Consider the following 209,066-nt stretch of genomic DNA (forward strand, 5'->3'; position numbering starts at 1 on the left):
GCAATTGCGCCTTGACTGAATTTGTCAAGGAGCAACTGTTCTACTTTAAGGAAGGAGTAGCTGCAGCAGCGTACAAATCTTGTGATGTAACACAGATACTAATTTTGTGAAACATCGCTATATTGACTGAATTATCACAAGAGAAGCAGCACTTTCTAGAGAATCAACAAAACTGGGAGAGGACAGGCAGAACCCCGCTAGGGTGAATGACTAGGACTTAGCATAAGAAATTCAAACCATGCCAGAAATATCCTAAAAATTCAGACAGCCCTACAAAAACACATCTTGCACAGCTTAGGTGTAAGCCTTCACCTTAAACCTAGAGTTATTTTACTCAACCAATTAATTAGTGATGCAGTTCTGTTCCACTATAGATAAAGACTGCCCACAGGACTACGCCAGGGTGAAATCATCCCACTGGACACTGCAGCAATGATGCTTCAAACCTTGTGCAAAAGCAGCATTGTCACAATTGTTTAACAAGATTAGCCTTGCAGCATTTTAATAAGATGGTTTTCAAGATAATTGTGAAAATATCTAATCTGTGAGATAGTCAGATTATGTTTAATTCTGCAGGGGAGACAGGGGAGACAAACTCTTTGCTGACTGTAAAAAGCCAAAATGATCAAATCAAGTGCCTTTGTGTGCTTCTCTTTTAAACAATAAATTTGTAGTTGCAGTTTGGAAGTCAAGTAAGCCAAGGATACTGAAGTAATACAAGTATGCATACTTATGGGAAAGGTCAGGTTACGTGAAAAAAAACATAATCAGATACGGGAGTTTAGCAAATTATTAGCAAACTACAGAATTGTTTGTAAGCTACAGAACAGTCTGAACTTGACCACATGGAGTATTTTTAGCAAATTTATTAGAATTAAATGCTTTGCCATGAAAATATTTTATTTCAAAGACTTATACCTGCTTTATGGATGGTGAAGGAAATCCATTGTATAAGTTTGCTGACAGTCGTGTAATAACAAAAATTTAACTGTTCATTAATTAATATTTCAACTAACCTTTCACAGTATGTAATCATTACAATGCTTTGTTAGTATTCTACACTGCAGGCGTTTTTGTTTGAATTCACTGTTCCTTTCCAAAATACCTAACAAATAATTAAAAGAGAAGTGACTGTGTGATCTATTCCAGAAAGGTGTTTTCCTATTTAGGGTTAGTGACACATAATTATGAAAAAAACAGTGTGCTGCTGTTTTTATCTACCACTCAAAATATTTCAATTATCTCTTAGTAGCCTAAATTATATAAGTTATTACTCCTTATTTCATAAGGAGTTCGTACTGAACAGTCTTGTTCAACATCTTCATTATTGATACGGATGAAGATACACGTTCAGCAAGTTTGCTGATGATACAAAGCTGGGAGGGTGACTGACACACAAGAAGGTTGTGCTGTCATTCAACAAGACCTGGATCGACTGCAGAACTGAGTGGAGAGGAAATTTATGAGGTTCAACAAGGGCAAGCGTAGAGTCCTACACCTGGGGAGGAATAACTACATGCATCAGTAAAGCTTAAGGACTGACCTGCTGAAGAGGAGCTCTGCAGAGAAGCACTGGGGGTCCTGCTGGACAACAGAGTGGCCATGAGCCAGCAGGGTGTCCTAAGCCAATGGCATCCTGGGTGCATTAGGAAGAGTGTGGCCGAGAGGTTGAGGGAAGTGATCCTCCCCCTCGACTCTGCCCTGGTGAGGCTGCATTCAGAATGATGTGTCCAGTTCTGGGCTCCCAACTTCAAAAAATGCAGGGATCATCTAAGAGTCCAGCGGAGAGCCAAAAAGATAAAGCATCTTCCTCCTGGGAAAGACTGGGACTGTTCATCCTAGAGAAGACTGGGGGGGGGGAAGATCTTCCTCAATGCTAATAAAGGGTGGGTGTCAGCGGATAAGCCCAGGCTCTTTTCAACAATGCCCAGTGACAGGAAAAGGGGAATGAGCACAAACTGGAACACACAAAGTTGTGTATAGACATGAAAAAAAAACGCCTTTATTTTGAAGGTGACAGAGCACTGGAAGATGCTGGTTAGAGAGCTTGTGGAGTCTCCTTCCCCGTAGATATCCAGTATACACCTGAATGCCTTCCTGTGCAATCCACTGCGGGGAACTGCTTTCGCAGAGGGTTGGACCTGATGATCTCCAGCTGTCCCTTGCAACCCTACAGTTCTCTGATTCTGTGATTCTGTGATATTAAAATCTCAATCAGTACACTGTAGAAAGAGTAAATACTAAAAGTTACCGTTTTCTTTTGGAAAAATGTGACATTCTGTGTGTTTTTCTTGCTTCTACTACACTCGTATGATTAATTCATACCATTAAAAAGATCCTACAATTGGTTTTCTTATGAGATTTTGTGCCTATTTCTTCCTTCTACTCTCCTCCACACATTTCTTTCTCTATATTTTGTTCTGTATTTTCTCTTTTATGATCTCTATTTCTTTTATTTTCCCATTTCTCCCATTCCAAAATCTGTACTTTACTTTGTTACCTTCTAGGTCAACCAGTATTCTTTACAGTGTTCCCTAGCCCTGCTGTAACTGAAAACAGACCTATCTTTGGCGCTGAGCCTCCATCCAGACACTTTCATTGTGACACAACCTTCTTTGAAGATTTTCTCTTCAAAGCTCATACATTCAAAAAATATTTCCATTTGTTTTCTGAGGCAATACTGAGCCACACACTGCCTTTTTCTTATGGAAGTGTCCAGAGGAAGACAAGGGGGAAAAAATGGCCCCTTTCTCATTAAGATCATAAGATGCAGTTTCAGCTGCTTTATTAGCAGGACACTCAAATTAATGAAAAAATAATTCAGTTCAAGACATGTTCCTCTCTTTTAGAGTTTTCCAAACTCTTTCCTAGAAACATGGGATTATCAGTATTCACATCAGTACTGATATGAATAACCCATTACACCGTAAAACAATTCTGCCATGCACAGAACTGGGAAAGTACAAAAAGGCATCACAATCTCAAAAACAAGCAGCTTGTTGCTTAAAGAGGCTGACGGAGGCATTTTAGAAGCAAGCTGTACACTGACGACGGGCGCTTACCTTAGTTACTACCTTTTGGCCTACGCTACCAGGTATTTTAGCACATCTGGTACAGAGACTCAGGCCACGCACGCCCACCCGCAGCCGCACCCGCCCCGCGCCATCATGGCGGCGCCTCCGCCCGCCCAGCCGCCCCGCCCGGCCCCGCGCGCGCAGCCACCCCTCGGCCGTCCCTTCACGCAGCGCCGCTCCCGGCGCGGGGCGCGCGCTTGCGCTGCGCTGCGTTGGCTGACCGCGCAACGAAGACGACGCGGCCGCTGGTTCCGTTTTGATGCGGGAATTTGAGGATGCCTTTCAAGGTTGCCGAAAAAGTCATCGGTTCCTTGGTTTGTTTGCGAATCGATTCTCAGTGTACATAAGCACGTGAGCTTTCAGGCGGAAGGCACGGCGGTGCAGTAAAAACGTGACTTCTGTAAGCCCTCTGTAGCAGAGAAACGGCCCCGCTTCGCCGTCACGCCGCGTTCGTCTCACCGCGTTTTGGCGGCACCTGCGTTTGGGAACAACTGTTTTCGGGATGAAGCACGGGAAGAGTGAAACTTCATTACAAATCTCCGAGGAACGCCCTGAGAGCTCACTAAGAACTGCGGCCATTGCCGTGGCACCAGGGTGAGCCGTTCGTTGCACAAGAACGGTCACGTCCCACTAGTTTCATGGCTTTGTTGCTTCTTGAAATATGTTCTCATTAAAAAGTAAAAATATAAATAATGAAGTAAGTAGGTGTTACTTTGTGTACATTAAATATATATTTTTATGAGGGCTGCTTGGAAGATAACACCTATTTTATTATGTTGGCCCACGCTGTCAGTCAGATGCTGGTGGTAGGGCAGTAGAGGTTGAACCTTCCCACCAATATCCCATCCCATGTTGTTGCCATGTGACAGATGGCAGCAGACGGGCGCTCTGACGGAATGGTGTCTGACACGGAAGTGCACATGGAATAGATGTGTGTAACTGAGTTCTTCCATGCAGAAAAAATGGCACCCACTGACATTCACCGACACTTACGAATGTTGATAGAGGCCAAACAGTGGATGTGGGCACAGTGAGGGGTGGGCGGTGCTTTTCAACAGTGCCAACAGTGGCCATCTCCACTGGTGCAGATTTTTACAAGTGCAGCATGCAGGCTTTTGTTCATTGCTGGCAAAAATGTGCAGCATGTGGTGGTGACTGTGTTGAAAGAGTGTTTTGTAGCTGAGAATTTATCAAACTGTGCTGTTAAGCTCTTTCTATTTGTTTCAGTTTCCGTGGAAATAAATAGGAGGCATTAGTTTTGGAGCAACCTATGTGGCTCTAGTTTGTTCCTCTTCACACCGTATGGCCCAGGTAAGCCAAAAGTTGGACCATACTATAGAGCTCCTAGTACACTTTTTGTACTGAGAAGACTGGTCCGAGGATCAAGCATGTGCTAGGTACTACACTTCTATTTGCTCTTTATTTATTACTGTTATCTGTCCTTATTTTAAAAATAAATTAATAAAAATGATTACTGGTTAAGAGTTCGAAGGGAGCATCTTTTCTTTACAAAGGTTTTTATACTCTGCTTGCTGATTGCTGACATTCCTCAGTCCTGGCAGATCGATTTACAGGAACACTGTCCAAATTGTACTGCCTCTCTTGAGCTTTATGAAGAATAAGAAAACTATGGAAAATAGCAACTTTTCAAAAAGTTGAATTTAAAACAAGTTTCTGTATATGTAGTGATGGAATAGTTGGAAATCTTTTGGTGAAAGGTGCACCATTTCATTGACTTTTTTTCCCTGAAATAGCTATCCTCTATTATAGATGGAAGCAATAAGGGATTTTTTTTCAGTTATATGGAAGTTAAAATCCAGTCTATAGACTATGCTTGTCATTACTTTTTATGGAAAGCTTTCTTCATCGTACAAAGGCCAGAAAAAAAAAAAAAAAAAGTCCCAACAAAAAGAAACCCATCCCAAAATAACCTACTAATGAAGACTCAAAGAAAGGATGAGTAAAACATTGGTGCAGAATATGTTACTGAATGCCAGAACAACAAAACCATTTAGCACTTTAGCATAGTTCTCTCCTCGGTTTTCTGTTAGATTAAATCTAGTCACTTTAAATAATATTCACTTATTTGAAGTACAGTCATGAAACTGCATCTCTCACACCTCAGCCAAGTGGTCTGGCTCTGCAGTTAAATAGAAGATTCTATGTTCATCTCAGTATAAAACAGAAAGACTTTTCAAAAAAAAACAAACAGTTCTGCTATTGTTACTCCTGAAGTCTCAAAGAAATGAGGTGAAAATTGTGCACCTTTGTAGCAGAATGATCAGTTGTGGATATAAGGCCTCTAGTTTTTGTTGTGTTTGTTGGTTTGCTTGTTGTTTTATGTTTGGTTTTTAGTTTTGTTTGCTTTGTTTTCTACAAACAATTTCTGCAATTTTGAAGCTTCTTTAAGGCCACAAAACCAAATAGTGTATTGGAAAGGAACAGAACAGCAGCAGAGATTGTGCAACCTGAAAAGCACTTGCCACAGATAAAGACTATTTTCTACAACGCCATTACTTTTATATAAGAAGAACTGTAATACTGGCTCTATTGCTTCATAATATTTAGACAATACAGCATAAGAATGTATCACACAAACACACAAATCCCTAAGTTTTTGGTCTAAGCAGAAAAGTCATAGAATTATAGAATCTTTTGGGTTGGAAGGGACCTTTAAAGGCCATCTAGTCCAACTTCCTTGCAATAAGCAGGAACACCTAGGCATCCTGCTCAGAGCCCCATCCAGTCTGATCATGACTGTCTCCAGGCATGGGGCATCCACCACCTCTCTGGGTAAGCTGTTCCAGTGTCCCACCACCCTTATGTCCACTCTAATTCTCCCCTCTTTTAGTTTGAAACCATTTCCCTCTGCTATATCATCACAGACCATGCTAAAGAGTCTGTTCCATTCCTTCTTACAGCCCCCCCTTCAGATACTGAAAGGCAGCTCTCAGGTCTACCTGGAGCATTCTCCAGACTGAGCAGCCCCAGCTCTCAGCCTGTTCTCATAGGACAAATGTTCCATCCCTTGGATCATTTCTGTAGCCCTCCTCTGGACCCACTCCAGCAAGTCAGTGTCTGTTCTGTACTGAGGACTCTACATCTGGATGCAGTATTCCAATTGAGGTCTCACAGCGCAGCATAGAGGGGCAGGATTACCTCCCTTGACCTGCTGGCCACGCTTTTTATGGTGCAGCCTGGGATCTGGTTGACTTTCTGGGCTACGAGTGCACTTGGGGGTCCAGCTTGCCATCCACCAGTACCCCCAAGTCCTTTTTGTCAAGCCTATGTTCCACCCTTTCATTCCCTAGCTTGTACTGATAGCAGGAGTTGCCATGACCCAAGCACAAGACCATGAACTTGGATTTGGTGAACCTCATGAGGTTCTCCCGTGCCCACATATCACACCTATCCAGGTCTTTATGGATGGCATCACATTCCTCAAGCACGTTGACTGCACCACACACCTCGGCATCACCTGCAAACTTGCTGATCTCTAATTTCTATTTAATTTAAGGGATGTGCATAAGGATTCTTAACATGTAACATACCATTTTCTTCTTCTGTCAAGTTAGTGTACGTTCATCGCAATGTTAGTATAAATACAAAGAATGGCTGTAAAAGGTTTTAACGGGTCATTCTGTCTTGCCTTCTCATAGAAAAGCTTTGTAGGAATCCTGGAAACTGGAGACAGTTACAATGTTTCAAAATTAGATGAATAAAAACAAAGAAGAGAATCCTATTTTTATTGAAACCGAACAAAACTAACCTGATTTCATTTTTTACAGAATCAGAGAATCATGCTTTTAATTGAATTTTATTACCATCTCTTAAAACAGAGTTGTTTGTATATGTTCATCCATCTACTATCCACCAGGTTTACACCATACATGGCTAATTCATCACGTTCTCATCTGAGGTAAAGGTACTAGTTCTTCAGTGAAGATTTCTGTAGAACAAAGGAACACTGGAAAACTCAGGATGTGTGGGTTAAATTACTGTTTGCCAAGTCACAGAGTGAGGATTTGTTCAGCTCAGTGACCCTTATTTTAAACTATCACAAGAGGGAGATAAAATGATTCTTCCATATGATGTTGGATAAACCTGTAGAGGTCCCAGGAACAGCTGAGAACTCTAATTAAAACTGTTTTTCATGTAGTAAAAGTGAGTATTCCAACTATTTTCTTCTTCCATTCCTTTTTAGAAAATCTGCTTTCAGGTCAGATTTGCTGGTTAGACACACATGTTATTACAGATGACAGCAATTTGTGAGAGAATTGAAGCAGTGCAATCGGATGTGGAGTGGTGCAGGTAATGAAGCCAAAATGATTGAAGATGGCATGTCAGGTTGGCTGCATCTGCCACTTTTTCCATCTCCCTGAAACTTCCTTTTAGCACTGTAAGTGAAAGAAAGCTTAGTATATAGGGGTGGGAGGAGTTTAAATTTAGTAGCCGCTGTGTGCCAAGCATATAGTCATTTTTCTTCAGGGAATTAGTTGAGTCCAGCACATTGGCAATGGGTAAGGGGAAACCTATTCTGCTTCCAGCTGGCTGAGCTAGGACTCCATAGCTCAGAGGTTTGAAGCATTATGCTGCCTGACATAGGACGATTGCCTGATGACCAAGTACAAGGTTAGGAAATACAAATTACCACTCTGACAAAGCCATCATATGTGTAGGGAGATTCTGATCTTGTTACCAGTATTAATAAGAAACAATTAAATATGTTTATTTTGGTAAAATAGCAGGAAGAAAGATGGATAAGAAGTAAACCCAAAATAAACTATTTAAAAGGGGGAATTATTTTTTGCCCCAAAGGACAAAAGGCATTGTTTGTTAACCATGCAAATTAGCTTGTAATTATGCAGTTAATTAGTATAAGTTAAGTTTGATTGTGTTTTTCAAAAAAACAGTTGTTTAATCTAGACTACTTTTATTCAACATCAAAAGCAGAACTACTTGCTGTGAGGGCCAGTACATCCGTCCAAAAGGCTGAATGTAAACCAGACAACCAGCAAAAGGGGAGTCCTTTTCCAGTCTCAGCTCACTCTCACAGCCCAAAGACCCAGATCTTCACCTGCCACTGTGCTTTATGCTTAGCCTGTCAAGTGAAGTGCAGTCACGAGTATTAAGAACTTCTTAATCGTAAAACTGAAGTGCTTGTATTGTATTATTATCAAGCCATCTGAATGCTTCAGATAATGCTTATTGAAAAACAAAAATGTGGAAAGCTGGGGATCTGAGTCTAAATGCAGAACTCTAGCCACAAGACAAGATCAAGTTGTTTTTGTAATAGGAAAATATTACTTTCTGGGAATTGCAAAGAATTAATTTACATGGTAGATCTGTTCACCTTCCTGCTACTTGTGTATGTCCTTTCTATGTTTAACACTTACATACTGGTTTGATGTATATGATACAAATATACATTTAAATATATAGATTTGAATAAAATAGTTTGTTTTGTCTCTTTTTAACATGAATTTAAGCTACTAACTTGTGTGACCATGCCAGTTTATATACAGTCATTCATGTTTCTCCTTTGTAAAAACATAGTTGATAAACTAAGAGGAGATGCCCATTGAATTCTATACCCTTTATATTCTTAATACATCTCAGAGGTTGGAGAGAGAATTTCCTTTTTTTTTTTTTTGAAAAAGATCGGGGTGGTTTCCAACGTAGGATAGCCCTGAAATATTATTAATCCCACTGCTGATGGTGGTTTGTTGTCAGTGAATGAAGGACACTTTCCTTACTGCTGATCACGTTGTCATTGTATCCCCTGAAAGTACTTTAAGATTCAGTAGCCTAAATGTCTGAAGGCCTGCATGTCAGCAAGGGGGTAGAAGACACTTAGTTAGCAGCAAGTCCACCCATCGATTACTTGGACATGCAATGTTTAGCCCTGCAGACATAATAAAGTTCTTAAAGAAAAAGTCATATCATGTAATTGTATCCTGTGGGCAATAGGGGCATTTTGTCACTCAGATTTCTGTTTTCAAGATGGAAAAACATTCTTTTCTGCAGATAAGATTTATTTTCCCAAATTACTGAATGAATAATGAAACAACAACAAAAACAATAAAAACCGAACCTCTATCTTTTGTTAGAGAGCAGCTATTAAACAATGAAGAAGAAAATGTTTTATTTTCTGAAAGACAGATGGACTTCAGAAGCATTGTAGTAACTTATTTTACACTGCATCCTTGGTAAGAAACTTTGGTAGCTGATAACGGATTGGTCTGTAGTTCCACTGTGGAACTGAGCGTGAGGAATGCTGGGATGCCCTGCCTGCTCTGAAAGTTGTGCGTGAGACATTTCAAGCTTCCGCGGTTCTTATTTTTTCCATGGAGTCTCAGAACAAAAAAAAAACTTGGCGGAGATGGCACACAAAGTGAATACACGGGTATTCTTTTCCCATTAATTTGTTTCATCCCCCTAAAGAAAGATCTCAATAGAAGAGTATCCATTCATGTGCAAAGCCGAAAATCTGGGGCAAAACAAGAGCAAAGGTTAGTCCCGGTCCCTCCCCCAGCCCTCTTCACAGCGAATCCCAGTTGTCTTTCTCACCTCTGCAAGTCAAACGCTGTATCTGTGGACAGGCATTCGAAAATGAGAAATAAAAATGCTGTGTGTAGACATTCAGTGGAAACATCAGGCTAAAACAACAGGTAGTTGTGCATCACAGAATATGTTGAGTCAGACAGGACCCACGAGGGTCACTCGGTATTTTCATAAGGAGGCACAAGGTTAGTCTAGGGAAATAAGGGCAATACGCAGTCATTCATGGATGAAAATACCTGAAAATTACCTCACTTACATTCAATTACTAAAAGGTACTTGGGCACAATATAAAACTTGTAACAGCTGAAGGTGAGGCATTGCACAATCAGTTAAATGATTTATGCAGACCCTTGCACTATAAAGTAATGCTTCATTATACCAAAGTGTCTTGTAGCCTCACTGATCTCTTAGCAAATGCCAACTAGATCTGTTTGTATGTGCAGATACCTATTTTCAGGTGGGATATCTGCACCTGTGCTCACTGCCCTGTAAATACACTGTTAAAGCTTTGATAGGTAAGGGTAGCTTTGAGTGGTAGGGACTTACTGTTAGCTGAACTTCATACACACTGGCTGCTCTGGAAGAGTTGTGTCACATTTAAATCTATGCAGAAAACTGCTCATGCAATAATTTGTGTAAGAACTTATTTATTGCCAGATAATGTAGTCTGTGGATGAAACTATCTAGATTTATAGACGGTTGCAATAGTGGATGCAATGAGCTAAAAATAAATGTCAAGCATTTTCTTCAAGCTTGTGGATTTCTTCAGCTGTTACTCCATTTGCTTTGAATAGTTTCTTTTTTTTTTTTTTTTTCCTAATTTCTTGATGTAGTCTTAATAAAAAGATTATAAGGGAACTCATTACTACTGATTAAGTTTCAGGCATTGTGAGAAAACACAGTGGTTTTGGTTTACTTTTTTGAATTAAAAAAAAAGGAAAAAAGAGGTTTGGAGAAGTTAGTCTTACAGGATTGCAGAAGGTCACTGCTAGAATCAGCTCAAACATTTGTGATTTGTGAACAGCCACAAACCAACATCTTCTTACCTCTGGATAGTCTTACACCTAATTCATGTTAGAATGCAAAACTATAGCATATAATGTACAAACCTGTTGAACCGTAATAGTTGGATCAAATAAGCTCCTTGAAAGTTTTTGAGAATACTTGAATCTCATCTTCTTTCATTATAACTTGTCTATTGATGTAAATAATCCCTGAATGGCTACAAAACAATCAGAAGCACATTAAGCAGAGTTCATACTTCAGTTCACAGATTGTGCCCTGAAACTTGTAATTAACTAGAAATGTAATCTTTCGATTTCTTAGCAATAAAAAGGTTTTTTTTGTTTGTTTGTTTGTTTTGTTTTTGTTTTTGTTTTTATTTTAATACATCAAAACCCAACATGTGGATGATTCTCAACTGGTGTGAAGTTCACCAGTGGCTTTGATCACCAGTGGACTCCAGTGGAAACTACTGGGAAATACTTGTAAATTCAGCAACCTAGAGTTTATACTGAAGAAGCTGAAGGCTACCCTTCAGCTACGGGATCAGGGAATCCAAGGCGCAGGCAGAACTGAACTTGGCAAGGGATGTGAAAAACAATAAGAAAACCTTCTACAGGTACATTGGCCAGAAGAGACAGGCCAAAACGGGCGTACCTACTTTGGTAAATTTAAAAGGAGAACTGGCTTCAACAGATGAAGAGAAAGCTGAGGTGCTGAATGAGTTCTTCACCTCGGCCTTCACTGGTGGCCAGGATTCTAGTCTTTTTCATGTCCCTGAACCCTGCATCCCCAAACCTCTATGTGGGGACCAAGGAGGTAAATCCCTCCCCACTGTAAGGGCAGAGCAAGTCTGAGAGTGCCTCCTTAGACTGAATGAATACAAGGCTATGGGGCCGGATGGCGTGCATCCCAGGGTCCTGAAGGAGCTGGCTGAGGTGGTTGCCGAGCCGCTCTCCATCATATTTGAGAAGTCGTGGCTGTCAGGTGAGGTCCCGGATGACTGGAGGAAGGGTCACGTCACTCCCATATACAAGAAAGGGAGCAGGGAGGACCAGGGGAACTACAGGCCGGTGAGTCTCACCTCCGTGCCTGGGAAGATCATGGAACAGATCCTCCTGGACAACATGCTCGATCACATAAAGAATGAGCATGTGATCCGAGACAGACAGCACGGCTTCACCAAAGGAAGGTCATGCCTGACTAATCTTGTGGCCTTCTATGATGGAGTGATGGCATTGGTGGATGAAGGGAAGGCGACCAATGCCATTTACCTGGACCTGAGCAAGGCCTTTGACATGGTCCCCCACCACATCCTCATCTCCAGATTGGAGGGAAGTGGATTTGATGGGTGGACAACCCGATCGATAAGCAATTGGTTGAAAGGCCGCAGACAGAGGGTGGTGGTCAATGGCTCCATGTCCAGGTGGAGGCCGGTAACAAGTGGTGTCCCCCAAGGGTCTGTCTTGGGACCGGTGCTCTTTAACATCTTTATTAATGACATCGATGAGGGAATTGAGTGCACCCTCAGCAAGTTTGCTGACGACACCAAGCTGAGTGGTGCGGTTGATACGGTGGAAGGAAGGGATGCCATTCAGAGGGACCTCGACAGGCTGGAGGGCTGGGCTTGGGTGAACCTAATGAGGTTCAACACGGCAAAGTGCAAGGTTTTGCATTTGAAGAACCCCAGGCACCCGTACAGGCTGGGAGGAGTGGTCCTTGAGAGCAGCTCAGCAGAGAAGGACCTGGGGGTCCTGATGGACGAGAGACTGAACATGAGCCAGCAGTGCGCTCTGGCAGCTCGAAAGGCAAATGGGATCCTGGGCTCCATCAGGAGAGGGGTGGTCAGCAGGGACAGGGAGGTGATTGTCCCTCTCTACTCGGCTCTTGTGAGGCCCCACCTGGAGTACTGTGTCCAGGTGTGGAGCCCTCAGTACAAGAAAGACATTGAGATCTTGGAAAGAGTCCAGAGGAGGGCCACTAAGATGATCAGGGGGCTGGAGCACCTCCCCTATGAGGACAGGCTGAGGGAGTTGGGCTTGTTCAGCCTGGAGAAGAGAAGGCTGCGGGGTGACCTCATTGCAGCCTATCAATACCTGAAGGGAACCTACACCCAGGAGGGGAGTAAACTCTTCAGAAGGGCTGACAACAGCAGGACTAGGGGAAATGGATCCAAGTTGAAGGAGGGAAGATTGAGGTTGGATGTTAGGGGGAAGTTCTTTACAAGGAGAGTGGTTAGGCCCTGGAACGGGCTGCCCAGGGAGGTTGTGGATGCCCCATCCTTGGATGTGTTCAAGGCCAGGTTGGACGGGGTCCTGGGCAACCTGATCTGAATGTGGATGTTCGGTGGCCCTGCTAGGCAGGGAGGTTGGAACTACATGATCCTTGAGGTCCCTTCCAACCCGGGTGATTCTGTGATTCTGATTCTGTGATACCCTTCACATAAAAGCAGCTACTGGGTCATACCTGAAGATTTGTTTGGCTAGGGATTTATGTGGAGGTCAGGGCTGTCACTGTTGTACAAAATCAGCTTCACACAGAGCCAAGCAGACCTAAATAAAAATGAAATGCTGGAATTTTAAGGCTCCTCCTTCATGCTAACCAAAGAGCCACTAATGTTGTGATAATCATATATGAAAATGAATTTTGAAGTTCCTTGTGAGATAGGGAAAAAAATGTATGTACTTACTGTAGTCACATGCTATACTGCATTCATTTGCACTTTTGGGGAGTTACTGAAAAGTTAGCAGGAGAGAGTAACTATTAAAGATAGTTCAATTTATAAACTGTTGCAAGATGCTATGGTAGAAAGAATGCCAAAAAGCCATCTAAATTAGACAAAGCTGTAATCTCTGTCCAAAGCAGTATGCACTGCATGCTCTAGAGTCTTTAATAAATCTTTTCCAATTATACAGTCCAGGAATATGGAAAGTCCAATTCTTTCCATTCAAAATAAATCCATACTCCTTTCACAATCCAATTTTACAATCTCTGACATTGGTGTATGTGTTCATGCTTTTATACAAAGTGTACCAATAAATGAGAATCCCCACATATTTCAGCAGGTGCTAAATGAGCAGACTGGGTTATTCATACAAGTACATTAACTCTTCTCTAACTCTGAAACTAAACAAGCCACCTAGGTTCTGAGATCAAGGTGCCCAGTTCTGCAGGATGCTGTAATTCTTAGAGCTGTGTGCCAGGCTGCAATATGCTGCAGTGCTCTGCATACTAATTGCCAGGTCTGACAGGTCAATAACAAATTCTTCATCCTAAAAAAAATCCAAATAACCAAATTCTTGCATTTCTGCTAATAATTTATGCAACTTTATCTGGAAATAAGAAAATAAGAGAACAAGAATATATGTACATAGAAAATTATTGTACATACAGCTGGAAAATTCTACCTTTAAACAAATTTTTGCGCCTACTGGACTAATCTTTATGGTATCTGTTGACTTGGAAAGAGACAAAGAAGAAAAGGATACTCTATCTTTGAAAAAAAAAAAGCTCTCATCTGATTTCTCTCTTCTTTTATGTTTATTGCAATTGCCGTTCTTTTGTGGAGCTCTATTATGTTTGCTGTACTTTTCTACTTCAGTCTTAAAGAGGATAGGATCAGCTCCATCTATTTGCCTGAAAAAACGGAAGTAAATACCCATTTTAATCACCTTCCACAGGGTAAGATTCTCAGTCTCAGGTTTACTTGAGAGAATTAATCACCCTTCCCACTGTCCACCCCTTCCAGGTTTTGAGTGAGCCCTGAGCATTCTGTTACCACATTCACGTCCTCTGGTCTCTACCCTGCCTCACTTGTGTTTTTCCTGTCATGGAGAAAGCTGCCCAGAACCTCCTGGAGGACTGCAAACTTACACACACTGAGATCCCCAGTTCTATTTCCAAATCTTACAATAAGATATTCAAGTTGGTCAAGTCCACGGGTCCTTATATAAAGTGACTTAGGTGATGATAAGCCCTTTATCAGCATAACATACAACTGCTCTCAGGGAGAAGCATTCTAGAAAAGGATGGTCTACCATCTTGCATTTGGTAAGGCTCTTCACATTCAAATGAAGACATTCTTGGTAAAATGTGCATTGCTGGGAAGACAGAGCCTCAAGGCCTTACTTGAAACCAAATTCATTGCTATGAATTTTGTTTTAGAGGGCCATCAAGAACAGCTCAGCTCCGAAGGGCTCCATTTTCCAATTGAAAAGACACTTTGATATGCAGTCTTTTTTTTTTTTTTTTTTTTGGTGGCAAACTGAAAAATGGTGTGTGGGGCACAATAGCTTCTACCTCTCTTGCATGGGAGTGATTGGTATTGCCCTGAACACCTCTCTTCCGTTTAGCAATCTGAATTCAGGCTTTCTACAAAGAAATGTCAGTGAGAGAGCCTGGACCTCAGCAGTACAATTATCTTCCAGCACTCCTAGAAAATTTTAGTTTAGAGGACTGAAAATAAAGTCCTTATGCTCATTACCAGCTTCCCTCCCCTATCAGCACAGATAAAGCACAGGACATTTAGCACAGATGAATGTAAGGTTATAATAATGATTTTTTTTCTCAACTATGTGGTCAACCAAAGTATCTTAGCAAGTGTTTCATCTACCTCACAGATCAAGTTACTCAATCAAGTTTTAATTAAATTATTCAATCAAAAAGTATCATATCTTACATGTATTTCTAAATTAGAAAGCCTAAATAATGTACAAACTCTTACTTGTGTGAGCATATTTACATGGTGATAGATGTTACACATAAAGTAATGGGAATCATACTGTTTGATAATGCTATCCTACTCACTTCTCCAGAGACAGGAGCAGCATGCTGTCCAACTCTGGAGGAGCCTTTTAATCCATTTTGAGGTAAGAGGTAGCCATAGTGAAGAGACAAGCAAACAAAACAGATGAGATCTGACAGATTTGTTCTAATTTTTCCCAGTCCTGACAAAGGAGTGGTGAGGAGTATTTTCTAATTCCTTCCATGGAATTTACCAGATCAAGAATGGTTCAGGGTGTAAATTCTTCCAATTCAGTACAAGCTACATGACAGTAATAAACAGTAAGATTTCTAATGCTAGAATAACATCTAACAACCAGCTTGAGGAATGCACTGTTATGACTAGTCTTCTTACAAGCAGAATAACAGTTTTCAGATTTGCAGAATGAGCAATTCATAGTTATGAATGACAAAAGTTTAATGTTGGATGGCTTTCTCTCCATCAGTGGAATGAATATTACATATAAAATCTCATGTCTTAAGTCATGGTACATGCTAAGCTATTGTCACTGCTGTAATAATTGCTGTAATCATTGCTATAATCATTGCAAAGGGCCCACAGATCATCTGTAAAGCTATCCCAGCAGGTAACAGATACTCTAGTAGCAGCTGTCTTCATCAGCCATCAAGTCACCGAGTGTGATGGTAGCTGGACTACGCTTCAGATTCTGACACAGAGTAGCTTACGTTTCTGTAAGCTACTAAAGTACAATGCCCAAACAAGAATGGTGCAAGCCAGATACCAATTGTCTGATTACTGAGCAATGGTGAGATTCTTTGACTGTTCTGGACAAGAGATTTTATGTATTTAACATGATTAATTTTATAATTTAGTATATCTCAACACTTCAAAATTTGCACTGCATAAGCACTTATTGCTAATAAGAAACTGTATCTTACCAATATGTTGGGTGGAATTTTGCACACTGTTTCTTACTTTGCAGTTAAGAATATGATTGACTGCCTTCCACTCACCTAAGCATTTCAAATAAAGTTCTCAAAGAGAACAAAAATGACTGATGAATCACGCTTGTTGTACAGGTGTCACTTTTCCTTTTATGTTGAATATTTAGAAATGATTTTTCTCTTCCCAAGCATTGCTGAAAAATTTCTAAATACAATAGGATATTACAGTTGAGTCTTCAGTGCCCAGACAAATTGGAGAAAAGACATACTTTCAAGCATGCCCATTCAAAAGTATAGGGAATGAGAAACTCCTCTTGTAGAAGTACACTTGTACAAATACTTAAAAGCTTTCTTTTCTGTGTTTATTAGTTAACAGCAAGATTCCTGGAATCAGCTTCAAATACCTCTGAGTATGTCGAGCAATGTTAAATTGAAGTTTAATGTAAATATTTATTTAAACAAAAAAGTGCTTGCCAATCTTATCAGTTGTTGACTGACATGCAAAAGGATTCGAAGGCCTAAAGTAAAGTCAAGAGTGCTTAATGCTTTAGTTAACTACTTCCCTAGACTGCAAAGACTAGCAAGCAGGGTAAGACATGGAGTAGTACACTCTGTGCTCAATAAATCTGTAATCCTGTCCAGAGCTTCTGAGACACAGAATGGCAGTTCCTATCTCTGCTATTTTGTTTGCAAAGAAAAAAATATACAAAGAATCTGCATATGACTTTTTGTGCAAGTTTCTTGTTTAAAATGTTGCAAATCATTAGAAACATATGGGCATTATTCAGGCTGACAACACAAAAATAAAAGTCATCAAATAGACTCACTATTTTTATCTGAACCAGGTTCACTCAGGGAAAAGTGATTTTATGCAAAAAGGCTAAGTCAAACTATATTGGGAATTCTGTCAGAAATTCTAATTATAGATCGTCAGGAATTTTTTTAACTGGAGCCAAAGTTTTTCCTGGTAGTATACCAGTTTTGACAAAATTGCTATTGGAAACATTTCTTGAGCTCCAGCAGTGGGTGTAGGCAAGAAAATGGAGTTGTCTGGGACAGAAAATAAATAACTTGTTGGTCTGAGCAGGCAGCTGAGCTTTGCAGAGCCCAAGTCTTTGCCTTGCTTGATTTAGAGCGAGGAGCTGAACCCATTGAAGTGCCCTGGCCAGACAGTGCTAAGCTGTCTTTCTTTTTAGCTTGATGAGTATTTAATCGGTTGTATGCCATGGAGCAGCTCCAACCACAGACAGCCGATCTTCCACACCAGAATAACCCCAGCCTAGCTGTCAAGACCGCATTCTGTCTCTGGCTCGGCAGGACCTGAGCAGGTCTCCACATCCCACCAGGATACCATGACCATGAGGCAATCGGATCATGAGCGTCTCCCTGTTCAAAAGATTATTTTTGGTCCGGGTATAGAATGGGGTAAAAGCCGTCCTTTCAAAAGGACAGACTGCACGTTTGGCAGACCCTATGCCGAGCAGAGACCGTCACAAAGTCCGTTCGGAGAAATGGCCAACGTAGCTAAGGTATGCTTGCCCGCACCTGCCGCAGAGCGCGCAGTATGAACGCGATCGTCTTACAATGAATTAGTTGCAGAAGGAGGAACTTACTCCAAGAAAAACCACTCCTCCGCCGCCAAGCTGACCAACGCGCTTTCACCGAGCGGCCGCCGCAGAGGCACGCCGCAGCCTCCGCAGGGTGGCGCCCTCTGCACGAGCACCTCCCGCGGACGCGCCTCGCCTCCGCTCGGCGCTGCTTGCCGGAGGCGACCGGTGCGCGCTGCGCGACGCCGAGCTGCTCTTGCCCGAACCGCGGCTGCCTAAAGGCTGCAGCAGGGCCTCGTGAATGGGATGAAGGTAGCGGGACGCTTCGGCAGGACTGGGACAAACGCGAGTACTTTCTTAAGGGGTGGTGCTTACTCCACTGAAGCTGCTGCTGACAGGAACGTCACCGGTTTACGTGCGGAAGTTAGAACGGGACCGCAGCGGCGCGTTACGTTCAAACAGAACTAAGCGCGCCGTGATTCTGACACCGTGCCGCTCCAGGACCGGCCTTCGGGCTGCCCTCCAGCCCTCGGACGCGCTCCGCAGCGGCTGCACTGTGGGACTTTTCCCGCTCGTTGGCAGCTCACCGGCACCCCCCCGCTACCTCCGACACAGCACGGAGGAGCGCAGCGCTCGGGCAGTCCGCTAGCGGCAGCACGAAGCTGCTATGACCCGGGGCTCCGCGCTGCAAAAAAAGCCGCAGCGCTACGCGGGTGCCCTCGGCACGGCCTCCTCCCATCCCAGCCCCCAAAGTCCCCGTTTCCCGAGCCGCCTCTCCGGCACCGTGCCCTCACAGCACACGAGAGCTGCTTTGTGATGAAATCCCCGGTAACGCCCGGGCCGAAGGCCGGCGGGAGGCCTCTGCCGGCTTCGCCCGCGCCTCACCGGACAGAGGAGCGGAGGAGGCTGCTCGGCCCGCCGCCAGCAACGCCCACCCGGGGCCCAGCTGGGCTCCCGCACACCGCGCCGCCCCACAGCACGGCAGGGGGAAACGATCGTTAAAGCCCCGTTCTTTTCCCCCTTCTGCGCGGTGGGCGCGCCGGCAACGCACGGCACCTCTTCCCCATCCCTCCCCACCGCTTTGCGTTACCCCGACTGTACCCCTGCCCCCCCCCGCCGCCACGTGACGCGGTGCGCATGCGCGGCGCCGCCGCCGGGCCGGGGCACATCTGCAGGCTGACGTCAGCGTGCTCCGCGCCGTCCCCCGGGCGAGGCTGCCAAGGCTCCTGCTGCCGCCGCGCTCGGCTTGGCTGGGAGCCGGTAGCGAGAGGAGGTCTGGGGCTACTTCAACCAAATTTTCCTGAGTCCTTCCTGCTCTGCCTGCCTTCTCTCCCCCCCTCCGCTCTCCTCTCTCTCTCTCGTCTCCCTCTCCTCTCTCTCTCTCTCTCTCTCTCTCTCTCTCTCTCTCTCTCTCTCTCTCTCCTTCTCCTCTCCTCTCTCTCTCTCTCTCTCTCTCTCTCTCTCCCCCCCCCCCCTCCTTTTCTCCCCCCCCTACTCAGATGATATTCACATGGTATTTCGCACAGAGGCGGCTGCTCGAGAGGAGGGCACCCACCCCCACCTCAATATAAGCCTGTTTTTCCTTCCTTCCTCCCCCCCTTCTCGTTGGAAAGACAAAATGTGCAGGGTGATAGGTGGGGTGAACTGATGGCATCCTCCCTGCTGCCCCGCCGGTCCGTTTCTTAAGAGCCCCTTTTGGGGAGGCGACAGAACGTGATTCTGTGGGCGCAGACACCCCGATGGTGGCTTGCTCAGAGGGGAAAAGCAGAGAGGGAAGCGGGACCCGTCCTGTGCAATCTCTATTGTTTGAAACTTACTTTGTATCAGAAAGTGAAGATGAGCACGGTAAGGAAGATTTCACGCTATTCGATGAACTTTTTCTTTTCTCGTGTCCCGAGCGGCGCTGCGTGCAGGGCTCGGGCGCGGGGGGAGTCGTCTCGCACCAGGCGAGGTGGATTGGAGCGATTTCAGAGAGAAACCTCTGAGAATGGGGGAAGGGGGTGCGAGGGCTTTTCGACCGGAGAATAGCCGCGATTTGCACAGCACGGTCTGGAGCAGGGCAGCTTTGCTTGAGATTGTTCTGGCGTTAGTACGAGATCGTTAGTTAGGAAGAAGAAGAGAAAAAGGGGGAAAAAAAAGAAAGAAAAAAAAAAAAGACAGCCCCCGCCCGCAGGCGCAGCAGCCCCCGGGCCGCGCTCCCCGCGGCTGACGGCAGCCGTCCCGCAGCCCGCCGAGCGCTGGCCGGGCTCGTCAGGAAGATGGAAGCGTGTGGTTTTGATTTACTCCGGGCCGCCGGGGACTCGCCAGACTCTTAACCCCGCGGAGCCGCGTTGCTGTCGGTGTGCGTCTGTCTGCGGGACGTGGTGCGGCGGGGGGAGGTGAGTGGGCTCCGGCCGTGGGTCGGCGGGTTCCGTGCTCGCGGGTTTCTCTCGTTGCGCGAGAGGGGAGAGAGCGAGTGAGAGGCAGTCAGACTCTTGTTTTTATTTGGGCTGCCGGTGCAACGCATCGGGCCGGGCGCCAAGTGTCTGGGTCACACGCGTTTTATCCAAATAGATCCAGCGCTGCTGTCTGGAAACGGGCTGCCGAAAGTTAACTTTAGGACTGGCTCCGCCGCAGCAGCCAGGCTCTTCCCTCCGCTCTCTGGGGAGGACGACTTTTTTTTTTTTTTTTTTTTTCTCTCCTCTTTCCCCTCCTGAATCCTCTTTGAGCGATGTCTGTGAGCTCAGACGGCGCTGCTGTTTCCCGCTACGTTTCATTATTATTATTATTTTTTTTTCTGAGGGGTCGGTGTGTGAGGCCGTTGTCCCCGTCCATGTAACACGCGTGCATATGTGTGGGGCTGTGGTACAGACAGCTCTCGAGCCCGATGTAGCTTTTTTTCTTTTTCCTCGGCTTTTTTTCTTTCTCCCCTTTCCCTCCGGCACCGCGGTGACAGCGAGGCACCCCGCGCCTCACCTCCGCAGGCATCGGGCCCCGCTCTGCTATGAGGATGGGGCAGGAGGAGCCGTCCTTCCCTTTGTACGTCCCTTCCCCAGCCCCTTCCCCCCGAGGTCTGCGTGCTGCTATTCGCGCCCCGGAGCTCCCGGGGACGCTGCTAATCCCGGCTTTTGAAGCTGCGGAACGCTTCTCGCGGCCAGCCCTGGTACCTGTGATTGAATTGGTGTGATTGACTGCTGCCCGCCCTCCCCATCGCCCTGGCAACCGCTCGTAGCCCGGCGGGACGGCCGCCTTCGACCGCGCCTCGGCTCGGGCTCCCGGCCGCGGAGGGGCGGCTGGCACGGCGCGGCCCCGGCGCGGGGAGGGGGCCGCGGTCATCCCCGCTCCGCCCGCCGCGCCCCTCGGCCTGCTGGCCGCAGCACGAAGCAAAGTCGTTCCCCCCGCCCCCTCCTACGTCCCTGCCGCTTTGCTTCTCTAATCCGGCGCCGTTGTTTCGGAGCTCCAGCGCTGCCGGGAGAGCTCGTGGCGCGGCTGCCGGCAGGGCTGTGGCTGTGTGATGCGAAAGCCCTGGGTCGCTCCGCTGTGGAGGTCCGGCAGCAGCTGTGTGGCGGTGCTCTGCACGCCCTCGGATGGCTCTCCCTCGGCCCTCCATCGGTCCAACGGAATGTTGAGGTGCCCGAGGCGGCTCACACCCTTCACCTGGGTGGTGTCGCCAGTGTGTCTGGTCAGACATGGCCACTTTGGCTGGACAGCATCCGGGAATGCACGCTCAGCCACAAAGTCCTCTTGCGCCTCATGGCCTTTCTTTTCCCTTTTGGATGTTTGCTGAGTTTCAGTGAGTAGGAGCCTCAAGGCTTGGTGGCAAGACTGCCTCTCTGTCACAAGTGTCTGCACAGACATCCTGGTGCACAGCATCACTTGTGTCACCAGCACTGTGAAATGCATCTTGCACTTCTTCCTGACAGAACTCCTACTGTTAAGCAGGAACAATAATTGGAAGTAAACTTTACAGAGCCATACATGCGCTTGTCATGGATGGATGTGTAGTGCAGCCATGAGGCAGAGGAAATGCTTCCTACTGTATGCTTAACGCTGACAAAATGAACCAGCCTGGACACAATGCAAGTGGAATGTGAACGTACATTGCATACGGAGGAAGGAATATATTACAGGTGAAAGGAAAAGGGTACAGATACTGGATGTAAGTGCTCTGTCTGGGGTTATTTGAGTGCTTTATCATTTGTATCACAATTTCTTAAGCCAGACCATTGATACTGCTGCACCTGTTGTATTTGTATTTGCATGAACTGGCTATAATGCGTTAGGAAAGGAGGCAGGAAGTTTCAGCAGAACTTTCAGTGAGCCTGATGTGAAATGAGATTTTCCTGTGTGAGGATCAAGGCTTAGAATGTGATTCAGAGCCCTGAAAAGATTCCAGACTGAGGTGACGCTTGGATGTTGTCAAGGTTTAACGTGGGCTGGTGGTGACTAGATAATGGGCACCATTTTGTTTCCTCTATTCAGAGCTACTGAGCCCTGTGGGCGTTGCAGTTTCAGGAGATCTTGGTGCTAGTGTAATTTCTAATCAGCCTAACAGACTGAACGTGAGTTCCCCATTACTGTTTGTTGGCTAAGTAAAAGCTGTGAGGCAATGTTATCTCTATATATGGCAGTAATGAGCCATTACTGGACTAGTGTCCAGTTCTGATGTCTGTGCATGAAAAGAACTGCTGACAAATTGGAAAAGATTCAGAAAAAAGCTGCAGAATTAATTAGGCATCTGGAAACTGCATTGGCAGAGTGAGGTAAACTGAATAGGTTGAACTGCTTATCAGGGAATGTCAAGACGTTATTGTATTGGACTATAACTATCTATGCAAGGAGAAGAAAGCCCACTAGCAATCATGTAAAGCAAGATTCAGTGGAATTTGAAGGTGAGTGTTGTTATATTGGAAGTAAGGCATACTCTTTATTATACTAGTGTAACTGAGGAGTATATGATTATTTCTATTCAGATCTTGAAAAAGGCTAAAATCTGTAATTAAGTATTAGCTCGGAAATGAAGGTTTTACATGGAAGGTCAGATTAGAGATTTTATTAGTATCATCTAAGGCCTTGCCCTTTGTGAATGGCATCACTAAGTCAATTTGTTTCCTCTGGGAAAAAAAAAAAAATTCTAGTCCAGACTGTGCTTGTAAAGTATCTTTTATTCCCCCTGCAAACCTGATTAAATGCTGAGTGCTCCCTTGAAAAAAATTTAAACTTGGGCACAGGAATGGTCAGGTTGTCCACGTTTATTGTCAGTAATTAGGTCCGTCTCCATTTGGCTAAGAAGTTTTCTGATATTCACTGTAATGTTAGTAAAGAGGATTTATGTGGTGTTGATTTTTCTCAAGTTGATATACTACTCTTTAAATTTTACGAATAATCCACTGACTGCAGGGGGTGTTATCTGTCTGAATGAGTTGTAAATCGCTCCCATAATTTCAGAAAGGCAAATATGTCTGGTATACGTGTAAGTGACTGTGTATACTTGGAAATCTGTTTTTGAACATCTTCTCAGGTGTTCTCTTTCAATACTGCCTGCTTCTGTAGAGTTTGTTCTATGTGAAAGTTTGTGGAGTGCTCAGGTGAGTTGGTTAGTAGCAGCTGACACGACACATTGTTATGTGGACAACAGTCCATGATACTGGACTGCTAGGTGTCTGCATAGACCTTCCATTTAATCCACATCAACAGCTATCAACACAGTTGCTTTTCAGTACTGTTGCAGAAGTGTTTGAAATGATGGCAGCGGTGTGTGGGAAGTTCAGTATTCTGTCAGTCTCATGGCCTGCAAAATGAAAATAAAACGTATTCTACATCCAATTGTAGTTTTTATATACTAAGCATTTTTGATAACAGATGTTGGAAATCTTAGGATGTAAGTGGTGAGGTTGTTTCTCTGATGCTAGAAATGTGCAGTTTTCCCATTTTAGTGAATGAAAATTCTGCCTGCATAAGCAGAACCAGGGCCCAAGTAATAACAAAATACATGCTGCAGAAAGATCGGATAACTGCACTCATAAGTATTAGCTCGGAAATGAAGATTTTACATGGAGGGTCAGATTAGAGATTTTATTAGTATCATCTACGGCCTTGCCCTTTGTGAATGGCATCACTAAGTCAATTTGTTTCCTTGGGAATATAATACTGATTCTTTCCCAGGTTCTTCCTTTGTCTCCCAATGCTTTGAGTCTACTTATTTTCTGCTGAAATCAATTGGTATGGTGCACTGACTAGATAGGTGGAACAAATCTGAATACATTATTCTAGCAAAAAGAAACCTTAGTTTTATAATTCCTTTTATCTGTTCAACATGAAGCAGAATTGTGCGTCTTAAGCTGTATTGAACTACTTGTTCAAGGTTAATGGTAGTTCATGGTGGGTTTCTTTGTTGTCGTTTAAAATTGTGACCTTGGATCTTAAAGGTAGTAATGGTTGGTATATTTTGCATAATACGTCACGGTAGCTCAATATTTTGCAGGGTAGATCTATTTTAGTAGAAAAATTTTAACTTGACTAATTTTGCTTTGTTTTTCAGGAAAAGAAATGGAGCAAGTTCAGTAGCTATCCACTCTAACATCTTAATGATATCTTAAGGAATCTTACAGTGCTTATTTTGAATTGAGAAAATGACTGCAGATATAGAAGAAAGTTGTTGGAAAGGAATACCTGTCAAAAAGTGGAACTTCCAATAGTATAAGATAAATATACTTGTTATGGTGCAATTCTGGAGTGGAGTTAACCCTATAGCACACAGGTAGCCCTCCAAGGAGAGAGAGGAAAAAAAAGCTTTCTGTTTTTCTAAATTATGGAAATTTTTTGGAAGACGTGGACATGGATTCTGAGCCTAGTCATGGTTTCATCGGAATTTCACAGTGACAGCAGGCTTTCATACAGTTCTCAAGGTAGGAGCCTGACCTCTACAGATAACAAGAATAATCAATTTTTACATTTGGGAAATATTTTCAAAGCCGTGGTTATATTATTAATGAGATCATGCATGCTGCAGTCCTAGTTTGATCATGATTCATTGCCTTGAATGTTTGATTACATTGATTTAATTGTTTGTTTTTTTTTTTTTCTTTTCCTAGTTTTAACTGTACAAAAACCTTACAAATTGAATTGGTAAAATGTTGTATTTTTTAATACTTCATAATAGTTTAAAGGCTTACCATATGGTCATTCACATGTTTTTAAGCTAGGAAGTAAGGATCTAATCATTAATCCATGAGCATTTATAGGCTTTTGATGGCAAGAAGAGTCTTTTAGATATGTTGCAATATAATACTTTACTATTGTGCAGGTGAATGCAATAGCTTTTGTCTTTGAATGATATCATTAGAAAGAATATGTGCTTCTAGGTAGAGTTTAGCCCCATGTTTTCCTGTTTTATGTGAATAGGACAAATTACATTATTCAAAATGTTGTGGTTTTTTTTTTTTTTTTTTTTTTTTCCCTCTGATATCTGATTATTAGGAAAGAGAACACATTTTTTTACATAGAGAGAAAGAAAAGAGCGTTTTCTTTTCTTTAGTAAAGCTCTGCACCTTGTGTTTACCTGGTAATAACTTTTACTCAAGCGGATGATGGGATTTAGCCAGTTGTGGTTTATGTTTACTACTTGTTTCCTGTTATATTCTCTTCTATGCACGCTCCCTGGACTGTCTCGCCTTGTGATTACAAAGAGGAATTCCTGTCTTACCTTGAACACTACCAGCTAACAATCCCAATAAGGGTTGATCAAAATGGAGCCTTCCTCAGCTTTACTGTGAAAAATGTTAAACCCTCAAGAAGGAGAAGGAGCACAGACCCTTATGATCAAGAACTGGCAGCATCTAAATTATTTTTTAAACTTTCTGCCTATGGCAAGCACTTTCATTTAAACCTGACTCTCAACACAGATTTGGTGTCCAGACATTTTACAGTGGAATACTGGGGAAAAGATGGTCCTCAGTGGAAGCATGATTTTTTAGACCACTGTCATTACACGGGATATTTGCAAGACCAGCACACTACAACTAAAGTGGCTGTAAGCAACTGCAATGGTTTGGTAAGTGCACGTTGCATGTTCTAGAATAATAGTGCATTTACCCCTTTTAAAATACAGAAGAACTTAATTGGCATATCTTTTCAGTTTTTTTGAGTTCCTGTGAGGAGTAAACAGACAGAAGTTGCAACAAGCCTGTAAAATCCGATCCGGTCCTAGGGAAAAGTAGTCATCGGTTTAATTGTAATTGTAATAAGCTTAACTGTAAGTACTAGGACCCAATTTTGTAGTCCTTTAGCAGACAGTACCTTAAGTGTTTACAGTGTCTGCACTGGGGCTGCAATATTAGGTCTGTAGTGGGATCATTACAGGTTATCAAAATGTTGCAGACTTGAGGAGGGAGAGGGTAGCAGTTGTTCCTTTAGGATGCTGGATCTGTTCAGTGAGATGCTGATTGAACTGTGTGCTTCATTGATTTTTTTATTTTATTTTTTTTTTTTTTGAGAATTAGGGTTTACCTATTTTGACAAGGAGGAGGAGTTTCTTTGTATGGAAGTCATCGTTGCTATAAATTCAGAAAAGTAGATTATTTGCAACTATCAACCTTTCTAAAAGTATTGTGTCATAAATATTTGCATTCAATGCCGGGTTAGAAATTTTGTTCTCAGATTTTACTCTTCTCTTGATCACGACAATAGTATTTGCATGGGGCAGAAGCTTTTCTTCACAACAGAAATTAGAAAACAAAAAAAACCTAAAAACTTACTGCTATCAAGTAGTAAAATACTTAAGTAAAAGAGCGTAACTAGGAAGTACTAAATCAAGAGCTCAGTAATTCGTTTAGTAAAAATATACACTGCAGTTACTCAGTTTTTATATAGCGGAACATTGGTACATCTTGTTAAGAGTAAGCAGATCTAACCAATTGGTAAACGAGGGGAAAAAGAGAAAAGGCTACAACCTTGCTAAACTGTTTCCTTTTTAACCTTTACAAGTGCCTGAGAGCTATGAGAATGTTTTTTTGTAGACCAAACCCTGCTGTTTGGGATGGAGACAGTACTAGCAACAGCACGCATAGTTGGCTGTTAAGTATTTTGTCTTGGTTAACCTGGATTAGTCTTGAGTTGAATAGATTACTCTAGTTGAATAGAGATTTATAGAGAGCGAGCGCTTCTGAAGAAGCATAGTTAAAATGTAGCTCTCCTTAATGTGTTATCAGAGTTTTTTTAATGCAGCTTATAGGTCTGAATTCAGTACCATAATTTAATTCAGTTTTGTAGTTCCCATGTAATAATGCTTATGACACAGTTGTTTGAACTTCTATTGCTAATGTAGTGGATTAATTTGTATTTTAGTTCTTTTCAGCTAAAAATACTTTGAAAATTGCTGCTTTCAGAATTTACTTTTTATTAAAAAAAAAAAGAAAAAAAAAAAAAGGTCTGCATGCCTTGATCTCCAGCATTTCTATCCATTGAGAGACATACTGGTTGGCCTCAGCGGAGCCATCTATCAGTTCCACATTTTCCTTGTCCTCAACAATGCTACTTGGCTGCTGTGAAGCTATATGTTGTTCCATGGTTTTATGTGTCGTACATTAACTGTGCTTGCAAGTTAATTTCAATGAGGAGTGCTGTTTAGTTTTCACCTTCAGTGCCTATAGCTGTCATCAACTTTTTAGCGTTTCCTCCTGGTATACCTACTTTGTATTAAGGCAGACTCAGATCTTTGGGCACACCATGATTGGGACTTTTGAGTCCTCCGTGGTCATGCTTCTTGGGACTGTGAGTGTTAGATTGGGCCATATGCAATTGAGGTTTTTGTCATGCTCCAGAAGCGACAGTGGTCCCATAAGGCTTTCTTTCAAAGGAGGAGGGATCCCTCAAGCAGGTGCAGTGGTTGGCTGGACTCAATGTGATCTTCTGCTGTAAAAAGCTTCCCTGTCATTGTGTTGACAGTGTGTACTAGGGGCATGGGTTATAGGAATTACCACTAGATTCAGGTAAATCCATCAGTTATTTTAAAGTGATTTCTACTGGTAAATATCTTGTTCTAATCAGCTGCTTTATAACATGTTTAATAAAGCAAGTGGCACTTTAAATATTCAGGACACTATTGTTTGTTTTAGAGTTAATGATATTTGAGCAAATGTTGTGTTCAAGGCATTTGTTGCATTTTTTTAGTCTTATTTTTGATGTATAAGAGACTGACAGTCATGTTCTGCATAGTTTTTGATTAGAATCTGTCCAAAAGGCAGTAATTTTAAGTTACTTGTAACTCTAAAACAAGTAATAGTTTTAAATGATGAGTGCTGCTCATCAGCAGAATTTAAGTATTGTGTTTATTTTGCTTCCCTGCTAGGTTTCAGTATTTCTAGAGAAGTCAAATTTCAGGGTGAGCGAGACCATGGTTTAATTAATGTAAGTTGTATGACTTTGTAGAGTACCAGTGCAAGTAGGGCTTTCTGTGTTGGGTATTGGATGTAAGTCAATGGGGCTGAGACAGTAGTAGCTGAGGAACTGCTTAAGCTGAGTATGTAATCCTAAAGGAAGTGAAATTAGAAAGTGTGGTAGATGGACTAAATAGAGAATTTCACCTTACAGAAAAGAGGTTTGTCCGATTCCAAGAGCAGCAAGTCTTGAAGAAAATTTTTGGATTGAGAAACAGTGAAATTTAGCAGAAATGAAACTCGGACTTTTCTTTGCCTTCCAGATTTAAGCCAGTAACTGAGTGCCCAGACAAGTCTTCCACAGCAGTGGGTTTTCTCCTTTTGATCTGACAAGCTCAATAGAGGGAAGTACTTCAAAATGTTTAGAAAGTAATGATTGTTAGGAAAGTGAATTAGAGATTAAATATCTTTTTGTATCTACAATATTCCTAAGGAAATATTTAATGTAAGGTGCCAAATTTTTCAATGGCACACAAAGTTCCATTCACAAAATAATATTTGTCCTAGGTAGCACAGATGTCTCCAAGTAGATAAGAGAACGAAGGGCCAAGAGCTGTCTAAAAGCATGATCTTACATAGTCAGCAGACTTCATGTTTATTTGATTTATTTCAAAATCAGCATATGGATAAATACCCTGGTAAATCTTCATATTTTTAAATAAGCTTGCTTGGAAGCTTATTCTATCATAAACACAACATCTAAATTTGTAGATCATAAATTGCATATAGCAATATTTTTGAATCATATATAAATGCATAATTTACAAGGTAATTTAAAAGGTCAGAGGTATCAAAAAAGATTAATATTCTAGGCTGCTGTCTATTGAGTTCTTCTCGGTGCAGCTCTGTAATTGCCTAGTTTTAAAATGTCTTGCTAGGTCCCATGATGTATTGTCTCAGGCCAGATCACTGTTGTTTCATCCTAAAGCACATGCAAAGGGAGTGCAGCCTTTTCCTGACGATATAAAGCTTCACTGAAGTGTACAGCCAGCTGTAGACTTGCTGAACAACCCTGAAAGTTTTTTAGGAGTTCTATTTTTTTCTGCTTTGTGTTTTTAATATTAAATTATATCAATATTAAATTATTATTAAATTACATTAATATTTAATATATGTATATTTAATATAATATCTGGAAAGGTTGAAAACAGGCAGAAATTTGAAAAAAGTAGCACTTCGAATGTGGAAGAAGCTTTTTCTTTTCTTTTGTTTTTAACTGATGTTAACTGTTACTTCTGTAGCTGATGGACATCCCCTGCCTGAACTTAGGTGAGGCCCCATCTAGGCAGTCTGACACAAACAGATTCCTTTTTACAACTTCAGGGGAACTCCACGTGGATTCACAGATTTGTCTGAGCATGTCAAACTGCTGGATCCAGACCTTATATATGTTAGCAGGAGTTGGCAATCTGTGGTGGAGTTGGGTAACATAGGACCTCAAACAATCTGTTTTAGATAATAGCCTTGAGAATGCTTCTTACAGTAGCTTACTTGGGGCATATTATTTCTTAAATCCATGGTATTTTCTACATCCTTTTTCTGGTCATTCCTTAATGATATTTCTTGCATTTTGGAACAGAAGTTTAATTCACAAACTGCTTTTAAGTGCTATGGCAAAGCTGAAAAGAACAAACAAAAACAAGCAAAAAAGTCCAACCCTGCCAACACATTTAATTTCTTTTAATGCTTCAATACATGTAATTCCTTTTGATGCTTCATAAGTCCTTATTTCAGTCCTTCTTTTCAACTGAAATGTTGTTTTGCTCAAAGAAAAGATGATAAGCCAGAAAGAAGATTTAGGATGTTGTTTAGGATAGAATAGTGTAACTTCCTCTATTTATTAATAGTGCGTTATGGAATGCATATAAAGTGGAAACATCTCTAGCCATATGCATTTTCTAAACTCAAAATAAATACTGGCATTCACTGGAATGGGTATTTCTTACGTGCAGATTTACAAACGTTTCTTAAAATTCACTCACATTAAACTGATGCAAATGGTGTTGTTGAATTAATAATGGAATAACAATTGAGCTAGCAAGGGAAGTTAAGATATGCTATGTATGCAGGGCTTATGTGAAGTGCATTTGCAGCTATATGCAGGGCAAGTGATTTTCCAGTGTGATCGTGTCACTTAGCTAGCTGCAGCAACCGACTGCATGTGTATTCTGATTATCTGCTAGCAGGTGTAAGTTAAAATTTATTTGCAATTCCTTGGGCAAAATAACACCTATATTTGTATCTTTAAACCCAGAATAATGTTTGAACAACTGAGATGAGATAATGATTTGACATAGGAAATTTGGTGATACTCGCCTTGCCTTTTTCACTGCTTGTACCTAAAGGAACTGCAGTTATAATTTTGCATTCTTTTGTAATAGATTTTGCTTCTCTTAAAACACAATCTGCTTAGAAAATTAGTACTGCTATTAGTGTTGTATATGTCATCTGAAATTACTTGCTCCCTCTTTTGTCATCTCACCACTTTATTTACCTAGCCAGACTCAAGTACAGTTAAAGACCTCTCTCTGTTGCAAAGACAGCGCCATGGCTTGAATGGTACCCCTGTCTCCTCAGACCTGGCACAAAGCACACAGCCTGATGGTGTTGGCTAGAAAGACTGCAGGACTCTATTTTCTGATGGGAATATAATACCAGAGCTTATAGTGGCTCAGGATTCACTTGAACCCAGATGTCTGACAGCCTGGCTGGATGCAGTCCAGATTATCAAGGCTCTTTCTACACATCTGGCAAACCTAGTTACATTTTGGTTTATATTTTCAAGGTTGCTTAAGCAGCCATTAAGTGACCTATTTTCTTAGTAATATTGTAGATTCCAAATATCTAGGCATTATGAGAAAATTTGGTGTCCAGGTGTATACAGACCCTGATGTTAGTTCTTGAGTAAATATTTGAGCTCATAATGAAAAATACCACTGAAGAGGAACACTTAATGCTGTAGTCACTATTGGTACTAAAAAGCATGTAATTGAAAACTGAATTGTGTTCATGCATATATTTTTAAAATATATGATAGGATTATGTTGTTAAAACACAGTTCTTTCTGAAGTGTTATGCAGGCATTTTTATTCTATAAGGTCTGTGCTGTTACTGAATTCTGGTTATTCCAGAAGTGAAGAACGGCTGAGAGCTGATGTACAAAACAGCAACAGAAAAGGTCTGACCAAAAGTACAGTGATTTTAGAAACAGATTTGGGATATTTGGATCATCTATAGAGCAAGTGGTCTTACAGGTTACCCTGGAAGTGTCAATGGAGAAAAAAAAAAACCAAACCCTTTAAAGCAACAACAAAAAACTTCTGGAAGCGATAGGGTGATTTTTACATGCTTTTAGAAGTACTCTGAAATAACCTTACTGCACACTGCACTGTTAGGAGTGTTCAAATAACGTTAATGTAAATGCATGTTAGCATGGTTTGCTGGTGATACGAAACTGGGAGGGGTGGCTCACACATCAGAAGGCCATTTGGCAGGACCTGCACCAAGTGGAGTGTTGGGCAGGGAGGAATCTGATGAGATTTAGCAAAAGCAAACATGGAATCATGCATCTGGGGAGGAATAATTGCACGCCTCGGTCGGGGTAGGGGCTGACCTGCTGGAGCTCTACAGAGAAGGACCTGGAGGTCCTGGTGAACAAGATTGGCCTCGAACCAGCAGCAGTTCTATGATTCTGTGATAAGGCCAGTGGTATACTGTACATTAAAAAGATTGTGTCCAGCATGCTGGGGGAGGTGATCCTCCTCCTCTGTTCTGCCCTGATGAGGCCCACATCTGGAGTACTGTGTCCAGTTCTGGGCTTCCCAATTTATAAAAGACAGGGGTCTCCTAGAAGGAATCCAGTGGAGGGCCACAAAGATGACTGAGGACTTGGAGCATCTCTTGTATGACGAAAGGCTAAGTAACCTGGGTTTGTTCAGCCTGGCGATCTGATAAATGTTTATAAATATCTAGTGGGAGGTAGGAGACAAATGGATGAGGCTGGGCTCTTCTCAGGGGTGTGTAGCAATAGAACAAAGGAGTAGTGGCCTGAAACACTGCAAGTTCCATACATACTTGCAGATGAACTTTATAGTCAGGGTGACAGAGAGCTGGAGCAGGTTGCCCATAGAGGTTGTGGAGTCTCCTTCTATGGAGATATTCACGGTCCATCTGGACACTGACCTGCGCAACCTATTGTAGGATACCTGCTTTAGCAGAGGGGTGGACTCACTGATCTCTTGAGGTCCCTTTCAATCCTGCAATTCTGTGATTCTGGGAACAGTCTTCACAGTGGCTTTAATGGTATCTCCATTGATTTGATCAAATCAGAATATGAATGCAGAATTTAGAATTTCCACTGAAACTACTGATCAGTAGTTATTTCTGCTATAATAGAAAAGTTATACATTCAGAATTTCCTAGGTAGAAATACTGAATTTTTTTAGTTAGAGACTATAAGTGTAGTGGAGTCTCTGTTGGGCTTATTCTTCAATATTTGTGTACCCTAAATGATCCCAAAACTGGATTTTTTGCTAAAGTTTTCTCTGAAGATTCAGGCAGTTACATAGTTGGCTTGAAATTTCCCTTTTCTTCCATCAACCACTTTCCTGGTTAGAAGAAACTGAATTCACAAATATGAGAGTTATGAGAATAGAATATCTGCCATTCTGCCCTGTAGTGTAAGGGAAAGAAGTGCATTTGCAGCAAGAGAATAAGGTTCAGTGCATGGTCTGCATCAGCTTGGATCTACCAGAGGTTTGTGGTGCAATGCGTTAAGGAGTAAGTGCTCTGTAGATCATGTAGTCTAAGGTAATTGATATTAACAGAACTTGGCATATGAATATAAAATGCCAAAATTTTTCTCAAAATAGTACTTCCTAAAATTAATTTTCCATGCAGTTTTTACTTTATTAAGCATTTACTAGTGTGGCATCATAGAGGAACATTGAGCTCACTTGCCCTTTGGGCAAGATGGTTTTGGCTTGGTGTTACTTCAATGGCTCTCAATTATGTGGTTTTGGAAAAAAAGTCTTGAACAGTTTATCTGTCCTGTACTGAGAATCTGTCTTGCTTTGTTACCACACTCACTAAAAAAAGGTAGGGATGAATTCCAGAAGTAAAGCAATGCTATTTTGTTCTTTCTGTATTGTATTGCTTGTAGGCATTTACCTCTCCTTCCAACTAAAGACTCTGAAAATTAACTGAATCATGCATTTTATGTTGACTTATTTCTTAAAAGAAATAAAGGATTGTCAAATGTTACTTAATTTTAAGGTTTTAAACATAGATTTATCTTGTCTTGCAAATTTTCCTTTTTTTTCTTTTTAAGCATGGAGTTATTGCTACAGAAGATGAAGAGTACTTCATTGAGCCTTTAAAGAATATAACAGCTAATTCAAGTAACTTCAGTTACGAGAATGGTCATCCCCATGTCATATACAAAAAGTCTACCATGCGCCAGCAACTTCTGTATGATCACAGTCGCTGTGGAGTCTCAGGTAAATGAATATGAGTATCAGTGGTGTTATCATAGCTTCAAAAATTTATTTAGCCTTCCTTGGTTCACAGGTAAGGTACTATATACAGTGTAGAGTAAGAAGACTCCTTTTGGGTGATACAGTATGCCCTGTTATAAAGTTGCTTCACATCAAGATTTCCATCCAGAATATAGTGTCATTTTACAAATAAAGCACTGGGAATAAGTCTTGTTTTATTTCTTTGTGCACAGTGGTATTAATGATCACTGACTTTCTCAAAATGTACTTCTCAGCAGTATAGCATGACTTCAGTGACTACGTGTTATAGCTCAGTGTGTAGCATGTGTTTCATGTCATTTGAGGAAACTCTATGTATAGTGAGTATGTTACAACTATGATTGTTAGTGTACCTGAAGCTGGAGTCTGTATCTTCTTCATTCTTAGGGGTTTATGATTTAGAGTTTTTAAACTCGTAGTGTTTGGGTCAGTGGGTTGATGTTATTCTGTAGTAGTTGAGTATGTGGCTAACAGGAATGATTGTATGATTCTGATTGAAGGGTATTTTTCTTACAAAGCACAGTTTTAACATCTACAGAAACACTCTTTAAGTACTATTAATTTTGAAATGGTTTGCTTAAACTGTAATGGAAACTTAATTTCTTGAGAACAGCTTGGAGTAAATGATCGGTTGTTTTAGGTTTACAGCACTAGAATAGTGTATTTCTACATAAGAGGAAAAATGTTTTAGCTTTATTGATTACCTTTTTTTTTTGTTTTTAAAAGTACTGTCCCAGACAGTAGTATTCCATGAGATTCAGTGCACAGGGAAAGCTGGCAAATTCCTTAAAAATGAAAAGAATATAACTTTTTCTTTTTTTAATGCAACTTCTTTCATATTCTTTTGGAAATTTTAACCTTGCTGATTTATTAAACTGACAGCAAGTGTCGTCTGAAAAGGCTCGTCTTTGTGGAAGTTTCCTGAGTAGTCCAGCTAACTGTCAAGTGCATGTCAAACTTTGTATGCTGCTTCTGTTTTAGTTTAGGAAGCATTATTTCACGTGCATGCTTTATTATGAAACAATTCTGATGACTACTATGTCTGATTGTAAAATAAGAACACTAATGTATGCAGATGCTCCAGTTTATGCATTTTGCAGTAAACATCTGTGTAGCATCTAACTTTTTATTTCATTTTGTAGGGAGTGCTGTCACACAAATCTGTTGAAGTAAGTGGAAGGGATTGCTAAGTGTACTACAGTTCATCTTTTACCATTAGGATTTATATAGAAAAAGAAAGGATATTGACAGCAGTCAGATCTTACCTTCTGTTAATGCTTGGGAGATCATTTCTCCTCAAAGTGAAGGTGAAGCAGTGGCAGGTAGTTTAGTTTTGCTTTGTCTAACTCTGACAGTACCTGTGCTATGGATCATAAGTTGATCAGAGCTTTGCATGAGGTTTTTGTTTTAAAACATCCAGTAATCCTTAGCATCTGTACCTCTTTTTTTCTTTTTTTCCCTCCATATTTGCTGCTGCCATTATCCTTGGAGAAGCTGTTCTGCTATTCCTGAGTTTTCAGGTTTATCACAACCTGAGAACCTTAACAGTAAAATACAAAATCTTTTTGCAATTCTGACACTTCTCATGCTCATTTACTTCACTTCATTCTCTTCTTGCTGGTGTGTAGACTGTTTTAACTCAGTGAAAACTTCTGACAAGCTTTGTTCTCCCCAGTACTGCAAGATCATACCTTTTCAGATTACATGCTGTTTTAAATGTTGTTAGTCTGACTACTTCCAGACAACTGGAAGAAGAGGAGGTTATCAGGAGTAGTCAGCATGGGTTCAGAAGGTGGAGGTCGTGCTTGACCAACCTGGTAGCCTTCTATGATGTTGTCTCTGGCTGGGTGGATCGGGGGAGAGCAGTGTCTACCTTAATTTCAGCAAGGCATTTGATACTGTCCCCCACGACATCCTTATAACAAAGCTGAGGAAGTGTGGGATAGATGAGTGGACAGTGAGGTGGGTTGAGAACTGGCTGACTGGCAGAGCACAGAGGGTTGTTGTTGGTGGTGCAGAGTCCGGTTGGAGGCCTGTAAGCTGCGGTGTTCCTCAGGGGTCTGTGCTGGGTCTGGTCTTGTTCAACATCTTCATCAATGACCTTGATGAGGGGATAGTGGCCACCCTCAGCAAGTTTGCTGATGATACGAAGTTGGGAGGATTGGCTGACACGCCTGAAGGCCGTGCTGCCATTCAGCGAGACCTGGACAGGCTGGAGAGCTGGGCAGAAAAAAACCAGATGAGGTTTAACAAAAGCAAGTGTAGAGTCTTGCATCTGGGGAGGAATAATTCCATGCACCAGTACAGGTTGTGGGATGACCTGCTGGAGGGGAGCCCTGCGGAAAGGGACCTGGGTGTCCTGGTGGACGACAGGTTGGCCATGAGCCAGCAGTGTGCCCTTGTGGCCAAGAGGGCCAATGGCATCCTGGGGTGCATTAAAAAGAGCGTGGCCAGCAGGTCGAGGGAGATGATCCTCCGCCTCTACTCTGCCCTGGTAAGACCTCATCTGGAGTACTGCGTCCAGTTCTGGGCTCCCCAGTACAAAAAAGACAGGGATCTCTTGGAAAGAGTCCAGCGGAGGGCCACAAAGATGGTGAAGGGCCTGGAGCATCTCTCCTATGAGGAAAGGCTGAGTGAACTGGGTCTGTTCAGCCTTGAGAAAAGAAGACTGAGAGGGGACCTGATCCAGGTCTATAAATATCTGAGGTGTGGGGGGCAGAATGGCGAGGCCAGACTGTTTTCAGTGGTGAGTGGAGACAGGACAAGGGGAAACAGCTGGAAACTGCAGCATAGGAAGTTCTGCAGCAATGTGCGCAAGAACTTCTTTACAGTGAGGTGACGGAGCACTGGAACAGGCTGCCCAGGGAGGTGGTGGAGTCTCCTTCTCTGGAGATGTTCAAGACCTGCCTGGATGCCTACCTGTGCGACCTGCTGTAGGGAACCTGCTTTGGCAGGGGGTTGGACTCGATGATCTCTGGAGGTCCCTTCCAACCCCTACAGTTCTGTGCTTCTGTGACTACCAAACCTTTTAAACTTATTTTCCAAGTACTGTTTAAGCCCATTTTTCCCGTAAGAGCTTGGCATTTTGAGCATCCCCAGAGTATCAATGAAAAAAAAATTGTTTTTTGGTTTCCCATCTTTCAGATATTAGAAATAAAGACAGGTAATAACTCTTGGAAGTTGAGAACTCTCCAATTCTATGTTAAACAACAACAACAAAACTTAAATGCAGATTTAATAAAATGATAACTGCATCTTTGGAAGAATACCTTTCATTTTGTCTGAAAAACTGGTTTTGGTTTTACCTTCAGAATGCTATTGCCAATATAGTACACTGGGAGAAATATGGTTGTGCAGAAGGGCCACTATTCACATTTTGTTCTGTGAAGTTTCTACCACTGTAAACTGCACCTAAGTTTACCGTGTATCTGTTCTGTACTGAGAAAGCAGTGAAGATTTTATTTTTATTTTGGTGAACAGATGAGCAGAATTTGTTGGACTGCTTCTTATTATGTAATAGAATTTCAGTGATCAGTACAAAAGAAAAGCTGGGAAGATTAGAATAAAAATACTTCTCTATTTCACAGTAGCTCATTTTCAGGTAAAAATATGTGTTTGAATTGTGGCTGATTCACATAACCTAAATTTGATTTTTAATCACTTAGACATGAGAATGTTTTAAAAAAAGTTAAATAATATTTCATGTGTATATTGTCAACAAATTAATTGTTTTAGTAAATACAGTTGAAATCATTAAGGCTTTGCTAATAAATTGATTAAATTCAACTTGCCTCAGAGGGATTTGAGGTCACTGGATTATGCTTTGCAGGGTCAACCTGTAGAAGAGTTACTATTATTATTATTTTTTAAAATTCTTCCATCCAAACTAGTATTGCCATCTAGTTGGTTTTTCAAAGAAAAGGCATCTTAAAGCTGTGGAGTAGGCAGGTATAATGCCAAGTGGTATTTGTTTTATAGCTTTGATTTATGATGTAAATATTTAGATGACATGCTAACGGTACTCATTATTAGTATTGCAATTAAAAATAAATTATGAACTGTTCTGTTGTGTTCTTGTTTGTCTGCATAACTTATTGAAATATTTATTTTTCCTTACGTCTAATAGTGCGTATTATGTTGAAGTGTGAAATACTTTCAGTAGTTCTTTAAAAAAAAAAATTATTATTTTTTTATTTGCAAAATTCTAAGAAATAGCTTTTCTGCAGATCAGCCATGTACTTCTATTTTTTGTCTGGAATTGAAATTCTGTTTTCTTGGAAGTATGAATAAAATTTCTTTACCTGTTTTGGCTACAATAATTAAAAAAAAAAAATAAAAATCACAAAACAACCAAAGGAAAATGTGTATTTACAGTCTGGGTCTGATTGAGAAACAATAAAAATTGACATGTGAAATCTGTGAAGTGGCAGATTATTTAGGGATAGTACTACTACATGCTACCTCTTGTCATGATTTTGTTCATGCCAAATCCTACAGTCAGCACATTCTAAAATGAAAAAATGCTTATATGTGCATTAAATGGGGTTGCTTAATATTAAGAAAAGGCTGTATGTAATTTTTCACCTGTGTAAGATGCAATTGTGAGAATATTAAAATAGTTTGCAGTTGTAGATTTTAAATCACCTTTGGTTTGTTTTTGTGTGTTACGTTCTTTCATCTCTGCTTCTTTCTCCTATCTAGTACCTTTGAAGATGAAGACTTAAAACTTGGGTACCGTTACTGTGTACTCCGCCTGCACCATTTCTTTCTATGTGCATCTGGATTTCTTTTCAGTTGCAGTTTACAATCTAATTTCCTGCTTTTGTACTTCTTACTTTGGGGTTAATTACATTGCTTTTCTGATCCCTCCTCTTCCCCCACCCTTGTTTTATTTCCCAGTAGATATGCTCAGTGTTGATGTAAGGTTTTTAATCTAGGACTCATTATGTTATTTAAAACAAAAATATTTTTGTCAGAATGTTTTCCGTGAAAGTTTGCAGTCTTTTTTAAAGAAAGTTTTTACTCAAAATTGTTCAGTGTTTTTAAACTAAAACATCATGAAAACTGATAGATCCTGGAGTGTGAGTACCCAGGATTATTTCCAACTTTTCCATTACTTTGAAATCAGCTGAAGCCTTTTTATCATCTGATAAGAAAAGGAGAAACGTTTGTTTTCTTGAAGTCTTCTGAGACCTTTGTTTTGAAGGATGGTGTCAAGATGAGTCCAGAAGAATTGTTACTTGTTTTTTATGTGGAAGTTTTCTGAGCTCATTGGTTTTTCAAATGTTTAGAACAGATTTGCATCTTTGAATGAAAAATTATGAATGAATATGAAGCAATATTGTATGTATAAAGTACTTGGCATTTTTATGAGCATTAGAAATCCCCAGATAGCACCATTTACTCTGAGGTGTTGATTTTTTTTTTTTTAAAATGTACCACAGAAGTTGCCAGCTAAAATTCTACATATTCTTAAATGGTCTTTTTAAAATTCTTCTCATGGTTGGACTCAATGATCTTTAAGGTCTTTTCCAACCTGAGTAATTCTATGATTCTAAATCACTACTTAAGTGAGATGAAAATCTTTAAACAATTAGATCAACTTTGAACTTGCTAAAATAGGGATAAGAGCTAGTAGAAATCTTGATGTTGATTTTGAAATCCTCTCCAGACTTATTACTTATTATCAATATTACTTGATATTATTTTTTAGGATGGGTATAGGATTATTGAACTGTAGTACTGTAGAATGAGAATAATTTTACTTCCAGCATTTTTGTCAGCTGCCCAGATTATTTCCTCTTTTCAACTTTCTGAAAATAATGTGCCTTTTAAAGCCAACTCTGTGCACTCAAAATATTATGCAACAGTGGGACTACTGAAGTATTCCTGGTTTTGTCCTGAATGTACATGCTTTGTTGTGTTATTATTGCTCTATGAAACAGATGGTTTAGCTGGACTGCATAAAGTAGTGCTTTTTCACAGAATATATTGGACATATCTCAGCTTATCCTTAGCTGAACTAATTGTAGGAGAGGTAAGGTTGCATCTCTTGTGTTGATCACTTGAGCAGTCTCATTCAGTCACTTAAAAATGTGCTTACCTTTTAGTGTTCTTAAGTTCATCCATAACTACCATCCATAACCTTGAATATTTTGAAGTCCTTACTATGTGATTTCAGCTTATTTTATGCTTTATTGAACTTGAACTTGAGATTTGCATGGATCTTTGTGAAAAAGGGATACTTAATATTAAAAGTGCCCATTTTGCAGGGAAGGGATGTTCAATTTTGCCCTGAGGACATGAGTTCAAGTTTTAAGAAAGTATGTACTGTTTGTTTCTCTGATAATTTCATGTTTGTAATAACCATATATTGCATAAAAGCAGTATTGCATTTTCAAACTGTTTAATTCCTTAGTATGTCTTGATACCTTTAACCTTAATTTTGATTTTTTTTCTATATTTTCCAATTTTTTTTAATTTTCTAGTATTACAGCCATCTCATATCCTGCTCATGGTTAACTATAAGTAATCTTTAGTACTAAAATAAATGTGCAGGATTAGATACGTTGAGAGAAGATGATGATTTGTCATGCTAAGCCAAGTTAAGTAGCATTCAGAATATCAGAACTTGAAGTAAACTTGTTTTTCCTTTTTATGAGGTATTTTAAATTTAAAGATGATAAACTTGCATTTTCCTTGCCTCAAGAAAGACTTGTTTTTAGAGTCTTAAAGATGATCTCAACTTAAAACAGCTGCATTTGAATGAGTTTTACTAGTGATCCTTCTGAAGTGTTTAATTATTTTGGTTCCTAGAAGACCTCACAAGAAGCAGTAAACCTTGGTGGATGAGTGATGGATCTGCTTTTCCAACTTCACTTCCTGTCAATGACACATTAAGTAGCCATAGTCGACAGAAGAGATCAGTAAGCCTTGAGCGGTTTGTGGAGACGCTGGTAGTAGCCGACAAAATGATGGTGGGATATCATGGTCGCAAAGACATTGAACACTACATTTTGAGTGTAATGAATATTGTAAGTTTCATCCCTCTCAATATTGATATTAACATGTGCACTCTGAAAGCTCAAAGTATTTGTAAAATATTTATTTACTGACATAGTAAAGCCTTAAAATATGCATCATCTTGCAAGAATTCATAATTACAATATGGTAAATTGTAGCATTGTGGGGAAAAATGCAGTACTGTTTCTGTTAAGTGTGCTGTGATCATTCACATTTTTTGTTTTGTTTTGTTTTCAATCTGAATGTAATCATTTAATCATTTAAATCGTTTAATCATTTAAGAATTTAAAATTGTGTAGCTTTGTTATGTTTAAATCAACAGCCTAAATGCTTCTTATGTTGGATGGTTTATTAAACAAGTTATAAACTATTTTGACTGAAAATTATGACAGAAATGTATTTGTTTTTACTGAATGGTCATTTGTTTATCCAAAAAGTAACTTAGGTAATGTTAATTATCAACATTCTGTAAATGCATTGAGCAGGAAGATAGTTGAATGGTTAACAATTTGGGAACTGCACGTTGTTTCTTGTCTGACTTTGTGCCTTTTCTTATTTTCTGGAGGTCAGGTTGCCAAACTTTATCGTGATTCCAGTCTAGGAAACGTAGTGAATATAATAGTGACACGTTTAATTGTCCTCACTGAAGATCAGGTAAGAGTTGTTGCACTTCAGCTTTATATCCCTGAAATACAAATTATGCTATTGTGTAGTATAGAATTATTCAATTATTGCTTGAAATGGCTGCATCTGAGTACAAAACCTGCCTTGTAATCTTTCACTACTATAATCAAGATGAGAACTTTTCAAAGGAATATTTCCCACATATTATTTCAAAAATATCTGTTCTTTACTTCAGGAGAATATTAATATACCTTTGAGTATGTCAGTTTTATTTTTAGACCTATATGTCAATACTTAGGTGGGTTTTTTTTATTTTTATTTTATTTTTATTTTTATTTTTTTTGTATTGACATAATCATTATTTAAGTTGGAGCAGAAGGAATGTCTGTTCAGTAATACACAACTGAACTTGGGGTCAGATTTTACAGAGATAAAATTTGGCAAGAAGAGTTTATTCCTAGAAACCACTGCTTCTAATTATAGTCCCAATTTAGTCTTCAAAAGGCTTAACAACTGACCTTAGTAATTTGTTTGGAACATTTCTGGTATGCATGTTGTATTGCAGCCAAACTTGGAGATAAACCACCATGCAGACAAGTCCCTCGATAGCTTCTGTAAGTGGCAGAAATCCATTCTCTCCCACCAAAGTGATGGAAACACCATTCCAGAAAATGGGATTGCCCACCATGATAATGCGGTTCTTATTACTAGGTATGGTCATTATAAGTATTATGTTTATTTTTGTTTTAACTCTGTAGTTTTCTTGCTCTTACTTTTATGTAGAGGCTAGTTATAAAGTAATATAATTAGTAGGTAATATGATGAGGAAAAGAAGTAACAGATGGTTTGACCTAAGTATATCAAAGTATAGATTAAGAAGCTTTGAAAGTAAGATACAAAAATTACTTGCTTCTCTTGTTATTTTCATTACATAATTGCCAATGCAAATATTCCAGTAGAACAGATGGATCTTATTGAGCATTTTATATTTTTATAATTGAAAACAATTCTTAAAATTATGGACAGAAAAGCAGTGTGTAAAATGTTTTGTTAACTATATATAATGTTTTATAAGAATTTCAAGGCAGAAGCTCAACTACTGTAATACTGTTTTTCTGCTGAAACAACATTTTTCTTGCAGATTCAGGCGATGTATGATTCTGCTTTGTAGTTGTTTTGATTTATTGTGCTTAATTAACATGAGAACTGATGGCTTTAGTAGTAAGTTTCAAAGCTGACGTGCACAGTTGTTAGCTTCTCTACCACCACTACTATGATAAAGTCAACAAAGCATCGTGTTGCTATCTTGCACTCCTGGTGAAAATATTACCACTTGTTCTCTGCAGTTATGAGTAGGCAATTGTACTTCTCTGGATGATTCGTTTGCCTTTTGTTTAAGGATGGTATTTATTCTTTTCTCTTTTGTTTAAATAGCAGCAGGTGCAGCAGCACTAATTTGGATTAGAATTCTTTTATTATTATTTCTGCTTTCCTGGTCAAATTCTGTACTACTCTGTATGTCGCCTATTTTTGGAATCATTGCGCTCCCTGCAGAAATGTTAAAAACATTAAGTGATTAAAATAAGTGATTTGTCGTGGAGTTTTCTGTGAAAGACGGAGTAGTGGCTGGATTATTGGGAAGGGAAGGGGGGCTGTTTTAATTTCGTTAAAGAAACCCTTTTTTCTTTTTGAATAGTAAGAAAATCTGAGTCTCTTGCATGGATTTTTGTATTCATACTCCAAATCTAATTGTTACATGTGGATGTTAATGCTGCATAGTAATAATTGAGGTGGTGAAAATGATTGAGACCTCTTTCTTTTTTTTTCCTGTGAGGTGTGTGGGTGGTTTTTTGTTAGTTTTCTTTTTTTTTCCCCTCACAAAAAAAGGATTAGTTTTACTCAGATTTTTGCCTTCACTAGAGCTGCTCACATGTAAGATTAAACCTTTACAGCTGTCCTACATGTGAAAGTTTTACTGGCTTAGGCAGTCAGCGAACAAGTCTAATTGTTACATGGTACTGTTGTGTCACTGGAAGCTTCCCAGTATGTATGGATGATTGGTGTTGGTAACTCTGTTCTTAATCTTATGGCTGAATAATTTGACATTTTGTTAATGTTACTCTGGCACTGCAAAGCAGAATTGTTTATTTTCATTCACTGTTGTACTTTAGTATGTTTTATTACTCTGTATTCTGTATAAGCTTCCTTGTCCTGGTTGGATGTTCTGTGTTCCAGACGAAGGCCTAAGAAAATGCTAACGTGCAGACCTGTAGCTGTGGAAGAACTGTGCAAGTTCACAGAGAAAGTGAAAAATTCTAATTGAAAAAGTTTTACAGCGATCAGTGAGCACTGAGGACTTGTTTGGTTTAATAGTCATCCATGTGTTCTGCTGCGTTTCTGAAGGATGGATGTGTGTTTGCTATCTTATGAAAGTAGATAAAGATAAAGTAGATAAGATCTGTAAAATAAATTTACACTTCCATGCACATACTTAAATGAGCATATCTCAGTGTGTTACCATCAGGTTTGTGATACTGACCTTTATAAAGCATTGCTGAACTTTCAAATTCAGTTCCATGTTTTCATGTTAGAATGCTTGCATTTATTTAGTGCGGCCTTTGGTATTAATTTTGGAAATTACTGTAGTAATCAGTTTAATTAGTCTGGCTTTCACCTGAACTGCTAGCTTTTCTGAATGTTACTAACAAATTCTATCAGCATATAAGAATTGTTTTTTTTTTTTTTTTTGCAGAGGTGGAGTTGGAATGAGTAACAGTAATTGTATGCTATACAATAAATTTCTTTACTCAGTGATGCTTTAAAAGGTGTCATGTTCTACAGTGTACAAAAAATAATATTATCAGTACTGATTTAGTGAGACCTGCCTGATCAACTTTTGTTTTCTGAATCGGCTATATGCTAAAACTATGTATTTTTACCAGCTAATCTTGTTGGAGACAACTATGCCACTTGTCTTTGACCAAGAGCCTTCTTGATGTACTGGCTTATTTGCCACAATCTGAAGGCATACTGTAGTCTGCAAAGTGCTTATTTTATTAACCTCATAGGGAACTGCAGAAAAATGTTACTAGATGAATACAAAAAATTAAAGTAGATAAGAGACTGGTCCAAATCTCATTGGAGGAGAGCAAAATTATGATGGTGTAAAGAAATACGGTATAATTTGCATACATGGTACAAAAATGATGTCCATTCTCAACTTGTTCTGATGAATATTAGGAGTAATTTTGCTGCTCTGTCTCTACTGCTAACCTGTATGCCATAGGATGGCTAGTGGGAGAATTTACTGATAGTATTGGTAGCAGAAGCATCTTACTTCAGTTTCACAGGAAAACTTCTGAACATCCCTCAAACTTGTGAGACTAAAGGCACTTTACTGTAACATGATCTCAGAGGAGGTAATTGGCTTTACTTAGGACAACTTCGAGAATCTTGAGACCCTGGATGACTTTATATAAAGCAAATAGCAACTATCCAGAGCACTGATAATACTTTTCTATGTCTTACTGCTTTTTGTCTTCCTTTACACACTTACTTCAGAACTTTTGGTCATATTTGTTGAGTCATAAGTGTTCAGTCATAATTCAAGATAAGACATTGAATTAAGGCTGTGAAACAGCAATAGCTGTTTTTTGTTATAGAGCGTGCCTGTTAAAATTTGGTTTTTGTTTTTGTTTTTTTAACTAAAATAGTATGAGACTTAATTATTTTTCCAGAATCACAGAATGGTTAGAGTTGGATGGGTGAAAGGGACCTTTGGTCCATTTTGTCCAATTCCTGCTCAAGTGCAGACATTGGCCTGCTCAGACTTTTGTCCAGGCAGATTCTGAAGATCTCCCAAGAAGGAGAGCCTACAGCTCTCCTACCTACCTCATTGAACCTTCCTAAAGGAAGCCTACAGACAAGAGGGGAGACACCTCTTTACAAGGGTAGATAATGGCAGAACAAGGGGAAATAGTTTTAAGTTGAAGGAGTGAAGATTTAGTTTGGATATCAGGGAGAAGTTCTTGACCAAGAGTGTGGTGAGGTACTCGAACAGGCTGCCCAGAGATGGATGTGGATGCACCATTCCTGGAGGTGTTCAAGGCCAGGTTGGATGGGGCCCTGGGCAGCCTGGTCTAATATTATATCTGGAGGTTGGTGGCCCCCTGTCTGTGGCAGGGGAGTTGGAGCTTGATGATGTGCAAGGTGCCTTCCAACCCAACTCATTCTATGATCCCCTGGGCAGCCTTGTGCCAGTGCTCCCTCATGCACACAGCACAGAAGAGCTTCTTGGTGGTCAGACCTTCCATTGTTCCAGTTTGTGTCTGTTGCCTCCTGTCTTGTCACTGGAAACCACTGAAAAGAGCCTTGTTCCATCCTCCTTACACTTTCCCTTCAAGTATTTGTAGGTATTGATGAGATCTGTGTGAAACTCCTCCAGGTTAAACAGTTCCATCGCACTCAGCCTCTCTTCTTAAGAGAGGTATTCTAGTTCCTTGATCAGTTTAGTAGCCCCTTTGGACTCTATTCTGTATATCCAGATGTCCTCTCTAAATTGGAGAGGTGTGAATTTGAAGGATGTACTGTTCAGAGGATTCGGAATTGGTTGGCTGGTTGCAGCCAAAGGGTTGTGATCAATGGTTCTGTGTCAGGGTGGAGACCGGTCACAAGCGGTGTCCCTCAGCAGTCAGTCTTGGGACTGGTGCTCTTCAACATCTTTATTGATAACAGATGATGACGTTGAGAGCCCCCACAGCAAGTTTGCAGACAACACCAAGCTGAACGGTGCAGTTGATACACTGGAGGGAAGGGAAGCCATCCAGAGGGACCTGGACAGCCTGGAGAAGTGGGCCCATAAAGACCTAAAGAGGTTCAGTAAGACCAAGTGCAGGGTGCTGCCCTTGGGATGGGGCAATCCCAGATACTTATACAAACTAGGGGAAGATCTCCTTGGGAGCAGCCCTGCACAGAAGGACTTGAGGATCCTAGTGGATGAGAAGCTGGACATGAGCCAGCAGTATGAGCTTGCAGCCTCGAAGGCCGACTGTGTTCTGGGCTGAATTAAAAAAAGGGGTGGTCAGCAGGGAGAGGGAGGTGGTTGTCCCCCTCTACTCAGCTCTTGTGAGGCCTCATCTGCAGTACTGCGTCCAGGCCTGGGGCACCCAGCACAAAAAAGATGCAGAGCTCTTGGAACAGGTCCAGAGGAGGGCCACTAAGATAAACAGAGGGCTGGAGAACCTCTCTTATGAGGAAAGGTTGAGGGAACTAGGCTTGTTTAGCTTGGAAAAGAGAAGGCTTTGGGGAGACCTCATTGTGGCCTTCCAGTATTTGTAGGGAGCATAAAAACACGGGGGAGAATGATTGTTTACATGGGTGGACAGCGATAGGACAAGGGGGAGTGGTTTTAAACTAAGACAGAAGAGTTTTAGGTTAGGTATCAGAAGGAGGTTTTTCACTCAGAGCATGGTGACGCACTGGAACAGGTTGCCCAAGGAGGTTGTGGATGCCCCATCCCTGGAGGTATTCAAGGCCAGGCTGGATGTGGCTCTGGGCAGCCTGTCCTAGTGGTTTTGTGACCCTGCCCAGAGCAGGGGGATGAAACTTGATGTGCTTTGAGGTCCTTTTGAACCCAGGCCATTCTATGATTGTGTATCTCATGTTTTGATGGGCCTAGAACTGGGCCTAGCACTCTAGCTGTGGCGTCTTCTGACCTGCTGGCAATATTTCTCCATTAATAAAATGGCTAAGAGTACTAGCTGCTTTAAGGGCAGTTTACTGTCTTGTATTCAACTTGCTGTGAATTTACGCCTTTTCTCGAGAGCTACTTTCCAGACTCTGCAGTTCTTGTTGAACTCCGTGAGATTTTTGCCAGGATATTTTTTTCATTTTATTCTGCAGTTGTCTAAATCAGTTTCTTAAGAGTACATAAAGTGAAAATACATAGGCTACTCCAAAAGTAAGTTCTGGGTAATTCCGTTAACAGAGTTCTAAAACAAACACAAGGATAATAAGAGCTACTTGAGCAAATTCTAAGTTACAAAACACTTTTTCAACAGTCACCGCCATGAGTTATGCATTTTCACCAGCCGTGAACAAGATTCTACATGCTTGTAAAAATCTCCACCACTGGAGGTGACCCACTGTCTCTACTGCTGAAATGCAGCAACTACCCTTCACTGTGCTCACATCCACTGTTTGATCTTTATCAATGTTTACAATTGCCAGTGAACTTCAGTGAATGCCGTTTTTTCTGCTTGGAGGAAATCAGTGACAAGCCTTTGTTTCGTATGTACTTCCATGTCAGATGCCATGTTGTCAGGCTGTTCCCTCTGCTACCACCTGTCTCATGGCAACAAAATGTAATGAAATATTGGGAGAAGGTTCAGCCTCTGCTGTGATACCACCATCTACCTCTGATGTTGTGAGCCAACACAATAAAACAGCTATTACTTTTGGAGCAGCCTTCATACTAACCTGATAGCTTTGCTTTGTGAAGTTGCATTATAGTGTTATGCTATTTTGATGACCTTCTACAGAAAAGAAGAAGAATAAATTCATATGCTTATTTTGTCTCAAGTGTTTTGGTAGAAATAAATACTCTTTGTATTTGATTCCTGCATTCCAGCATCAGAGATGTGGAAATCTCACTTTTTAGCACAATGTCAGGTTTTCAGATCAGTCATTTTAGAACTGTAGTTTTGAGTCTGTATATTCTCCCATACACATCCCTTTATTCTACCTTCAATACTGAAGTATTTATTTGCCTTTTTTATAGTTTTTGTTTATGGGCTATTTGTGTGTTTATGTGTGTGAAAAACCTTCATTGATAGCCTGATGACTTTTTGTTTTTCTTCAGAAATGCTGTAAGAAATATGGCCAAAATGGTGACCTCCAGAGTTCTGTGTTTTTAAGATAAGCTATTTATGCTATAATGTCATTTTTTTGAAGAGAAAATGGGTAGTTTTCTTCAATCCTATTCAGTTACTTCCTTGCCTGGAAATTAAAAATCATTAAGTAGGGAAATTCTTAAAACAGCCCTTTGTTTTGGGTTTCTGGCACTGTTCAGTGATGGTGTTCATCAGCAATGACTTAGTTAACATGCAGGTGTATACCTTATAAATGAAATTGTTCTTTATCTTGTGTGCCTGATTTACTAGCAGAGATAAAAGATGACAGAATACAAAAATGGGTGTTTTTCTTTTACAACCCAATAGTTCTCAAATATTTTGTGAATCTGAAATGGCTAGTTTGTTTTCTCCATATACTAAACAGCTGTTTTTTTCCAGAAGCACGTTACTGATTTACTATAAAAGAAGTGAAATTTATTTATTTTGTAATAAAGTTTGCAGAAACGGTCTTTTCCTGCTGGGAGGAAAGATCCAGAGCTATTAATTTGCCTTTTCTTATGTCAGAAGATGAACAAAAGGTACACCAAACAGCCCATGGAGAAGAAAATTCCAGGGGGAAGCTGAGGTTGTGTGTGCATGCCTTAACACTAAGGACATACCTTAGTGCTTGAAATACGAGCATTTTAAACAGAAAATCTATTGAAATGAAATGTCTCCCAGTAGTTATTCTGTATTTTTTAAGGAAAATAAAAATCAAATTCAGTATGCATGACAAAACCATCAAGACCTTTTTGATGCAGCAACAATCCTTTTCACAGAATCACAGAATCACCCGGGTTGGAAGGGACCTCAAGGATCATGTAGTTCCAACCCCCCTGCCTAGCAGGGCCACCAAACATACACATTCAGATCAGGTTGCCCAGGACCCCGTCCAACCTGGCTTTGAACACGTCCAAGGACGGGGCATCCACAACCTCCCTGGGCAGCCCGTTCCAGGGCCTAACCACTCTCCTTGTAAAGAACTTCCCCCTAACATCCAACCTCAATCTTCCCTCCTTCAACTTGGATCCATTTCCCCTAGTCCTGCTGTTGTCAGCCCTTTTGAAGAGTTTAGTCCCTTCCTGGGTGTAGGTTCCCTTCAGGTATTGATAGGCTGCAATGAGGTCACCCCGCAGCCTTCTCTTCTCCAGGCTGAACAAGCCCAGCTCCCTCAGCCTGTCCTCATAGGGGAGGTGCTTCAGCCTCCTGATCATCTCATCCTTTTGATATGATTCTGATTCCAAACCATGCAAAATAATTATTGGAAGCTTTTTTCTTAAAACTTTGGTATTGAGACTATAAATGTTATTTGTTTTCCTCAGATATACTGTTAGAGATGCAGATACGACATTTGAAATTGGTGATTAAATAATAATTCTACATTCGAAGGTCTTGTAATTGAATTGGAGTTACTTTTGTAAGTGGTCTACTGTGTAGCAACAGCTAATTCAACAGCATCAATGAACTAGCTTACTTTGTTTTTGGAGGAATCTTCATTTGTGTGAATAAAGAATCAAGAGTATAGCACATTTTTATTGACTAAGTTCAAGACACCTGGATTTGTAGGTGCAGGTGAAAGAGGACAGTATCAGTGGGCAGTCAGTAAAAGTGGTAAGCGCTACAGGTGCTGTAATTTTTCCTCTTCCTTGGACTTCATATGAACTTACGCAAGTTACAAGAGTGTTCGTTCTCTGTGTCTCTCAGAAATTAGTAGGGATTTTCATGTTTTTGCCTGCTACCACTGTACTTGTAATTCAGTAAGTGTAGCGCTTGGCAGTATGGTGTGGTGGCTGTTAGCTTTAACTCCAGTATGTATGCAGGTGGTACTAATACTCTGTGTCTCTTACAACACTGCATTAGCATCGTTACACAATTGTAGATTTTTCAAATACTTAAAGGGGAGAAAATTTACAGAGCTTGTTTGTTTATTGTATTTGTACAAGATTAACTTCATGATGCTTTAGGTAATCATTTGCTCATCCATGTGCTCTCACTGGCAAGGTGTATTCTCTTGTACTTAACTGTGAAGCATGAATCCCCAGTGCAAACCAGTGCTGTCACATTTCTGAAGGGGCAGACGGTATTCGCATACAGCAGTAGTCTTAAACTCTTGTAAATCTTGTGGTCGGTAATCTAAAGAACTGTAGTGTTTCTGGCAGTGGTTTAGACATTTGAGAGGAGCAAAAGGCTTCTTGTTTCATTTTGCATACCTGTGTAGAGCTGACCACAATCATGCCTTTCATTTTTTATAATATTAAGGGGGTTTAGGCAGCCAGGGCTGATTTAGAAGCTGTGTTGTCTGATTAGCAGTACTAAAAGGAAAGCTATTTCATACGAATGGTTCTTCTTTTACATGCTGGTAGCTTATAGATTAGTAATATATTTTTATTCTGTAGTAACAAGTAACATTTTCCCATTAGATTCTGTACTAGTTAAGGCATTTGGTAGCAGGGTCGGGCCAGTCAGGACTCTGCACATTCCTTTCCTTCTGCAGGTCCAAGATTGTTATGCTTCTTTTCTGAGGCATTTTTCCACTTTGTCTGGGCTTCTTAACTTGTTTGCAAAGATTTTGTTTCTATGCAAGGCACTCTAACATTGCTCTGTCAGGAGAATTTCCTATCCTTGTCCAATAAAAATGAGCATTCAGAGCATTCTGGTTCCCATGAAATCCTGTCTCTGATTCTCATCCTGCAGTTTCTTCCCCCATTAACAAGAAAGGCTTTGATTTCAAGAAGTAATTTTGATGTCAATTGTATTTGTTTGCTTCTTTCTTCTTTGGCTACAGTCCATTAAGTAATTTTCATCCTCATTTGTTGTCCAGACTTCCTAGCTGTTTTACTGGAATTCCTTACAGTGAATTTAAGCCCTTGGCAGGAGGCTGTTTTCCTTTGTGTTATTTTTGTGCAAGAATTGTAAGATTATCCATTGACTTAATTTATTGGAGACCACAGGTGTGTGTGTTCCTCTGAGGGACAGTTGAAAAACTGTCATATATCTGTTGCCCTTAATTTCTTTCTGTGCATGTATTTAATATTTGAGGACCCCGCTTTACAACAAGTAACAATAAATTTCCCATGTCTCTTTATTCTTAGGGAATTGAAGACGAGTAAGTAAAAAATCCTAGTGCATTCAAAATGATAGATTTGGTAGGGTGGAAACAAACTCTGAAATGTACTTCTGTTTAGGTACAGTAGTTTGGGGAAAGTGTGGTACTTGATATGGTTCACACAATAGGAGTATTTGTACAGTATTTCTGTAGATGGTATACTCCTTGTACTCCTTTTTACATATACGCTACTTTCCACTGATAGAATCACTTTTTAAACCTAAATAATGAACTAATACTACTGTTCTTACATTCTTGCTTTTGTGTTACGAACATGTTGTTGCTCTTAATTATCTGAAGAAATAATATCTAGAATGGCCACCCGAAGACTGGCAAAAGAGGAGTTGTGATTGAGATCTGACATAACAGCTGTGAAATATTATGTGACACACGTTCTCCCTCTTTTAGATACACTTGGCCCTAGAGCTACGAAGTTTAACCAAGAGAGGAAACATACACAAAGATTTCAACGAAGAATTTTCTGTCATCAGTTTCTGTAATTTGTAGCTCATCTTGTGAATTGAGTAGCCGTAGGACATGGTGGAATAATGATAGAAAATGAAATTAGATAACACTGCCAATATAAAAAAAAAAAAAACCAAACACAAGATGAATTAATGAAATCAGTTGGCATATTATCTATATTTGCATTTATGTGATAGTTATACACTTGCTTGTTGGATGTGACTTCTTTTGTTTATTGTTCCACTCCCTTCTCTATTTACAGAATAAGGCCTAAATCTCAATCCAAACTTCCTATCTTGGCTATAAATTGCTTTCGATTCTGAGGGAAGAATGGTAGCGCAAGTGGTATCTTTTAACACTTATTAATAGTTTTTTTTTTTTAGCTGACAGGAGTCAGACTGTGGGATTTGAGAGAACTCACTTGGAATGCTAAAAAACTATCTGAAAAATCTGAAATATGAAAAATGCTTATTGCATTGTGGTTGTCAAACAGCAGGTCATTAGCAACTAATTAACAAGCATGTTTGTGAGTGGATTGTTTTCTAATCACTAAAAAGGTTGTTAATTTGCGGTATCATTGATTGGCTTATAGATTATGCTTTGTTGAAGATATGTATTCTGATTTAGTTTATAAAGTTTGTGTCTCTGAGAGTGGAAGTTTGGAAAAGATGTAATGTATGCCCAGAGTTTGCCTAATCCTTTCCAGATGGGCAAAATGTGTTTTATTCAATTCCAAAACCAGAAGAGTGACCAGTATCATGGAGTAAAGCTCAGATTTTCATGCTTTGACTGGAGACCTGAAGTCTGAAAGCTGGTTTTTTTTTTTTTGGTTGGTTGGTTGGAGGTTTGTTTTTTTTTTTTTTGGTAAACGCATTAAAATACTTGCTGTTGAGTAAAGAGACAAGTAATGTTCACCTATCTCAAGTTAAGACAGAAATTTTGAGTTTAACCTCGCACACTTAAGATGTGCTCAATGAGTGAAACTGGTCACAAACCTAATGTTTTCCTGAGCTGGAAAAGTTGAATATATAGCAGCGTATACAGCAGCATGAAACGTGAGCAGTGCAACTACTTCCTGTCTCTGGTGAAAGGCTTTCTGTAAATGAGGCATAATTAAAAATGTATTGAAATAAATCCGTGAAATACCAAACTGCATTTTCTGTTGTTAGTAACGGTATATAATGTTTGCTGTAGTTTAGAAATAAATGTTTTCCTTTTACATACCCACCTTACAACAGAAGAAAAAAAAATCAATGAAAAATTCTTTTGTATGCTGTTGTTTTGTTTTTTTTTTTTCCCTCTTCAGACATTTACCTTCTTAGTTGCACAAAGGGTCATAAAACTACTCAAATGATAGTTTTTCCAGGAAATGTTTGGTGGTAATAGTTTAGGATATCTGTTAGAACACTCAGTTACTGCTTGGCCAGATATCTGAGGAAGGGCTTTCTAGCAGTTTGAAATGTCATATTTTGCCTTCTTTTATTTAGAGAACATAGAGGCTTTTAAAAACCTCTCATTTTAAATTTTTTCTTACTAGTCTAATTAGAATCCTAGCATTCCCTTTCCCTTTCCCCTGCTTAAGTACAATATCAGAGCTGGTATTTTCACAATTTACAGTGACTGGCAGAATAGTAGATATGCAAGTGACTAGCTGTGCTTCTCATTCTTAACAATCCAGAAGAACATCTTAGGCCAGTTTTTACACTGGATTTTTACCAATGTTGGAGTTCGTATGCAATTTGTTGCAAAAGGTCTCTCTCTCTTGCTGCACATGAATATATTCTACATTTTCATGTTTTCTTCAGATTTTAAACATTAGTCTTGACTATTAGCTCAAGTTTATTACTACATTTTATTAGATTGCTTCTGTATAGGAACACATTAAAAACATATGTTTTTAATTACGGCACAGGTTGTAAATTAATTCATTTAGTGACAACATCATAGCCATTACTTTCAGTATTTAGCAATCTTCAGTTTCTACTAGTTTACACAAATCTGTCCTAACAAAGAGTATGATTATTTATGCGTTGAGGTCATTGGCAGAATGCCCAATATTTCACTAGGATCTGGGTAGGATTTCAATCTAAGTTCATAGCCTTTTCATTTTAATTATACAAATACTCTTACCATAAAATGAGTATTCCTTGTTCCCTGCTGCTTAACTTTTTCAAATATTCAACAGCTTTAAAATCTGTACGTGGAGTTGGGCATGTGAGTATGTCAACCATTTCAAAACTAGAGGTGGTATTCTCTCTGACCTTGCATATCTTATCTCAAGCTATGCCATCTGTTAAAGGTCAATGTCATTGATCTACCTAAATGTTGCAAATGATGTGTTCAGTTTTCTGTTTCTGTTATCCTGGAGATGCAGGTGCATCTCTCCTCCTCTGTTGTATGTTAGAGATTGTTTTCGCACTCTGATCTCCAGGTGTCTGGTGCAGTTACATGGAGGTATTTTCTGTGAGGTGGTCTGAAGCAATGTTTTGTGCTTTGTGTATTGTGTTTTTTTGCCCTGAAAGGTTATGGAACAGATAATCTCAGGAGCCATCATGGACCAATTAAAGGTCAACCAGGGGATCAGGCCCAATCAGAATGTCTTTATGAATGGTAGATCCTGTCTGACAAACCTGATTTCATTCTATGACAAGGTGGCCCGCTTAGTGGATGAAGATAAGGCTGTTAGTGTGCTCTACCTGGACTTCATTAAGGCTTTTGACACTCTCCCCCACAACATTCTTGTGGAGAAGCTGGCTGCCCATGGTTTGGATGGGTGTATGCTGTGCTGGGTGAAACACTGTCTGGATGGCCGGGCCCAAAGAGTTGTGGTCAATGGAGTTAAATCCAGTTGGCTGCCAGTCACGAGCCCGGGCGTCCCCCAGGGCCTGATACAGGGGCCGCTTATATTTAACATATTTCTAATGATCTTGTTGAGGGGATTGAGTGCATCCTCAGTAAGTTTGCAGATGGCACCAAGTTAGGACAGAGTGTTGATCTGCATGAAGGGAGAAGAACGCTACAGAGGGACCTGGATAGACTGGATCAATGGGCCAAGGTTAACTGTATGCGTTTCAACAGGGCCAAGTGTTGGGTCCTGCATTTTGGTCACAACAACCCCAGGAAACCCTACAGGCCTGGGGAAGAGTGGCTGGAAAGCTGTCTGATGGAAAGGGACCTTGGTGTACTGATGGATAGATGGCTGAATATGAGCCAGCAGTGTATTCATGTGGCCAAGAAGGCCAATGGCATTCTGGTTTGTATCAGGAATGGTGTGGTGAGCAGGACTAGAGTACAGGGATCCTGCCCCTGTACTCAGCACTGGTGAGGCCTCACCTTGAGTACTGTGTTCAGTTTTGGGCACCTCAGTACAGAAGGGACATTGAGGTGCTGGAGCATGTTCAAAGTAGGGTAACAAGGCTTGTGAAGGGCTTGGAGAATATGCCTTATGAGGAGTAACTGAAGGAACTGGGGCTGTTTAGTCTGGGGAAAAGGAAGCTGAAGGGAGACCTTATTGCTCTCTTCCAGTATCTGAAATGTATTGCAGAGAGAGTGGGGTTGGTCTCGTCGCATTGGTGACAGGTGACAGCACCAGGGAAAGTGGCCTCAAGTTGCACCAGAGGAGATTTAGGTTGGTTATTAGGAAAAAGTTCTTTACAGAAAGGGTTGTTAAGCACAGGAATAGGCTCCCCAGGGAGATGGTTGAGTCACCATCTCTGAATGTGTTTAAAAACCATTTGGATGTGGTGCTCAGGAACATGATTTAGCAGTGGGTTGTTACGCTAGTATGGCTAGGTAATGGTTGGACTTCATGTTCTTCAAGGTCTTTTCCAACCTGAATGATTCTGCAATTCTACTAGTGATACAGATGTATCCTATTTTTGAAAATACCTAATCTGTAGAAATAGAATAATGCATTGTTAAACAGTTGCTTTAAATCACAGATTCATAGCAATGTAAAATAAAGGTATACTTTTTCTAAATAACTTTTAATTTAAAAAAAAAATAGATATTTAATAAGTAGTATTTAATTCCATAGACATCTGTCACTTCATGTATATCAAACTAACAAACCACCAGTGTTCATAAAGATCCCTAGATGGTTTATCTAGTTCCTGTGCTACTCTATTTTCTGCTGAGTTCTTTGGCAGTGAGGACTCATGCTCCGCTGTTAGGGGTTTTTCTCATTGCTGCATGATATGTGTTAGTGCTTGTGGTGGCAGTGGTGATGAGGAGACGGTTGGACTAGATGATCTTATAGGTCACTTCCAACCTTGTGATTCTATGATTCTATGATCTCTTAACTTTTCTTAAGATTGCCACTTCTTTGCCCTTTGTCACACTGTTGTCAGGAGTTATTTCAGTTTTTTATGTGCAAACTATGTTTGAGGGAATTTCTGTATTTTGTTGGTTATATAGACTCTCTTGAGTACTGTGAGGCATCATTTTATAGTTGCTCATATCCCAAAATCTTGATAGTCTCCTACTCCAAGCATCTATTTTTTCCAAATAGTTTCCAAAGTTATTTCCTGTTACATGTGGTGAGGTCAGAGCTAGACTGCCAGCTCATGATTGCTTCATATTTTCAAACACTGCTTTTTGGATGAGACTTCAGAAGTAAAGTCAGATGTTCCTGAAGATTTGTTTTCTACAACTGAAATCTTTACATAGAAATCTGACTTTCTAAAACTTTCTAAAATAGCCATCTAAAGACTGCTGTTGAATATTATTCAGTAAGTTGTCACCTGTACGTATTTGAATGTGTTTTGCTATCAAGATAGAAAAATGTGAGGTTGAGCTGTTTGATTGAAACGTGTGATGAAAGAGCTGAAGGACAGGAAAGGGAATGCTGTACCAGTACTGCAAAAGTTTTTGCACAGCTTTTAAGTTCAGCAGGGGTTCCAGTAAGGCAGATTCCTGTTCCTTTTTCTATGTTACCTTAGTAGTAGGTTAGAGTTTCCCAGCCACGCTTTTAGGAATAAAGAATCGCTACACCGTACTATAAATAAATAAATAAAATTCTTGGGTGTTTCCACATCCTCTGAACTCAAAGAAAGTTGCTTAGGAATAAGCAACTTTGAAGCATATTTCTGCTTTTAAAACAGAAATGTGGACAGCTTTATACTTTGAGTTACTTATGCTCAAAAGCACTATTGGCAAATAGGAAAGTAAGACTGTGATTCTGTCAAATATGCAATAGTTGAAATTGTCAAGTCCAAAAATGAGATTTTGGTAAGCAATTGGGGCATGACAGAGATTCTAGTATGAGGTTATATATAACCTTTGTATTCAACTACTTGCTCAAATTCTCTAGTTACCTTGGAAGGCGGACTATCTGTAAGGAAAGAGTCTATATGAAATAACTATTTTATTAATGTGTACAAAGATGTAGAACATAAATAATGAACAAGTTTCTACTCCTCCTTTATCTCCCTCCCCAAACCTCCCTTTTCTCCACCTCCTCTGTTGCTTGTTCTCTTTTAGGTATGCCATGGATGTAGGTTTGATATAACAGATTGGAGTGTCACTAATTCTTCTGTCTATCTTCTTAAAAGTAAATAGTGTCTTTATAAACATCAGAGGAAGAGAGTCTTTTTAGAACTTGTATGATAGGATAGTTTTCTGTTTTAATTAATCTGTACTGAAATAGCTGCTGTGCGTTGATTGTATTTTTTAAAGAGAAGGGAATTTCTGAGAAAAGCAAAACAAAATTAAAGGTATACCCACTTTTTTCCAAGAGAGTGACAGTGCAACTTAAGGTCAGTTTCTAGTAACTTTCATTAACTACATTAAAGGTGTACATCATAAACTATGCAAATGTGAAGTGCATGGCAGTATTTGTTCATAAACACCGAGAACAACCAATAAAAAAAAGAATCTCAAGATACATACTGTTCTTCTGTATTTCTGAGAATAGGACACAAGATACATTTAATGGGTTATGTAGAAGTACTTTTTCTTGATCACTGTATGTATTTCTAAAAGTGTGGTTTATCTGCTTTGTTGTTTTGTTTTTTTTTCTCCCAAAAGAGGCATGTGTTGTGTTGATTACCAATGAATTAAACCTGAAGGTCAAGTAAATCAATATATTCAGTAATGGATTGATGTTTTTGGCTTCTAAATATTGTGTCTTCAACACTGTTAAACTCATATTCCAGAATCTTTTTTTAAAGGGGGATGAGATAGGGTGGGGTTGGGAAGAAGGAGAGGAGAGGAGAAGTTAAGAGTGCATTCTTTTCCAGATGTAATTAGATGCATAATTTTGAGCATATTCATGTTTTGATGTCTAACTGTGAAAGATTGTAGGGACAGGGTGTTTGGAAAGTTACATCCTCCTTTAGAAACTAAAGCTCTTGAATTACATCAGAACAGAAGTGTCTGAAACTTTTTGGAAATAATTTAGGTTTAAGTATTATTAGTCTAGAAATAGATTCACTATCATGTTACATAAACGAAGTTAACGTTTTATAACAAAAAGGGATTACATTTTCAGTGGCATAGAAAACTCTGTAAATGTCACTTTGAACTTGCTTTTTCTGTTTCATAGGAAATACATGATAGGTTAGTTGTATTATAATTAATTTGTTGACTCAGTAGGTGGCACTCTTCCCTCTGAGTCACCAAAATGCCTAAGTCATCTGTATTTGAGGTTTGATTTTTTTGGAATACGGTATAGAATAGATCCTGTCTACTTCTGCTCATTAGAACATCAGTTGTGATATTCTAACAAAGTTTGTGTTTAAGAATTTCACTCTTGCTGTTCAGCCTTGGCTATTATTGCTGTTAGATAACAGGATTTTATTCTGAACTGTTGTGCGTTTTATTCTTAAAATACCTAGCTTTGAAGGTGGTAGCATTCAAACAGGTCTGCTCTTTATGTTCCTTGCGCTTGAATGTTAATAATTCTACAATAAATTTTATCTGAATGATTGTGCAATTCTAGCTTTGTTGCATTGGAGTTTGACCTGCTGCCTCTCTCCGGGATCACTTCTACTTTACATTTGATAGCTGCAAACTATGCTGGAAAAAGGTTACAGGATCTGATTATCAAATCTTAATTCTTAAAAATCTTAATTCACTGGATTGAGTCTTATGGCTTCAATAGGATTAACTTCATATTAAATGTAAATTCCTTGTGTAAAATTAAAGCATCAGTTAATTTTTGGTGAATTTTATGTGAGACTTAGGTATATAGTTGTGCTGATACTCTGTGCCCATAATATCAAAGCAGGATCTTGTGTATGGCTTACTGCTTGCCTAAGGGTCTGATTCTACCACTACAGGCAAATACAAGTCAACAGTAGGCCACTTAAATGTAAGCATATGCACAATCTTTAAATACATGTTCATGGAGTGTATGTTACTGAAAAATATTTGAAAGTGAAATTTTACTGCCAAAATGGCTTAGTCTTAAACTTACAGCGTTCCAATTCTGAGCATCAGTTCTTTTGACTATGCCATACCTACGTCGTCGGAACCCATGATAACATGAGAAATTGGGTTTCACTGTGTCTTTGATTATTCTTACTACTTAAACCAGAGGCACAGAACTTATGTGAGCCACTTATTTGTACACCACGCACTTCTTGTTTTAGCATTTTATTCAGTGGATTACCCTAATCTAGTTTTTCCTGGTTTTGTGCAGCCTGTAATAAAAAAACAAAATTGCACAATCTTCATACCTTTTCTTATTTCCATCGAATTGTGGATTGAAATAAGTACTGCTGTTTGAAAGCAGTCTTTCATGCAATACAACTCATTCTGCTGAGTATTTTTTTGTTATTTGAATCTAACATTCATCCAAAGTCTCACTTTATTTTTTTGAGAAGGAAAAAAAAAACAAAACAGAGAAGCCCATCTTAAGCTTTCCGTAATACTCAGAATTACCCTAATGCAGAAAACAAAGCAAGTGTGTTGAGCAGGCATTCTATGCTATTCTTTTTACAATTACATACTCTTCAAAGAAAATAATATGTGAGTTCTCCTCTTTCAACTAATCAGCTGAAACAAAAAAGTTCTCTTTAGCTTTCCAGACAGAACGCAACTTAGGATTCTCAGTGCATCCCAGTAATGTTCTATGGCCCTTTGGCTCAATGATACCTATACCCATCAATATACAGATGTTATGCTAAAAGCATCAGTTTTCAGTGCCCTCAGTTTTAATGACTCCGGTTTGTGATACACTAATAACCACTAAACAGTGTATCCTCCAAGAACTGAGGTGGTGGTGTTTTTTTTGTTTTGTATTCTGTGGTGCTTTTGGAAAGCAGAGTCACTGTTCTGTGTCCTTTTCAGTTGTGCCCCTTAAATACAGTACCACTAAGTCTTATGTTCTCCAAATTTGATGGTATGCAAGCTATTTTTCTAGATTTTTAGATTCTATTTTGACACTTTTAGACTTCTGCTAGAAAAAAAAACAGCTCTCAAATTTCTTCAAGGAGTCTCCTTGTGACTTGAAATAAATGTAGGAGACTGCAAGTTAGGAGGGAGTGTTGATCTGCATGAGGGGAGAAGAACGCTACAGAGGGACCTGGATAGACTGGATCAATGGGCCAAGGTTAACTGTATGCGTTTCAACAGGGCCAAGTGTTGGGTCCTGCATTTTGGTCACAACAACCCCAGGAAACCCTACAGGCCTGGGGAAGAGTGGCTGGAAAGCTGTCTGATGGAAAGGGACCTTGGTGTACTGATGGATAGATGGCTGAATATGAGCCAGCAGTGTATTCATGTGGCCAAGAAGGCCAATGGCATTCTGGGTTGTATCAGGAATGGTGTGGTGAGCAGGACTAGAGTACAGGGATCCTGCCCCTGTACTCAGCACTGGTGAGGCCTCACCTTGAGTACTGTGTTCAGTTTTGGGCACCTCAGTACAGAAGGGACATTGAGGTGCTGGAGCATGTTCAAAGTAGGGTAACAAGGCTTGTGAAGGGCTTGGAGAATATGCCTTATGAGGAGTAACTGAAGGAACTGGGGCTGTTTAGTCTGGGGAAATGACAGCTCTCTTGATAGTCTCCTACTCCAAGCATCTATCTATTTTTACCAAATAGTTACCAAGTTATTTCCTGTTACATGTGGTGTGGTCAGAACTAGACTGCCAGCTCATGATATTGCTTTCTAATTGCTCTCTTCCAGTATCTGAAAGGTGATTGCAGAGAGAGTGGTGGTCTCTTCACACTGGTGATAGGTGACAAGAGAAGGGGAAATGGCCTCAAGTTGCACCAGAGGAGATTTAGGTTGGTTATTAGGAAAAAGTTCTTTACAGAAAGGGTTGTTAAGCACAGGAATAGGCTCCCCAGGGAGATGGTTGAGTCACCATCTCTGAATGTGTTTAAAAACCATTTGGATGTGGTGCTCAGGAACATGATTTAGCAGTGGGCTGTTAGAGTTAGGGTGGAATGGTCAGGTTGCGGTTGGACTTGGTGATCTTCAAGGTCTTTTCCAATCTGAGCAGTTCTGCTATTCTAGTAATAGTTACTTAATAATAATAGTTACTTACTGTTTTGTACAAGCCTTACTGGTCCAATTCTAAAAGTAGCCCCACAGCTTAAGTCCAAAAGCATTTTGAACAGATTCAATTAAGAGTACTTCAGAATAAACTTAAAAGCCTGAAAATGTGCCAAAAATAATACATTATATTTATTACCATGGCAAGTGCAAAGAGCGCAATAACAATGACAGAGCAAGTTCTCAGCTACAAAACACTTTTTTGTTTTGTTTTGTTTTGTTTTGTTTTTAGCATAGTCACCAGTAGCAATAAATTTCCACCAGTGATGAACAAGAGCCAGCTTGTAAAAGTCTGCATGGCCTTCCACAATGTGGCTACAACATTGTTGCAACAACTGCTGAAACACAGCACCCGCCACCTCACTGTGCTCACATGCATTGCTTGATGTCCATAAATGTTTAACAGATTTGGGGTGCCATTTTTTCTGCATGGAGGAATTCAGTGGTAAACCTTTGCTTCATACACTTTGCCACTTTGTCAGACTGCCCCTTTGCTGCCCTATGTCACATAGCTACAAAATGTGATGAAATATTGATGGGAGAGTTCAGCCTCTGTGTCCATACCACTAACATCTGGTTCTGATCACAGCATAGAATCAAAGGATCACCAAGGTTGGGAAAGACCTCCAAGATCATCCTGTGCAGTACAGTGCGACTGTCCACATATCATGACACTAAACCATGTCTGTTAGTACATCTAAATGATTTTTGAACACCTCCTGGATCAGTCTCTCAACCACCTTCCTGGAATCCCATTCCAGCACCTGACTAGTCTTTTGGAGAAGAAATTTTTCCTGATATTCAATCTGAACCTCCCCTTGAGGTTCAGTTTGGTGCAACTTGAGGCTGTTCCCTGTAGTCCTATCACTGATGTCATGGGCCAAGATAGTAACAGTACTTCTGGAGAAACTCTTGTAGTTTTGATAGTCTAGAACTCATGTAAACTAGTTAGTTTTAATCAAGAATGATGGAATTTAATAGTTCTTTTAGTAGTGGCTTTAGATTAAGCATTAGACAAAATAGAGTGTCAAACTGTAGTGTTAGTCCACAGAAAAGGAAGAGTATTCAAACCACATTTATTGTTAAGGTTCTTAACAAAGTGAGATGTAGTTCGTAGGTGGCTTACAAGTATCTGTTTTGGATGGCCTAATGATTTTTTGGGGTATACTTAGTGATATACATAAAGTAATAGTGGTGCCAGGCAAATCTAAGGGAATGTTTAATAGTTTAGACACATGGGCAACTTAATACAAAGTAATGTGAAGGTAATGTAAGTTAGTTTAGTCATATCTATTACAGATTCAGTTGACTCAGATAACCCTTCATTTTTCATGAGCTGAGGGTGATGTAGCTGTTATAAGACACTTTAATGCCAGAACTGGAAGGAGTTGTGGAGTAATAAGTTGCTGAAGGGATGATGCTTCATGACCATCCAGTATGCTGTTGAAGTTAGATCTTCATTGTATATACTTGTATTATTGTGCTATGGAACTTGATATTTTATAGAGCTGATCACATACAACTTCCAAGTAGTATCATGATTCTTCTGACCTCTTAAGAAGATATCTGTTGGAATAGCACCTAGGCTGCATTTCTATGACTTTCACATTTTCTTCAGCCAGACCAATGGCAAATCGCTCATTTATTACTTTTAGCAGCTTGAAAAAAAAGAGTAAGTGAGTAGAGATTTAGGGAAAAAGAAAGTAGAGGTGGCTCATTAGCTTACACATTCAGCTGTAATGGAAAATATTTGCTTATATTTTAATTTTAGGATATTTAGGCCTGCTTAAAAATTGCAAGGTCATAAGTTATGCTGACCAAACATTTATTATTCAGATTCTTTCAGAAGAAATGTCTACTTAGCTCTACCTGACAAAGTGAAGTAAGAAGTATTACACAGTTCTGAACAATGTATTTGGAAATGCTAAAGAACAAAAATTATAGAATCATAGAACTACTCTGGTTGGAAAAGACCTTCAAGATCATCAAGTCCAACATCAACATACTCATAGTACCCTAACTCTAACAATCCACTGCTAAATCACCACTCGCTCCTCCTGTGGGCTGCGCTTGGAGCAGCACACGGAAACTTGCCTGGGCTGACAAAGCTGGAATTAAAGGCATGTATGGCACTGCTGTCATCTGTTATTACTCATTTGATTGCTGTTTTGGGGTCAAAATCAGATCCGCTTTGCTTTCTGATAAGAAAGTGTTCTCCAAATGTTAGCAAAACCTAGGAATGAATTTCAGACATGTGAAATACAATCTTATAAACTGTGAAGTGCTTACAAGGCTTCGACTAAGATTGTTTTTGACTCTTCCACTTTGGTCATATTTAGCCTACAGAAGTTAATTACACGGTGGTTTAAATAATGATCAGCAAACAAAAGCAATAGTAGCATTAGTGATTGGTAAGGAAGACTATGATGTGTTGCAGTTCTATTTTTGATTATGTCTTGAGTCAATTAAGTGGATTATTTAGCAGTCAAAAAATGTGCCATCCCAGTTCCTGAATGCTTTAAAAAAGAAGACTCTAAGTAATGTGATGCTGACTTCACTAAATGTATGGCTATTCTTTGTTGCCTCTGCACTGCTGAAGGTGGGATCTCTTCTGGAATTGCTGGAAAGAAATTATATCCAACTCTTTTTTTTTTTTTTTTTTTTTTTAAGTAAATGATTTTGACTTTAAATTTTGTTGTAGTCTTTCACTGAGAAAAAATGGGAATATGATTATTTACAACCAGTTGTAAATTATTTTTATTTATTAACAATTGATGTTATGAAAACCATTGACCAAATGAGGCTAGTTGAGGGTAGTTGATGTTATCTTTCTGGATTTTGGCAGGCTTTCAATACTCTCTCTCACTGCTATTGACTCCCTCAGAGTGGAGAAGCTTTGCAGAGATCCTCTCAGACTGGAAGGCTAAGCAGTCACTAATAGCATAACGTTTAGCAGGAGCAAGTGGTGGACTCTGCTTTGGGAATGGGGCAATCCTGAATATATCTGGGGCAGTCCTGGTTATGTACAGACAGAGGGATGAGAGTCTAGAAAGCAGCCCTGCAAAGAGGGATCTGGGGCTCTGGTTGATGGTAAGTTGAACATGAGCCAGCAGTGTGCCTAGGCAGCCCAGAGGGCCAGCTGTACCCTGATGGCACCAGGCCCAGCACTGCCAGGGGGTGAGGGAGGGGTTTTCGCCTCTGCTCTGTGCTGTGCAGCCACTGGGTGTGGTTTGAGCACCACAGTACAAGGAGGCTGTAAAGGTACTAAGAGAGTGTGGAACACTGCTAAGTTTGAGAAGGATCTAGAAGGCAAAACATATGAAGACCAGCAGTGTTCCCGGGATTTCTTCAGTGCAGAGCAGAAGAGCTGAGGGGAGGCCTGATGGCGGCTGCAGCTCCTCACAAGGAACGGAGGGCAGCGCTGAGCTCTGCTCTGTGTGGTAGCGACAGGGCCTGAGGGAACGGCATGGAGCTGTGCCAGGGGAGGGTGGGGTTAGGGACAGGTTCTTCGCCAGAGAGTGGTAAGGCTCTGGAACACATTCCTGAGGGCATCGGTGATGGCACGGAGCTGCCAGAGTTCATGAAGTTGGAACTGTGCTCTCACACTTACTGATTGAATTTTGGATGGTCCTTTGTGGAGCCAGGGGTTGGACTCCCATAATCCTTGTGTGTCCTTTTCAACTTGAAATATTCTGATTCTATTCTGTGATTTTAAGATATTCATATTTCTCTCTATGGAAAAGTTAACTCTGTCATTGCCCTAGTTCTTCTTGATTGTTTGCCTTCTGCCCATGCCATATATGTTTCTTAACATGATGAAATTTTGACTAGAAAATAATCTGTTCTTTGAAATGTTCATATGGTACAAACAAAAAATGAAAAATGTAATATTTCTAAATTCTAGGCTTTACATTTTTATACTATTTTATTTATATCTGTACAACAAAACTAAATCATGGCTGGTAGGCGTAGCTGTTGTTTCCCTCCTGCCTGAGGTCTGGACTACTGTTTTCCTATACACAGTTTAGCATATTTTTTGCTGTGTTGCAGGATGCAACTAACCATGCCTATGCAATTAATTTTGCTTATCTTTCCCAGACTTTTTTGTATTAGAACACTCTGAGAAACATTGCCTTACAAGCTGCTTGTGATGTTCTTAATAAATGTCCTTTGAACAGAGCTTTTGTCCATCTGTCACCAGATTTTTCCTGAATGCACTGATACAAATATTGTTAACAGTGTACTTGGATTAAATAGCAAGAAACTTCTGTTCTCTAAACTAGTCTTAGGTAATCACATGTAAACTTTGGAAAGGTACCGAGAATGTTTTAAAGCTGTGGAATTCAGTTTTGAGGAACAGAGTACAGTAGGTTAAATATTCTCTATAGTCTTGTTATAGGGCAAATCCTGAGTCTTTCAATAATCTCTGAATAGTTATAAGATTATGACTGTCATTTGTGAATCTTTGTCGCTCATGTAGGTAGCTCTAATTATTCTCGTCCACTATTATAAAATAGACTAGGAACTATTCCAGGAGAAGAAAATAAAATGTGTGATGGAATCACAGAATCACAGAATTGTAGGGGTTGGAAGGGACCTCTAGAGACTATCGAGACCGACCCCCAATATAATATAACTCTCTGATTCATGGTGTCTAGCTTGCAAGTCTTGTGCCTGACTGTCATAATTTTCAGAATTCAACAATGTTGTCTTTGACATAGAGTTTATTCCTTGATAAGGTTGAGGAATCATTGTGTTGAAAAGAACAAAAATCTGGTATGGGATTTATATACACTGGAAAGAATGGATGGATTTATTAGAGGGTGGGCTAAGCCTCCCAGAAGGCCTGGGGATTTTTCTGTATTATGATTGACCTGTGTGTATCTGAACTGCTGATCTCAGTTTACTGAAGACGTATTTTAAGTTCTTTATCTTGGGTGCTGATACTGAATGCATAAGCACAAAAGTTGGAACAGGGTATAAAGATGTAAGGAAGTGAGATGGATCTTTAGGTTGCTAGGCTAGGCTGAAACTACTGATACAATACTGATGCAGTAAGATATTACTGAAGATAAATAGCTCTCTGTTGATATGTCTTTGACTATCTTTTGTTTTACATATTTCACTTCCTGTAAATCAGAAAATTAGAAATTAAAGTGATAATGATTTTTCTAGCTCAGAAATTCTGTAACTCAGGATGTCATTTTTCCGCCAAACTTAATATCAGTAAAAAATCCAACAGAGCCAGACTTTGTTGTCTGTGGCATTTTTCAACACATGGAAAACTAATAATAGAAAAAGATATTTCTGTTGAGTGATGTGTAACATATATATTACACTTTCCCTTCCTTGGTTTAAATAGCTCTTTTTGGTTTGAGGCTTTTGAGGAAGAAGCCAAATAAGATCTGTACTTTATTTTAAGGCAGAATCCTGTTGTGGTGTACCACTTTCTGTAAGTCTAAGTATATACTGCAGTAAAAGTTTTAGAAAGAGATCAGCAAGTATTGTGTTATATATGTGTATTACTGTTTGTAAACTGTTCAAGTTTAGTGAATGACCAAATTATCTTAAAAGTGGTAAACTATTGAGGAACTACAATGAAAAGTTTATTAAAAAAATTGATCGGATGCCAGTACTGGTTTTATAGCTGTTCTTCCACACACTAGCATTAGTGAAATTGTACTTGAAAAATAACTTTTAAAAACAGCTATTTATGAAAAAGAGTATGTTGACACTCAACTCACTGTTTGAATTTTTTAACTTCTATTTTTTTGTAATTTAGAAATGGGAGGTTAAATTGTTCATTTCTTTATTGGAAGTCTGAAATTTCATTTTGATCAGCAGCAGTTCAGTTTATAGCTCTGGGTGTTGAAATTAACTTATGTAAAATACTTTTTTTTTTTTTATTTTTTAACTTGTTTTAGCCCTTACTTATGCATCCAGTCACAGACAGACTGTATTTGAATAAGTTGCACAGCATGAAAAGTGGAAAGTAAAGAAGATCAAATTCTGATGAACTCGTTAGGTTTATCGTTGAACAAGGACATATAAGGACCCTTAAAAACTTGAATAATTTATTACAAAAAAATCTGTTATCATAAAAAGTGTTAACATTAGGATTTGGTTTAAAACAGATGAAAAATAAAACTTTGTTTTCTGGAATAACACACTTGGAAATGTTCCATAAAAGTTAGCTGATAATTGTAGTAGGTAGTTCTGTTTGAACTCTGAATTGAACTAGTTCATAGAATCATGTAATCATAGAATGGCCTGGGTTCAAAAGGACCACAGTGATCATCTAGTTTCAACTCCTCTACCATGGGCAGGGTCACAAAACCACTAGATCAGGCTGCATGTGGCACTGAACACAGGGATGGGGCATCCACAACGTCCTTGGGCAACCTGTTCAAGTATGTCACCACCCTCTGTGTGAAAAACTTCCTCCTAAGACTTAACCTAAACCCCTTCTGTCTTAGTTTAAAACCACTCCCCCTTGTCCTATCGTTATTCACCCATGTAAACAATCATTTTCCCTCCTGTTTTTATGCTCCCTACAAATACTGGAAGGCCACAACGAACCTTCTCTTTTTCAAGCTAAACAAGCCCAGTTCCCTCAACCTTTCTTCATAGTAGAGGTGCTCCAGCCCTTTGTTTATCTTAGTGGCCCTACTTTGGACCTGTTCCAAGAGCTCCACATCCTTCCTATGCTGGGGGCCCCAGGACTGGATGCAGTACTCCAGGTGGGGCCTGACAGGAGCTGAGTATAGGATGACAATCACCTCTCTCTCCGTGCTGACCACCCCTTTTTAATGCAACCCAGAACATAGTTGGCCTTCCGGGCTGCAAGCACACTACTGTCTCAAGTCCGCCAAGCTTCTTGTCCAGCAGGACCCCCAAGTCCTTCTGTGCAGGGCTGCTCTCAAGGAGATTTCAAGGATTGCCCTGACCGAAGTGCAACGCCTTGCACTTGGCCTTGTTGAACCTCATTAGGTTTTCATGGGCCCACTTCTCCAGGCTGTCCAGGTCCCTCTGAATGGCTTCCCTTCCTTCCAGTATATTGACTGCACTGCTCAGCTTGGTGTTGTCTGCAAACTTGCTGAGGGTGCACTCGATGCCATTGTCTGTGTCACTGATGAAAATGTTTAAGAGCACTGGTCCCAACACTGACCCTTGGAGGACAGCTCTTGTGACCGACCTCCACCCAGACATAGAACACAAAGGGTTGATCACAACCCTTTGGCTGTGACCAGCCAACCATTTCTTAATCCACCAAACAGTCCATCTTTCAAATCTATACTTCTCCAGTTTAGAGAGGAAGATGTGGTGAGGGATCATGTCAAAGGCTATGCAGAAGTCCATGTAGATGGATCCATTGCCCTTCCCCTGTCCACCTATGTCATCACTCTCCATCATAGAAGGCCACCAGATTGGTCAGGCACAATCTGCCATTGGTGAAGCCATGCTGGCTGTCTCGAATCACCTCTTTGTCTTGTATGTGTCTTAACATAGCTTCGAGGTAGATCTGCTTTGTGATCTTTCCAGGCACAGAGGTGAGGCTCACCAGTCTGTAGTTCCCCAGGTTATCATTTCTCCCTTTCTTCAAAAGTGGGAGTAAAGTTTCCCTTTTTCCAGTCATTGGGGATTTCACCTGCCAGCCATGATTTTTCAAATATGATGGAGAGCAGCTCGGCAACCACATCAGCTATCTCACTCAGAACCCTAGGATAGATATTATCCGGCCTCACGGACTTATATACATTCAGTTTTGTGAGGAGGTCTTGGACTTGGTCCACTGTTACAGTGGGGTGGAATCAGCTCCCCATACCCTCACCTAGAGGTACGTTGTCCTGGCAGACATGGAGAGGAATGTGACCACCATTGCATACTGAGGTGAAGTGCCCATTGAGTACCTCAGTTTTTTCCATGTCTGAGGAAGCTAGTTCTTCATCCTCACCTTGGTCACACTCTCCTTGGTCTGTCTCCTCCTGCTTATGTACCTGAAGAACCTCTTGTTATTTTTCACATGCCTTGCCAAGTTCAGCTTCGTCTGTAACTTGGCTTTCCTGATTCTACCTCTACGCATGCAGACAGTGTGCCCATATTCTTCCCTGGCTACACAACCCTACTTCCATTTCCTGTACATTTCCCTCTTTTCCCTCAGTTTAAGCTGCAGGTCCTTGTTCAGATATGCTGGTTGCCCACTTCCTTTGCTCAATTTCTTCTGATGCTCTTGCACTCTCAGAAGGATGTCCTTAAAGAGCTGCCAGCTCTGTTATGTACCCATGCCCTTAAGGACAGTTTCCCAGAAGATCCGACCTAGCAGTTCCTTGAAGTTTGCTCTCCTGAAGTTCAAAGTCCTGACTCTGATTATTGCCAGTCCTGCATTCCTGAAGATTACAAACTCCACCAGGACATGATCACTGCAAACCAGGCTGCCTCCAGTCTTAGTCTTTCTAAAGCTTTCCTTCCTGGTGCTTTGGTGAGCACCAGATCCAGTAAGGCTTCACGCAGCTTTAATCTGTCAAATACCTGAATCAGGAAGTTATCCTCAACAGATTCCAGGAATCTCCTGATCAGGTGGCCTGTAGCAGGCCCCAACCACTAGATGTGCTTTGCTGGACTGATCCTTGATTTTAATCCAAAAGCTCTCAACTTGGTCACGGCTGTTACTCAGAAACAGCTCTTCGCAATCTATCCACTTAACATAGAGGGCAACTCCCCCTCTCCTCCTACCAGTTCTTAGGCTTTATTTTGTTTTCTACTAGTCTTTTATTTTCAAGCTTCTTAATTGGCAGGTCTTGTAGTACTGCATATATAAAGTACATGTCCAACTGCCTTGAAAGAGAGTCTTATGTCCAGTTTGTTTAATCCCACCTGAATTTCTGCATCCTTTTTTCATTTATATTTCATCTGTCTCAGTAGTTTTTTTCCACAGCAATTTGTCGTTCTATTCTTTGTTACCTAGCACATCTTGGATTGACTGTAGCTGTACATGATTTATCTGAGAAGATGGAGCAGTACTTATGTTTACAAAGAGCCCATCCTTCTTACATATTTGATTTAAGTGACCTGCTCAAGCAGTCAGGATTGTAATACTCATAAGATATGCAGAAGAGAGGTTTTTTTCTGCAGGTGAGCTTTGTAGATAACTGAGGCTTCTTAAGAGTTTATGCTGTACTCATAAATGAAAATTAGATGTCACTGACAGTTGGGCTTAGAACTGCTGGCACCTAATAAGCTTTCTTATCCAGAATGGAGTAGATGCATTTTGCATGTTAATAACTGTGTGGTCACCTTCTGAATTTTACCTGGAAATTCCTGAGTTTAGTTGCCATGGGTTGAATCTGCAGTATTGTGTTCATTTCTGGGGCCCCCAGCACAAGAAGAAGGTGGAGCTGTTTGAGAAGGTCCAGAGGAGGTTCATGGTGTTAGAGCTAGGCTATTTTTAATAGCCTTTTATTTCATGCAGGGGACCTAAAGATGAAGACTTTTTGCAAGGATGTATATTGACGGGAGAAGGTGTAACGGTTTTACATTGAAAGAGGGTGGATTTAGATTAGACATAGGAATAAATTCTTCATTTTGAGGGTGTGATGAGACACTGAAATGGGTTGTCCAGGGGAGCTGTGGGTGCTCCATTGTTGGAAGTCTTCAAGATCAGGTTGAATGGGGTTTCAAATAACTTCATGTATTGGAAGGAAGAGGGCATGACTGTTTATGAGGGTGGATACTGACAGGACAAGGGAGAATAGTTTTGAACTAAGACAGGGGAGGTTTAGGTTAGATATTTGGAGGAAGTTTTTCACCCAGAGGGTGACACGCTGGAACAGGTTGCCCAAGAAGGTTGTGCATGCCCCATCCCTGGAGGCATTCAGGGCCAGGCTGGATGTGGCTCTGGGCAGCCTGGTCTGCTGGTTGGCCACCCTGCACACAGCAGGGCGGTTGAAACTAGATGATCATTGTGGTCTTTTTCAACCCAGGCCATTCTACAATTCTTTGATTCTTTGATTTCTTTGATTCTTTGAAGGTGCTCCTTCCAGCAGAGGTCTGGAACTAGATGACCTTTAAGATCTTTTCCAAACCAAACCATTCTGTGATTCTGTGATCTTTCTTCAAAATTGAAAGTTTATCATAATACTATTTGGGTTTTGATCTGTATAGTCCTCATTTATGTTTGTTTTACCCTGAATCTCTTTCAGGTACTATTCTTTAGTGAGATAAATTGTTTTAGGTATTTGTAGACTTGCTCTCTCCCCACATCTTGTATGGAAACAAAGAAGGAGCAAGAGTTTTTCTTCTAGAGGGAAGCTTTCTAGAGCCATGTGATGAGTGGTACAATTCCCACAGTGTATGTAATGACTGTGCATCTTACTGATCAAGAGCTACTGGTGGAAAAAAGCCCCTCTCTTTGTACTGTTTTCTTCAGTTAAGATTTGAAAACAAGCAGTATGGACAAGAGGCAGCTAAGTTGATGGTTCTTTTGCCTTCAAATTCTGTGAAAATAAAAAATATATGTATCTGTTTGATCTTCATTGTTAAATGGATTCCTTGATAATTCAAATTAAAGTGGTGGAAGTGGTGTCAAAACCCAGAAAGACAAATTAGCATGATTTTATTGAATCATGTAGATTAGCAGATGGTGGAATTGAACATTTCAATACATGAAAATGATGCCAGCTTTAGAAAAAGTTGCAAGCAGAAGCTAATGAAAGGGAAAAAAGAAAAAAGAACAACCATAGAACTTGAAGAGAATGGTGGACTCTGAAAACTTAGATTTTTTCTTCTTTTGAGAATAAAGAAGAGAATGTATGAGTACTGCTTAGAAGAAGCCTAAATTATTATTGTGTATTAATTTTGATTAATTGGTTATTTGAATATCTATTCAAACCACTAGAATACTGTTACGCTCTGGGATTGATCTTGCAAAAATATCTAATTGACTGGAAAATAAAATATCTTTGTTAATTTTATTTAATTATCCTAATCTAAGTTTCATTAACATCAAGCTTTCTTATAAAAAAAAATAAAGCAGAATATTCACTGGCCGCCACAATCAATCAGAAGGATTTGGTCTTTGTTTTTCAAAAGTGTAAGAGAAACAAAGGATTCAATTCATGTCTTATTCTCCTATCAGCAATATATTTTGAAATGTAATTGAATGTGAGCAAATACCTTCTTCTTTATACCCATGTGAGAGTGAGCAGATGGAGACCATAAGGGCAAATTTTCAGATCCATTAAAGTCAGTAACAGCTTTTTATTTGAGTAGTGGAACTGGCCATCTTCTTAAATATTCATTTTATCGAAGGATGTATGGCATTAATTAATTTTTTTTCCTATTATTATTCACTATTAAAAAACGTGAGAAGAACAGTAATTGCTGTGAATTGCATAGACTTTCTGGTGTTGAATATTCTAAGCTCCCTTTTAAGAGAATTCAGGCAAATTTGGATTTTCTCATTAAAGAATTCTGATCCTTGTTTGCTTTGAACTTCAAAAGCACTAGGTTCAGACTCTATCCTAAATGATTTAGTCCTAAGTTTGTTTCTGTATAGATATTGAAGGCAGAAAATGTTCAATAAAGTCTTTCTTCGTCATGCTTCAGCTTTGTAACATACAAAACCTGATTATATTCTGACACATTTTGTATAACAACGCTGATTTGAGTATAGCCCTTTCCAGAAACAGCAAATGGAACATCAGTGAGGGCCTTATGTTGCATTTAAGATGACTGTTTGAGCCACTTTGGTGAGATCAGTGCATATGGAAATCTGAGTTCAAAATTAAGGCTTCATCTAGCAAACTGATCCATGTTTAGTACCTTTAAAAATCCCAGGGTCTCCATATGGTCACAGCAGTCTACATGCTACAGAGAATTTACTGGATTTGTTCCAAATTTTAAGCTTTGTTATTTTGTCCATGGATTTGGCTTACAGACAGACATTAACTCTGTTAACTCTGAAAGGTATTTATCTCATGATCTGGCTTCTATGTTATAAACTTTTTGAAAACAGCACTTATGTTACTTTTAACAGAAATGACCTGGTGGTCTGGAAGTAGTATATATTTAGGTTAAAAATTAAAGCACAAAGATGTTATTGTCTTTGTTTTCTCTTGCCATCCAAAATAATGGGAGTTTTTCTGGAACACATTGCAGGGAAATGAGAATAAATCCTAGAAATTCGAAGACATAATAAGAGTGTTCTCACATCACTAGTCATATCATGGATTTGCGTACTCAAAATATGAAGTTATCATTCATGACTTATGACTATTGCAGGACACATTTATTATGATGAGCTAAGTCACTGGAGGTATTTGCATGTTAACTGCACAAAAGCTTTAGTTTCTGTATTTGACGAATCATAACTAAAATAAAGGAAATTTTCCTTCAAATATATTATTTAGTTTTTGGCAGAAGTGTGTTTTTCATTTTAGTTCACTGTAGCGTGCTCTTAGGACACATGTAATCACTGTAAAAAAAAGAGATGAGAATTACAGTGCCAGTTCTTAAGATTTCTTCTAATGTTTGGTGTTACGATCGAAAGTTACTGTCTTCAGTAAGAATCAAAATCTGAATGCTAGAACTTGCAATTAATACTACTTGTTTTGAAGTGCAAGACTGTAGGGAATTCCAGTATGTTCAAAAAGTAGAAGTCAAGTGTTTTGAAGCAGTAGCAGTCCAGAGACATGCTTCTGTAACTTCATAGCGCTGTGGTAGACTGCTTTATGGAGCTGGTGATTACGGAGATTCACTTTAACCATTTTTTTCTTGCTGGCAGGTGTCCCACTGGCTTGTAGCCAGCGGCTGCGAGTGTACTGCAGCCTGTGGTTTACACCAGAGTGTAGAAAATGCCGACACCAGCTGGCTGCACTTAATTAAGCTGATTGCTTTCTGACAACTTGATCTATGATACAGATATGTGATAAATATACAAAATAACTTACAAATCTAATTCTCTGACGTATTTTATCTACTTTTTTCTCTTTAACAGATATGATATCTGCACTTATAAGAACAAGCCATGTGGAACTCTGGGTAAGATCATAAATAGAAATTTCAGTTTATATTTGAATTTGTTTCTTTGCTTTATACTCAAATGTTGATTTATTGACTGCTTGGGTTTTTAAAGTTTATGTTTTCAAAATACTGTTTTATGGTTTTATAAATGTGAATAATAGGAGGTAACCTAGATGGGCATATGCTTTGATAGATCACTGGAAGTTTAAGTTAAATGAGCTGCTGATGGATGTCTCATCTCTGGCAGCCTTAATGCTGCTAAAACCTAGATGATTACTCAAATTTATCAAGCAATAATTAGAGAAGAGAACTTGTCGTTTATTTTTATTTAATCTCTCTCTGTGAGGTAGTACAAAATACAAGTAGAAGACCTCAAGAACATTTTAAAAAATCAAGCTAGGAAAGAAAAGAGCTTTAAGAGTTACACTATTGCTCTGCTTATTCTTGAAGAGTATTAGCTTCAGACTTTTCCTTCCATGAACTTGGAAAAAATAACAGTGAAATATAAATTACAGTAATAGCAACACTCCTTAAAACAGTGCTTTGACAACGGAGAAATACATATAACAATCCTAGGTTTGTTCAGCAGGGTTGTTCTCTTCTTTCCTAAATTTGTCACCAGAAGTTGTTTACTGTAAGGTAGTTATTACCTGTAGTAGTGCTTTAAGGAATTAAAGATACATTATTCAAAGACTATTGTAATGTTTATGCATTTTTCAAATTTACTCAGAAGTAATTCAAGATACAATTCTAATTTTACTAGTTCAAATTATTAATAATGTGAACTCATAACTGTATTTGCTTTGTCTTTCCCTGTAATACACTTGTGGCAAAGGAAATTAGTTTACATGAAGAGAAACGTATCAGAATTTTTTCGCCAATTGGAAATACAGAGTATCTTAACAGCATGTTTGAGTAAAAGGCAAAATGTAATTATTAATTTCTAAGTGTAATTGGTTTCCTTTGATACCTCCGTGGAAGAGACAAAACTGAAGAGACTGTCTACACTGATGTTGCGAAGTTGTCTTAGCAATTTGAAAGGGAGAATATTCACTCACAAACTGCTTGATATTTATATATGATATTTTTAATACAGGCCTTTAGTGAACTAGTCGTCTCTTTATCAGATGCAAAAGCAAATTCTGCTCCAAAAATCAAATCATGTATGGTATCAAAGTACTGTTACGAGACCCTTGGCTCTAAAACTGTGGTGGTATACTTCCATTGTAAGCACTGTACTGGAGAAGAAATAAAGCTCCATGGCCCTCTTTTGCAAGGCATTTGATATGCTTAAGTCCCACTGACCTCCGGTAACTAAAGCATAAATTTAAGCTGTCTGTGAACAAAAGTCTCAGGTCTCAAAAGGTCAGAACAAATGTGGATCACTGGTGTTCCAGGAAGAAACAGAAGTGAAGGCTTTACAGGAGAAAAGACGCCTCTTTTCTGTTGTAGTTTCCTAGAACAAGGAATCTTACATAGAGCTGCACTGAGATAGGCCTCAGATTTTTCTGCAGCAGCTGTATTTCAGCAGGGAAGGCCTCTTCTCCTTTGATCTGAGCTATAGACTGTGTGTTCTTTAGTTGATCTCTTACTTTCTGCAGGCACAGTACATAATTATATGTTATTAGTATGGTCCTATAAGTCACTAAGCAAGTGTTCAGTGAAAAAATCTGAACATAGTGATGACTTCACCACCCCAATATGGTGCACTTTGCAGCAGAACATGGTTGTTGTTACAAAAGTATTACCATTCAGAATTGCTGCGCTGTTAGAATAGCATAAGTAAGGCATGTGAACTGTAATTACTCTATTTTCTACAGGTTGCATAAAGCAAGCAGTGTACACGCCTGTCAGTGGCCAGAGTTTTGTCTTCTGTTTCTTCATCCTGCTCTCAGTGATAATGTCTCCTTCAGTGATTTGATTTAGAGTAGTCTGTTTTGATTGAAGTTCAACAAGCTGACATTATTGCTTTTTGCCCATGATAGTTTGGTTATCAGAGTAGTTCTGTTGTGTGCTGACTTGATTTATTGCAGAGAAAAGCGAGTCAGAACATGTACTTCCCAGATACTCCTATGTATACCTAAGGGAGACACTAGGGTCTAAATCCTAATGATAGCCTCTTACATTTTTTTCCTGTTGGAAGTTTTGAACCACGTGTAATGTTTTGTTTGACTTACGGAGGTAAAACTAGTCCAAAATAGAATGACCAACGCACATGCATAGAGATGCATAGAGGAATAGCACTGAATGTCAGTGCTGTATTGTACCGACCAGCTCCTGTAGCTCCAGGTTACTTGCTCATGTGGACTCAGCTAGGAAGCATTTGCGGTCTTATTGCTAGCTTGCTGGTAGTCCAAACAGAATAATTTGAAGTGCATACTTGTTCATAAAGAGTATGTTATTTTTCTTTTTGCATAGCAAAGTCACACTGTTCCCAGTTTATATTCTGTTACAGTGTAGTTAATTTTGCAGGTAATTTCATCAAAAGAAGGGATTACTGCTTTTTTTCAGATAACCTTAGAAAGGGATACATCAAATAATGTGATGCTCAGAGATTTCTCTAGTGGGTAGCATATTTTGTCTGCAAAATGTTGTGTGATACTCTATTTCTGAAGAATGTAAAAAATAATGAAGAACAATATTCTGAAAATGCTTGTGCCTTGCTTTCTTTAAAGAAGGTTTTCCGAAGCACTTGTCATATAGAAAGGTTTTAGTTCCAGAAGATAACAGAAGATAAATGGAAAAGACTTCCTTGTTTAAATGAACTTATTAACATGTCTCCCCCTTCTCTTCATTGATGCATGCAGTTTTGTTTTTATAATTTTTTTAAGTACCATATGGTGCTTCTTGTAGCTAAAAAAGTTGCTTGTATGTTTTTATGAACCCACTAAACTTAAACAGATTTCTTTAGAAAAATAATGTGGATACATTTTGCTTTCTTCAGCCTCAAGAATGTTAAAATAGAAATGCTTTTTTGAATTCCCTTTTCTGGCTCAAGTTACTAGGTGGTCCCAAGTTACCAGAAGTAAAATTTATAAATCTAACCCCTAGTCTAGACATTTTCCAGCACTGACTGCAGTTCAAAAAATATTAATGTCTAGCCGGCAAAGTGAAATTCCCCCCAGTGATTTTGCAAATGACTAGAAAGTTAACCTTTTGCCAACTGCTCCTTCTGTGCATAGAGATTATTAAAAAGAATCCAGGCATTTATAACTAGGGCTTTTAAGACTGAAACACCTTGGCATGACCCTTTGTGTCTCCTTCTGTTTATTCAGGCTTGGCCTCTGTGGCTGGAATGTGTGAGCCTGAAAGGAGCTGCAGCATTAATGAAGACATTGGCCTAGGTTCAGCTTTTACCATTGCACATGAGATTGGTCACAAGTGAGTGAGTTTACAAAAAGAATATGTTTTAATGTATCACATTTTTACTACTAGTTTAATCGTAGATATCATTTTTTCTGCATGGCTGTACCATCCCTATTCTGGTGCTCCATGTTTCTGTATAAAGTATTCATAAGTAGCTCTACCTTTTATTAATTATATTTTATCAAGAGCTTTAACTTTAGAACTGAAAACTTATTGTTTATCCTTTGATTTCAGATCCCAGTTTAATCTGTGCTTTTGAGGAGGCTCACAACCCTCCTACTGTTTCATATTTTTAATATTAAGTTTTGAAAAAAATTTCTTTGCCCCATCTCTTACTTGTCTACATTTCTTTATGAAACAAAAGTGGTTGTAAGGTTCTTTTTTGCTTTTCATTATTTTGTCTTAAATACAATTCAAACTGTTTCGAATAAAACATTGCTTCTCTTGTCAGTATTCATACACTGTTAGTTTTCTTTCATTCAAGCATGAGATATATAAAAAAGCCATAGCATCACTTGTGAATTTTAAGTGCTAGTGTATCACTTCGAAGAGCATGATGTTATGAGAATGATTAAGTATATGAATTTTAAATTATGTAATTGGTTGTGAAGTACTTCAGGTCTTCCTTCAAAAGCAAGCATTTCTAGTACATTGTGATGACTCCAAAAAGACCAGGCACTTTCTTTTAAAAGAGGTTTCCTTTTTCTTTACATGGGTTGACTAATGCTGAGTTTATAGGTCCCATGTTTTTCTGGTCATTACTTGATACAACTGCTGTAAGTTTAAATGCATATTGAAATGGAAGCGATCAATCTGCTGATAAAGAGTAGGATTGGAATTAAACACTTATTTTTAACACCTATCATGCAGGATAATCACTTGGCAAGTATGATCTCGTTTACATTATGCAGTAATGTAATACTGCAGTTACCCTGAAGTGGATGAATTCTAAAATCAAAAGCAATTGTATAAAATCCTAGCAAAAATAGTATAACAAAAAGTAGTATAACACCCTTGTAATTCTTGTCATCTTCATTTTCTTCCTTTTCTTTATTTGTGTGAGTTGAAAAAGATAGAGGAAAATATATTTCTAACATTAAGAAACTGAAGTTCTTGTTAATAGTGATATGCAGTGTTGCGGAATTTAAGTCATGTGTTCAAGAAGAAAAAGATACCCACATCTTTGTTCTAATCTATGTGTCATGTAACTATGCACTTTATGAAGGTTATTTCAGTTATACATGAGAAAAATATATATATGCAGCTCTGTTATCATTCAAAACTATCAGGATTACAATGTTTGATTTATAGAAGATAGATTTTAATTTAAGTAGTTAACTTTAAAATCTTTGGTGATAGATGGAAAACTGCCATAAAAATTTTAGCTCTGGATATGAGGAGAGCAGACTCAGGGAACTAGTTTAAATGGTCTCAGGGGAAGCTGTTTTTGAAAGCATTGGAATCCATCAATGCTTATCACTTTTTAAGTATTACTTGTGAGAAGCACAGGAACAGGCTATTCCAAAATGCTGGACATCGTGCAGGAAAGGCAGAATAATGCTTGGCTAAGAAAAGAAAGTGTATGGCCACTGGAAATAAGACTGAGTGAAATGGGAGGAATACAGAGATTCTGTCTGCTGCTGTAGGGAGAAAATTTGTGTGGTCAAAGTTCAGAGTTTAACCAGCCAGTACTGCGGAGGACACCAAAATAGAGCGTTTTAACAGCAAATGGAGGACCAGAGATAGCATTGGTCCATTACTTGGTTAGGTCGATCACTTCTCAGATAGGGTTTCAGACAAAGCAGAAAGGTGTGATTCCTTTTTCAGCCCTGTTTTCAACACCAGTGATATGCCATGGGACCCTCTGAGCCTCATTGTGTATGATGGTGTCTATGATAATTTTAAGCTCCGACACTGTTCTCTGCTTCATTGTCTTCCTTTGAAGGCTTTCAAGGACCTTAGCATCCTTTTTATATTATGGAGCTCAGAAGCACACACAACATTCAGTGTGAATTGAATACGGCCTGGGACATGAGCTGCTGGAGAGGAGCTGTGCAGAGAAAAACGTGGGGGTCCTGGTGGACGACAGGTTGGCCATGAGCCAGCAGTGTGCCTTGGTGGCCAAAAAGGCCAATGGAATCCTGGGCTGCATTAAAAAGTAGGTCAGAGGAGGTGATCCTTCCTCTCTACTCTGCCCTGGTCAGGCCTTACCTGGATTACTGTATCCAGTTCTGGGCTTGCCAGTACAAAAAAGACAGATCTCCTGGAAAGAGTCCAGCAGACAGCCATGAAGATGTTAAAGGACCTGGAACATCTCCCCATGAGGAAAGGCTCAGTGACTTGGGTCTGTTCAGCCTTGAGAAAAGAAGACTCAGAGGTGATCTTATTAACATTTATAAATATCTTAAGTGGGAGTCTAAGGGACATGGCCAACCTCTTTTTGGTAGTCTGTGGGGACAGGACAAGGGGAAACGTCCATAAACTGGAGCATAGGAGGTTCTGCACCAATACTCATGGGAACTTCCTCACAGTGAGGGTGACAGAGCTCTGGAACAGGCTGCCCAGGAAGATTGTGGAGTCTCCTCTCCAGGACCAGCCTGGATGCTTACCTGTGCAGCCTGCTGTAGGCGCTTGCTTTGCTCTAGATATCTAGAGGTTCCTTCCAACACCTGCAATTCTGTGATTCTGTGAGGTTGTACCTATGTTAATTGCCCAATTGTTAACTGGATAATTGCCTCTTTTATAGTTCTTCTATCGGTTTGAATATCTTGGATCTCATATTGTTTTATGCAGTTGTGTTTATATTGCAAAAGAAAATGTGGTTTACAGGACAATGTCAGGAGCTTTAAGATCTTAGCAATCAACTAACTAGCATATAGGGTTCAAAATGTTTCATGTTTGTAAGATGGAGGAATGTTTCAGCAGAGTGGAACGGAAGAGGGAGACATTTTATTTTGCTTTGAAATAAATTGATAAAATATTCTGGCTTTGATAACTTTAGCTATAATGAAGCTTCCAATTAGGGTATACATTTTACTAGTCAATAAATACTCTGAAGAGTTGTGTTAAAATACAATTTCTATTATTTTGTGACAGATATTTCAATGACTTTCAATTGGCACTTGTGGGTAAATGCTTAATAAAAAAAAATGGACTTCATGAAAATGCTGAAGAGGAATATATTTTCATACATCAAAGATGATTAACTTTGAAAAGTATTTTACAGAATTACGACTTCAATTTGTAGTTAAAGAAATACAATGGAATACTTTCACATATTTAGCTGTGCAGTTATCATTTGTGTAGACAAACATGTCTCAAACTAAACTAAACTGGAAGAGAATGCGTTAAAGGACAGGATGTTTTAGCAAAAAAATGGACTTAGAGACTTCCAAAAGTAAAAAGCAACAAAACAATGGAGAGTGTCAAGTTTTGTCAGTCTTTTCTGCTGACCCAATGGGGAGGAACTGATCTCTCCTGAAGCCTCACACAGATGAACTGATGGACGAAGTGAATGAACGCTAGGGAGGGTATTGTAGGGCTTGGCAGCACAGCTAAGTGGATAATGTACTAGGTTGAAAGAGCTGGTGTTACCACATCCTGTATTCACATTATGCCGATATTACATCTGATTCCAATGGCAGAGTTAACAGTACCTCTACCTTATGTGACCTGGCAAGAATCTAGCTTGAGATTGTTGTAGGTGCTTTTGTTTAAGGCAGAAAGAAATGAACCAACTCTTGCTTCAAACTATCACTGGAGAGAAGAAAACACTACTTTTATCTTGGACTAGAAGACTTTGAAGGCTGCTGGCATAAAATTTCATGCAGTACCTTCACAGAGGTTATCAAAGTGATTCACCAGATATGTAATGTCAATAGCTAAGTGATGGGCAAAGTTAAATACATTATCTGAAGTTCAGAAGTAATTATGTCCATGTCATGAGTTTATGACTTTTGTTATTGGTATTCCATATAATAACATTATGTAGTGTACTGGGAGCTAAAGACTTAATGCTTCAGTTCCATGGATTGTCAGTATTTCTGGTTCTGAGAAGAGAAGAACTACATATCCCAGAAGACATTCACTGTTCTGTTTCCATTCTCTATTTGGAGGGAAAGATAAAAAGATAAAACTGCTCATGAGTTGTGAGACTGCCTCTTCTTTTACCGCATGTCTCATGTGGTTTGTGCTCCTGAGCCATTTCACCTTCGGCATTAGAGTAAGGCCTTTGGTTCTGGACACACTCTGTCTCTCATTTATTTGATTTATTAGCTTCAATTCTGATTATATTCTATTGTATTGTGTTGTCTTGCGTTCATCGTAGATTTGCCTGGGTTGAAAAGGACTACAATGATCACCTGGTTTCATCTCCCTGCTACGTGCAGGGTCACCAATACCAGGCTGCCCAGAGCCACATCCAGCCTGGCCTTGAATGCCTCCAGGGGTAGGGCATCCACAGCCTCCTTGGTCAACCTGTTCCAGTGTGTCACCACCCTCTGAGTGAAAAACTTCCTCCAAATATCTAACCTAAATCTCTTCTGTCTTAGTTTAAAACCACTCCCCCTTGTCCTGTCACTATCCACCCACAAACAATCACACCCCATAAACAATCATTCCCCCTCCTGTTTTTACGCTGCCTTCAAATACTGGAAGGCCACAATTAGGTCTCTCTGGAGCCTTCTCTTTTCCAAGCTAAACAAGCCCAATTCCTTCAGCCTTTCTTCATAGTAGATGTGCTCCAGCTCTCTGTTCATCTTAGTGGCCCACCTCTGGACCTGTTCCAAGAGTTCTACATCCTTCCAGCACTGGGGGCCCCAGTCCTGGATGCAGTACTGCAGATGGGGCTCACAAGAGCTGAGTAGAAGGAGACAATCACCTCCCTCTCCCTACTGACCACCCCTTTTTTAATGCAGGGTATAACTGGCCTTCCAGGCTGCAAGCGCACACTGCTGGTAGAACATGGCGTTGTGATATTATATTTAGTAAATTAGTTTTCTCTCTCAGCTCGTTGCCGGTCCTTTTTTTTTAGCCCCATCTCCCTATCTTTTTTCCCAGTTTTTTTATCCTTCCCCTTCTCCTGGGGCATAGGTCGTTGGGTCTCTCCTCCCTAGTCAGTCATGGGACTGGGCAGAACCGGCCCATAAACTTGACAATCCAGTTGTCAGTTACAGAATTTTACCCTTTCTAAAACATTAGGGCAATTGTGTTGCTGTTAAGAGTTTACGTAAGTAATGCCATTCAGCCTTCTGGTGTAGGCCATTCAGAGAGATCGAGGTAGGATGGAGAGTTGAGCAGAGAGAACCTTATGAAGTTGAACAGGGGCATGTGTAGAATCCTACCTCTGGGAAGGAATAATTGCGTGCATCAGTACAAGTAAGGGGCTGACCTGCTGGAGAGGAGCTCTGCAGAGAAGGACCTGGGTGTCTTTGTGGACAGCAGGTTGGCCACAAGCCAGCAGTGTGCTTTTGTGGCAAAGGCCAGTGGTATCCTGGGGTGCATTCAAAAAAGCATGGCCAGCAGGTTGAGGGAAGTGATCCTCCCCTCTCCTCTGCTATAGTGATGCCACATCTGGAGTAGTGCTTTCCAATTTAAGACAGACAGGGAACTACTGGAGAGAGTCCAGGATGTTTAGAATCGTGGAGGACTTGGGACTCTTCAGCCTAGAGAAGGCTGAGTGGGGATCTCCTCGATGCTTATAAATAACAAAAGGGCGGATGTCAGGTGGATGAGCCCAGGTTCTTTTCAGTGGGCCCAGTGACAGGACAAGGGGCAACAAACACAAACTGAACACTAGAATGTGACAAAGAACTTTTCTTTGAGGGTGACAGAGTACTGAAAGAAGATGTCAGTGGAGGTTACAGAATTTCCTTCTTTGGATATGTTCAAGACCTACCTGAATGCTTTCCTGTGCAACTCACTCTAGGGAACTTGCTTTAGCAGGAGTATTGGACTAGATGATGTTCAGAGTCCCTTCCAACCCCTCCAGTTCTGTAATTCTGTGATCCTATTACAATTCAATTAGGAAAGCCAGTTATTGGTCCTCGAATAATTCCTTCCTAGGCACAAGAGCTGGCAGAACTTGTTACTGAGAGTCACTTAGAGAGAAAGGAATCTGGCAGTTGTATCTGTTTTCAAGACACAACTCTCTTGCTGCAGCCAATTTTCTTTACCAGCTAGTTCAGGGGTCTTGGGATTCTGTATTGGCAAAAGTAATGAAAAAAGTTGCATCTGCTGCACTTTTAAATTTTTAAGGTGTGGAAAATTATGTAACTGTAGACTGTTCCATTAGCCACTGCTTACAATCCTGGTTCACATATCATATGAATAATACTCTTTGTGAAGAACTACTGTCGTAAAGTTGGTTACTCTTTTTATTTTAGTCAGGCTTTTTATTTTTCCACAATGATTGCAGCTTATGATTAAAAAGATTTTAAAACCAAAGTTAGACCTACAGACGTTTTCTTGTCTCAAACAGATGAAATGCTTCTTATTTCTGGCTGTGTTCTGCTTATTAAGAAGATGAAACATTTACACCCACATTTTGTGTTGGAAGAGTGATTTTGCTTTTTGGTGTAGACAGACCTCAGATGTACTACGGAGGTCACTCTGAGGTGCTTGTGTTCCATTTATCAACACACAAAAAAAGGAAAAACTAACAAATTAAGCTTTTTTTTTGTATTAACACAGTAAGATCCTTAGAGAGATTACATCTCCAAATTGGATAGGGTTTCTGTTATGTTATTCTTGTAAATTTATTCCCTCTTCACATTTTTTTAAGCTTACCTTTGTAAGAATTTATTACTTCTGCAATATTCAAATTTGTTCTTAACATGCTTAAGACGATCTGTTGTTTTTATTTTGGTCTGGTTTAAAATGGACAGTGGAGTGACTGTCTTTCTTTTTGACTTTAAAAAAAAGTCAGCAAATAGTTTTCATTCCAGAGGGAAGTTTTTTATTTATTGTATTTGTGATGAACACACTGGGGTCCATCAATGCTGGTCACTTTTTTAAGAGCCATCTTTTAAGAGTACAAGTCAGGCAAGTCAAGTCAAGAGAGCAGAAAGAAGGCTTTGCTGAGCAGAGCCTAGACAGAAAAGGAAAGTGTGCACTCTGGAAGTAAGGTCAAATGATGCAGGAGGACTAAAGTGATACTGTCTGTCATTGTACAGAGAAAAACTCTGTGTCCAAAACTCAACTAAAGTTGAAGCTTGAGGTCACCAAAAGGGACACTTAAGTATTTTAAGAATCAAAAGAGGACAAGAGATGACACTGGTCTATTACTTGGTGAATCACTTCAAACTATGGGCTGTGGAAATATTAAGTGCTCAGCCAACTTGGAACTTGTGAGAGATTTGCTGCTGCAGTTGGAAGAGTGTAAGTCTATGGGGCTCAATGGGATTCAACCTATGTTACTCCAAGAGCTGTCAGATGTCCTTATGAGTCTTGAAATCTCCTTCTCTCAATTATTTTTCAGCAGCCTTTGCAATCTGGATAGTGGACTGGAAGCTGACAAACATTGCAATTTTTGAGCAGGGCAAGAAAGAAGACATTGTTTGCTGCAGATCTGTCAGTCTCATTTTAATGCCTGGAGAAATTAGGGAGATTATTCTGGGATTTAGTGAAAAGCACCTAAAAGATGGTGCAGTCTTTGCAGCCAGCATGGGTTTATTACAACCAGTTTATTACAACCATGTTTAACAAACATAATCAATTTTTATGACAATGTTACCTAGTTGTCTAAGGGAAGTCAGTTGACATCATCCTTCTGGATTTTGGTAAACCTTTGAATACTTTTTCTCACAGTATTCCTCTAAACAAAAATCTCCAGCTAGACAAAAACATAGTGTGATGAGGGAACAGCTGACTGGTGTGTCAGATACTTCAATGAATAACCTGGATGTAGGATCTGAATTTATTCTAAGTTTGTATTTGACACTAACTTGTGAGAAGTTCCCTTGAGAAAGAAGAGGCTTTGCAGAGAGATCTTGACAAACCAAAGGGCTGGGCTGTCAGTAATGGCATGAAGTTCATCAAGAGCAAGTGCTGGATTCTGCACTAGTTACGGGCCAACCCTGAATATATCTGTACAGACATAGGGATGAGATGCTGGAGAACAGTCCTGCAAAGAGTGATCTGGTGTTCTGGTTGATGATAGGTTGAATGTGAGCCAGCACTGTGTCCAGGCAGCCCAAAGGGCCAGCTGTACCCTGGTGTGCACCCAGGGGTGTTCTGCTCTGATCTCTGCTGAATGACCTCACTTCCAGCATTGGGTGGAGTTATATAAGGAGGACATAAAGCTACTAAAGAGTGTCTGTGGAAGGCTGCTAAGTTTGAGAAGGATCTAGAAGGCAAAACATATGAGGACCAGCAATGTTCCCGGGATTTCTTCAGTGCAGAGCAGAAGAGCTGAGGGGAGGCCTGATGGCGGCTGCAGCTCCTCACAAGGAACGGAGGGCAGCGCTGAGCTCTGCTCTGTGTGGTAGCGACAGGGCCTGAGGGAACGGCATGGAGCTGTGCCAGGGGAGGGTGGGGTTAGGGACAGGTTCTTCGCCAGAGAGTGGTAAGGCTCTGGAACACATTCCTTAGGGCATCGGTGATGGCACGGAGCTGCCAGAGTTCATGAAGTTGGAACTGTGCTCTCACACTTACTGATTGAATTTTGGATGGTCCTTTGTGGAGCCAGGGGTTGGACTCCCATAATCCTTGTGTGTCCTTCCCAACTGAGAATATTTGGTGATATTATGACTTTGATTTAAGAAAAACAGTATTTCTGTAGTATGTATCCTTTGATCTCAGGCTTTTTATTAACCATCTTTGCTTTCTACAGTCAGTAGTTCTTGGCTTTTTATACAGAAAGTGTTTCGAAATTTTGAAATCTCAGCTATTTCAGGCTTTCACCTTTTAGTCTAGCTTATGTGACTTGTCAAATGCTGCCCTGAAAAAATAAATCATATTAATTAGATTTTATCTGATGCAGAGATAATAAAGAAAACTGCACTGTAAACATGAAATTGAAAACAAACATGCTATGTAGGTATCTTCAGTAGAAGCTGGAAAAAATACTTGGTTAAAATATCTTCATGGTTTATAATGTTTTGTGAAATCCAAGCATCAAATCCTATTCACACATAACGTGACTAAATGTCTCTGTGAAGGAAGTTAATAATTCCTTTTGACTTCCTTCTTCTATAAGTGAGTTTTATTAATGTGTGTACTAGAAAGTTCTTACATATGTTTGTAAAACAGTGTTTTCAAGGAGCATTGAATTTTTTTTTTTTTTGCTGCACCAAAATTATTGTTTTTGTGTTTCAGACATATGATGAAAATAGGAAATTGGCTGATGAAAATGACGTATGATGAAAATTAGAACCATTTAAATGATTTATCTATGCTAAAGCTTGTAATAAGAATGGAGAAAGAGTTTTTACTGGGCCTAGCAGGTACAGGACAAAGAGCAATAGTTTTAAACAGGAAAAGGAGGTAAATTTTTATTAGATATATGCAAGATGATTTTCACTGTGAGGACGGTGAGGCACTGGAACAAATGGCTGAAGTAGTGGATGCCCTCTCCCTTGAATTGTTCCTGGATGACATGGGTGGGGACTTTGGGCAACCTTTTATAGTGGAAGGTGTCCCTGCCTATGGCTGAAGGGTTGGACTAGATAATCTTTAATGGTTCCTTGCAGCCCAAACCATTCTATGATTCTGTGACTCTATGAAGCCCTTAGTTTATCCATTCTGACTTTCTGTGTACCACAGCATAATAAATGTAATTAATTTACCCTTGTATTTATTCCAGTAACTTACATTTGGTCAAACAATATTATCCAGAAAAGCCATGGAGACGTTATGAGATAGAGATTGTGAGAGTGATTATTATGGCTAGTAATACTTTCTGCTAAATATTTGTATGGAATTTTAAAAGTGTTTTTTTGGCTTCCTTAAAAATTGTAGTTTATGTATATTTATATATCCTTGTTTTGTGCAGTTAAACTGTGTAGACAAGGTTCATAATGCACTGCTTTATTGAAGGCATCTATAGCACTGTAATCAACCGAGTTTTTCTTGAGAGCATAAAGAATGGTATTGAGTTTTACAGTATTTCTCCCTATATATAGTTCTTAGAATAGCTTTATATTGCTGCTAATACTGATGTTAATCAGACAAAATCCAAGGTGGGCCAGGGAGAGAATTAGGCAAAAGCCCAGCTTGAACTCAATTTGGTTGTTGGTGTAAAAGAGACAAAAAAAATTAACAAATGTACTAACAATAAGAGGAGGGCTAAGGAGGACTTCCATCCTTTCCTGGGTGCAATGGGAAATGTGACCACTGAGGATAAGGCTGAGGTTCTCAGAGCCTTCTTTACGTCTGTCTTTGAAAGTTGGATTAGTTATCCTTGGGGTGCTCTATCCCCTGACCTGGAAATCTGGGATGGGGAGCGGAATAAAACCCCCAGCATTCATGTGGAAACATCTGGAGACCTATTACTCCACCTGGGATCCACCAGAAGACACTGAGGGAGCTGATGGAGGTGATTGCCATGCCACTTTCCATCTTCTGTTAGCATTCTTGGTCAAATTGAGAGGTCCTAGAATATTGGAGGCCTGCCTATGTGATTTCCATCTAAAAGAAGGGTTGTAAGGTGGATTCAGGGAACTACAGACATAGTGGCCTGACATTGGTGCCAGTGTAGGTAATTGGCAGATCATCTTGAGTGAGATCATGTGGCATGTGTGGGACAACCAGGGGATCAGGCCCAGCCAGCATGGATTCATGAAAGGGAGATCCTGTTTGACCAACCTGATCTCCTATGATGTGATGGATGTGAGAAAGGCTATTGATGAAGTCTACCTAGAATTCAACAAAGCTTTTAACTCTGTCTTTCATAGTATTCTCCTGGAAAAGTTGGCAGCCGATGGCTTAGACAGGTATGCGCTTTACTGGGTAAAGAACTGTCTGGATGGCCAGGCCTGGCCCGGAGGGTGGTAGTAAATGGAGTTAAATCCAGCTGGCGACCAGTCAAGAGCGGTGTTCTCCGGGGATTGGTACTGGGCCTGTCCTGTTCAGAATCTTTATTGACAACCTGGATGGGGGGATTGAGTGCAACCTCAGTAAGTCTGAAGATGACACCAAGCTTAGAAGAAGAGTTGATCTTTGTGGGGGTTGGAGGGCTCTGCAGAGGGATCTGGACAGGCAGGGAAGCTGGGCTTAGAGCAGTGAGATGACCTTCAACAAGATGAAGATCTGGGTCTTCACTTCAGTTGCAGGCAATACTGCAGGCTTTGGGCAGAGTGGCTGAAAGACTGTGTAGAGGAAACAGACCTGGGGGTATTGGTTGATGCTCAGCTGGACTTGAATCAGCATTGTGTCCACGTGGCCAAGAAGGCCAGTGGCATCCTGGCTTGTATCAGAAATAGTGTTGCCAGTAGGAGTGGAAAAGTGATCATTCCCCTGTACTTGCCGCTGGAGATTGCACCTTGAGTGCAGTGTTCAGTTTGGGCCACACCCTGCAAGAAAGGCATTGAGGCCCTTGGCATCGAGGGGCATGTTGAAAGAAGAGCAACAAAGCTGGTGATGATTCTGGAGCACAAGTCTTACGAGGAATGGCTGAGGGCACTTGGATTGGTTAATCTCAGGGGAAGTCTTATAGCTCACTACAACTCTACAACAAAGAGATAGTAAATTGACCTAACCAGCCACGTAAACCCAGATACTCTCTCTTCCTTTTAATTGAATATTATTTTCTGTCTGCCTTTTCATATTGCAAATATGAAGGAATACAATTTCCATTAAAAATTCTTTATTAGGACCTTCATTTTAATTATGTTTTGTGCGTTTAAAGAAAATGTTGTAAATATGAGTCTACAAGAACGATTTTCATTTCTGTAATATGTTTACATTTAAAGATGAAAAAGGCTTATGTCTAAATAAATGACTATGATTCTAAATATGTTGAAAATATTGTTTGAAGTATATAATAATAAGATCATGTCTTACATAAAAGCATTTAATCAAGGAAAAATAATGTAATAACATTTAACAGACCTCTGCGAAAGTATAGGAAGAATAAATTGGGAGTGAAAAGAAAGTTTATAGTAACCTTCAGGGCATCATGAATTTCCAAAGGAAATCTGAGCTCCAAAGTTTGCTTCCTGATTAGAGGCAATGCTTTCCAGTTTGACCTATAGTGTAGAAACCTATTATGTTCATACTTCACCTTTGCATAGCACGCAAACATTATTTAATGTTACTCTTGTGGCATGAAAACTGGATAACTAAGGCAGTATAAACCAGGAAGAAATATTTTTGCTTTTCTTTTTCTAGTATTTCTATAGATGCCTGCTATTTCTCTTGGTTTCTGAATAGGCTGTGTTTTTTTTTCAGTGAAATTGCTTTTTTTTTATAGTTGTATATTTTATTTAATACTAAATTATGCTAATGTATCAAGATTGTATGCGTTTAATCATCAGAGAGAAGTCAAAGAGAAAAGTATTTAGGAAATAAGTAGGAAAACAGTTATGCTAGAAACATGCTAAAATTGTGTTTAATTTCATGGCACATATGCTTGTTGTAAAGCTACTATTGTTCAATCAGTATGTTCCCCAGTTTGCAGGGTAATAACATATTTAACTAAAGTAGAAATTGGAAATTCTACGTTATTTCAGAGTAAAGGATTGGGATGCCCCAAAACTTATAATAATCTCCAAATACAGGAAATCATCAGTCAAAGCTAAAGTCCACAGTAAGATATGCAAATAAAAAGAGAAGTAACTAATCTTGATCCCTTCCTTGAGTGGAAAAATGCAGTATCAGTTAGTTTCAACAAATCAATGGCTGTGATCCCAAATGGAAATAAGCCAATTTTCAATACTTGCTTTTTCTTTTTTCTTATGTCATTTAAGGGTTAGCTGAAATTTGCATACAGATAGGAAGCTATAACCAATACTTCAATAACATTGGCTAGAAATTTATCTAGGTCTTCCACAGTGAAGGAGAACTCTCTGTTGTGACATGGTGTGAAAGATATGATGAAAAATAAAAATAAAAAATTACTAGCCTTCTACTGCTATAAAAGCAGACTTCCTCTGTATCAATTTACATAATTTACACTATTTTTCTATTAATAGGTATGAGCATAATTAACAAAATTACTGTGTATATCCATTCAGGAATTGCTGTGTGGGTTACATGTATATAATAGCTCTGATATTGTAGAAAAATGTATTTTATTGTCTAATAGTATATCTTGTCAGAATTCATATTCATTCATTGAACAAAACTATACCAAAACATTCTAGTTTTCTCTTCTTTTTCCTCTCTGCATATGTTCTGATGTGAAAAGATCATTTAAGGGTGTAGTAATGTTTACAGATTTTTTTAGTATAGGCTGTATGTAGTCATTCAAAGCTGTATGAATACAGTACTTTTAAGTAGATGAAATTTAAGATTTCTGAGGATTTAAATGACATCTGTGTAACAATTACTGGAACAACAAACTAAAAATAAAATGGATGTAAAGTTTATGAGAAAGTTGTTCAGTCTTACCTAAGCAGATAAACACAAGTAAATTGCAATTCGTTCTTTATATCTTGTATCAAATACAACAAGACTTGTTCAAGAATGCCTTCGATATTCTCATTGTATCTGTAGTTATTTACTACTAGAAATCTTGAAAGTACACTTCATTGGTGCACAGTTTTCACTCTTCCCTGCCCCTTGCTTTGTTCTTCAGAAAAGCTGTGGGAGTAGTGTATCTAGTTAGTGTACTGATTCAGTCAAGTGAGATCTAGTCATGCACCTGGTACACAAGATACTCAGCTGAAAGTTGCCTCATTTCATTCTTTTATATGTGTTTGTTTTGTCTTTCCTAGGTCAAATAAGTTACTATAATGAAACCTATTAAGGTTAGATCTCCTTTCTTTTCTCTCTTGAAGATTTATTTTTCCTAATGGCTATATGTAGTTACAGAGCTGTAATTTACCTTCTGAAATACAGAAAACAGGAAAATAAGAGCTTGATCTTTACAATATTTATTTTGCCTATGACTTTGTTGCATCACCTTACTCTTTGAGTGTCTCTTTTTCAGGCATTTTCTTCCTTGCGTTATTGAACATGTGACAAAACAAAGTGTGAGGCACTGATTTAAGAGAATTAGGCCAGGTTCTCCCATATGTACTATAACTCATTAATCTGTGATTAAAAATTAATAAAATAATAAATGACTAAGAATACTGTATTGTATTTAGAGGAAACAAACGTTAGGTATCTCTGCAGTTTCCAGTGTTCCAAGCTATGAATTGGCTTGACTTGCAGATCATTAGTATTAATGTTGGAAAGCAGAAGTAACAGATTGCTAACAAGTCAGGAAGAAAAATATTTCACCTGAGTAGAACATTCCAGTTAATTTTAGTGTTACAAAAGTACATGGTACATGAAATAAACATCTGTAAGCAGTATTAAGGAGCATTCAGATTGATTTGTATCTGTCTCATCTGAATCTTATGTGTTTGGATAATAAATTAAGGCAAAAGCATCCTGGCTGTTTCACAAAAATAATTTCAGTCAATTCAGACTTTTACTTTTACTCCAGGGTTTCTGTTTATCTGTTACTGTTTTATTCAATGCAGCTGAGACCAGTTATCTCCCCTGTGATTTTTGAGGTCACATCATAGGTTAGATATGTATTACAAATAATCCTCTGAGAAATTTTTTCAGATATAAGTAAAAACATTGCCAAGAAAAGAAGCTATTCTATTGCAGATGTTAATAAATGAAACAGAAACAGAGCACTAGATATGCTGTTTATTTAGAATTTCTCAGCAGTATACAAGAAACAGGAAAAAATGCAGGAAAGTTTCTACAACAATTTTAAAACTCGTATTGCTGCTGCTTTGCATAGTTCTTGTATGTAAATGTGAGCTTTTGGGAAAAGAGTGGACATAATGCTGTTAAGAAAAAAAAAAAAAGAATGATTCAGTGCTCCTGACATAAACATCTTTCCTTGAGATAGTAAAGAAAATGGTAATTTCTTAGAAAACTCCTGTGTCAATTCACAGAATCACAGAACTGCAGGGGTTGGAAGGCATCTCCACACATCGAGTCCAACCCCCAGAGTTACTAGAGTCACGGTCTCCATGCTTATCTGGGTGTTCTTTTAAAACTAGAATTGTATTGGCAGTTTCAGAAAAGATCTTTAAGCCAGTGAAAAAAATACAGTCTGTTTCTGTTTAGTCATTTTGAAAAAGGCAGTGCCTTTATGAGGACTATTTCATTCTAATTTGCCTTCCCACCCCAACTGAATTGCAAACATGCTTTTGTGAAAGATGGAGCCTTAGTGTAATGATGACCAAATGAAAGTAACGTGTTGTGATGAATATAAAGCAGATACATTGGACAAAAATATGTTTTCATCTGCCATCGGAGTGTAAATTAGTATGCTGTAAGGGCATGCTGCCACTACCATCTTTGGAAAAAAGATAACAATTTTTGTAAAATTCCTCTCTTAGTATCAGAAAAATGACCTGCACCTAGTGGTCAGTTTTCCTACTAAATTCAGAAGCAGCAGCAAGTAAAACAGCCATTGTGAAAGTGAATAGATGATTTAGTTGAATTAATATTTTTAAATAAATGAATAAATCCACCAACTCATGGAAATGTTTTGAGTACTTGTATGCATAAGATTTACTTTTGATCAGATATACCGCTGCCACTATCTTTCACAGACTGTTGGTAAAAGCAAGGATACTTAACTATGAAGTTTGTTCTTGGTTGACCCTAAAGATGAAAATTATTTTTGGACTCTTTCATTTCCCAGACTGCTGAATTTACTGTGAAATTACTGTGATTTCTTTGACAATAGGAACATGCTAACTAGAAATAAGATGAGTGTCAGAAATACGTATTTCTCATACAGAAAAGCATAGCAGCATGATCCAGGGTAGCTCTTTCCCACATAATAAAATTTCCATTTTTATAAGCAACACAACTCATAGGGACTGTTATAAATTAAGGTTTTCCATTTCAAGAAATCGTACAGAGGTCATTCAAAAAGAATTCCTTACGTCTACTGATATCATTAATTCTAGGAAATGGTGGCAATTAACTAGGCCAATAAAGTACATTTTTTTATTATAGACCGATTCAGTTCTATCTCCTTCACTCCCCTAAAAATTTATCAATATAAAAACAAATTAACAATGATAATTAACTCTCATCTGATAGTTTCGCTGTAGCACATACATTGCTCAACAAGATCTTTTTGTAGAGCTCTAATTCTTTCATATAATGGTGATAGTTTCATTTGAGAATGACCTAAAATGTCAGTCACATGTTTCCTATTCATAATACAGCATGTGACTTTCTGCATTTATGAGACATTACACCCCAAACTAAGAAAGAGCAGGCATTGCTACTGACTATGGGAAAACATAGGCATGGAAGTGATGTATTTTCTGGTAATCAGAAGAAAAAGTTTCTAGAAATAAAAAACTGAGTCTTCAACACATTTGTATCCCTGAATATTAAGTAAGAAATCATGAAAGAAATATTTTTAAAATTTCTAACACAGAAAGCTTCAAACTGACCTCTTCATATGTCACATAAGTGTTGCTTTGGGAATGCAGAAGCTTAGTTTCGACATTCACTTTGACAAGCATTCTTTCTGAAGCTCAGAGAAGCTTTTAAGTATCTCAGTACCTGCTTCTTTAACTTCATAAGTTTCATAAACAGGAATTAATGTTGCTGAAGGTTAATGTGTAGATAAATAAGGTATTTTGTCCCAAGTGAAAGAAAAGCAAACTAAGGAAATGGAATTTTAAAAATATGTATACCTTTAACAGAGGTCATAGTTTTATATTTCTCTTCAGGTGTTTCAGTGATATCAGGCCTATGAAGTACATGCTGCCAATCTAGGAACAGCAGTCAAGATTTCATTTTAAGATAGTTTTAACATGTATAATCGAAGTCTTTTCAAATAGATCCTCTTTGAGTTGACCTCAAAGTTTTAATTTATACTGGTTGTCTGTAGCTTGAAGGTCTTCTTTCAGTAGCACGGGATTTCTAGGTTATAAGCATTTTTTTTACCATATTTCTTTTTCCAGAGTCATGTCATCTTTGTAGAAAGTCAATAAATTTGGAAATCTCGGTCGGCCACATTCCACCCAGAGTTTTCTTACTGTATTTTCTACTGATTTTAAATCTGTTGCTTTGAACTTCTGTGACGAGTGACAGCTCTAATAGAAAAAACTGCAAGTCACCTTGTGAATGGTTAGAGGGAGCATGAGTACTGTATAACTCTGGAAATTGCAAAACCCATATTCTGCTTAAAATATTCTTGGCTACTGTGTGCCTACACATACTGCTACAGCAAATTCATGTGCCCTATTTGTCCCAGTTTACTAACAGAAGAATTAAAGCTGTAACGTATATTCCGTACTGGGTGCTCTTCATCTTGCAAACATTGAATATTCATTGAAGGTTTAGAAAAGAAGATGCTTTCAAAACTGTGAAAATGAGTGCTAAGTGATTGTACAGCATTCCAAGGTTTGAGTAAACTAAACAGAACATAACTGATCTTAATTCTCCACTTGGAATTCTCGTATAGTGACTGTGTTCTCCAAGGTCCAATATGATTTCTGTAAAAATCACATTTAATTTTATGAGATGTCTGATGCTGTAGAAGAATAATGAACTGTTTTTCTCCTCTTTTGGGCAGTTTTGGCATGAACCATGATGGAATAGGAAATTCCTGTGGGACCAAAGGTCACGAAGCAGCAAAACTAATGGCAGCTCATATTACAGCAAACACCAATCCTTTCTCTTGGTCAGCCTGCAGTCGGGATTATATCACCAGTTTTTTAGAGTAAGTAATCTCTCAAGAAAAATCACGAGTTATTAGAAAAATTCACACCTTTCAGAATAAATACTTAGTAAATATACAGTGGCTGGCTCTAATGATTTATGTTTTTAGAATGTAAAAGCACAAATGAGTGAAGAATTATGTTGTAGAGCTCTTTTCCTGTGTACTGGCAAAAGCTTCTAATCTTTTTCCCTTTTCTTGGTGTTAAGTTTTAATCTATTCAAACATTTTAAAGTTGTGATCATATTCTCTTTACTTAATCTCAAGGTGAGAAATAGGGAAGATGAGAATTTGTCAGTGATTAATAGGAAGTAATTTTTTGTTTAAATATATGTGTAACATGAGGAAATGCAGGAAGGGAACAAGGTTCAAGCCCTTTTCCTTGTTCTCCCATTCATGTGTTTTTTTTATGTAGTCTTGTGGTTTTTCTGTATTCATTGGCAACTTTCATGAAAATAATCAGAGTTGAAGCTGTCATAGATTTTTATATTAATATCTTTAAACCATGCTAATCTATACTTCTATAGTGATTTTTATCCAGAAATAGATTCCTACCAAAAATTCTACTTCTGCATAAAAAAATTAAAATAATCAAAATATATCAGTATCAGAAATGTGTTCATTCTCTACATGACGCATAATGAAGCCATTGTGTGTAGTTAGCAATTGAAAGACAGGCACAGAACTGTGAGTTCACTGACAGCTAGTTAATAATGGTTTTTAAAATCTGTATGAGACAGTGGGTTCATGGGAGCAGGCTGACACTGATTGATAGGTGCAGTGTCATCAGTGAAATTATTCTTTAAGAAATAAAAGTTGTTCAGAAATTCAATCAATTTGTGTTAAGAGGTGGACTTAAACCAATCAGATAGTCTAGTCATTGGATTTCTAAGAACAAACTGAACTTTTTCTTTTTCAGAATAATAATTCTGTTCCTAATAATTCTGTTCCTAAGGGAACAGAATTCCTAATAATTCTGTTTTTAATAATTCCTAATAATTCTGTTTCCTAAGGGCTCCATCCAGACCAGTAACGTTTTCCTTCAGCTGGTTCAAATGTAGCTACTATCACATTGAATCACTGAATTGTACAGATGTGTTTGGGCTCCCTGTCTGTATAATGAGCATAATCAAATGTGTTAATATTAGGGGTTGTTGAGAGGAAAATACTTGGTTTTGGTTAGTGTATCAGGTTAAGGTGTTCTGTATCACCTCACTGAACAGTACACCCACTTTTATGTGCTGGAGTGTTTAAACGAGTGTCTAGACTAAATCATACTTGAATGAATTATCCCACATGTGCGTAATGCTGATTTCTCAACAATATAAGTTATTTTATTAGGAGATATGCATGTATTAATTAAACACGAACAGTATGAAAAAAAACCTTCAAGATCGCTGCCAGTCATATCTGCTCAGCTGAGCTGCTCTCTATAGTACTCCTTCTAGTATACTATATAGCCAAACTTCAGCTATTTGAAAGAATAGGATTTTTGCATCTCTGCTGTGAGACTAATCCACACTACCAATAACCCTGACCACCAGCTTACATTTCAGTTATTTTCTCACAATCACAGATTTACAGAATTGTAGAGTCTGGAAGGGATCTCTAGAGGTCACTGAGTCCAACCCCCCTGCAAAGCAGACTCCCTACAGCAGGCTGCCCAGGTAGGTGTCCAGGTGGGTCTTGAATGTCTCAAGAGAAAGAGACTCAGCCACCACCCTGGGCAGCCTGTTCCAGTGCTCCATCACCCTCACAGTGAAAAAGTTGTTATGCACATTTGTGTGGAACTTCCTATGCTCCAGCTTCCTATATTCCTATGCTTTCTTGTAGTACTGGGGATTTGTCTATTACTATTACGTTTTTTGCTGTTTATAGTCTTCCTTCTATTTGTCACTCTCTTTTAAACTTCATTTTGAATTCATAATTTTTTTGAAAATGATTTATAAATTGATGACGACTGTTCCATGGGTAAAGTATTTTTTACTTATGTCCTTAGAGAAGGAAACACATGATAAATTCTGTGGCTTGTATTATGCTTAAAATATAATACTGCTGAACATTTTTTCATAGTTTTAAATTTCATTCTGAACAATCTTTCACGTTTCTTTACTTGCTACCTCTGTTTATATAGTGATCAGTCAGTTTTTAGCTATGTCTGTTAAAAAAATTTAGCTTGTGCCTCTCCTACTCTGTTAAAATGATTTTATTTATTTTATTTACTCTTAGCATCTTTGATATTCTTTTCCATTCCACTGAAGCACAGTGAAGTTTCTTTAAGTTGCTAATACTTTTAAGCCTGTGAGATGCCACTGAAATTGTACTTACATTATTACAAAGGGAGAATAATACTGTATTGAATGTGTTTCTGTTGTTCTTAGCTGTTTGGTTTTTATGCATTCTTTTTAAAACTCAGATTTCTCAAACATGATCAGTTAGAGATTTGTTATAAATCTGTGCTGCTGCTTCTTGTTTTGGTTTTTAATATCCTAGAAATGAATTGATGCTTTTGTTCTTAAAATAGTCGTTGCCAGATTTTGCAAGGTAAAATAATAGTTAAGAGTGAATATTTTTTTCTTAAGTTTCCAGTCTCTCCCCTCAATTTTCCCATCTGTTCAGGTAAAAACAGCCTTAATGGCAGACGCTTTTCATTTTCAGGTAGTGATCAGTGAGCAAGAAGCAGAGAAAAATAGTGAGATTCACATAGTAGCAATTCCCTGCCTGCCCCTGTAATAGCTGAACAGTTTGAATCCAGACAGGAAAAATTATTCGATTTTTGTTTTTTCCTAATTTCTCTTCAAAACTTAGCAGCAGATGAGGAAACAGCTGATTCAGAGATTTAAAGGCAGAGCCTCAAAAAGCACTGTCATCTGTCTGCAGGTGTTTATTCCACACAGATTTTATACTGCCCTTTTTTTTTTTTTTCAATTTTGCATCAAAAAATGAGAAAACATCTGCAACAGAACCAGTAAACAACAAAAAAGGATGACAAGTATTTTTTTTTTCTTGTATTGAATTCATTTAGTTATATTTAACATCAAGAATAGAGCATTGTGGAATGAAATGCAAACATACTCAATAAGAAATGTGAGGCCATGAGTCTGTATGGTAAAACATATTTTAGATTTATCAGCGTGGGTCTCCATAAAAGTTGAGGCAGAGTAGTCATGACTCCCAGTGCAACTGGAATGCATTTGTTCAGAAGCTCAGTAACTGTTTACTGTGGTAAGGTAGGTTAGTGTGCATCTAGGTTAGTGTGCTGACTTGGGCTACTGCTTTGCAACCGCACAGTTTTGTACTGTGTGTTTATTTTGTAGTGTTGATGCCATGCTGTCCTTTCTCATCAGGCAGAAGCATTTTGAAACAAGTCATCATGGTGACAATGAAAGCAGAACCTCAGTGTTAGCCTCTTCTTTCTCAAGACTTCTTAAGATCTGCATCTGGATACAAATTTTCCAGACTGAGGGTACTGAGGAATAGCCATTAAGTATTACTTAAAAGTTGTCAATTCAGCCAGACTCTGGTTGAGAAAAGAGTTTACTTTGTGAGACAGCCAGATAGAGGGTGAATGTGACTTCATGGGAATGAAGTCAAAGCAAAGCTGTGTATATTGCTAATAGGTCCATCAAAACTCCCAAGAATGATGACCTGATAGCCCAGGCTGTGAAACGGCAACTGAGAACCATTTTAATGGGGAAAACGTTTCTTCTAGCAGGTAATAGCTGTTGGCTGTAAACTCTGGTTAAAGTGAAGGACGATTTAATTTATCACCTGAATTGTTTAGCATGCTTAACAGGGGCTTTAAATTGCATTAAACTTTTTATAGAATTAAATACAAGAAGGACTCACTAAGATTTGAAGAGTGAGAGAGCAGTGTTACAAGACAAAGGTTCCTGTGAGAAATGTAGAAACTAAAATCTGTTCATTGAGAAGTGAACTAACCCTAAAATTATTGTCTGTGGTTGAAAACCAATTGGTAAAACTTCATTGAGTGCAGCATATATATATATATATATATAAATATAAAATGCAAGTTTTGTTTTACCCAGTCTTTATTTGTCTAGGGCGTGGCCATGCAGATCCCAAGATTTAAAAAAGAGAACTTTCTTCTTCATTTCATTATTCAGTTGCTTTTATAGTTGGTAATAACCTAATCTGCTTGATGTCAGGAGTCATTAATCTCTAGTTGTTAAATCTTATCAGTGTCAGATAGGAGAAGGTTTGACAAGAAGCCACGTAACCAGCTCAGTCTTTCAAAGGTATTTTTGTCTTTTGAAGAGGAATGAAGAAGAGCCTTAACTCTTTTAACTATTTGAATAAGTAAGATCTGTCACAGAATGTTCTTGGAGAGTCTCTAGATTTGCCATACAGCAGGATTTAGCTCTGAGTAACTAGATTTTTCTAGCTCTGGAATTGAGCCAAAAATATTTCAGTGCAAGGAAGCTCACAGAATCACAGAATGGCCAGGGTTGGAAGGGACCTCAAAGATCATGAATCTCCAACCCCCCGTCACATGCAGGGCCACCTCCACGTTTAATACTAGACCAGGCTGCCCAAGCTCGTTCAGGCATCATCTGACCAAGAATCTCAGACATAAAAGTGAATATGCAAGATAATACAAGATACTTTCCTTATATGCCTTATGTACTTTGTATGGCAGATATGCCCTGTTACTCCAGGAGACTAGTTTAGTAAGACAAGGCACATTAATAATATCAAAATTCCATCTCTTTCTGTACAAATAAAAGTAGAAAATTCACATCCGTTATTATCTGTTGACCTATAGTTTTTTCCTTCACTTTAAAGATTAGAAGTCTTTTTTTGCTGACAAATAAGGATCAAAAAGGATATGTCTGTAACTATTTTAGATCTAAAGTCTTCAAAAGTCAGTATTCTGCCTAAAAGGCTGCATTTAAAAAGAAGAGAACCAGTTTTTATAATCACTGGCTTGCAATATGTTTCTGAGTATTGACTTTTCAAATAATAGTCTTTGTTTACTTGTTCTTTTTATTTTATTAATTTAAGTAAATTGTAAAGGGCAGAATTAGTCACAGGTTCCTATAGAGTGTCTGATGAAATGGAAATAGAACAAATTGGATGATTTTTTTTAGTGTCTCTCCAATTCTCCAGGATGGATACCAGTAGATTTTAGTGGGTAGAGCAGATGATTTTGATAGATGGCTCAGTAGGTTTTTTCCTAATAAGGGTGCTGGATATTTAATCAGAAGAAGAAAAGAATGCTTGGGAACATAGCATGGAGTGAAATATGCATTAAAGAAATAACAAATTATTTACTAAAAAACAAAAGAGAAAATGAGCATTAGAAGAACATTGTGCAAAATTGAAGTGTATTTGCTATGAAGTAGCTACTCAGCTATACAGCTAGCCTTGTGTAAAAGGCCAAAAAGTAGTAGAACATATCATAAGAGTCTAGTAAATCCACGTCAATATCTTAATTTCTCAGAGTTCAACAACGTTTGCATGTAGTAATCCTGTTTATCTCATTTTTAATTTTAAACATACCACTCTGAATCATATCTCCATTACTTATGCCCTTATTATACAAATATTTATATGTTATTATCTATAGATTATTGAGCAGTTTGCAGAGTTTATTCATTAATGTCGGGTTAAGCAATTTTTGTAGCCCATATAGAAATATATCTTGGTACTCTTTAAAAATCAGTTTTTACTCAGGAAAAATATATAGTATATATGCAGTAAGTCTTTTGATAAAAGCCAAATGTTATTTATAGGTATATAAGTAATTCATATTTTTATAGCTGTGTAAATATATAAATGCACTGTTTATACTTAAGTTATTTTAGTGTTGGTATTTTCCATGTTTTTATGGGAAATTTGTAATATGATCAAAGAAAATATTATGCATACTATCTAAATGTTTATCTATATGATTGGAATATAACGCAAGCATGTATTATAATGAATGAGCTAATTCTCTAACATCTCAAACTCATTTTCTGTGCTAATGTTCTGGGTGTTTTCCTCAGCCATTGAAGGAGTCCTAATGAAGTATGTATGTTCCTGAGATATGTGAGAATAAATAGTTGAACATGAGCATAAGCCCTGAAGGATCTACGTGGGTGGTTTTTCTTCTCAGCAGCCTTGCATAGAAAGTGATGACTGCACAGAGATTGTCACTGTTATATGCTAAAGAGTCTAGCATCGAGTCCCTTATTGCTGTCATTTTGATCAATGTTTGACAGTGACGGAAATTTTGAGATTGTGAGCTTTTAAAGAAAGATGTAGTATCCTTGGTGTCCTTTCGGACAGAAATAAGATTAATTTTCTAGCCTGAAATATTGTAATACAAATTAAATTTTGAACTTCATTATAGATTACTTTACTTTTGTTTCTTAACACATCATACCGGAATATTTTTGTTAATAACAGTAAAATGGCATGAAGCTTTTCAATTTTATGATGGAAAATAGTCCTAATGTGCCCCATATAAACTAATGAAATTAACTTAGGAAAACGAGAAAATGCTTGAGTACCAATGTAGTATCTTGTGGAGTAACCAGAATGTGTCTTGAGTTTGAGTTCATCTTATTCCTATAGCAGACAACAAAGACTTACTCAATCCCTCTTCAAAAATACAAATGTTCTGTCTCTGATATCATGTGGGTGTTGTTTTTTTTTTTTTTTTAAATTTATATTCAATTCCTATGTAAGAAAAAATCACAAGCAATGAAACTGTTGGTGAGTAGAAATAGTTAAATTTGCAGAAATGAAGATATTGGAAAGTCCTTATCATTCTCACTATCTACACATACAGCATTTCATTTTAGGTTCCCCCACTGATTTTGTAACACCTGTTTTTTTCAAATTCTTTGAAAGAGATAATAAAACTGAAGCAGAAGGAAAAAGAAATTAATATTCAACCTGAGAGAAGTAGTTCATAAGTTTGTTACTACTTACTAGACCATTTCTTGCTTTTTTATTAATAAAGCTGTTTTTTGTTACAATAAAAATGCTGTCTTCAGAGAATGTCACAGTTCTGTCCTGGTTTGGCCTGTTCCATGACTAATGGGAAGGGGTTGACCCATGAACCCGTGCCCTGGGAAAGTGGGAAGGAAAAGGTAGGCAGATGGGCATAAAAAAATAGTGGCAGCGAGCTAATTTATGGAGAATGCTAATTTACTAAATATGATAGCAGAAAGTGAGATAATACAATACAAAATAATTGAACTAATAAATCAATTAAATGAGACAGAGAATGTCCAAAAACCAAAGGCCTTGCTGTAATGCTGAAGGTGGGGCAGCTAGGAAGCACACTTTGCAGTGGTGAGCAGAAAAAGAAAACAGTCTCGTGACACCCAGTCAACTTCAGTACATTTAAAGATTAAGATTTTAATCTTTAATCTAATCTGTGCAGGGATCTATATGCCTGTGGCCAACTGTAATGATAGGTTTTTAAATGGTTGTCTTTTTACAGGATTATGTATTACATACCAAACTCTGCACTAGTTGCATCTGTGGAGATATTCTTGTTATATATAGCGTCAAATGTAAGCTTCCCATGGCTTGTTTAAACAAGTTAGTATCTGCAGTTTGATTTGAACAATGCAGAATGCTTAGATTGTATTTGATTTATTTCCATATTGGAATTATTAGCATGTACTCCTCGTGCACATGGAATACAAAACTGAAATGCTTTAGATTCAGAAGAACCCTTGATAGTTTCTCAACTTCAGCCAAATGCATGCGCTTGTAGTAATAACAACTGGAATATAGGGACAAGTGCGTTACTTTTTAATGCTAGAATCATGTATTTAACATTTTAAGCCCTGATTGGGTGAAAGGAAGGATTTTATGACTTGGTTTGGGCTGGGGGAGGTACAGGTGAATCATATGGAACTTTCTGGGAAAGAACCTGAATCGCTTTTTTATTATTGTTACTTAGTTGATTAGTGAATTTGTTGCTGTGTATTCAGATGTGATAGTGGTTGTTTGGGCTTTTCCACAAGGTCTGCTCTTATATTTTGAGGAAATTAACAAATTAAGGTTAAGATGAGGTAATTAGTGGTACGGTTAAAAAGGAGCCTTTTTGTTTTTATCTGCAGATGAAAGAAGTAGAAAATTGGAGATCTTCACAAAACAGTGTGGAGCGCTCACTATTGAAATTATGTTCCTTTGGCAAGATGCATGGAAAAGATTTGAAAAAAAAAACATAAGTGCTGGCAAAATTTGTAGGAATGTCAGAAAAAAATTGGAAGTGTTGGCATAAGAATTCTTTAAAAATCCTCACTTATTCACATGTGAATGAGAGTAAAAAAGCATCTGTCCTGTTTCATACTCACTAACTAAATAAAACTGAATAATTATATTTAGTAAAGTATAAAGTATTCTAAACGAAAGAACTCCATCTGCCTTTGGCTTTCTTTGTTATTTGTTCCACTACACTAAAATACTGTGGTTGAATATGGGCATACATTGAAAAAAGGCAGTGTCTATAAAAGAATATGAAAGTTTTGAAAGAAGATGATCTTAGTTAAATGCAATGGAAACTATCTTTAGATCCATACACATTCTTTTACTCACCCAAGCAGAGGTAAATTCTAAGATTCTGAACAATTTTTATCACTGTAACTATTTTGTTCTCTCACATGGAGGAGTAATAATGCATGTTACAGTCCTAGTTCTTTGGACATTTATTCATGTTGAAATTTAAATGTGTTTTATATAAATCAGTTAAGTTGTGTGTATTTGTTATGTTTTCAAGTACTTGCCTGTTTGAATGGTCAAAAAGATCATTAAGAATTATAAACTTAATTTATCTGCTTAATTTGTTTATTTTTCTTTCTGTGACGAAATGTAGCTATTCTTCAATGAAAACAAGTAGGAACATTTAAACAGAATTGAAAATCAGTCTCGAGTGGCTCAGTAATTATCATGCTTTTTGAAAGGATAACATATGACCTAAATAAGCATTTTTGTTAATAATTACAATGAAAAATTATTTTGATCTCTTAATTCCCCCTAATTATGTTTTTTTACCGTGGGTGTGCCATTGTTCTGTTTTTTTTGTTGAAATCATACTTGTTTCACACCCATGGCTGTTAAAAGTAAGAGCTAGATGCATTATATCATTGCTGTGATTTACAGTCAGTAGAATTCCTAATTCCTTTGGTCCTTTATGTTGAACAGTTCGGGCCGTGGTACTTGCCTTGATAATGAACCTCCCAAGCGTGACTTTCTTTATCCAGCTGTGGCCCCAGGTCAGGTGTATGATGCTGATGAACAATGTCGCTTCCAGTATGGAGCAACATCCCGCCAATGTAAATATGGGGTAAGAAGTCTTAATCCTTACGCTGAGTGTTTTGCTTAGTCATTTGTATATATTCTTTTATAGCATAAATTTTTAGTTAGATGCACTAGTGGGTTATGAATTCCCAGCAGTGTTCTATCTCTATCTGGTAATATCATATATAAGCAAAGGGTACATTTTAATCTTTATGCTGCATCTTTTGCTTGAGTCATTTGTGTATGTATTTTACACCCAGATGTGTGCGTAACAGTGAGCTGGAGAAGCATTCTTGAATGCGAGGATAGAAAGGAGCCCAGAACATATTATTGTGCTTCTTGTAAAGTATACTACATAATTTTCACTGGTTTCAGTTAAATGAGATCACGCTCATGCTCTATTAATTTTGAAATATGAAATCTGTTTTGTTGACTTTAACTTTTCAGTTGAAAGTTACATTTTGAAGTTACGTTTGTATTTTTATCGATTTATCAGTTCTGTTTTATTTTTTGCTGACAATGAGTTCGTTGTTTCTCATGTTCAGAGCTCTTTTGGAAGAGAAGAATAATTGGTTATGGGAGCAGAGTAACATGAAGCTAGACTGAATAACATATTGAATAGCTAAGTACTAGCACTGCTTTGGCTGCAAATACCAGTGTGCAGTATTGAAGGTAAAAAAATTTACGGGAGTAGTAAAAACCTGCATACTTAATATTTTAGGGCATTATGCAATATATTTTAAAGTAATATTTTAAGAAAACATTGCAGCCCAAAATACGTAGTAAAATGATGTACATTGTTACACTTACTGTTAAATATCCACTGACAGTAAATAAAAAAATCTTAAATGCTTTAAAAATACAGAGCTAACATTACTATGTTTTTAGTTATTGATTATTCAAATCATTTAACTAATTGAATTGAATGATCAATAATTACTAATATTTTAATTATTGATTATTCAAATAAAACAATTATAATCATGAAATTTACTCTGTTTACTTCTGTAAAGGATAGCTCCAAAGAAAGTCCATTAAAGGGATATTAAATAACCCTTGGCTGATAGATACGTTATTTTTCTTGGGATGCCTCTTTGACAGATAGCATTGTGCAGAGGATTTTAAAAGCTATACGTAGCTGGCTGACTAGCTTGCAAGGTCTTCTGTTCCTGATCCTCATCAAACCTGTCTTGGCCTTTAGTGTGCCTCTGTAAATTCTCACATTCCACCACTGTTCTCTAATGGCCTTGTTTGCTGTCACTACATCTAAAATTTTTAATCCTTTTTCTTGCAGATTTTCATACTCTTTGTTTTCAGGCTAAGGAAATGTGTAGGCGTTTAACTTGCTATTTGTAGCCTTTGGAGAGACACTGCATTAGAAAATGCAGACAATTAGAAGTACTGAAGATGTAGGTAATTACAGAGCCTACTAAGTCTGCTTTCATTTTTTTATAAAGTTTTATAAAGGAATTCTCCTATAGTTCAAAAAAAGAAAAAAAAAATTGAAACTAAATTAAAGCAATGGTTAGAAGAAGTTAAGTATTCATGTGGCATCACTAGTCCTCTGAATTGGTGTAGTGTACTACATGCTGTCTACGAGCATGACTTACAAGAGTCTCAGAAAAAAAACAAAGTCCTATTTTTAATAGTAGAATGTAAACTGTATGTATTTCCATATCAGAATATTTCAGAAGCCTGGTGATATCCAGAAACTGATAGAACTGATAGTGGAGCTGGATGGCAATACCAGGGAAAATTAAGTTAAATTTTCTCTTCTACTCTTTCACTATCAGAAGTAAACAGTTAGAACTTTGAATGTTTCTGATGAGCTAATATTCACATAATGTTATAAATAATTCATGGATCTCAATCTAATGAGCATGCAACTGTAAATGAGAAAACATAATAAAAATCTTTATATAACAGTGTATCTGGTTGATGTAATGACCTTTTTTTCTAGTGGTCAGCCCTTTCTTACTGAAATGCCTGCTAAAAAAGGAAGAGGTGTAGCAAATTTTCCAGGAAGGATGTTTAGTTAAATTCTAAAATAAAAGGAATTCCAGAAAAAATTTGTTGCTGTTTCCTCTTGCTCATGTTTTTTATTAGTTTGTAATAGCAAGAAATGACAAGAGAAACTGTCATACTTTCAGATCAAAAGAATTAAAATTTTCCTTTGGGCTCTGATATAAGTGTCAAGATGGCATTTGGTAATTTAGAAAATATTCAAGGTCTTTGAAATTCTGCTCTAATGTGTGTCTTACTAACCTCTAGAAAAACTACCTGTTTGGGCCATATAGCTTTGATGACGATCTGTATTCATTGCTTTTTTTCCTGTATTTCCACATCCAGTCCATTGTATTTTTATTCTAACTGTTCATTGCTTTTGTTCATAAATTAAGTTCTAATTCAGAAAAGCTTTTCTTCATTTAAATATGTGAAGTTTTGTCTCTCACTTAGGAACTTCAGGTGTTTGAAGAGGTGTTTGAATGATTAAGGCATAAGAACTCAATTACTGAAGGGAGCATAAGACTGCTTTTCTGTGTGTGTTCACTGACAAGGAATTCTGCAAAGCAGAACTAGACTTCATGGAGCTCTCTGTTTCAGTCACTTACAAGCAAAACTTCCAGCAAAAGTATTACAGCTGTTGATCAGATTTTCTTCAAATATTCAGCACATTGGCTGAATAATTCACAGAGCTGTTTTAGCATATTTATTATTGTTTCCAAATAGATAGCAATTTTCTAATGTCAAATTTGCATTGTTCTTTATGCTTTTAAACAGTCTGTGATACAGGAGCACTTACATGGAATTTAATTCAAGAAATAGGTAGTTTGAATAAAGAACTGAGAGTTGATGTGATGATACTTAAATATATTTAGGCTGCTACAAATATAATGCCTCTTTTTATATTATTTTGCTCCATGACATCAGAGGTGGGTGTTGGTGTTATGGAGTAGAGATTGACTTCCTGCCAGTTCCGTTAGATTTTGTTGATGTGTGACAGAAGGCAGCAGTGGGGCAGTCTGAATAAGTGATGTCTGACATGGAAGTGTGTATGGAGGAAAGCTGTGTCGTTGAGTTCCTCCATGTGGAAAATATGGTACTCGTTGACAGTCACCACATTCTGGGTGGTGAGGCACAGCTGTCACACCATGAAAGGAAGTGTATTTGATCAGGTCATCCGTGCAGATCAGCAGATTACAGCCAGGAAACTACAGAGGGAGCTGAATATCAGCTTATATGCACTCGAAATGGTGGTGGCAATATTGAAATATGACAGTTTGTGCTAGGTGGGTGTCGTGAGTACTCACAGGAATAAAAAGAACTCTGTACGCAAAGTTGTCAGGATCTACTGAGCCAAAACGATGCCGAAGGGTTCATTTTTCTTGATAACATCACTACTGGTGATGATACATGGTGTCACCACTCCAAGTCAGAATTGCCGTTCATGCAGTGGTGAAATGTGAATTCCGTGTCTGAAAAAAAAGTTCAATATGCAGCTGTCAGGGGATAAAGAGATGTGCACTGTGTTTTAGGAAAGAAAAGAGGCGATTTGTCTTGATTTCCAGGAACTTGGATGAGCCATTGACTCTGACTGTTACATTATGATGCAAACTAAGTTGAGGAGGTGAACTTCCGGAGTGAGGCCAGAGAATATGACAACCTTTCCCTTGCAGTGCAGTAATGTCAGGCCATTTACCATGGAGCCATATGACAGTCTTGGCTGGACTGTCCTAACACACCCACCTTGTAGTCTGGATTTGGCACCTTCTGGCTTTGATTTATGCAGGCCATTTAAAGATGGGTGACATTTTCTTAGCAATAATGCCATCATAGCATCTGCGAAACAGTAGAACATGTCTACTGGGGCAGATTTTTACAAGTATGGCATGCAGATTCTTGTTCATTGTGAAAATGCATGGCTAATAGTTTTGAAAAAGAATGTTTCGTAGCTGAGAATTTTCTCTATCAAAGAGCATTATTGTGCTCTTCATATCCATTGTGATTTTATGGAAATAAATAGGAGGCATTACTTTTGGAGTGATCTTCATTCTTTGAGACACAGGAGAGTCTCAAATTTTGGATTTTTGGTGATTATATTGGTGGAAATTTCACCGTATACTACTGGCGTGTGGCTTTTTTTTCCTAAAGGTGTTGCATGCTTTCACGTATCTTATTAGTTGCAGTGTTGTGGGAGATTTTGAGGGTATTAAGAAGAATACGAGTTCCTGCAGGATGATGCGGTGTGAATTCTCCTCTCCTGACTGTTAAGTATGGTTCGATTAGGCTGTACTCTGTGTCCCACATGGCTTGGTAGTTCAGAAACATATTCAATCATTTTATTCAAATGAGTGTAAAGAGAACTTCTGTTGTCGACTCCTTACCTTCTTCACATTTGTGCATCTGCATAGTTGGTTCTTGGCTGTCTCTGGGCTAACTCAGGAAGGAATTCCAGTCTTGACTTTAAATGTCTCTGTTTTATGAGTTTAAATAATATCTATAGTATGCCTGACTGTAACTTGCAGATTTTGTGGTTCATAATAATGTTTTGCTTTGGAGCTGGTCCCCACATTTTTAGGACAGGAGCTGAAACCTCATATATTTTAATAGCAGTTAATATGTTATGCATATGATTGATTTTGCTGTGGTGCATGTTATGATCTGAGAAGCTCTTGGGTGCTAGCATGAATTTCAGAGATAGTGCTTAGCAATTCCCTGATAAATTTTTTCCATTTTATCCTTTTCCATCTTCACTGGTGTCATTAATTCAGAGGAATGAGGCAGTTGCTACCTTGAGTACATGGCTTCACTCAAATCAGCAGAACTTTGTATTTCATGCTGGAGCTTAATGTATCAAGTATATATCCTAGTTTATGACAGATAGATCTCTTCCTTGTCATAATCTAATACAATTTTATAACTTAAAAATCAAAGATTTGCTATTATTCACATTTTGTAACTGAGTTTTGAAGCACTGATGAAGTTCAAACTATGAACTCATTGCTTGTAAGCAGGAAGAATTAAGATACTTTTCTCAAAATAAGACATTTCCTGGCTTCTGTTGATCCCCTTGCTTTAGTTGTCTCTAGGAAGTTTTTAATGACTTCTGGGGAGTATCCATAAAAATAATGAACATTAATAGAATGTTGCTTAGAAAGTGCAGAGGTACAGAACACAGAGTTGTCATGCCTTTCCTGCTTCCTAATTTCCAAGATGCCATTTCAGAGGCAGAATAGTTTAACTGAGTTAGAATGAGCAAAACAAAATGGTATTTATCTGGTCAGATAACTTTGAAATCCAGTACAGTAAACAAATTTCCATACACAGCAGTTCTACAGCAGTTCTGCAGAATTTCTTCTAAGACAAAGCAGGATGAATTATAATTCACCCTTGTGATTATGTGATGCAAATTTTAATGTTAATGAGTTTTGTTATTACTCTACATAAACCAATTTTTCAAATAGTTTTTTTTAATGTGACCTGGGGCTTTTAGATAAAAGCACATTCTGGAAGCTGTTTTTTTTTTTCCAGAAGGGAAAGACGGAGGTGTATCTTCTCCTTAGACTACAATTTCCTTTCTTTTCTCTCTCTTGTTCATCCTATGACAAATTCCGTGCTCATGAACCCATGAGTAATACTGCCTCACTAATAAGTGACTTTTTTTTCTCATCTGGCTTCGTATATTACACCGTCCCTAAGCTGCTCTTTATTTGGTGCTTGTTAGCAATGCAGAAGTAGGTCAGTCATGCTGACTTACATTGCATTGCTCACAAATTGTAGTTTTAATATGTGCATGCAGAGGAATTGACAATCTGATCTTAATATTCTTTCTTACCAAGATTTAAATTATTCCCTATTTTGTAAGGTTTAGTCTGCAAAATGCAACATCACTGATCAGTATTAGAAGTCTTTTGCATTTTGAATGATTAAAGTTTCAAGCTTTTCTTGTGTAAGGACTAACAGTATTATACTGTAAACAAGAACATTTGAAACATTTTCAGGTTTATTCTTAAATTTAATCTTTTCTTTAAGATTAGGATGCATATAGAGAAGTTCCAAAAGCTTTCCTCTTCTGAATCTGAAGGTGGTTTTACATCACTGTTTAATCTTAAAAAAGTTCCCACAGTGCTGCCACCACAATACTATCCTTTTTTTCTTCTTTCCAATGACTATCTTACCTCCACACTCTCCTTGTCCCTCTTTCTTTGTCTCTTTCATTTTTTTTCTCTCTCTCAGAAGAGTCACAGACATTCACAAAACTGTGGATCTTGTTGAAGTTATTTGAAAAGGGCAAAGGGTTGCCAGTGATCAAAGCAGTAGTAGTGTCTTAGAGGTTGCAAGAATCAATAGTGAGACAGTTCTGTATTGTGTTTTGAATAATGATGAGAAGGATTGCATGGTTTCAAAGGGAAGATGCTACTTGGAGGTGATTGACCTTCTGGGACTTCTGTAGTTTCCATAAGGTTCACATAAGCACCCAATGCATGCAGGTAACATAATACAAATGTACAACTTAAGCTACACATTTTATTTTACATTCTTTCAGCATGTTGTTATTCAGAACATGCTGCACCACTTAATGAGCATTTGGTAGCAGAGCACTAAAACGGTAACTTTTGGGTGCTTATCTGAACTAGATTTATATTTGAATCTTCCGGAGTTCACCCATAATATATAATCAGCCTTCTAGTTTTGAGTGTCTTAACATCAGAATTTCAGCAGTGAGGCTGGAAATACTCTGGGCTGATACTTTTCAGATCTGAATTGTAAGCTATAATTTAAGCAAATTATTTTTATGCTGTGTTTTAGCAAATGCTCATCAAGGGGTGCAGCATATGGTAGATGAAATAAACTATAGAAACATAAAATTCTGATCAACTTTTTAAAACTTTATGAAAAAAATGAGTCCCTAGATTTCTGGAATTTAATATGAAATTTAAATATGAGTGTCCCGAATTATCATAGTTTAGTATGCATTGTAAATGTATTTTCTATCTTATTTTTTTTTTACTTAAGGGCCAAACTGCTAACTTCTGTTGGAGGCTTAGTGTTGAATATTAAAAACTGAACAGCACAGCAAGTTGACCTTTGCTCATATTACTGAGTTTTTGTTGTGCTATATTGTTACCATTTATTATGATTAATCAGGATGCTTAGATGTTACATAATTTGCAATGCTTATATGTAACTCCGCATGACACAAGAGAAAGAGGCTCCATCATTGATAACACTTAGGCAAAAGGAAGATAATTTGATTTGCTGTTTTTTTTCTCTAGATGGGTTCAGCTTTGTTTAATTTACTGCAAATACAAGCATCCGAATTCCAAACTGAAGTCATGGAGCCCTAAGATACACCGTTACAGGTTGTCATCTATCTTGTCTTGATCTTGTGAGAGGCCTCAGCTTCAGTTTATGTTTCCTGGATTTTTAGAACATTTTCCCTTGTTTCCTTTACAAATGAATAGTTACTGAATACACACATGTAGTCTGACTTCGAGATCATTGGTGAATTTTCAGATTATGCTTCTTTTTGTTAGTTACAGTAAAATATTCACAATTTAATATTCACAAAAGATCTGTTAATCTCATCTTATTTCCACCAACAAAGAAAAGGCTACCCTAAAAAGCCATCACCTTACATTCGTGGGTGAGTGTGTACTTGTGCTTGTGTGAGGAAAATCTTTCTACAATGATTTTTTGGCTTGACCTTTCCGGGTTTCTCATAGGTTTTTCAGCCTGATTTACTAGTAACAGCTGCTTAGAGATATTACAGATATGATAGTAGTAATAAGGAAATACTTCAATTCAGTAGTTATAAATTTGAGGCAGAATGAGGTAGAGGGTTGATAGGAAGTACAGAAAATGTTGTGCACCTTGGTGAGATTTTCTTTCTTTTCAAAATTAGCTGAAAATAAAGAAGACATAGCCATAAATATAATGAACATAGTATGATAGTACTCCCATTTAATGGAATAAGACCAGAGATAAATTTTGCCATTTATTTTCAGATCTCTTGTTTTTAAATCACTATTCATGTCATTTATAATTTCATATACATGGTGATAGAAAATGTACTTTAAATTCTACTCTATCTCTTAACTGCAATGCACTTGGGGAAATTGAATAACCTTTTAAATAAATATACAGTTTCTATCAAAAGAAATTGCAGAATTGTGTTCTTCACTTTCTTGTTTTAGTATAACTTTATTCTGCAAGTTGATACATTATGTTATTTTAGTTTACAAGTCCTCTATTTTTAACATAGTTTTCCTTAAGGAAATCAGGATCTTAAGGTATTGAATGTCTGACCCTGAACAGAACTCCTTTCTGATTTAAGCAGTGGTTTTTGCTTAAGTATTAGTAGTGTGATACAGGCTGTATTCAGTTTGAATTCCTTTCTGTTTGCCTTTGGAGATTTGCTGAGAAAAACTGGAGCTGAAATTAAGGACTGAGTAAGGACTAACAGACCATGTCGGCAATAGCGTCTAGCTGTGATAGTGTTTCTCATACTGTCTCCTGAAATAACTTAGGAAAAAGGAAAACATTTTTCCTGTTTTATGAAGTAGGGAGGTGAGAGAAAATTGTTTAAATCATTTTGCAAACACATAATTACTAAAATAATTCTGAATGCTGTGTCCATTACTTCACTAATTTCAACTGATTATTTACTTGGATTTTAAATGTCTGGGAGTATTTGTTAAATATTCTCCTTTTTGGAGATGTTAGCCTGATGATGAAATACATGTTTTAATTATTACTTCCTTTGCTGTGCTAATATATGGATGGTGTATTTGTGTAGGTATATCACAAGTGAAATTCTGTATGTAAAAAATGGAGCCCAAACCAGCATTCTGGATTCAAACCACCCCAAAATGTAGAAGTTTTCAAAACACAGATGGTTGTCCAAATTCAATTTTTTTTCTTCTATCTGTGTTGAACTGGTTGAAATCTTTATGTCCTAATGCACTTCAATTTTTGATATTCTGAACATTGATCCACACTTCTTGAAGTCAACACAGGTATTAATTTAAACCAGTGATCTTGATTTGTTTAAAAATGAGTACAGGACCATGAATCACAAGTACAGCCATTGCAGTCTGACACTTTTAGTTACAATGTGACAATCCAAGTCATGCACAGAGCAGATGAGCAATTAAATTGCAAAAAAGTAAGTAAGACATTATCACAAGAGCACCTGACAACATATGTGAAAGGAACTTCTTTTGAATTCTCACTTTGAAATGTATACTGGATTTAAGTTTAGATTCTTGGTTGATTTAGATTTGGTTTTGATTTAGTGTTGAATTTTGAAACAATTTAAAGCTTATAAAATTCATCATCAAAAGAATTATTGGAAAAAAAAATTGTGATATTTTCTGTGATTTCCTTGTTTGATTTTTAGACAGTGTATTTGTGATTGTATGTCTCAGTCTGAAGAAGTTACAACTGTAGTGGCAAAAGCACTTATTCAGAGGTTTAAGTAAATACTTACCATGTTTTAATTTCTTAAGTGAAAAATAAATTCAACTTTGGAAAGCAGGTAGTTCTTCATTGGTAGCAGGTATGATTTTACCTGGGACCATATTTCTTATAAGAGGCTCAAGAATGTCTCTTCTCATACATTTTCATAGAGCCACTCACCAAACGATGCGTAATTTAATGTAACTAATTGTCTTTGGCCAAATTGTCAAATGTTCAATGGAATTTCTCCATCATTACTGATTACTCATAATTTTAGTTCTAAGATGGTGTATTTTTAATTGGTTTTTTAAAAGATGGCTTGCTTCTACCAGTCATGAAAGTAAATGCGCAGTATGTTTATATCTTATAAGAGTGACACCACCTGATTTTAAATTTAGAAAATAATTTTCAAGAGAAGCTCGTACTTTTTAACGGTTGTTGTGGCTACCAGGTAATAATATTTAAAACCATTTCTGTATGCAGTGCAATGCAAGAAACATGAATCTTAGGGAAAATCTTAACAGTTGTTCTGAATGAGGTTCACAGAAAAGACAAGATGCCAGTTACTCATTACGTCAGACAAGCAGTAAATTTGTGGAGGATCTAGATGGGAGGCTAGTAAACTTATTTTACTCATACCATGTTTTCATTTTTGCTCTTTGTACCTGGATTCAGCATAATAACCAATACAGGAATTATTTTGGGATATAATTTTAAGCAGATGTTTAATGTAATAGTAATGACTATCACAAGGTCATTTTGAAGATGTGAATATCTTTCAATTTTTCAGAAATACTTTGAAATAGAAAATATCTATAAGCAGGTTGTTAAGCCCTATGGAGATCTCAAAAGGAATATAACAAAAATTATCATGCAAAAATTATTGGTTACTATAAAAGCAAGTAATTTCTAATTCTCTTCTACATATATAGCTCAAGAGAAGGGCAATTGAAGTGCCCATGGAGATTTCCCAAGTTATTAGCCAATTTTGGGTTGTGCTCTCATTGTGAATTTCAACCTCACATATTTAATTATGCATCTGTAATGTCAATAGAACTTGACTTAATTTAAATGAGTAAATGCATAGAAACAAATGAGAAAATACTGTAGGAGAAAAGACTCCTGGAAAAATTGTTTAATGCTGGCAATGGAGGAAATCAGAAAGGCTAAATTATTTATGAAATACCAGCCACAAGTCTAAAATACTTAAAGGAAATATTTTAATATTGTAAATATGTACTGTTCTAACATATGTTCCAGAAAAGGATTGCAAGTAATCCAAGCTTAGAAACCTTTAAGTTTAAGCTGAAGGAAACAAATCTTGTTGGTTCATGTTTAAACATTAACATTATCTTTCCTTTTACCATGATCTTTTAAGTCAGATGATGTTAGTAATGGAGACACCACAGCAAGTTTTTTTGCAGTAGTGCTTTTACAACAGCACTAAAATGTAAATATAAAGTAAATATGTTGCTTAGATGAAACTGCTGTGACAAAACACTGTGTGCATAGTGGCTGAGGAAAATCACATTTTTATTTTCTACAGCTTGATGCTTCCAGAATTTTTGTGGCATAGTATTTGTATTTAGGATATGGTGACAATTAAATTGCTACAGAGTATTTTAAAACCTCCTAGACATGTTTCTCCAGGCAAACCTATGTTCAAAACAAAATCTTGTGTACATGTTTATATAAAGACTTGAAGCAATTTTAGTCTGTTACTCTGATCAACTTGCTTCTGCCTTCTTTCCTAGGAAGTGTGTAGAGAGCTCTGGTGTCTCAGCAAAAGTAACCGCTGTGTTACCAATAGTATTCCAGCAGCTGAAGGTACTCTTTGCCAAACAGGAAGCATTGAAAAGGGGGTGAGTACAAGTAACTTACTGTTCGAAGAAGTAATTTATTGTTTGGGGATTACAAGAAGAAAAACTAGAAAATTAAAGTCCTAATGTTCAAGTAAGAGTTTAAAAAAGGAGAGATCTGAATACATTAGCATTCTAATGTTATTGCTGTGCGGAAGTTATTTAACAGTTTTTTATATATATGTAATACAACTTAAATAATTTTATTTCCTGAATTTAAAACAAAATAAAACAAACAATTGCACAGTCTCTCTTTATTTTCTGGGTTATTTCTGTAAAACCTCTGTCTTTTAATCTTTATGAAATTTTATGGAACTTTAGCAAGAGAGTTGTTACAATAGTAGGTCTTTCATAAACTCTGAAAATGTGTAAAAGATTTAGAGCCTGAATTCTGTTATTCTCATAGGAGATAAGAGTCTTAATTCCTTCAGACACTAGATGAACCATACAAGCATATAGAAAAAACGCTTGTCTTACTAAAAGTGGTTTCTGAAAGTCCGTATTTCCCAGTGACCAACCTGTTCTGACTTCGAATTATTTAATATTGCATAACTATGTAGCTTTGAAGAGCTTTGCTCTTCTACTTAACAGAAAATTACCAAAAGTCAGTGTTTTTTGTTGCAACAGATAAGTCTAATACTATTGTCTCTCTCTGAGCATATGAGTTTTGATTTTCAAACACCTAATATGTTTCAGTAGTTTCAGACAAAATTCTGAAAATAAATTTTAAATAAAGAATAGTAATGGAGTTTTTCTCAATTGCAAGGGAAAATCTATATAGATTTCAGAGGAGTGAAAAATAATTTAATCTTTAATTTACAGGTTTTGTACGGGAAAAAAAAGTTACTTCCATTTGCCAGCTCCCAAGATAATAAAACTTTTATGCAAGTTTTTGCAAAATGATGACAGCTTATTATATCAAACAGTTTCTAGTATCTTTTTGAGTGTTGCTGTGTCTGTCATTAAGATTTACTGCTCCAGATTGGATTTTTTCCTAACAATGACTGCTATCATCTGTTCTCTGTTCTGATTCTTGCCATGCTAGCTAAGCTAGTTTCAACAAAGATTACACTGCATTTTGACTTGCAATCAGATGTTTAAATAGAATGAAAGCTTTTGGGCAACTGTCACAGTTTATTAATCCTTGCTGATGGTTTCCTTCAGGGCCTATGACCTAGCACCATTGTGATGACTTTTCCATGCCGAGTTTGGAAATATTGGTAAATCATGTTAAATACATTCATTGAAGGGGTCATTTTAAAAAATAGAGTTAGCCAATGAAAATAGAGAGACCTTCACGTTTTACTGAAAATGTTACCTTTTATTAGAGTAATAGAAAATGCGAGGAGCCTTATTCTTAAATCAACAGTCTAGGTTTATTTTGGAACCAGCACTGCTTGTCAGCTACAAGGAGCAATTTACCTCAATTTATATTTTTCAAGCCGTTTAAACTACAGTGGAGAAGTCAAGACACTTTAAGACAGTTACTGTGTCCATTTACCAGAGGCTCCAATCAATTAGTTCTCTACAAAACATGTCCAGTACCTTCTCTTTTTAGATTTTGGGGAGAAGTGTGGGTATCAGTATTATTGTACTAAGCTAAACTGTTAGTGCCCTTAAAAGCAGGCAATTGCAGCTACATACTTCGAAAGTTCCTGTAAATTAATAGTTCCTGTTAGCAAATAAGCAGAAAACAGAGATCTTTCCAACTATGTAGTTTCTCTTCACCACATGCTAAGGAGAAAATAATAGGTTGCAGTAACACTTTATTATTATTATAATAGTAACATTTATATGGCAGTCACGCCTAAAGGCCACAACCAAATTAGGCCCTATTTTGCTGGGCTCTGTCCAAATAGATAATAAATGACATTCCCTGTTCTAAAGATGGAGCAAGATCCCAGAGTACTTTATCGTATTTAGACGATCAATTTCTGCTTTTAGTTACTCTGATGTAAATTCTGCATAAATACTAACTCAAGGCAAAATTTGATCATTTGATGATGGAGTGTGCATTAATAGCTTATTGGCAGACCTAGGAGAGATTTCTAGAGTAAAAATTGCCTAACACTGTATTATAATCCTTATTGTAGTTGCTTATATAAATGTGCCAAACTTTAACTCTTTGTGTTCAAATGCAGTCAATGTCTGCATAAGACTGAGGATTTTTAGACCTTTTTCCATAAATTATTCAATTGTTTCTGCATAAAAGGAGATAGAATAGTGTTATTCACCTGTTCCTGCATAAAAGGAGATAGAATAGTGTGAGGGCTTTTTTGCTGCTGACAGACCATCTGTTCTGTAACACCTTCAAGCCTTGGTGAAGGGGTTCATACATTGGTTGGGTTCAAAAAGGTATACTTTTCCCAAATCTTGCAGTAATTTTTCAAGAATAGATGGAGCTTCTCTCTGGTCTCACATCATTGTATAAACCCTTTCTAAGCACATAAACAAGGGGCAAATGAGCAAAATGAGAAAACACAGTATACTGAAAGAAGTTTTAATATTTGGAGTATGTAGATATAAATTCAAGTTATTACTGGACATCGGTTTTCCATGAAAAAAAAAATTGTAGAAATTAGTGATCGAAAATCCACTGTTTGTGCTGAGATGACAAGCATAAATTGAATTCACCTTTTTTTTTCCTATGTTTGTAAAATGATATAAATTTTCCTCCTTATCAAAGTGTTTGCTCTATGTGTTTTTGAGAAGCATGCTGTTATAAAATATCCAAAAATCTTACAGGAGTGGTCATATTTTTTTTTAACATATTTTCTTTCACCATTAATGATCTCTGTAAAAGAACCCCAGACTGCTCATATTATCTAGAGTTGCAATCTTATGCACATTCAGTTTGTTTTGAAATGCATCACTACTGTCTCTCTGCATTTCTGAGGAATTGAAAGTTCCTTCTCTAGTGGGAGAGGAGAATTAACTTTTCAGCTCTAAGCCTTTAATAAAAGATTGCATTTCTCAAATAGCTGTCACTTCCTACATTTTTTTTTAATATATATTTTTTTCAAAAACTGTTTACTCTGTAGTCCTTTCCTCAATATTACATTATTAGAAATAATGCAAATTTTTGGGCATTTTGAATTAATTAGATGGAGATTCAGTATCAGCTGAGAGACAAATTTTCACTAGAAAATGTGCAAGAGACATCAAAATGCATGGTAGGTCTTCAGATTTAACTTCAGTAGAAGAGAAAAACCAGCACTGAAGGAGTTTTTACAGAGGACTTTGGAAATATAGAAGAAGGAAATAATAGGAAAGCAGAGAACAGTATGAAGAACAGAGGTTCTATACAAGTTTGGGGAAATGTAAAATGCAGGTAAAATGCAGCAGCCTCTTGTGTTGAGCCATAATAGCACTGAATTGGGTTATTTGCATTTTCTCTTTGTACATGTGTGGTATGGATTTGGGTTTTATTTATTCTTTTATTTATAAATCTTGTTTTGGAAATGTTTATGTTAATTCTATAATGTATTTTTAGTCTAAATTGTTAACTTACATTTTTACTCTTAGAAACATTCTAATTTTTAGCCTTTGACCTTCGTATTAGGTAACTGTTTATGTACTCCTGTGGCTTATGTAACAAAATACAGCAAAGTGATTATTGTCTTCTAGTTAATGAAATGATTATCACTTAGTTTGTCACTGTAATGAGGAGAGCCAGAAAACTTAGTTCACATGAATTAACTTTATTTTCTGTCCTACAGTTATTGTAGAACACCGTCATTTCAGAAAGTATATATTTACTAAATGAACTGCTTTATGTGTTAGACTGGCACTCTGTGACAGTCTTGATTTTAAAAGCTACTCCATATTAAGAGTATTTTCCTCTGCTAGATGCCTGCTTATTGGCAGAATTCTCTAAGTTGTAAATTTAGAACTGCAAGAAGAAGAAACCCTTTCTTGCTCAGAAGAGCTCTATGAAACCTCACGTCCTTCTTTTTTTTTTCTTCTTTTTTTCTTTTGCTGTTGTTTTCTTGTTGTTGTTGTTTGTTTTTTCTAAAGAAATATGATTTGAGACTGGCTGATAGCTAAACGTCCCACCATTTTTTTGCTCATTCCTCCACATCAGGACTAGGGAGAGAATCAGAAAGGTAAAAGTGAGAAAAACTCATCTGTTGAGATTAAGGCAGTTTACAAAGTGAAAAAAAAAAAAGGGAACAACACAAACACAGGAGATGCAGAGGCAATCAGTCACTCACCACCTCCTATCACCAGATCAATGCCCAGCCAGCCTCTAAGTAATAACTGCCTTGGAAGTACCCCAGCAGTGTTATTGCTGAGCATGATGCCAGTTTAATTGTTGAATATGATATTCTAGGCTTTACAGGATATCCTTTTGCCAGTTCAAGTCAGCTGTCCTGCCCCTGTCCATATCCAGTCTATGTCTTGGAGGGGCAAAGTGAGAAACAGAAAGCTTTGAGGCCGTGAGGCACTGGTCAGTAAACAGTGCTTTCAACACTGTTTGGTCACAGGTCTAAAATACAGCACCATCTAGGCTGAGATGAAAAGATGATCTGATAGGAAAGGCAATTTTGAACCTGAGATTTAAAATATTCCACTTTGTACACTTTCTGAGGACACTGAAATGCTGGGTTTTTTTTTTTTCAATTTTAGAGGTAGAGAAAGAGGTTTATAAACAGAAATATGCTGGATTGTAGCAGCTATTCTTCAAAACATGTTCAAGAACAACATATAAAAATAAATAAATATAAATATAAAAATATATATATCTATAGCATATATTATACAATTTATATGATATATAATATATAAAATATATAATATAAATATATATTATAGTATATAATATAATGGCAGTTAAAATCTATTGAGAGAAAAAAGAATGATGTGGCTAGAAAAATAATGTTAGTTTTCACTTTTTATTTTTCACCTGGTATCATACAAATCCAAATTAATTCAAGTCTGTTGCAATGGCTACATTTAATTGTATTCAATTCATTTAATTTTATTCAATTCCATACTACTGGGGCTGAGGTGACTTTAGGTGAGCTTTAGGATGAGAAGAGAAAACTTGGTTTTGCTGTACCAGTTAAACTCCACACGGAATCTTTTCATGCTGTTTGTGGTCTGAACACAGATACATCTCTTTCACTGTGTTTTCTATGTGTGTCTTAGTGCATTCTTTCGGATTCAGATTTCTGATATTGGGCACAGAAGGTTTTTTTTTTTTCTGAATAGCATCAATATTATGTCTGTTATGGTACTTCAAGGCAGTTAAAGAACAGATGATCACCTTTTGGAATTGAAATGTGCAGATTTGGGACATTGTACACTTGAGTCCATGTTCTATTCTGTTGCTGGATGTAATAATGGAAGTAATGAATCAACTAATTGAATTGTTTTAGATTTTCTGTGCTACATTAGAATATGGATCAAACTGTGATTTATTGGTTATTTCTGAATTGTTTAATAAGGTTGCTGACTTAGGAAGTGATGAACTTACTTTTACAAGTACCATTTTATTTGAATTCACGGACATTTTTTATGACCAATTTAAGTAACAATATTGCAAAGTTTCAGTTTGCATGAAAAAAGTACGTTGTTCATTCTGCTGCTAAACAAATGAGCAGTTACAGTGATTTTTCTGTACCATGTCTCATGCCTTGGCTCTGGTTTTGTTATGTCTGTAGCATTAAATGTAGGAAGTACTACAACAGATTCTTCTTCTATTGTAGCTTTGTCCAGATACTTTTTTAAAATGTAGGGAAATACTTTCTCGAATTACTATTGGGGAAAGTCTTTCATTTTGCATAATGCAGCCCCTGCATGAATTGTTAATTGGAGCTTGCTCTGTTAGATTAACTTCAGAATGGACTCTTACTGTCTAAACTTAATACAGCCTCTACTTGATGGTTCCCTTATTCTGAAACGTTAGCAAGGATATATCATGGAAAAAGAAATTATTCTTCTTTAAGTTTGCTTAAACTTCTGTTGTGTGTTTGGGACTTACAATTTAGAGTTTAGTGAAGACAATTAACAAATCACACATGCCCTTACCAGTGTCTAAACATTGCTAGATTAAGTAAAATATTAGTCTTGCTATCTGTTCAGGGAACGCTGATGCCTATAATTGGTCATCTGACCCTGGTATTTTTCTGTCGTGATAACTGTCAGCCTGAATGTTAATTTTGTTTGCTTGTTTTTGGTGAAATCTTTCAGTGGTGCTATCAGGGAGAGTGCGTTCCTTTTGGCACTTGGCCCCAGAGCATAGATGGGGACTGGGGTCCGTGGTCAATATGGGGAGAGTGCAGCAGGACCTGCGGTGGAGGAGTCTCCTCATCAATAAGACACTGTGACAGTCCAGCGTAAGTAGCTAAAGTAAGCCGGAGCCAACAAAAAGACACAGTTGGAATTTATTCAAAACTGTGGTTTCACATGTTATCTGTAAAAATGTTTTGCTGGTTTGCCAGCATTTGTCTTCGAAATAGCAGACAGAAACAGTTAAACAGGAGAAGCTCACTTGGCATAGCTTTAACATTTTTTAATTTACCTATTATGTATGTAGTATATAGATTGCTGGAATTATATTTAGTAGTGACTAGAACAATTTTATTTTTCAAAATTCCTTTTATACACAATGTATTTAAATTATGAAATAAGTTTATTTTTTCATTATCCATACCATCTCTGGTATTAGTCTAGAATATAAATAAATATTGCCAGTTACTTATTAAAAAAGCAACACTGTTTCCAAGATTCTGCATTCAGTGATTTACATATAATCTGTAATTAGTAATATTGCTGAGCTTACAGTACATTTATGTTCTGTCACGTTCAACACTTAGCTTTGACTTCCCACTGACTCTTAAAACAATTGAGCTACTTCTCTCCTTGCCACCACTCCCTATTGGTCCATTTATTCTCTCTCAAGAGGGGGCACCTTCTTCACTACAGCTTGGTCTGTTCTGTATATCACCTCGTAGTAGCATCTGTCTGCTTCCCAATGTCCTGAGCACTGTTGCAGAGGTGGTTTGTCAGGTAAGTGCTTTTATCTGTCACTAGTGCTTCTCAGATGAGGAATGCTTACTTATTTTCATTGCTGTTCTTGCTGAATGAGTCACTTCTTTTTTCTGTTTCTCCTTGTCCTGCTTGGGTTATTTCATTATAGCTATAGTTACCTGTAGTAGTTTTTTTACTTAGTACTTTGTTCTTGTCATGACCTCTACTTGCACTACCTCTATCCTACCAGTTACATGTTTGCTAGCTTTTAAGACAACTTTTTCTTGAAAGCATCACGTTTTTTTTCATGAAAGCCCTTCTGTGACTCTGCCATTCCTGTCTTACCTTCTCCTCTTAGTATACTTAAAGTTCTTCATTTGTTGTATCCAAATTTTGTAACCAAGGCTGTGCTTCAGCTTCAATGATCTGTAAGACAAGGCACCATGATGTAATATTACTGCTATTTAAAGTGATCTTTTTACTTTCTGCCATTATCTGTTACTATCAGTCAAATCTGGAATATACCACTACTTGCTGAATAGATTAAAAATTATATATATAGGTAACATGTCAGACTTTATTACTGGGAGAACAATAAACTAAGCACGTAATCTTTTTCACAGCGCTATGTAAAAACAGTAATGAAATGTTTGCGTGAAGCATAATTAAAGATTTTTAGCTCTCCTATCTTCATATGTATCTATTATGTTGAAAGATAATTAGCAGTGTAGCAAGCATAAACAGTTTTTAAAAAATTATTACTCCAATGCCCACATTAGGAAAAATTTCCCTTTCATTCATTAGGATTTCTGGTTAAATATCTGTAACATGAAAATAGTATTGATTTACTGTTTAGTTAACTGAAAATTCTTCTTTTCCTTTATTATAAAACAGACATCAAGTGTTTTTAGTTTCTACTCTCAAGTTATGAGCCAAAGATCTGATGACTAATTTATCTTTCACTAAAGTCGATGATAATTATTATTTGACCTCTGTTGAAGATAGATAAGGTTCTTGAACAATCTAGGAATTTAAGAGCATTTTAGAACAGTTGTAATCACACCAGCTTACTCTGGTGTTTCTTTAGATTTAATACTACTTAATTCAAATCAGAATCAGATTCTTGAAAATGTAGTCTTTGCTATGACTCCAGTATTTAGCAGGCAGTCTCTTCATTTTGTTATTTCTTAGGGAGTGATATGAAAATGTGGGTTTACGCGCAGACACACACAAAAGCAGTACCTTTTTAATATGTTCAGATTACAATTACACTGTATTGCTTGAAATCCTTACAAACTAAATGAATACTGTGAATGAAGATTTTAAGCACTCAGTACTATTTTGCATCTGCTGTCATTCAAGTCAGTGCAACAATTCTTAGTAAGAAAAATATTTTAAAATTATGCCTTAAAAATTTAATGTCAGTTATTTTTACATTATATAGTTTATGAGGGCTGCTCTGGTACAAATGCCTCCCTTTTTATTATATTAGCCCATGCTGTCAGATGCAGATGCTGGTGGTATGGCAGTAAAGGTTGTACCTTCCCACCAGTATTTCATTCCATGTTGTTGCCGTGTGAGAGATGGCAGCAGAGAGGCAGTCTGACAAAGTGGCATCTGTCGTGGAAGTGCGTATGAAGCAAAGGTGTGACACTGAATTTCTCCATTCTATCCATGTGGAAAAAATAGCACCTACACACATTCATCGACAGTTCGAAAAATGAGTAACTAAGGGTGATGACTGTGTTGAAAAACAGTGTTTGAAAAAAAGTGTTTCATAGGTAAAAACTTGCTCTCTCGGGCTGTTTTATTGCACACTTTTTATCTGTTGTTGCTTCCATGGAAATAAAAGGGAGGCATTTCTTTCAGAGCAACCTATGTATATCTTAGGTACTTACATTTATGCTTATAATATAAATCTCACGAACATGTGTTTATGCTGAAACATAAACTAAGACATAAAACATCTTTTTCCAGGCCTTCAGGTGGAGGCAAATATTGTCTTGGAGAAAGGAAGAGATATCGCTCCTGCAACACTGATGTAAGTAAATTTTGTTCCTTTGTAGAGCAACTTGTCTGTTCTTAATTTCATCAGAAACAGATACATTTATGCATTTTTTTTCCAGTTCACAAAAGCTGTGAATTTAGCACTTCATTGGTAAGCATTTCTGTTGGGCACCTCTATACAGTGGACACCCTACAAGCTCTGCTGTATGTCGAGATCCCTGTCTCAAGGGGTTCCCAACTAATTCATTCATTACTAAGACCTAAAGCAAGTTCAAGATGAGCATTCAGGTTTAAGATGAACTAGGAGCATAGGAAGTTCCATTATACATTAAGCTCAAGTTCTGTCTAGCCTAGCATCTCTCTGTGGTAGGTAATAATTAGTGTTTAGGGAAAAATTACAAAATCATAGGAGCCAAGTGTGACATTTCCTTCCTCAGAAGTTTCCAAAAGCTGGGTATTGAAAGACTTCTTGAACCTCTCGTGTTATTTGTATATTGTTTAACTTTCACAAATTGGACTATCCTCAGCTATCCCTCTATTTCTAAACCTGCTTTTTATATCCATATAACTTTCAGTGTTTACAGTTCTCACAGATAATCTGTGAAAATGTATTTCTTCCAGTATAAGTGCATTGTTTTGCCATCAGGAATCCATTGGTTCTTGTGTTATCAGAATGATCATGCAGTTTTGGTTCAACCCACCAAGTAAAGAGCTAACACTAAGAAAGGAGGTAGGGCAGTGTGCAAATGCTTAAAATCAAATTATTAACAAAAATTATAAATTCAAATAAGTTAAAAATTGAACACAATTGAATGACAGAAGTACATAATAAAGCAATTCACTAGTAGTTTTTTTAATTTAGTAGCAGTACAAACAAAAAGTGAGCTTCCATAATTTTTTAGCTTCAAATTCAAGTTGGTTTTCTTCTCAGAATAAGAAACATAACAGTGGGAGAATCCATGTATATATGGTGTATATAACACTGTTATTTCAGCTTTTCATCTTTGGCTATATTTCACAAAAAAAATACAATAATTAGTATTGTTTCCTTTAAAATACGTTGATATTATGATCACTATTAATTTTCATGTGTTATCTCTGCATACGTGAGATTTTCCCATGAGATTTATTCTCATTGTTCAACTGTATTACAAATTTTCAGATTCAAAAGCAGTTTCATACTCTATATCACAGGTGCTCTGTTCACATATCCAAGAGGTGTGCTAGACGTTTTTACCATAGTGTTGTAAGAGTGTCTAAAACTCAACTTCTTGTCAAGTATATGAGTTGTAAATCTTTTCCAGTCCAACTGCCCTCCAAATTACACTGTTAGGAAAACCTGACTGTCTTTCTTTTTCAGTGGATTTCAAAAGATCAGCTGTGTTTGGTGTCTTTGTGCAATTTTCCTTTGAATGAATCCAGCTTGCCAGATGATGCTCTGTAATTAATTTACTGTCATTTTGTTTTTCACACAGCTGGTTCTTGTGAAATTGGAAAATATCCTGTTATTTATAGCTTCAGTTCAGAAACAAAAATGTTGAATGATGCTGAACATGTTTCTCATTTTCACAGTTGATAGGAAATTCTACAGTGAATTCAATTCACTGACTAAGTAATGAATCCTTATTGAGGTCTTTTATTTGTTAGTTACCAATCAATAACTAGCAGCTTTAACATACGTTTCTGAACTAGTGTAGGTTTGGTCCAGTTTTTAATTGGGATACAGTACACTCTTAATTTACATGGCTCATTAAAATGTAGGTATATTGTATTATTTTTCTTTTCCACCGGGAAACATATAAAGTTGTAGGTGATAAAATGTTACAGTATTCTTCTACAAGACACTGGTCTGTATTATCATTTATCTTTCTTTTAAGCCTGTATTAGTCAAGTCACTATCAACTTTTCTGCTTATTTTGGTCTGATATCAGACAAGCACGTCACTCACTAGCAGATCAGAAAGTTTAGGTAATATAATATCCTGCTACCTCACAAATATTCAACAATTTTTAAATTGTCTTTTTTCTTTCTAGTTAGTATACCATACCTAGTGATATTGTTGAAATGTTGCTAGGATTACTTTTAGTCTTACCATTTTTAATTTCTTAATATTAGGTACTTTTAAGAAATCCTTCCAGATTTGCTTTACTTCCCTTATTCTCTCTAAACTTCTTGTTTATTATGAAGAGGAAGCTGAAAATGTCACAGAAGGAACATTTGAAAGGTGGCTGGGAAGGCCATTCTGGCTGTTTCCTGAATCAGAGGCAAAATCAATTGTCATTAAACTATTTTCAAATGATAGGTGAAAAGCTGTCTAACTCAAAACTCTAACTCTTTTGAGATAGCATTAGAATCTTCACTTTTCAGAACCATTTTCCTAAAATATAGCACATTTTCCCATTCCGTAAGAGTCTTACTCTGTTCCAGGTATGATCTAGAAGAACATATTCCCTCTGTGGCAGCCTTTCCTCTGTTTGCAGACTACTGTCATGTCTCCTCCTAGTCCTCTTTACACTATATAGTCTCTCTGCCAACTATCTTTGGCATCCCAGTAGCGTGTGTTTTCTTATAATGTAGTAGCCAAATGCTGCACAGGTTTTTTGACATTTGTGTCAAAAAGAAGCTTAGAACTATGTCATCTTAGTAATGAAATTAAGTTTATAAATTTCAGTAATGTGTTCATTTTTCTTAAAACTGTGACAGCGTTTATTCAGCCAGTATTGATTCACAGCACCCAAATCTCTTTCTGAGGAGCTGGCATTTAGGAGGTCATTCCTCAGGTTGAGCTTGTACACTTGTTTAGTCCAAATCCAAATGTAGTAATTTGCATCCATTGCATTATTTCAAAACACTGCTCTAAGTAATCCAAATCTTTTGAGGTTATAATCCTGTAGTCCAAAGTGTTTATTTCCTGCCTGTGGTCAGATTTTGATAATTTAAACAAGGAGTTGGAAAAAGAAACCTTCAGTGTCACTATCTAAGCTTTAGAAACAAACCTTTAACAGTGAATAATTTTTTTAATCTGGAGGGGGGGAGGATGGGTGGTGGGTGGAGTGGTAGTGTTTTTTCAGTGCATTAATATATTGTAACTTACTGAAATTTAAATTTTCTGTCTTAATAGTTTTGGGAATAGTGGTTCATCTCTTTTATAGTAAATTTTATGGTTCTAGATAACTAAGAATTGCTGAGACTAGTAGATTTTGTTTCAAGATTTATTACAGTCCTTAATGCTTGACATTTTGAATGGAATGGTATGTATGATTAATGTAAACATTAAAAGCATGCAAATCTGTCATTATTTTTATGAAAAACGTTTTGTTAGTACATCTTTTCTCTTGAAGTTTTTTGCAGTGTCAACACTCATTGCCCATATGTAATTTTAAATGTAACACTCCCTAAAGCTCCTACCATGCATTAACATTCATTTTGACTTCATTTTTCTTTCAAAGATGAGTTAGTTCTGTTGCCCTCTCTTATGACCATTTTCATTCTTTGGAAACAGCACACACACTCCTACCAGGCATATTTCTCATCAAACACTTCAAAAGCCACATATGACTTCTTAATTCAAAAGGCATCTGCAAATGGAAACATTGAGATCAGCAGAAAAGTACATTAGTTAATGAATTTAGAAACAAAAGGTGATAGAAAGAACACTGTCGTCAAAATTGTATTTTCTAGCACCAACCACTTACTTGCAAGAAACAATACTTCAGCTTAACTAATTGTGATTTAAAATATATATAGGATTTGAAACTCAAGCTCATAAACATTTGAGATGTAGAAGACTCCTGATCTTTTAAATGCAATAGAGTGTTTTGCTTATAGGTTAAGTAAATGCTTTCTTTTCATAGAAGTATAGATGTGTGCATACCTTTCAAAGATTATTGTTCTGTAGTCTTTTCTCACAGACGAATGTAGGCAAACTATTTCTGTGGTCTCATTCCTTTATGCACATGTTCATTCATAGGTATTGTTAATATTTCTCATCCTCTGATGTAATCCTTTGTTAATAGGAAACCTAGTCAATTACAGAAGTCTATCTGACTTGAACCTCCAAGATGAAGAGATTTCTGTAAGATAAGGTGTTTGGTGTTGTGTCAGTATTGGTTCAATGATTTGTTGACAGTTGTTGAACTATTTTTGCTTCAGTGTTTAAAAAATTTAATATTCTTCTTAGATTTTTTTGACTCAAAATTTTGATTGTTTCATAATCTCCTTTGGACATTCTTCATATCCTGTTATAAGTTCTTACACGTCTCATGATTTGCTGTCTCCTAAAGAGAGATTGGAAACACAAGCAGCCTGTAGCAAGAGTTACTCATGTACAAACTCCTAAATCCTTGAAAAATATGAAATATCTTACCCTAAAGATCAGACAGTTATTGCATATTAATTTTGGGAGAAGAATATCTACCAGGAGGGACAGTGCTGCAGAACTGACATTTTGTAAATGCATTTCTTGAGGATACTGTCTTTAGTTTTACTTTCTTCCAGGTAGTAATGACATACTCAACAGAAAATAAAGTTATGTAACAGAAATTAATTTAATTATCGGTTGTATTTTTCTTTATTCAGAGTACAGAACATTGTGCTTTTGAGTTTGGTGGCTACAGTCTTCAGCAGGGCTGTCTGAAACCCATCTCAAAGCTGGATTTAGTACATGCTTGAGAGTGTTAAAATTGATTGGTGGGAAGAAGAGCAAGATCCTGAGATATGATTGTTTTTCAGTATTAGCTAAGAAGACATAGGCACTAAAATGGAAATTTATTTTACTGCACAGGTCCACAGATCTGCTCATTGTGCAGTCAGGTGTGAAAGGACGCAACGTGTCATGGATATAAAAAATACTTTTTTGGTTAGGTTAAGGTGACTTAAGAAGTATGTTGAAAAGACGTAACTATGACAGCTGTAGCCCTTCTATTGCCTGTCTTAAGTAAAGTTGCAGTGATGATCCCCTTCATCATTAGCAGACATTCTGCTTAAAAAGTAAAATTTTATTGGAATGAACAAGCTGGAAGTCAGTTGTAGTGGAGTGGTAGTTGTTAGGTCCTAGCACTTTGGAAAGTAACAGATGCTCCTTACACGTATTTCTTTCAGGAAAAGTTTTCAACCCTATTTGACAATGAAAAAGCCAGTAGAAATCTGATTTCCTGTACTTTTCCAATTTCTGAAAGCAGTTATTTCAGTGACAGCATGAGAAAAGAAAGTAATGGTGGAAGCTGAGATTGTGGTGTTAAAAATAAAAATTTGCCCCCAGTCTTGCTGTATATAACATTTTCAGAATAGGGCATTCAGTTATTGGCCGTGGTTTTCTCTGAGTGTAGAGGATAAGTAGCTTTGTTCCCGTGGTTCATTTAACTGTTTCCAGGTATTGCTTGCCTTGCCTACGACTCTGGTGAGGAGTAAGATTCCAGCCTAAGCATGCAAATGTGTGTAGCTGTTTTCCTGTCAGACCAAAGCTGTCTTTAAGAAAGAGAAAGTAGTGATATTAGCAGTTTAAATTGTGGATCAAGAAGGAAAGGCTTTGCTTACAGAGTCACAGAATGGCTGAGATTGAAAGGAGCCCCGGGAGGGTGTCTATCCCAACTTGCACAAACCTTGAGATGGTTGCTCGTCAGGACCCAGCTGACTGTCTCTAGGAATGGAGATTACACAAGCTCTCTTGGCAAAGTTTGCCTCACCAGTGCAGAAAAGAGGGGAAGGTAGTCATTGCTGGCAGTAGTTTGCCTAATGCAGCCCACTATGATTGCCTTCCTTGGTAAAAAATACATTGTTTTGTGTTCAACTTTTTCGCTGTGCCTCCTTTTCTGTAAAGCTCCTTTTTGACTGGAAGGCCACAAGCATTTAACTGGTTCATAGGGATATTTCCTCCCTGGGTGCATGACTTTGTGTTTCTCTTTTATTGAACTTGCTGAGGTTGCTGTGGACCCATTTCCAAGCCACTTGAGATGTCTCTGAGTACCAGCATGACTCTGGTATTATTCATCTCACTGTCTGTCATGAGCAGAGTTGCTGTGCTCTTATCCATTATCCAGATTATTATTGAAATTTATGATGTCGCCTCAAAATATATCCAATATATCAACACCAAAAGAGAAGTAAGACTGCATCTCAAAAATCAGATTACAGTAATTTTATTCATAGAAAGGGTTTCATGATGTCTTTTGCAGTGAAGTTTAATCAACTTGGAAAGGTAACTTTCCAAGTTTTTGCAGGGGAATAATAGCCATGCAAATTAGTATCTAAGCACGTGGAACTGAAGAGTGGTGGGTATTGACAAGTACAGATGAGATTTGATTGCAGACTGCAATAGACCAGGACTGTTCCTTCTAATACTTGAAGAATAGGAGACAAAGCAGTAAATATAATTGTTACCAATGATTTTTTTTTTCTTTTTATTTTTACTTTGAGCATTTTTCCAATTATTTTTATTCTCATTATGAGAAATTAAAAGACTTGAATTAAAGTACTAAGTACATTTTTAATCAGTAAGTTTTATTCAAAAATATATTCTTAATTAAATAGAGATTAGAATTATAGGCAGTTTAAAATTATAAGACTAGTATCCAGTATTTTCATTTGTGTTCAAAATTGGAGAAAACTCTTGTAGTTTGTGAATCATAGTGCACTGGGCTGGCTATGGTCGGAGCTTGATTAATGTGAGAATTATAATTATTAATATTTGCATTGTGTAGTAGATTTTTATCACACACATTTATACAGACCATTTCACTTGAATGCATTTGAGATTCCTGAACAGTGGTAGCTGACTTAGATATATGTAGGAAGACTAGTAAAACTGCCATGAAATGAACTCTTCTGTTGCTCATAAAATAGTAATATTTATTCACAACTCTAATTTCTGTCAAACAGTCTCTTTCCTCTTTCAGTCTAAAAATGATTTTAATCTGTATTTCAAATACTTTGTCTCATGGCACTTGAAATCATAGCTGCTACTTAAACATTGATAGCAGTGTTTAACATGCAGTGTGAATTCTTGGTGTGTTCAGGGTCATCATTATTATTTTTAACTCACTCATGAAAAATTAGCAAAGAAAGAGCAAAGAATTCTGTTTCTTCTGAAATAAGAAAACAGTTTCTAATCTTTGTAATTGGAAATGTGTAGTAGTGCAAATTTAAGTGAAATCAGTTTTTATGTCTTAATTAATGCTTGCAGTCAGGACCAGACATGTTATCTAGTCTCATTCTTGGCTTATTGCAATGCTCTTTTTCAAAGCTGCAAGTAAGCAAAGATGATAATAGTCTCATCTGTAGAAAGTGTTATAATTCCTTTCTCAATATCTTATACAACAAATGTCAGTGCAGCTGCTTAATCTGAGGCAAGAGCGCTTACCAGAATGATTTTAATTTTTCTCACTTGTTTTTTATATGTGCATTTGTAAGGAGGTAGCTGACAGATCGATTAAGAAGCATAGCTTGACCCGATTTTGTTTTTCTGGTTTTATGGAAACTGTTATAACACTTACCTTTCTTTAAATTAATAATTCAATTCAATTCATGCCAGCTGAAAGTTGCAAAATAGACACTTAGACTACAAAGAAGTAAAGAAAATGTCAAAATCAGAGCCACAAGATAAAGCAAAGTACCACCTCCTAGTCTTCTGATTGTTATTATTTGTAATATGAAAATTTCTTTTTATTTTTATATTCAGAATGAATAAACTTTTTTTTTTTGTCTGTATTATTTTAGCCATGTCCTGCAGGGGCCCGTGACTTTCGAGAAAAACAATGTGCAGACTTTGACAATATGCCTTTCCGTGGGAAGTATTATAACTGGAAACCCTACACTGGAGGTAATGTGTAGCTTTGTAAAAACATTATCGTATGCGAAGTATTCAAAAATGTATGAATTTTATACAGAAAGTAGTGTCGCTATTTAGAATCTTTTGATGAAGATGTCATAACCTAAGTTACGTTTTCTACCCTTTTGTCAGCTGCTAAAATCTTACAGAAGAGCCCTGACTATTCTAACAGGGATTTTTTTTTTAATGTGGAAAGAGCTTGAGAGAATAGTTATAGGGACTCTATATTAAAATATAGAGCCCTTTTTCACCTATGAGTGTGATAGAATTGAAGATTACATAGCTTATCTGTAAGTGAATAAACTTCTAGGTAAAATTTTCCTTAATTGAGTTGAGAATAGTGGGAAATGGGGAAAGGGGAAAAAGCATTACAGGATCTCTAAAGCTTACTTTAAAATATGAGATTTGTATAATTGCACTGTAAAATAAAAAAGGTATTTTTTGAAGTAGGGAAGAGAATTACAATCTCTTTTTAGAACAGTTTAATCAAGTTTAGTTGCATATTGTTCAAAGTTAGTAAAACTCTGAATGTCAGTTTTTCCCTTTTGTTTTTTGTATTGAATGGTTTTATTTGCTGTTTTGTTTTAGATGGAAAGCCTAGAAGTGACCACTGTGATCACATGATCTGAGTAATAGTGTATTTCATGTAGACGAAAGTTCTATCTTAAATAATCTGATGTTTTTGAAATTCACCCTGACTTATTTCTTATTTGTGTTCATCAAATGCTGCTGAAATGGTATCTTTTAAAATTGTTTAGTAATGATTAGGGTTATGTTAACATAATGAAATCCATTTGTAGATATCCAACTTTGCTGTATCTTGCTGTAAGAAATAATCCTCTTTGCAATAAAAGGAAGAGTCAAGTAAGTAAATCTGTAATGGGAAGTGAAATAAGGTGTCTATACTACATGTGAGAAATGTAAGATAAGATAATGCATTTTAGATCAATTTATGCAAGTACATTATTTTTTCAGGAACTCTGTTATTTTTTTCTTCACTTTTGTTGTCTAGGTGGGGTTAAACCATGTGCATTAAACTGCTTGGCTGAAGGTTATAATTTTTACACTGAACGTGCTCCTGCAGTAATAGATGGGACTCAGTGCAATGCTGACTCACTGGATATCTGTATCAATGGAGAATGCAAGGTATTAGAATTAGTGTAGATAAAAAGAATATCTCAAACTTGAGTGTTTTATCATACAGTGAAGATAAAGGTGCAAAAAACCATCATCTTATTAAAGTATTTTTTCTTAGCATGTAGGTTGCGATAATATTTTGGGGTCGGATGCTAAGGAAGATAGATGTCGTGTTTGTGGAGGAGATGGGAGTACATGTGAAGCCATTGAAGGTTTCTTCAATGATTCATTGCCCAGAGGAGGTATGCATGTTTATGTCTGTTCTGTTGCATTTAGATAGCTGTTAAATGAAAAACAGTACTTCAGTGGTTTCCATTATTTGCTGCTAGTTTGCTGCTGTCACTCACTCACTTTGTCTCCTTTTGCCTTACTGTTTCATTTTAATGTATTAGTTTGAATTTTTGTCAAACTCTGCAATATCCTTTATTATTGAATATTTAGTTTTTAGGATCTTAGATGCACTTAGTAAGAAATGAATGTTCAGGGGTTTCTGTTTGTTTGTTTGTTTGTTTTGTTTTGCTTGTCTATAGTGCTTTGGTAGAAGAAGTTGTGTGAATGATTTTAATGTGCATAGTGGAATGCAGTATTCCATATATGTGATAATCATGTATATGACTATACTTGAAATTTTAGAATGGACAGGATCCATAAGAGTTAATGTTATCAAGAACTTGGAGAATATGTGTGGACGATTAGCCGAAAATATAGCTTAAAAAAACAATACTACTGTTGGCAGTGTCAGTTTTATTAATGCTGCATCTGGAGTCAGTTTTGGATTCTCAAATGTAGGCAAAGGATTGATGCACTGAAGTGAGTTCTGTTCAGTGAGGGACAACTGAGATAATCACATGCTGAAAAAAAAACATTCTTTGAGAAGCGGTTGAAGGAATTAGACTTATTTTGCCTGGAGAAGTGATAGTTCATGGGGACCTGGTATCAGCCTTCCAAAACCTGTGAGGAAGTTAGTGTGAAGACAAAAACAGGCTGTTCATAGTAGGTGGTAGATGACATGATGAAAGGAGCAGAGACAATGGATATTCAAAAAAACCCCAAAAAACAACAACACATTACCTGAATAGAAGGAAAAACATTTTCCCCATGTGGCAGTGATTCAGTTGCCCAAAAGAGGTTGGACTAAGTGACTGTCTGAGGTCCTTTCCAACCTGAATTGACCTATGATCCTATAATCATTTCATACATTAGTTACTTGCGATACAATGTTGAAAGCACTTTGTTAGCATTTAAAAAAAATGAATACATAAATTTATACTACATTTTTGCTACAACTTCAAAATGTGTGTGAAATTAAAAGAATTTTCCTTTATATCATATGAAATGGAATGTTCAAGTATGTTTGAATCCTATACTTCCTACTAATTTTTAATTGTAAACAATTTAATAATGGTTAGTTTCATGACCAATATAACAAGAGAAAAATATACCATTTTCTCATAGGCTACATGGAAGTGATTCAAATTCCAAGAGGTTCAGTGCACATTGAAATAAGAGAAGTGGCAGTGTCCAAGAACTACATTGGTAAGAGCATGCTTTAAGTAGCAGACTGTAAATAAGTTAGAGTGACTTGAAGGTACGGTTTTCTGGTTTGACCAAACCATACGTATAGTTGAAGGAGGAGAGGGAATTGTAGTTTTTAGGCTGTGGCAACTGCCTAAAAAACATCCAGTTTGTTAGGATGCATTCTCCCAAGTGGAGCTAATGGAGTGCATCTTTCCTCCCTGACCAAAGCACAAACTCAGGCCAGCTAGACTTGGAGCTAGAGTAGATGAAGATCACTAAAGTGATCTACTGCCCCACACTGAGCTAGTGTCTTCTTCCTAAGGAAGATTCTCATTTTAGGGGATTGTAATGTTTTAAAACATAATCTTGGAATGTTTATTCACCAACAACAATAGTTACTTAAATACTAATGAATTACATACTGGAAACAGGTTGCCTAGAGAAGATGTGGATGCCCCATCCCTGTAGATGTTAAAGGTCAGGTTGATTGGGACCCTGAGCAGCCCACAGCAGGAGGTTGGAAGAATATGATCTTTTCAGGTCTTTTCCAACCCAAGGCATTCTGTGATGATACAACACTGCCTCTGTATCTTAAGTCAATATATTTTGTTAATTCCATAGTGTTTCTATATTGCTGTGTTGTAGGGACTTATTGCTATGCCTTCTTTTATGGAAAAAAAAGTTACATGCAGGGAAAAGTTTGTGCTTTATTAAGATCACTCGGGGAACTTGTGACAAAGCACAGAATTAAATTCAAATTAAATTAATCCATATTATCCTTCATTTTCTTTAAGACTATGTTAAATTCATTTCCATTTCTTAAAATATTAATATGTACAAATCTGGCTTCCTCAAACTCAAACATGCATTTCTCAGAGTTTATATATGCTGGTTTGCATAGCATTCAGTTCACAGTAGTGCAGGAGCACACATTCCTCAGTCAAAAATAATGTAGAGAGCTGATAAGTTGTACAGGAAACAGATTAACACAACCAGAACCTGTTACCTTTATAGACTTCATGGCAACTGTCTGCTGTTTAGTCAGTCTATACTAATAGAAGTTTATGTTACAATACTGATATGTTGCATCAGTAATGCATAAACAATATATAAATATATGATGCGTATATATATAAATAAATAATGCTATATAAATATATGATGTGTATATATATAAACAAATAATGCATAAATGCATGTAAGTGTTAGTTTGAAGGGTAATTACTCTTCCAGGTGCATTTGTTCCTAAATGTATTATATTGATAATAATGGTGCCTTTTACAATTGGTTGCTTTTTTTTCTTCTTTTTTTTTCTTTTTTTTTTTTTTCGGACTGCTCCCACAGTGATGTAATTCAGATTTTCTGTTTCCCTCCATCCTGTAGGAGTAGTAATATTCAGTACTGCAGGAATAAAGAGCACTTACCATCTTTTCAGCATTACACTCTCCCAATTCAAAATATGTCAGTAAGATTGCTTGTGTATCCTATATTGACAGTTGACACAGAGATGATGGGAGAGGCATTAAGTGCATTCTACCACAGTTGCTTTCAAAAAAGTATGTTATGTAATATTGACATTTACACCAGTACTAACGTCCTATTTAATATACAGGTCACATTAAGAGACTTGGGTTTCTGATTCTATGGCTAACTGAAAACAGAGATGATAAAAGAATACAGAAGATAACTTTTAGTTAGTACAGTTAAGATTTTTGTTCCTCTAATTTATTATCAGAGAAATATGATCTGGAACTGCACTTATGTCAGTAACCTCAGCACCAAAATTAATGAAAAATGCCAATTTTTAGCTCAAATGGACAATGTAGGCAATATTTGTGGGTTTTAATCTGACCACAGGTTTGATAAGATGAAGTATGTTTCCAGCGTGCTTCTCACAATCTCATGGGTGTCCCCAAGTTTCAGGCCTCTCCTCACTACCTTGCTTCATGCCTCAGATGTCCTAGCTGATTCCAGGGGCGTTCATCTCCTTCACTACTTTGCTGTGTTTACAACTTTCAAGAGTGCCATTATATGCTAATGTAAGATAATAAAGTCACAGGGACTGTTTCTTTCTTTCTTTCTTTCTTTTTTTTTTTTTTGAATGTTTTGTACTGTGAATGTGAGCAAGATCACTATTTTAGAATCACCAGTTTCTGGGGGAGGGAATGCTTGTAATTTGTCTGTTCCCTAAAGAGAGCTTTAGAAACATAGCAGTTAAAAAGGAATTTATTGTGTTAAAATACATACTTCAAGGTGTTGTTTTATAGGCGCTTCTTCTGTAGCAATGTCTACTTCACAACACTTTCCTCATCTTTGTGGAGTTTCCTCTTGTTTTGGAACAGCTGTTTTGTGGTCACACCATGAACCAGATTAGAGAACTGATTCAGCTGAAAATAACCATTTACACATATTATTATGTTTTGTTTTACGTGCACGCAGCCAAATATGTGACCACAGTCAAAGAAATCAATTTCTCAATTTGGAAATAAAAAAATAATGAAAAAAAAAAAAAAAAGAAAAAAACCTTCTCCCCTGCAGCTTTGATATTGGCTTCAGTACTTTTCTGTTCCTTTCAGTTAGTAGGGTCTCAGATTAAGACTATGATCCAGTTGTTTTGCAAGCCCTGACCTTAAATTGAGTCAGCAGTTAGATATCTGACAACCTCAGGTAGCTCAGTTAGTATCTGTGCTCTCCATGACTCAGACTAATTGTTTCTGCATCAGTATCACTTATTGTGCTGTGATACTACAAGCACATGTTTCTGTGGCTGCATAAGTAATCTGTTTTTTTAAACCAATCTGTCCATAAACAACAGCAAAATTGCCTTTTTTTCAGATCTGCTGAAAAAAATATATGCTAAGAAGTGCTGCTGTCTTTCCTTAATTGGATTTATTTAAATGACATCTTCACTTCTATTCCCCTTTGCAACAGAGTGTTGTGTTCTCATTTCCTGTGGGTTTCCTGCGTTCTCACATTCTCACAAATTTCTTGATTATGATATTAACTTGTTCCTTTTTTCACATATGCTAATAATTATGTCACTGTCTCATCATTGTCATATAATTATATTTTTGGGATACTCTTCACAGCTGCGTAGCCTCCACCTGTGTATAAAAACTGACATTAAGCAAATCCATTCACACAAATATATTTTTCCTTTGCAGACAAGCAGGTAAAAAAATAATCGTGTATAACACACATATAATTAATACAATAGAGTTTAGGGGAGATTAATTATGTATGAAGACATTTTTTCTCCTTTGCTTATTTATATATCTCACTTGTTCTCATTGATATGTCTGAAGTAATAAAAGTAAGAACTTAACTCATTATTTGCTGTTAGTAGATACTAGATGTACTAACAAGAAAAGGTTTGGTATTAAATGTCAGAGTAAGACAGACCTTAATGTTTTAGTGACTGTGGGAGATCCCATAATCCTCTTTTAATCAATCTAGATTTTGTGAAAGCAGAATGGTTAGAAATTTTAACTATAGGGAAGTCTGACCACTAGTGACGTACTAATGTTCAGCTTCAACGTAGTTATATGAAGTTATGATAGGACAAGAGGCAACAGTTTTAAACTAAAATAGAGTAGATTTAGATGAAATATTTGGAATAAATTCTCCACCGTTGAGAGTGGTGAGGCACTAGAACAGATTGCCCACAGAATCTGTGGATGCCCCATCCCTGGAGGTGTTCAAGGCCAGGTTGGATGGGGCCTTGGACAACCTGATCTAGTAAGTGGCAAAACTTGATCCTAAGTTGTCTTATGATTATGAAATGAGTTTGTAAAATCCTATATGGTTTGTGTTTTGTCTCAAAAAACAGCACTGCTGTTTGATTGTGTTTCCACCCATTGTTTTGCCTCAAATACTGTTATATTTAAAGTAAATATAAATGATGAATAAGTCTATAATCTTCATTATTGCTTCAAGCCAAGGAGTCAGTATCTAATCAACAAAGTATCTGCCTTAAGATACAAAGTCATTTTCGTATTTAGAAAATTAATCTCATATTACTGGTTAAATATCAAATACTAAGTCTTTGATGAGTATCTGCTTGTATAGCCTACTTAGGCAGTTAGTTAAGAAGTTTCTTATCTATAGTATATTTATGGTTTAAGGCTGCAAATCAATAGTAATAAAATATATTGCCAGATAAAATAACTGATATTTGATTTTGTAGTAGAAATGTATTTGGATTTATGCTCTAAGAAGGAAAAAAAAAAAAAAAAAAAAAAAAAGTGTGCAAAGACAACAAAGGAAGATCTGATAGGTAACATAATTCAGTCTTCCTTTTTTTTCCTACTCAGGATGTTATATGAGGTACCAGTCTCATGCTCCAACATACAAAATTTTAATCAAAAGATTAGATTGATCTGTTTTTGCTGGGGGACCCAGGTCTGGACCCTGTTCTCCAGATGAGGTGTCATGAGAGTAAAGCAGAGGGGACAGTCCCCTTCCTTGCCCTGCTGGCTACCCCACTTTTTATTCTGCCCAGGATGCAGTTGGCCTTCTGGGCTGCAGTTGCACACTGCTGGCTTAGTCCAGCTTTTCAACTGCCAGAATCCCTAAGTTCCCCCAGCAGAGCTGCTCCCAGTGAGTTCTTTTCCCAGTTGGTACATATCTGGGATTGTTGCAACCCAACTGCAACACCTTGCACTTACGTAGAACAGTATGAGGCATTCTCTTGTGTTCCATACAGTATTTGAAAGTTTACCTGCACATCGAGATTATGGTAAAAAGCCTTGCCAAGTTGCTTGAGAGATATTTTAATCAGGGCTAAAGAAAAAGATTTATATTGAAAAAAAAGTTATGACAGCTGAAATTCACATACTTCTACTAGATTAGTAGGTTAATTTGCAATGGCTTCTCCATTATAAATGCTGCTTCCAATTTTTAGGTGGCTTGTATTTTTTTTTAAGCTCTAAAATCTGAAGAGGATGACTACTATATTAATGGTGCCTGGACTATTGACTGGCCAAGAAAGTTTGATGTTGCTGGAACAGCTTTCCATTACAAGAGGCCAACAGACGAACCAGAATCTCTGGAAGCACTAGGCCCTACTTCGGAAAATCTCATAGTCATGGTAAAGTTATATTTAATATATATATGAAATTTGAAATATGATTTTTGTTATCAGCAAAGATAAACCGTGAATATAATCAAAGTAGGTCCCAGACCATGCTGGGATCTTGCATTTGTATTTTAATTGTTTCCTTACCTTTCAAAACTAATATGCAGATACTGAGATGAAAAAGTGATAAAATTATAAGAGCCCTGGGAAATATCACAGAAAATGCCCCATCTATGTTAAATGTGCTACAGAAGAAATTGTAAATTGGATATGTATTGCATTTCTGTGTACTTCTGATAGGTGGAACTGTTTGATGTGCAATATGAATACAGTAGCTTTTTTCTTTACTGACAGTTCTGTAATGATGAGAATAATTTGACCTGTATTTAAAAAAAAATAAAAGTAATGAAAGACTAGTGTATGTCAGGAAGGGGTGAGTGCAATACAGTCTCCAGACTGGGTAGACAAAAATTCTTGATGATTATTACTCTGCCATCTATATCAAATGCAGCGATATGACTGTAGTGATAGTTTTGATATTCCTTTAAAGGATCCACCAGTGTTAACTGCATGTATTCAGTGAAAACCATAACCTCAGCAACAGTCTATTGCTGTTAATATTTTTACTGTTATAAATCACTAGAAATATAAGCAAGGAGAGGGCTGTATTCTTAGACTAGATCTCCTAGTTGCTTGATTTCAGTGATAATTACTGCATATTTGCATACTGATTTAATTAGCTTTCACTTCAAGTAATGATTCAGTTACGAAATTCATTTCCATGAAGACATTAATTTATGAACACTGGCTTCTTTGTGGTTATTGTGTCAAGAATAAAAATCTGACGGAGGTTAGGTAGTTACAATGTCAAAGTGAAAATAAGGTAAAGCTCACTTATACAATAATACCTTTTATGTATGTTTAACAATTTCATTCAGATTGCTTTGCAAATATATTAAAGAAATATTGCAGCTTCCTTTATTACTTTGCTCCCTTTCACAAGACATAACACGTACCTAGATTAACATCACTGTAGTTACACTCTGCTTGCCTGTTTTAATGGTATAACCAGTTGTTTTCAACTTCAGATTCTGCTACAGGAACAAAATTTGGGTATAAGGTATAAATTCAATGTTCCCATCTCTCGCACTGGCAGTGGAGACAATGAAGTTGGCTTTGCGTGGAGTCATCTGCCTTGGTCAGAATGTTCTGCCACTTGTGCTGGAGGTAAGACACCAGGCAGCCAAGGATAAGGATAAACTGAATTGCAAGATATTCTTTCTTACGTAATTATGTAGGTAACTAATTAAAAATGTTTCTTCCAGATATAACTCAAACCTTATTTTAGAGAACGAACATTTATCTCATCGGATTTTGTTGTTTTCAAGTACATTTAATATATTCAGATGTGTTTTGTTAAATGCAGTATATGTTGGCAGTGTGTGTCTGTTGGTTCTTCTGAGATTCTCTTGAAGTTGCAATGTTTGCTTTTCACAGGAGCTTCCATCAGAAGTTTTTAGTAAGGAGATTAAAAACAGAAGGCAAATAAAGGAATCGTAAATAAAGGGATATGTCTGTGTATGTTTGTACATATTCTTCACACATTCTAGTCAGCCCTCTCATCCTCCAGCCACTAAAGTTTAGGATACATACTGGCAACTCTCTTGTAGGAGATTATAAGAACTGGATTATACTTCCCAGCCCATAGCAGTATGTATTAATTGTTGCCTTTTGGCAGCAATGGGGGTTTTGTAGGTTGTCCCATGTGATTCATCATGGGTACCTTTTGCCCACAATTTACTATATTCCTAATCCTCCCTCTAGTGGCCATCAATGCAATTCTTTACCTCTGGCTGGGAGAGCAGAACAGTTGGCTTTCTTCAAAGCCAACACCATTGCTGCTGCATGGACTGGTGAGTAGAAGTGCTGTGTGAACAGTATCTTTCTTCTCTCTGGAGACTGAATACATCATCACCAACATATATTTATTTCAGAAGACACAGAAGAGAAAGTTAAATTGACCTCAGAATTTCAGCTTTCTACTGTGCTGTGCACTGACCATAGCAAGATTAGGAAATAGTTGTGTTTTCTAAAGATACTTTGGAGCAAATATTGTCCTTTTCTTTCTGGGTACTGGTGATATTCATGTTTAGAAACATCCTGACTCATCTTTCTGATGGATCCTGCTGTGACTGTTAGTGGTTGCTTGCAATTTAAATACTGCAATTTGAATAGCATAGGTAGGACAGAAAGGATAGCATGAATTCTATTCTGTGTAACTAAATAGGAAGTCTTGAAACGAAATTCAGGAAGTTGTTAAAATTCTCCAATATTTTGTTCTTAATTTGTAGGATTCTTATACTCAAATAGATGACAGACTGCTGTTTTAACTGATATTTTAACACTGTTAATCTAGTCAGAAAAGGAAAATTTTAGAGTGTTTGAAGGGAGAGGTGTGGTGGAAGGTGCATTTCCATATGTCAGAACTTTACAGGTACCACCAAGTCAGATTTTTATGATGGGTTAAAGAGCCATTTGAAGTCATGGGAAAACTCCACTGATTTAGATAGACACAGTGTTTTACCTGTGAGTCTTCTCAGGTCATAGTGATTTCAGAGATTTGAAAGTGTCCAATGGAAAAAATAATTGGTCCCAAATGAGTAAGTTTAGATAAAACTAGTTTGAAATACTTAGTTTTTTTCTTATCTTTATCATTTCATGTGAAATGTATGTGAATCTCTGATAAATATATGCATTTATTAATCATTTGAAACTTACTTTTGAAAGATGTTCTTCAGTAGCTTATGGTGTGTAAACCAGGCTCCTTTCACTCTCTCCTTTCATTCTGCTTAGTATGAGAATATACTATGATCACTTATTTTCATATAAATTTTTAGTAGAGGAAGCTATAATTCTTGCTGAAAACCTGGATCTGCTTTCTTCATATGTGTATCCTCTATTTCTCTCTTTATGAAACACCTTCAGCCATATGCCAAAAGAAGACAATTTTTAAAAGGAGATGAGTAGGAAAAAAAAAAAAGGGTAAAAGTTTGTAGAAAAAGCAGAACTGAAAAAGTTGACAAGTATAACTATGAAATGTGGGAAATCTTACAAATGTAACCACTGCATGGCTTTGTTTGCTTCAGTAGGATTCATTATGAAGTCAGTTACTGCAGTTTACTTGAATTCTGTCTTTAGAAGATTTCTTTAAATCAAAGGATAACAAAATTGTTAACAGTTGAAGAATGTATCACTGAAAGAAAAAAAGAATGACAGTGCATATGTGTGAGGGATACTAGTTTGGAATGGAATTTGGTTTTTATTTTATAATCATATAGTGCCCGTGGAACAGACCATGAATAGGTCAAAGGCATCAAAATTTTTCTACCTCTTCCTCTAATTGTAGTTGGTGTATCTGAATTGTAGTGCATAGGTATTAAAAATTTAATCATACCATATTCCATCTTGATCCGGGAAAACTTGTGATGAAGTAGAGCCAGATACTGTCATATCAAGAATCTTGATATTAAATTAATAAGAGTTAATAAGATAGTAAATTGATTAGAATTAACTTAACTTCTAGCCATCTCAGAATGTACATGTACTAATGTTTTTGTCCTTTTTCTAGGTGTATGTTACAAGAAATAGCTATCTTAAGAAAATATCAAATTTGCAGTGTTTAGAAGACAAAAAATGACAAAATTAAGGATGATGTTGAAATGTTAGATTGTTTTCAGTGACTGCTTTTTGATACAGAGAGTGGTTGAGCAGAGGCCATTTTCTGATCCTTAGGCTGTGTCTCAGACTAGCTTATATAATCACTGAATTTTTATGGTTGGAAAAGACTACGAAGATAATCTATTCTAACCATCAACTCATCACCAACATTTCATTAAACCATCATGTCCCTTAGTGCCACATTTGGGGTCTTGGTAGACGGCAGGTTGGCCATGAGCCAGCATTGTGCTGAGAAGCCAGTGGGATTCCGGGGTGCATTAAATTAGCATGGCCTGCAGGTCAGAGGAGGTGATCTTCCCCCTCTACGTTGCCCTAGTCAGGCCTCACCTGGAGTTCTGCATACAGTTCTGTACTCCCCAGTACAAAAAAGACAGGGATCTTCTGGAAAGAGTCCAGCAGAGGGCCATGAAGATGGTAAAGGACATGGAGTATCTCCTCTATGAGGAGAGGCTGAGTGACGTGGGTCTGTTCAGCCTTGAGAAAAGAAGACTCAGAGGTGATCTTATTAACATTTATAAATATCTTAAGTGGGAGTCAAAGGGACATGGCCAACCTCTTTTCAGTAGTCTGTGGGGACAGGACAAGTGGAAACAGTCATAAACTGGAGCATAGGAAGTTCTGCACAAAAACTCATGGGAACTTCCTCACAGTGAGGGTGACAGAGCTCTGGAACAGGCTGCCCAGGAAGATTGTGGAGTCTCCTTCTCTGGAGACATTCAGGACCAACCTGGATGCTTACCTGTGCAGCCTGCTGTAGGGGCCTGCTTTGCAGGGGGGTTGGACTCGATGATCTCTAGGGGTCCCTTCCAACTCTTACAATAAGTGACTCTGTAGTCTATCCCTTCCTTGAAAGTCTCCAAAGACAGCGACTTCACCACTTCTCTGGGCAGCCTGTCCAATGCCTGACATTCTTTCTGAGTAATAACCAACCTGAAGCTCCCTTGGTGCAACTTAAGGCCATGTCTAGCCGTGTGTACCAGGCCCTTCACTAGCTTCACTGCCCTTCTCTGTGTATGTGCACCAGAGTTCAATGTTTTTCTTGTAGTATGGGGCCCCAAAATGATCACTGTACTTGAAGTGTGGTCTCACCAGAGCTGAGTACAGAGGAACGATCACCTCAGTAGTCCTGCTAACTGCACTATTTCTGATATGAGTCAGGATGCCATTAGTCTTCTTGGCCATCTGGACACACAGCTGGCTCATGTTCAGCCAGCGGCCAACTAACGCTTCCTGATCCTTTTTCTCCACACTGCTTTCTGGCATGGTTTTGTTATGATTGAAGTGTATGACCTAGCATTTGGTCTTTTTACAGCAGTTGGCTTCAGCACATTGATCCAAACTATCCAGATCCCTCAATAGGGCCTTCCTAACCTAGGCAGATCAGCTCTACCTCCCAGTTTGATTTCATCTGCAAGTGTACAGATGAGATGCACTCAATCCACTCATCTAGATAATCAGTAAAGATACTAAACATGGCCAGCCCAAATACTGATCTCTGAGAAACACCACTAGAGTGACTGGTCACCAACTGGATTTAACTCTGTTCACCATCACACTCTGGGCCTGGCCATCTAACCAGCGTTTTGCCCAGCGAAGAGCACAGCTGTCTGAGCCCTTGGCTGCCAGCTTCTCTAGAGAATTCTGAGGAGAGAATCAAAGGCTTTAATAAAGTCTAGGCAAACTACATCCACAGCTTTTCCCTCATCCACCAAGCAGATCACCTGGTTTTAGAAGAAGATTAGGTTGTTCAAGCAGCACCTATCTTTCATGAACCCACATAAGCTAGGCCTGATAACTTAGTTATAATGCTTTGTGATCACGGTCAAGGTGATCTGTTCCATAATTTCCCCCAATACTCATTTCCCAATACTGAGATCAGGCTGTCAGGCTGTAATTCACCTGATCCTTCTTTCAGTCATTCTCATAGATGGGTGTGATGTTGGCTAGTCTCCAGTCATCTGGGACCTCCAAGATTGACAAGGACAGCTGATAAATAAAGTGGCTTGGCAAGCACTTCTGCCAGCTCATTCAGCACTCGCGGCTGGATCCCATCTAGTCCCATAGACTTCAAAGAGACCAGGTCTCTAATTGATTCCTCCTGAATTGTGGGGGATTTATTCTGCTCCCTGTCCATCTTTTAGCTGAGAGGGCTAAGCACCCCTGAGGATAACTGATCTGACTTTTAAAATATAGAAGTAAAGAAGGGATTAAGAACTTTAGCCTTTTCTTTGTCCCTGGTGATAATGTTCCATGCCTTGTCTGGTAAAGGCAGGAGATTCTCCTTTTGCTGTTAATGTATTTGTAAAAACATTATTTACTATCTTTAACAAATCAGACAGGTTAAGTTCAAGCTGGTCTTTTGCCTTTCTGATTTTCTGTCTGCATATCCTAGCAACATCCTCATACTCTTCTTGGGTTACCTCACCCTTCTTCCAAAGGTGTAGAACTATCTTTTTTTTTTTAAGCACAGCGGGACAGCCTGTACTTGCAACTTTAAAATTCTTTTTGTTATCACTCCACACTTAAGTCTAGTTTTCTCTAAATCAGACTGACTGTATCTGAATTTCATAGCATTTGCTAGGTCTGTGATCTTAAGATGTAGTTATTACTTGAGATACATTTTTGGATTAAAAGTATCTAGCACAAAGACTAGAGCAGTATTTTAGCATAGCGAGGTCCAGATAGTTTTGAAGTTTTGTATGCTTCCACTTATGTATATGTCCAGTCTTTATGATCTCTCTTCTTTATTTTGAAATAAAGTATTTTGAAAGCAGTCCTCTGCTTTCAGTGATTCCTGGGGTTGCTTATAGGCTTTGTTATGGAGAAAGATTACTGGAGCAGTCAAGAGCCATGGAACAAGCTGAGAAGCAATTAGTGCTTTTTTATTTATTGGCTTAAATACAGTTTTATGTCTGTGTATGAACCTACAATCATTAATTAAAACGGTAGCATGCTGTCTGTTCCAGTGGACTTCTACCTCAGTGTTCATTGTTGCTGTGCTTCTGAACAGTAAAAGCACTTCAATTTTTAGTACAGAACCTCTATTCTCAAACCTGTAACCATTTTGCAGAATAGGAAAATCATGCAGGAGAAGGAGCATGCTATAAAAGGAATTATAGAAAGAAGGAGGAAGTTTTTGTGCTTACAGTGGATAAATGTGCTGGAACTCTGGACTCCTTGTCTCCCTCACTTGTGTGGCTCTCATGTGATACTGAGCTTGCAGTGTATATTACACACTCACTAATTATGAGTTCATCATTATTTGGATACTTCCTTGGAATGTCTGAGCTCTGAAGCATGCCATGAGAGTCATTGCATGAAGTGTGCATAAAGTATTACAAAAACTTCCATGAACAGCTGAAATCAATGGACTCAAAAATCTGAGTTTTGCTTTGATACTTCTTAAGATTTTCCAAAAACAGGTTCTTTGGATTTACCAGGGACCTTTTCTTTTATAAAATCATGTACTATGAGAATACATATGTTTGTTCATTTTCATGATCTGCCTTTTAGTATCTATCATTTCTGATCCAATTCTTTCTCTCCAGGAACACTGTGCAGAACTGAACTTCATTGATTTTCCATATTAACTCTTCTTTTTTTCTTCTTTTTTTTTTTTTTTTTTTTTTTTTTTTCCTCCCTGAAAATGCACTGTTAACTGTTCTGCTCTGAGTTGGGAATCTTGGAAGGAAATTTTTTGTTAGATTCTGCAAGTCTATAGCTAGCGGATACAAATTTAATCTTCTCCTCAAACTTTAACATAGCTTTGTCTTATAAATAAAAAAGCACATTGTTTACGATATTATGATTTGTACCGTATTTGAAGGGAAGATATTTCTATGCTAAAATCCATGCCTACTCAGATTGTAATAGACTTCCTGAATGGCAGAACAAACATTGCTGGGTCACAGTGCTATCTGTTGTATCTGTTACAGTTGCTTGTAGATTTTTTTCTGCTTCACCCATCTATTTGATATAGTGCAGAGCCTCTGTAAGCTGGAGTTGGACTTAGACAAGACTTCAGCAAAACAATGTCAGAGAATATCTACAGAGATGTAGAATGCAAGTTTACCTAGAAGAGATCACATGGAATTTAGAAGGCCTCACTGGCTGGATAAAACGGTCAGTGTTATTCAGAAAAATCTGATGATAGTAACGAAAGGCTATATGACCTAATTATTGAAGTGTAAACAAGAAAAACTATTAACTAAACAAGAAAATCCAAGAAAGGGAAACTAAAACACACAGAAATAGCAAATAAAATTAATTCTGGAAAGGGAAATAAAAAGAGCTGTAATAGAAAAGGGCAAAATTTTTAACTTAGAAATCACGGAATTGTAAGATTACTCTTAAGCATGTCTTTCTCTATGTGATACTTTGTGGCTTCCCAAGCTCAAGTCTGTGACTTTGGCCTAAATGCGGGTGTTATAAATAAAGAAGTGTATAGCTGATGGTATTGTTTAAAAATATGCAACAGATGATGAAAAACCCCTATATATTTTCTCTTTTGTTTACATTAAGAATAGACCACAGTAAGTGTGTGCATTCATTTTATTTTATTTTATTCCATTCCTTTTCAGTCCTGTGCAATCCATTGCATTCCATGCTTAATAAAAATCTAGCTATAAATGGCAGCATTTATTATCTGGAATTTACAAAGTACCCAAAGTGTTGATTTTGATTTTGTTTATTTTGTTAGAGTTCATCTCTGGATGAATAAAATAGCTCATATACTCATTTAAGAAAACAAACAAGCACGCAAACAAAACTTCTCTCAATCTATTATTGTAAGTAAGCTAGTTGCTGTCCGGATCCTTTTCTGATGGTGACTCTTGTAGTACGATGCCTACTGCATTTTTCTTTCATGCCCTCAGATGAATTGTGAAACAACCTTTGGAGAAATAAAACATACTTGTCCTCATCAGGGGAAATGTGAGTTTGGCTCTGTGATGAACATCTTGTGACCTGATGAGTGGGCTCAGAAAGTATGTCTATGTTAACCAGCATGCAATAGTTTTTGTGATGCAGGATTCAATATGTACCTTTATAATTAAAATTTACAATTGCAAATCACAGTTGTGGAGGATTCCTTGTAAAAGTAGATAGAACGTTTACAAGCCTGTAGTTTTAATATAACAGTAAAGTGTGTTCTACGTAGTTTAAAATTTGGCTGCTGAAAATTGTGCAGACTACTTATGAATTGAAATCTGCAGAACGTCTCAATTCTCTGGAGAGTATGGTCAATAAACCACTGAAATTTTGTTTTCTATTAGAATTGCATTGACCAGTCATGATGACATTTTATATCTTTTATTATAAATCATAAATCTATATATTTGAAAGGAGAGTTTTTCTGTCTAACTCCTTGTAATTATTCCTCCAGGAGTTTAAATGAACTTGTTTAGGTATGCTTTTTAGATCATTTGAAGAGAGACTACATATTCCTACAGCAAGTAATTTAAAAATATTTTCTCAAGGCCTATAGGGCTTAGCTACTTTGTAGCTGTTGTCTGGCTAAAATTGCATTTCCAGCTCTCCCATTTCTTTTTGTTGTTTTGCATTTAGAATCTGAATTGTGTTTCCGAAATATTATTTTAAATAATATTAATTAGACAACAGTGATGTGATGTTTCCTTAATCCACACGTATGTTTCGTGTATCACATACGATATGGAAAGATGATGCAGAACATTTAAAAACTGAATTAACGTATTTGCCTGGCATTGATTACTGGTTCTTCACCACGTGAGTAAATAGTGATAAATGCTTATGAGTGATATGTTACCTGATCACTGATTCAATAAATAACTTGGCTGGTGGCATTTTTCTTTTCTTTTTTTAAGCTAAGCATAATGATACTTTGTCTTCATGGTGCTTCAGAATACCTTCTTGTTCCACAGTCCTCAGAAATAAGTTTATTGAGGCTGATAGCTGGTTTTTTTTGTTTGTTTTTTGTTGGTTTTTTTGTGTTTTTTTTTTTTTTTTTTTTACTGAGTAAGTGTTGTAGATTCATTCATCTAGAATTTGGAAGGTTTTTCTTGTTACTTACAAATAATAAAAAATTAGGAAAGATCAGTAGATGGGAAGTGCTCTTAAAATGTGAACTACAAGATCAAAAGTCATTAAGCTTTCTACACGTTTTAAAGAACCTGTAATGACTTCCGACTTCAGTTTCTCTTGTTCTGATGGTAGCATAAAAATATTGAAAGCTCTAATGAAATTTGCTTGATAGGAGTGCTAGGAAACATATGGATATGTCAATATGGAAATAATATCACGTTGTATTCATGATCGCTGGAGAAGGCAGTAGTAAAATTCCTATGGAATACTGGGCATAATTTGTACTGTGGGCATAATGAACTCAAGGGTGAATGGATGCACAGAAGGACTGACAGCTTGGCCAAATGAATGCTGTATCCAACACTTCAGGGTTTACTCTATTAACAGACTAGTTATTTAAACTAAAATACTGTTTTTCATTTCAACAATAGTGTTAATTGGCAATTAATGAATGTAGCAGTCACAGGTATGGATTTCAGAGAGGAAACTGTGTCGGAGTTTTAAGGTAGAGATTGATCAGTTTATGAACAAGTGGTTCCCAGAAATAAAGATTAGTGTTGCTTCTACTTCTATGTTCCTTTGTTCCAAGTTTATTTAATGTGTAATATCTCACTGAATTTAAGCCTTTCTACTAATGAAAATGTCAGCAGCTGAGAATGCTGAGCGGATCTCTAATATCTTTGATCTTTATCAGTGAATATGTGAATATCAGTAGTTATGGGGAGGGCCTATGCTAATGATTCTCTAACTTCAAATGGACTAACTTTTTAGTACAACACATAAATTGAGAAGTAATGGAAAAATAGAGGTAGACATCTTTCAGAAAATGGTATTTTTGTTTTAGCTTACTCATGTAAATTTGTGTAGGTAAGAAGCAATTGGAAAACAGTGACAATTTTATGCACTGTTTCACTGTGCCTGCAATTGTATAGTGGTGTGGCATCCAGGTATGTGTAGAAAGAAGGAAAATTGAGAGAAGCTGATTTGTTGTACCTGGTTTATCTGTAAGATGCACATTTCAAATTAATATATTTTAATAAGTAAACCTTTATTTAAATGATCGTGATGCTTATGGATAACTTGAGATGTCAGACATTCGTAGCTTGATTTAGAGTGCCTACTTTGTGAAGGTTATGTGTAGCTGTAAACTAAAGGAGGTATCTTTTCCCTGCAGTAGGGATTTAGGGATTGTGGTAGAGCCAAGACTCCAGCGTTAGGTCTCTTTTGGTGCTGTAATGATTAGTGATTTTCAGGTGAAGTAAGATGGTACGTGATTTTGAGAGCTGATACACATAGTTCTCACCTGCTAAGCAGGCTGCTTATAGGAAGTGTCATACTTGAGTGATTAAATCTAACCCATCTCCTGATAGCTTGGAATATACACATTTGTGTTCATGACTGCTTTTACATGTTTTAGGATCCAGCCTGCAGACTCTTGAGAGTATTTGAATTAACAAGGCTCTGTAGTTACATACGGATTTATACCTTTATTTTTCAGGATGCAATGGCAATTCTATATTAAATAGCAGTTCTCTATTTCAGAATGAAGTTATTTTAGCTAGGAATACATCTCCAGAAAAATATGCCACAAAATAGTCGGAGTGTCTAGAATGACAGGGAAAGGGAATATTTTTTAATGGACATTCATGGCCACAATGCTGTCAAGGATGCAAGACTGATGGGACCAATGTCAGTAAGAAAAGAAAGAGACGTAATCGGTAATCAGCAAATAAGACATTCACATAGCACAGGCAGGTCATACTTGGAAGATGGTTTATATATTTTACATTAGGCTGTAATTGAATAGAAACTAGACATAACCTACAGTTTAGAAACTGCAGTCTTGCCGCCAAGTGGCTAAATTAACCACCTCAGGGAAATACTGTATGCTCAAATGTAATACTGCCGGATCTGTAGCTTCTTGAGGAAATGAATAACATTCTCAAGACTGTTTTGGAAAATGAGGTTTCCATGTTGTGCATGACGTCAGAGAGACATATGTCTCACATCCCATGTGTCCTAACATCATAGAGACAATGCCTGTGTGCTTAGACTGGAAGATTTCTGTTCATAGCTAAGCAGGATGCTTTATGGGCTAAACTTCAAGCATCTTAAGGCTATGCTTGACTCACTGTTGGAAGTAAGTACAATGTTCCTTATAGGTATAATTTTAGGAACCAGAGACTTGGTTCTTGTTCATAATGGGTAAGAAAATAAGCAATTGAAAGGTAAGTTGTTTAACTAGTTTAAAATAAGAAAAAGAACTAAATTCCATGTTTTTATTTGGCTGTTTACTGTCTGAAAAATATGTTCATATAATTAATTTTTTTGCTGCATATCTGCCTCCTATGAAACGTTTGTCTTAAAATGAAGAGAGAGGGCTGTAACATAAGTTGAAAGATATTTTAAGCCAGGGTTTTTTAATCCCTGTTTGTTTGCATGTAGTTCAGATTTTGGAAAAAGTTAAGTATTTGCTTCTGTTTTAAGATTTAAGGCTTTTTTTATCAGTTTGTCATGCTACAATCCCATTATCTCAGTACTGTAACTACCTATGTCGAGAACTCCATATGAATTGAAGATCCACAGTTGTCCACAATTTGTTACAGCGATACTTGGAGCTGTGCTGCTGTCAGTGGTTCTTTAATGTCTTTCCTTATATTCTGTTTTCTAAAAATAGGAAAATCTGCTTGAAGTGTTATCTTGTAATGACTGCTGCCTTGGCAGGTATAGGTCACTATGGCTTGGAAATAACAATTAAATCTGAAGTGCCTGTTGATAGTTAACATGATAAGAGAGGAGCTGGGAGTGCCAGATCAAAAGAGCATTCACAAGACAAACTGCTTCTTTCAGAATGAATAATTCTTCATTATTTTAATGAAGAAAATGTTTTTAGGATGACATGTGTGAAAATGTAACACTGTATCCCAGATTGTTGTTTTATTTTAAACCAGAGTCCGTAGACAACAATTCTGCATTGAACAGTGTCTATGTTCTATTTGGTGATATTTTCTTTGGAAATCAGAGTGTCTTTAACTAAGAGGGAAGGGTAGATGGAAAATTGATTTTTTGCAGTACACAAATAAAAACAATCTGTCAGTAAATCTATAAATATATTCCCTTTGTTTCAGAAAACAACAGCAATTTAAAATCCTCTCTCAATGAGGTGGCCTAAAATTAAAAGAAAATGAAAAATTCTTTGTGGTCAGGGGACACTGAGTCAGTTGGAATTCATATCCGTGAAGCATTCAGCCCGCTCAAGTGGGATAGTGGGAATAATAATTAATAGGTGAAACATACTTCTACTCAACAAACAGAACAGTAAGAATGATTAATTAATGGTGTTTAATTTCATCCTAAGGTGTGCAGAAACAAGAGATGGTGTGTAAAAGGTTGGATGACAACTCTGTTGTACAAAACAACTACTGTGATCCTGACAGTAAGCCTCCAGAAAACCAAAGAGCCTGCAACACTGAGCCTTGCCCACCTGAGTAAGTTTATGATCACTAAGATGTGTCTGTCTTGCATTTATAGAAAATCCTTTGTAATATATAATAAATCCGGTTGATCAAATGTAGTATAAAATTCTGGTCTAACTCGAGGACTCAGTCTTATTAGACAGGATATTTTATTTTAGATGTTGGTTAAGGCTACTTGTTCCTCTGGAATCATTTTTTTTCACCTAGAAGAGATCTTTGAGAAACATAGGTTTGAACAAGTGTTCAACAATTGAAACTGACAACACTGCAAGTGAAAAGTAAAAGATGGTAGTGAAGTACTTTATTAAGATGTTAGGTGTGGTGAACAGTGCTGGGAACAGAATTGGAGACCAGTCTTATGGCACTCATGACAGAAGAATTTTGAGGTGAGAGGTTAACTTTCCCACACTGAGGAGGATGTGCTAAATGTTTGCCAGATTTCTAGGTATGTTATATTAAAATTTGTTTTGTCTTCTTCAAAAGGGAAACAGTAAACAGAGAAACAGTTTACCAGTAAACAGAGAACAGTTTAGTATACCAAACCATTTACTTGTAGCAGACAAGAAAAAGACACAAGGAAGACATAAAAGACAAAAAAAGACACAAAAAGGAAGAAGGAAACAAGACTATAATGCATTAAAATCCAACAGGTATTCATGAAGTCAGTTTCTTCCTAAACTACCAGCTTGTGCTTGGGTTGCAGGATGGCAGTCTTCTAGATTTACTCCTCCTATCTCATGTATCTATTCAGAAGTAAAGCTGTTCTTCTCCAGAAGTAATAACATTTGATCAGTTCATTTTTACAAAATGCATCTCTATCCCATCCCTTATCCTTAGCAGTTAACAAATTGTCACCTCTAAAAAACAGCTCTAAAAGATATTCTAACACTTCCCTCCCCCCCCACCACTGACTTTAAAAAAAAAAAAAAAAAAAAAAGGCTGAAAAATTTAGCAGTCAGTAAGGCTTACTTTTTAAACAAAGTAGTTAAATACTTTTCTTATTTAAAACAATTCTAGTTTCCTTCCAGTGATTACCAAAAACTACGGTAATGAAAAAGCTTATGTACTTCCTCCTGAGTGAATGCCAGTTAGATTATATTTGATTATATATATTATAGATTATAATATAGATTATATTATATTATATTTGAGGCTCCTAACAGCAGCAAAGACTACGTTTGATCACATTGAACTAGGTAACATCTACAATTTTTACTTAATTTCACTCTGACTAGGTGTAGTGTTAACAGTGATAGTAGACAAAAGTATTTGTATTCTGGGTTTGTGCAATAATCTACTCAATTTCTGACATGCAGTAATAGACTTTCCTAACTTTTTCTATTCAGATGGTTTATAGGAGATTGGTCAGAATGCAGTAAGACCTGTGATGGAGGAGTGCGTTCACGAACAGTTCTCTGTATCAGAAAGATTGGACCTTCTGAGGAAGAGACACTGGACAATACCAACTGTTTAACACACCGGCCTATTGAGAAAGAGCCCTGTAACAATCAGTCCTGTCCCCCACAGTGGGTCGCTTTGGACTGGTCAGAAGTAAGGAAATTTTGTTATATCAGATCAATAAGACAAGAGCTCTGACCAGTGAATGTTGGTACATTTCCTACTGCTGCTCACCACATGAAGTATTAACAAAAAATTCAAAATTTGGTTCACTTGAATTATTGAACCGGTTTTTGTCATTCATAATTTTTTTCTTTTTTTCTGTGTTGTCAGTTCTGTTATCTTGTCAGATAATTATGATCAGTTGTTATTAATCATAACAGAAAAATAGTATTATACAAGAAAGCAGCTAAATATAAAATATTAGAAAAGTGTTTGCTATCAGATGATTTTCTTAAAGAGAAAGACTGCATTTCCATTGGTTCTTGAATAGGTGAATAGCTGAAAAGAAGAACTGATGAATTTACAATATCAAAAGCCAAAGTAAACTGCTAGTTTTTTTTTTGTGAACCACGGTGGTGTAAAGCATCACCTTTCTTAACAACGTGCCTTAAGATGTGAAAATTGTTATTCACTCAATTCAAGAAAGAGTGTCTTTTGTCAAATACAGTGACACATACTACAGCATAAACCAAGACATGCCATTGCTTCAAATATTAAATATGAAGTATGTTACTACGTGCAGCTTTAAAAAGACAGACTGATCTGTGATAGAATTGAATGGGGCTGTAACATATGCAAATCACAATGCAAAAATGCTTTTACGCTTTTTCAGATCCATGCTCTTCTGGACTCTTAGGCCACACCTCTTTTTATCTTGAAGAAGCCTTTGGAGTACTTACAAGTAATCTCTATGCACTTATAAGTACTTATTAGCTAAGTCCTGTCTACATCACTGCTGTCAAATGCAGCTGTATAAATAATTACTTTCATAAATGAATTAAATTGTGTCTTAGAATTAGTTTATTTGGGGCTTTTGCACTTCTTACCAGAAACTTATTCCTGAATTTTACTCTTTGAATTACAGGAAGTACTCTAATTCAATTCCATGCTAGTTTATACCTATTTGCTTTTATTATCTGCAGTGAACCCTTCTTTTCTTGCTTTTATTCATCAGAAAGAAATTAATCCTGATCACATTCTGATTTCCTATTTCAGTTTGAAGTCTATATATCTGTACGTTTGTATATATTACCCAAAGGAGATTTCAGATGTGCCTTGTTCTTCAATTTCCTGCTTCTACTGAAAATAACTATTACCTACTGTGTATCAGCATACTCTAAAAATCTTTTTCTCTTCCACAGCCATAACATATTCATTACTTAAAGCCATCTAATGTTCTATTACATGGTCTTATCCATATCTTTATCTTCCTTTATCACTATCTTCCTGTTAAATAGTGATTCTTGGTTTGTTTGTTTGTTTGTTTTTGGAAGTGTGTTCTCTTGCACTTCGTACTGCTAAATTGCACTTCAATTATTTCTGTCTTCGAAGTTTACAATTCCTTCTTTAGACAGACTCTTGTAGCACTGGGATTGATTCAGTTACCATTGCTGGCTGCTAATTTCAGTAATATGGGTAACACTGAACAGCTGGAACTGTTGTGTAATCATCATTAAGTAGACTGAGAAGAAATGTGAATCAGGTCAGTTCTTGCCTGATCCTGGAAGGTCTTTACAGGTAGCATCTCTCAAGCTCTGTTCAAGATAAGCAATTGTACTCCCTCTTTACAGAAGCCCAGATAGGTTAGAGCTGTTACACTTGTTTTGTCTGAAAAAAATGGAAGATTATTAAAGTAAGCTGGAATGATATACCAGTGATAAATTCATGATTAATTGTATCCCATTTTTCATATACATGCTCGCCTTTAAACTTTCATTCAAAATAAATTACAAATCACTGAATATAAAGAAAGTTAATATGCTTGTGGTTGCACAAATCTCGTCTGTGCACACATGGTTTTATCTCCAAAAATTGTTGCAACCTTTGGAAAGTCAAAGCACAAAGTGGAAGGCTACTAGGCTCCCTCTTTGTACTAATGCTCATACCAATAGTACAAAGGAATTCTTACCATATATATTTTTTTAATATAGATAATTTGGTTCACAGAATCGTGGAATGGTTAAGATTGGCAGGGACATCTACAGGTCTCTTATGCAGCCCTTCTGCTCAAGGAGAATCACCTAGACCATGCCCAGGACCATGTCCAACTGACTTTTGAGTATCTTCAAGGATAGAGACTCCGTCAATTGTTAGTTAATAATGGCTTAATTATTATAGCTGTATTTGAAAGTAGTAATATCTGCTTGTCTCCTTGCTGTCTAATTTCATGCCTATATAATATAATATTCATCTGTTCTTCTTAGCTTAAGAAACTGCTTGTGTAGGCATTTTTTCCCATTATGTACATTATTTTTCTTTGAACAACAGTAAAATGTCAATTTGCTACACTATTGAACAATCTGGTTTTGTTCCATAAGAAATTATGAATGAAGTGCCATTTTAGTAAACTTTTATGTAAAGAAAATTCTTTTAAAGCACAATGTGAACTTCCAGTTGTTTTTCTGTTTGTTTTGTTTTCATTAATTTTACATACAGATGCTTTTGTTTATACCCTGAACCTTCTGTCACCTGTACCAGGTTTTATAGATTAATTTGATATTGTAAAACAGGTAGTTATTCATGGAATGTTCCTAAATCTGTCTCTAGTTTTATACAGTTTTAAGATAACAGATCTTTTCTTGAATCAATTCTACTAAAAAAAACAAAAACAAAAACAAAACAAAACAAAACAAAAAGCCACTTTGTAACCTGAAACCTGTGGGAAAGCAGTTCTTCTCAGCACTTTTCTCACTTTAGAATAGGACCTTAAGACACCTAGAAATGACAGTGAATTTTAATGTGTGTCTTATTCTATGTGAGGAATTTGTATTTTTACTCCATTTTTTTTGCTAACATCACACAAGAAATAGAGCATCAAAATCAAGGCAGGAAAGATTTTAAATGGCCCTTGTCCCAATCTAAGAAGACACAGTGTACTCCAATACATCAGGAATGAATAAGACTTGGAAGGAGCAGACGAGGAAGGAATGAGAAGGAAAGAATGGATGAGTAGTAAAGGAAGTTCAGTTGAAGACTCTTAGATCATGTCTGTGGCATGAATAGTTTTTTTTAAGCTGTTTGTGATCATTACCATTTATTTCTGATTGGAATTTCTGATCGTCATCTCAGTAGTAACATGTCACAGTATCCATTTGTCTAATTATGAGCCCTAATTATTTTAAATACTTTAAAGTATAAGCATTCCCATGTAGCTGCCTGTGCTATAATATTGTCCTTGGAACTATGACCACTTAATCTTCCACATCCAGCCTTTATTACAGTAGAAATGTGTTATGATTTTATACAACAACAACAAAAATATCTAAAGCTTCTTGCTCTGCTAAGCAGTTGGTTGTAATGGTGTTTGTTCTATCACTATTATAAAAAAGGACTGATTTCTTTCTTGTATAAATTTTGCCTGATGTAGCTTGGCAAAATGTCTTGACTGATGATATCATTCCAACATAATGAGATTTATTTTTTCTGTTCACTCTTCCCAGAAATATAACATATTTAAAACTGTATATAATATACACGTAAATATAAATACACATGTGTATTTGATATACACATATTTCTTAGATTTTTTTGTCAGAACAGTGAAATGCTATGTGTGATTTTTTTGTTGTTGTTGAGAAAAAGCCAATTGAGAATCTTTTTGGACTTCAGCAAAGCTTCCAGTGCTGTTTTTCGTAGTGTCCTACTGGAGAATATTTTCTCCATAGAGTTGGGCAAAAGCAGGAGTTAACAACTGGCTGATAGGTCAGGCTCAGATGACTCTAGTAAATGAAGTTTTGTATCAGGCTGACAGCTGGACACCAGTGCAGTTCCACAGGGCTCAATTTTAGGGCCAGTTCTCTTTAATGTTTCCATAAATTATCTAGAACAGAGTTCAAATGCATACTAAGTTTGCAGATGACACTAAGTTAGGGGAATCTGTTGATTTCCTCAGTGGAGAGAACTTACAGAGAGATCTTGACCAATTAGAAGGCAGGGCAATCAGTAATCACACTGAGTTCAAGAAGAGCAAGTGCTGGATTCTGTGCTGGGGGAAGAGCAACCCTGGTTTTATGTTCAGAGGGGATGAGAGGCTGGAGGGCAGCCCCACGGAGCGTGATCTGGGGCTGTGGTCGATGGCAAGTTCACACGTGCCTGCCCTCCATAGGGCCAACCGTGCCCTGAGGTGCACCAGGCCCAATAGTGCCAGGGGCCAGGGAGAGGGGCCCCTCTGATCTGTGCTGTGCGGCCCCACCTCCAGTGTGAGTTGGGCATGGGACATAAAGCTACTAGAGAGTGCCCATGTACTGCTATGAAGGTGGTGACTATTCTAGAGGGAAAGATGTCCAAGCAGTGGCTGAGGTCCCTGGGTGTGCTGAGCACAGAGCAGAGGAGCTGAGGGGAGGCCTGATGGCGGCTGCAGCTCCTCACAGGAGCGGAGGGCAGCACTGAGCTCTGCTCTGTGTGACAGGGCCTGAGGGAACGGCATGGAGCTGTGTCAGGGGAGGTGGGGGTTAGGGACAGGGTCTGCACCGGAGGGTGGTCACGCACTGAATCAAGCTGCACAGGGCACTGAACACAGCCCCAGGCTGCTGGAGTTCAAGAAATGTTTGAACAGTGCTGTCAGGCACAGGGTTTGAATTTTGGGTGGTCCTTGGTGAACACAGGAGTTGAGGATGATGATCTTTGTGGGTTCCTTCCAACTGAGGATATTCTGTGATTCTTGAGTAAAAGTCAGTTTTGCTATTAAAGTCACACTTTGCAGTAGTTGAGCTTTGACTGAGTTCATCTGCACTCTGTAAATTACTTCTGGTTTTTATTTTGGATTTTTATTTTTCCAGTTAATAAAGCTGCAGAACAGAAAGATTTATTGTGAAGAGCTGTATCAGAGACAAGAACATTTTCTTTGCATCCGTGTTACAGTTAGTCATGGCTTCCACAAGTCAGAAATTCTGCAACCCTGCTGTGGTGGGGTACAATATTTTCTGGTTTTTGTATGGGTACTTTGTCTTCCACTTGCTTTGGAGACATGTAGCTGTGCTACATGTGTGTATTATTGTGGGCAACCTGTTTTCATACTTCACTTTCATTTTTGGGTATAAGGTGTAGTCTGTCTCACTTATTAGAATTTTTAGAGGCACTTCAAATGAGACTAGAAAATTGGTGCACCTAAATTCAAGCGCTGATCTTCAAAGTTTTGTTTGTTTGCTACCATTTTCTTGAGATTATGAAACTCTATAGACACTTTGGATTTTGACATTCATTTTACTGATTATCAGATGTTCTGCTTTTTTGCCTGTCTTGACACACAGGAGAAACTGCATGCCCACCTCTTCCCAAAGCCACAAAGTGATTGACATGGTAGACACTTTCCTATATATCTTCTTCAGAGGCTTCAATTTGGAAGGCATTTGTAAGAGTCAGCTGTGCTAGATGGTAGTTTGCATTTTTATAGTATTTCAAGTTTTAGAATGTGACACTCAGAGCACAGCTTTGTGCAACTCTTAAGTTTCAAGTCTGTCTGTCACGTGTTGTTTTCACAAAATAGGCTGATCATCAGTCTGTAGACTGCTCTTGAAATGCAGGTTGTGTCAGCCTTCTCTCTCCTATTGGTGTTTCATGGAATTCATAGTAACCATGAAGAGGAAATTGAATACAAGTGATTTTTAAGCACACTGATGTAGTTAAGGTTGAAGTCCTTCTCAGCTAGGAAAGGATGTTTTCTTCTAGTCCTTGCTTTAATGTTTTTATATTTCATGAATATTTCTGGGAAAAAATAAATGCAGTATTCCATGGAATTTGGACTAGAACAATCGAATCATGATTATGACACTGAAGATCTGACATATTCATTATCATTCACTTTTATTCTCTACTTAGTATAAATATTTAATTATTTCTACATTTCAGCCAGACGTAATAGATCTTCCTTCTCTGCCTTCTGTTAGGCTTCTAGTAGAGATTTAGGGTACATAAAATTTGTGTAAAAAAACAGAAGTGGAACTGGGAGTTTTACTCAAGTTTGTCTCATAACATTACATGTGGCAAACCTTCTTACTTTGCAGCAGAGCTTCTCTTGAAACTAACCTAAACATTTTCATATATGAATCAAATAATAATACAGTTGCATAAATAAAAAAGAAAATCTACTTTTATCAAGTTATAACACATAAAAGCTTTAACTTTATACAGCAGTCATCAGCCAGCTTGTTTGTTTCTAAGCATTTTAAAACTACCATCCTGAGAAAATAGCAGTTCAGTTGTATGAACGTAAATATATTCTACTATTTTTCCTTAATAACATTTCAGACACATATACTGACATTTTACTGGAATATTCACTGTATGTTTATACCAATATTTTTTCAGTGCACACCAAAATGTGGCCCTGGATTTAAACATCGAATTGTTCTGTGCAAAAGCAGCGATCTTTTAAAAACTTTTCCAGCTGCTCAGTGCCAAGAGGAGAGCAAACCTCCAGTCCGCATCCGCTGTAGTTTAGGTCGTTGTCCTCCTCCTCGCTGGGTTACTGGAGACTGGGGACAGGTGAGATACTCCATACAGATATTTATCACCATTAATCTCCTACATGTTATCCATCAGTCTATCACCTTCTAAGGATAAAGATGTTTCTGAAAATGAATAAGAAGTAGTTTCCATGACTGAAATAAAAACTTTTCCTGTTTGTCTCACATTGAAATATGATGCTAGGTAATAGTTTGCTGAACTATAAAGGATTATTGGTAGTAATTCAATTTCTACTGGATGAGTTTCTGTATGTGTTTTTTGTAAATAAACCAGTTCTTACTACAGTTCTGTGTTTTATGAACATGGAGTTTATGATACAGCAATATTTCAAGTTTCTGTATTTTTAAAACACGTAGAATTTAGTTTGAGAAATTTGATGGAAATACAAAGCCATTTCCAATATTCGTATAGTGTGTACAGAAGGATATATAGCAGGCAAAAGAAAAAAAGCTTTATGATCTTACGTAAAATATACTTAATTATTGAAGGTATAAGTTGTTACAGGTCAGACTGAATTTTGCTGCCAGTTATGTGGTGTTTCTAAACAAGATATACTGAATTTCTTTCTTTTTGCATCTTACTTGTGATCAGTGACCTATTAAATAATAAATTCGTACTTTTTAAGTTTCTTCTCTGTAGAGAAAATAAATGAATAAGAGCCAGTAATGAAAATAATTTAGCCTAACTAACCAGGGGACAGTCATCTGTCTTATTACAGTCAAATTAATTTGCAGTCCATATTTTCTTTCATGCTGCTTGTCCAGACACTTATTTTTCATAAATTTATGTAAGTCTTGGAAAAAGACCATTTAATTATCGAAATTTAAAAAGTATTGAAACCACAAAGTATTTCTATTTGAAAGATACTTGCCTTTGTGCTTAAAAATGTCGTTTAGCAGATTTGAATTCTTGTTGTCCTTTATTTTATTTCTCTTTGTTCTAAAGTAAACGCTTTCTCTCTTGAAAATATGCAGTTAAGCTCTAATGTGATATGTGAAATAACGTAAACTGTGTGTTCCTACCTCAACTCTGACCTGTTTTGTAAGCTGATTGGATTGTTTTATTTTCTTTGAGAGACATAGCATGCTTATTTTGTTAAATAGAAAAATCATAAATATTTTATTTTGTTTTCTGTATCGACCAAATCTCTCCAGATGCCTTTATAAACTTTGTGAATGTGTACTGTTCCTGATTACTTTCATTTATCTTGTTTTATATTTTAAAAAATGGATCCACATCGTTTCACTTTCATGTATATTTTATCTTCAGTGTTCTGCACAGTGTGGTCTTGGGCAACAGATGCGAACAGTGCAGTGCCTCTCGTACACCGGACAAGCATCCAGTGAGTGTTCAGAAACACACAGACCTCCATCAATGCAACAGTGTGAAAGTAGATGTGACAGTACTCCCATTTCCAACACAGAAGGTAAGTTTACTATCGGAGTATAGTTTAATCTGGGAAGAATGAAGTAAGTTGATCAATACTACTGTATTTTTTTATTAATAAAAATCTACTTGTATCATTGGCTAGTCTATGACTTAATTTTTTTGCAATTATTTTCTGGTTAGTTATTGTTGTTCCAAGGTGAAGTCAATGAGAAGCTAAGCATAGTTTAAAAATAAGCAAGCTACATATATAGCCACAGACAAAATACTGTACTTTTGTACCATTTATTTTCCAGTCTCCTTATTGTTTCAATGGAAATATGCATAAAAAACAGGGGAGGGTGACATACTTCTTAGTCCACTGAGTTTGTACCTACTCTATCAGTGATTAGCATAATGAAAAGTAGTAATTGCACAGTCGTTGAAAAACTGGGACTATAGATTTAATGCTACATGGTGCTACAATTCTGTATGAATACTTTGACTTTTCAGTTTATTCTAATTTTAATTTTGAATTTCCTTGATCCATAAAACAGTCAGTGAAATTGAGATATTTAGATGAAACAAAGCATACAAAAATCTTACCAGAAATGCACTGATGATTGTCTATGAGAATGTTAATTTATAATTCTGAGGCTTATCATCTCCTGTTATCATTTGAAATACGTCTTCATAATGGATTTGTTCTTGATTACTTTAATTTCCATTTTTATGATGTACTCTTAAGTAATCTTTAGACAATTAGTATCAGTCTAGGAAACTTTCTATCCTACAAAACTCAAAGGCTATTATTTTATTTCTAGCCATAGATAGCATCTCTTTTCCAAAGTAAGGAAAGTACTTTTATGAGGGCATGATTAAGGCTTGATCTCCTCTTAATTTCAAGATGAAGAGTGCATATAATTTATTGTCATTACATTAGTAATTTTTTTATTTGTTGGGAAAATACACTGATGTCCTAAGATGGATGCCATCAGACAGTTTCTGTGTCTGTGTATGGACTTTGGGTGTTCATAGACTTTAAAGTGGAGCTTTGCAGGGTAACTATACAAAACAAGGTTGTAGGCAGTAGTGTTTTTCAGGGACCTGCTCCTTCACTGGAAAAGATCTGGGATTTGTGGTGTTCCAGATGGACTTCTGCTCTTTGGCCTGCAGTTTAAGTTGTCCAGTTCCATACTAACAGCCATACAGCCTTGTTAGTACAGTACTTTACTTGAGGTAATAAAATCTAGGAGGAATTAAGAAGATACAACACAATGTTGTCAAATACATATGTTCTTAACAGTCACACTGCCACTTTGCGTCTTGATTTTGTTTCATGTTTATGGTATTTACTGGAAGCTACTGATTATCTGTAAGTGGTTAAGTGACTCAAGTAAATGCAGTCTCAAAATTCACTTAAGAACTTAAAAATTCAAAAGAACCCAGCTGCAATCCATGAACTACCAAGAGTGCCTTATTCCAAAATATGACAAAGTGTTTTCAAGTTATTTTTAAAATATTTTTGCAAGCATTTTAAGTATATATCCTAATTTATTAACATTTTTGAGCTACTGTATTTGCAAAGCAGTATGCAGGTATTGCACATTTTTTGCATATACATTTGGTCTTAAAAATTCTTAGACAAAAGAGAAGCTGACATCTCTTCTTTTAGTAAGGTCTCACCTGTTAGACACTGAAGCACTTTTTTTTATGCATAATAGAAATGATAGAAGGCTTTTAAGATTTCAAGAACTGACTAATCCAAAAGACAACAATGGATCTCAGATCTTTTCAAAATAAAAGCTGGTCTTCTAGAAAGATGGAGAGTTTCAATGTACGTAGTGTATCTTCATATTTCATTTTCCACCAGTTTCAGCAGTGTTTGTTTTTGGTTGTTTTTTTTTGTTTGTTTTTTCTTTTTAGTTTTTTTTTTCTTCCCTTTAATATGATGAATTGATCATGATTTAAGCAAGAAGTATTTGAGTTCTGATATTTCCTTGCCAATGATATTTATGGAAATGCCGTGTGCAGAAATACCTGGGGGTCCTGGTGGACGAGAAGCTGGACATGAGCCAGCAGTGTGTGCTTGCACCCCGGAAGGCCAACTGTGTTCTGGGCTGCATTAAAAAAGGGGTGGCCAGCAGACAGAGGGAGGTGGTTGTCCCCCTCTACTCGGCTCTTGTGAGGCCCCATCTGCAGTACTGCGTCCAGGCCTGGGGCCCCAGTACAGGAAGGATGTGGAGCTCTTGGAGCGGGTCTAGAGCAGGGCCACTAAGATGAACAGAAGGCTGGAGCACCTCTACTATGAAGAAAGGCTGAGGGGACTGGGCTTGTTTAGCTTGGAGAAGTGAAGGCTCTGGGGAAGACCTCATTGTGGCCTTCCAGTATTTGAAGGCAGCATATAAACAGGAGGGGGAATCATTGTTTACATGGGTGGATAGCAATAGCAAGGAGGAATGGTTTTAAACTAAGACAGAAGAGATTTAGGTTAGATATCAGGAGGAAGTTTTTCACTCAGAGCATGGTGACGCACTGGAACAGGTCGCCCAAGGAGGTTGTGGATGCCCCATCCCTGGAGGCATTCAGTGCCAGGCTGGATGTGGCTCTGGACAGCCTGGTCTGGTGGTTGGTGACCCTGCCCACAGCAAGGAGTTGAAACTTGATGTGCTTTGAGGTCCTTTTGAACCCAGGCCATTCTGTGATTCAGTGAGAAGGACATTCTATGCCTTTATGTACGCTTCTGCTTCTCTTCAGGTACAATGGGTTGTCTACTTTGTACCTGTGTTTTGAGCTTCAGGGAAAGAAAGTTCTGCCCCTTGGGGGTGCATCTACGTAGCAGAGCATATCTGTTTGCACATACAGCCTGTGTTCAAATGCTATCCACTAGCACTGCCTTGTGCTTTGGGTACCACTGTTAAAAAGAACACTTGATCAGTAGTTTGCAGCTGAGGGGATTACTTTCCTGTCTAAAAACTTGTGGTTTCATGGTTGCGCTAACTCAAGATAAGAACGTACATATTTTTCAGGAAGCTTAAGTTGCTCCACTGAATATTGTTAATTTTGGTCCAGCTTGGGAGCACCTTCTTGGGGAAAGTACAGGTCATTCCCGTAAATAATAGTAAAAATTGTAGGGATATGGTATTAGTAAAATAAAATGAGGATCTATCTTGTGACAATAAACATCTCCTTTAACTTTTTTTTCACTAAAGTCTTCGTTGGAGATTTAAAATATTGTAGCCAACATTTTGAAGCAAACGTTGTAGCATTACATGCTCTACAGGCAGCATATAACACGATTTTAAGCCTATTCAGAATGATTTTATTTTTTAAGTCTGCTGAATCTAGACTGCTGAAGGTCACCTGAAGCTTTACCTAATAAACAGTATAATCTAATTTTATGTTATTTCAGTTCCCTTGTATTTTCTGTAGTATGCCTTTATGATCTCTCTAGTTTAGAAGGCACAGTGACATGCTGTGCTTTTATTACTTTAATGGGACACATGGTATTACAATATTGTCTGATCTGACCACAGCATTTGGGAAAGAAAACATTAATGTATGTAGTTTACTGCAATTTACTAACAGTATTGTTACTAGTAACAAAGAAGATTTTGCTGATCCTCTTTCATTGAGCAACAGTGAAAAATAGGTTACTTTGTCACCCACTGTATCTATTTCAAAACTGATTTTTAAAACACAAGCTGTGGGTACCTCCCAGGGTATTGCCTTACTTTTGTCCAAATGACAGTGGCCGAACAGTGTTCAGATTAGTCAAGAAGAAGAAAAATTTAAAGAAATATGAAGCAGGATAATTCCAAATCCTACTTTTAGCAAAAATGCAATTAGCAGCTTTACCTGTGTTTAACTAAAAGCAATGTGTATGAGATTGGTGTTAAGATTTTATGAACTTTTATATGTCATCAAGATCAAGCAAATCTTTTTATTCCTTGCTTTGTTTATAATTTACGATCTGTCTCTCTCATATTCTCAGTCTTCATAAACATGGGGACTCAAATATTTCTGAAATATATTTGTCCTCTTTTGGGAAGAAGTTTCAAAATAAAACAGTGAGTGGCTGCAGTCGCTGATAGAGAAATATATCTGTACCTCAACCAGCTACCTGCAATTTTTTTTTCTCCCAACATCCAACTCTCAAAGTGAGAATTAAAATTACTAAAATATAGAATAGCAAAACAGTTAAGTGAAAATACTGTATCTGTGTTAGTAAAATGAAAATTTAAATCATTTCATGCCTCTACTTGCCTAGCTAAAAGCATGGATATTGCCATGATAAGAAATACCATTCAGTATGTTCCCTTAAGTTCAGACTCACTTAGGTTTTCCTAGGTTCAAATACTAAAAATTCTCATCTTAACACTGTCTTTTTAGGATGTGAAATGTGTACGTAGAAGGAAAAAATATAGGAATAACTGAAGGATTGTACATCCTGATTGGGTTTCTTTCACTATTACTTTTTGGTCTTCCTACGTATTTGGTGTGACTGGATGTTGTCTTTTTCATACTTTGCTTGCAGACACCTGGGAATCAAGGGCTTTTGTTCTGCTAGGCCTTGTAAGAACAGAATCCTGGACCACCAGTCTTCACTTCTAGATACCAAATCAGTACAAAATATGAAAATGGTTAAAATACTGCTAGGCCCTCTCCTTTTTATTCATCTTTAAGGTCTTTTCCAACCTGAGCAATTCTATGATTCTATGTATTCATAGCTGTTGTAATTCGAGAAATGTTGCAAGAGGTAACCAGTATCAAATGCAACATTACAGCATTTTTTTGAGATAAATTATTTTCTGATAAATTCATCTAATTTCATTCTTCCCACATCATTTTTGCAATTTTAATTTGTGGGTTTTGCTTTTTCTCATACATCTCTTCCATCTTCTTGCCTGTGAAGCAAAGCTCCTTGCTGAAGTCAGTCTGGAAGACAATATGCAAATGCTTTTAACTGGAGATACAAATCCTATCACAGACTTCTACCACAACATTTACTTCATTGTAGTGCAAATTTGCAGTAGATTGCAGTAGCAACAACAGCTGTATAACCTGAGTGTACAAAGGAACTCTCAGATTCAGCCATATCTCCAGCTATATCAGAGTAAGCACTGGACATAGACCAAAACATTCTATTCCCTATTACCACCTTCTTTCTACAGAAAGGAAATCGGGCCAATGGAGAAGCATGGTATATTCTAGCTCTGTTCATGTAATGTAATGTGACAAGTCACTTTATATATCACTTGTATAGATGGAAATGCAGGAATCCTTCTTCCATGTGGTAAACAGAATTCTTCTTCTCTTCCTGGGAAAGTTACCTGCCACTGTAGCTGCAGAGGCAGTAATCCCAGTTTACAGGAAAAATGCAAGTATTTAAAAAAACTCTTACTCATCTATTATAGGCCTTAAAATGACTTCTGTGTAAAAGAAAGTGTGGATGTGTGGAACCAAGCCTAGAGTATAATCCAAAATTCAGTCAAGTCACTGAACTCATGCTGTTTGTGCCATTATTTATAACACTCTTTGCTTTCCCCATCCCTGCTCACGGCTATGCGTACAATGTTTCAAGGCTTCTTACAAATTCACAGGCATGGTACCAAATATTGCAAGTCATGTTAGAGTTTGGATAACCTCTGATGGATGAATAAAGTAACTCCTGAGAAAGAAGCTGTAAAAGTATTGTGAGAAGAATGACTCATATTTCCTACCTGCCTAGGATGGTCATTTATCCCAGTAAATGGTAATTCTTTCAAGACAAAGTGGGCACACTTCTAAATGCCTGGGAGAGAAGCCCTGCAAATGTTTTTATGGCTTTGTAAAATACGTGGTTTGTGTACTGCAGTGGATAAGGAAAAGTATAGCAGGGTGGATGGATAGAGCAGGAATGTGTTAAAGATCAAATTTTCTTTATTTCTAATTTTTTTTTTTTAATCTTTAATGCCTTTAATTATTAGAGTGCAAAGATGTGAACAAAGTGGCATATTGCCCACTGGTGCTGAAGTTCAAGTTCTGCAGTCGTGCATACTTCAGACAGATGTGCTGCAAGACCTGCCAAGGACACTGACCCACAGAAAGCATGAGAATGTGCCTTGTTATTATCATTGTGGAAGAGTGTCTATTGAAGAGAGCCACACAGCGGAATAAGATTGACGTCCTTGGAAATGCATTACCCTGTGGAAAACGTAACCACTGGTCAGCCCCAGCTGACAGGATTTCAATATTATTTTAACTTCTGTGAAGTGGGATTTATTCATCCAAAGTGCTGGACACAGTATAAGGAGGGCATGCCAAATTGGAAAGATCCGCATAACACATATAGAATAGCTTACTGTGGAACATTTGTGTTCTTTTGACTCAATCCAATAGTCTGTTTACCTCCTTGGACCATTAAAATAATTTTTATTATGGACTTAGCGATGACACTGAATCCATTTGTATTTAAAACTGTTTAAAATGTAGCTGTTATGACTTGGTCTACTATGGAAGTAAAGAAGAATCAAAAAAATGTTAAGTCATAGCTTAAAAATGAAAACTATTTTATCTCGTGACACAGCACCACAATTTAAATTATAGAATGAGTTTGGAAATGTTATTTAAGGAGCAGAAATTTAAAAAAAAAAAAAACACATATTTTTTCCCTCATTCCATCTAATTCCCTTTGGAGTAATCCGTATTTCCTGAACACTGCTGTGAACCACATATAAAGCTATACTCAGTAGAACAACCATGAGGGATTTTATTTTAAAAGGTGCAACAGTTATTGCAGTGGTGCATAAAGTACAAGTATGCTATGAAATGAAATGAAATCTGTGTTGCAGTTTTATAACCTTTGTACGAGCAAAACCAAGGTGTCCACTAAAAGGGAACATATTTCAATTCCATGGGGGAGGCAGACTCCAATAGTAGTGAAGACTGTATTGCCAACTCTTTCACTACTACTGTACAGCTTGCTTAGAATGTAAGACTTTGACTCCAGTGCACTTTTGTTTACATCACTATCCACAAAGAGGAAACAATTTAGTGGGCATCCAGATCTGTTTTGTATGTTATTTTTGATTCTCCAAGACCAAGAAGTATCAGTGTGAAAGATAAGCCTACTGTGTAATAACAACGATCTTTTGCAAAACTGAAAGTTAAATGGATTCCAGATGTTCCCTTCTTTGATATGTAATGGAAGGGTATTTGTTTATGAGGAAGAATATGTGAGTCTGCTGTTCAGGAGACCATATCATAGTCGACAAAGTTACAACCAAAGACTTGTGGGGATATATAGATTCTGTTAAAATGAGAAGTCAGGAATGTGCTTGAGCTGGGGTACATGCCAGGCTATTAGGGGTAAGGCACACTGGAAAAGGGGTGGCTAGAAATAAGTCTGGCCACCTTGACCTGAATGGCCAAGTACACATTTCAAGCTGGATCATATTTAAAGCTTGAGGCAGCTTTCAGTATGAGACTGGAAGAAAGTCCTGTCTCTGGATTAGTAGCTAGATTCCATATGATTTTAACTATTTCAACTATTCTGCTGCCATAATCCACTTCGTGTAAACATAATTTTAATACTCACCATTTACCTTACATTTTTAAATGTGAAACCAAACTACTTAGGCAGTTCATATTCAAGAATCTACCATTAGAAAAGCAAAATGTCAGTCATATTCTTCTTCCCTTCACTTCTCAGTTACAGACTCAACAAGGAGATAAAAAAAGTGGGTACTAGTTTATATTAATATGTTGTACTTGAACACTTGCAGTTTGCAGCAGGTACTTGATGAATGTGCTTTTTGTGTCCAACTATGTCTCCTTTGTTGTAGTGCAATTAAAATAAAATGAACAATAACGTGTTACAAATTCTAACTCAAATAGCACTTTTTAAAAACAAGTACACTTTTCAGTGAAAAATAATTTCAGAATATGACGAGATTGAAGTGTATCAGTGTATTTTACCAATAACAAGCCAAAAGTGTTGCACAGTATTTACTAATGTGAATTAACATGGAGAAGTAGATACTATTAAGAGAACTCATACCATGAAATCCCCCTAATATACTGACAATCTCTCAGTGGGGTTTTGTGTAATCCACATATTCATTACCACGAAAATTTTGTCATCTGCTACCTCTTGCCAGTATTTTCATTTTGTTATGCCTGTGACCAGTGGAACTCATTTTCAGTTGGCTTGCCTTTATTCATGTATGCTTACCTGCTGCTCTCATCACTATGTAAACAACTCCTGTTAAAACTGACACCAGTAAACAGCCTTGGGAGTTGCACATATGGATCAGGGGCAGTTTGTAGTCCTTCTCAGTTAAATGAATCAATTTTCTACATTCTTTTGACAAAACACCTTGGTGCTAGCATGCCCTGGTTAAGTCAAAATACAATAAAAGGGAAAGGCATTGCTATGGCATTCTCTAAGCAAAAGGCCTCTCTGTATCAGGGTCCGGTTTTCTCCAGGGCATGATTGTGTTTATCAGATAATGTGTCTTTTCAGTTAACAAGAAAAGGGCTTTTTATATATATATTTTTTACCTCACCTAAGACATGAATATGGTAAGGAGTGTTTCCAAAGACACATTTTGCTCTCTTACTGGTGCTAGAACACTAGGGAGTCCCATGTTTACTCAATGTAACAGCTCTGAGGCTGGAATTTAAAGAACTCCCTGGAGCAACATTGCATTGTATTGTTAAAGGGAACAAAACAGAATGTATGTGGATTTACAAACTAAGCAACACTTCAGACAAATTAAAAAAAAAAAAATAATTGGTTTCCACAGCACAGTTCATTGCTGCTGCTACGCTGTAGCCAACTATGTAATCTAAGCTAAATAGTGTTATATTCCTAAATAGTGACAATGGGACTATTTGTACAGGCTATAAATATGACAGGCCTAGAATCAAATAGTAGAACATTAAATACAGAAATCAGTCTGGTTCCAGTACTTTCACTGAGCAATTCTATCAGATGAAGAAGATCAAAACAAAGAAAAATCTACAGATTAACCCCTTAAGGTGTGTACACCCCAAAATAGGCCATTTTGTTAGGAACTTTGTAATGGAGTGAATGTTACATAGATATCCTTAATAATACAGACTGAAATTACCTTTGTATTATTGTGATTAGTTGCTTATTATTTTATACTCAGTATTAATGTGGTACACTGTTACTTTATTATTATTATTTTTTGCTTTTTGTAAATTATATTCTAATTTATTGTCATGTTTCTTAACACTTGTTGTACATGCAATCTTCTGCTTTTAATGAAAACAAAAATATTGTAACACTTGATGCAGTGAAATTCCACACCAGGCACAGATTTGTTTTTAACATAGACAATTTAGTAAAATAAAACTGCAGCTTTTAAGAATGATACCCATGGTACTGTTGTCTGACTTGCAGTTGCTAGAATTCTGTAAGCTTAATGTTTGCTTCATCAAATGCATCAAAATATATATATGAGATATTTTCTTTCATCTATACATTATGTCAGAATTCTGTTATTCAGCAGTTTGTCATTCATAAGTAAAAGAGTAAGGAAAAGGAAAAGTCAAGAATATGATTGTGTACATTATTAAATAATATTTTAGCCTAAGCAATAAATGTAGATCAAGAATGAGATTAATGGCAGCAAAATATCCTGTACTTCTTGGAATTATTTCATTTCCACTCAGTCAACAATAACAATAAAATGTCCTTCTTGCATTGAGCTTTTAAGGTTTTATCTGAAGTTTATCAGTAACCATAAATATAGGGAACAAACTCATTTCAGAGGACTTGGTGCTTAGGTTATTGTTGTTGAGAGATGCTTTTTTTTCTTACATGATGCAGTTAAAATATCCTGTACTGAAATCTGTGATAAAGTCTTGTAGAATATTTTCTGTTTCTCTAGCATACCTTTTGTTTTTATTAAAGTAATTCCTCTTAGTGTGAGTTAGAGGCAAAACAAATTATGGAAACATAAATGTTTTGACAAGGCATTTGATAATCTTGGCTTTTTTTTTTTTTTTTTTTTTTAAATTCTGTTTACTAGTGAGGATTCTGAAAACAACTGCATATTTCAAAGATACTAATATTTCTATCTACTATCAAGTAGTATTGTTGCCTTTCAGTTCATAAATAAAAGATGGAATAGTCTTAGTAAATTGGCATAATAACAGTTTCCTCTGTGATTCCAAAATGGCTGGCATCTCCCATGTCACACTACAAAGTATTACCTCACAGTTTTCCCACTATTCAGTTTTCAGTATTCTTTCCCTCTGGAGCAGTTGTGTTTTGGATTACCACAAGAAGCTGCATACACTGAAATATATGCTCTTGTGTTTCCTTCTCTTTTTCTGCTACCTTATATCTAATATCACCTAAGCTAACTACATAGTTCCTAGCACACAAAGCTCCCTTCAATCTTCTTAAGTGTACTCTTGCTACATCCAAAAATTCATTCTAGAGCCAATCCTGCTATTACAATTCTCTGTTATGCTTTTTTACCATATTTTTTTTCTTGTAGGGACCATCTTTCATTAGATACCATTTTTACCTGAGGTTCTGCTTAGCCTCACTCGGATTTCCCTTCTATCTCCCAAAATTGTTCCTTCATTTAAAAAAAAACCCTAATTGTATTTGATCTCTTAGAAAGACTTTTAAATACCCTCTCTAGAATGCTGAACAGCCCTTGATTTATTTAGCTGATCTTTTTTATTGTTTTTGGTTTTGTTGTTGTTGTTAATTTATTTTTTTATTACTAGGACCTAAAATCCAGGACTTTTGTGGACTTCTACTGCAAAAGACTTGGGATGAGTCCTGTGAGTCTCATCTGGAGTCAGTCATCAATCTGAGAGTCTTAAGAGAAAGCCATTACTAAGCTGAGGCTGTCATTCTGTGAGAAGTGACGCCTTATTTGGCTGTCTTCCCTTCACCACAAACAACAATGAGGTGGAAAGGATGGATCATTGCATTTGTGTGGTCTCTCCGGTCTTTGTCCTAGACAGACTGGTGTAAGAGCATTTGCATGCAGTAATCAGGATGGAATCCCAAATGGATTTATAAGGGCTGAGTCGGACACATAACAAGGTTCACTACAGCTCTAGGGACTTGGTAGCTTCCCAAGTATATCTGGCCCAGCTAAAAGGGGAGTTCATGTCCAGTTTTTGAAAGAGAGCCACTCAGAATGCAGCATGGTGTGCATTTAAAGATACTGCGTCCCTTAAGGTGGTGTATCACCTCAGCACAACGTCATTTAGTTTTGTCTGTTTCTGCACATGACTGACATTTTGTTGATCCTGATAGGCTGTGGGTCAAATACTTTATGCTCATCACAAACTGTACAGTTGCCAGTCAGGAAATAACTGAAATATGACCTTGAAAGGCTATAAACATGCATTTCTGCAGTAAGAGTGAGAAGATGCCATCTTTATAAGCTAGCTGTAAGACCTTTTCAGAGAAGATCTATTATAATTGTTTAACCTCACTTATTTAGTAATCCTGTTTGGAATGGATCCATCAGATCACAGCTTCAGATAGTAAAAGAAGTATTTTGGAAGCTAGAAGTGAATGCTCAGCCAGAGAGAGCTCCAGGCTTTGGTTGCTATGACCACCCAGAGGGATCAGATTTGGCCTGGCTGGTAAAGGCTAAGACACGGATCTTAGAAACTGAATTTCTTCAAAGCCAAACACTTAACAATCAGTGCAGTTTTTTAACTCTCTCCTCCCTCGTCAACCACCTTTTGACTCAAACTCTTTTGAGCTGTACATGTGTTTTTACAGTGTTCATAACATAGCAAAACCATTTGTCATTATTATTTGAAATCCCATCCTAATATTATTTATCTTTTGTAATGAGAGTCTTGTGTGTAGGACTAAAAATCTCTCTTCCCTTAAAGACAGACTGGTATTGAGTAATACTTCATGTACAAGTAAGATGAGGTAACAGTTCTGCATGCGTGGGAGGGTCTTCCAGCTGTATCTCTGTGAAAGTACATAGGCTCTAAACTTAGCTGGAATTTCAGGAGACAAAGTTAAATTGAGAGTGAATTTTAAGTTCTTATTACCACAGTTGCTTAGAGGTCAATTATGGTTACAAAGCAAATCACTGTACAGAAGAGCAATGCACTTAATAGAGTCAATGCACTCTATTATCCTTGAATAGTGATCAGAAACAGAGTCAGGGCCCAATATGAATACCAGCTATGTATATTAGACAAGTTTGCAGTCTGTTTCCAGGGTTGGCTCATTCACTGCTCAGCCTCGGCACACTGGGCCCGAACTTTCCTCCATCCTCTTCATCCACTGGGACTGCGCCACATCTTTCTCACTCGTGACTATAGAGTCTTACAGTCAGTGTGTAGTATTGCTACCTTTGATCTGCTGTTTTAATTGAACACCGCATTGCATGTTAAAAACCCTAATTTTGTCTGATTTGTGCGTTTTGTATTAAACAGTAAAAACTAAATCAGAAACCTAAACAAAAATCTAAAGAAAAAAATACTAAAGCCAGTAAAATATTATTTGCTTTCAAACAAGTGATAATGTTTTGTTTTTTTTTTCACATTTTCAACAGTAATTAAATACCCCCTCAAGATCCTGAGTTAAGAACAAATATAAGCAGAGGAAACTGAGTCTCTCTTTTGTCTCTTAGATTCTCTTTCACATTTAGCCTTTGCTATTGAAATACACTATCAAAACAAGACCTGCAGCAAAAAGGAATCTCAAACATCTCATTTGCCCTTTGTGGCTTAAGGCTTTCTTAGAAGTTTATTTACCTAAGATAAGGTTACATTATTGAAACCATCCTGTCAATTAGCAGATAACACTTGACTTCAAATGTATTATCCTTCGCAAACATTTTATCAAGGATACTGCTGGTAATTGAGTTTCTGTGGAGGGGGGGAGGTATGACAACCATAAATTGCCCATATCAATTAACCCAGCTTGCTCAGAATCATGGTGAAATAGAGAACTAGCCAGCTTATTTAAATAAAAAGCAAAAAGACTTCAAGTTGCTTTTTGTACCAGCCACAAAGGCAAAATAAAAGGACAAGACAATTGTTTTGGGATTTCTAGTCAGGCTTAAGAGGTTAGCTCAAAATATTACTTCGTAAAATCATTCGTAAAACTGTTTATAATGCTAAATGGTCATAGCCTGACTTCTCTTATCATGCACTTTCAAAAACTTTTTTGTCCTAATCAGCCTAATAAAGATCATATGTCTTAAGACATTAACATCCTTCTACAATATATTCCTCCTCAAGATAAGTTGCTATGTTCTTTATGCCCATTCCTGCAAACATGCTGATCACAGATTTTAATGTACAAAAAACTCTGGAGAACTATGGGTTTGTGGCTTCAGTTTCATGACTTTGGGCTCTTCCCTTCACTCGCTTACTCCTTTAGATAGAAAACTGCCCTGTGGCTCTTTTCCCCCCACTATGATCAAAACACATTTCTTGGTCCCAGATTCCATGCTGTATAAGAAGATTGGTAGAACTGGTGAATGTTGCTTCAGACATGGTGGTTAGCTCTGGCTGTGGCATCAAGGCAGCAATGTGGGGGCAGCATCTGTCACACTCAGCAGGTGGCAAGTAGCTTTCCTGCCCACTGAGGTACCTCTGAGCCCTTTTTTGAAGTGCTGCCAGGGCCACAGCCAGTTCACAGGGAAAGCACAAGGAGAGCTTCTGAGATCCCCGATGTAATGGGTCCCCTCAGACACTGGCAGGCCACCTAACCTAAAGGGAGGTCAAGAACTGGGTATGGGCCAGCTTCAAGCCAAGAAGTGCCAGGTCAGGGGCGTGCCACTGGGTGAAGAGAGCCAATGGCTTTCCCTAGCCACCTGGAGCAGGTTGGACAGCTACACTGACAGCAAGTGCTGCCTCATCTGGACAAGTGAAGACAGCACTGTACTGAGCAGCCTCATGGCTTCCAGGGAGTACTCCCTATATGTGAGCACGCAGCCTGAACTGAGGTGAAAGGTGAGCTGGTAGGGTTGGGAGAGCCAGCGTGTGGTGTTTCCCTGGGATGTGCTCACGGGTGGTGCTGAGTAGTGAAGTGGTCCTCAGGACCAGCAGGCTTGGAAGGTGGGGGGGAGGCATGAGACAGCATAGGGGAACTCAGTGCAGGTGAGGGACTGAGGGGATCCTGGGATGGGGGTGGGAGCAAGTGTTCAGTTAATTGACGCAGGCCTCAGGTCCTGTCCAGAGGTGGCTCTATAACAGTGAAGAAATTGCTCCTGCAGGTAGGTGCGGAATGTACAAGACCCTCAAAAAAGCCTGGTGCTGGGTGAGAACAAGGGGACTGCCTTTCAGGAATTCAGGTCTTAGGAGAGGTGGTCTATATGAAATGCTGTGGAGAGCACACACAGGGACTGCAGAGACCCATAGTCTGTGTGAATCTTTCAGAGAACTCCTGTGTGTTACGGGGGGGAAGATCTGACTCTGTATTACTCGCAACAGTGTGCTGAACTCTGTACCTGTTAGGACAGCCTCTTTTAATTGGTTAGGCTGCATTTAGAAGATTAGCAAACTGCAAGTGAGCACAAAAAGTAGCAGTTGCAAAAATAATGTCCACAAATATGGACAGCAGTGTTCTCCAGTGCCAGATACTTAGTGAGTCCCATGTATTTCTGCTGAGTTGATGAACACTAGAGTGTATACTGACTCTCAGCTGGCCATCAGGATCCCAAAGATCTGCCAGAAGGTTTGTTCCTTGTTAACACTCTGATACCTAAGGCCTTCAAAAAAAACCAAAAATCCTAAAAGAGGTAAGAGATTGGGAACAAGTTTTGGAAAACTTCAGGCTGAAATTTTGATCGTTCTTCTGTGGCTTGAGCAAATCAGTTATGAAAGCAGTCACCTTGTGTAAGGTGTCTGAATTTGTGCAAATGGAATGCTGTGGTTAAGTGCAAAATGCCATCTTGTCTTTTCCCCATCTTTTCAGTATTACACACTGTGTGTATTCAATAGCTTATGTTTATTTTCATAAAATTCATGCTCCTCTTTGAGTTTGCTTTTAAAGGCTCATGAGTACATGGACTTCATTTGGAAGCGATTGTGAGTCTGGCTAATTATGACCTTGCTGCTATTACCGAAACATGGTGGGACCACTCCCATGTCTGGAGGGCTGTGATAGATGGCTACAAGCTCTTCAGAAGGGATAGACAAGGAAAGAAGGGTGGTGGTGTGGCCCTTTACATTAAAGACTGCTTTGATGTTGAAGAGCTTGGGGTTGGGAATGACAGACTTGAGTGTCTGTGGGTAAGGATCAGGGGGAAGGCCTGTAGGAGTGACATCTTGGTGGGGGTCTGTTATAGACCGCCTAATCAGGATGAAGAGATGGATGAAGCATTCTATAAGCAGCTTGTGGAAGTCATGCGATCGCCAACACTTGTCCTTATAGGAGACTTCAACTTCCCTGATATGTGTTGGAAATACAACACAGCACGGAGGAAGCAGTCCAGGCGGTTTCTAGACTGCGTGGAAGATAGCTTCCTTATGCAGCTGGTAGGAGAGCCTACAAGAGGTGGTGCTCTGCTAGACCTGGTCTTTGCTAACAGAGAAGGACTGGTGGGAGGAGAGAAGGTTGGGGACTATCTTGGGCAGAGAAACCATAGAATTGTAGAATTCTCCATTCTTGGGAATGTTAAAAGAGTGACCAGCAAAACTACTTTCTTGAACTTCCAGAGGGCAGACTTTGATCTGTTCAGGGCGCTTGTAGCACGGGTCCCTTGGAAGTCACTTCTTAATGGTAAAGGGGTCCAGGAAGCCTGGACGCTCCTCAAGACGGAGATCTTAAAGGCACAAAAACAGGCTGCCCCTGAATGCCGTAAGGCGAGCCGTACTGGTAGACAACTAGTGTGGATGAGACTGGAAATACTGTTGAGACTCAGGGAGAAAAAGGGAGTCTACATCCTCTGGAAGAAGGAACAGGCTACTCAGGGAGATTGCAAGGAAGTAGCTAAGGTATGCAGGGAGGAAGTTAGGAAAGCAAAAGCCCAACTTGAACTCAGATTGGCCTCTGCAGTAAAAGACAATAAAAAATCCTTTTGTAAGTATATCAATGGCAAAAGAAGAAGCAAGGATAATTTTCATTCTATACTTGATGCAGCAGGGAATGTGGCCAATGAGGACAAGGAGAAAGCTGAGGTCCTCAATCTCAGCCTTCTTTACATCTGCCTTAAGTAGCCAGACCAGTTATCCTCTGGGCATTCTACACCCTGATCTGGAAGTCTGGGGTGCTACTCAGAATACACCCCCAGTGATTCAGGTGGAGACAGTCAGAGAGCTCCTCCTCCATCTGGACTGTCACATGTCCATGGGACCGGATGGGATACATCCTCAGGTGCTGAGAGAGATGGTGGGGGTGATTGCCGAGCTGCTCTCAGCTATCTATCAGCACTCCTGGTTAAATGGTGAGGTCCCAGAGGATTGGATGCTTGCGGATGTGACTCCTATCTTCAAGAAGGGCAGTAAGGAGGATCCGGGGAACTATAGGACTGTTAGCCTGACCTCGGTACCAGGAAAGTAATGGAGCAAATCATCTTGGTGAGGTCACACAGCACATGCATGGTGTCCAGGGATCAGGCCCAGTCTGCACGGGTTTGTGAAAGGCAGGTCATGCTTGATTAGCCTCATCTCCTTCAGAGGGATTTAGATTAGCTGGATCGCTGGGCTGAGGTGATTGAGAAGAGGTTCCACAAGGCCAAGTGCCAGGTCCTGCACATTGGGCACAACAACCCCATGCAGCGTTACAGGCTTGGGGATAAGTGGCTGGATGACTGTGAAGAGGAAAGGGATGTGGGGGTGTTGGCTGATGCTCGGCTGAACATGAGCCAGCAGTGTGCCCAGGTGGCCAAGAGAGCCAACGGCATCCTGGCCTGCATTAGAAATGGTGTGGCCAGCAGGAGCAGGGAGGTGATCATCCCCCTGGCCTCTGGTGAGGCCACACCTTGAGTACTGTGTTCAGTTTTGGGCCTCTCACTACAGGAAAGACATTGAGGCCCTGGAATTTGTACAGAGAAGGGCAATGAAACTGGTGAGGGGTCTGGAGCACAGGCCTTCTGAGAAGTGACTGAGGGAGCTGGGATTGTTCAGTCTGGAGAAGAGGAGGCTCAGGGGAGACCTCATTGCACTCTACAACTTCCTGAAGGGAGGCTGTGATGAGGAAGGGTTTGGCCTCTTCTCTCAGGCAACAAACAGGACCCGGGGCAATGGCTGCAAGTTGTACCAGAGGAGGTTTAGGTTGGACATGAGGAAGAACTTTTTCTCTCCGAGAGTGGTCAGGCACTGGAATGGCTGCCCAGGGAGGTGGTGGAGGCGCCATCCCTGGCAGTGTTCAAGAGGCGTCTGGATGAGGAGCTGCAAGATATGGGTTAGTGCTTGTGGTTGCAGTGGTAATGAGAAGATGGTTGGACTAGATGATCTTATAAGCTGTTTCCAACCTTGTGATTCTATGATTCTATGATTCATGTGTGGAAGTTCAGAAAAGCATGCAGTTCAAAAAAATTTTGAAAGTATCTTTAGGGAAAAAAAAGAACAACAAAACAGCAATGCAAAATCAAAACTCTGAGTCACTGTTCTCTTATTTGTCTTTTTTTAAGCCTCATGTTCTGATTGTATCACATTTTTTCTCCTCTAGTGTTAACATTAGAAAGAAAAGTGCTCAAGAGTGAGATGAGAAGTAGAAAACTCAACAGCTGGATCCAAGTCATTGTAGAAGTCTTTCAGTAGAAAACAAATATTATCAGATGTTATAAAACTACAAGGGCTGGCAGGATAAATCATGAAATTGTAATGTCCCATTATAGCTGAAAATGTACACTTTTTAAGAAGAGTTGATTGTCTTTCTCTGTGAGCGTAACTGTTCATCAAATCTCCCATTTCATAAAAATAATAACCTGGCGCAGTGAGATACTACTTCCTACTCAGCTGTTTCAAGGGACCGTACTCAAGCTGAAAACTGCAAGAGTTGACAGATATTCTGCCCACACTCTCATCTGTAACGTCTCTGATGAGACAGGAGACAGACGCGATGCCACCTATACAGTAATGAGTAAAGTCTCAACAGCTGTGCAGCAGCATTCTTTCTCGCATATTCCTTCTTTCACAAGGTGCCACTGACCCTGACCTTCTGTACAGAACAAAGGTAATGTTGCCAACATCCTCTCTTCCTCTCCCAGAAAATATGAATCAGGCGCAAAATCAGAAACCCAATAATTCATGATCAGCTTTCAGTGCACATATGAGGTCTGCTCTGAAAGTGATGCCTCCTATTTCATTATGCTGGCATAGAACATCAGAAGCAGATGTTGGTGGTATGGCAGCAGAGTTTGAACCTTCCTGTCAATATTCCATTACATGTTGACATGCGACAGATGGCAGCAGAGGGGCACTCCGATAAAGTGGCATCTGACATGGAAGTGCATATGGAGCAAAGGTATGTCATTGAGTTCTTCCGTTCTACTCATGTGGGAAAAAAATGGCGCCCACTGACATTCATTGACACTTTGAATGTTTATGGAGACCAAACACTGGCTGTGAGCACAGTGGGGTGGTGGGTGGTGTGTTTCAGCAGTGGCAACAACAGTGTGAAAAAAAGCCATGTTCCAGACAGCTATGCACTGCTGTTACACTATGAAAAGAAGAGTGATTTGATCAGCTCATCCAAGCAAATTGACCATTTACAACCATGGAGCTGTATGTGGAACTGCATATCAGCTTCAGTGTGTTGCAAACAATGGTGGCAACATTGGATTGTCCCCAAATTTATGCAGATGTTCACTCAGGAACAGAAAGAACACTGTATGCAAATTTTTCAGGACTTAATGAGCCAATAAGAGGCCGTCACAGCTCTGACCTGATTCAGCCTGGTCCTGTGGCTAAATGGGGTGGGTGGACCCACAGATGAGATGGGCCTGAAAACAAAACAGCAGCAGTGAGCTAATTGGAGAAAACTAATTTACTAAATCTGGTAGTAGAATATGAGATAACGCAATATAATATAATGTAATTGGAACTGAAGTTAATAAGTCAAATAAAATGAGAATGTCCAAAATGGAAGGCAAGACAGCTAGGCAGTGGAACATTAACTCTTTAGCTCCCAGTGCACTACATAATGTTATGATGTGCAATACAGATAACAAAAATCATACAACCACAACAAAGACTTAAGGTGGCAGTGTCCTCAATCACATTATTACTGGTGATGAGCTATGGTGTCACAATTCCAAGCCCGAGTAAAAAAGAGCAGTTGATGGAGGGGCAACACGTGAATTCTCCATCAAAGTTCAAGACTCAGCCCTCAGTGAGGAAAGTGATGTGCACTGTCTTTTGGGATAGGAGTGATCTTTATTTCCAGGCACATGGGCAAAACATCAACTCTGACCATGGCACTTCAACATGGACTAAGCTGAAGGCTCAAATGTCAGGCCAGAGAAAAAAACCGTACTCTTGCTACCAGATAACACAAGGCTCCATACCTGCTAGAAGATGCTGGAGCACTTCAGCAGTCTTGGCTGGACTGTCCTACTACACCCACCATACAGTCTGAACTTGGTGCCTTCTGACTTTGATCTATTTAGGCCAATGAAAGACGGACTGTGTGGGTAACATATTTCTTGAAACAACACTGTCTTAGCAGCTGTGGAACTGTGAGTCACCTCCGCTTTTGCATATCTTTACAAGCATGGCATGCAGGCTCTTGTTCATAGCAGGTGAAAATGCATAACTAATGGTGGTGGCTATTTTTCAAAATAAGATGTTATAGCTGAGAATTTCCTCTATCAAGTAGAGTTTCTGTGCTTTTTGTATCTGCTTTAGTTTCCATGGAAGTAAATAGGAAGCATTACTTTCAGAGCGATCGTGATACCATTGCTTTTGTCTTCCTGTTGTTGCCTCAGTGTTGGATCTAGTCAAAGCTACTTGAGCAATCAATTGTATGAATTCTCTGCTGGGCTGTCTTTTGTTCTTGCTCTTACTTACTTGCTGAAGTGAAGGAAATAAATTCTTTGTCTTGATACCACAGTGTGTCAGAATATTGTATGTCACAATGTAACAATCTGCCTCACAAACAGGCTCATTCTTAGTCAAGGACTCAGTTAATTACATCCTAGAAATTTGCTTATTTGAGATTGCTGATACATCTGCTATAAATACTTTCAGAGCAGCTTGAAACCAACATAGCATTGTTCCCATCAATTTTTAACCTAAAAAATGTACTTTTTATTAAAAGATTGAGAAAGACTGAATTCTTGGACACCAGTAAATGCAATGGGTAAAGTATGTATAACTAATTGGAGTATTTATTGCATTGATACTGCTAAAAACATTGAAAGGCTAAAAAAAACTTATAAAAGCACTACTTAAAATCATTTCTAGTAAATAAGTATGGAAAAAGCCCCTCAAATTAAAACATATTTTACTGTTTAGAGGCAGATAATCCATTCCTAGTCCAGTGCACAAATTTGATTTACAGTGCATTTCAAAATATTTATCTTTTTTTTTTTTTTTAAGGTTTCCATCACTGCCTACGCCAATAACCTGCTGTGTTTGAAAATGTCTGGGCAGTAATTGTCATTGTTTGCAAAGCTATTTTGGAAAATAAAAAGTTTCATGGCATTTTGTAGAGTTAAGGAATGCAACTACTAGCATTGTATACATAATCCAAGTGACCTTCTGGCTTTGGGAGCTCAAATCCACAGAAAAAAGTTGAACAACAAAAAAATGTTTAATTTTTCTTTTGAAGTTGGTGAGTAGTAGGTGGATTATGTTGTAGGCAGTTTGGCAAAAATCTGATCAGTTTAACAATTCCATATAAGTACATAATTATGTTGAATTAAACATACAAGGAAAAGTATCGTTTCTTTGAGTGGATATTCTGACCCATTTTCATGTGTAAGTATTTGTTGAAGGATTACACTGATATGGTGGTAGCTGGTTGCTCATGTGATTCATCCAAATGATTAACAAAGAGCTGAAAAATTTATTTACTTTTGTAGTTTTCTGGAAACTTAATTAGAAATAAATATACATATAATGAACACTATCCTAACATAAATATAGACAAGAGTTTCTTTCATTGTTATGAGTTGCAGAGTAAGTACAAGCAGCAATTCTGCCCCAGAGGTATAATTAAAATGTCTTTTAGAAAAACTGTTAGCAGTTAGTGACTAACTGCTCCTTTAAATTTCATACTAAATATTTTTTGAGGAAAAAAATCAGAAATTATTTCTTTTTCATTTGTCACTTTATGCAGAACTAACGCACAAGTGTTTCTTGACAGCAAAAGAAAGCAAAAACACGTGTCTTTCTTCAGTCTGCTCTTCCCCTCTCATGATTGATTTTACTTACAGCTCACCCTTTTCTAGACTAGATCTTGATACATTTTATAGAAATCTGTTAATTCTTCAGAAAGTTACTGGCATCCTCAAGATCATGTGTAAAATGAACACACCCAGGCATCAAAGTATTTATTTACTGATGTTCAAATATGCACTGCATCCAAGTTATTCATAACTTTGGGGAATTTCCAGCTGTGTCTTATACTTTGGACAGATATTTTTTCTTTCAAAGAGCCACTTCTGGAAGAGTAATTTGGGATGATTTTGTGCATGAAATTGCTTGTCACTCTCTTTTTGAAATCTGGCCACTAGCAGTCATATAAGACCTACAGGTACATGGAACCAAGTGCTACATTCTGTAAAATGCATGACTTTAACATCCCGTATGCAGACTCATCGCAAGTTTCCTAACAATTACCAAGAACCAGTACTGTCTCATCAGGTATGTTTACACTGTGATCTGGTTAAGACGATATATGTTTATTTGGACAAATACACTTTGAACTACTTTGTCACAGAATAGGCTTGTTTTAAAACAATACTTTACTTATTCTGGTCTATGTGACCCAAAGTACTCAAATCTCAGTTCAGGTCTTCACTGCCTGTTTTTATGTCTGTACAGATTTTTTCCTCTCTGATTCTGAGTTCAGCTCTGAATTTTACTTTATCCATAAAAAGAAATGAATCTCACTATTTATGCTGCTCTAAATGGTCTCTAGCAAAACTCAGCTCACCTTCCTGTTTCTTGAGTGTGTGACACACGTCAGCACCTCTATTACCATAACAAAAAATCTGCTCTAGGTATAGTATGGTGTTTGCATTTGCACCAAGCTCTATATTTATAAAAGTCAGCAAATGCAGACAGAGGCAGTAACTATAGAATCACAGAATCATTAAGGTTGGAAAAGATCTCCAAGATTATCCAGACCAGTGCCACAGAGAGGAAGGAATGCACTTGCTGGAATAGCTTGCAGATGAGGGCTTTGAGTACAAAGCTGCTGCTTTCCTGTTGCATGAAGCTCTGAGACAGTATTTCTGTACGACTAACTCAAAATGAATATTGGAAATAAATTGATAATACAAGTGAAGTGCAGCACTGTGTCTATTTAATTTACTAATGCACTGAAGCAGGCTCTCTTGTGTATTACTCTGCCTTGTTTGGTGCTGTCATCACAGCTGTGAGAAATACCATATACAGATAGATCTTGGACTGCATACAAACAAAGGGAAGAACAAATATTTGGAAATGAGAGACTCCAAAATGCCTGTGCAATAGAAGTAGAGCTAGAATTTTTTCCCTTTGAGGTTTGGTAGGTGCTTTCTCTTCTTCCTTGGGTCTATTAGGAAAATGGCTTCTCATTGTTCCTCAGTGTCCAGTTAGGGATTGGAAACATAAGGTTTGAGAGAGTTTGGAAATTGCCTGTCAAGTTTTACTGAGAGTTTTGAGAAACAATCAGTGCTTGGTAACACCAAACAAGTTCTAAGATGAATAGAAGTAGCTATCAGAGTATAAATGCGATAAAGCATTTCATAGGGATGCTTGAATTTTCCAGGGGATGTCTGAGATATCTGGATCTGGTGCAGACCAATGGACCCATGGAGCTGTTGCATATTTTGTACGGAGCAAATGACCATGTTTAGTCAGATCTAGGCAGCCTGTATTACTCAATAAAGTTGAATGATAAATAACAGGAGGCATGCAGGCAAATCCCAGACTGGCCATGGTGTTGCTGCTGCAATCTGTGCTATATACACATAGGTTAGTAGGCTAACAATTAATCTCTTACCCTGTGGGGCAATCAAGAAGGTTTTAAGATACAGTGGAGGATTACAGATTGTAATCCTTTTCAAAGTTCAGGGGAATAATTTTTTTATTAATAAAGGAGAGTAACACTTTTACCCCAGCAAGTTCTGTGGTTTTAGATTGCTGCTCAGAACAAAGAGACAGTAAAAAAGGACTGGTATGATAATCCCCTAGTTCTGGTAACTTGTTCTGAGCCTGCCAGCAATCAAACAACTTTCAGTGCTGACAGTGCAGACAGAGCCAACAGCTCCTCTGTCACTGAGGAATCCTGTATTTCAGGCAGGTAGTACAGTTTCACTGATGTTTCTTTGTATGGTGGCAGGGAGGTCAGCTACTACACCGCTGCCCAAGGTAAGTGTTTGATATTTAGATGTTAGGTGAAAGTGGTGAAACTTTTCAGATACTGTGGCTCATGCAGACATTATCAAGAATAAGAAAAGATTTTGTCTCTTGATTAATTAGGTCTGATGATGCATGCTTGTATCACAGAATCACAGAATCACCCGGGTTGGAAGGGACCTCAAGGATCATGTAGTTCCAACCCCCCTGCCTAGCAGGGCCACCAAACATACACATTCAGATCAGGTTGCCCAGGACCCCGTCCAACCTGGCCTTGAACACGTCCAAGGACGGGGCATCCACAACCTCCCTGGGCAGCCCGTTCCAGGGCCTAACCACTCTCCTTGTAAAGAACTTCCCCCTAACATCCAACCTCAATCTTCCCTCCTTCAACTTGGATCCATTTCCCCTAGTCCTGCTGTTGTCAGCCCTTCTGAAGAGTTTACTCCCCTCCTGGGTGTAGGTTCCCTTCAGGTATTGATAGGCTGCAATGAGGTCACCCCACAGCCTTCTCTTCTCCAGGCTGAACAAGCCCAACTCCCTCAGCCTGTCCTCATAGGGGAGGTGCTCCAGCCCCCTGATCATCTTAGTCGCCCTCCTCTGGACCCTTTCCAAGATCTCGATGTCTTTCTTGTACTGAGGGCTCCACACCTGGACACAGTACTCCAGATGGGGCCTCACAAGAGCCGAGTAGAGAGGGACAATCACCTCCCTGTCCCTGCTGACCACCCCTCTCCTGATGGAGCCCAGGATCCCATTTGCCTTTCGAGCTGCCAGAGCGCACTGCTGGCTCATGTTCAGTCTCTCGTCCATCAGGACCCCCAGGTCCTTCTCTGCCGAGCTGCTCTCAAGGACCACTCCTCCCAGCCTGTACGGGTGCCTGGGGTTCTTCCGGCCCAAATGCAAAACCTTGCACTTTGCCGTGTTGAACCTCATTAGGTTCACCCAAGCCCAGCCCTCCAGCCTGTCGAGGTCCCTCTGAATGGCATCCCTTCCTTTCACTGTATCAACCGCACCACTCAGCTTGGTGTCGTCAGCAAACTTGCTGAGGGTGCACTCAATTCCCTCATCGATGTCATTAATAAAGATGTTAAAAAGCACCAGTCCCAAGACAGACCCTTGGGGGACACCACTTGTTACTGGCCTCTGCCTGGACATGGAGCCATTGACCACCACCCTCTGTCTGCAGCCTTTCAACCAATTGCTTATCGATTGGGTCGTCCACCCATCAAATCAGAATCAGAAAATAAAGCATCAATATAACTACAGATTTTACTTCAACATCATGCAAAACCCAGGCAGGTGTGCGTGAAAAAGGGAAGTCAAATGGTCATAACTGAACTTTATTACACTACAGAAGAGTTAGATCTTGAATTTCTGTGATAGCTATTTTGAGTCAAGCTAGCAGGGATAGAGAGAGAAATTCTATTACTAATCTGTTTTCATATGCATTTTCAATTTGCTGATTGAAACAGCAGTATTTTTATTCTTGTTTTATTTATTCTCAGTTAGCAGATTCCTAGTGGTCAAAAAATTATAGATGCTGCAGAATTAACTGGAAGCCCAGGTAGTAAAAAGAAACTGAGGAGTATTTGAAGCTGCTGTTTTGCTGAGTAGCTGATGACCTGTGGAGCAGGGTATTATAAAAGAGAGAGTCTAGTAATTTCAATTACAAACACTGCTACCAGTGAAGGTTGCCCTATGTTAGCTAGAAATCTCAGAATTGTGACAGAATAAATAACTTTCTCTTTTCTCTATCTCTATCTCTATCTTAGGCCAAAGTCAGTAAACACACCTCAGAGTGTGTGAAGATGAAAGTCTTGATTGTCTTATGATGAGACAAAGAAAAATAAGTTGCAAAAGTTTTCCTGCTTTTAAGTACTACTTCATCTCCACTTCCTTTTGTTCTAACAGCGCTATCATAGCTGCCGCTCACTATGGCCTGAGACTAGAAGGGTAAATAAATGCGTAAGTTATAAATATCCATTCTCTAATTACATCCTAATTATGTTCCAAACATTATATTTCTTTATTTTAAATCCAAGTTTTAGATTGTGTAATAAAACATTGTCTTAAAAAGACAATGGCAGAAGAGGGAACACAGACAACAGGCTGCCAGGCCTATTGTGAGAGCCAGCAGCCATCAAAGACCATCTGCGCAAGCCCAGAGGAGCTCAGGAACACACAACAGCAGGCAGGAACCCAAACAGAGGACTCCAGAGGAATGAGCACCTTGTCCACTCCCCTCTCAAAAAATGGAAAAAATGAAATGTCAGGGTGAGGACCACAGCTATATAAAGAGTAGTCACACAGTGTGGTTTGGCTTGATAAAGCTTTCCTTGTTCAGACATGGCAGACAGAAAACCAAAACTTTTCTGCATTACTTCTGGCTAAGATGATTTATAAAAGTGGAATTCTGTAATATTAGCTTAAACTGGAGGGGAAGGGTTGTTTTTTTTTTTTTTTTTTTTCCAGAACATTGAGAATTAGACAGACGTGTATTTTCAGCAGCTGTCAAGTATAAATGTGCCTCCCTTGCAAGAAGTGATCAGTTAGAATACAGTCCTTGGGCCTGGATTCATCTGACCTGTACTAAATACCTGAATATTCCTCCTAAATGTGGAACTTAGTGCTTGTGCAGCCTTTGAACAACTGGCTCAAGTCATGTAGCCAGGAATAAAAATGTCACAATAATTTGTATGGAATTTAACTTCTGTCAATCTGATCTTGCATTTTCTTTTGATCTTTGGCTTCTAGTTTAGATAGAAATAAACTATGCAGATATGCCCAGTATAAGTATGATGAAGGAGCAGTGTATTATTTTGTATGTGCATGAGATTTGATCAAAATAATTTTGATTCTATTTCTCTTCACTCTGTAATCTTGTGTGCAGATATAATCTTAATTACTGTATCCCTTTTTTATTTGTTTATCTTGGACCAAGATGAATATTTCTTTAACATCTTATACTGTGTTATAAATCACAGAATCATTGAATCCTTAGAGCTGGCAGGGAAGGGATCTCTGAAGGCCACCTAGGCCAGCTCCCCTGCAATGAACAGGAATATCCACAGCTCGATCAGGTTGCCCAGGGCCTGATCTAGCTTCACCTTGAAAGTCGTTAGGGACACAGCATTAACCACATCTCCAGGAAACTTACTCCAGTGCCTCACCACCCTCATTGTAAAAGACTTTTCCTTATATCTAACCTAGATGGACTCTCTTTGAGCTTGAAACCATTTCCTTTTATTCTATCACCACAGACTGATAAAGCTTCCCTGCAGATACTGAAAGGCCCCTCTCACATCAACTCTCAGCCTTCTCTTCTCTGAGCTGAACACTCTGTCCATGCAGGAGATGTGTTCCATTCTGTGGATCATTTTTGTGGCCTCCTCTGGATGTTCTCCAAGAGGCCCATACCTTTCCTGAAATGAGGACTCCACATTTGGATGTATTGCTCCAGATGAGGCCTTACCAGCAGAGAAGCAGGATCATCTTCCTTGCCCTGCTGGCCATGCTTCTTTTGATGCAGACTAGGATCCAGTTCACTTTCTAGGCAAGGGCACACTGCAGGCTCATATCCAACTTCCCTTACACCAGTAACCCCAGATGTTTTTCAATAGGGCTGCACTCAGCCCTTTCCTACTCCAGCTTGTATTGGTAGTGATGGCTGCCTCAAACCCAGGGGTAAGGTCTTGCATTCAGCTCTGTTGAACCTCATGAGGTTCACGTGGGCCCACTTCTCAAGACTGTCTAGGTCCATCTGGATGGCATCCCAACTCTCTGATGTGTTGATCTCACTTCACAGCATCACCGAGATATGATGACACCGAGCACTGAGTGAACCTGACTTCACAGCTGATGTCCCTGGGGGACACTGCTTGTCACTAATCTCTATCCAGACATTAAGCCATTTTCCACCACTCACTGGACTCTACCTTCCAGCCAGTTCTTTGCCTATTGAACAGTCCACCCATCAAATCATTATCTTTCTAATTTGGAGAGAAGGATGTTGTGGGGTACTGTGTCAAAGGCCTTACTGAAGTCAAGATAGATGACATCAGTGGCTCTTCTCTTGTTCACTGATGCAGTGACATCATCAGAGAAGGGCACGAGGCTGGTCAAGCCGGATTTGTCCTTGATGAAGCCTTACTGGCCCTTCTGTATTACCTGTCTTCCATGTGCCTTAGCATAGCTTCCAGGAGTACCTGTTTCTTCCTTGGAACAGAGGTAAGACTGACAGTTTGGTAGTTCCTGGGATCATCCTATTTATCCTTTTTAAAAATGGGTATGATGCTATCTTTTTTCCAGTCACGGGGGACTTCACCTAATTGATATATCAAGATACATTTTAGAACTGAGCAGCTGTAAATTATCTATCTACTATGTACTTCAGAACTGTTCTTCATAAAGTAAACCAGTAGTGTTGTTGATGTTCCAGCACATGGAAAGCTTCTACTTAAGCAGTATTTACAGAAACAGAGCTTTCTAATTCAGAATTAGACACCTGGATTTTTACATGTTTTCCTTGCTATGGTTCCGTCCTATGCCTTGGGGAAAGGAAGCAGAACAATGTCAACCACAGACATGTAGATTGTGAGGAAAGTTAGAAAATGAAAGAGGAGTCCAGCACAGTTCTATTAGCCAGATGTTTACTTCCATGCTATATAGTGACGTCTGCAGATTGAACACAGTCCTATTATTAGAACCAATTACCAAAGCATGCAAAATTGAGAGATGAAGAGCCATTTCTTAATCAGGAATGCTGTGTACAAGCTTCTTGTACCATAAAAACTGGAAATACAATCCCACAAATCAGGGATAAATATATTAGTTTTATTTGTTTGTCTAATTGTTTGTTTGTTTTGTTTGATGAAGTAAAGATGAATATTGTATGATGTTTGTAAAGATGAAGTTTAAAACACCAATAATGAATGACTGATTACTAGTTTGCAAGATGTCATAAACGTGTTACATTTATTAAGCTCATTACTGGAAAAGCAATGCCAAGAAAAAATAGCCAAAAATCTGCCTTCACTACAAATGATCCTACAGATCTTTTATATATTTCACGTTATCTAAATTAATGACATTATAGAGATTTCTTCAAACATTTCTGACCCATCCCTTGTCTCTCCTTCTTCTGGAGAGACATCCCTTTCTTCTCCTTCTTATCTCAAACCAAACTAATGAATAGAAAGTAACTTCAACAACTAAATTCCACAGTTATTCAAAATAATAGGCATTCTGTAGTAGGACTGCAAACTGTGTGTGGTTCATCCTCCATCCTACCCTCACAAGTGGAATATGTTCTTCACTTCAGTGTTGTATTTTTGATCATATATCAACATCATAGCAATATTAGCCTTTGACTAATAGAGAAAGTAGTACTTTGTAACTAACAGATTATAATTCTTGTAATTAAACTGCTTTCATAACTCTGTAAAGTGCAGTAATATAGAAGATACTATTTTTGGAATTAGCTGCTCTTCCAGTGTTTATAACCAATCCAAACTGTAAAGAGCCTGAGGAAGAAAGAAATTCTCAGTTGATTTGGTATTTTTGCCTCAACTCCTGATCCAGACCATGTATAATGTTTTGAGAGTTGGCAATCTTCACTTTTGGAATAGGTCTACACTCCTGTCCTTATATACTACAGAAAAGCTGGGGCAGGTAGCAACAGGATGAAAGGAAATGGTTTTCAACTGGAAGAGGGTAGCTTTAGACTAGATACGAGGAAGAAATTCTTTACTGTTGAAGCAGTGAAACACTGGAACAGGTTTCCCAGTGAGGCTGTGGATGCCCCCTCCCTGGAAGCATTCAAGGCCAGGCTGGATGGGCCTTTGAGCAACCTGGTCTAGAGAGAGGTGTCCCTGCCTACAGCAGGGGGTTGGAATTAGATGATCTCAAAGATCCCTTCCAAACTAAACCATTCTATGATTCTGTGATTCTATGACTCCTGTTATCCTTGTTGAAATTATTAGATATTCATATATCTCTATTCATATATATATATATGGATATATACATTTATATTATATATACATAATGTTATATATATATATATATATATATAATATAATCATAGATTAGATACTCATATATTCTATAGCAGGAACATTTAGGCCATGTTTAAACAAAAAATGAAATGAAACTTTCACAACATTTTTTTTTTTAATTGTTAAATTGTTGATTATCTTCAGAGACTTTAAGAGTATAGAAAAAAATATTTAATTTTTCATTGGCTAGATGCAGTCCTGTGTAAGCCACTGGAAATAACACTGTATGACACATTATTCTTATTCTAATTCTTTTATAAATTGAGAAAGTAAAGAAGGAAGGGAAGGAGGAGTTGGACTGGAAACAGTTGTACAATAGTAACATGATTACCTACACCTCTTCTTCCATTTGATGGGGTTGTCTGTTCCCCTTAATCCTCCTTGTGGTTTGTGCTGTATGCAGTTTAGAAATCTCACTGTAATCCATCACATGGAAAAAACCTCCTAAGATACTTTAAAGACATGGAAGTTCTTTATATTGCCTGAGCAGTGGGGCTAGATCGGCATGGATGCCTGACAAAGAGCCAGGACATGCATTTTACTCTTGTTGCCATGGTAAAATGGCCAAATGTGGATTTCTGAAGAAAAACATATGTAAAAAGAGAAAAAACCACAAAAATACAGGTGCTCATGGTTGAGACTGAATGAATACAATTTTGTATTACAAATCATTACAAGCTATTTACAGATTTTCTACCCCTACACAGGATTTTGCTTTGCTACTTGATACATCTATAGATCTTCCAGTATTCCCTCACCAGCTGAGCTCCTTTCAAGTCATTTTTCTTTTGATGGTTTATTTGATTTTTAGTATATTTTTAAAGGGATCAGTATCAATAATTAAGAAAATGTTCAGAGGAAAACCTTAAAAATGTTATTTACTTTCAGTTTTCAAGTCAGAAATGAACATGTGTGATCCATTGCTCATTAATGTTCTACTTTTATCAGTAGTTTCCTTTATTTTAGCAAAAAATAAGGGATTTGACAACAGTTATATGGACATTTTTAATGTATTTTTAGTGTGCAAGATTATTCTTCATTGTCAGTCATGCTATGAGAAATATCCAAACTGGAAATAGTCTGTATTGAAGTGAAATAGCTTAGTAGTGTAACCTTGATGCCCAGAGGGATGCTCATTTCTTCTTCCTTTCAGTAACTTCTGCTGTTTTCTTTGACAGCCATGATAGCAATTACTACAGCCAATTGAGAACAAGGAGGCATTTGTTTCCTCTGTGTTAATCACTTGTGGAATTGCAGCTTCAGGGTATGTTCACCAAACTGGGCCACACAGGTTACATTCTTGAATTCCTGACTATACTCATTACAGGAAATGAAAAGAGGTTTGAAGAAGCTGAGAATATCTTTTTGTGTAGTGATAAGAAAGAAACCTCTAGTGACAACACACTTGGGCAAAAACTAATAAGATTGTACAAAGATCCTAAATACTTCTGACAGAATGTTGTTTTTCTTAACATTCATTTACTTCATTTTTAAGGGTTTTCCATTTTTTCATATTTTTCATATTTTCATATTCCAGAAGTTAAACTATTCCATCGTGCTTCATTTTTGGCACCTGCAACGTGGTTTCCATGGTACAATAAACGTTTCTCTTTTTGATGGCACAAAAGAGATCTAAATTCCTTACCATCTCTTATCTGTATGAAGAAAACGAACGTGATTTTCCAAAGCAAATTTTTGTGTAATATAAGATTTGTACTGGATTTTTCTGCAAAGAAGAAAATTTGCTGAGCCTCATCATTTGCTTAAAGAGTCAAATCTAACTGTGAATCCTCAAATAATAATGACAAATTAAGTACTTTCAATTACGAAAAATGCCAGTTCAATACTATCATGCAAAGTGCCATATTCCAGAATATGTGCAAGTATGAAATAAATTCTGAGCAAAGAAGAAAACTTCCTAAATTGTATGTATTCTTACAAATGTCAACAGAAGTTTGCCACTATGTGCAGTCTGAAAGAATTGTTTTTCTCTGTATCTAAACTGTAGCAACATAGATGCAGAAAAAGTAATGTCTTACAGGTATCAAATTGTTCATTCTGTACATGGATATGAAAAGCTTAATTTTTAGGGAACATTCCCTGAACTGTGGGTCATCAGGAGTTCAGTCTTGGAGAGCTCTTCATCCCAGAGCTTGTCAAAAATAAAAAAGAAAGCAAGGAACATACGAAGTGTAAAGTAAGTAAATCATTGTAGCAGAAGAACTAACACTTAGAGATGTATCCATGTAGGAAAACCACAATTCATCTGTGACGAAGAGGAAAAGTTAATTTGTAATATCTTAGAATTATAGAATAACAGAATTGTTTGAGTTGGAAGGAACTCTGAAAGGTAAATTAGTCCAACTCCCCTGCAACGAACAGGAACTGCTACAGCTACATCAGGTTGCTCAGAGGCTCATCCAGCCTGACACTGAGTGTCTCCAAGGACGGGGCTTTGACAACCTCTCCGGGCAACCCATTCCAATGCCTTGCCACCCTTACTGTAAAAAACTTCTTCCTTATATCCAATCTAAATCTCCCCTCATTTAGTTTGAAACCATTTCCCCTTGTTTTATGACAACGCAACCTGCTAAAGAGTCTGTCCCTCTCTTTCTTACAGCTCCCCTTTAGACATTGAAAGGCCACTTCCAGGTCTCCCTGGAGTTTTCTCTTCTCCTGGCTGAACAGCCCCAACTCTCTCAGTGTTTCCTCATAGGAGAGGTGTTCCATTCCATGGATCATTTTTGTGGTCCTCCTCTGGACACACTCCAACAGATCCATGTTTCTGCTGTACTGAGGACTTTACATTTGGCTGCTGTACTCCAGGTGAGGCTTCACAACCCCAGAGAATAGGAACAGGATCACCTCCTTTGACCTGCTGGCCATGAAGGCTGCCCAGCTTCTGAAGCCTCGGAATTATATTTTTTCAAAGACTTTTTTTTTTCCCCCCCATGAAAGTGGCATTGTATAGCGCTAAATCAACTTGAATTAAAAAAAAAAAAGTTATGACAAGGACACATCTGGAGAAAAAATGCTCCAGGTTACCACTTATCTGTCTTTACTTTGAGACCAGACTCTTCTATCTGCTGTTCTGGCTTCATTTTCCCAGCTTTTTGGCCAAACCGAGAGCTGCAGAAGACAGCCTTTCATACTTCATGCGCAGCCTGATTCACCCTCTGAGTCTGGAACATACAGATTAGGGCAGAGGTCATTCAAGAAAAATTGTTTTGTGATCATTAAAGTATGCAATATGACATCATGGACAGATGAGAGGAGTAAGGGAGTGTTGTAGACAAACAGGGAGTGTCCCGCAATTCACGCTCTCCCTGCTGAAATGCTGTATTTCCCTCAGTTTTAGGAATTGCCACATTCACAGGAAAGGAATGCAGTGGTATTTGGTCACCCAGACTGGAATCAACATTTGCACAAAAAAATGTTAGACATGTAAGTAAATAGCTATTTACTGAACCTTACTGTTAACTCCACAGTTACAAGACAACACTGAAAATTATGCTTAGACGAACAACAAAGGATTTTTTCTCTTCCATACAGTGAAGAGGAGGTCAGGAGTGTCTCACTGCACATCAAGACTAAAGTTTAATCATCTTGCAAAAGAAATCTTGGACAGTGTATGTAACATCAAACTGCTCCTGGGGTTTTGTACAGCCTTTTCCTTACTAAAACAAGCACTCAGAATTCAGTGTTAGACTTCTGCTGGTGGATTGCTCACAGCCCCTACCTCCTTCTTCAGGGGTTAGAAGTAGCCTTGGACAAGGCTTAGGACCCAAAAATGGATCAGAAATGTGTAATGGCTGTCTTACTCCTGAAGTTTATGCAAACCAGTCATGTCAGGTTGGTGGTGCAGGTTCAGGGCTCAAGTGTGTGTGTTTTTGCTTTATGCACTGTAGCATTATTTCTTAGAGTGAACTGAAAAATTCCACGCTTACGCAAAAACAAGCACAGTGTATTGCTGCTTCTTACCCAGACAGGATGGTGGCTGGGTAGCTTCATGAATAATGATCATTTTGCAGTATTACTAGCCTTGGCTTAAGAGTGTCTTTGTAAAAGACTGCAGTCCTTTTAGTTCCCTTCCCTGTTAGATTTGATCTGGCCATATGCTGAATTAACTTTGCATAAGCAGGTTGCTGTTACATTTCAGCGCTTGACTTTAAAAACCACAATACTTTAAGGTGCTTCCTTAGTTCTAAATTTGCTGAAACCTCTGGTCCATCACACAGAAGGTATCTTTTTGAATAATCAAGTTATTGGCAGCAATAGGCTGCTGTCCTCTGTGTGGATCTTGGACATTTTAGCAATGGCTTGCACAGTTCTTATTGTTAGCAAGGGAACAGAGAACTCAAAGATGATAAATGTTTTCTTTAAGACCATGATTTTTTAAGACTTGTGGTTTTTCTCTAACCTTTTTCTGAGAAGCAGCTAGATCATTTTTACTGGCACATTACCCATGGCCTGCTTGCCTGCAGATGCGCTCCTCCCAGATCTCAGATTGCATTACTGTCTTGCAAAAAGCTGTAAAACAAATTGGCAAGGTGCGGATGTCTTTTTCCCCAACAGATAGAGCCATTAAATGCAAAACTGTCTTTAATTACTACCACTAGCTCAAGTCCCAGGGAAGTGTTACAGAGGAAAATTCCCAATCTTGCTCCTTAATACATTGTGAGAAGGCACTTTTTGTTTTAAAATAGTTAAACAGTGAAAAATTAAGAAATGCCAGGATTTAAAGTTGCTTCTGGTATTGAGACTGAATTCTCATATCCTATTGCTGAACAAAGTTTATCATTTGAGGCTCGATGATGTGCTAAATGCAACAGTATGGTTTTTCATTCAGTGCTGGCCCACATCCTGCTGGCTCAGCCTTGGGGTGGAATTTTCATGTGCCTGCCTGCGAAATGCCATGTAAACAAATGCTATGGGGAGAATTTCCAAGAGTATGTAATGGCCAGATACACAAGGGGATGCTGTGTTGGTGTAATGGGCTATCTCCCTTTAGCGGTCTAAGACTTCACCATCTACTAAAGGTAGTGCACAGCTCTGTGTTTGGGAAAAATTAAAAACAAAAATCATAGGTAAGGCACAGATTCTAATCTCAAAGGCAGACCAGAGCACTGAACCCTTGTGCCCCCCAACCTGGTTGAATGTTTTAATGATGAAATTTTCTTCGTACCTTGTTTGGACATATATGTGGTCTCAGCACATATACCTACAAATGAGAAAGGCTGAACATCTCTGTTCTGAGAATAAAAAATAACTTTGACCCTGTCTCTGCCTAATGAATCTGAAGTGGTATACATATAGGTATGTACTGAAACTTGAATGTACATTCTTGCTAACTTTGCTGACCAGCAAGTTCCATGTGGAGGTGGGGATTATTAGGGACTATGTTTTGACAGGCATGGGAATTGATACAATTGATGCCTTGAGGTTCTGAGCCTGAAGTACTGACTTCCTCTGTTTGTTTGCCTGAAAGCCATGTTTATTCTATCTTCCGGGACTTATCCTAATTAAACGTGATCATGAATGAGAAAAAATATTCTACTTCACTGTATTGGAGAGATGAACATTCATGGAAAATGTGCTACATTCAAATAATGACAGAAACTGCTTAGGCAGGGATAAATCTTGACGATGGGCATTGTTTTGCATAGCTTCTTACAAGTCAGAATATAGTAGCAAAGCATTTTTCTTTCATTTCAGTTTTTTTTTTTTTTTTTTTTTAATTATGATCTTCCAAGTGTCTCCTGCTTCTCTCCCCTCTGAAATAATCTGTTCACTTTATAAGCTTGGAAAGGAACAATAAGATGTGATGTGTGTTTATACAAAAACAATTCATTTAATAGCTAGAGGGAATAGCTGTGTAAAAGTAGCATGATTTATAAAGCCCAGGGTCAGCTTTGGAGTTTTTGAGGCCTTAAGCACTGGATGATTACACCGCACCAAGTGGGACCAGAGATAGCAGACTTTGCACCTGCAGTTGCTTTTTCAACCTTTGTACTCTGTGCAATTGATTGCTCAGAGGCCCTCGAGGCTGTTCAAGATTATATGGTCTGAGCTGGTAAAATGAAAAGTCAAAACATCAGGTGAAAAACAACAGAGCAAAGAAAATATGTCAATACAGAGAAGGAGTGTCTGAAGGTGAATTAGCAGCAATCTGACTGTTCTGTGTTAAGTCAAAAAAACCCACACTGCTGCTCTTACTTTTGTTAGATCTTGCTGCATATTACTGGCAAGCATGCTTCTGACTGTTGCTGTGAAGCACTTTTATCACGGTCTGTTTGGATTCTTTCTTCGGCTGATGCTTTGAAATGCAGTGAGAAAAGTGTGAAGGAAGTGTTGAGAACAACTCCATAGATTCATTCCTTCCAGTGAGGAAGATAACTGTATAGTGAACACATTAGCATTAAATAGTGAACAAATTAGCATTAAACTGGGAAAAATGAAGCTACAGAGCCATTCCTATAAAGTACCGGAGATACAAATACAACTCTTTCGTTTCTTCTCTCACCACCTTTACATTTGCAAAGCAGTTGCTTTGAACCTCCATATTCCTAATACCCATTATCTGCCTATTTCCATAATTTTTGTATTCAATTGTCTTTTCAGTGCCACTTTTGCTATTCTGTATTTCAAGAATTCTTCTGATTTTGTACACTGCTGTGTGACCTCACTGAAATCTCTTGAAATCCCTTGTCATGATCTCAGTACATGAATTTAGTACACAAACACTTCTAAGTAATTTCCAGAAGCCAAATTAAACAACATGTCTGACTTCAAAGTGGTACCAGGTTCCAGTCTGTTGTTGTTTGCTCACCCTAGCATTTTGAGCTGCATGGTAAATCGCTCTTGACTCTTTTCCCTTTCTTCCAGACTCCAGACCTTTCCCTTCCCTATTTTTACATTGAGGATGATGTAAATGTGACAAGACAATTTTAGGTTTCTAATGACCAAAAATGTCAGCAGTAAGAAGCTGATATGATTAAAACAGAGGGAGAAGTGCCACTTAATAAACTAAATATCTCACCAAAACTAAAAATAGTCGTATTTCTTTAAATCGTTTCACACCAACAAAGTGCATAAATCTTATAACAGTGCTTCTCATAGAAAGTCCTACTCCTGCTTAGAAAAGATAAATCTTATGGCAAACTCTGGACAACAGTGTGCGCAGGCTTGCTGATAAGAAAGGTGAAAGCCTTTGAAGATTGTACATGCATTTAGATGCAAAGGCTGCCTTGTGGCTCTGCCTCTTCCCATAACTGTGGTTAAGCTTTTATAAGCTTCTGTTTATTCCAGATGTTCATACTTCTCTTCTTGAAAAACATCCTCAGTGTACTGATTTTATGGTACTTAGCCCAACTTGCGATGTGAAGTGGTATATGAGAAGATCTTTGAAGGAGTCTGTGGGCTGAGTTCATGACTCTGAGCCCTGTGTGCCAGTTCAACTTACAATAAGGAAAGTCAGTGTTTGGAGTATTTATAAATTTGATATCTCTAATTTTACCCTCAAAAATCAAAGTGCACAAATAGAAAGGTGGAAGTAGGCATTTTTTACTTTCTGCTTCTAGAGGTTTTGCTTCTTCTGAAGTTAGTAATTCTTTATGAATAGAAAGTACAAATTAAAAGTCAAAATTAAAAGTCAAAATTAATGATGTACAAACTAAATTAACAGCATAACTTCTAGATGAATTTGACAGACTGTTTCTGGGGAGAAAGGGAAGGGAGTATTGCACCTATTGCATTGCATTTATCACTTTTCATGTTTTGACCTCAAGTCAGATTAATCTCTTTAAAGCTTTCCCATTATATTCTGTCTTGACCAAGCAAATAAGTTCAGTCCGCACTTATAAAAGAGCTTACTTATTAAGAGCACTTCTGAAAGTGCCCATTTTAGTGTCGAGTTGTGACTCGTGTCTTTCAGTGGAGTTCTGCAGCTCTCCTGTAGCCTCTGAAGGATTACTTACACGTCTCTATGCCCTGTGGCACTTTTGAAATTGCTCTTAAGTGGTCAGATGTGTCTGCCAGGTTATTCAATTAACATCTGCTTCTGTGAACTCAGAGCCCACACTGGAATGAACACATTCATGCTCCACTGACTGATGCAGCTGCCTGGGCTGGAATCTTTACCGGGACGGACTGTTCTCTTGAACTGACAAATATGAATGCAGATCCGGGTGGATACTCTCCCTCTTCTTATTACAGCTTTGCCTCAAAGCCATCAAAATGATCATGTATTATATATACCCTTTCCTAGAATTAGGTGATCAATAGTGAAGGTGAACATACATACAAAGAAACAAAATATAATGCATTTTGTAAATATCTGATTCTGGTCCTCTGTTTCTACTTATTATTTACATAACTTACCTCAGGCTCACACAAATGTTTTATCTTTCTTAATGATTAATTCCTGTATCTCTGCCTACAGCTGAACCCGTCTGTTGTCTGGCTCCTTCTCTCCTCCATTAAATGTGGTAACTACATCAATTCTTTCCCCAATCCTTTAGTAATACCCCGTTCTCAGTAAGCTATCGTAAATCTTTTCTATAAGGTTTCCAGTTTCTCTTTCTTCTGCTTTCATAACTTGAGGATTTAAGTCATCTGGGCCTAGTGCTTTGTTGGCTTTCAGTAGTTCTAACTGCCTTCTTATCTGTTTTGTGATGTGGGTAAAGCCTTTCAACAATGTGCTCCCTCAAGCCTAGGAAAACACCCCTCCTTACCTAGGATGTTATCTTCTTTCCTTTTTTGTGTACTGATGTGAAAAAGTCATTCAGACCTGCATCATATTGACCATCTATCACTAGCTTTTTGCCTTGATCCTCCAGAATTCCTGCTCTATTGTTCCCTTTAGCATGTTTCATTTTTTAATGTCTTTACTGTCAGTTCTCAGTTTTCCATTTAAGCACTGTCTTTATTTACATGTTGAATTTTTTCAGTTTTGTCCCATCTCTCTATATTAATTTCCTTCTTGAGGATATAAAATTTCCCGACAACCTGCTCACCAGTTCTGTTGCTTGTATTGCAAGGTTTTGCTTTTATTCAAAATTTTAAATATCTCACTTTTGCATGTTGTTGTTGTTTTTTTTTTTAAAAAAAAAAAAAAAAAAAAAAAAAAAAGTAGGGAACTTTTCCTCAAGCAAGCGCACGAGTAACTGTAAAATTTCTCCTGATAACTCAGCATTTCTAAATGTGCATTCAGTTGCCAAGTGAATATTGTAAGATTTCTTTCTACTAATGGCTTAGAACCGTAAGGCTTAGACAAAAATCTTGTTTTTATCACTACCCAAAGAGAAAGATACTCATTCTGATCTCAGTTTTAAAAGCTCTTCACTACTTTCTGCAAGGTTAGCACGAGGGGTGTTTTGTTTGTTTTTGTCTTTATCTTATGGATTTTTTAATTTTACAATGCCATAAAATTAAAACAAAACAAAACAAACCCTGTTTTGTTTTCGTGTGTGGCATTATTCAGTTTGGAAGAGTGAATGATTTGATTAAAGTAAACTTGTTTAAAAGTGAGTTTGATTAAAAATGAATTCCAGAGGAGACTGGAAAGCGCAAAATCAATCTAAATGATCAGATCAGATTTATGATTTTATGAAAATTAACTGTAGGTAAAAGCATGTGCAAAAGCTGAACTGTAAAAGCTTTAGTTACACTGGTTCTTTCCCTCTGAGATCTATCAAACGGTGAACAGTAATCTGTCACTCACAGATGAAAAAAAATGATTTGATTTCCAGACACTTCCAGTAACATATCTCCTTTCATAAGTGCTTAGCATATACATGCATTCTGCACTCTTTCGGGATTTGCTTTTTTGGCCTGTACAGCAGATTCGGACTAGTGCCCTAAAAGCCCTCATGCTCCTACCAAAGAGAGGCCTAAGTTTGTCCATGGTTGAGCTGTCCTTTTAACACCAGTGACATGCCATCCCAGAGGTTTAACCTTCCTGTCCATTTATTCTGATCCCTAGGATGCTGTGAGAACAACCATAACCTATAGGCTTGATTGAGCAAGGGTGAAGTGTCCTTGGCAGTTTGCCTTTACTGAGTCAACCTGCACACAGTAGATGTAACCTTCACTAGACATTTTCCTATATGCACTGCTGTGCTGCACATTTGGTTTGTTGCACCAGTACTCCTACATAGTGTTCTAGCACTTTGTAACACACTTCTTCAAAATCCATGGCATGGACATGATGCAGAGGCTTTTTCTTGAAGAACATGACACTGCAATGCCTATCCTGCTGTGCTAATGCACTTGTTGCTTGGCAAGGAGAAGGCACAGCATATCCAAGTATAGAATCATAGAATCACCAAGATTGGAAAAGACCTCTGAGATCATCCAGTCTAATTGTCCACCTATCACCAATATTTCCCCATTAACAATGTCTCTTAATACCACATTTAAATATTTCTTGAACACCTCCACGGTCAGTGACTCCACCATTTTCCTAGGCAGCCTGTTCCAGAGCCTGACCATTCTTTCAGAGAAGAACTATTTCCTAATATCCAACCTGAATCTCCCCTTGCACAACCTGAGGCCATTCCCTCTAGTTCTAACATCTGTTACATGAGAGAGAATGCCAAAATCCACCTCACTGCAACCTCCCTTCAGGTAGTTATAGAAAGCAATAAGGTTTCCCCTGAGCCTCCTCTTCATCAGACTGAACAACCCCAGTTCTATCAGGCACTCCTCATAAGGCCTGTGCTCCAGATCCCTCACCAGCTTTGTTGCCCTTCTCTAAACACGCTCCAGGGCTTTGATATCTTCCTTGTAGTGAGAGGTCCAGAAGTGAACACAGTACTTGAGATGCGGCCTCACCAGTGCTGTGGACAGAGGGATGATCATTTCCTTGCTCCTGCTGGCAACGCTATTTCTGATACAAGTCAAGATACCTTCTGGGCCTTCTGGCCTTCTGGGCACACTGCTGGCTCATGTTCACTCAACAAATATCTTCAGGTCCCGTTCTTCCAGCCATTCTGCCCAAAGCATGCAGCATTGCCTGAGGTAGTTGGGCAGAAGGGCAGGACTTGGCACTTGGTCTAGTTGAATTTCATCCATCTGGCCTTAGCCCAGCCATCCAGTCTGTCCAGGTTGCTCTGTAGGGTCTTCCTACACCCCTGGCAGATTGATACTTCCTGCCAACTTGGTGTCATCTGTAAACTTACTGTAAGTGCACTCAATGCCCTCATCCAGGTCATCAATAAAGACACTGAACAGGACAGGAGCCACTAGTGACCCCTAGAGAACACCATACACAACCAGTTGCCAGCTGGATTTAACTTCATTCACCACTACTCTCTGGCCAGCCATTCAGCCAGTTCTTTACACTGCAAAGAGTATATCTGTCCAAGCCATGAGCTGCCAGCTTCTCCAGGAGAATACTGTGCAAGACAGCGTTGAAGGCTTTGGTTAAGTCTAGGTAGACTACACCAGCAGCATTTCCCTCATCCACCAGGTGATCATGGAAGTAGATCAGGTTGGTCAAGCAGGACCTGCCCTTCACAAACCCATGCCAGTTGTCCTGCACATGCCATGTGATCACGCTGTGTGATGTAGGTTAAGCAGGGTCCCATGAGCCACACAGGCATGTAGACTGGCATGGAAGGCCCAGCTGAGAATAGAGATTGCTATAAAAAATCCTAAAATGAAATGTTGAGGAACAACTTCTCCAAGATAGAGAATAGTATCTTATTGTCCTTCTGAACTCAATTTGCATCAGGAGGGCTGGAGAGTCAGCATCACCCACTGGGGAGTGGAGGAAAAGTGCTTCAAAGGGAATATCTATGCCTCCATCCACATGTTGCCTCTGGAGCAGATGACTGGTGACAACTGCTTTTGCCTCTTAGCCAGAGTGGTTATCTGTGTTAAAATTACACTGTAGTGGTTGTAAGATGTCTCCATTTCTGATTAGTCCATCTGATGTGACTTTCTGCTTTTCTAGTACTAGAGAGAAGCATCCTTTAAGCCCCTTCGGCAGACACTGCTTTTTGTGAGCTCTCAGACTGTCTGGAATTTCCAAGCACCTGCCATAGGTTGTCTGGGGAGTCTCACCAGGGAGAGAGAGCAAGGGCCCTGCCCAAGCTCAGAAAGGGGAGATGCAGCTTCGGGCCTGGAAATTGTGAAATTCTCAGTGACCTTCCATATGTGCTGGGCACTAGGATAGGGACAAAGTATAGGATAGGGCCACTACTATGGCAATTACTAATTATTTATGTGATTACTTATATGCTACAGCAATGTTTTCCCTGCAATTTTGTGTGAGTGAAGGAAGATGTTTTGGTTACAGTGGCAAAACAGTGAAATCAGCAAGGCAGACTTCATTTTTACTTCAGAGGGTCATCCTGCAAAACACTCCAAAAACTTGAGATCCTTACTCAAAATACAAGGGCTTTTTGACCCTGACTTTGGTTTACATGTGGTGTTAACCTTAATGGTCCTATAAAAATGGGTCTTTCAGTGTTTGTGAGTGGGTTGTATCCAACTTGAGCTGGTCCTCCTAAGGCAGGCTGAGAAACAAGGTGAAAGTTTCTAGAGCTTTCTCTCTTGGAGAGAGAAGAAGAAACTATCATATATTTCTTTTCTCCTTATAATGGTTCTTTTTTCTTGCTTCTGACTATCTTGTTATATGTAACTCAAAATATAAAGACTTTTAACTGTAAAGAAATATGGTGATGACTTCAGAATGACTAGTATGCTGAAAAATATTTTTCAAAGAATGACTAAGACATGGTCTTTCACATGGTGAAATTTTTACTTCATGAAGTAACTACATTTAAACCAAGGAATTAAGTTTTTGCCTCAGTGGCTTGTTGGAGAGGAGCTGACTTTCCATTCAACAGTTTATGATGTTAAAGAGAACAACTCTTTTCTACAGTAGGAATATATAATTTTTCTTTTAGCATGAATATAACTGGCATGTTGATTCACAAGCGGACGCATCTTGCGGGTTCCTCATGAGACTTTCTCTACTGTTAGATATTTAAACATATTTATATTTGATTAGGCATGCACCTATTTTACTTGAGAGGTAAAACATTTGCATGCCATATGGTTCAAAACTAATTTTTCTGCAATACTAACTGCTGACTTTGTGATCTTACCATAATGTGCCTGCCAATTGTAGAGAGGAGAAAAAAACTTATTGTAATTTGCCCAGAGACTGTTTATTCGGCAATATCCATGCTTTCTGTTTGATACCTTTTCAGATAGCTCTGGAACGAAGCAAATTCATCTTAATCTCTTCCAGTGGTATTTACATTCAATCCATTTAATACACATAATGGATTTTCCTTCACAAAAAACTTCCTAGAACCGTGTTGAAAATGAATTTGGAAAACAACCATGAATTTGGAAAACTACCAAGCAACAAGGTAATACACAATTGCTTTCATCAGCATGTTACAGCCTCTAACTGGTCTAAAAAAAGAGCCCTGAGGTTGAGACCTACTCTCCTGGAAATACTGTATCAGTACTCCCATACCTGAGATTTTCCTTATACTTCTGCCTGGATTTGAACCAGAGTTGAAATACTGGGCAGGGGCTTGTCTTTTTTGTATTCTGGGGGAATGAAGTGCTGTCTTCAAGCAATTCATCTAGTTTTTGTTTGTGAGCAATGGGCAAATGCAGCAAGAGACTGCAGCTGTGTTATTTTAGAGTTGAGTTGAACTGCCTTGAGATAACATTGCCTCATTTGACTTCTGCCTCCCTATAGACTAAGTTTGGCATGAGTTTTTTTTTTTTCTTCTTGTAAAGTGAAAAAAAATCACATCTGTGAAATCCATGAAACAAGACTGAATACTTAAAATATGCTTTTCTCTGTGGTCTTCCTCTGATAGTGTTTGGTCAACTCTCTTCTCACACTCAAATGAGCTGCAGCTTCATTTAGATAGTAAGAATAACTCTAATATCAATTAAGTGATAATAATGTCAGATTAGGTAAAATAGAAGTAACAACTTTGGAAAAACTAGTACATAATGCTAGTGATCATTTGTCTTTCTGACTCCTAGTGCTTTAACTAGAAAACTTTTTTTTTTCTTTTTTTTCCAAGGTACAACATCAGAGCAGAAATAAAGTACAAGCAGACAGCAGAAATAAGGTAGCACAAGTGTTTCAAGCTAAAACAGACCGAGACTCTGCATCATGTTTCTCAGAAGCTCTGCTCCCTTTGCAGGTCTTGAATGTGGCCCTGTTTTGCCAGACAAGTTCTAGACTCTGCTTGACAGAAGAGAGTTTGGTGGTGCACTCCAAACCAGTGGTAGTGCTAGTGCTGAACTACTTTCGTTCAATTATGAGAAGAGGAGCCTCTAACCTTACTCCTTAGACTAGAGGTGCTGTGGATCTTACTCTGGAGGGTTTCAGCCTTGCTTGTCATGTTAAGATTTCACTTCAGAAAAATGAGCCTAATGTGGATGGATCCTCAACTGTTGTTTGACCAGCTGTTTCTTATCATCCCAGGAATAAAAATTTGGAGATCTAAGGCACTAACTACTCCTATAATAGGTATGTCTGTTTTGATTACTTAATGCCCAGTGAAAGAGCTGTTGAAGAAATCCAGCAGTATTCATTTAATCAGATATTGTCTTACTTGGGTCCAAGGAAAGCAGACGCTCTGTCCAAGAAGTGTCTGATTTAAGAATGGACAAAATTTTGAGCCTATGATGGAATAGATCTACAGAAAACATTAATAGCAGAGCATTAAGAACTGCATTCATACCCACAAGTAACCACATTCTAGTATCAACATATCCTGGGAAAAAACTGTCGCTCATTTTCACTCTTGTACATTCTAATTGACTGCTTTCCTAATTCCCAGAATTATGGGGCTACATGGAAACACTACAGCTCTAAACTATACTGCTTTACCAGTGGGAAAAAGAAAAAGCAATTCCTTCTCAGATCAACAGACTTTTAAAGAAAAAGTCTATTTTTCCTTGAATTCTGTTTAATGAACTGTCATTTCCCAATCACAAGAATATGTTATTGGAGCTTGAGAAGAATGTCAATCAAACTATCTAAAGTCACTGATGAGCAGAGCAAGCCAAGGCTCAAGAATTAAGGATTAGGTGCTAGCAAAGACTGCACTGTACAAAACCAACGCATTTGTACCTTCTTATTCACAACAGTTAGAACAGAAAATGCATCCTGATTACACGTCCGGTATTTTACAAGAGGCAAGAGATTAACCCTCAGTCTGATCAGTGACAGGTTGTTTTCTCACACAGTGTTGAGGTCTTTTTAGAGAATATCATATTATCTTTCCCTAAGTTCAAATGCTTTTTGCAAATGCAGAATACTGTTTTATATTCACAGTCACCACAAAGGATTTCACACACTTAAGCACCTCCCTTATCTTCCCTCCCTGTAACATGTGGGCTTCCTCTCAGTAGAAGTGCACTTGACTGAAGTGTAAAGAAGCACACAGAAATTGGTCTAAAAACAGTCTACAGAGGTGTTCCACTTCCTTAGTGCAGACATGGCAGATCAGTTATCAGATGATAGATGAGTGCAGTAGCTCCTGACACTGTAATTAATGTCCTTTTCACCTCTTTCCTTGGTAAGAGGAATTACAGCTTTTCCATTGAGGACACTTAGGAAGTTAAATTGTGAACATCATTGTGTTCATTTTTTCATGTCTACATAAGGAAGAATCCTCTACAGACTTCCTGTTCTTAGAAGGAGCTCTGCCCCCTCAGTGAGATAAAATGACTGACCAAGTTTGGTAGTGCTTACCTCTATCATATAATCTGTTCAGATCCAGGGCTGACTTTTAATTCAGTTTCACACGTTCAGCCAGACACTTTAAAGAACACGAGGCTTGGAAAATGCACAGTCTCATGGTTTGCAGCTAGAGTTTATATTGCTATTGCTATTGACACATTTGGGGAAAAGAAATGGCTGTGACTGACTGACTTAATCAGGCTCTGAGTCTCAGCTGTGTATTAGCTTGGCTCATGCTGCTGGATTTAGTGAACTGCGAAAGATAT

General features: G+C 37.9%; 1 protein-coding gene and 2 long non-coding RNA genes across 8 annotated transcripts; 2 read left to right on the top strand and 1 right to left on the bottom strand.

The window, feature by feature from the left end:
- Nucleotides 1-1,973: 1,973 nt before the first annotated feature.
- On the bottom strand, nucleotides 1,974-3,165 carry LOC128074543 (uncharacterized). Its single transcript, XR_008203226.1, has 2 exons — nucleotides 3,063-3,165; nucleotides 1,974-2,222 (listed from the first exon to the last, which is right to left on the bottom strand). It is a non-coding gene; the product is annotated as an uncharacterized LOC128074543 (long non-coding RNA).
- Nucleotides 3,166-3,266: 101 nt separating this feature from the next.
- On the top strand, nucleotides 3,267-8,721 carry LOC128074545 (uncharacterized). 2 transcript variants are annotated; one of them, XR_008203228.1, is made up of 3 exons: nucleotides 3,267-3,668; nucleotides 4,302-4,471; nucleotides 7,279-8,721. It is a non-coding gene; the product is annotated as an uncharacterized LOC128074545 (long non-coding RNA). The 2 variants fall into 2 exon arrangements; XR_008203229.1 differs by lacking the exon at nucleotides 3,267-3,668 and having other exon boundaries at nucleotides 3,686-4,471; nucleotides 7,279-7,385; nucleotides 7,988-8,721.
- Nucleotides 8,722-19,079: 10,358 nt separating this feature from the next.
- On the top strand, nucleotides 19,080-170,189 carry ADAMTS6 (ADAM metallopeptidase with thrombospondin type 1 motif 6). 5 transcript variants are annotated; one of them, XM_052670410.1, is made up of 25 exons: nucleotides 19,080-19,148; nucleotides 24,396-24,762; nucleotides 25,543-25,907; nucleotides 33,620-33,788; nucleotides 40,641-40,858; nucleotides 41,418-41,501; nucleotides 42,037-42,182; nucleotides 74,428-74,471; nucleotides 77,729-77,834; nucleotides 95,536-95,682; nucleotides 104,851-104,992; nucleotides 116,163-116,270; nucleotides 122,463-122,608; nucleotides 125,220-125,283; nucleotides 132,963-133,065; nucleotides 134,087-134,220; nucleotides 134,330-134,453; nucleotides 135,667-135,747; nucleotides 140,655-140,818; nucleotides 141,895-142,033; nucleotides 153,963-154,092; nucleotides 155,427-155,631; nucleotides 162,007-162,183; nucleotides 163,435-163,591; nucleotides 169,500-170,189. In XM_052670410.1, the coding sequence occupies exons 2-25, from the start codon at nucleotides 24,666-24,668 to the stop codon at nucleotides 169,607-169,609; spliced, it is 3,360 nt and encodes a 1,119-aa protein (XP_052526370.1). In that variant the 5' UTR covers nucleotides 19,080-19,148; nucleotides 24,396-24,665; the 3' UTR covers nucleotides 169,610-170,189. The 5 variants fall into 5 exon arrangements, with proteins under 5 accessions (XP_052526370.1, XP_052526369.1, XP_052526371.1 ...); XM_052670409.1 differs by lacking the exon at nucleotides 19,080-19,148 and adding an exon at nucleotides 19,376-19,720; XM_052670411.1 differs by lacking the exon at nucleotides 19,080-19,148 and adding an exon at nucleotides 19,376-19,720 and having other exon boundaries at nucleotides 40,644-40,858.
- Nucleotides 170,190-209,066: the final 38,877 nt, after the last annotated feature.

The sequence above is a fragment of the Tympanuchus pallidicinctus genome, unplaced genomic scaffold (genome assembly GCF_026119805.1).
Source record: "Tympanuchus pallidicinctus isolate F22 unplaced genomic scaffold, pur_lepc_1.0 scaffold9, whole genome shotgun sequence".
In the NCBI taxonomy this organism is placed as follows: Eukaryota; Metazoa; Chordata; class Aves; order Galliformes; family Phasianidae; genus Tympanuchus; species Tympanuchus pallidicinctus.

What these genes read in the sequence shown, in the direction of transcription:
- ADAMTS6 (XM_052670410.1), top strand. Translation starts at nt 24,666, where the DNA reads ATGGAAATTTTTTGGAAGACGTGGACATGGATTCTGAGCCTAGTCATG. An exon ending in AGACACTGTGACAGTCCAGC is followed by an intron (nt 122,609 to 125,219) that starts GTAAGTAGCTAA and finishes ATCTTTTTCCAG; the next exon opens with GCCTTCAGGTGGAGGCAAAT. An exon ending in AGTGTCCAAGAACTACATTG is followed by an intron (nt 135,748 to 140,654) that starts GTAAGAGCATGC and finishes TTTTTTTTTAAG; the next exon opens with CTCTAAAATCTGAAGAGGAT.